Source organism: Pantherophis guttatus, chromosome 6 (assembly GCF_059756535.1).
Source record: "Pantherophis guttatus breed Tessera chromosome 6, ASM5975653v1, whole genome shotgun sequence".
NCBI classification, from domain to species: Eukaryota; Metazoa; Chordata; class Lepidosauria; order Squamata; family Colubridae; genus Pantherophis; species Pantherophis guttatus.
In genome coordinates this window covers 77,092,541-77,307,152 of record NC_142068.1, presented here as the reverse complement: position 1 = coordinate 77,307,152, position 214,612 = coordinate 77,092,541, and the positions used below count along the sequence as shown (strand labels likewise).

At 41.6% G+C, this 214,612-nt stretch overlaps 2 protein-coding genes and 1 long non-coding RNA gene across 15 annotated transcripts; 1 reads left to right on the top strand and 2 right to left on the bottom strand.

Moving 5' to 3' along the window:
• Nucleotides 1–19,436: 19,436 nt before the first annotated feature.
• On the bottom strand, nucleotides 19,437–170,075 carry PALD1 (phosphatase domain containing paladin 1). Of its 12 annotated transcripts, none has more exons than XM_087871785.1 (21): nucleotides 169,679–170,069; nucleotides 141,454–141,543; nucleotides 116,128–116,322; nucleotides 114,844–114,946; nucleotides 114,290–114,469; nucleotides 113,689–113,853; nucleotides 111,794–111,954; nucleotides 109,224–109,299; nucleotides 105,983–106,134; nucleotides 105,224–105,320; nucleotides 102,171–102,275; nucleotides 94,376–94,471; nucleotides 92,048–92,182; nucleotides 90,702–90,818; nucleotides 89,083–89,262; nucleotides 82,476–82,673; nucleotides 80,312–80,452; nucleotides 77,178–77,249; nucleotides 73,572–73,712; nucleotides 43,458–43,613; nucleotides 19,437–19,793 (listed from the first exon to the last, which is right to left on the bottom strand). In XM_087871785.1, the coding sequence occupies exons 3-21, from the start codon at nucleotides 116,307–116,309 to the stop codon at nucleotides 19,644–19,646; spliced, it is 2,607 nt and encodes an 868-aa protein (XP_087727911.1). In that variant the 5' UTR covers nucleotides 116,310–116,322; nucleotides 141,454–141,543; nucleotides 169,679–170,069; the 3' UTR covers nucleotides 19,437–19,643. The 12 variants fall into 12 exon arrangements, with proteins under 12 accessions (XP_087727911.1, XP_060538236.2, XP_060538237.2 ...); XM_060682253.2 differs by having other exon boundaries at nucleotides 113,689–113,856; nucleotides 169,679–169,911; XM_060682254.2 differs by lacking the exon at nucleotides 169,679–170,069 and adding an exon at nucleotides 152,812–153,196 and having other exon boundaries at nucleotides 113,689–113,856.
• LOC117670674 (uncharacterized) lies at nucleotides 110,623–117,270 on the top strand. Of its 2 annotated transcripts, XR_015728364.1 has the most exons (4): nucleotides 110,623–110,669; nucleotides 114,288–114,524; nucleotides 115,680–115,786; nucleotides 116,697–117,270. It is a non-coding gene; the product is annotated as an uncharacterized LOC117670674 (long non-coding RNA). The 2 variants fall into 2 exon arrangements; XR_015728363.1 differs by lacking the exon at nucleotides 116,697–117,270 and having other exon boundaries at nucleotides 115,680–115,992.
• A 19,828-nt stretch (nucleotides 170,076–189,903) lies between the features above and the next one.
• EIF4EBP2 (eukaryotic translation initiation factor 4E binding protein 2) lies at nucleotides 189,904–209,009 on the bottom strand. Its single transcript, XM_034426014.3, has 3 exons — nucleotides 208,445–209,009; nucleotides 198,271–198,447; nucleotides 189,904–195,355 (listed from the first exon to the last, which is right to left on the bottom strand). Exons 1-3 carry the CDS (start codon nucleotides 208,581–208,583, stop codon nucleotides 195,324–195,326), a joined length of 348 nt encoding a protein of 115 aa, XP_034281905.1. The 5' UTR covers nucleotides 208,584–209,009; the 3' UTR covers nucleotides 189,904–195,323.
• Between the last annotated feature and the right edge of the window lie 5,603 nt (nucleotides 209,010–214,612).

Sequence of the window (214,612 nt, the reverse complement as noted above, 5' to 3'; positions counted from 1 at the left end):
AGTTTCATGTGGCTGTGACTAGCTTGGCCAAAGCTACTTTCTATCCCCTTTAAATCAGGGTTGGGAATAACAATATAAGCACTCCAGCTTTCAGGAAGCTGTTTACAGTGGAGCAGAAACATGACTATCTAAAGTCATGTTTTCAGTAGAGAAAAATGTACATTTTAAACAAGCTGCTTATTAAACTGACATACAGAGTTACAATTCCACAGGAAATTCTCACAACGATGGCAAATCTTTGGGGGGCTTCTATCCTAGAGGTCAGGGGTGAAATGCTCCCAGTTCGGACCGGATCGCCCAATCCTGTAGCGATAACTACCGGATACAGAATAGTTACTGGATACAGAACAGTTACTGTATATTCAGCCAATGGATCACAGAGTTTGCATTTATGAAATATGGACATTTGCTAAACAGAATTTCTAATTTTTATTCTGGATTAAATGCACTGGTTGCATTCCACTGGCATTCTCATCGCCTAGAACTACAAAGCCCATAATCCCATTTTAGGTATTCTCACATTTTTATCTGTCTCTTATTCCACGGTAGATTCCTAATTTTGCTTCTCAATGCCATAGAATGAAAAGTAGCTGCATAGTTTGCTAGAAGTGGAATTATTGTGGGAAGAGCAGGGGTGAAATCCAGCAGGTTCTAACAGGTTCTAGAGAACCGGTAGTGAAAATTTTGAGTAGTTCAGAGAACCAGCAAATACCACCTCTGGCTAGTCCCAGAGTGAGGTGGGAATGGGGATTTTGCAATATCCTTCCCCCAGGAGTGGAGAGGAAATGGAGATTTTGCAATATCCTTTCCCCAGGAGTGGGGAGGGAATGGAGATTTTGCAGTATCCTTCCCCTGCCACACCCACTAAGCCATGCCCACCAAGACACAGCACGTCCACCAAGCCACACCCACAGAACTGGTAGTAAAAAAAAAATTGGATTTCACCACTGGGGAAGAGGTAAAGTCGGGTGTTAGATAGTGGGGGGAAATAATTGTGGAAGGATTAAAATGACAAAAAGGGACTGAGAGGGAAAAACAACTAATGCAATTCAGAGGGACAATAACATGCACCACTTGATATTATCTTTAAGTATTCCAAATCCTGGCTCCAAAGACATTTCTTAATTATCATATTCTTTTGCTCTTTCAATGCAACCCAGATGGCTTTCCTGCGGTTTTGGCCAACACTTGAATAGAGTTTCATGTACAGTGGAACATCACAGAAATAAAAAAAATATGGAAATTATTTTTGAAATTCGTTCTCCCTCCCCTTCCCACCATGTCCACAATATTTGAGTGGCTGTGGGCCAATCTTTGTATTCTGGGGGATGATTGAATGTTTCATTTTAGACTGCTTTTTAATGCCAAAGTTGGGTTTTAGATTGTAGGCTTAAGTCCCTTCTGATGTTTGACTACTTGGCAAAAGGATAACAAAGCATCCGTTCTACCTTAGCTGCCAAAAACAGAAGCAGGAATATGATCCAGTATGTCCTACTTCCAATGGAAAAGACCCTGATGTTAGGAAAGTTTGAAGGCAAAAGAAGAAGGGTATGGCAGAAGAAGATGAGATGGTTAGATAGGTTCACTGATGCAAAGAACATGAATTTGGGTGAACTCCAGAGACAGTGGAGACAGTGGGGGTGGAGGCTGGAGTGCTTTGTTCCATGGAGTCTCAAAGAATTGGACATGACTTAGCAACTGAACAACACAATGTCCTACTTCACTGTCATGATTTCCAAAGTGGAAAACTCCGGCACAAATGGAATTTTCTCCAATATCATGTAGGTGTCTTTGAATCTAGCCTTTCCTCCAATCTGATCTTCTCCAGAGAGGTTGAGTTTCCATGATGCCCCAAAAATTATATTAGCTAAGGACCATAGGAGGCAAAATTCAAACCTTTGGGGTGAGAATAAGGCACCAGGTTGGGAATGTTGGGTTGGTGTCAACTCGCAAAGCATCCCTGGCCTGCTCTCGAGTTGCCATAGGCAAGGGGGATGGGAAAATGGCGAAGCAGCATGGCAGCCAAAAACAAAAGCACATTCCAGACATATCAAGGCTGTCTCCCAGGGTTTCCCACAGCGGCCGGAGGGGAGTGATCTATAAAACCCGTGAAATTGCTACTTTGGCAAATGTGACTGATGACACATCCCGGGGGGAGGGGGAAACGGGGTCATGCCTGGGCCGTAAATTATATGGGGTCAGAGTTGGCTTCACTTGGAACATGCCGACATGAAGTTCCTAATAAATAACTTGATTTCTTTTGAAGCTTGGTTCGAGGCTCATGATTTAATTAGGGCATCCATCAGAACCCTGACAACTGGTGTAAGTAGCTCAGGTCAAGCAAAACCACTTCCAGTATCTATTCTGCGCAGTATGCGCTCCCGCTGCGAATGAGTAGTAAAGGTAAGTGGAACCCACCCCTGAGAGGGTTCCAGATCTTCCAATAAAATCTTGAAAAGGTCCCATCACAATTAAGGATAAAGGAATATTTCTGGAGGGAAAGAGAAATATCCCATCAATCTCTCCATATCTGAAGGAAAATTTTAAGGATGGGGCTAACTTTTCCATTAAGGGCTGATCACTTTCCTCAGGAGAATTCTTTTAAATGAATTCTGTGGTCGAGCAGTTATTTTTCTCTTGCTGTTTTTTGCCGGTGAAATCTAATGCTGCCAGAGCCCCAAATGGCGCTATGCAGTTCTGTTGACTTAACAAGCGTTCCTTCTGTCAGCAAAACAAACTTGGTTCATGTTTAATAATTGCCTGGGGAAAAAGATGGGTGACATTTGGAGCCAGACATCCATGAATTAATCATGGGCAGATTTTCTACGAACAAATGCTTGTGGTTCTCCATACAGTAGTGGCCAAAATTGTGGAAACCTTTTGGGAAAAAGTGTATTTTTGAGGTTTGATGGCTAATAACACCACTTTTTTTTTTTGGAGTAGTACCATAAAATTATATGTCAATGGAAAGATAATTTAATCAAGTATGTAACTCTTTTCAACCTTTGTTTGAGAGACAAAAGTGGCTTTTTTCGTGGAATTCTATATTTTAGGCCAAATTCCTGCAGTCTGCGCCGAACACTCCTTGCACTCAACTTCACATTGCATTGCGCCATTTCATTCACCCAGATGATTTTCTTCCGTCACGTAGGCACAGTCTCTTATTTCTTCTGTCATCACTTGCTGTTGTGCACCTTTTCCTGCCTTTACCAGTGTGGTTTTGTAGTGATTAAGTCTCCTTATACCTCTTCAAAAATTTAGAAGTGCCACCTTTGGTTAAGTTTCCACCAATTTTTCTTCTAATTTTTTTATAATTGTAGCCTTGTTTATGTAATAATATTATTTTACATCACTTTCTGACCAGTCAACTCTTTGTACCATTACTTTAATTTTATTACGCTTTACAAGCTCATTAAATAAAAGAACACAAAAAAACCCAACCAACTTGATAGCGATCACAGAACACACTGACAAATGTCCTCCTCTCAGCTTCAATGCATGACATCAATAACTGAATCCCATTGTGATCTGATTGGCTTATTGCCAAAACAAGCTGACACCTGATTGGCCCTCTAAACACTCATGCTCATTGGCTACAATCAGATGAAGGAAAGCTACCTGATATCAACTTAAGCGATTAAGTTGGTTATTTGGCTATAACTTTTCATAGAATACAGATAATTGAACAAACTTCGTTGCATTACATTCTTGATTAAATTATATTTCCATTGATATATAATTTTATGGTACTACTCCAAAAAAAGTGGTGTTATTAGCCATCAAATCTCAAAAATATACTTTTCCCAAAAGTTTTCCACAATTTTGGCCACTACTGTAGATACAGCATCCAGACCTTCCATAATACCAGACCCTCAAGTCAATATGACAAATGCGTTTTTTTGTGATCCTGGAAGCTGCTAACAACTGGCAGTTCACTTCTGAATCTTCTAATATGAACTAATCTAAACCTACACTGAGGTTTATTTGTCTTGCATGGATTCTAGAGTTGAAGCCAACACATACCTACCTCATGATGATAACTTTGAATGGTCACTAAATGAACTGTTGTAAGCCAAAGACTACCTGTAATGAGGTTTGAATGTACTTATTCAAAATTTTTGAAAATGTATTCAACATTTTAGAAATTGTACTTAATCTTTTTTTTTTTTTAAAGAGGTCAATATGAACACGGATTAATTTTAAAAGTTTTGATTTGGAACAACAAGAAAAATAATAATAATGCTGCCTCAGCAGAACATAGTTTAAAAATTGTTAAAGGGTGAGGAAAATAATAACTATTTTATCTCCTGACAAGTCATTTTTGTTAAGGAGGCCTTCCAGGCAGGGGTGAAATCCAGCAGGTTCTGACAGGTTCTGGAGAACCGGTAGCAGAAATTTTGAGCAGTTCAGAGAACCGGTAGCGGAAATTTTGAGTAGTTCGAAGAACTGGCAAATAGCACCTCTGGCTGGCCCCAGAGTGGGGTAGGAATGGAGATTTTGCAATATCCTTCCCTCAGGAGTGGGGAGGGAATGAGGATTTTGCAGTATCCTTCCCCTGCCATGCCCACCAAATCACACCACGCCCACCAAGCCATGCCCACAGAACCGGTAGTAAAAAAAATTGGATTTCACCACTGCTTCCAGGGTGGAGTGAGGTGGGGTGGGGTAAAGGACTATGAAAGGAGCCATCTCACTAACATTCGAAGGCCAGTTCTCATTCAAAGCAGAACTCCAGGTAACGATTTCAGGAAACGGCATGTGAAAAGGCTAGTAAGATCAAGGCCAACCCATGGTGATGTAAGACAGTTGTCATTATCATTATTTTCTTTTCCGACTTTTTAGAAACTGAACCCGAGGTTCCTGGTGTGTTTTGAAGTCTTGAAAGTCTTCCCTGTTAGCACTGCTACCGTATTAGACAGCAGAATGCAGAATTTATTTCACATCAGATTATTGGCATAAGCTATTTTTGATGGCTTAAGCATATTGTTAACATCTGGGAAAGCACATGATACATACGAAGCAAAGCTATTTGGGAAATCAGCCCTGTCCTGTTTTCATACTAGCAATACATTCTATATCGAAGAATTTCCATGTCACTAGTTTGGGGTCAAACTGGGCCACGCTGGCAAGATCATTTAATCAAGTTCAGTATGGGGAAATTAAATATGAAAGCCCATTTGAGCAAACAGCTGTTGGACTACAGCTCCCATCGTCTTTCATCATTTGCACAACTCATTAGGGCTGATGAGAGTTAGAATTCCGTAACATCTGGAGCATTTTAGACTTTGACATTCAGTGGATTTGGGGAGAACTGAAATCCTGAAACAACACTGCAAAGACCCAGCTTCTGAATAACATCAGATTGATTTATTTTCGTTCTCTTTTTCCTTGTTTACTTTATTGTTCTATTGTTTGACTTTCACTTTGTTTAAACTTCCTTTTAGTTTCTTTGGTTTTTATGTTTGTGAGCCACCTAGAGTAGCCCCATGGTGAAATAGGCGGCATATATATTTAATAATAATGATAATAATAATCAGGTTGATATGATAGAATAGAATAACAGAGTTGGAAGGGACCTTGGAGGTCTTCTAGTCCAACCTCCTGCTTAGGCAGGAAATCCTACATCACTTCAGACAAATGGATGTCCAACCTCTTCTTAAAAACTTCCAGTGTTGGAGCATTCACAACCTCTGGAGGCAAGTCCTTCCACTGATTAATTGTTCTAACTGTCAGGAAATTTCTCCTTAGTTCTAAGTTGCTTCTCCCCTTGATTAGTTTCCACCCATTGCTTCTTGTTCTACCCTCGGGTGCTTTGGAGCAGCAGTCACCAACTGATGGTCCATGGACCACTGGTGGTCCGTGAGAACATTTTGGTGGTCCGCAGAAAAATTATTTGCATTTTTTATATTGCACTAAATCAGGGGTCCTCAAACTACGGCCCCTGGGCTGTATATGTGCGATGAACATTTGTGTTGCTGCAGAGTCTCCCCCTTCGGGGTTTTTTTGTGTGGGTCAGAGGGGGACAGAAATTCTGACTTGGGGTCTGCTTCAGCCTCCTGGTGCGGGGCTTTGGGCGAAGGCTGGAGGGAAGCACCACTGGTTGCAAGGAGTCGGAGAGCCTTGTTCCAGTGGGACAGCCTCGTGACCTGGAACTGACTGACTATCTCAGCCCGCTGAGCCTCCAGGTGCTGGTATCTGGCCTTCACTCTCGCAGGTCTTCCCTCTGCTTGGAAAGCCTATGCTTGTAATCCTCAGTGAGGTGCTTCTGCTGAGCCTCCTTCTTGGTCAGATCCAATTTGAACTGAGCCAGCTGTTTTGCCAACCCTTTCTCGTTGTGGCTGCTTAGCTCAAACAATTGCTTCCTGTTGGGGCCCTAAGGAGCCTGGGCGGGCAGGCAAGGAGTGGCCGGGAGGAGCGGGGCGAGTAGAGGCCGGTGAGGTGCCCCTCGATGTGAGTGACATCAAGTTGGCCACGGCCACCCAGTCACATGACCACCTAGCCACGCCCACCCAGCCAATCATTAGGCAGATCATATTAGTGGTCTGCGGAATTTAAAATTATGAATTTAGTGGTCCCTGAGGTCAAAAAGGTTGGGGACCCCTGCTTTCGAGAATAGCTTGACTCCTTCTTTGTGGCAGCCTCTGAGATATTCGAACACTGCTATCATGTCACCCCTAGTCCTTCTTTTCATTAAACTAGACATTCCCAGGACCAGTCCCCTAATCATCTTTGTTGCTCTTCTCTGCGCTCTTTCTAGAGCCTTGATACAAGACTCCAAGTTGATGTTGAGCAAAGAGACTCACAGAATGCTTCTGGAGCCCTGGCAAAGTCTAAATATCCAGCTAGAATTAATTTTCTCATACTGCCACCTGAAGCAGGGACATCCACTAGACTGGAGTAAAAAAAAAAAAAAAGTTGAGTTAGTATCTTACAGCCAAAGAAAGTTCTGTACTTTTACACATCTCATATTTTTACCCCATTCTGTTTGAGCTGAAAGACGAAAGCAGATTGATTAGAGAACAATCCACTAATGGATTTTTCCTACTTGCTCAGATGGTCTCAAATTTAGTATGCAGATTATTCAACCAGATAGGCAATATTCAGATTTTTCAATTTTGGGGGCTTTTCCCATGAAAACACAGCCATTCTTGAACACAAATATCAGTGGATTTCAGCATCTAACCAGAAAAAAGCAGTTCATCCGTTCTTTTTTTTCCTGGGACCTGAATTTAGATCCTAGACTTTTATTCTATTACAAGCACATATTTCACATATTCTTACCACTGGTTCGCCCCACACGCCTTTCGCACCTGCACCCAGTCTTCCACGCATGTGCTTTGCTTGCATGTGCACTTTCCCTAGATGCACCCAGCCTCAAAAACATGGCTAAATAAGATGGCATTACATCTGGGTGGGCGGGCAGGCCACCCACAGTCGCCGCTACCGTTTCGCCCGAACCGGCCCAAACCGGCTGAATACCACCTCTGATTACAAGTGTCAATTAATTGATCCATTTCAGAATATTTTGGGTATCATCAATACCACTTTATAAGGTAGAGGTTTTACAGGCAGGTTTCTGCACAACTAACATAATCACCATTCATATTCTTCAGACCATATTTAATTTTTCCTGCTTTCCAGTGTCTTCAAACATGCTAAGACACCTAGGTTAGAATATGTTAATAGGCCTTTAAAGCAGTGGTGAAATGTAAAATTTGTTACTACCGGTTCTGTGGGCATGGCTTGGTGGGGGGGGGAGGTAATGTGACTGAGTGGGCATGGCCAACTTTTTTTTTTAAACCATTTTTTTTACAACCTCTTCAGCCTAAGAGGTTCTAAAAAATGCTTTTAAAAGCCTCTGACGATCCCAGCTGAGTTGCCTGATGTCAGAGGCTTTTTTTTCTTTTAAAAGCCTCTGACGATCCCAGCTGAGTTGCCTGATGGCTGAAGAGGTTGTAGAAAAATGCTTTTAAAAGCCTCTGACGATCCCAGCTGGGCCGCGTGATCTTGAGAGGCTTTTTTTTTACTTTTAAAAGCATTTTTTTCAGCCGAAGAGGTTGTAGAAAAAATGCTTTTAAAAATTAAAAAAAAGCCTCTGATGATTGCGCAGCTCAGCTAGGCATGTGGGGGGCAGGGATTTTTGCTACTGGTTCTCCGAACCACCCGCCGCCATCGCGAACCGGGAGCATTTCACCCCTGATTTAAAGTAACAGATATCAAATTCTCAAAATGTTTACAGCATAATAAACATTCACCTTAAGATTTGTTATTTTATTCCAGTACGCTAACAAGGTGAATGTTAAATTTCAGAATCGCTCTTCATGAGGTGATGGCAGTGGGAGTAAAGCATGGGAAAGATAGATGCTCATAATTAATCTTTCCAGCCAGAATTTTTGTATTTCTGAAAGTCTTTCCCACATATTATGTGGAACAGATCTCAGCTTGAAACCAAATGTGTGCGATGATACTTCTAAAAATCACATCGGCCCATGATGTAAAAAAATCTAGTACAGCAATTTGGTTGATATTTCCCTATTAGGGCTACTGAGTTTTTTTTTTTTTTAATGAACCTCTTTTCAGAGTATACTGATCTCATATTATAATTTTAGGTACACGCTTAAAAACAAAATCTTAGGAAGATACCTAAACAAATATACAAGCATATACTTAACCACGTGCTGTACCACGTGCTGTAAAAAAAAAAATCTTCCAGTCGCTTGGCAAACAAGCAATTTTTCCTGACCAAACAGGAGAAAAAAGTTAACAATAGTTAAAAACTGAAAGTTACTGCAAGTCTAGAAACAAAAGAGTTGTTTAGTAGAGCACCAAAGACATGAAATCAGCAAAACACACATTATCCTTATAGCCCCCTCCTTATATAATGGATTTAACCACTGTAATTCAAACAAGAGTTCAGCTATATAACCCATTTTCCTTGGAAGGGGAACCATCCAACCACTTTACAGATGAAAAATAAATGGATTCAGAGGTTTCAGTCTAGACAGACTCCAGACACTTTAAACAATGGAAGAACTTACAGCAAAACTCATAAAGCAGCTTGAGAGAAAGTGTTTTCCCCTCCTTCACCATGTTTTATTTAGGCCTTATCTCCCGCTGGGCAGACATATTAAAATAACCCTTAATTCTGGGAAAGGTCTCTCTGTCGTTCCTTCTAAACACAATGGATTAGGGTTGAGGTGGTCTTGCAACTTCTACCCTCAAAACGACACTATAGAGCACTGCACACCAAAACAACTAGACACAAGAACAGTTTTTTCCCGAATGCCATCACTCTGCTAAACAAATAATTTCCTCAACACTGTCAAACTAGTTACTATGTCTGCATTACTATTAATCTTCTCATCGTTCCTATCACCCATCTCCTCCCACTTATGAATGTATGACTGCAACCTTGTTGCTGGTATCCTTACAATTTATATTGACTGTATCCTAATATGATTTGATTGCTTATTTGTTCCCCATGACTATCATTAAGTGTTGTACCTGATGATTCTTGATGAATGTATCTTTTCTTTTATGTACACTGAGAACATATGCACCAAGACAAATTCCTTCTGTGTCCAATCACACTCGGCCAATAAAGAATTCTGTTCTATTCTATTCTATTCTATTCTATTCTATTCTATTCTATTCTATTCTATTCTATTCCTATTCCTATTCCTATTCCTATTCCTATTCCTATTCCTATTCCTATTCCTTTTTCTAATTCTAATTCTAATTCTAATTCTAATTCTATTATAATTCTATTTGGCAGCTTCCACAACAGACACTACACAGCAAACTCAATGACTTCAAGAGCTGTTTAGGCTCCTCTTGTACAGACCCTGCCTTAGTGGGAGCCACTTCACAAGCCTGAGGAAGCCAATTTAGAAATGGAGAGCTTTTGCAGGAAGAGCATTTTGATATATTCAGGGAAGGCAGAGCAAGTTTGGAGGTACTGTGCACCCAAAAAGAAGGAATTCCGTTGCACTTGCAAGAACTGTTTGAATAGCTGTTTGCACTTTGGGTAAAACGGTTAATTCTGACATGATCTATTAAACCATGTACAGTAGTGGCCAAAATTGTGGAAACCTTTTGGGAAAAGTGTATTTTTGAGGTTTGATGGCTAATAACACCACTTTTTTGGGGGGGGGGAGTTTCAAGATAATCATATTCCATTGCTGGAATGGCCTGGGAATAGCCCAGACCTTAACCCAATTGAAAATCTATGGAGCCGACTAAAGAAACTTGTTAGTCAGAAGCAACCCAGCAATAAAACCCAGTTAATAGAAGCAATCATTTCAACCCTGGTTTCACATTATAACAGCTGCAGAACTAAAAGACTTGGTTCACTCCATGGGAAGATGTTGTAAGGCCGTCATTCATGCTAAAGGTTAAGTATTAACTGATGTGATAATTTTTGTATATCTCATTTTTTCTATGGTGATAATTTTTGTATATCTCATTTTTTCTACATGTTTCACTTTTCTTCTTTATACTGTAACTGCTATTCTAATAGCAAATCCTTCATAAAAGTCATTGCATTACATTCTTGATTAAATTATCTTTCCATTGATATATAATTTTATGGTACTACTCCCCAAAAAAAGTAGTGTTATTAGCTAGTTTTAGAAAACACACTTTTCCCCAAAGGTTTCCACAATTTTGGCCACTATTGTATCAATCAATCAATCAACAGTCCAGGTGTATTTAACAGATGATCAATAAAGGCACAGATAAAGGAGTTTTTTTTTCCTTTTTAGTTTTGCATGTTTGGATGAATTTAATGCCCTGAAAGCAGATCACAATTTTCGGTGCAACCAACAAACCTGCAAATTTCTTTTTTATGGAACCCTGATTATTAGAGCAAGTGATCTGGTGAGGCTGTTCCAAATCTTTCAATCAAACATAATTTAATTAAATGGCCACCTGAAAAATAAAGTTAAATGACTTTGAAAGTAGCAATTGTATTATCCCATGGCTACAGTACATGCTCAGTTTATCTTGCCTGCATGAGCCTTTTGCTTTCAAGTAGGAACTAGAGATGGAAGATCAGAATCTTCTTAGCAGCAGGACAACCCCATGTCAAAATGAAATAATCAAATATTTGTTACAAGGTGACCTTCCAATGTCTATATACACGCACGCACCATATTAATCAACCTACTCCTATAGCTTAAAATAGAGTGGGAATGTTGGCATAATTGTAGAAGACCTCTGGCCACGTCATCAGATCTGATCTTCAACAAGGCTGATCTGTTTCTTCCTTGGCATGCCTTGGAACAGGTAGAAGGGCAGAGAAGAGACATTTCATGTCACCGGATCCTGTTAAACCAGGGGTCAGCAACCTGTGGCTCCGGAGCTGCATGCGGCTCTTTGGGCCCTCTGCTGTGGTTCCCTGTCAGGTGATCCCACCACTGGCTGGCCCCGCACCTCGCCCTCCCCTCCCAGACACTCTTTGCCTGGCCTGAGAAGGTAAGGGTGATGGCGGAGGTTGGAGAAGTGGCCACGGCAGAGACAGAGAGATACAGAGAGAGGGGGGGAGAGAGGGGGAGAAAGAAAGAGATGTCAAAAGGATTTTGTGGTTCCCGGTGTTTTTTAACAACTGGTTCTCTTCCCTAATGGAAGTTAATGAAAAATTAACTAACCTTAATTTTCTAGCATTTCAGCAAGGGGAGGTCAACATTATCCAACAGTCACAAATTCCTCTCCTGATTTGCCAGAAGGGATAAATGCTTTCCCCAAAATATTGAAATGCTGTGTCATAAGATTTCTTACCATGCCATGTTTTTACTGAAACATGCCGTACCAGGTATTTTTCAAACTGATTTCTATTTGCTTTTTTAAAAAAATATTCCTTGGCAAAGGTCCTAATGTCAAAGCACATATTAAGAGATTAAGACAGATGAGCAGTTATAACTCTGAAATGCCAGTTTGAAGTTGTACGGACAATGCAAACTATTTTATTCTTGCTAAGCTCTCCAAGGATATGCTTTGGACCAGTGGTGAAATGTAAAATTTGTTACTCCCGGTTCTGTGGGCGTGGCTTGGTGGGGGGTAATGTGACTGGGTGGGGGTGGCCAACTTTTTTTTTTTTTAACTTTTAAAAACATTTTTTCTACAACCTCTTCGGCCAAAGAGGTTTTAGAAAAAATGCTTTTAAAAGTAAAAAAAAAAAAAAAGGCCTCTGATGATTGCGCGGCTCAGCTGGGCATGGGGGGGCCCCAGGGATTTTTGCTACCGGTTCTCCGAACCACCTGCTGCCACCGCTACTGGATCGGGTGATCCGGTCTGAACCAGGAGCATTTCACCCCTGCTTTGGACACAGTAGTTAAAGCAAACCTGGAGAAAGCTAGTTAGGCTCTGAAATATGCGAAGTAAACATCAGGAATTGAGAGACACATATAAAGTCTTTACCACAATGTGAATCAAAGTATACTTGGTATTGAAAGAAAATGCTTTAGACCAGGGGTCTCCAACTTTGGCAACTTTAAGACTTGTGGACTTCCACAGTTGAAGTCCATAGGTCTTAAAGTTGCCAAGGTTGGAGACCCCTGGTTTAGACCATATAAAACAGTGATGATGAACCTTTTCGGCACCGGGTGCCAAAAAGGGAACACTTCACGTGCATGCATGCTTGTCTGGGTCAAGACCAGGAATAGGAGTTGCTCAGGGGTGTGCACACGCTGGAGAATATGCTTGCAGTTTCTTCAGGTTACTGCCGCCAAGTCTTCAGGTTACTGCCACACATGCGCACACGGCAATCAGCTGGCGAGCGCGCTCGGGAAAATGTACTTCCGGCTTCCAATGCGTGCATGCGTGCCAGCCAGCAAGTCTTCAGGCTACTGCCATGCATGCGCACGTGCTGATCAGCTGGCCAGCGCATATGCTCACGCTGGAAAATGGAAGACCAGCTCTTCAGGTTTCCGGCACTGACGCAAGCACAATGGCCAGCTAATAATCACGTGCGTATGCGTGACAGAAACCCAGAAGAGGAACAGGCGACACCTCACGTGCCATGCAACATGGCTCCATGTGCCACTTCGGGCATGTGTTCCATAGGTTTGCCATCACGGATATAGGACACGATGCCTGGCTAAGCCTAATCATCTCCAACTAATCATCTCCAAGAGCCGAGGTGGCGCAGTGCAGTACTGCAGCTACTTCAGCTGACTGCTAGTTCAGCAGATCAGCGGATCAAATCTCACCAGCTCAAGGTTGACTCAGCCTTCCATCCTTCCGAGGGTAAAATGAGGACCCAGATTGTTGGGGGCAATATGGTATTTAGTATACTGTCTTTGGTGTAAGCCGCCCAGAGTCCTCGGAGAGTGGACGGCATAGAAATATGAATAATAAAAAAATGATAATAATAAAAACCTACAATCATGTGGAAAATTAAACTGGCCTTTTCAGATTTTTATTTTCTTTTCATCTATTATGTTCCAGTACAGGTGAGACTTGCTGAATATTCAAGGAAAGTACTATAGGTTTGATCATTTCTAAGTAGTTGTACTTTAAAAAAAAACACATAAATCAAATAACAGAATAACAGAGTTGGAAGGAACTTTGGAGATTTTCTAATCCAACCCTCTGTTCAAGCAGGAGACCCCATAACATTTCAGTCCAGTCTCTTCTTGAAAGCCTCCAGTGATGGAGCACCCACAATTTCTGAAGGCAAGCTGATTAATTTTTCTGTTAGAAAATTTCTCCTTAGTTCCAAGTTGTTTCTCCTTGATTAGCTTCCATCCATTGTTTCTCTTTTTGCCTTCTCGTGCTTTGGAAAACAGGTTGACCCCTTTTCTTTATGGCATCCCCTCAAATATTGGAACACTGCTATTATGTCACCCCTACTCATTTTCACTAGACTAAAAGGTAAAGGTTCCCCCGCACATGCGTGCTAGGCCTTTCTGGCTCTAGGGGCGGTACTCATCTGTTTCTAAGCTGAAGAGCCAGCGCTGTCCGAAGATGTCGCCATGGTCATGTGGCCGGCATGACTAAACGCCAAAGGTGCACAGAACACTGTTACCTTCCCACCAAAGGTCGTCCCTATTTTCCTATTTGCATTTTTTAATGTGCTTTCGAACTGCTACGTTGGCAGAAGCTGGGACAAGTAACGGGAGCTCACCCCATTACACGGCACTAGGGATTTGAACCGCTGAACTGCCGACCTTCTGACCGACAAGCTCAGCATCTTAGCCACTGAGCCACCACGTCCCTTTTTCACTAGACTAGACATACCCAATTCCTGTAACATTCTTCATATGTTTTAGCCCAGCGGTCTTCACCCTTTTGGGCATCAGGGACTGGTTCTGTGGAGAGAAGATTTTCCGCGGACCGGAGTGGGCGTGGCTTCACATTCTGCCTATACTCTGCAAATGGGGCTTTGTTTGCTCCACCCAGTTTCTGGCATGACATGGTCTGGTGCCAATCCATGGACCGGGGGCTGGGGACCTGTTTTAGCCTACAGTTCTTAATCTTTGTTTACTCTGCACTCTTTCCAATCTCAACATCTTTTTTTTACAATGTGGTGAACAAAATCTGAATTTAGTTTTCAGTAGAACTACATTAATAGTTTGTTTCAATCTAAGATTGGATCAGGTGTTACATTGTAAGGCCAAATTACACTATAGGAGCATTTGAAAGTTTTGAGAAATGTTGGCTAAACTGTCTTTTGGTTCAGCAGTCTGCTGAATGAAAGACAAAAAAAAAAGAGGAGGGTGTGTGAGGGAAGGCAGGTAATGTCATTTGAACTTCTAGTTCTTGCACTGATGTGATCAAAGGAGCGGAATTTGATGCAATTAAAGTTGAATTAATTACCATACTGAGACATCCTTCAGATAGTAAATGAGATTTCTAAAGATCCCCGCTGACTGATGGGCGTATCCACTTACATTTCACAAAAGAACGATTGTTTGGCAAGTTTATAAATCGCTCTTTAGTCCTTGGGCTTACCCATACACCTCACCTCTTCCCCCCACAAAATAAAATGTTATAAGGAGATCGGAATGCTTGAATATTTTATTAATACTGTCCCCCTCCTGTCCCATTATACTTAAATGTACAGTATACGCGGCCTTGTTTGAATTCAAGCTAAATTATCTTCTTGCAGGTTTGTGGGTTGGTTTCACAGCCTCTTATTCAATTAAGCTCGTTTTCTTAAAACAACCTATTTCTGGCATGTTCGCACAGGATGACTGTGAAAGGCAAAATGGCACTCATAAGAGACGATTCAGTGATCATTTTGGTGCATGCCAAACACGCAAGTTTTTAAAGCACGGCATGTCTTCCAGTGGTGAAATCCATATTTTTTTACTACCGGTTCTGTGGGCGTGGCTTGGTGGGCATGGCAGGGGAAAGATACTGCAAAATCCCCATTCCCTCCCCACCCACTCCTGGGAGAAGGATATTGCAAAATCTCCATTCCCACCCCATTCTGGGGCCAGCCAGAGGTGGTATTTGCTGGTTCTCCGAACTACTCAAAATTTCCACTACTGGTTCTCCAGAACCTGCTGGATTTCACCCTTGGTGCCTTCCTTGCTTGTTTTGCTGAAAACGTAACTCTGGCAAAGCCTTGCAAAACCGTGTTGAGTCAAGGAGAGGAAACTGTACCCTTCCATATGTTGCTGAACGACAATTCCCTATCGTCACTAAGGGTAGGTTTGGGCTGGTACTTCAGCAATTTACAGAGGCTCAGAGGTTCCCCAACTCTGCATTAGAGAACAAGGAAGAAAGAAAACAAGTGGAAACCAAGCAATGAAAAAAAACCAGAACAGAAACAGGAGAGAAACAATGCAATATGATAGATGTGCAAAGGGCTTTAAATCCAAAATATCCTTTCTCAAGTGCAAAGTAGTCAGTTCTGGTTTAAGGGAAATGACTCTAGCCTGAAGCAGGATTCCGGGCAAGAGAATTGCCCTAAGGCCAAAATATTTCTAGCAGCCCTTCCCACTCTCAAATCAATTGGTTCATCTACAGAAGGGGAGGGGGTCAAACTCAAGGCCGATGGGCCACATCCAGCTTGCAAGGTGGTCAGATTCGGCCCAATTTATTTTATTTATTTATTTTATTTAAATTTGTATACCGCCCTTCTCCTGGTGGACTCAGGGCGGTGCACAGCCAAGTAAAAAACATCCAATACAAAATTTAAAAATTTAAAAGAATTATACCCTTTGGCCAAACATTAAGAACCTTATGACTAAAACCCATTAAACAATTAAAAAATCTAATATCTCAAAAACGGGGGGGTGGGGTGGGGGGGTTTCACGCCAGCCCTGCTTGATGGAAGAAAAAAGTTTTTAGGGCGCGGCGAAAAGCCCGGAGATCTGATATCCTCCGTATCTCCGGGGGCAAATCGTTCCAGAGGGCAAGTGCTGCCACAGAGAAGGCTCTCCCCATGGGGGTCGCCAGCTGACACTGCCTAGTTGACGGCACCCTGAGGAGTCCCTCTCTGTGGGAGCGTACTGGCCGGTGGGAGGCTATTGGCGGCAGAAGGTGGTCCCGCAAATACCCAATGTGGTCAGGTCCTGGTCTACCCAATGTTAAGAGGGAAGATCAGGCCAGTGTGGCATCAGCCCGGTTTACCCAATGCAAAGAGGGAACATGCCAGCAGTTTGGTGAGAGGTGTCAAGCTGGCCACGCCCATCCAGTTGGCCACGCCCACCCGGTCTCCTGAGATCAACCACAGCCCTGATGCGGCCCTCAATGAAAATGAATTTGACACCCCTGACTTACAGGATGGAGTACCTTGAATTCAAAATACTTTGCCTGAAAACATTTTTTTTTTCACACCACCATTTTCTACAGCCCATGTTACTAGCTTCATCGAGAACAGAAGAAATGCTGGGGTCATCAAACGTCTTGTGGCTGTGCCACTTAAAAGGAACCTTTTATTGCGGTATAATAGAAGATCTAAATTGAATTTCCACGTTAAAATATTTCTTCTGACAATTCGCGAGACGTTTTTGAGATGGCTCTTTTGGTTTTGATGGTGGCTCTTGATTTAGGATGTTTTTCCTAGAAACAGCAACTGAGGTTTCTTCATACTGCATGTGCCCTGCTGTTGAATACATTGGTTTTTAAAATGCTATCATAAATGGAGGGCTGTACAGGTAATCCTCAACCTACGACCACAATCGAGTCCAAAATTGCTAAGGAAGGCAGTTGTTAAGCGAATTTGCTCCATTGTACGACTTTTCCTGCCGCAGTGGTTAAGTGAGCCATGTTGTTGATAAGTGAATCTCCCCATTGACTTTGCTTATCAGATGGTCGTAAAAAGGGGACCTCATGACTCCAGGATACTGCAACCATCATAAATATAAGCCAGTTGCCAAGCAGTCGAATCATATGATCAATGGGATGCTGCAATGGTCATAAGCGTGAAAAATGGCCATAGGTCACTTTTTTCAGTCCCATTGTAACTTCCAAAGGCCACTAAATGAATAGATGTAAGTTGAGGATTGCCAGCATTGCTTTGCTCGAGGAAGGGAAAATAAATACTTCAACCTGGAATCAACATCATACAATAATTTCTGTGTTAATATTACTACCAATAAGATTTCCTACTGGCTTCTCTTATTGCTACTGCTATGGTTTAAATACTGGCTGCTACCAGGATTCCTTCAATCCTGGGAATATTTGCAGTTTCTCAGAGAAGACTGGTTGACTGTGAGATCTTAGAACACCTGATGGATCTCATAACGACAAAGGATGTCTGTGAATGATCACAGAGTCTTCTCACAAGAGTTGCCAGAACAACTGACTACTTTTTAGGGCTGAAATAGCTCATGTTTTGTTTTTTTTTAACAAAAGAACTTGTAGGAAGGAAAACAAGCCCTAAGTTCTTGAGACAGTCCATAAAATAAGATCTAGATCAGTATTTACTTACCTGGGCAACTTCTGCATGTTTGGATTTAAACTTCCAAAATGCAGTTGTCCAAGCTGGGCAACATTGTCTAGACCAGGGATTTCCAACCTTGGCAACTTTAAGACTTGTGGACTTCAACTCCCAGAGTTCATCAGCCAGCTTTGCTAGAGTTGAAGTCCACAAGTCTTAAAGTTGCCAAGGTTGGAGACCCCTGGTCTAGATCAGTGTTTTCCTTCAATTCTGCAACTTTAAAGATGTGTGGACTTCAACGCCCAGAATTCCCCAGCCAGACTTGCTGGCTGGGGAATTCTGGGCGTTGAAGTCCAACACATTTTCAAATTGCCAAGGTTGAAAATACACTGGTCTACTCTAAACAGCCTTACAGCCTTACTCTTCTCTTACTCTTAGGAATTGTTTGAACTATGCAAGACAACCTCTTAAGAGCCTGTGAGCAGAAAACATACACACATATAAGCATGTTCTGAATTCCTATTTCCATTCTAGGACTTCCATGGTTTTGTTTGAACACTCGTCGGTGCCCACGAGTAGAGTTACAAGTGACACTTCAGGGACATGCCTCTCAGTGGCAGATTGCATGACTTCAGATTCAATCCCTACAATTTCTGTTTGAAATCTCATGTACTATGTATCGGTCTTGGCAGAAGAAAAGGATTCCACATCTGAATCAAACTGAGTCAGACGCACTTAGTCTTTGGTACGTGCAGATTAGTCATGTGAACTAATGTGAAACTGGCTACGGGTGACTGAATACACAACATTCTTGACTGGAGAGACCTGGTTGCAGACGAAAAAGTACATTTCATTGTTGCTGGTAGGCTGCATTTGAAAAAAAGGATGAAAATTTGGAGCTGGGGACTCCAGAAATACAGGCGCTGGTACTATTCTGCAGCTGGCATAGTTCAAAATTGGTTCAACCTATACTTTTGTATATTAAACCAAGTGGTTTTAGTGAAAACAGGTGCATTTCTGGCAAAAATGGGCCGTGCGGAGCACTGCAGAATGCTTCTCGGGGCCTGGGAGGGCGAAAATCCGACATGCGAAGGCCAAAAACTATTTTTTTCTTCTTTTCCTCCTGTAAATTTAGGTGCGTCTTATAGTCCGGTGTGTCTTACAGTCCAAAAAATATGGTAACCATTTGCTGTGTTCAGATAAGCACCATGTTTGTGTGTATGTGTATATGTGTATGTGTATGTGTGTTTGTGTGTGTGTGTGTGTGTGTGTAATTCCAGACATCCTAGAAATTTCAGTATCCTCTTAGGCATGCAGTGAAAGGTCCACATTGGGCAGCGTAGGCAACCTTCTCCCATCCTTGGCCCAGTACAACTGTCCCAACAATGGTGATTACCAATTAAAGTATCATAAATGTCCATCGGCATCATCATAACAAAACAAGGCGAGTCAAACGCAAGAAATACTTAAGCCACACGGAAGTGCCCATTAAACGTTTCCTACTTCTGCATATACATAATATACAAGTTACCTTGGGCATCAAGTCCTCGGAAAAAGTCTTTTGTGGCACCCTGGGGACCAAGAGAAGGTATAGAGTATCTGCTTTATTTAAATTTATTTTATTCTACCTGGGGTGGAGGGGGAAACCCTAAAAATGTCTTCAAGGCCATTTAACTTCTTTTTCTTGGGCACACAATCCTTCTTAAAGGCAGGTATTTCATAAGCTTCAGAAAAAACAGAGAAAGGTGGTGATGTAGAAGAACATCTGGAGAAGTGCTGCAGTCCTCCAGGTCCTGAATAACGTTGGGTCCTAAATGAACTCTCCTCGGAAGGGCAGGATACTACGGCTTTGCTCCTGCCAGCGATAGCGAAGCTGGCAGAGCGGCTGGCTGTCCAGAGTTTCAAATTCAGAAAAGGCCAGCTGGTTCAGGATCTCATAGACGCCCGCCTTGGCCGCCACCTGGAAGGCAGAAAAACAAATCAGGGATTGGGAGCGAAGGGAACACACAGCGAGAACCATGATTTTAAGAGGATTTTTTTAAAAACTACAGATAGTCCTCGACTTACAACCTTTCATTTGGTGACCGTTCAAAATGACCGTTTTTCACACTTATGGCCATTGCAGCATCCCCAGAATCACGTGATCAAAATTCAGATGCTTTGGCAACTGGCAGATATTTATGACAGTTCCAGTGTCCCGGGGTCATTAGCGACCATCTGACTCTAACAACTGCAATGATTCACTGTGGCAAGAAAAGTCACAAAATGAGGGCTCAGCTCACTTAATAACTTTCTTGTTGCTTAGCTTAGCAACAGGAATGTTGGGTTCAATTGTGGTCGTAAGTGGAGGACTGCCTATATAACAGCATGCACAAAAGAGGAAACTCATTTTCTAAAGTACTTTAAGATATATTTGCAATAATCCAATCTATGCATTTTCCAGCCAGACATTCACACACTTTGATTCACAGGGACTGAGATCTCGGACAGCTTGAGCTAGTGCAGGGATCCCCAACCTTTTTGACCTCAGGGACCACTAAATTCATAATTTTAAATCCTGTGGACCTCTAATAGGATCTGTCTAATGACTGGCTGGGTTGGCGTAGCTAGGTGGTCATGTGACTGGGTAGGCGTGGCCAACTTGATGTCACTCACATTGAGGAGCGCCTCGCCAACCTCTACTCGCCTCTCCCCTCCCAGCCACTCCTCCCCTTCCCACCGGTTTCCTTAGGGCCCCAAAAGGAAGCAGTTTTTGGAACTAAGCAGCCACCATGAGAAAGAGTTGGCAAAACAGTTCAGTTCAAATTGGATCTGACTGAGAAGGAGGCTCAGTAGAAGCACCTCACTGAGGACTACGAGCAAAAGCTTTCCAAGCAGAGGGAAGACCTGCGGGAGTGCAAGGCCAGGTACCGGCGCCTGGAGGCTCAGCGGGCTGAGATTGTCAGCCAGTTCCAGGCCATGATACAGTCCCACTGGAACAAGGCTCTCCGGCTCTTTGCCACCAGCAGCACTTCCCTCCAGCCTTCGCCCAAAGCCCCGCACCAGAAGCCTGAAGCAGACCCCAAGTCGGGATTTCTGTCCCCCTCGACCCATACATGAAGATTCCGAAGGGGGAGACTCTCTGCAGAAACACAATTTTTATTGCACGTATCCAGCCCAGGGGTCCTAGTGTGAGGACCCCTGATTTAGTGCAATATAAAAAATGCAAATAATTTTTCTGCAGGCCACCAAAATTTTTTCATGGACCACCAGTTGGTGACCGCTGAGCTAGTGGGTGCAATTTGACAATGTTGCGTGTGTTGGGAGAGCAGGGACAGAAGCTTATCCCTGTAGTAACTCCCTGCCTGGCCCAAAGGACTATTTCCCCATCCAACAAATCAGTGAGACGAAAAGAGAAGGTCGCTTGTCCAGGCAGGGCTCCACACGCAATGCCCCTTTTTTGAACTCATAGAAGTCCTTCCTCAAGAAAAGCTCAACTGATGATGCTTACAGTGAAGGATCCAGGCCAAGGAAGCCTGTCATGAATGCCAAGTCACATATTTGCCTCCACAAAACAAACTGCAAAGGATCCCTTTGAGTGGAAGGCATAAGAGAAGATCTTCTCAACTAGCAAAATCAACGGGGAAGCCGTGGGCCTCTCTTTTCCTCCATAATCTCTGTAAACTGGGGGCTTGTATCAACCCAGTAGGATTAAAAGGCTTGCAAAAGGACCTAAAATTTAATTTAGTTCGATGTTTTAAAAGCAATTAATGAAATTAAATGTATATTTGCAGTTATCCAGTTATTTGTCTCTCTTTATAGGCATCCTTCAGTCCAGCTTTAAGAAGATAGATGGTGTGGCAAAACAAATGGAAAAAATGTAATAGCAATGGTTTATAAAAGTATATTTCCCGCCCAGCCCACATCAAGTAAGTACAAAAGTAATCCAAAAACAATTTGGGAGACTCTTTCATCTAAATATGCTGGAAGAAGACAAATAGGAATATGTTTACATTTTTCTCTTACCAAATAATTCAAAATACAGTCCTTATTATGTCCCCTGTAACTGTTATTGACAGGCCCCTCTCAACCAAATCTTTGAAGCTACTTTGCAAAGCATGTCTCTGACAAGACAGCATCCCCCCAAAAAATTTATGTCATTAAGGAAAAAAGATCTGCAGACTAAAAAAAAAAGTCTATTTAAACTACTTTAGTTGCCTAGATGTGTATATATCTATGCATCTTTGAGTGGATTCCAATCATGAATGCACAATTTGTTGATCAGAATTTGGCTTGGCATGGCTGACATCATGATTATTGAAAAGATGTCTATCACTGCTGCCACCTGACTCTCAGGAGCCTACAGGAGCCTAATGATATACAACAATGTCAAATGTTCAAATATCTATGGTAGACAGACATAATTTCTCTATATAAAAATGGCTGTGTGTGTGTATGTTCCAGCATAACTCTGGAACGCCTTGAGCAATTTCAACCAAACTTGGTACATAGATGACTTACTCTCTGGAAAGAAATACTGTGGGGGTAAGGCATCCCTAATACCCCTCAGGGTGTGTGTTCTGTTAAGATACAGCCTGTTGTGCCTTAAAATGTCTTCTACTGTACTGCCTTAAAATGACTTCTACTGTGCAGCACAGTAGAGTTGCCATGGTAATGGCTTCACAGTACTCCACAAGGGGGCTCCCTCTGGTAAGGGGGAAAATCCAATATTAGAAATTACGTTTGGTCCGGACATTTTCAACAAGACTTTGATTATTCTTGAGGACAAATATCAAACAGCTTAGTGCAAATATTGTGGGCAAGAAGCCACTTCTAAATCAAGATCAGAAAAAAGCAAATGATCATGGATCAGCTAGCAAAACAACAAGGTGGCATCATTTTACTTGACGCTTCTGGGGGCACAGGGAAAACATTTTTAACTAATTTAATTCTCGTCAAAATCAGGGCTCAGGTCTGAAGTAGCTCTTCCTGTCTAATACAGAATTGGGATAAATAAATACCCGGGCAATGCCGGGTTATCGGCTAGCAAATATAAAAATCCAAACTACCAACCCCATTGGAGCAATATAAACATTTTTATTGCATGTTCTCAACTAACTAAAAGTCCCTCAGAAGATCTCGCGTCTTAAACTTGTTTCCAGAAGACCAAGGAACATAGAATCTTCCTGTCTGAAACTGTAATACATGTATGTTCAAACCACACAGTATTACAATATGACAGGATGCTTTTAATCATCCCTCTATAGAAAGTGGTAAGGACATGGGAAGGAAGATATGTTCTTCTCATAGGACGCAGAAAATGCAGGCACTGTGGTGCCCACTTCACCAGTGTCTCACTGTTGAGCGATCAAGTAGTCTACTCAACAACTGCACGGAATCCAGAAATTGGATACCACTAACCGCCTCCACAGTTGAAATTTTTTTTTTAATTTGATTTATATGCCGCCCTTCTCCGGAGACTCAGGGCGGCTTACAATGCGCTAAGCAATAGCCTTCATTCTTTTGTATATTTATACAAAGTCAGCTTATTGCCCCCACAAACCGGGTCCTCATTTTACCTACCTTAGAAAGGAGGGAAGGCTGAGTCAACCTTGAGCCTTGGCGAGATTCGAACCCTGCAGTAATTGCAGGCAGCTGGTCTTAATAACCAGCTTAATAACAGGGTACCTTAGACCACTGTACTACCAAGGCTCTTTTATGATTATGATTATGATTATGATTATGATGTCTTTTGTTTTTCCTACATTTAAAACCAGGCTATTTTTATTACCCTCAGTTCATCAAACCCTCCTACCTTCTCTCAGTAATTGCCTTCATTATCATCCTGAATAAGGCCCACCACTGTTGTATCATCCGCATACTTCACAATATAGCTGGTAGCAAAACTTGCACTATAGTCGTGGATCAGCAGGGTGAACAATAGCAGAGTCAGGACACAGCCCTGATGACAACTTGCACTCAGAAACATGGTGCTAGAAATATTCGTCCTAACTCATACATACTGGGGCCTATCAGTGAGAAAATAAAGAACTCAACTGCACTCACTTTAAGTGCTCACTTTATCAATAAACTGTTACCCTGTTTTCCCCAAAATAAGACCTCCCCTGATAATAAACCCAATCGGGCTTTTGAGCGCATGTGCTAAAATAACCCCCCCCCCCTGAAAATAAGTCCTCCCTGAAAATATTTAAACACAGAGCTGGAAATCAGGTAAGACAGCAAGAGAAGCCCCATCTTGCTCCATGCGGCCCAAAATAATAATACTTCCCCTGAAATAAGGCCAAGCACTTATTTCAGGGTTCAAAAAAATATAAGACAGGGTCTTATTTTCGGGAAAACACAGTATGTCTAATAAGATGCTCATCACTGAATTTCTTGCAATTCCATTTCCCTATAACCTCATTGTTACAATTCCTAACCAGAGGCCTATATATGGATTATATTCCACGGAAACTTAGATCATCATAATTGGTTATTGTGAAGTGCCACAAGAGTCTTGTTGTTTTCCTTTTTATGGAATGAACCATTCTTTTTTCTTGTTAAACTGACTTAAATTTATTCTTCGTTTACGTAACAGTTCTCATAACTTGCCCTAATGCCAAGAGCCTCTCGGCTGCATAGATCAAACAAAAGGAAAACAACATCATCATCATAAATAGCTAAATGCAAATAACTATCAAGGACAAAATATAATCATTAAGGAATGCAGGGAACAAGGGGCCCACAGTAAAAAGTTGGGGGCCACTGATTGAGTAGAAAAGTGCATGATGCATTTCATGTTATATTCCCAGGACTCCAGAAATATATGGGGAGGTAAAATGGTACATTCCAGGTACTTTGCAGTACAATTCCCGATATTCTTGGGCCACTTACAATGCTGTCTTCAACTAACTGGAATTGATGTTTAAAATATCTGAAGAGCACCCTCTTACCTCTTCTTAGTTAGATAGACCACCAGATCTTTATTTCCATACCCTCAAATAGATGTATTCATAGTTCTTATGGATGGATCTTACCAGCAGTCCGTACCTATCTGTTAGATGTGGCAAATTAAACATTGGGCATTATCTAACAAAATGAAATTCAATGGTGAAAAAAGTAAGGTTCTACATTTAGGCAAGAAAAACAAAATGCACAGATACACTATATGTGGTACCTTGCTCAATAGTAGTAACTGTGAGAGGGATCTTCGAGTCCTAGTGGACAACCATTTAAATATGAGCCAACTGTGTGCAGCAGCTGCCAAAAAGGCCAACACAGTTCTAGGCTGCATAAACAGAGGGATAGAATCAAGATCACGTGAAGTGTTAATACCACTTTGTAATGCCTTGCTAAGGCCACACTTGGAATTCTGCATCCAGTTTTGGTCGCCATGACGTAAAAAATATGTGGAGATTCTAGAAAGAGTGCAGAGAAGAGCAACAAAGATGATTAGGGGGCTGGAGGCTAAATCATATAAAGAACGGTTGCAGGAACCGGGTATGTCTAGTCTGATGAAAAGAAGGACTAGGGGTGACATGATAGCAGTGTTCCAATATCTCAGGGGATGCCACAAAGAAGAGGGAGTCAAGCTATTCTCCAAAGCACCCGAGGGTAGGACAAGAAGCAACGGGTGGAAATTCTCACCCAAGGAGAGAAGCAACTTAAAACTAAGGACAAATTTCCTGACAGTTAGAACAATTAATCAGTGGAACAACTTGCCTCCAGAAGTTGTGAATGCTCCAACACTGGAAGTTTTTAAGAAGATATTGGATAACCATTTGTCTGAAGTGGTGTAGGGTTTCCTGCCTAAGCAGGGGGTTGGACTAGAAGACCTCCAAGGTCTCTTCCAACTGTTATTCTATTCTATTCTATTCTATTCTATTCTATTCTATTCTATTCTATCCTATCCTATCCTATCCTATCCTATCCTATCCTATCCTATCCTATCCTATCCTATCCTATCCTATCCTATCCTATCCTATCCTATCCTATATACTTAATGAATCAGGAGATTGGAGGCGTGACTCCCAATATGGATTACAACATGGCTTCCAGAAATTTTTCACAATAGGGGGGAAAAAAAGTTTCCATAGCAGTCGGCAAAACAGTTGTGCCCTTTACACAATCTGTTCTATGGCACAATACGCTCTTCCCCCTACCCCCCAAGAGCAGGATAAATGTGTGCAGAGAACCTTCTAACTCCCTGCTCAACCCCTTTCGTGCAGTACGTTTCTGACCTGAATGCATTTCAGTCCCATCTCTCTTCCACCCACTGGGTTAATGTCATTTTCCAGCAACTCTCTTTAATCAAGAATAGCCAGACTGTGATTGTAACCACAGCTGGCAGATTCCTCTTTCATCTCTCACCAAGGAGATCAGACATGCCAAGATGAATTTGCAAAGCTAACTGAGACCGAGAGGAGATGAAGCTTTCCCACCATGCATACCAGGAAGGGGCTCTTTACAGCTTACACAAGCAAGAAAAGTCGAGAGGCTAATCTCAAGGGAACAGATAAAATGCGTTTAAGCAACCCCTTTGCTGCCCGCTCACCTTCTCCCATTCCAAGTCATTATTTGCTTGGTACTTCTGCTGGGCGATTCCACTGTAAAGTTAATCACCAGAGCTACATTTTGAGGGCTGTTAAGCCTATTAAGAGTCATTTAAGCCACTGGAGCATCCAATGGATCTTATTAAAGGATGCAGGTGTTTCTGAGGGTGGGGACTCTTTGTGGACTCTTACTTGAATGCCTGAAATCCAACAGAAGTTGATAATGCTAATTTTTATTTTGCAAATTCCATTTTAAATCAAACCGATTCCACCCTTGGCTGGTCCTTTACCAATCCCCCTTTAGCTGTTGTTATGTTTTGACTGGAAAGGAATAAACAGAGAGCTTGGTGGAAGAACAGATGCTCTGCAGCTGGGATGACTGGACATCTTCAATGAAAATGATCTCAGATAGAGGGAGAGATACAACATAGAATAATGGGGTTGGAAGAGACCTTGGGAAGTCTTCTAGTCCAACTCCCTGCTCAAGCAGGAGATCCTATATCAGGGATGGCGAACCTTTTTGCCGTCACGTGCCAAAAGTGGGGGGAGCACAGTGGAGGGGGGTCGTGCGCGCATGCCCACACACATAATTCAATGCGCCCCCCCCGCATGCGTGCATGACCCCCCACACACTCCCACCCCTTTGGCACGTGATGGCCCGGTGGGCCCGGTAGGCCTGTTTTTTGCCCTCCCCAGGCTCCAGAGGCTTTCTTAGCCTGGGGTGGGTGAAGACGGCCTTCCCCATCTGCCCAGAGGCCCTCCGGAGGTCGGAAACGGCCCATTTGCTGACTTCCGGTGCGCCTGGAAGGCCCGAAAATCAGCTGGCACACGCTGGAGCTGAACTAGGGCAATGCTCATATGCCCACTGATATGGCTCCGCGTGCCACCTGTGGCACGCGTGCCATAGGTTCGCCATCACGGCCCTATATTGTTCCGGACAAATGGCTGTCCAGTCTCTTCCTAAAAACCTCCAGTGATGGAATGGCTTTGGTGAGCTACAGTCCATTAGAAAATACAGAGCTAGAAGGAGGAGATAAAACTCATATACTACCTAATATTCATTGAAACAAGTCTCACAGCTATAGCCTTTGTTAGTTTCTCCACATTGGCTCTTTATCCTTCTGAAGTAGGTAGGAATCCAAATGGTATCCCTTAAAATCTCCAAACTTGGCAACTTTAAGTCCTGTGGACTTCAACTCCCAGGATTTCTCAGCCAGCCATGGTTGCCAAGTGCCCAAATTTTGATCACATGACTATGGGGATGCTGCAACGGTCATAGGTATGAAAACCAGTCATACGTAATTTTTTTCAGTGCCATCGTAATTTCAAATAGTCACTTGTTAAGTCAAGGACTACCTTTATTTGAAATTGTGGGTGCATTTTAGTAGACACCGCCCTAAAATGACTGTAATGGGTGTATATTAAGAGCTGTGGTGGTGCAGGTTAGCTCTGCGCACAGTCAGGAGTTTGATCCTGACTGGCTCAAGGTTGACTCAGCCTTCCAGCCTTCCAAGGTTGGTAAAATAAGAAGTCAGATTTTTGAGGGCAAGAGGCTGACTCTGTAAACCGCTTAGAGAGGGCTGCGAAGCACTATGAAGCGGGATATAAGTCTAATTGCTATTGCTAAGTGCTATGTGGAGAGGTGCACAGGGTTCCTATGAAAGTGAAATAAGAGTGGATAAACCATAGATGTTGCTTTCAGTTCTTCAGTAATGTAAAACTATGACAATAGTTCTACATTACTGTTCTACAATGAAGACTCAACTATTTAACATGACCTCAATTCACAAACTATTTCATAAAAATATTTAACAAAGATCGTGTGTAACTTGTGAACAGAACTTCCAGTCCATGTACAAATGCAGCGATAATCTCCACATTATATGCATTTTCTTCATGAAATACTGGTGCATAGTTGTCCCACATAGAATAACTATGCTTGTAACAGAAAACATCATCCTGCCCTCTTACATCTCTGGTGGATTAAACTTTGTAAACACATGTTTCTCCCAACGTATCTCTCAAGACTTAAAATGGACACCTAACATCAAAAACATCATCAAAAAAGCACAACAAAGAATGTTCTTTCTGCGCCAATTCCGAAAGCTCAAACTGCCCAAGGAGTTGCTGATACAGTTCTACAGAGGAATTATTGAGTCTGTCAACTGCACCTCTATAACTGTCTGGTTTGGTTCTGCAACCCAACAAGACAGGCACAGACTTCAGAGGATAATTAGAACTGCAGAAAAAACAATTACTACCAACCTGCCTTCCATTGAGGACCTGTATACTGCACGAGTCAAAAAGAGGGCTGGGAAAATATTTACAGACCCCTCGCATCCTGGAGATAAACTGTTTCAACTCCTACCCTCAAAACGACGCTATAGAGCACTGCACACCAGAACAACTAGACACAAGGACAGCTTTTTCCCGAATGCCATCACATAAACAAATAATTCCGTCAACGCTGTCAAACTAGTTACTAAGTCTGCATTATTAATCTTCTCATCGTTCCTATCACCCATCTCCTCCCACTTATGACTGTAACCTTGTTGCTGGTATCCTTACGATTGATATTGATTGTTTCCTAGCACGATTTGATTGCTTATTTGTACCCTATGACTATCATTAAGTGTTGTACCTTATGATTGTTGACAAATGTATCTTTTCTTTTTGTGTACACTGTGAGCATATGTACCAAAGACAAATTCCTTGTGTGTCCAATCACACTTGGTCAATAAAGAATTCTATTCTATTCTATTCTATTCTATTCTATTCTATTCTATTCTATTCTATTCTATTCTATTCTATTCTATTCTATTCTATTCTATTCTATTCTAGTTGTCTCCGCAATTCCCTGCACATAAAAAAAACCTTTCAAATTAGGAGCAAAAAGAGAAAAAGCAGGAGACAAGGACCACCCCTGTTGCTTCCACACAAGTTTTCCAAGTTGAAGGATGGGGCTGACAACAGGGATCATGGATAAAAGAGAGAAGAAAGCCAAAGATGCAATGAAACAAAGACATCAAAAGATCTTTTGTGCAAAATAACGCAGCAAAGAAAGATACTTTCGATGCTTATTAAGGGCTTGTGGGGAGGAGGAGAGATTCTAAAACTCACTGTCAAAACCAGCAATGGTTTTCTTAATATGAGCTCATCTCAAGACAGCAGAGCGCAAAGCTTCCTTGGGGGCCACACAATGCTTTTCTTGTGTACCAAGGACTGTGTTCTAAAAATAGGACCAGTACTTATTCTGGGATGCGGATGAGTCCTCCCTCCCCCCTCTCCCTACATCTATAGGGATCTGGGAAAAAAGTGATGTTTTTATTTCCCAGAGAGTACACTTATTGCATGCCTGCTCTAGGGACTGTAATCTAATTTAGCTTTGAAGAGTTGAATCACTTCCCTTCCTATTTGTTCAAAAGCTACAGTATGACCAACTCATCTCAAGACTAGGAGGGTGTGCCTTCAGCAGAAGGATAACAACAGAGAGAGAAAAATTTAACTGTCTTAAATAGTCACATTTAGCGATGCGCCTCCTTCAAAATAGACAAATCTACCTGCAATAACAATGATCTAAATAGATAGGAAAAATAAAAGTTTCTAAAAATATCTTTTTTTTTTTAATTTTAAAAAGTTTTTTATTAATCATTCAAAATTAAAAACATCGGACATAGATGTGACATCACTGGTTCTAAATATCTTCCAACACTTTAAACTAATACAAATTATGTTAAAGTTATTATTAAAATATAATTCGTTTAACCTTATACGTTATTTATATATAACATCATACTAACAATCTATATCATATTTCTACACAATTATACATACTTGTCTATTAATCTATACCTGTACCTATTTATGCAATTTACATACATATTTATCCATCGTAATGTATATATTTCTCATCCAACACTACACCCTTGTCTCGGCTATCCTCCTTTTATCTAGCCATTCGTAAAAAATTTTCCAGATTATATACTACTGTGTTTCACATTTATCCTTGAGCTCCAAGGTAAGTCTGTCCATTTCTGTGCAGTTAAGAATTTTTAGTAATATTTCCTCTACAGTTGGGGTATCTTTCTTTTTCCACTTTTGAGCAAAGGCTATCCGTGCCGCTGCGAGTATATGCAATAATAATTTATATCTTTCTTATATTTACCCTCTGTCATTCCCAAAAGGAAAAATTCCGGCTTGGCTTCTATATTTATTAATAGAATTTCTTCAAGCCAACTCTTTATTAAATTCCAATATTTTTTTGCCTTTGGGCATTCCCACCACATATGGTAGAAATCCCCTGAAGGCGTCTTATACTTCCAACAAGCTGAAGAATTTCCCTTATTGATGCGTGCTAATCTTGTGGGGAGGAAGAATGGGAAGCTGGAATCGGAAATAAAGAGGAATGCAAATATCAGATAAGATACACCATGTATAGTGGTCAGTTGTAACTCCGGTAAAAACAGCCAGAGTCACACAGTCCTTCTGTGTGGAGGAATTTCAGGAGAAATCTCATGACCTATTATTTTCCTTCTCCCTCTCCCTCTAGTCCAAATTTCCTCAACATGATCTCTGGATTCTGTTGTTAGCTCAAGACTGTATAAAAATTGTACCTGGGCACAATAGCAGTAGTGGGATTCAACCGGTGTAACAACCAGTTCACTGAGTGTGCTGCGCAGTCCATTAGAAAAGACCATTACAAGCAGTGTTAAAAGCACTAAAAATAGCTGAGGCATGGCAATCCGCTCTGCCAATCAGCTGGGCTTCAAACGAACGAAATAAAGATAGGTATAGCGCAGGGGCGGGAGGGCGGGCCCAAGCTGACGGTCGGAGCGAACCGGTTCACTCTCAGCTGATCGTCGGAACAACTGGCTCACCCGAATCGGACCGAATAGGCTGAATCCCACCCCTGCACAATAGGAAGCATTCAGATTTGAAAAGGATGGCTCAAAGAATAACAAAGTTGGAAGGGACTTTGGAGGTCTTCTAGTCCAATCCCCTGCTCAAGCAGGAGACCCTATACTATTTCAGACAAATGTCTCTCCAACTTTTAAAAATCTCCAGTGATGGAACACCCAGAGCTACTGGAGGCAAGTCTGGTTAATTGTTCTCACTGTCAGGAAATTTCTCCTTAGTTCTAGGTTGCTTCTCTCCCTGATAAATTTCCATCTGTTGTTTCCTGTCCTGTCTTCAGGTACTTTGGAGAATGGATTGACACCCCTCTTCTTTGTGGCAGCCCCTCAAATATTGAAACTTTCTAAGATGTGGATTGTATTCTCTGCTTTAGGAGATATCCATATGAATCATTACCTTTCTTGCTGGAAAGGAGGAAAAACTGATCTCATGTAAGTTCTTTTCTTCCCACACTCTGATAGGACGATATTGACCACAATATAGGAAAAGTGACAAAGATAATTTGCCGCATGAAATGAAATGCAGAGGCCTCGGTTTGCAGTGATTCACCACAGAACTAAAGTTTTTAGCCCTGGATTAAATTATAGATGGGTCTAAAAAACTATCCAAAAAATCAATCTGGTAAATCACATATGGATTATATTATTATATATGAAGTGAATTTGAGGAGGTTTTGCTCCAGTTCTGATTTTTGAGCATGTACACCAATTCAGTGATTGAAAAAAATTCTTACAAATGGAATCTGTCAAGAATGTCCCTTATACTCTAGCTGCTTATTGTTTATTGGATGCTGAAGTCATTGCCTGCTTCATTGGATAAATAGAAAACATTGCAAGTATATAGTGGCTAAACATAAACTGCTATTACTTACAAATTAAATTGCTATATCTCATTGATAATTATGTGTTTTCTATACAAAAATATAGTGACATTAAAGGTGTTATTTTGATACTTTATCACGTTGTTCGCCTATCTGGAATAAGTCCCATATGTCTCCCATGCAATTCTACTGTTTCTGTGGAAATTAACTAGGGTTTTAAGTGTGGTTTGAATTCTTTAAAAGACAGAAAGAATTATTCCAAGAAAACATTCCTCATTTGTAGTTCTAAATATGTCAAAGTGTTTATCTCCAGTGAAAATCGATGGACGCAAATGGTTTAAAATTTCCAATGTGTTTGGGTAAATGCAGCAAAAAGGAATATTACTTCAAGATTTGCATATTTAATTATGGCATTTTATGTTAATATCTGTAGCTCATTTCAAGCAGATTAATAAAGATAGTAAGGATTTTTAAAATACAAACAACTATAGATTTTACTTATCTGAAGTTACAATGATCAATAATCATGAGATTTTCAATATTCCTGCTTTTTAGTGGAAATGTATTTTGATTTCCATTGTTTAAACAAAAACGTTCGAGTCTACTAGAGTTTTTAGTTTTAATATGCTATTTTAGTTTCATTTTAGTTTCAGTATCTTATTGGAATGAATTTGGGTGGTGATGGTGAACAAATTGCCATTATGGGCTAAAGTGGAATGTTATTGTATTTATCCATTTAAATCTTGGCAGTTGTAAAGCACACATTTTTTAGAACTAATTTAGCATTTTCAACTTTGTCAGGAGTAAGGTGTGTTTGAGTCCTGTTAGGTGATCGGTATTCAGTTTGATACAAAACATCCCGTATACGTAACTCTTTGGGATAACTTCAAACTAAAAATCAGTGCTAAAACTTTGTATTGTAAAGAATGTGCATAAAATGCCATTAATTAAACTAGACAGATCAGTTATTGTTGAATAATACTTTTAAGCCTTTTCAACAACTGCAAACAGAATTTTCTCGCCATCAAATCCAAAACTGGGATGTATCCACTTAAAACATTTTTTGAGAGCCCAATAACTGACCTTTAGCAGCTTCTAAAATACCTGATATGTTATTAATATTGAGGAATTCCATTTCAGAATCCAAAAATATTTTTTCTTCTGTCAAAAGCTAAAAGAACACCTATAACAAATATAAAGGAATCTTGGAATCAAGAATTGGAAACTCCAGTTACTTTTACCCAGTGGAATCACATTTTGAAGAATACTAAATTTATGTCTTATGATTTAAAGTTGAAATTAATCCATCAAAAGGTTGTTTTTTATATTTACTGAATACCATCTAGAATGTTTCATAAAGGATGGAGTAATGATTATTTATGTTAGTGTTGCAAGAAATCTGAGGATACTTAATCTCATGTTATTCCTTATAGCCCTTTGGAAGAAATATTACACAATAAATTGACAGGATTATTGAGAAATCTCTGGTTTTAAAATATATGCACATATTCAGAACAAAGATAGATTTTCTGTGCTCTAACAATACCAAATAGAATAATCCTTAGGAGATGAAAAAATAATATAATTCTTAATACAAAAGTATTTGTTTCTGTATGTGCAAATTAGCAATTTTTGAGAAAATTATATATACATACTTTGATACAGAGGATTTTAAAAATCAATATTCAGTTGAAGCCAGAAATTTTCCTTTGGCAAGATCTCTACGTGTACACAGATGGAAAGATTCAATACCAACTACTATGAAGGAATGGTTGGTGAAGTTAACAGATTCTGCTGAAATGGATAAATTTATCAATTTAATAAATTATGAAAAAGACCATGTCTACATTTATTAAGTAACTGGAAGTTTTTAATGGACTTTTTGCATGCAATTTTTAAAAATGATGTTTATGTTTTTGATAATTAGATTGCATAGGTTATTGAAAGAAGTATAATATGATATAACTTTAGAGAGAGGCTAAATACGTTTGTACTTACATTAGTGGCCAAAATTGTGGAAATCTTTGGGGAAAAGTGTATTTTCTAAAAATAGCTAATAACAGCACTTTTTTTGGAGTAGTACCATAAAATTATATATCAATGGAAAGATAATTTAATCAAGAATGTAATGCAATATCTTTTATGAAGGATTTGCTATTAGAATAGCAGTTACAGTGTAAAGAAGAAAAGTGAAATATGTAGAAAAAATGAGATATACAAAAATTATCACCATAGAAAAAACAAGATATGTAAAAATTATCACGTCAGTTAATACTTAGTTGGGTAACCTTTAGCATGAATTACGGCCTTACAACATCTTCCCATGGAGTGAACCAAGTCTTTTAGTTCTGCAGCTGTTATAATGTGAAACCAAGATTGAATGATGGCTTCTATTAACTGGGTTTTATTGCTTAGTTGCTTCTGACTAACAAGTTTCTTTAGTCGGTTCCATAGATTTTCAATTGCGTTAAGGAAGGTCTGGGCTATTCCCAGACCATTCCAGCAGTGGAAAATGATTATCTTGAAACTCCAAAAAAAAGTGGTGTTATTAGCCATTCAACCTCAAAAATATACTTTCCCCAAAAGGTTTCCACAGTTTTGGCCACTATTGTACACTGCTGTGAAGAATATCGGAAGCCACGTTATTATTTTTTTTCTTTCTTTTCTATTTTTCTTCAATTTTTTTTCTTTTCTGGCACTTTTGGCTTTCTCTTTGCTTTCTTTTTATTTTTCCTCTTTGCTATATAGTAGCTTCGGTTAGTTTTTATCTTCTTGTTTAAAAGTTTTAATAAAAATTCCACCCAAGAAAAAGAGAGAGAGAGAAAATAAAATATTCTGCCAATTAGAAAATGTCACATTTTTCTCTCTTTTTTGGGGAAAAAAAAACCTTGGAGAACAGACATGGAGGGTTATTTATCTACTCATTTGTAGAAAGTTCCCTTGTTTTTGTCTATACAAAATATTTTTATTTTATGCATGAATGTTGGAAAATAGATTAATAGAAACTATTTGGTGACCAAAAAAGGTTAAAAATCTATTCCATGCACAATTAGGAACTTATTATGTGATTTCTTTGAAATAATTCCAGAGACTGGTATAAAATGGCTCTATATTCAACTAAAACATTGTTTATTGTTTGGCATGACTGAATTACTATTTGTATGGGGATGTGCCTTAGATAAATCCTATAGCTATGCTCTTTTAAAATAAACAATTCAAGGCTATCACTAAGGTAGAGCTTTGAAATCGGAGATGAGCACCACACCCTAGAGTCAGGAACAACTAGCACATGTGTGCGAGAGGAATCTTTACCTTTTTTAAAAGGTAGATCTTAGCAACTTGTAATACATTTGTGATAACTAGTTAGCTTTTATTATAATAATGGGTAAAGGTTTCCCTCACACATATGTGATAGTCGTTCCCGACTCTAGGGGGTGGTGCTCATCTCCATTTCAAAAGTTGAGAGCCAGTGCTGTCCGAAGACGTCTCTGTGGTCATGTGGCCAGCATGACTAAACGCCAAAGGTGCAAAGGTGCATGCTGTTACCTTCCTACCAAAGGTGGTCCCTATTTTTCTACTTGCATTTTTTACGTGCTTTCGAACTGCTAGGTTGGCAGAAGCTGGGACAAATAATGGGAGCTCACTCCGTTACACACCACAAGGGATTCGAACCGCTGAACCTTTCGATCGACAAGCTCAGCGTCTTAGCCACTGAGCCAATGTGTCCCTTTAACTATAATAATAGAAGGATGAAAAAAGCATCTTAATATTACATGCCTTTCTTATATTCTTTAGAAGAAATTAATCCAAGAAAAGGATGTTTTCATGATTGAAGGAGTCTCCAGATGATTTTAAAGGGCTGGTCAAGTTTATTATGCAACAAATGCAAAATGGATGAGAAGATACTTCAATGTGGTATTGACTTATTTTACTAATACTGCTTTGGTTTGACATCTGATTGCTAAAGTAGTTTTACAAAGATCATTATGGTCTAAATTTACTAAAACGTTGGAATTTACTATTACACAGATTTATTAAGCAAACATTATTGTTCAACCTTGAAAAAACTACTTAGATTCAAGATACATATTTACCCTAGGAAGAGGCTCTTTCTGACTTAATAGAATGCATGTTACTTTGTCATCCAGGTTATTTTTAATTTGTCGTTTCTGTTTGTACTTTTTGTTGGACACAAAAGGAAAAGAATAGAATAGCAATACCAACGGAAATTAGCTTTGAAACAAAAGCTTAGCAAGTTTGGGTCAGGTATTTTGCATTTTCTAAGCCATACGGTGAAACAATAGGAAAGTAGACACTGAAACACCAACAAGTTCATTTGCGGACAAACCACAATTCTTTCTTTCCAGGACAAAATTAGATTTTAGATGTGACAGCCAGGGATGTCTTAAAAGGATTGACAGGAGGGAAAGCATATGAAAGCAATTTTGGGGGATTCTGGAGAAAACAGGGATGGGCCGTTGTGTGGGAGGCATAGACACCAGAGCATAGGACCAATGGAGGATAAATCGAGAACGTAATCAGAAGAAGCCCCAAATGGAAATGTCTGGTGGGAAGAACATGATAGAGGTATAAGGGACTAGAAATAAATGGCTTCCTTCCAGCACAAAGTGTTTCTATTTTAGCAAGTAAACAGTAGCTCTAAAACATAACTAAAGTAAATGTCATGAGGCCTCTCAGCTTTCTGTCTGAATGACTCATTCTGAGGCAACTATTCTCTGAACTATCACAATGTTGGTTAGAGCTTGGATGCTTCTGCTTATTTCACAGTATATAACTTTCAAGTTTCCTTTCTCTTAACCTTTACACTGCGCCATGTGCTGTTTCCTTGTGAGAAGACGGGCTTCTCTCGCTGGGCAGCTATCCTGATATTCTTGAATAAATATATTACCTTGATTAGGAAAAGTTAACTGCTTTCTATGGAATCTCACAATTAAGCCACCTAGCTCTGCACTGTCTACATTGATGGGAAATGGCTCTCTACAATTTCAGCTGTTTTCTGGAGAAGTACTGGTAAAAGGTAAGGTAAAGGTTCCCCTCGCACGACAAAGGCACATGGAATGCTATTACCTTCCCATCAAAGGTGGTCCCTATTTTTCTACTTGCATTTTTTACGTGCTTTCGAACTGCTAGGTTGGCAGGAGCTGGGACAAGTAACGGGAGCTCACCCCGTTACGCGGCACTAGGGATTCAAACCGCTGAACTGCCGACCTTTCGATCGACAAGCTCAGCACCTTAGCCACTGAGTCACCGCGTCCGAAGTACTGGATTAAACCTAAAAACTCTGGCATGCAAAGAATGTTCTCCATCACTAGAAAACATTAGCTCAAAATCAAGGCAGCCGAACCTGGGGTAGCTAAAAGTCTGAGGTTGAAACAACAGAGAAACAACCAGTTTCTTTGCCTTCCACACCTAAGACCAGGCAAAGAGAGTGGTGGCTAAGTCTAAAAATTAACACAACAGCCTACCTATAGAAGATCAAATGTGAGAAAGAATGAAAAGGAATAGAAATTCATGGTAATCCATAGGAATAAGGCATGACTTAAATGCACAGAAACCCACAGAAACCTATTTATTTATTTATTTATTTTATTTTATTGAATTTCTATACTGCTCTTCTCCCGAAGGACTCAGGACAATGTACAGCCAAAAATAAAACCATGACAATATACAAATTAAAAGCAATTTAAAACAATTAAATAAATTGGCCAAAACATTCTAATAAAACAACCCATTAAAATAGTAAAATGTTATTATTATTTAGGCCAGCCCTGCTTGTTGGAATAATAATGTTTTTAGGGCGCGACGAAAGGTACGAAGGTCGTGAATCCTATGAATCTCCGGGGGCAGCTCATTCCAGAGGGTAGGGCCCCCCACAAAGAATGCTCTCCCCCTGGTGGTCGTCAGCCGACATTGCCTAGCCAACGGCACCCGGAGGAGCCCCTCTCTGTGGGAGCGTACCGGTCGATGGGAGGCTATCGGTGGCAGAAGGCGGTCTTGTAAATAGCCAGGTCCCAAACCATGGAGCGCTTTAGAGGTGGCAACCAACCTTTATTTCTTATTAAAATAAGAAACACAGAAACATAGAGAGAGAAAATATATGCACACAAACAAGAAAACAGTAGATAGATAGATAAGAATCTATAGGAGTTATAGGAAAATCCTGGAAATAAGGGATAGCTTTAGTTTTCTTTCTTTCTAGAGGTTTTGGTACACTAAAGGGAGTCAAACATCACTTATCTGTGGTCTGTACTAATTCCCCCAAAGAACTGTTGTACACATGTTGTTTGTTGTCCTGTGATGGACACGATTGATCTCTGTCCCAAGAAACAACATTCTAAATGAAGGGATATATTTCATCATCATTTATCAAGTAACAACTTGGCATTCTTTAGTCCTAGGTGTGTCAGGAATACAACTCCCAAAATTTCCATGCTGGGATTTACATTACCTTAGCACACTTGTTAAATCATTTTTCTATGGAGTTTGGCCAAGTGGAACAGGGAACTGTTCAAAATGCTCCTTTCCAATTGGCAAGGTGATATGGAGAACGAAAAACTAATGGGCTAAAGCACACTATATAGTAAGATGGCTACATAATGATTTATAGTTATCACAAAGAAAAACAAAGCATATTCCTTAATTCCATTCTGGATCTGGTGAACATGAGACTGTCATGTTTAGATGGAGGTTTCCTAGATCCAAAAAATAAGATTTATGAGGAGATCTAAGAACAGATGTCCTCCTTACATGCTTTCTTAAGAATTAGGGGTTGCAGCTAAAACCTGGGACTGCATTATTGCAAGAAGTCAGCTGAATCCTTTCAGCTGGGTATATCGGTAAAGGAGTTTAGCCGTTTCCCCAAAGAGAACAAGGGCTGCAGGCATATCAAGTAGTCAGGAATAAGGAAACTGTAACCCACCAATTGTCCTCATCACTCTAATTAAAATGGCCGTGCTTCAAACATAGTGCCGTCTGCCAGACAGTGTCGGCTGGCGACCCCCAGGGGGAGAGCCTTCTCTGTGGCGGCGCCCGTCCTCTGGAAAAACCTCCCCCCAGAGATATGTACAATACCAGACCTCCGGACTTTTCGTCGGGCCCTGAAAACTTATTTATTTCACCTAGCCAGGCTGTCTTGATCCCACAGTTTTGGTTAAATTTAATTGATTTTAATTGGGTTTGTTTTAAATTGCGGCCAAAAATAATTATTTTTAAACGGTTTTTAAATTTTGTATGTTCTGTTTTATTCTGGCTGTTCACCGCCCTGAGTCCTGCTGGAGAAGGGCGGTATACAAATTAAAACAAATAAAATAAATAAATAAATAGTTCCCCCCTTGCCTGTCCACAGCTGCTAAAACTTCTGGCTTGTGGACAGTTCCTGGTCCTCTGAAGCCACTTAGTTTAGCCTTTGCTCTTTGCCACAGAGGCTTACTCAATAAAGATATTCTGAGAAATAATGAACATCATCGACAGTTTACAAGAACAGCTGTTGTTCATGGGAATGAATCTACAAGGAATGCAAGGATAATGCATTCTGCCATAACAATAATGACCGGGAATAGAAAACAGGGTCTTTCTTTAGGCCTGTGAAGGATCTCTTTGAAAGCTATAACCAGCTATGAGCAATGATTCGGATTAAGAGAGCAGTCATGTAAATTTAGAAACAAAAAAACCAAGACTATAAAATGCTGTTCCTATAAAGGTTTGTCACCCCACTGTTTCACACTGTACAGATATGTATATGTAAAGAAAGAAAGATTGGTCCTCCAAAAGTCTTTATACTTGCCCATTTTTAATATAATCCTCCAATGGTCAATAGTAATTATTCAGCAAAGCTATCTCACTAATGGAAAACTACATTGCTGCATGGCAGGATCATGGCGCATATATCCAACACTAGCTGATAACCCGGCGTTGCCCGGGTATTTATTTATCTCAATCCTGTATTAGACAGGAAGAGCAACTTCACCCTGAGCCCTGATTTTGGTGAGAATTAAATTAGTTAAAAATGTTTTCCCTGTGCCCCCAGAAGCGTCAAGTGAAATGGTACCACCTAGTTGTTTTGCTACCTGATCCATGATCATTTAGTATGCTTTTTTCTGATCTTGATTTAGAAGTGGCTTCTTGTCTGCGATATATGCACTAAGCTGTTCGACGTTGTAGTTCTTTTCTCATATGTAATCTGTGTGAAGTATGTCGTGTCGGTCTCGTAGTGGTGCAGGCAGGCCGAGATGCAGTAATGTTTCATTGATCATGGCCATACATTTGTCCTCAAGAATAATCAAAGCCTTGTTGAAAATGTCCGGACCAAACGTAATTTCTAATGTTGGATTTTCCCCCTTACCAGAGGGAGCCCCCTTGTGGAGTACTGTGAAGCCGTTACCATGGCAACTCCTCTGTGCTGCACAGTAGAAGCCATTTTAAAGCAGTACAGTAGAAGCCATTTTAAGGCACAACAGTCTGTATCTTAACAGAACACACACCCTGAGGGGTCTTAGGGGTGTCCCCCCCCCAAGTATTTGTTTTCAGAGAGTAAATCATCTGTGTACCAAGTTTGGTTGAAATTGCTTGAGGCATTCCCGAGTTATGCTGGAACATACACACACACACAACCATTTTTATATAGATAGATTATATTCGAGCACCAAGAGCCACATTTTAAATGTCAGTTAAAGCACAAGAAGAGCAAACCAAGAAACAACAACACCTGGCAAAGCAGGAAAGTTGAAGAAAAAGAAAGAGAGGCTCATTCTGGCGATGCAAGACCAAGCCTTAAAAACAAATGCATATAAAACCAGAATCGAGAAGACAACAAGTTCTGTCTCAGCAAAGAAACTGAAGAAACAGTAGACCATCTAACCAGCTCTTGCAAGAATATGGCATTACAAACAAAGGCATGGCAATAGCAAGAATAACAACAGCACATTGGAATATCTGCAAGAAAGACTACTTGTCTGCAAGCAAGAACTGATGGAACCACAACACAGATGATGTCATAAAAAATGAAGAAGCTAAAGTGTTCTGGGACTTTAGATTTCAAAAAAAGAAGTATCTGCTGCACAACACCCCAGACTTAACAAGTGCCAATAAGAAAGACAAAAAAAAGTTTGGATAGTGGACATCGCAATACCTGGAGACAGAGGGAAAGAGAAAGAAGTGGACAAAAATCACAAAGTAAAAAGGAACCGTAAATAGAAGTAGAATGGCAAAAGGAAACAAAGATAGTACCAATAGTATAATAGGCTCTTTGGGTGCAATCCAAAACCATATGGAGCATCCCTTGAGAAAAAAATTACCATTAATCAGTTGTAAAAGTCAGCTTTACTTGGAACAATTTACTGTACATCCTGCAAAAATACATTTAATTTATTAAACAACAAAATCTGCCTATCCCAGGTCCTTGGGAAGGACTTGATGAGTGGACTAAAATGCCAAATCCAGCAAGATATATTTATAAGCAGGGAAAGTCTACTATAACCCAGAAGCTGTTAAGTTCCTGCGAGATGTCCAAGACATGCTTGGACAGTCCCATTAAATCCTGCCAATCTAGAGGGACTGATCCACCTAATGCATGCGTTAACCACTCTCTCTCAACCTGCTTTCCTTCCCTCTCTATACTGTCTTCCCAGTCCCAACAATCATGGCATACCTATGACTTTCCTCTAACCAAGGAACAAACCCCAGGAGCTGATGGTTCTTTCTCCTTCCACTTGTTTATGGACACTCAACTGCCTTGAACATTATGAGACATGAGTACAAAGTAATAAACCAAAGAAACTAAAGAGAGGAGGAATTAGCTTACAGCAATGCACATCACACTGCTCTCCATGTCTTTCCGTCCTTGCAGATCTTCCTTACTTCTATCATATTGATACTTTGATTCATACGGTACTTGCCTTGTGGCTTTTAAACTTCTCAGCTCATCAATTCCATCCAATCAGTTTATTCATTTCATTCATTCATTTCATTTATTAGATTTGTATACCGCCCTACTCCCGAAGGACTCAGGGCGGTGAACAGGCACAGAATAAAACACATAAATACAAAAGTTAAAAAACATAATTAAAACCAAATTAAATAATTTCGCCCGAGACAATTAAAATTCCCAATAATTTAAAAACAAATTAAAATTTCAGTTTAAAAAATTTAAAAGAAGGGGAGAAAATTAGGCCAGGCCGGCCTGCTGGAATAGGAGGGTCTTAAGAGCACGGCGGAATGTGCGCAGATCCAGGATCCTCCGTATCTCCGGGGGCAGCTCGTTCCAGATAGTAGTATTCAGTCTTTCCTTTCCTCCTGAAACATTTATTCTTCATACCATAATTCCATCCTCATTCATACTCTGTATATCCATGATGGTGAACCTATGGTATGCATGCCAGAGGTGGCACGCAGAGCCTTCTCTGATGGCATGCGAGCCGTCGCCCCAGTTCAGGTCTATTGCGCATGTGCGCACCTCCCGTCCACCTGGTCTTTGGGTCTCTGCAGCGCATGCACAGGGGGTGGGGCACATGCACAGGGGCTGCATGCACATTGCATTTTGGGAGTTTGGGTGCGCGCATGTGCGCTTTGGGCACTTGGTCCGGAAAAGGTTAGCCATCACTGCTCTATATGATTAAACTATTTTAACACACTTCTTTGGTACCCGTTACCCACTTTTGTATTCCAGCCATATTAATTCATACCTCCCTTTGTTCTTGACCCAATCTCTTCCTATTTTACGACACACACTTCTTCCCAAAGCATACAACTTAACAAAAATATTAACGAAATATATTAATGGCATTTTTAAAAAATTCTCTTGACAAACATTCTTTCTCATAACAGACCACATGTCACCAACTATTCTATCAGCAGCTGGTGCTTCTTCCCAACTTTCCTATCTTTAATTAACATAATACCGAGGGATGAAAATTAATCCACTTGCTTTCATTTTTTTTTATATATTTATGCTTATGTTTCAAGTTCACACCACTTTCCCTATTAAACCTTGGTCTTTGATACATCGATTTTTTCAGATCCAGATTATCACTGCATCCTATTATTTATTTATCTAAGAATTCATGACGAATATTATTGTACTGCTTCAAAATATGTGCAAACAATGCATCTCAACAAGTTCTGAAAAATTGCATCCGGAAACTACAATAGGTGTTTGGACTACCTAAAGCTGTGAGAAGAGGAAATAGACCATGAATCCTGTTGAGAGCAAATTCATCTTCAGATATAGATATTTCCTGTCTGCCTTAACTCCCCCATTCACTAAGGTTAGCACTGCACATCAAAATCAAAAATCTACAAAATGTTATCCAACTGCTATCAGTTGGCATTGAAGACTACTGACCTCATGCATCCAGATACTGAAAGGTTTCTCCCAGGAGTCCTTTTTCACCAAGTGAAGATACGCGTTGAACAGAATGAGATAAATATAGCGTTCCAAGAATTGCAGGCTCCTTAGTTGTAAGGTCTGTATCTCTGCTTCCTCCTTTGCAGTTTTCCCCTGAAATCAGTAATTTTAAAAGGCTTTAATGGTGGGAATCAGATGCCCTTCAACTCTTAGATGGGCAGGTTGATTTGCATCTTAACAAAGAGTATGAAGAAAAAACATCAAAACACCACTATTACAGCTCAGACATAATTCTGGGGATTATTTCTTGATCAAAAGCTATAGAACAGTTGGGATGAGCTCTCAAAGTGGTTCCTTAGCCATCTACTCAACTATGGTTGATGTCAAAAGCAAAGTTTTGTTAGACCTGATTAGTGTATGGATGAGAGAGTACCAGGATGAATTAAAAAAAAAATTCCACCATCAGCAATGGCAGACCATGTCCACATTGTTGCCAAAAATGGATTAAGTTCAATTTGATGGAGATTTCATACATGGATGCATACATACTGTACATGCATATAGACACATACACGCACACACTACATATTTGTAATGTATCTGAAAGATCCAGAGTTCAGAAGTAACGCAACACACATTTTGCGTGAAATTTCAGACACAACCCTGACCTTTATCAGGAGCGTCAAGTCAAAAATGCAGTTGGAAGAACTGTTGCTAGATTCAACTCGGTGTGACATAAACTCTTACAGATTTTAACAATCTATAAAGCTAAAATGTGTGCCAAATGTTGAGTGAGATACAAGCATGGTAAGTGTGTCACATGATACAGAGGAATGGATTCGTAGAGTGATAGTCCAGAACCTATGTGAATAGGCAATTGAAAATATCTCTTGTATCAGTGAAAAAAAGATAATCTCCATTAGATCAAAGGAAGGCAGTTAGAAAGACAAAGAAAAGCCTTCCTACTGTATACAGGGATTTATGGGTTCCAGAAAGGAAATAGTTCAATTGTGGAACTGAATCTTCTCAATAAATCTTAGTGAAAAAGAGGCTGTGAGAATTGTGCATTTTCAGATATAGTTTACTGCCAAAAAGCTTGACACATTCCATAAAAGCTAAGAACACATCTGTCATGCAGAATGGCACAGGAGTACCCTTTAAATGTTTTGTATCTGAAATGCTAAATCAAAACTACACTCCACTGACAAGGGACTAAGCTGGGACTGGTGGCACCCCTTTGCTTTCAAATACCACCGCAGCTGCTCAAAAGTGCTAAGCAAGGACACACCTCTAGCCAGATGTTGATTTTGGTACTCTCACACGAATCAACTGAAAGGATCAAGGGAAGCACCGGCATTGGGGTGGAGTGGCACAAACAATTTGTTTTTGGGAGAGAGGGAGAAATGAACCAATAAATGGTTGAATGGATGAAAGTTCCCTAGATTAGGAATGTTTGTCCATTTCTTTTGAATCCTGCATCCTTCCATCCCAAGAAAACTGCATTCCTGCAAATCAAGGTGACAGTGACTCTTGAAAACAATTACTTTCAGACTTGGTTCAACCTTCCTATTTTAATACCTGTCCATGTTAAATGCCCAATTCTGGAAGCAGCTTGCAAGCTTCTCCATCAGCCTATCGCAGTCTCATGAATGAAAGCTACTATATGTGTCCCAGGATAATGTTGCAGGATCCAATCCTGGTCAGTCACCTACTCTTCCGAGCTTCTGGACCCGTGCTGGAATCCAGTCCCCTTGTCAATCAACAGGACTGCTGATTTATCACCAGCTTATCAGGTACTTAGGAGCCAAGGACTTGGCAGCACAAGGAAACAACAGCCAACAACTTAACAAGGTGAAGGTAAAGGTTCCCCTCGCACATATGTGCTAGTCGTTCCCAGCTCTAGGGGGCGGTGCTAATCTCCGTTTCAAAGCCGAAGAGCCAGCGCTGTCCGAAGACATCTCCGTGGTCATGTGGCCGGCATGACTAAATCCCAAAGGTGCACAGAACGCTGTTATCTTCCCATCAAAGGTGGTCCCTATTTTTTCTACTTGTATTTTTTACGTGCTTTTGAATTGCTAGGTTGGCAGAAGCTGGGACAAGTAACGGGAGCTCACCCCCATTACACGGCACTAGGGATTCAAACCGCTGAACTGCCGACCTTTTTGTTCGACAAGCTCAGCGTCTTTGCCACTGAGCGTCCCTACAACAACTTAATAGTCAGCCATAAATATTATTTATATAAATATTTATAAATATTTACATAAATAGTATTTATGGGGTGCCTGGTTGCATGTGGCTTTTTTTAGTTGTTGGCTGGGGTGTTAATGGCTGACAACTTAATAGTATTTATGGGGTGCAACCAGGCACCCCATAAATACTATGCATAGCCCAAAGCACACCTTCTGATTCAGAGAGAAGTTCCCTGAGGATGGGCTCCAGCCATGAGTCCCAAAGCTCAGAAGACTAAACCTCTGGTCCCCAGTGACCAACCCAGATAGGATCCTGCTACCCCAGTGTGGACACTCCTTCAAACCTGGAGGCCAACTCCCAAAGCCCACTGAGAGAATCGAATCCACCATTCTAAAGTGGAGAAAAATGGACATGATTTTCTGTGGGACAGCGTCAAGTGCCACATCCCTGAAACCTAAAAACCACATTGTATGCATGGTACGGGAAGACTCCCCTTCAGGCTGGGCTAATGTAGTAAGGAGAATTCTAAGCATTTACAGTCAGCTGTGAGAACGATCTGGCTGTGACATCTGTCACTCCATTGATCGCCAGGATTGACTCAGCTACACTGGCTACCTAGGGAGTGTCCCCTTCACTGAAAGAGGACAACCATCCCAGATAGGAGTGTAGTGATCTTCTGTGAAGGGTATGCAATAGCTGCACTCTCTTGTTAGTATAGGAAGTTAGCACCCATCCCTCTCATAGAAGAATGAAATGTTCTAGGAAATATTAAAAAGGCAGAATATTATATTTCCCTGGATGAGAAATGGAGAAACATGTTTTTTAGGCAGGAAGCAGACTCATTCTTAATAGCCCTCACCCTCCTCAATAGCCCACAGCAGGTGTCAGCAGATGTCAGCACTTAAGAGATAGCTAGGTCTATTCATAAGCAAATGCCCTTACCCAAGAGCCAACAAAGATAGGATTATCCCTCTACCCATCTAGCAACAGAACTCACCACATGGCACCTGGGGAGATTGCATCACCCAGCAAGATTCAACTAACCCTTGGGGACTCAAAAGACAACCTACAAAGTTACCCCTGCGTGGCCCCATGGGAGTCTGACAATCAATCAGAATACAAACTCAAATTCAAAAACCCCACAGAGGGTATAAATCTCTCTCTCTCTCTCTCTCTCTCTCTCTCTCTCTCTCTCTCTCTCTCTCTCTCTCTCTCTCTCTCTCTCTCTCTCTCTCCCATGTGCCTTTTTGCCCAGGACCTCAAAACCATGTGGTCCTGTCCACCATTAAACCATCTTTTCAAGCAGTCTCCATGTTTCCAATGTCTTTCTCCCCACTTGGAACTGAACCCAAATGGACACGGTGACTCAGTGGCTAAGATGCTGAGCTTGTCGATCGAAAAGGTCGGCAGTTGAGCGGTTCTTTCAACACTAGAACAGGGCTGTCAAACTCACGGCTCACGGGCCGGATGTGTCATGCGCTGGCCACGCCCACATCTAGTTTAGTGAAGGAGGAAAATGTCACAATACATCACGTGACGACGCCATGACGACACGACTTTGACACCCCTGTGCTAGAACCTCCAAAGAAGCATTATAGTCCCACAACCACACAGGGTTAGCATCAGTGGTGAAATCCAAATTTTTTTTACTACCGGTTCTGTGGGCGTGGCTTGGTGGGCATGGCAGGGGAAGGATACTGCAAAATCTCCATTCCCACCCCACTCCAGAGAAAGGATACTGCAAAATCTCCATTCCCACCCCGCTCTGGGGCCAGCCAGAGGTGGTATTTGCTGGTTCTCCGAACTACTCAAACTTTCCGCTACCGGTTCTCCAAACTGCTCAAAATTTCCACTATGGGTTCTCCAGAACCTGCTGGATTTCACCCTTGGTTAGCATCCTTTGAGTAACCTCCCCCTTTCCTCAGTAACTAATAATAAAGCAGCTCCTGTTGGCAAAACCAGCAACTTTAGGAAAGGATCTAACCCCGGGTCACATTTAAATTTGGTCATCCAAGCTCCCATTAAATTTAGCTCCACACTAAAACTTTCTTTCTTTAGACACCGAGACCCCTGAAATAGAAAAAAAAAAGTATGTTACAAACATCCTTTTTTTTTTATAAATGTGGAAGGGGGCAGGAAGGGGAGAACCAGGAATAGGCAGTTGAGATTTCGAGCTATAAATTGAACCCTAGTTTTATATAGTCCTGCTTTTCCTGAAAAACTCCAGCAACCAAGAATTAGCCTGATCCTCGCTTCTGTCCCTGCTTTGACCTCAGTTGAGTCATGACCACACAACAGCAATCACTGAGGTAGACATCAGCGGCGGTGTGTCCGTATTCATAGTTTCAGGCTGAATGTAAACACCACGCAGCCTCCAGCTCAAAGTAGCCACTTTGCTATAAGTAGAAATTAGCAATTAAAGCTTTATAGAATGGAACGAAAGCAAACGAGAAAGAGGCCGGAAGCTTGGGGGAAATAATGCAATTATCTGGGAAAGTAGGGCCTTCAAACAGATGGCATCAACACTGCCAGAAAAAAGGTATTCTATGGGGCCGCTCCACTTTTTCTCTCTTTCCTGGATGTTTCAAGTAGGAGAAAGGGTGGAAAAAACAAAGGGGATTCACAAATGGGGGAAAGGCCATCTGGAGTCCTTCGTAAAAATCAGTGAATAAGCCAAGCCATAGCACAATGAGTGCCTTGTCTAGAATGGGCCAGGCTAAGCCTACGAAGCTGTGCCCAGCTTACCTTGGAGTAAAACTCACTCAACTCAGTTGGGCTTACTCCCACTTGCAAGCCCACAAAAGCAGGCAGATTTTGAGAAACAAAAATAGTAAAAGACCGGTTATTCCTTTCCGAGAGACAGAGCGATGGTGGTCTATTAAGCGGTAACATGTGCAAAAAGTGGGAAGTTGCTTCTTGGGTTGCTTTCTACTAAAATCTGATGATGGAGGTGCACTTTTTTTTTTGTTTCTAAATTAAGTTTGCACTCGTTTAAAGCAGCATTGGTTTTCCCCCCCAAATTTGGAATTCACAGCACGTTATCCAAACAGGTTTGCTTAGAGTGCAGTGTACGTATGTGAGGATGAAAACTGTTCTGCTCCAACTCCGGATTCCCGAGGATATTGACACACACCAACGGTCCTTATCAAATTTATTAAGTAGCAAGAATAAATCAAAGTCCGGCAAAGGTTGGCAACCAGCCCAGAAAACAAGATATGATAAGACTTTTCCAAAAATGCTCTGATGATAATTACAAGTTGTTTCCAGCAAGAAACTTACTAACGGTGTGTGACTTAAATAGGCTAAGGGAGTGGCCAATTATCCTCAAGCCTTACTCTCGAGGAGACCTCCTCCTCCTGAGTAGCCACTCCTGCCTTTTGGCAGCCCTGCGTGCTTGAGCATTGAGGAGAGGTTCCTCCACTTCGCTTTCTTCACTTGAAGGAGCCTCTGGAGGTTCTGAAGGCCCTGGCTGAGTCTCTGCCTCTGGCACCACATCCTCTTCAGCCTCCTCGCTGTCCGATGCGAGCGCCGGCTGCTGGTGTGACACCACACCAGCCTCCTCATCGTCGGGATCAGCCACAATCCGTGCAGGCCGCTGGCGGGCCACAACAGAAAACTGACTGCATAGAGAGGAGTCCAAATCTTGGTGGAAAGCACCAATCCCCATTCTGTTGAATGTTGCTTCTGCTTCAGTGAAGTACAGGTAGTCCTTGACTTACAAACAGTTCATTTAGTGACCGTTCAAAGTTACAACGGCACTGAGAAAGTGACTTATGACTATAATTCACAGTTACGACCTTTGCAGCATCCCCATGGCCATGTGATCAAAATGCACATGCTTGGCAACTGGTTCATATTTATGACCGTTGCTGTGTCCCAAGGTCATATGATCCCCTTTTGCGACCTTCTGACAAGCAAAGTCAATGGGGAAGCCAGATTCACTTAACAACCGGGCTACTAACTTATCAATTGCAGGGATTCACTTAACAACTGAAAGGGGGTCCCAAACTCATTTAACAAATGTTTCAATTAACAACAGAAATGTTGGGCTCAATTCTGGCCGTAAGTCGAGGACTAGCTGTAATTCAATCATATCAATGGAGAGACACAGTACAGGTAATCCTCACTTAATGAGGGAAACTGGGACTGGAATTTCCATTGATAAGTGATGGTATTAAAGCACCACATCACGTGACCGGTGGCATCATGTGACCAAGGAAATGATGCAACCAAAGTAAATATGAGGTCTGGTTACAACTACCACTTGTTCAGCTCCGTTGTAAGTTGGAACGGTCACTGAACAAGCATTTAAGCAAGGATCACCTGTACAATTATACGGCTTCAATGAAAAACTAAGAGAGGGATCTTTCATTTGCTTCCTTCTTTAAGTCCAAAAGGAGTTCATGGTTGGGGAATAATTAAATCGATGTTTGAAAAGCCAACTTTAAAATCACCTTAAGGTCAGAATTTTTCAAAAAGCTACTTTCTTTGGATCATAGTAAACATTAAGTGTAAGAAGGAAATGGAGCCAAATATGATTCAAAAGCCTCAGAAGTCTTCAAATGGTAATGAAATCACTTATTCTAGAATCAGATTTCTCTGCTGGAATATGGGCCCAGCAGCAGCTACCCAACCAGTTAACAGCCCAGATAGAATAGAGATAGAACTTTTAATTCTATTTCAACACCCATGCAACATCTGTAGCATTCAGAAACATCTATGCCCAGCTGCAGCCTTGTAAGATAAGGCGGAAGTATTCTGTGATCTCTCTTGCTGAAAACTTAATGGACCTGTGGGGTAATTGCCAAAAGATCAGAAAGAATCAGAAGATACTGAATTCATTATTTTGTAGCAACCTGAACCTTACGATGCGGTTTCCTATTCAAAGCATCTGCCATCTCCTACCTCCACTGTCGTGTCCATTTGCCAGAATTCTGTCTGGGTTTTAAATCACACATTTCTGCAGGCTTGCAAGCAGACATCCACTTGTACTGCTTTCAGGCAGTAAACATAAACAGAGCAGCAACTTTCTCCCCGTGTCTCAATTTCGATACCCCGCTGAACAGTCAATGCTGTGACTGGATGCCCTGCTCCAATCTGACAGTCGCAGGATGAAAGCAGTGGTGGGATTCAAATAATTTAACAACCGGTTCTCTGCCCTAATGACCGGCTGGGTTGGCATGGCCATGGTGGGCGTGGTCAGGGGGTTTGACAGGCAGCACTCGGCCTCCTGCAACCCCCTGGGAGCAAAAACGGGCCATCCCCCAGCATCCCATTTTGGGCCTAGTAGGCCTCCCTGCAGCCTCCTGGGAGCAAAAACGGGCCGCAAGGGGACGTCACACACCCCTGCACCCCGTTTTGGGCCTAGTAGGCCTCCCTGCAGCCTCCTGGGAGCCAAAGTGGGGCACATAGGGACTCCTGGAAGTGGTGGGGAGGGGCGGGGCCAGCAGCAATTTAACAATCGGTTCATCCGAACCGGCCCAAACCGGCTGAATCCCACCATTGGATAAAAGGATCCTTGCGTACCTGTAAACAAGTCATATTTTTGCATGTGTGTGCTTAATCCAAATAAAATCCTATCTAGATGCTTCAACAGTTCCATTCTCTCTTTTGGCCCATTATCCAATTATGGTAAAGACTTCTGGAGTTATAATGTTTAATTACCTATGAAAATGTCTCAGTAGCCACGTATGGAAAAACTTACTAGATTCATTTCAAGACAAATATTAACAGACTGTTTGGAAGGCAGTTATTTTTAAACCACATTTATGTGATTTTTCCCCCCTAGTATTCAAGACTGCTCTAGTAGAATGTGATTAGATCTCAGAAACAACACTAGCAAAGTGCCTCTAAGAATCACAACATTCAAATTGACAGTCTGAAGTAGAGGATGAGTGCAGGTTGAACTTTAGAAGAAAAAACACTCTGCCACTTTCACCTTGTAAAGTAATTACAGTGCTTGTTGCTAAGAGAACCCTTGGACATTTTCTTTGAAATTTTACACTCTGTTTAATGCTAACAATTAATCAGTGGAATAGTTAGGAGACGATCATACTAGCTCAAGAGAGGGGGTCAAATGAGTCATAAGTCATGAGTCCCTAGTCCAGCCCTCCCTTATCTCCCGCTCATTTCCCTTGACCATTAGTTGGTCAGATTCTTGTAGCGAGCTTATTAAATTTGCAATGAATCTTTATACTCATTTGAACAGCCTGAATCTCCTGATTTCACCGGCGCTTGACAGATGGGTTGCCTTCAGAAGTTATGGATCCATCATAACTGGAGGTTTTTAGGAAGAGATTAGACAGTCATTTGTCAGGAATGGTATAGGGGTCTTCAGCTTGAAGGGGGGATGGACTACAAAACCTCCACGGTCCCTTTCAACTCCATTATTCTGATAAATGACTGATTAGCCCCATCCTGTTCTTTTCAGGCAGAACATCTGCAAGGTATTGATCACAGGAGCAAGTAGGGCACGTTTGGTCTATAATAAGAGAGTTCTCCTTTGACCATATCTATGCAGCAAGTTAAAAAGAGGTGTAGAATGACAATTTGAAGGTCCCTTAGTTTAATAATGATCACTGACATTTTTCACATTGAATTCTTCTAAGCATTTGAAACGGCAAGATGGTATGTTGTAAAAGAGAAGGCTTTCCTGTAGCCATGCATGTTTTCTTTTTAAGCTTAATATTGCTTGCATTTTACGCTTACATGCATTCATTTGCATTACCTAAGGAACCCATTAATTCATGTTTAAGGGATTAGCTTCGAGTACCACACAATGTCTGGGTACACAACTGCACTCACAAGAAAGCAAGGACTGACACACAGAAATAACGTTTAACTTGCGAATGCCAAGGGCGGTAGATTTAGACAACTAAACACAGACGTAACAAAATATTGACTTTAGTAGCATCTGTAGTAACCCAGTGATTACGCCACTTCAGTTTGATTTTGATTAAGTGAAATGCGTATACTCGGATTCCATATGTTATGAATCACACTTGTTGTATTATTTGCTCTCAAGTCATTTTTTTACTCTTGAATCTTACACATGAGAGAAATGGGATGGGGATTAATTACAAGTAATTAATAGTTAGTAGTAATTAAGAAGGCAATTTCCCATTATCAGTTGGAAAGCCATATGCAACTGAAGGTGTTGACACCTAAAAACTTCATTAGGGATAAGATTTTAAAGGACTATGTGGTACAGCAATTTTCTAAAGATGTCTTAACATGCGGGGAAAAAACTAATGACTTTGTCTGGCCTTGGAAGCTAAGCAAGGTTCACGCCTGGATGGGAAACTGCTAAGGAATTTGAAACTGAACCGGGTAGTAATTTTAAAAAAAAAAGCATCTCAGAAAAGAGGATAGCAAATCTGTCATATAATGTTGCCAAGAAAGCTATATAAATATGAAGTCACCAGAAGTCAAACTTGCTGCAAAAGTGACTTTTACAAAAGAATTTTATTCATGGCCATTGTATTACTTGACAAAGGGCCAAATTCATACTTGTTACTAAGTGGTTGCAAATCCTAAAACTTGATCATGAATACTTACGGTAGCATATGATATTCCCACAAATGAACTAACCCAATTTAACTTCAGACTTTTGGCTTTTCAGAAGAAAGTTGCAAGAATAGCTACTGAAAATGTTCCTGCTTCTCTTGCTCCTTTAGGGTACACTTGAATTAAGTTTCGTGTACTTGGTGATGGTGTTAGATGATGAGGGGTAGATGATGAGACAATGGCTATATATTTGGAACCGAATCTTAGAATGTTTGCCAGTCCCATTCTACAGTCAAATTCCTAATAGCAATAGCAATAGCACTTAGATTTATATACCGCTTTACAGCCCTCTCTAAGCGGTTACAGAGTCAGCCTATTGCCCCCAATAATCTGAGTCCTCATTTTACCCATCTCGGAAGGATGGAAGGCTGAATCAACCTTGAGCCTGGTGAGATTTGAACTGCCAAATTGCAGGCAGCCGACAGTCAGCAGAAGTAGCCTGCAGTACTGCACTCTAACCACTGCGCCATCATGGCTCATAGATGTATAGATGTGGCTCATAATAGTTCTCCAATGCAGCGTATAAAGCTACAGAGTATGTTCTCGCTCCATTTTTACTGTGGATTTACACATAAAAATCTTAAGGAAGAAACAGAGTGGGAAGATGTGAAGAGAGAAGTATGGGTACTATGTGACCGAAAACTGCTTTAGTTGATTCAAGAATTACAACTCTGCAAACTGGACCATCTGCATTCACTACCAAAATCATACGTTTCAATATAAAATTGACTTCAATGTCCATGAGTACAATGCACAGATTATATGTCTGTGTTCCAAAACCAGCAGTTAAATGAAGGAATTAAGTATATTCTCCATCTCATAATTGATCATAATGTGGTGGCTAGACCACAGGAGATGATTTCTGCTTTGTGGAGCTGGGTCAACTTAAACAATTATTCTATGCCAAGAAGTTGGTGTTGACTCTTAGCAACCACATAGGCAATATACTTCTCCAGGAGGATCTGGTCCCAAGATGATCTTTTAGGTGCACCCATCATAGCTGTGTCCCTCCATCTTGCTAATCATTTTGTCCCTCCCACTTTTCCCAACTATTACAGAGTTTCAAAAGACTTCTCAAACTTTGCAGAGTGTTGTCTGAAATGTGATTAATTTAAACCTGATCTTTTGTGCCTTGAGTGAAAACTCTGCATTGATTGGGCCTATAATTCATTTGTTTGTTTTCTTTATCATCCCTCGTATATCTTCTCCAAGAATCAATTAACTGCTAAAAATACAGTTCTTAACAATTTGTGTTAACTGACAGTGGCCAGGCTGATACCCTCGCTTTCTCATATTCAGCCCATATTCATCATTGCTGTGTGACCCAGTGCAACCCAACATTTTATTTCTGTGCTGCATTCACCACTTTGAGCTATCTGTAATCCTACAAAAGAGCCTTGGTAGTACAGTGGTCTAAGGCACCCTGTTATTAAGCTGGTTATTAAGACCAGCTGCCTGCAATTACTGCAGGTTCGAATCTCGCCAAGGCTCAAGGTTGACTCAGCCTTCCATCCTTTCTAAGGTAGGTAAATTGAGGACCCAGTTGTGGGGGCAATAAGCTGACTTTGTATAAATATACAAAAAAAGGATGAAGGCTATTGCTGAGCACATTGTAAGCTGCCCTGAGTCTCCGGAGAAGGGCGGAATATAAATCAAATTAAAAAAAAAAAATCCTAGGAAAGTGATTTTTCCCCCTGCACATTCTGTATTTTTGCCATCGGTTTCTATTTTGATGTTTCCTGTCCTTGCAGTGGTCATGAGCTTAGTCTTTTTCAGATTCAGAAAGAAACCAAATTTTCACTTTCTTCTTTGATTGTCTTGACCAAAACCAAACACCTTTTTACAATTGGTAAGGAAATGATTTAGCAGATTTCTGCTCTGGGGAGCCTGATCAATTAAAACTATGATTCTGTGCCAAGAGGTTGGCGTTGACTCTTAGCGATCGTTATTTATTTTGTTAGCAAGTTTATATGGCCGCCCATCTTATCCAAGTAATTCCGGGCTATCAATAAACAAACACAACATAAAATGCCATAAACCAGGGGTGTCAAACTCAAGGCGCGGGGGCTGGATCTGGCCTGCGGGGTGCTTAGAACTGGCCCGCGGGGCCACCCTGGAAACAGCAAAGGACCAGCCCGTGGTGCCTCTGTCAGCAAAAAGGGAGCTTGGGAGGACCGCAGATGGCCCTCCTGAGCTCTCTTTTTACTGGCAGAAGATTGCAGGAAGCCACCGCAGCCAAAAAAAGGAGTTCGGGAGCCCATTTCCGCTGGCAGAGTGCTGGGGCCACCAAAAGTGCCCCCGACATGAGTGATGTCAAGCTGGCTATGCCCACCCTGGCCTCCTGAAGTCCAACATAACCCTGATGCGGCCCTCAATGAAATTGAGTTTGATACCTCTGCCATAAACAATAAAGAATTAAAAAAGAATACAGGTAGTCCTCAACTTACGACCACAACGGAGTCCACCATTTCTGTTGCCAAGCGAGAAAGTTAAGTGAGTTTTGCCCCCGTTTTATGACCTTTCTTGCCACAGCTGTTCAATGAATCACAGCAGTTGTTAAGTTAGTAACGGTTGCTAGGGGAATCTGGCTTCCCCACCCCGACTTTGCTTATCAGAAGGCCACAAAAGGTGATCACAGGATGTTGGGACACTGCAACCCTCATATATATGAGCCAGTTGTCTGAATTTTGATCACGTGCACGGGGGACGCTGCAGTGGTTCTGTGAAAAATGGCCACTTTTTTTTCAGCACCATTGTTACTTCGAATGGTCACTAAACGAACTCTTGTAAGTCAAGGACTATGCAGAGTGGACACTCCTTACAAATTTGTCTAATGGCAATAAAAACGCAAAACCACACAAACGAGGGGTGAAATGCTCCCGGTTTGGACCGGATCACCCAATCCGGTGGCGATGGCGGTGGGTGGTTCGGAGATCCGGTAGCAAAAAAGCCTGCCCCCCCCCCATGCCCAGCTGAGCCGCACGATCATCAGAGGCTTTTTTTTTTTTTTTTTACTTTTAAAAGCATTTTTTCTACAACCTCTTCGGCTGAAAAAATGCTTTTAAAAGTAAAAAAAAAAGCCTCTGATGATCGTGTGGCTCAGCTGGGATCGTCAGAGTCTTTTAAAAGCATTTTTTCTACAACCTCTTCGGCCAAAGAGGTTGTAAAAAAATGCTTTTAAAAGGCTCTGACAATCCCAGCTGAGTTGCCTGATCGTCAGAGGCTTTTTTTTTCTTTTAAAAGCATTTTTTTTACAACCTCTTTGGCTGAAGAAATTGTAGAAAAAATGCTTTTAAAAGTATATATATATTAAAAAAAAGTTGGCCACACCCATCCAGTAACATTACCCCCCACCAAGCCACGCCCACAGAACCGGTAGTAACAAATTTTACATTTCACCACTGACACAAACCTTACTAACATCCTGGCCCCAGCGCCTGCAGGCAAATGCATCTCCATAAAATACGGGGCCCACTAAGTTGCAAGGGAACAGGAAAGTTGGTCATTATTCCAAGAGAAAGTGGACAAACAGTGAAGCTGCTGGAAGAATGGTCCACCGACTGTCCCATTTCAGTCAGTCTTCATTACCCAAATAATCACACACCCCTGGGTCAATATATGACACTTTCCATTAGGGTGAACTGAATGGCAATTCTATTTTGCATTGATTTGTAGCTCAGTAAAAACACAAAGAGATGGTGTTGTTTTTTGCTTTTTAAATGCTTAGTAGTTGTTAAAAAAAAAATAAAACTAGAGGATTTAATAGGGGATGATTAGATGATAACATCTGAAGCATGATTTCAGTCTGCTAAAGCTATTTCTTTTCCTTAGCAGAGAACTCGTCGGCTAGAAACAAAAGTTTTATATGTATGTATATCTTTCTACGAAAGGGCTGGAAGCTATCATGGTCTGAGTGAGGATCTCCCTTTTTCCCTGCTAATGGGGCCCCCTCCCATCTATCATTCTCAAAGTACTTTAGGGCAGGGGTCTCCAACCTTGGCAACCTTAAGACTTGTGGACTTCAACTCCCAGAATTCCTCAGCCAGCTTTGCTGACTGAGGAACTCTGGGAGTTGAAGTCCACAAGTCTTAAAGTTGCCAAGGTTGGAGACCCCTGCTTTAGGGAATGTGCCCTTTTGTAGTGCTTTACCCACTAGCTGGACAACGAATGCCAGCACAAAGCTCCCTAAAGGAAAGGTAAAGGTTCTCCTCGCACATACGTACCAGTCGTTCCCAACTCTAGGGGGCAGTGCTCATCTCCGTTTCTAAGCCGAAGAGCCAGCACTGTCCGATGACGATTCCGTGGTCATGTGGCCGGCATGACTAAATCCCAAAGGCGCACGGAACGCTGTTACTTTCCCACCAAAGGTGGTCCCTATTTTTCTACTTGCATTTTTTACGTGCTTTCGAACTGCTAGGTTGGCAGAAGCTGGGACAAGTAACGGGAGCTCACTCCATTATGCAGCGCTAGGGATTCGAACCGCCAAACTGCTGACCTTTCTGATCGACAAGCTCAGCTTGTCTTATCCTCTGAGTCTTATCCTCTGAGCCACCGCGTTCCCCAAAGCTCCCTACCGAAACATAAATCTTCTACCCTGAACTTCACTTTCCAAAACTGCTGAAAGTTTCAATCTGAGTTAAGAGCTTATTCTACCCTTAAAAGAAAGATTTACTGAGGCTCCATTCTCTCGCATTCAGGATATTAGGGAAAAGAGAAAGAACAAAGGAAGAGGAACATGTAGTGATCTCAGCAAAGATATGGTATGTGACAGTAATTCGGCTAAAACTAGACAAACTCCAGAGGTCCCAAAGGTGCTTTTTTCAAGAGGCAACTGGACTTTCTTTGTTTTTCCTTGAAGACGTTTCGCTTCTCATCCAAGAAGCTTCTTCAGTTCTCACTGAATGGTGGAGAATGGAAGGATTTATATTCCTTGCAGTCATCTGATCGTTAGCACTCTTTCTGAGAGTCGTTGAGGCCACTTGGAAGGTTATCTGTGCCCTCAGGGTCACCTGAATAGTGCAAATGGGTGTGGAATCTTCTTGGAACTGCTGAAAGGACTGTGTTGTAATTTTTAGCAGTTCCAAGAAGTTCCAAGAAGGTTCCATACCCATTTGCACTATTTAGGTGATCCCAATAAACCACCAAGTGGCCTCAACAACTCTCAGAAAGAGTGCAAACGACCAGATGACTTCAAGGAATATAAATCCTTTCATTTTCCACCATTCATTCAGAACTGAAGAAGCTTCTTGGATGAGAAGTGAAATGTCTTCAAGGAAAAACAAAGAAAGTCCAGTTGCCTTTTGAAAAAATGCCTTTGGGACAACCATGACCTGGATGACTGAAAATCTCCATAGACAAAGACTCCAGGTGCTGAATAAATACTAATGTCTATACTCACTGTGGGTTTCAGTGTGACCCAGCAACAACAAGGCATTCCAATATGATTTCGGAGGGTTGGATTACAGGTAGTCCTTGATTTACAGTGACTCGTTTAGTGACCGTTCCAAGTTATGACGGCATTGAAAAAACTGACCTATGACCATTTTTCACACTTATGACTGTTGCAGCATCCCCGTGGTCATATGATCAAAATTTGGATGCTTGACAACTGGTTCTTATTTATGACAGTTGCCATGTTCCGGGGTCAAGTGATTCCCTTTTGCCACCTTCAGACAAACAAAATCAACGGGGAAGCAAAATACATTTTATATCTGTGTTATTAGCATAGCAGCTGCAGTGATTCACTTAACAAGTTTATTTATTTATTTATTTATTGATTGATTGATTGGTTCGATTTATATGCCGTCCTTCTCCGGAGACTCAGGGCGGCTTAGCCTTCATACTTTTGTATATACCTGCTTAGTAGGGCTTTCGCCCCCCCCCCAAGCGGTGTTCTTTTTTATACAAAGTCAGCTTATTGCCCCCACAAACCGGGTCCTCATTTTACCTACCTCGGAAGGATGGAAGGCTGAATCAACCTTGAGCCTGGTGAGATTTGAACTTGCAGTAATTGCAAAATCTCCATTCCCACCCCACTCTGGGGCCAGCCAGAGGTGGTATTTACCGGTTCTCCAAACTAATCAAAATTTCCACTACCGGTTCTCCAGAACCTGTCAGAAGCTACTGAATTTCACTCCTGGAGATAATCCCTTATCACCAAATGCTTAACCCTTCATCTTGATGACAAGTTTCTACTTGGATGTGATAGGGGAAATAATTAAAAATGTCAAAATATACCAAATGTTTAAATATGCCAAGAATTGGGATTTAGCAGAAGCTCAGAATTGGTGGTTCTTTGATACCAACTTCATTCACAGGAATCTGATACAGAAGGGTTCGTTTTGAGAAGCCATACCATGCCACGCCATGTTCAATTTTGGTGTCACCCTGTGGCATCTAAATATCAGCATTTATACCTCCCATTTTCTGAAATTCAGGGAACGGGTGGCAGAAGAGGGAAGGACCAAAAAAAAAAAAAACCCACATTTTTTCCCAAACATCCTTAAACTAATTTACCTCAGAATCCAGACCAGAATGTTTAGTATGGTTGATCTTCAGAAATATAAATAACAGGCACAAAATGACATTTTCCACTACATTCTGGAATGTTATTGTTTGTCCTCACCAGGCATTAAAATTATGCATTTAAGAAAGTCCGTTTTTTTTCCCTCAGTCCCCATTTGCAAATGGCTTGTGCGTTTTGACAGGAAAGCCAGAATACAATTAATGCTGGAATTAAAATTATTAATGCATCCCAGTGGGAAACCTTTTACAAGGAAAATAACAGTAAAATAAATTAAGCATCTACAGCTGTAGAAAGAGCTGTGGGTTTTTTGCTTGGGATCTGTTTGGACACCCATCGTGCCTGGCTTTGTAAGGCACATGTTGATTTCCAATTGTGGATTTTGTTCCTTGACTTTCTATCCCACCTTGTCTTTGAACCACTGTACACCCAGAAGGATGTTACCTAATTTTACTTCCAGAGGTACAACCGCGTAAGATTAATTGGATGAAGAGAAAGTAATAGATCACATTCATTCAGCAAGCTCCCTCCTGAGTGGGATTTAAGCCTCAATTCCCTCGCCCAAATCAACCATCAGCCTTGCCTATGAAATGAGCACATGAATCTCCCGAAGACAATAACAATGCCGCCACTGTAGGTGACGCACTAGGAATGAGCACCGTGCATAAAGTCAAATGTCAATGATAAGACTTTAGATGAGTATTTCTCTCTTCAGGTACACTGATGAAGCCACCTATGTGTCACCTGTTGGGTGACAGAAGGGGAGCCCTAAGTGAAAAGAAAACCATGGCAAGATGAGAATCAGAAGCAGATGGCTTATTTGAGGAGGGGGGGGAGGAATCCATTGTAAGCTTTAATCTATATATGTAAAAATGGCTTTGTGTGTGTGTGTGTATGTTCCAGCATAACTCTGGAACGCCTCGAGCAATTTCAACCAAACTTGGTACACATTGTTGTGACCGAGGCCCAAGTAGGTATTATCAGATGCAATCCATTCAAAACAAACAGACTTTATTAGAAAGCTGAGAATTAACTCATTCTCAGCGTAGTCCAAACTAATTCAAAACAAATTCTTCATAACACAATTCTTCAGCCTTATCACCAACCTTGGTCTAATTAGGCAACCTGCCAAAGGCTTTTCTTGGCAAAAGTTCAGAAGCAGAAGACGCCGACAAGAAATAAATGCAGCAAGACAAGAAACAAATCTATCAACGTTGTTTTCCGACAAAGAGCCCAAGAGCCATTGCTGGTCTTTTAAGCCTTATGGGAGGAGCCAATAATCTCTTGGCCTTACTCCTGAGTTGTCCCTTTTGCTTCAGCTGCTCTTGCCTTCTGGCAGTTCTTCTCATGCGTGCACTAGGAACAGACTCCTCCTGTTCCTTTGCCTCTCTGCTGTCAGCCTCTGGAGGCTCCGGAGTCTGCACATCACTCCCAGATGGCCCTGGCCCCATCTCTGTCTCCGACACAGAGTCCTCATCCGGGCCTTTCCCAGCCTCCAAGATTGGCCCATATTCTTCCTCAGCCTCCTCACTGTCTGACTCCGCTGCCAGCTCTGCACACTGCTGGCAGACCACAACACACAGATGACTTACTCTCTGGAAAGTAATATTGTGGGGGTAAGATACCTCTAACACCCATCAGGGTGTGTGTTCTTTTAGCCTGTTGTGCCTTAAAATGGCTTCTACTGTACTGCCTTAAAATGGCTTCTACTGTACAGCACAGTGGAGTTGCCATGGGAACGTCTTCACAGTACTCCACAACGGGGCTCCCTCTGGTAAGGGGGAAAATCCAACATTAGAAATTACGTTTGGTTCAGACATTTTCAACAAGGCTTTGATTATTCTTGAGGACAAATGTATGGCCATGATCAATAAAATATTACTGCAACTCGGCCTGCCTGCACCACTACGAGACCGACATGACGTACTTCACGCAGATTACATACGAGAAAAGAACTACAATGTCAGACAGCTTAGTGCATATATTGCGGACAAGAAGCCACTTCTAAATCAAGATCAGAAAAAAGCATACCAAATGATCATGGATCAGCTAGCAAAACAACAAGGTGGTACCATTTTACTTGACGCTTCTGGGGGCACAGGGAAAACATTTTTAACTAATTTAATTCTCACCGAAATCAGGGCTCAGGGCTTCCTGTCTAATACAGGATTGGGATAAATAAATACCCGGGTAATGCTGGGTTATCAGCTAGTTTGGAAATAAAACCAACTGCAACTTGGAGTCGAACTATGAACAATCATGGAGGCAGCAGCAGAAGAAGTAAATGTGCTGAAAAGATTAGAAAGCAGCGGGCACTCCGAAGCGTGATTCAATCAAGGCCATGCCAGTAATTGTCCACTCAATGACACAGATCCAGAAGTATGTCTTAACTTTTTATTTATAGACCACGTGAAATCATAAAGGGCTGTCATGGATGATGAAGCAATGCTGGAAAGGAGACAAATAGCTGTTCTTTGTCTACAATGGTTTCCTACAGAGAGCAGGAGGCACTGGCCACAGACATATCTGTGGTGATCTAAGAATATACATTTGGACCACCAGGTTCAAAATAATTGAACATTTTTAAGAGAGATGTTTAGAAATACATTGTTTTCAGTGGAGATCCATGGATGTGGATGTGATGTGGCAGACTTCAAGCTTATTAGCCCTTATGTTTTTTGGTAATAATTGTTTTTTTATATAAGAACATCACAATCACCAGCAAGCGTACAAGATAAAGTCAAATCAACAGTGGAATCATTATCCATCACATTCCAGATGTGCATACATATGGCTAATACAGGTAGTTCTCAATTTACAATCACGTTGTTGTTGTTAGTTGCGAAGTCGTGTCCGACCTATCGCGACCCCATAAACAATATTCCTCCAGGCCTTCCTGTCCTTTACCATCTTCTGGAGTCCATTTAAGCTCATGCCAACTGCTTCAGTGACTCCATCCAGCCACTTCATTCAATGTGTTACAATCATAACAGAGCCCAAAATTTTTGTTGCTCAGTGAAACAGTTTTTAAGTAAATTTTGCTCCGTTTTATTACCTTTCTTGTCATGGTTGTTAAGTGAATCACTGCAGCTGTTAAGTTAGTAACAGATGTAAAATGAAACTAGCTTCCCCTCTGATTTTGCTTGCCAGAAGATTGCAAAAGATGATCACATGACTCAGGGACACTGCAACCGTCATAAACGAGAGTCAGGACTATCTGTACCAAACCTAGCACACCTTGCTTGCTGAATAGACTAAAATCTATTTGTTCAGAGAAGAAGATTTAAATGAATCTTCATTGATGCACATTTATTGCGATGCTGATCATTTGGGTTTTAGCATGTTGGGATTGAATGGTTTTAATTCTATTTTGTACCCCACACTGTGATTACTGCGGTTGTACTGAAAGAAGAAAGTGAACAAATATGAGCCACATGATGCAATTTAGCATCGACAGTAGAGCCCAGAGCTCTACAGGCAAAGAGATCAGCTTCTATTGCCATGAGTTTTTTTTTTAACAGATTAACAGAGTTAGAGGGGAAGGTCATCTAGTCCAACCCCCCACCCATGCAGGAGACCCTACACCATTTCTGACAGATGGCAGTCCAGTCTCTTCTTGAAAGCTTCCAGGGATGAAGCTCCCACAACTTCTGAAAGCAAGCTGTTCCATTGGTTGATTGCTCTCACTGTCAGAAAATTTCTCCTTATTTCCAGGTTGAATCTCTCCTTGTTTAGTTTCCATCCATTATTCCTTGTCTGCCTTCAGTTGCTTTGGAAAATAGCTTGACCCCCTCTTCTCTGTGGCAGCCCCTCAAATATTGTAACACTTCTATCATGTCTAAATGTTAAATGTCAGAAACTTTTTTTCAATAGTTCTCAACTCTTGTTGAGAATTCCAGAGCAAAGCACCTGATGAACTGCAAGATCCTTTTTCAGATGTATGATTGTGGATCAGAAATGATCAAAACCTCAGATGAGATCCTGCCTTGATGAGACGTCCCAACCTAATTATTGTCTGTGATTATGTATGATGATTTCATATTAATCCAGACTTGGTTCTATTAAATATAATGGACTTCTACAGAATACACACAGCACCATTGCTTACAAAAAGCGAGTGAATTATAAATAGCATAACAAAGACAACATATTACTCATTTTATTCAACTTGTTCTCTTTCGAATGGAAAGTTAAACAACGGCGTACACTCAGATCCAAGTTGACAAGAAGCAGATGACATTAGTTATGAATTATGTTTTAGGGTTTGCTCCCAATGAGCTGCTCACAGTTGGTAATGAGAAACTCTTGTACAATTAGGTCTACATTTGTGGGAAGCGAGCAAAAAAGGGGAGAGGAAGATCTCCCAAGTTACAGCCATAGAACTCTTCTAATCTAAAAGCTGAATTCAAAAAGGAGAGACTCAGTCTCAAGTATGTCTTTTCAAAAGCAGCATGCAGAGACCCTCTATTTTTCTTTTTTTTTTAACATCCTCAAAGAAACATTCTACAGTACCAGGGGTAAAATGCTACCGATTCAGGTGAACCGGTAGCGGCAGTGGCGTGTGGTTTGGAGAACCGGTAGCGGTGGCAGTGCGAGGCTCCGCCCACCCACCCGGACGTCATTAAAACCAGGAAGTAACCTGTTTTTGACCCTCTGCGCATGTGCAGAAGGCTTTGCACATGTGCAGAGGGTCCAAAATCATGCACGCAGAGTGCGCACTTCCGAACCGGTAGGGAAGGTAAGTAGATTTCACCCCTGCACAGTACCATAAGTTGAGCTTCCTCATTTAAACCTACCCCAAACGGTAAACATTTTCTAAGTTGTCTGGTTCTTTTGCTCGGTGGCAGACACAAATATAACTAAAATCATTTGCCCAGTCCAAATAAAAATCCTAGGTGTGTTGAAAAGCTCCAGGCAGCTGAAGCAACTATTAGTTAGAGCCACTGCTGGGAATCCAATAAAGTTCCTTCCAACTTCTGTTCAATGCTCCTGTGTTTGCTCAGCTTCTTTATAGCTTCTTGAACCTCAGCACTTCGAAAGAGACTCAACCAAAACTGGAAAGTCCTTGTTTCCTTCTGCTTCAAATATTGTTGGCATTTCACAACTTGATGCCCTCCAGATGTGTTGAGAATACAGCATTCGTAATTCATAGGCCTCACTGTCCAGCATTTGGTCACCACAAAGTTAAAAGGCACCAGTTTTGGAAAGCTTTATTAGCACTAACCCTGGGTAAATACCTGGATTATTAAAGACCTTACACCTACCTATAGATCCTAGTGGGTCCAGGAGCAAAAGTACAGTATTATAATCCATTCTTTGTCTAAAGAAATTCAAGGCCACTCTTTATGCCAAAACCCTTTTTCTAATGAATTAGAAAAGAATTAGAGCTTTGCTGGCTGAGGAATTCTGGGAGTTGAAGTCCACAAATCTTAAAGTTGCCAAGTTTGGAGACCCCTGTTCTAATGGATTAAATTAATGGCAGTAAGTGCACTGTTGGAACACTAGGTTAGGGAGAGATGGGGGGAAAATCTATTTATGTGGTTGCTGAAGAATCAACACTGCCTTAATGGTACAAAACAAATAATTAAATAAATGCAACTAAAACAAAACAGAAGAGAACATATAGAACATTTATGCACACAGAAAGACAACTCTGTATATAAATTTGATCAAAGTACTTCAATTAATGATAAGACTTCAATTAATGATAAGGCATACCATTGTAACTCAACTCTGATTTATATTAATAAGACCATTCAGCAGATGAAGCCAACTACTTATCTCTCCAATATTGAAGTCTTTTAACTATAAATAGAATACAGAGAATCAGGGGGTTTTTTGGTCCAGATATCAATTTCCATATGATACTGCAGAAAAAACAATTACTGCAGAAAAAACAATTGCTACCAACCTGCCTTCCTTTGAGGACCTGTATACTGCACAAGTCAAAAAGAGGGCTGGGAAAATATTTACAGACCCCTTGCATCCTGGACATAAACTGTTTCAACTCCTACCCTCAAAACGACGCTATAGAGCACTGCACACCAGAACAACTAGACACAAAAACAGTTTTTTCCTGAATGCCATCACTCTGCTAAACAAATAATTCCCTCAACACTGTCAAACTATTCAAGAAGTCTGCACTACTATTAATCTTCTCATCATTCCCACCACCCATCTCCTTCCACTTATGACTGTATGACTGTAACTCTGTTGCTGCTATCCTTACGATTTATACTGACTGTGTCCTAATATGATTTGATTGCTTATTTGTACCCTATGACTATCATTAAGTGTTGTACCTTATGATTCTTGATGAATGTATCTTTTATTTTATGTACACTGAGAGCATATGCATCAAGACAAATTCCTTGTGTATCCAATCACACTTGGCCAATAAAGAATTCTATTCTATTCTTCTATGACAGACATACAATTCAAGGAAGAATCGAAGAGTTTAAGTCTTGCCTCAAAAACTGAATTACTCGTAGTAATTTCCTCCCAAGAAAAACAATTCTAGGACAGCACATACAAGACATGTTTGAATTAAGCATAAATGCTTAACCTAATTCAAATTAAAATTTCTCAAAGGGGAAGTAGCATTTTTCAAAAACACTTTAACATAGGATGTAAAGAACAATGCTTTGGGAAGGGGTTTCCTTTATCCAGCTTTCAAGTCTTTCCTGGTTATTTATTTCATCTTTAGTATTACAAAATGTTCTGCAATCATCAGGCAAAAATGTAGTAATGAAGAGAATAGAATAGAATAGCAGAATTGGAAGGGACCTTGGAGCTCTTCTAGTCCAACCCCCTGCTTAGGAAGGAAACCCTACACCAATTCAGACAAATGGTTATCCAACATCTTCTTAAAAACTTCCAGTGTTGGAGCATTCACAACTTCTGGAGGCAAGTTGTTCCACTGATTAATTGTTCTAACTGTCAGGAAATTTCTCCTTAGTTCTAATTTGCTTCTCTCCTTGATTATTTTCCACCCATTGCTTCTTGTCCTGCCCTCAGGTGCTTTGGAGAATAGCTTGACTCCCTCTTCTTTGTGGCAGCCCCTGAGATATTGGAAGACTGCTATCATGTGTCCCCTAGTCCTTCTTTTCATTAAACTAGACATACCCAGTTCCTGCAGCCGTTTTTCATATGTTTTAGCTTCCAGTCCCCTAATCACCTTTGTTGCACTTCTCTGCCCTCTTTCTAGAGTCTCTTAATTCTAATTCTCTTTCTAGAGAATTAGCGAACAGAACTTGGAACAGACTATCGGTACCGCTACAAATACTTTTAAAGAAGGTATTTATTTATGTACCTTTAAAGAAAACAAAAAACTCTTAGACTTAAAAGAAAAAGAGAGGCGTTCTTTAAAAACATGGCTGAAAAGGAAATAGTTAAATTTTCCTTCACCTTCCAGCGTGGATCCTTTATGAAGCTGGAATCCCTGTGCTTACAATTACATTTTTAAGCTTTCATGTAATGACATGTTTAGCACTGGGCTAGCTTGGATGGCAGGGAAATTGTGTTCCTCCAGTGTGATGCTGAATTATTTTAGACCTTGCCCATATGTTTACATTGTCTGTCTGTTGCTATTGTGTACTCTAGGTCTGGTCTGGTTTTAACCCTCCATTCACTACTTAGAGTCACCAGTGTGGAATAGGCACCTATACAATTGGTAAAACAAATAAAATAAAATAAATGAATTTTCCTGCACTCCCTCATCATAGGCTTGTTATCTGCCTTGTCAGGATCTCACAGAGGCAGCATGAGATCCTGGTAATTCAAGGCCCCAAGATTAATATATCTAATTGATAAAGACATAGAGATGGGGAAAGAGAAGATAACTGGCAAGGTGTTGATTATTTGTTTACAGCAGTATTTTCTACCCCTCAATCATACCCTAACTCTAATTGTCCTTTCCCCCCCTCATGTCGGAATCCCAAAGCTTGTTTTCTAGGCAGGTAAAGGTAAAGGTTTCCCTCGCACATACATGCTAGTCATTCCCGACTCTAGGGGGTGGTGCTCATCTCTGTTTCAAAGCCAAAGAGCCAGCGCTGTCTGATGACAATTCCGTGGTCATGTGGCCGGCATAACTCAACGCCGAAGGCGCACAGAACGCTGTTACCTTCCCACCAAAGGTGGGTCCCTATTTTTCTACTTGCATTTTTTAATGTGCTTTCGAACTGCTATGTTGGCAGAAACTGGGACAAGTAACGGGAGCTCACTCCGTTATGCGGCGCTAGGGATTCAAACCGCCAAACTGATCGACAAGCTCAGCATCTTAGCCACTGAGCCACCGCATCCCTTCTAGGCAGGTAGCCTAGGCTAATGTTAAAAGTAACCACTAAAACTGGTTTACCATTTCCATTTTTTTCACACAGGGAAAGTCAAGTAACAGGACACAGCAAGAATATTCCACAAGACAGAAACAAATTAAAAAGCATGGAAACCTTGGCATAACTTATTTACTACGTGTTGGACTGAATTACACACCTGGTTCAAATCCCATTGTTGCCAAGAATTCCATAGTCTTCTACCTACTACATTTTGTGCTCCCCTACACCCTTCTAATGTTCCTAGCTCTTTTTAGATTTTTAGACTCATGTTTGTATGTATATGTGTCTCTCTGTGTGTGCATCTGTGTGAACATATATAGCTTGTTTCAATATGGTGCATATATTTTATACTAGAAGGTTTTTCATATTTCTCTAGACTCTGGTGTACTTTCTATGCTTTTTAACTGACTGTACCTTGCCCTCCTTATGCTGCTCTATGACTATCATAAAGATAAGATTTGATTGTTGCCATAAATTCAGTAGGAAGCTCTAGACCCGTGATGGCAAACCTATGGCACGCGTGCCACAGATGGCACACGGAGCCATATCAGTGGGCACGCGAGCTCAGCTCCAGCTGATTTTCGGGCCTTCTGGGCCCACCAGAAGTCGGGAAACAGGCTGTTTCCAGCCTCCGGGGGGGTCTGGAACGCCCGTTTTTGCCCTCCCCAGGCTCCTAGAAAGGCTCTGGAGGCTGGGGAGAGTGAAAAACGCGCCTTCTGGTCTCACTGGAAGTCAGCAAACAGGCTGTTTCTGGCCTCTGGAGGGGGGGCGGGTAGGGAAGGTCATTTTCGCCCTCCCCAAGCTCCTAGAGAGCCTCTGGAACCTGGGGAGGGTGAAAAATGGGCCTACTGGGCCCACCGTCCCATCACATGCCAAAAGTGGGGCGGGGGGGCATGCACGTATATGGGGGGGCAGTGCACATAGAATTATGGATGTGGGCACACACGGGTGTGATCCCTCAGACTCCCCCCGCTTTTGGCACACGATGGCAAAAAGGTTAGCCATCACCGCTCTAGACCAGTGATGGTGGAGCTTTTGGGCACCAAGTGCCCAAACTGGAAGGCGCACGCACTGGGGCTCTGGAAATTCGAAGACCAGCTGGTCTTCGTGCATGCCGGAACGCTGGAAATCCAAAAACCAAGTGTCTGGCGCGTGCATGCACACCAGCCAGCTAGTCTTTGAGTTTCCAGAGCTCCAGCGCGTGTGCGTTCCAGTTTGGGCACTTGGTGCCAAAAAGCTTCACCAACACTGGTCTAGAGCTTCCTACTGTGCACTGGCCACCTGGTCTTTGGGTTTCCAGCACTCTGGCACACATGAAGATCAAGTGGCTGAGAAGAGCAGCTGGCGACGGCACAGGTGCCCACAGAGAGGGCTCTGGGTGCCACCTCTGGCACCCGTACCATAGGTTTGCCATCACGGCAGTGGTGGGTTGCTCCTGGTTCTGTCTGGTTCTTTAGAATCGGTAGTAAAAGCGGCGGGAGGCTCCACCCAGATGTCATAATTGGCAATCTGCTCATGCGAAGCGTGCACGCTCCCACTGCAAACCAGTAGTAAAGTGGAACCCACCCCTGCATCATGGCTCTAGACCCGTGATGGCGAACGTATGGCACGGGTGCCACAGGTGGCACGCGGAGCCATATTGGTGGGCACTTGAGTGTTGCCCTAGCTCAGCTCCAGTGCACATGCGCGCACCAGCCAACTGATTTTCAGGCCTTCCGGTCCCACCAGAAGTCGGGAAACTGGCTGTTTCTGGCCTCCAGGAAGGCCTCTGGGGGGATGGGGAAGGCTGTTTTTGCCCTCCCCAGGCTCCTAGAAAGCCTCTGGAGCCTGGGGAGGGGGGAAAATGGGCCTACTGGGCCCACCGTGCCGTCGTGTGCCAAAAGCAGGGGGAAGTGTGGGGGTGTCACATGCGCATGTGCAGGAAGGCGGGACGCATTGAATTATGGATGTGGGCACCCGCACCCACGACCTCCCACGCTCCCCCCGCTTTTGGCACGCAACGGCAAAAAGGTTAGCCATCACTGCTCTAGACAATTGACCATTCTCTCAGAGTTAGCATCTCCACCTACACCTGGGGAAAGGGGGAAAATTTAGAATACAAAGAACTAAGAAATAGTTAAGATTTGAAAAAAGCATTCGATTATATACACGGGAATAAGAACATAGAAGTAGAATATAAGAATACTTTATAGATGAAAGAAGAATAGAAATAGAAAACGGAGAATATAATAATAGTATAATAAAATAAGTGTTATGAGAAAAAGTCTTGTCTGTGTGTCCATGTTGTATTCCCTATTAAGAAAAACCCTAAGACACACAACCAAATATACTGTCAAAGTCTTATATCAATCAACACCTGCTGTAACTATCAGCAACCACAAATTAGAGACAGACAATGTCGAAGTTAAAAGAGAATCCAGAACAGGTTCAGGCAACCTACCACTTCTCGGATGTCTGGATGCTAATTTGCTTGTGTTGATCACTTTTCAAAAAATGACAAAAGAACCGAACTATTTATAGAAGAGATACTCTTCTGATATTCCTGAAATGAAAAGGTGTTTGTTTTTCAGAGCAGAGGGTCAATAAGGAAAGCTGGTGATGAAAACAAAAAACACCAGGGTGACATAACACTTGTGGTGTCCTTGGTGCATTCTGACCTTGCTTGTTTTCTTGCAGATGGTTCATTAACCAAACTAGGTAACATCATCAGTGATAGTAATAAGTGCAGTTTGCTGTCAGTTTTGCTGCACTCCTTATTAGCACTGGTAATCGGTGGCGCCTTGGTGGCGCAGCAGATTAAAGTGCTGTTAAGTAACACCAGCTGCCTGCAATTACTGCAAGTTCGAATCTCACCAGGCTCAAGGTTGACTCAGCCTTCCATCCTTCCGAGGTAGGTAAAATGAGGACCCGGATTGTGGAGGTAATAAGCTGACTTTGTATAAAAAAGAACACCGCTTAGGAGGGGCCAAAAGCCCTACTAAGCAGGTATATACAAAAGTATGAAAGCTATTGCTTGACGCATTGTAAGCCGCCCTGAGTCTCCGGAGAAGGGCGGCATATAAATCGAACCAATAAATAAATAAATAAATGTTGTTACCTAGTTTGGATAATGAAAAATCTGCAAGAAAATAAGTAAGCTCAGAGAGCACCAAGGACCCCTCATGTCAACCCTGAGCTACAAATACTTGCAGTATTATTTTTGCTTTAATGACATAATTCCTAAATAACAAGCAGAGAATACTTGATAATTTATTACCATCAAGAAGGAGATATAGAAGTATAGCCAGCCGCACAAACAGGCTGAAGAATAGTTTTTATTCATGGGTTGTCAGACTCCTGAATGAGAAATAACATAATAACTATGTAGTATGATGGACTGCAGGGCCGGCACAATGTGTAACATGTTCACACTGATGCAATAGGACTGGGTGTTTTGTTAATATGATTTATTGGGTTAGGGATTTTCTGTCTTCACTGTGAGTTGTATTGTGTTGGGGGGGGCTGCACTGAAGGAGCTCAACCAATCTCATTGTACATCTGTTGTGCACTGACAATAAAGATTTGAATTTGAATTTGAATTTGAATTTGAATTTCCTATGACGGCTTGTGAAGAACATACTTGCTATTTTGGAAAATTTCAGCTTTCTTTTTTTTCCAAAGCCTCATATGGAAGAAGGTTCGTGCAAGGTCAGTGGAAAAAAGATCTATCTGTCCATCCATCCATCCATCCAATTTATCTGACAACTTGCAACCAACTGGTCTTATAGAATATATACAATAAAGTGGCTTACCATATTTACACAATAAAACAAGAATACAGAATCAAAATAAAATTAATTACAAACGGTAACCAGGGACAAATAATATTAGATGTGCATTCTTTGTGAAAGGGGATGCATTAAAATTACTTGCACCTTTCTGACGAAGATAGACAAGATTCAGACACAGTGACAACTGGATTTAAAATGATGTTTTCAATGTCCTGTCCTGACTTTGTAGCCACAAGGAAAATATTTGGCATTCCAACCTGACATCTAGTGGTATTTTCCACACATTACATACACTTTATACTGTACTACAGATGTAGACAAAGCCACAGAAATATGTAAATAGTTGTCCACCTTATACATTGAAATTACATTGAAGGAAAAGACAAGAGTGACAGCGGAAAATGTGTCCAACTGAACACTGATTTCCATTAAAAAAAAAATACAAGAAGAGTTAGATAACAGTCAAAAGGGGAGGAGAAATGATTTCTTGAATAAAATTAACGGAACAACAGGAAAAATGAGTATTACAGGTAGTCCTTGAGATGCAACCACAGTTGGGGCCAGAAGTTCTCTAAGCAAGGTGGATGTTAAGTAAACTGCACCCAATTTTATGATTTATTTTTTTTTGGCCATGGCTGCTTTTTTTCAGATCAACAGAGTGTTGATCCATTGGTTGCGACAGGAATTAACCAACCAGCTTGTCACCCAAACTTGATGTCATGGACCGAGAGTGAGTGATTGGCCCAAAGTCACCCAATCAGCTTTCATGCCAAAGGTGATACTAGAATTCAGTCTCCTAGTTTCTAGCCTGGCGCCTTAAGTACTAAATCAAACTGGCTCTTTATTTAGAACAGAATATGGAGAAATTAAATGAGTCAAAACTTGGAAAAGAGAACACAACAATTGTATATTACCATCATTTTCATTTAACATATGTAAAACAAATCAGCAGAAATAATTGAGGGAAATATTAACAACTTCAGTTATGGTTATGATAACAACGTCAAGGGCTGAATGCGATGAAGTCTTAAGGAATATCCTGTTGAGGGTGAAAATTCAAAAGCCACTCCACTGCTCAATATTTTAAAAACTAACATTATGTGAATAGGCACCACCCACCAATTGAAAAGAGAAAAACCTAAAAAGATGACCGATTTTCCCTTCTTAGACTCATAAACTAACAAGAATGGTAACAGTTGCCATGAAACTCCGACGGGCCACAACACTTCCTCTTATTTTTGATCCTTCTATGGCAGCACGCCAAGCAGGGGTGAAATCCAGCAGGTTCTGGAAAAACGGTAGCGGAAATTTTGAGTAGTTCAGAGAACTGGTAGCGGAAATTTTAAGTAGTTCAGAGAACTGGCAAATACCACTTCTGGCAGGCCCCAGAGTGGACTGGGAATCAAGATTTTGCAATATCCTTCCTGCAGGAGTGGACTGGGAATCGAGATTTTGCAATATCCTTCCTGCAGGAGTGGAGTGGGAATCGAGATTTTGCAGTATCCTTCCCCTGTCATGCCCAAGCCACGCCCACAGAACCAGTAGTAAAAAAAATTGGATTTCACCACTGACGTCAAGACATTCCAATTATGCATTATGGACTAAAGTCACATCATACCCACATCTACTTAGTGGTCTTAATATCCAATTGGACCAGAAGTGAGCAAAAATTCATAAAATGCACCCAGTAATTTCCCTCCCCTTCTCTTCTCTCCGGGGTCAACCTTACCTGTCTGTAAGTACTAATGATGATTTCTCTCAGGTGGTAGTGCATAGGCGTCATCGTTTCGCTCACTGTGTCCAATGCCATATCGACTTCCTTCTTCATCCGATGACCCTCCGGCAATATCTGAAGCATTTTCATCACCACCTGGCAGATAAGAGCAAACCCTATAGCTGATAATGAAGCTTTTCCCTTCTTCACTTACTTTTCTCATACAGGGACTAAACACTCAGCAAAGAAAACGTCTCCAGCAGATGTAAGAAACACAGTTTCTCTATAAAGGCAAAGTTTAGTACTTAGATACCCTTATATGGTAAAACAAAAAACAAAAGCCAACACAGAGAGACCCTGAGATGTATATCTCAGTGTTTCTTCAACTTTGGCTGCTTTAAGAGGCATGGACTTCAACTCCCAGAATTCCCCAGCCAGCTTTGCTGGCTGGGGAATTCTGGGAGTTGAAATCCATGCCTCTTAAAGCTGCCATGGTTGAGAAACACTGGCCTATCTGATTTTGCTGCCTGATACAAAACCTATCCCTAAAAAACTCCAGGTGCAGTGGTGGGATTTAGCCAGTTTGGGTTAACTGGTAGTTAAATTGCTGACTGGCCCCTCCCCTCCCCTCCCCAGAGTCCCCATGCACCCCCTTTGGGCTCCCAGGGAGCAGGGAGGCCTCCTAGGCCCAAAATGGGGCAGGGGGGGTAGGTACGCCCCCTCCCCCCGCGGCCCGTTTTCACTCCCATTAGGCTTCAGGGAGGCCTCCTAGGCCCAAAACAGGGTGCAGGGGAGCATGCGTCCCCCTGGCCCATTTTTGCTCCCAGGGGGGTGCAGGAGGCCGAGTGCTGCCTGTCACACCCCTAACCACGCCCACCCTGGCCATGCCCACCCAGCCGGTCATTAGGGCAGAGAACCGGTTGTTAAATTATTTGAATCCCACCACTGTCCAGGTGTTTATATTGGTTTTCATACGACACACACGTGGTCAATCTATAGGTAGGTCGTCCTCGACTTCCGACTACAATTGAGCCCAAAATGTCCACTGCTAAGCAAAACAGCTGTTAAGTGACCTTACTTCCACAGTTGTTAAAGTGAGTCATTGCAGTTATGTCAGTGAGGGTTGTTAAATGAATCTGGCTACCCTATTGATTTTGCTTGTGAGAAGTTCGCAAAAGGTGATTACATGACCCCGGGATATTGCAACTGTCCTAAATATGACTCAGTTAGCCAAGTTCCCAGATTTTGTTCATGTGACATGAACGGGGATGCTGCAATGGTCATATGTGTGAAAACAGGTCATTTTAGTGCCATTGTAATTTCGAACAGTCACTAAACAAATGGTTGTACGTTGAGGATTACCTGTATTATCCTTTTTATTTACTGAAGATGTTTAAAATAGGCAGATTCCACACTATTTTCACAATAATCTTAGCTTGTACAGCTAGTCCTCGATTTACAACAGTTCACTTAATGACCATTCAAAGTTCCAATGGCACTGAAAAGAGTGACTTATGACTGTTTTTCACACTTACGACCTTTGCAGCATCCCCCATGATCGTGTGATCACAATTCAGATGCTTGGCAACTTATGACCATTGCTGTGGTCCCCTTTTGCGACCATCTGACAAGCAAAGTCAATGGGGAAGCCAGACTCGCTTAACCATCGGGTTACTAACTCATCAACTACGGTTATTCACTTAGCAACTGTGGCAAGCAAGGTCGTAAAGTGGGGGCCATATTCATTTAACAAATGTTTCACTTAACAACAGAAATGTTGGGCTCAATTGTGGCCATAAATTGAGGACTACCTGTAGTTCAATCAGATCCATTTAGGGACCATGTTTCATGGTAACTGTGTGAAAAATCTGTGAGATGGCAGGTACCATCTCACGATCCTGGAACTTGTGTCTCCTCTGTGCACATCAGGGGTGGGTTCTAAATTTTTTTACTACCGGTTCTGTGGGCGTGGCTTATTTTGTGGTGGGCATGGCTTGATGGTCATGTGACAATTCTTTAGGATTTAACAGAGGTACTGGTCTACCAGGCTTTTAACTGCTTGCAGAGCTGTACCAGTCTACTCATGTATTTTTACAGGCACTGGTCTACTCATGTATTTTTGCAGGCACTAGTCTACCCATTTATTTTTGTAGGCACCGGTCTACTCATTTGGTTTTGGAGGCACCAGTCTACCACCAAACTGCCTTTTACCACTGATCAGCTGTAGGGTGGCCCTTTGAAGCACCACGGCAAGAGTTTAAACAGTTTTTTTCCTTATAGCCGATCAGCTGGAACTCAGGAGGCAGCAATAGATTGGGGGTGGGGCCAAATAAAAGGTAAGAAGAATGTGGGGGGGGGGCAGAACCGGTTCGGTGATGTCATATAGTCACCACTACCAGCTCGGCAGAACCGGACCGAACCGGGAGGAACCCACCACTGGTGCACATGTACATTTACATGCACAAAAGAGCCAGGTCTTGGGTTGCGCTGCCACACCTGCCATCTTGCAGACGCTGGACCTAACTGTGGACATCCATGCTTCGATGGGATCGACTGCATCCCTCCAACTATTCTATGACTGTAGAGATCGGGTGAATGCTAATTGTTCAATCACAACATGCTGCAGCCATTTTGAGAGGCAGGTTTTCAAGTGTCCTGTTCTGTGTGCGACCAGCGTCTTGTTATTATCTAGTTAGTAGCTGTGTTAGCTTCCTGTCAAAGTTTTTCCAAGCTGATTAGTAGAGTTGCTGGGATCAACTGTGTCCCTGCTGTTACAGATTTACCCTGGGCAGTTCAAATGCAAATGTGAATGTTAAGCACAAAAGGGCAATAGCTGGAAGCCACAATTTAGCTATTAGATATTAGGAGTCTTTTTGGGGTGGGTTGCCGTTAGAAGGCATGCGGATCTTCCTGCATCGTGCAAAGTTTTGCTTTGCAAACAAATAATTCAAAAGTGTTGCTCTTAATGTGTCAACACAAAGACTTTTAGTGTGCTATTAGTGTAATTCATCTACTTGGCTTTGACACCTGCGTGCACATTTTGTTCATTATCTCATTCTGAGCATTAGGGTGCATAAAAAATGCAAAGGATATATTAGTTTGGCTAACTTGCTAAGCTTTGCTTGCATACCCTCTCTAACTGCTCTTGTCTTTTGCTGTGATGTTAATGTTATTCATCATTTAAAAGCTCCTTCCTTCCTTCCTTTTTCTTGCAACTGGCCACTACTTTTATATGTGAGAAACCCACAATTGCCTAAAAAAGGAATTGTGCAAATCTATTTATAGGGTGCCACTATGAAAGTAGCATAGCAAAACCTATGTAAAAACTGGTCAGACTGCTTAAAATATTTTTAATTTTGGCCTAACAGAACACAGCCAGTTTACAACTCATGTCAATGTAACATTTCAGGTTGGGCTCTTTTGTTCAAAGCTGTTCAAGATGGCTTGTGTTTCATGCACACTCCCAATGCTAAATTAAAATATATGTTACTGAATAAATCACAAGAAGCAGGGTTGACATGAAACTCAAATCAATGCATTTATCTATTATGACTGTGAAGGTTCCCTGCTGTTAAAGCATTATATTAAGAAAATACAAAGCATGCATTAGAAGACACCAACCTCAAATTCTCCTTTTGTGTACTTGGCATCCGGCACACTCACAAACTCATCCTCCATGATCTCGGGGATTCCCTGCAGCAACAAGACAGGATTAGCCTCGATTTAAAGCTATGAAAAAGCTAAAACAGTGGTTTCTCCTTTAAAGAGTTGGCATATACCAGGGGTGTCTAACTCAAGGCCTGCAGGCTGGTTCCTAGAAATAGCAAAGGACCGGCCCGTGGTGCCGCACAGGTACCCCTCTCCCTGCTTCCTGTTTTCAGCCTGGATGGCCTCTTGCAGCACTCTGCTGGCCAAAACTCTGCCGTTTTTGGCCTGGACAGCCTCCTGCAGCACTCTCATTTGGCTGACAGAGTGCTGCAGGAGGCCGTCCAGGCTGAAAACAGGGCGCAGCGGGGCATGCATGGCCCCCAGTGCCCCATTTTGGCTGGCAGAGTGCTGCAGGACGCTGTCCAGGTTGAAAATGGGAGATGTGGGGGCACATGCAGCCCCCCTCCCATGCCCCATTTTGGCCGGCAGGGTGGTGCAGACTTCCATCCCATCTCCATCACCCCCGGCTGGTTCTTGGAGACCTACAATGCTGATCCGGCCTTGAAGAAATCCAATTTGACACCCCTGGCATATACAATGTAAGAAATACACTAAAACCAGGATTGCCAACAATTTTGGGTGCTTCTTTTCTTTCTGTGCTGATTTGTAACAAATGTATTATTTTGTAAACCACTACATCTTTCAGCTTTCAAAAAGCTTTTGATCATTGACAAATCATTTTACAGAAATCCTGTCCCAAAGTGTATTGGTTAAGGTACTGAATTAGAGACCAGGACATCCTAAGATCTAGTGCTACCTTAGACATGGAGACAAGTTGGGTGAACTTGGGCCAGTCATTTTCTCTCTGTCCTAGGAAACAGGCAATGGCAAACCACTTCCAAAAAGATTTCCAAGAAAACTATAGGGACATGTCTAAGCCATCATCAGGAGTCAAGACTGACTCAAGAACCAAGCACAAATATACATTTTACATCCCCCCCTCTCTCAAGGAACTCCACAGCACTACACAGGATTCTGGATTTTTTTCTTAAGTGCACATGGCAAAGTTTCTAGCAAAGTTTGAGTCTAACATGAGAAGAATATGCTCCTTCAAGTTGCAGCCAAGGGTGTCCTTTCTTCTCGCCCCTTTTTTTTGGTCTACTTCTAGGACGGATCCAAATTCTTTCTTTGCACCAACCTGATCATAACAGCTTTGGTGTATTAAGGTCATTGTAATTCAGGACACCTGTCATTCGGATATGATGTTGACAATAACATCTTTTAGAATAATGGCATGGCTGAAAGAATACCGTTATGGTGCACTGAAGGACTGGCGATGTTTTAGTTTCTAAATGGCAGAAAGAATGGGAATAATTTGGTATAGAAATATAGCCAACTTCCAAATAAACCAGGCTTATACCGTGTTTCCCCGAAAATAAGACAGGGTCCTATTTTCTTTTGATCCTCCCCCAAATGAGGGCTTAGCCTTATTATCGGGGGGTCTTATTATTTTGGGGGTGTAGGAAGCAGTGAGCGTGGGACTGGATGTCCTGTCACTGCCATCGCCTCCCCTCCCTGTTCTTTGCACCAGCCGAGCAGCCCAACACGGCCCACCCCACCCCAATGGGAACAGCTTCTTCCCTTCCCCACTGTCTCTTTATCCAGTGGGGTGGCAGGTGGGGCGGAGGAGAAGTGAGATGCGTGGAGTGAGATGTGGTTCCCCTTGCCGACCCTTCTCCCTCCCCTCACTGGGCATGACAGGACTCCTGCCCCTCGCTTAGCCACCCGCCCACTTTAGGGATGAAATTTGGGGGTGGCAGGTAGGGCGGGTGAGAAGCGGGATGAGCGTCTTACCTTTCCAGCCCGATTGGGCTTATTATCTGGACATGTCTTATTTTCGGGGAAACACGGTAATCTAAGGATCAAAATCGGCTTACTGCCAGACTGTTAACAAATTAGCCACAGTTTGCAAAGTTAGGATGAAGCAACAAGACAAGGTTGACCAAACTCCAACTCTTCCTCCTAGCTATGTCATAATAAAAAAAAATGGCCTTCAGCTTGACTCTGACATTTTTAAGGATAGAATTGACATGATAATAGAAAAAAATGCTTTTATCCTACAATAAGCAAGCATTTGTTCTGAAAATAAAACAGCTCAAGTTGTCTTCTGGCCAGAGCTGAGTGAGCTATTTTCTAGGGACCTCTGTTATTCTTTCATTTCTCACTGAAGACACCCTGGATGTTTTCACAGAGCTCAATTTCCTGGGAAATGTCTGGACAACCCTGTCTTGATTTAGCCCAGCTTGGAATATTTATATTAAAATCGTACTCCAAAACAACAATGAAACATGAGCACGCATATCCACATTGCTTTTTTAAAAAATAATTCTCCTGTTTTAAAAAAAAATAAAATTCAACCAGAAAAGGAAGTGATCATATTTCAACATGGAGCAATATAATCAGAACTAAGATAAGGTCTCTTTTGAAGATTTGTCTTGTGTTGCAAACATGAAAAGCTTTTTTAAATGGATGATGAAGAGACAAATACGAATTTGGAAAGATTAGGAAGCTCTTCCTACATAGCTCCTCAGAGGGGGATCACAAAGACTGCCAACATCTGGACAAATTAATGTCATACTACAAGTAGAGTGAAAGATTAAAACCCCTGACCCAGCTTTGAAATAATGTGGGATCTGATATCCTTTGCAGTAGGATTTCATTTCAGATTCGAGGTCCCACTTTCTACATAACTCTAGACCAGGGGTCTAGAGGCCCGTGGGCCGGATGCAGCCCGCGAAGTGCTTAGATCAGGCTCGCGGGGCCACCCTGGAAACAATGACAGTGCCTCCATGGTGCCTCTGCCAATGAAAATGGAGCTCAGGAGGGCCACACGCGGCCCTCCCGAGTTCAGTTTTTACTGGCAGAGTGCTCGGGCCACCACAGGCATCCCCAACACGAGTGACATTGAGCTGGCCACGCCCACCCTAGCCACGTCCACTCGGCCCCCTGAGGTCAAAAACAACCCTGATGCGGCCCTCAATGAAGTCCAATGAATGACACCCCTGCTCTAGACTGTTCAGCCCATGCCTCTCCAAAGCAGCACATACATTGAAATGCCAAAGGATGAGGACAGCAATAACCATGGCAGTTGTAGTTCGCCCTCTGCCACTGTGACAGTTGAACACAAAGGCTGTGTGGGAGTCTTCAGCCAGCGCGCCCTTCATGGCTTCCAGCATCTGATCAAAATCCTAAGGACACAAACCAAAGATGTCATGAGAAAATTTCTCTCTTTTTTTCAGATGACAAAAATAACAAATTTTAACTTCCAAACCACTTAAATGGATCCTCCAAAAGTTGAGAAGAGTTTGCTGTTTTTTGCCAGTTTCCCTACAAAAAAAGGTCCATTCAAATGAATAGTTTCACTTCATGACAGTGGGGGGAAAAAAGTTAGAAAATTACATCTGGTCATATGGATGCTTGAGTTGTGGCTATAATGACTTGTGACCAATTCTTTCTGGTCTTAGTAATGGTGATAAATTGAGGACTACCCGTAATTATTTATTGATTGTACATGTTCTTTAAAACTCGACCTGAGGTATAAATGATGTGCATAGTTCCCAATTACAAAGAAATATAATAATCTGTCCTTCTTCTTGGGTCTGTTTTTATTCTGAAATATCTCTGTTATTGGCTGCAAAGGCCTTTAGGAAAGCCTTGCTGGCTGCAGAAGAAATGGGCTGAGGTGTGTGAGGCCTAGCTGCAACTATCCAAAGGTAAATAGTAGGGGAGCTCCACCACGCCCAATCCCCACCCTAGCTTAAGTGTACCCTGGAATGGGCGGAGTCCAGTGGTGGGTTGCCCCCGGTTCGCACCGGTTCTACAGAACCAGTAGTAAAACCGGCGGGAGGCTCCGCCCACTGACCCCGATGTCATCAAAATGCTTCTGTGCTTGCGCAGAAGAGCGCGTGTGTGCGCGGCCCCACTGTGAACTGGTAGTAAAGGTAAGTAGAACCCACCCCTGGCGAAGTCATAATTAGGGCTTATATTGGGCTCACATGTAAAAAGCAAACTAGGACTTACTTTCTGAGTAGGTCGTATTATCGGGGAAACATGGTATATATGTATGTATGTATGTATATAATACTATATACTATAATATTTCATATTATATTTCAAATAATATTTCCTATTCTAAAATATTATCATTAGTATCTGTGTGTATAATAAGATCACACAGAAATTGGTGGATATATAATTTCAATTAACAATCATTTGTTAATCATGTCAAAGCAGCCCCTTCAATTTACTTTTATAGGACAAAAATTGGTGGATATATTATCTCAATTGTCAATGCCTATTATAACAAATGATAGATTGTACATATATTAAGCTTCTCTGACTATTGATTATTGAATTGCAGGGCATTCAATTTCCTTCAAATTAGGCCACTTCCTTAAAACTTCCTACCTATTTATGTTTATGAAGATGCATTACTTAAACATGAAACTGCACCAGCTGAAGTGTCAGAATCAAAATTTGGATCTGAAGTTGCTGAAGTGAGATAAATGTACCCAAGTGTTAAATAAAAATGGACATACTAGCAATATTCAGATAAAACACACAGGACCTATCTTTCTTCTGAGGCACTAAGTAACAACAGACTGCAACGTGCTTATACTACTAGCAGCATTAGTCATAATTGATTCTATTTATATAGTATTTATGCCTAGCCTTGTCTTTCATTTTTCACTCACGCACAGATACAGCCAAACAATGTCAAGAAAGGCTAAAATATAGAATGGGAAACTTGCCAAATGCAGCTTTTCACCTACCCCCAGCAGAAGAAGCAGTGGTGGTATTTAGCTGGTTCACACCGGTTTGGGCGAACCGATTGTTAAATTACCTCCCCCCTATCAAAGTGGAAAATGGGAAACGGAGCGGCCAGTGTAAGGAAGGCAGAAGGCCACTTTCCCTCTTTCTTCTCCCTGCTCCTCCTCCTCCTCTCGTGCCGGCTGTTCCATTTCCCATTTTTCCATTGCAGCGCAGCGCCCAGGATCCGCTTTGATAGCTGGGTGGGTGTAATTTAACAACTGGTTCATCGAGGATCAGGTTGGTCATCGTGGGAGGCTCATCTCACATGTGCAGCGGAGCTGGAGGACGGGGGTGGGCCACGCCTTCCATGACAGCCAACCTGACCCTGGGCGAACCGGTTGTTAAATTATTTGAATCCCACCACTGAGCAGAAGTGACACTTCTAAGGTGCTTGCTTACCTTCTCCTTCAGGCCACAGAAATCTGGAACTGGGATCCGTTTGTAGGCCAGTCCTTGGCAATTGCTTTTGTGCTGGTTAAATATCTCCTGCATGGTTAAGCATGATTTCAACACTTTCATCTGCTTCTCTTGTTCCAAATAAACCTCAATCCGTTTCTGGGATTTCAACAGATCGTTCTTCAAGACAGATTCCAGTTTCTGAAGCAGTGTCCAAGAAACAAGGGAGTCATTCACCTCTTTCAGTTCTATTTTCAAGAAGTTTAATCTTCATAAACTGTTTCAACTCATATCCTCAAAATGACGCTATAGAGCCCTGCACACCAGAACAACTAGATACAAGAACAGTTTTTCCCCGAGCGCCATCACTCTGCTAAACAAATAATTCCCTCAACACTGCCAAACTATTCACTAAGTATGCATTACTATTACTATTAATCTTCTCATCGTTCCTATCACCCATCTCCTCCCACTTATGACTGTATGACTGTAACCTTGTTGCTGGTATCCTTAAGATTTATATTGACTGTTTCCCTATGACTATCATTAAGTGTTGTACCTTATGATTCTTGATGAACTTATCTTTTCTTTTATGTACCCTGAAAGCATATGCACCAAGACAGGGATGAAATCTAATTTTTTTTTGCTACCGGTTCTGTGGGCGTGGCTTAATTAGTGGGCAGGGCTTGGTGGTAAAGTGACTGGGTGGGCGTGGCCAAGTCAATGTCACTTCTTTGCTCTTTTTTAACCTACAAAACACAACACAACACAACTGGCTCACCCACAATGTAAAAGCAGCTGTGCTAGACCCAAAATGGCCCCTGCAACAAGCAGGAACCTCACACAGCCACAAAAAGCCCAAAAAACAACTTTCAAACTTTACACACACAAAATTCCACATACAGCTTTGTGAGATTTTGTGTGTTTGTTAGTTAGAGTGAAACACTACAGAAACACACTAAATCTCAGAAAGCTGCACAAATATTATTTTAATTTATTTTTATTTTTATATAAAAGCAGCTAAATTTAAAACTTTCTAAACTTTAAATGGGTAGGTCTAAAAAAAGAACAACTAAAAAAAACCCAATTAACTTTTTTTTTAAAAGCTCCCAAAGGAGAAAAAAACTTACCCAATAGAACAGGGGTCTCCAACCTTGGCAACTTTAAGACTTGTGGACTTCAACTCCCAGAATTCCTCAGCCAGCTTTGCTGGGAGTTGAAGTCCACAAGTCTTAAAGTTGTAGATAGAGCTGCTCACTGATGAGCTTGATTGCAGGCAGGGAGATTCAGTTGCTTGCTGATGCAATGGATTGCAGGCGTTGCAACCAGCAGTTAAGGTAAGCAAGCTGGAGGCTGGGAGGGGGGGAGGAGGGGGGAGAAAAAAGAAACTTTTTTTCTTTTAAATGGGTCTGACAATCCAAGATGAGTTGCCTGATTAGCAGGCAACTTAGCTGGGATTGTCAGAGCCATTTAAAAGGAAAAAAAGGCTCTGATGATTGCGTGGCTCAGCTGGGCATGGGGGGCGGGGGCAGGGATTTTTGCTACCGGTTCTCTGAACTGCCCGCCGCCATCACTACCTACTTGCCCGAGCCGGAGCTCGGGGTGGAGCATTTCACCCCTGCACCAAGGCAAATTCCTTGGGTGTCCAATCACACTTGGCCAATAAAAAATTCAATTCAATTCAATTCTTCTATTCTATTCTATTCTATTCTATTCTATTCTATTCTATTCTATTCTATTCTATTCTATTCTATTCTCACCCGATGCCCCCCAGGTAGGTTACAATACAATGCCCATCTTTCCATCAAGAAAGGAATTATAGAAACACATCTGGAGGGAACCAAGTCGGAGAGTACCCTGATACACAGGAACAGAAAACCAACTATTCACACAAGCAACTAGCAGGTTGGGTATTTCTCTGTTATGCATACTAGACATTCTTACAATGCGTAAACTAAGGCAAAACAATTCATTGGAGAAAAAAATGCTGCATAATTTTACAAGGCAAAAAGCCTCATTCCTGTCCTATTTATTTATTTGTTTGTTTGTTTGAATTTGTCAAACAAAAATGAGAACAAGAATAAAAGAATAAAAATAAAATGACAGGGACGATCGGTACATTAGTGCACTTATGCACCGCCCCCTCTACTGATCACTTAAGTATGATGTAAGGTCCAAGGAAGTCAATTTGTGACTGAAACATATAGAATCTCTGTAAATCTACAAAATTAGTGTTTCTAACAAAAGCTCATATATACGGCTCCAAATATCCCATGGCTTAGGCCCGGGATATTTAGAGGACCATCTGCAGCCAGCAACAGCTTCCCATCGCCCTGTGCGTTCTCACAGGGAGGGCCTATTCAGGGTGCCGTCGGCCAGACAGTGTCGGCTGTCTACCCCCAGGGAGAGAGCTTTCTCTGTGGGCACACCCACCCTTTGGAATCAACTCCCTCTGGAGCTCCAGGTGGCCCCTGACCTTCGCTCTTTCCGCCGTGGCCTGAAAATGTGGCTATTTTACCTGGCCGCCCTGGACTGATGGGGGTTTTAATTGAATTTTAACTGGGTTTTTTTGAATTTTTGTTAATTTTAACCTGGATTTTTGTTTTAATGGTTTGTTTGATTTGTTTTAATTGTTGTGAGCCGCCCCGAGTCCATTGGCGATAGGGCGGCATACAAGTTCCATTAATAAATAAATAAATATACATCAGCTGTACATAAATCAAAATCTTTTTATTTTATTTTTATCACTCTCTGCTATGCTAGTGTGATGTAATGGTTAAGGTGCTGGACTAAGTCCTGCCAAAGGTTTACAAGCCAGCTAAGTGAGTGTTTTAGTCCAGTGGTTCTCAACCGGGGGGGGGGGGGGCGTAATGTCGTCACAAGGGGGTCCCATGAAGGTTTGAAGAAATGTTATGATTTAAATCTTGAATTAATTCTTGGGGGTTTGTGGCTATGATCTGTGAACACAAAAGGTATTTAAAGGGGAACAAAGGTTGAGAACCACTGATTTAGTCACTTCTTCTAAGCCTCAAACCAACATCTGACTCTACAGAAAAATATCTTGAAAACAAAAGCCCTCATCTCATAATGCATTGTTCATTTCAACATCCAAACTGCAATGAGCAATGAGTACAAAACAACTAGGCCTTGCAACTAAGCAGCACAAAGACTATGAACAAGGTCTGTTATGTAGCATCTTGAAGTTTCTTGTTGTGGCTCCGTTACCTGAGCCTGTGTCATTGGCAGGAGAGGACTCCGAGAGTGAAAGAGAGGAGTTGGCAAGGCCTCCCTCTCCAGGACCCTCCTCTTTGGCAATGCCTTCGGTGTCCGCCGAAGGGCACGAGATAGGGCTGGGGCCAAGCACGTCCACGCAGCCACAGATGGACAGTGATGAGAGTAATGAGTCTTGGCTGGATCCACGCCAGTGTCACAGAGATAAGCGCGCGCAACAGAAGAGGAGGCATGCCAGAGATTAGGCTGAATCACTGGACCACACCCCACAGGGTATAAAAGGGCGCGTGGTGGCCAGTCAAGCCTTGTGATGAACAAAGCTGAAAGCTTCCACGCCATTCTGCATTGCCGGACTTTTGCTATAGACTTTGCTGGATTATATTTGGACTTAAATTACTCTGTAATTATTGAACATTTTACTTTGATGTACCAGAAGCGGAGAGACGTTATCTCTTCGTGAGTAATAAACTCTTGGCAGGCAGCCACTAGGTTGCTGCCAAGTTCCGTTATCATAAGGAAAAGGATTTTGTCGGCTGGTTTGGTTTTTAACTCTTGGACATCTGTTGGTGTGTGCGCGTGTGGGATGGGGACAGAACATTTCTTTAGTAGAAAGAAGAAAAATATTAACAATACCTACCATATTTTTCGGCATATAAGGTGCTCCGGACTATAAGACGCACCTACCTTTTGAGGAAAACAAGAAAAAGAAATCTGCCTCTGCCTCCCAGCAATTTTGCCTTGTTGCAGCAAACAGCAAATAGCTTGCTTTACTTTCATTTTCGTTTTCAGCATAGCTTGATTAGCACAAGAAAAAAAAATCTGCTCCCAGCAATTTATCTCGTTGCAGCAAGCAGCAGAGGCCCACGCAGCCATAGGCAATGGCAATCCCTGCAGCCTGAAACAGCTGAGAGTCGGGAGACCGATCCAACCGTCAATCAACTTGTGCTAATTAGGCTGTGCTGAAGCTGAAATGGGCTGTTTCTTCTTGCTGCAAGGAGGTAAATTGCTGGGAGGCAGAGGCCATAGGGTGGGGGTCAGTGGGTGGACGGGACTACATTTGGTGTATAAGATGTACCCAAATTTTCACCCCCTTTTAGGGGGGAAAAAGGTGCGTCTTATACTCCAAAAAATACGGTATTTTTGTCTTTTCTTTCCCTGAACGTGTGATGCTACACACCTTGCACACTTTTACAAGCGTTTATAGAATTTGGAAAAATATTTTATGTCAAGGTCCTTGAGAATATAATTAAATTTGCTGTTGTCGTCATATATAAATGCACAAAAGGACATGCATCCAGCTATTTCCAAGAAGAACGACATGGCATGAGGAAATTACTTTGCCTATTATTTCTACAGTAATCAGTGCCTGTCTTTAATCACTTATTGCCAAAAACATTGTATTTCACAAGACTTTTTTTTCCCCCAGGATACACTTTGGAGAATAGAAAATTATCTTCTTTGGCTCCCATGTCAAGGAATGTTTGACTAACCCTGATTTTCCTGCATTATATAAAAGAGCACTCTGCCTTTAAGCATCCGTCCTATATGATTATGTTTGGTAAGTGAAAAGACAGTTTCTCTTTTCCAGAACTGTCCATACACAAAGTCAGAATGTTGCTTTGTTATTGATTAGCACTAACTGATCAATTAAGTTAAGGCCCTTTTATGATTTGTGGACTTCCATGCTGGAATTCTGGGAGTTGAAGTCCACAAATCATAAAGGGATCCCAGTTTCCCCACCTCTGGATTAGCATGATGTATCAACTCATTTTTTTAAAAAAAACATAATGTTATGTGCCAACTGGGCCACCAAAGTTTATTCAACAATTCGAGGTTACAAAATCCTGGCTTAACACTTCAACAATAATGTAGACATAACGTCATAATGTCAATAGTGAATTACTCTTGAATATCAAATGCAAGATGATTCTGTTAGGAATCTTTCATGATATGAAAGGAGCCTCATCTATGCCCGTGAGGGTGAACCTGTGGCACGCGAGCCCAAAGTGGCACGCGAAGCCATGTCGCCTGGCACGAGCGGCCTTGCCTGTTTGTCTTCTGGGTTTCTGGTGCGCATGTGCGCGAGACAATCAGCTGTCCTTCGTGCACGCAGCATGACCAAAACCAGTGTGTGCATGCGGGCCGGCCAGCTGATAGTTGGGCGTGCATGCGCACTAGAACTCAGAAATTCAGCTTTTCCGGAGCACGGTCCTGACAAGCACGTGCGCGATGTTTCCACGTGATGGTTCACCATCACTGATCTATGCTATAGAACAGACACACAATTCAGGATCAGATTGTCGAAGATCATATTGCTTCAGAGGCCACGCTGTGATCGAAATTATACCAATCATCTACTGAGTGATGTATTTAATTTCTTGTACTATGAACGTGTTATTATTACTTTATGCCGTGAATCGACAAGAGTCTAATGGACTGCAGCAGGTGCAAACTGAATACAGGTAATTCTCAACTTACATTTCATTCATTTAGCAACCATCTGAAATTAGAATGGACCGCAAAAGTGACTTACAACTGGTCCTCGCACTTACAGCCATTGCAGCATCCCCACAAGTGTGATCAAAATTGGTGCGCTTGACAACCGGCATGTATTGATATCAGCATGCCTGGGTCATGTGATCCCTATCTGTCACTTTCCCAGCTGGCTTCTGAGATGCAAAGTCAATGAGGAAAGCCAGATTTGACCAACAAACACCTGATTCATTTAATAATTGCAGTGATTCACTTAGCAACCATGGCATAAAGGTTGTAAAATCAGGCACAACTCACGTAACAGCAACCTTGCTCAGCAATGGAAGTTCTTTTCCCCATTGTGGTTGTAAGTTGAGAACTAGCCATAAATAAGTAAATTCTACAGGAAGAACGTATCCTGTACCCATTCTAAAAATAGAAAAACATCTTCCACTTCATTTTAGGTTTAAAACATTGTTGATGGTGACAGATACACCCGTGTGGACATGAGAAAAACAGTTACGTCAAGAAATAAATATCACAAGCTGCTTTATTTATCTTCTTTAAATATGGAACTCATCCAATTGATATATTAAGACTATACAATGTGGAAGAGAAAAAATCAGTAATTTTGGACTTTTCTCTTCCGCCTTTTACTTGCAGGAGAGTAAGTGCAAGGAAATGCTTTTTTTCAACTGGGAAATTACTCAGGAGAAGAACACAAACAAAGCACAACTAACTCCTATCTACTAAAGCTCATTCTCCATCACTACACCATCTCCATGGCACATCACTGAATTCATTCTTACTGGATATGCTATCAAGACCTCTGTGGATAGTAAGAAATTTGCTAGTAGCACAAGTAGGTGGAGGAATCAACAGAAAGTTCAAGTATCCAAGGTCTCACCTCTAGTTGTTCTGACGATGCTACAGGTACCGTTATCTGCTGTTCCAGATTGCCAGTTTCCCGTAGGGTATAGGTTTGTTCATTCTCTTCTAGAATTATGTCGTCACGGAGATTAATCCATAAGATGTGAGAATGCTTCCTCTTTGCATCCGTCAGGTAGTTCAAGACATTCCCAATTGCCTAAACAGAAGAACGTTCACAATGTCTTAAAAAAGGAAAACCAGAGAAATTATCTACCAAGATCTACAGCCTTGTGTTCCTATCCCTTAGGCTATTGCAAATAAATCAAATGAATAAATCAAAGAACTATAGAGATTCCCTTCAGCTGCGGTTGTTTCTTTCAGATCAACTTTGAAAAGAGGCCTTCTGAAGTGAACTTAGTGGAACAGGAATCTCTGAGAAGAAAAATGAGCAGGCAGGCGTTGAAAACTTATCTTTGACCTTGACATTATGAGGCAAAGCGGTGACAGGCAACGGGACTGAGAATTCTTTTTTTTAAGAGTTTATTTATATATTTTCAGGTTACATATATAAGTGCTTAGTGAACAGCATAATGTCTGGATCAATTTATTTTTGTACAACAATACTTTTCCCGCTCCTAATTTCTACCTCTGCTATCCAACCATTTATAAAACAAATTCCATGTTCAAAAGTATTCTGCATCTTCTTCTTTTATTTTTAGTGTCAGTCTATCAATTTCCATACAATCTAAAAAAAAATTAATTATATCATCCTCTGTAGATGTTTCCTCATTTTTCCAATACTGTGCAAATATAATTCTTGCTGCCCTCAAGACATGTAGTATTAAGGTTCTCTTTATCATACCTTTGGGACTAAGAATTCTGATAATGGCCAAGTCGGGGGGGGGGGGATTATGACTTTCAAAAAATTCCACAATTCTTTTCAAGGAGTATCACAGAGAAGTATTTTAATGAAAAAACTTCTATTTTACTGATTCTGCTAGATTCCATTAGGAGAGGAGAGGAGAGGAGGGGAGGGCAGGGGAGGAGAGGGCAGGGAAGGGGAGAGGAGAGAAGAGGAGAGGGGAGGGCAGAGGAGAGGAGAGGAGAGGAGAGGAGAGGAGAGGAGAGGAGAGGAGAGAAGAGAAGAGGAGAGGAGAGGAGAGGAGAGAAGAGAAGAGAAGAGAAGAGAAGAGAAGAGAAGAGAAGAGAAGAGAAGAGAAGAGAAGAGAAGAGAAGAGAAGAGAAGAGAAGAGAAGAGAATTCTTTATTGGCCAAGTGTGATTGAACACACAAGGAATTTGACTCTGGTGCATAAGCTTTCAGCGTTCATACATAAGTTCTCAGTGTAGGAATTAGGTGTTTAGAAGAATGATGGCATGGGTGAAAAACTTTGTGTCTCTTTGTGTCTGTTTTTTTGCTTTGCAATGTCCCACAGCAGTGTCCTGAGAGAAGGACTTAAAACCATATTTATCCAGGATGTACTTTCTCAGCCCACTTTCTGGCTCGTGCAGTATACAGGTCCTAAGTAGAAGGTAGGCTGGTTGCAATTAAGTACCAAATAGGAAAATCTAGAAGCATTAGTATAGCTTCCAGTTTGGGAATCAGGTTTGGATTGACCTGGTCCCAACAAAAGCTCTTTATGGAAACCACACTTACCTTGGAGTTGGGCTGAGCCATTCCATATACAGGCATTTTAGGAACCCTCCGGAAGTTGGCCACGTTCATGTCTTTGATGGTACTAAGAACATCTGGAGAAAACCGTTCATCCACAACCTACAGCAGTGACAAATTTATGAAGCCTTTGTTCATTTTACATATAAACTGAATATCTATTATTTCTATTATGGAAAAGTTTTCTTTCATCCAATGCAAATTCCAAAGGAAGGATAGTAATAGCTATGGTTACATGAAAGGAAAAAAAGAACCCTGTTGTTTTGAGATATACAAGATTATTGTGTTCTCCGCAAACAATCATGGAAGAGATAAGCTATGTATGCAAAGTTTGCTGAACACTTACTATTTTTTTTTTAAAAAAAACTGATTTCGTTATACCGTATTTTTTGGAGTAGAAGACACACTTTTTTCACCCTTAAAAGAGGGTGAAAATTTGGGTTGTTTTATACACCGAATGTAGCCCCACCCACCCCCACCCTTTGGCCTCTGCCTCTCAGTAATTTGCCTCTTTGCAGCAAACAGCCTGTTTCAGTTTCAGCACAGCCTGATTAGCACAAGCAGCTGATTGTGTGTTAGATTGGCCTCCCGAAGATCAGCTGTTTCAGGCTGCAGGGATTGCCATTGCCTATTGCCACCACCGCACACCCTGTTTTTGGTCTCTGCGCACCCCATTTTCTGCTCATTCCAATCCCTGCTGCCCAGAATGGGCGGAAAATGAGGCACACGGAGGCCAAAAATGGGGCGTGTGGAGGCAGCAATAAAGTATGGCAATCCCTGCAGCCTGAAACAGCTGATCTTCGGGAGGCTGATCCAAACGACAATCAGCTGCTTGTGCTAATCAGGTTGTGTTGAAGCTGAAACGGGCTGTATGCTGTTTGCTGCAAGGAGGCAAATTGCTGGGAGGCAGAGGCAGATTTTTTTTTTCTTTTGCTAATCAGGCTGTGCTGAAAATGAAAATGAAACGGGTGGTTTGCTGTTTGCTGCAAGGAGACAACTTGCTGGGAGGCAGAGGCAGATTTTTTTTTCTTGTTTTCCTCCGCAAAAAAGGTAGATGTGTTTTATAGTCCGGAGCATCTTATACTCCGAAAAATACAGTAAATGCAGGGGAGAATCTTAAGAACTTGACTTTAGAAAAGATTACAAATTAATTTCAAGGCAACTGAGACGAACACACAGTCCTAGTTCTGAACTAAGCTCAACCTCAGCAACAAGAATATTGCTATAATAGTCTATTAACTGAACTATTTAGCACAATGACTCTCACACTGTGAAAGGAACAATAAGAAAGAAATCCAAAAGATTAAGAAGATACAACACAGGGCACTCACCAGGACGCGTACTCCCTTAGTTATGTGTTCTGCTGTGATTGTAAGTTCTGACAGATTCATGTTGGCTTGAAGTCTATACAGCTCAGGGTGCCTGCAGATCCATCTACTGAAATTGAGAGCAAAAGCCAACGGATACTGCCAGTCCAGAAGAAAAAAGAAAAGGACAATTTCAGGAACAGGAAATTGGATTCCAGCAATTGTACTTGTCATCACTTCGACTCATCAAAAGATCTGGTTTTCAGGCCACTGAGGTTCATCTATTTATTTATTTATTCCTTCATTTGGTTTCTATAACTGCCCATTTCAGTCACTGACTCTGATTGCAATTCAAATAATATAGTTAAAACAACAGAAAACAATAAGGTAAAGGTTCCCCTCACACATATGTGCTAGTCGTTCCCAACTCTAGGGGGCGGTGCTCATCTCCGTTTCAAAGCCGAAAAGCTAGCACTGTCCGAAGATGTCTCCGTGGTCATGTGTCCGGCATGACTAAACACCAAATGCGCACAGAACGCTGTTACCTTCCCACCAAAGGTGGTCCCTATTTTTCTACTTGCATTTTTTACGTGCTTTCGAACTGCTAGGTTGGCAGAAACTGGGACAAGTAACAGGAGCTCACTCCATTACGTGGCACTAGGGATTCGAACCGCTGAACTGCCGACCTTTCGATCGACAAGCTCAACGTCTTAAGCCACTGAGCCACCATGTCCCTTCAAAACAATAAAGACATTTATTGTTTGTTTTGGCTGTCTTTATTAAAACAATAAAGACAGCCAAAACAAATATACCAAGCAACTGAGATACTTGGCCAGTTAACAGTACAGCCAGGAAACAAGACCCTAGCAGAGACGAAAATCAAGTCCAGAGTGTGGAAAAAGCCCATACTCTATCCCTGCCACCTGATACTCTATGGTTGACAAATCTGTAGCAGTCCATTCTGTTAGATCTAATTGGATGGGTTAGAGACTCTTGGAAAAAGGTGATCTCTCAGGTAATCCGGTCCCAAGCCCTGTAGGGCTTTAAAGGTGAAAACCAGCATCTTGAATGGCACCTGGAAACATACCAGTAGCATATTGCTTTCCATGTCCATTCATAGATAAATAGATAGAATTCTTTGTGTGTGATTGGACACACAAGGAATTTGTCTTTGGTTCATATGCTCTCAGTGTACATAAAAAGACAAGACACACTTGTCAAGAATCATAAGGTACAACACTTAATGATAGTCATGGGGTACAAATAAGCAATCAAATCATACTAGGAAGCAATCAATATCAATATAAATCGTAAGGATACAAGCAACAAAGTTACAGTCATGCAGTCATAAGTGGGAGGAGATGGGTGATAGGAACGATGAGAAGACTAATAGTAACAGTAATGCAGCCTTAGCGAATAGTTTGACAGTGTTGAGGGAATTATTTGTTTAGCAGGGTGATGGCGTTCGGGGAAAAACTGTTCTTGTTTCTAGTTGTCTTGGTGTGCAGTGCTCTATAGCGTCGTTTGGAGGGTAGGAGTTGAAACAGTTTATGTCCAGGATGCGAGGGGTCTGTAAATATTTTCACAGCCTTCTTTTTGACTCGTGCAGTATAGAGGTCCTCAATGGAATTCATCTAACTTCTATATCAGGAAACCCTGGCTGAAGAGAAATATTTAATGGACATCTAGAAGATGTGACAGAAGCTGCCTGACCAATTTCAGGAGAGAGGATATTCCATGGTGCAAGCACCAGTGCAAAAAACAGCAAAACAAAACAAAAAAGGCAACATGTCAGAGGCCACAAGATGGCACTCTGAAGTTTTCAACACACCCAGCAGGGAACCACTCAACTATTCAGAAGTTGATCCAGGTCTTAGAGATGATCGACAAGCTCAGCGCCTTAGCCACTGAGCCACAGCGTCTTTGTGTAAAATACTTTAGGAAAGAGCTCAGATATCTGATATCAAACTTCTAAAGGTCCTCCTCACATATTTACAGTAACTGGTTGATGGACCTGAAGCTTGATAAGTAAGATACATGGATTTTTCAGTTGTACTGCCTAGTCTATGGAATAATGAACTGTAACATGGGTAGGCGTGATGTGATTCTCTACTGTTGTCAGAACAAAATGGCATTTCCCTCACTATTAGCTTTACTGGGTATTGAGTTAATGGGAGATAGAATTGAGTTACGGTATATCTGAATATATGAACAATACCCTGATAAACCATGAAGGAACAGATGGATCTTTGAGACAATACGTGGCCAAACATGATTGTTATGAGTCACATGTCTGTAGCAGGGATTGGAAAGTGCACACTGCAAGATAATGATTCATAGAAGTACACTCACCTGTTCATGAAGGTAATAATTGAAAGCGATCAAGAAGAAATAGCGTTCAAGTCTCTGTAATGTCTTCTGAAGGAAACACTCTTTGGTGCTGTTCTTCTACAACACAAACAGATATAACAATCCAGGTAATTGTATATGATTTATGGAACACTAAACTGAAAATATACACTATACACAGCACCTAACGTATTCCAATGAACCAACTATATTTATGCATATATTGAGAGAGAGCAAGAGATGCAAACTAATTTGTAAATTTGCCTCTCAATGCAAATTATTATTTAACAGTATGCTACAACTAGGACACCATCGATGTCTTTGAAGAAAATAATTTAGCAGTATATCAATCAAGCAGTTCTCAAATCATGACATTACAAATATATATCTATGATTTAAAAATTTAAAAATAATGATAAGCAAGCAAAAAAAAAAACAGCTTAAGTTTTATTTCTAGAAATCTAACTGAGCCTCAAAAATCTTAGAAAATAAAAAAGACCAAGAGGAGTACAAAATATTCTGGTCTAAGGAGTTGCCAGCAAATTGGTATATGGTTATGTCACTGCGACGGGCATCTTGTGAATAAGTGAATCTCTCAGCGGCCATTTTGTGAAGATTCCAATCAAGATTCGGGATTCATGTTTAAGACCATGATTTTCTAATAAAGATATCTGCTAATGACCTCTATTCTTTGGGTAACTCAACTTTGGAAAGCGCCATTTTTCCTCCAAGAAACATAAGAGAACAATCATGGTCTCCATTATCTACTATAAACTGTATCCTCCTGTCATTCCATGACAAAGGCTAAGCTCAGCAATAATGTTCTATTAATACCATACCATGAATTTCAAAACTGTGTGGCAATTTAGATAAAATATTCCTGATCTACCACTGTTTTGTTTTGTTTTTTTAAAATTACATTGGCTCTGTATGGCTCTGTATGGCCAAAACAGACCTTGAACAAACTCAGAAAGGCTTCATTTGGTTTTGAAAGAGAGAGAATTTGGCAAGGATCCATTGGAATCTTAGGTTATATAATTGCCTTTAATTAATATTTACTTCTTAACCTCCAAGAAAAATCTGCCCTGAAGTTATTTATTAAAAAGATTTAATAAATGCACTTAGAAATATTTTCCTGCACAGGCTATTTCCATCCACATGTTAAAATAAATGATAGTGATGGCACAAATCCAACTATTCAAATCTCATTGCTCTCAAATGCAGAGATCTCCAATAGAGTTTTAAAAATAGTATTTGTAGCATGGTTTATGGTTTCTCTTGAAAGGATATTTACTGAAATCTTATTGTACATCTAGATATGCATAAATTATGTATTTTATAAAGCCTGCTTTTATTTATTAAAGAAAGACTGCATTGGGCATACATCAAATCTCTATAATCTGTGTAGAAGCTGCCACATAAAGATAGCATAACAATAAATTGTGGGGATATTTTGCTCCAATTTTTGCAGCCCCAGAAAGGAACAAGAACAAGAATTCTGTCAGCCCTCATTTGGCTTAGAGACCTGCCATTCTCACAGATATATATGTTCTGCTGCTTTTCACAAGGATGACAAAAGGATATTTTTCAAGGTAAAAATTTCCATTGTTTAAGAAGAGCTGTTGCTCCGCTTGAGTTTCCTATAAACATTAACTGTGTTTATAAGTAAAGTGACTTCCAAAAGCTGATCTTTTAGAGCCGGTGAAGACATACACTACATGCTGTGAGGGCAACCTGAAAATCACTTCAAAAGAAAAGCTAAATTATTCTCACAAAGCTACTTGTCAGAACAACAAAACAAGAAGAGGACTCCAGCAGGTGAATTTCAACTTGAAGAAAGAATCTCACGTCAGTAGAGATAGTAGCTTTAGGCCAGGGGTCGGCAACCTTAAACACTCAAAGAGCCACAAAAACCCCTGTTCAGTTCTGGAGCCGACCGGAAGTCCGGTTCCCCCATCATAGTCTCCTCCTGGTGCGGCGTCCTTTTTCCTCCACTGACCAGAAGTCCAGTTCCCCATCATAGTCTCCCCCTAGCGCAGCATCCTTTTTCCTCTACCTGTCGAAACCAAAAGTCCTATCAATTGTGGAGCCAACTAGCAGCAGGGAGCCACAGCAAAGGGATGTAAGAGCCACATGTGGCTCCAGAGCTGCGGGTTGCTGACCCCTGCTTTAGACCTACTCTCCAAAGAGATGGCTAAATCCAGAATAATTCACAGATCTAGGGAAAATATTATTTAGCACGTTTCTACACTACTTTCTATCAGGAGTTTGGTGTAATATGCAGTACAGGTAGTCCCCAACTTACAACAATTCAGTCCAACATTTCCTTTTTAGGTGAGTTTTTTTTCCCATTTTACAACCTTTCTTGCCACAGTTGTTAAGTGAATCACTGCAGGTGTTAAGCTAGCAATGCGGTTGTTAAGTGAGTCTGGCTTCCCTCTTGACTTTACTTGTCAGCAGGTCACAAAAGGGGATTACATACCCCGGGACACAGCAATCCTCATAAATATGAATCAGTTGCCAAGAGCCGAGGTGGCGCAGTGGTTAGAGTGCAGTACTGCAGCTACTTCAGCTGACTGCTAGTTCAGCAGATCAGCGGATCAAATCTCACCGGCTCAAGGTTGACTCAGCCTTCCATCCTTCCGAGATGGGTAAAATGAGGACCCAGATTGTTAGGGGGCAATATGCTATTTAGTATACTGTCTTTGGTGTAAGCCGCCCAGAGTCCTCGGAGAGTGGGCGGCACAGAAATATGAATAATAAAATAAATAATAAATAAAAGTGTCTGAATTTTGATCATGTGATCGTGGACAGGCTGCAACCGTTGTAATTGTGAGAAATGGTGATAAATCGCTTTTTTCAGTGTTATTGTAGCAATAGCACTTAGACTTACATTCCGCTTTACAGCCATTCCGTTTTACAGTGCTTTACAGCCCTCTCTAAGCGGTTTACAGAGTCAGCCTATTGCCTCCAACAATTTGAGTCCCCATTTTACCCACCTCGGAAGGTTGGAAGGCTGAGTCAACCTTGAGCCTGGTGAGATTTGAACTGCCAAGTTGCAGGTAGCCGGCAGTCAGCAGAAGTACCCTGCAGTACTGCATGCTAACCACTGCACCACCGCGGCTCCTAACTTCGAACTGTCACTCAGCGAATGGTTGTAAGCTGAGGCCTACCTGTAGATACTATTTTTCCCCCATCATTAAAACCAGGTGAGTTTGTAAAGGAGTTTATTCAAAAAATGAGTGACTGCCCTAAACTTCATCTATGGCTAAATAAAAATTAGAATCCCCTAGGCTGATTGTATCACTAGGCAAAATAGAGCAAGAACTACTGGCCGGCCAATTATGGTCGGCCAATTTTGGCCAGCCAACTATGAGGTTGGCCATTCTCTTGCTGACCATTTTTTTCTGCTGACCTCCATGATTGTTTTCTTCTGCTAGTGGAGAGAATGGAGTACGCGGTGCAGCTGAACCTTTGATTCATGAGCTTATTCTTAAGCCCTAGAAGAATGCCATCTGATCATAGGTATAAGTGGCTACTGGTCGAGCTTCTGTATGTGAAATGGGGTGGTGCTATTTGGTCTTCCATTGTGCAATACAGTAGGCCCTGAGTCAACCCTGACATGCAATCACTTTATCAAATGCGGCCGCGCGGGTGATTATGGGAGCGGCGGGGCGCTCCCATGTAACACCTCTCCTGCGCGAGCTGCATTGGCTCCCAGTGGTCTTCCAGGTGCAATTCAAGGTGTTGATTAACATCTTTAAAGCGCTCCATGGCTTAGGCCTGGGTACTTACGGGACCGTCTTCTGCTACTGACAGCCTCCCACCGGCCAGCACACTCCCACAGGGAGGGGCTCCTCAGGGTGCCGTAGGTCAGACAATGTCAACTGGCGACCCCCCGGGGGAGAGCCTTCTCAGCGGAGGCTCCTGCCCTCTGGAACGAGCTGCCCCTGGAGGTATGGAGGATCCCGGACTTGCGCACCTTCCACCGTGCCCTGAAGACTTTGTTATTCCAGCAAGCCGGGCTAGCCTAATTTTAATGGTTTTAAATTTTAAATTGGATTTTAATGGGATGTTTTTAATTGTGGGCCAAAGTATTTAATCTGGTTTTAAATTGTGTTTAACTTTTATATTTATGTATTTGATCTTGGCTGTTCTCCGCCCTGAGTCCTTCGGGAGAAGGGCGGTATATAAATATAATAAATAAATAAATAAACAAACAAACAAACAAACTGTTGGCAAAAGACGAATAGTTTTGTGCCTCCTCTGTTTACCTTAAGCAGAAGCAAAACTAAGAATGTAAAAAAAGAGGACTCTTTGCTGATTAAAATAAAGCTCTCACCTATCACCTAGCAAGGTCAGCAAACTGAGCATAGCATACTTCCATCTCTCAATCCAAGTTACTACACAGGTTAGTTGGGAACATAACACTAAATATCCTGTACTGAAGGAGTATAGTGGATTGTTAATCCATTATGATAATATTTTTTTTTAAATGGATGAACTATTTCAAGATTAGAGATCCCACATATGAGGTATCAGACTTCTTATAAAAGAATGATGAAATCTTCAAAAGAATTTCGTCCCAAACAACCCTGTGCAATAACAAAGTCTTGAAGAACTTGGCAATCTCATGATATTTCAGCCATTTTTAAGTATTAAATGGGGAGGGGGGGGTTCTATGCATGTCATAAAGGGATGTCACAGGAAATTGGGAGCTTTGAGGAACTGAGTTACTGACTCCTGCAATACAATGAAATTAGGCTGAAACAGTCAGAGTGTCAACTCCCAAAGCATCCCTGTCCTGTCCTCGAGTTGCCATAAGCAAGGGGGGATGGGAAACCAACTAAACGGCATGGCAGCCAAAGACACATGCACATTCCAGATTTATCTCTCTCAAGGCTGTATCCCAGGGTTACCCACAGCAGCCGGAAGGGTCTCTACAACCCCCAAAATTGCTCCATTGGAGAATGTGATTGATGACACACCCTGGGGGGAGGGGGGAAACAGGGTCATGATTGGGGCATAAATTATGTAGGGTCAGAGCTGGCTCCACTTGGACCTAATAAGTAACTGGATTTCTTTTGAAGCTTGGCTCGAGGTTTATGATTTAATTAGGGCATCCTTCGGAACCCTGACAGCAAGCCAGCTCTGACCCTGACACAGGCAGGAAAAACAAGACAAAGACCTAACTAAGGCATATGGGCTATCTGATACAGAAAGTTCTCCTGATGGGCTTAAGAGTCACTCTACAACTTCCCTCTCATGCCCAGAACTAGGTGGTGCACAAAGGCTGAGTCCCAATTCCATTTTAAGCATGAAACCTTGGAAGAAGAATAAATCACAACAGTGATAAAACAATTAAGAGCAAGGATTTTGGATCTTCAACTCTCAAGAGTTCACTTGGAAATTCAAAATAGTTTTGTGATATTCTGGATAAACATTTATCCAGTGGAAAACTTTCTGGCTTTCAGGACAAACAGTTCTTTGTTTATAGTCATCTTTTACACCTCAAGAATTTTATAGTCTATCCTGTTTATATGTCTTTAGGCACGGTGGGAGGAAGGCGCTTTTAAAAGAAGAATTAAAGCCACATGTCTCTCTTTTAGCCTCCTTTTTTCAATTTTACAAAGTCTCTTGTCACCGTTTGATGATGCTACATGTTGTAACAGAAAACCACTTCTCTCACTCCCAACAAAAATAAAAAAAAATAAACCAATTGGCAGACTGAAATATTCATGATATACAGTAAAAGTAACAACTTATTTGGGGTAAGCAAATTCAAGTCACTAAATCACAAAGCAACAGGTTGGCTAAGAAAAGTAAAGTGCATGAAAGGCTTCACAGAATATAGCATGCCAATAAATAAAATGGCAAGCTGAAATAATTAGCAAATTTATCATTTTTCTCAAGAGAATCTCTGAACTTGAGGATTACATAAACAAGCAGCACACATACTCTGTGACACAATTATAAGTCTCCGGTTTCAGATACAGGTAGGCCTCAATTTACAACAGTTCATTTAGTGCCCGTTCAAAGTTATAATGGCATGGAAAAAAGTGATCTATGACTGTTTTTCACATTTACAACCTGTGGTGGGATTCAGCCAGTTCAGGCGAACTGGTAGTTAAATTGTAGGCTAACCCCGCCTCTCCCCACCCTGTCCCTTCCAGGAGTCCCCACGTGCCCCATTTTGGCTCCCAGGTAAGTGCAGGGCGGCCTACTAGGCCCAAAATGGGTTGCCGGGGGTGTGTGCGGTGCACCCACCCCGTGGCCCATTTTCGCTCCCAGGACGCTGCAAGGAGGCCTCCTAGGCCCTCCCATCGTCTATTACATGAGACTGTTAGCTGGAAATGCCGGAGATTAAATCATCAGAAGATTTGCAGCTATGATCCTTCTGAATGTACCTATCTGGTTCAAACCAGTAAGGAACTCATTACAAGATATAATTTCTCAACTTCAACCTCCACTTTGCCTGTACCAGAGGTGTATTTCAGCAGGTTCTGACCAGTTCTGGAGAACCAGTAGCGGAAATTTTGAGTAGTTTGGAGAACCGGTAGTAAAAATTCTGACTGGCCTCGCCCCCATCTATTCTCCGCCTCCCGAGTCCCAACTGATCGGGAGGAAATGGGGATTTTGCAGTAACCTTCCCCTGGAGTTGGAGGGAATGGAGATTTTACAGTATCCTTCCCCTGCCATGCCCACCAAGCCACGCCCACCAAGCCATGCCATGCCCACCAAGCCACACCCACAGAACCGGTAGTAAAAAATTTTGAAACCCACCACTGGCCTGTACGATTGTAGCCCTATTGACTTTAATTATGAGACAGATGGATTTGAAATGTGCATGGAGGCCAAGAATTATATCTAAATGTTTATCGGATTATTAGGAATCCAAATGATAGTAGCTTTTGGGAGATCTAGAAAATAAGTGTATATAGCCCAGATGGGCTACCAATTCCTTTTCCTGTAGAGGCCCCTGCCATAACCACAACTGCTAGAAACTGGGGTCATACCCTTTTGAGGTGGGAAGTGTATGCATACATGAATATACTCAGAGAGAAAGGCATGAAATCCTAAAACAGATTCAGTGTAATGTATAAATCAGAAACAAAATTCCAAAATCTTCAAACAGATGTTTAAAATTTGGACCCACCATTCTGCATTATGATCGCACTGTTGCCTTGGGCATCCACAAATGCTTAGTCCAACCCTAGACATCAATGATTGCCAGCCCCAACATATATGAAGAAGGGCTCCTGTTGCAAGATCTGTAATTTAAGTCTCCATCTACCATTCGTGACATTTTTCCAATAAAACCTAAGAATTCTAATTGCTTTGTACTTAGATATCCCCATTTTCTGAAGAAGACAAATCGCAATCACAACAGTCCTCCAAAGTATGAATACTTAGAGCACTGAGGAGAGAACTTCCTACAGGAAGATCTCAGGTAACAACTGTAATTTGAGCCCTGCAATTATGGTCATAATTGTGTTGGTCATATCATGAGACCGGACCTCATTACGACCTTTTTTGTGCTGGTCAACACAATGCTTGTTAAGTGAATACCATGGTCATTAAATGAACCTATTGTTCGCTATGGGGAAGTTTTTGCCTGAGGTAAACACCCATTTCTGGCAAAAAATATCATAAATCGTGTTTGTGTGACTGTGGGGAGACAGAGATCAGAACTTTGAAACCAGAGTGTAAGTCCCTTTTTCAAGGTGCTAAGCAAGTAGTCCTAAACTGAGGACTAGTGCCATGGATCTTGTCACCATTTAAAAAGAACTACTAATACCTGGTTTTGATAATCTTCTCCAATCGCTTCCAATTTCCTCTTGTATTCATAGATGGCTTCCTTCACATCATGCATTTCTGAACACAAGGCAATGGCAGCATCCACCTTTGAAGGCCAAAGAGAGAACGTCAAAATCTATTGAGGGAGAGGATTTCATTCTCTTCAATTGTATTTCTATTTTATCAGTGTCCTCTCTTAATGATCACCTTGAATCTATTTTTTTTAAAAACTGAAATGAGACACGGGCAACCACAGGCACCATGTGGTCCTTCAATCTCTGTACATCTTCAGAATTTTGTACCAGTGAAGTAGGATGGGAAAACCTCAAGAAATGGAGGACACTTTCTAATCATTTCTGAGAGAGATAGGTAGGTTAAGAAATATGAAATACAAATAAATTAAATAGTTTTGGAGAAGAAAAACTGCCAATTTCTTCCCCCTCTCAAAAACGCACCCTTCCTTTTACTCAAAATGCTGATATAAAGGCACAGCTAAGATGAAAAATGTGTGTTTGAAAAAAACCTCAGCATAAAAAACTTTGACTTACTGAAAAATGGACAAAAGGCTAGGAGAAAACCACCAGAAGGAGTGAAGTTTTAGGATTTTAATCCCTTACAGGGCCAAATTAACTATTATGCTATACATGCTAAAGGGACACTGTGGCTCAGTGGCTAAGATGCTGAGCTTGTCGATCAAAAGGTCAGCAGTTCAGCGGTTCGAATCCCTAGTGCTGCATATTGGAGTGAGCTCCCGTTACTTGTCCCAGCTTCTGCCAACCTAGCAGTTTGAAAGCATGTAAAAAATGCAAGTAAAAAAATAGGGACCATCTTTGGTGGGAAGGTAACAGTGCTCCGTGCGCCTTTGGCGTTTAGTCACGCTGGCCACATGACCACGGAGACGTCTTCGGACAGCGCTGGCTCTTTGGCTTTGAAATGGAGATGAGTACCGCCTCCTAAAGTCGGGAACGACTAGCACATATGTGCGAGGGGAACCTTTACCTTTATACATGCTAAAGAACTCTTCCACGCAAAAAAAACTATCCTAGTTTACATTTTACATATAATAACCACCTATTCCCATATCTTCAGACAGCTTCTTCAATAAAACATATCACTATTTTGGACGAGTTTCCCCAATCTCATGGCCTTTTTCAACTCTGAATACTGGGAATTCTGAGAGCTGCAGTCTGAAAACCTCTGGGTGAGCATCCAAATTGAGGCAGGTCTTTCTAGTCATAATGGAGAAAACTCAATATTTCTTTTTGTACAATCAGGCTGTTTTCATCATTAATTTCATCATTAGAGCCTTGGTAGTACAGTGGTCTAAAGCACCCTGTTATTAAGACCAGCTGCCTGCAATTACTGCAGGTTCGAATCTCGCCAGGCTCAAGGTTGACTCAGCCTTCCATCCTTTCTAAGGTAGGTAAATTGAGGACCCAGTTGTGGGGGCAATAAGCTGACTTTGTATAAATATACAAAAGTATGAAGGCTATTGCTTAACACATTGTAAGCCACCCTAAGTCTCCAGAGAAGGGCGGCATATAAATAAAAAAATAAAAAAATAAATGGCTACATTAACGTCAAGCACTAGAGAAATTAGGAGATAAGCTCTCTACAAGAATCTGACTAACTAATGATCAAGGGAAATGAGCAGGAATTAAGGAGGCATCCAAGATGGACTGGACTTAGATCTCTTGTGGGCGCGAAGGAACTCATGACTGATGATGCATTTGACCCCTCCCTCGGGCTCTGTCTGGTCATCTCCTACAATTAATATAATCAAACACAGAGAATTGTAATCTCTCTCACACACACACATGCACAAACTACCGTATTTTTCGGACTATAAGACACACCTAAATTAGAAGAGGAAAACAACAACAAAAAGTTTCTGGCCTCCCTTTTTTCAGGCCTTTTTGGGGCCCGTTTCCAAAGATTTTTTTGGCCCGTTTTGGGGGCTTTTTTCGGCTCATTTTTGAGGCTTTTTTCAGCCTGTTTTTGAGGCTTTTTTGGCCCATTTTTTAGGCTTATTTGGCCCGTTTTGGGGCTTTTTTCAGAAAAACAGGCCGAAAAAAGCCTTGAAAATGGGCCGAAAAAAGCCTTGAAAAAGGTCTGAAAAAAGGCCCTAAAACTGTTGTGGCCCCGCCCTCTGAGCCTGTCCCATCGGAGGAAAAAAGCTCTGAGCATGAGGAAGAGGAGTCAGCCAGGCCTCCCTCTCCAGGCCCCTCCCCTCTGGCACTGTCTCAGGTGCCGGCCGAGGGAGAGGAGATTAGCAGGGAGACAGGTGGCTCGGATGAGAGTGACGGAGAAACATCATTCCTGGACGCACGCCTCCGAAGGCGTCATAAACGATTGCAGCAGCTCAGGAGGCGTGCTAGGGATTAGAACTGAGTCACTGGACCACACCCCAGAGACTATATAATAGAGGGTGGTGGCCAGTGATCCTTGTGACGAACAAAACTAACCTTGGATAGTCACTAAAGCCTCGTTCGGAACTGCTGGAAGGAATATTTATTGTTGTTGGACGTTTGGAAGCTGAGTATATTATCTTTCTGTTTTCTGTGGAAATAAAAGCACTTGGCAGACGGCGTGTATATCGCTGCCAAGTTGGAGAAAAAGAGCTGGGTGTGTTCCAAGTGCTTCCTTAACCCTCGCCTGGCTGTGTTTGTGTGTGTGTGTGGACGGGGACAGATCAAAAACAGGGCATGCAGAGGCCAAAAAACAGCCGGCGGATGGGCGAGGCTTTGGCAATATTTGGTCTATAAAACGCATAGACATTTTCACCCCCTTTTGGGAGACAAAAAAGTGCATCTTATACTCCGAAAAATACGATATATGATACTTCATTTAAAGAAAACACCACGAATTTGTCGTTGTAACTTCTGTGTTCTTCTGCTCAATTTGTAGAGTGGTCTGATCTTTATCAGAGGCTGTCACAGATTGAGACAAGTAACTCTATCAGCGTTATTAATTAGCCTCAATGAGAATAAGGGGCAATGAAGCACAAGAAGATCACTGAGGCCAAAGGAACAATATACAATTAATTTCACTCACCTCGTCCACTATCTGTTGCCCATTGGGTACCATGCCAATGAAGTTCTGAATAATCCGAAACTGTTCCCTGGGTGAATATTTGGAAGACTGTGGAAGGCTGTGATTGGATAATATTAAAGATATGCCTAAATGCATGGAATCGCACAAAAGTTTAATAAACTTTCTAATTTTGCTTTTATTAAAATTATGTGATGCACTTCATGCTGCTCTCACCAACACCACTTAGTTAAAGAAAAAAAATACAAGTTCCTACCTGAAGCAAAAATTAGTTTATATACAATCTATTACATTTGGTGTACTCTTGATATATTGTTTGGTACTACTACACTTAAATAAAATAAAATTTAAAAAAAGCTGTAGCATTCAGCTTGATCAAACATGAAATCTTGATGCCCATACTGAAAATACGTTGTTTTATATTTTGTTCTCTTAATGTTGCATATAGAATACTGCTCAATAAAGTTTCCCAAGCCATGTATTTAACACCCTACAGATATTCAGAAATCTTGCATTTTGGATGATACCTAAAATAGTAAATTGACAATCATTATGTAAATGATGCGGTTCAATCAACACTTCACTGAGATAATATCCTAATCATATATAAGGGGAACGAGTTTCTAATTCCTTCCAGTTTGTGATAAAACAAGTCCGTGAGATAGGAATGGAACATGTAAGCAGATTTTCAGTGCCTCTAAATAATCATGACTTCCTGCCCATTTCATTTCATCTCAGTAGGAGATGCCATACAGTTCTTACTCTTGTTTTTGTAGGCCACCTTTACGGTGATACAGGACCAGAGTTCCTAAGACCATGGCAAAATTGGTCGCCCCGACACCAGTTTGGCAACTAAACACCAGAGCAGGAGGTGGCTTGCTGGGATCTTGGAGAAGGAGCAGATTTGGACTTTCCTGTAAGACAGAATTGTACACATTCGTTGGGCTGCCATTCGGTCAAAAGACTGGCTATCAAACAGCCATGTGAGAGGAAAAATAACTTTCAGCTTCCTAAAGTGTCTTTATTTATTTAGAAAATTTATACAAGCGCCTACTCACTCATAGCAAGTCCAGGTGGCCTACAAGCAATAAAAACACAGTATCGAAAATTAAAAATTTTTTTAAAAAGCAATTAACACCCCCCCATCCACCTTCCAGCGACAACACACAGTCAAATGAGTCATTTGATGGGCTCCACATCTCACATCTCATTCCCCTGTCCCACTGGCAAAACCATGTCTTCTAAAGTTCACACACTTTGTGCGTTGTTGCTCTAGACCACGGGTGTCAAACTCAAGGCCCAAGTGCCGGATCCGGCCCATGGGGTGCTTAGATCTGGCCCATGGGGCTGCCCTGGAAACAGCAAAGAACCGGACCACAGTGCCTCTGCCAGCAAAAATGGAGCTTGGGAGGGCCATGTTCGGCCTACCCGGGCTCCATTTTCAGCCGTGATGGCCTCCTGCAGCCCTCTGCCAACGAAAAGCTCCATTTTTGTTGGCAGAGGGTTGCAGAAGGCCATCATGGCCAAAAATGGAGCCTCAATGTGTGATGTCGAGCTGGCCACCCTCCCCCTGGGCATGCCATCCCGGCTCCCCAGGTCAAACACAACCCTAATGTGGCCCTCAATGAAATAGAGTTTGACATAGGGGTGAAATGCAAACTTTTTCCCTACCAGTTCTGTGGGCGTGGCTTGGTGGGCATGGCAGGGGAAGGATATTGCAAAATCTCCATTCCTGCCCCACTCCAGAGGAAGGATACTGCAAAATCTCCATTCCCTCCTCTCCTGGGGGAAGGATATTGCAAAATTTCCATTCCCACCCCACTCTGGGGCCAGCCAGAAGTAGTATTTGCCGGTTCTCTGAACTACTCAAAATTTCAGCTATCAGTTCTCCAGAACCTGTTAGAACCTGCTGGATTTCACCCCTTGTTTGACACCCCTGCTCTATACCAAGAGAAAGAAACACTCTTGAGTGACCAAAAAGAGGGCAATGACTTTTCTGGTCAACCTCTCTTCCTTCTGAACAAGCAGGAGATGGGATCTGATGGCCTGTCAGCCTTCTCAGCTTGGTTAGTACTGATGTTACCTAGTTGGGTGTTGAAATATTTGCAAGAAAATAACCAAACTCAGAGAGCAAAAAGGACCCCACAGGTCAACCCTGAGTTACATATATTCTCTTTTACTGGAGCCTCTTCTAGTTCAGTTCCTACCTATTCACTCTCAAAAGGTGAATTAAGATTAGCCTCAATCCTATTGGCCATTCAGAGACAGCTCTCAAGACATGATCTTTCTAGCAGGTCTTGGGATCCCTTGGTAACAGAGCCCCTGCAAAATAGCTTTAGTGTATATAAGTTTTTAAAGTCTTCCTTAGTTTTGTTATATACATGTTTCTTGCTTTCTACGTATATTTTAAGATGTGTCTTTATTGTTTTGTTTTTATTGTTCCCTGACCAAAATCACATGTGTGATGGGTGGCTATATAATACAGATCAGGGGTGTCATTGAGGGCTGCATCAGGGTTGTGTTTGACCTTGGGGGGGGGTTGGAGGCAGTGTGGTCAGAGTGGGCGTGGCCAGCTCTACATCACTCATGTCGGGGGCACCTGTGGTGGCCCAGGTGAGGCTGTGGGGAATCCTCCTGCAGCCCTCTGCCAGCGAAAATGACGCTCAGGAGGGCTGTCCGCAGCCCTCCCAAGCTCTGTTTTCGCTGGCAGAGGCACCGTGGGCCGGTCCTTCGCTGTTTCCAGGGTGCCCCACGGGCCAGATCTAAGCACCCCGTGGGCCAAATCCGGCCCATGGGCCTTGAGTTTGATATCCGACATAGATACTGTAGATAGACAGACAGACATAGATTAGACAAATGTAGCAACTGTAAATATAACCTTAACTCTTAATATCCTATTTATGTAGCTGAATACACAGAATAGCAGCTACTAGCAAACAAACAAAAATCTTGTTCAGTGTGTGTGGGGGGGGGGGTTAGTCTTTGAGTTAGTCTTGACGCCTAGAAATTGCTTAGATAAGGCCCTGTAGCTTTCTTGCCAAGCTTTTGGAAGTGAATTGCCATTGTCTTCTTCTTAGAGCTAAATGTGTGTGACTGGCCCCAGGTCACTTAGCTGGCTTAGTGCGTAAGGTAGGATTAGAATTCCCTATTTCTAGCCTGATACCTCAACCATTACACCAAGATGACTTACCTTTTAATCTTACATAATTTTTTTTTAAAAAAAATCTTATATGAAGTCTCATATTATTTTAAATGTCAATCTTTTTTTTTTAGAAAAAGAAAACATTCTCCCAGGAAAATATGCATAAAATTGCAACTGAATGGCGTATTACTTCCCAAAACGAAGAAAGCCTCTCTTCCTTCTCTTAATCAAATTAACTTAACATATTAAACACGGCTTAGAACCTATCCTGTAATTACTTTAACCCTGAATTGTTCCCATAACACTTTACGTATTTTTAGTATCTCCCAAAACTATCTCCAGCCTTAGCAAAACAATGAAACGTCCAAAGTAAACACTGGCACTGCAACTAGCAACTGGATGCCCATTAATTAAATTCAGTATTGTAGATTTGATCCAACCCCAAAAAGCTAAGCATTTATTTGAATGGTTTTCTAATAAACGGGCCTTTCAGAGCTTAATTTCTGGCTGGTTTGTGCAGTGATTCTTTTTACAGTGTGTGTGTGTGTGTGTGAAGGGGATATTATGCCTTTTATGTTTGGCACAACAAAACCGTACAGTTAAGTCATGAGCCTAAAGCAAATACAGGCATTTAGCAAATGTGTGTATTCAAATACCAGCTAGAGGGATCCAGAAATAGACACATGAATCTACACTTGGCAGATGTAAATACAGAGGGGGGGGGCAATGTTTGTAGTATATCCACCCAACAGGAAGAATTTCCAGCTTCTTCTAACAAGCATCTCGCATGTGCTTCCTTTTCCAAGTCAGCTTATTAAATAAAAGACAGCTTGTAGATTAACATCTGGCATCAGGTCTTACCCGGAGGAAACTGATGAAAGCATCAAACTGTGTTTCTAAAGGCGCTCTGTCTACAGGCAAAGGCAGCCGATGGTACCTGCCGAGAAAAATGAATTATTTCCAGTTTGGGGGGAAAAAAACCACCCTCGGTCAACACTGCAGGCAAGCTTTTGAAAGTGTTCTCGGATAGAGACATTTAATTCAGCCCATTGGCATGATGAAAAGAAGAAATTTAGGCGTAATATTGCTTTCTTGTGTGAATATTTCAATTATACATTTCTGAATAAAAGCCAGGGCTTTATTTTAAACCATAGAAAATTTTAACCCTGAGAAAAAGCCATGCTTTATTCAATCATGTCAGTTGAAAAAGAGTTGCTGTTGTTAGTTGCGAAGTCGTGTCCGACCCATCACGACCCAATGGACAACGTTCCTCCAGGCCTTCCTGTCCTCTATCATCCTCTGGAGTCCATTTAAGCTCACGCCAACAGCTTCAGTGACTCCATCCAGCCACCTCATTCCCTGTCGTCCCATTCTTTTTTTGCCCTCAATCGTTCCCAGCATTAGGCTCTTCTCCAGTGAGACCTTCTTTCTCATTAGGTGGCCAAAGTATTTGAGTTTCCTCTTCAGGATCTGGCCTTCTAAAGAGCAGTCAGGGTTGATCTCCTCTAGGACTGACCGGTTTGATCGCCTTGCAGTCCAAGGGAAAAAGGGTACAGTTTGGCTAAATTTACAGAATACATTAAGTCAAAACTGAACAAACAAAAGGTAGTCCTCAAATCACAACCGTAATGGAGTTCCTATTAAACAGTGTTTCTCAACCTTGGAAGCTTGAAGATGGGTGGACTTCAACTCCCAGATTCTGGGAGTTGAAGTCCATTCATCTTCAAGCTACCAAGGTTGAGAAACACTGTATTATAGTCATAATTTGTAACAATTATAAAGTGGGTCATCATGTAAGCGGATCTGCTTTTTACAACCTTTTTTGGAGCCATCACTAGAATAACGGAATAAGAGTTGGAAGGGACCTTGGAGGTCTTCTAGTCCAACCCCCTGTTCAAGCAGGAGACTCTCTTGTCACCAATGGACACAAACAGATTGATCCGCCTAGGATAGGTTGGCATGCAGTGTAATTTGCCCTCCGTGTTCTATTTCGACTTGTCATTTCTCAAATGTTTATAGTGCCCTGCCTCTTTTGATGGGGAAACAGAAGGGGGCTTCACTGACTAAATAAGGCAAGGTGGCAGAGACATATGGCAAGCAGGCAGCTTCACTGATTGGTTTGGTAGCTTCCTGGAGACCTTTGTGTGTAGGTCACAAAGGTGGAGGAGCAGGTGAACTCTGATAGGTGGATAAGGGAGGAGGGTCCTCTGCTTGGGAATTCTCATGGCTTTATGACATCATCCCTGGCGGCTAAAGTGACAGTTACTGTCAGTTATCAGTTATCAGAGGGAAGATGCCTTTCTAGAGGCAAGTTGCTCTTCAGTGGGGCTCCTGGACTCTGGGGAAGCTTCCTTCTTTTGAGAGAAAAGGCTGAGAAGGTGCCTGAAGTTGAGAGTCAGGGTCAGGATCAGGGGGAGGAGGAAAGGAAAGGGAGAGTGGTGGGATTCAAAATGTTTTACTACCGGTTCTGTGGGTGTGGCTTGGTGGGCATGGCTTGGTGGGCATGGCAGGGGAAGGATACTGTAAAATCTCCATTCCCACCTCACTCCAGGGGAAGGATACTGTAAAATCTTCATTCCCACCTCACTCCAGTGGAAGGATACTGTAAAATCTCCATTCCCTCCCCACCCCTGCTTTCCAACTCCGTTCTCCTAGGCAGGGCAATAAAAGAAGACCCAGCCGATCAGCTGGGACTCGATCAGCTGAGACTCGGGAGGCAGCAAATAGATCAGGGGCGGCGCCAGCCAGAGGTGGTATTTGCCGGTTCTCCGAACTACTCAAAAGTTCCGCTACCGGTTTGCCAGAACCAGTCAGAACCGGCTAAATAACACCTCTGGAAAGGGAGAGCCCTAATTAGTCTTTTGGAGCAAAAATTAATATAAGATCCAGTCTTATTTTTCAGGGAAACACGGTAGAATCAGAATTTTATTAGAAAAATATTAGAATTGGAACTATAGAATGAGATATAGAATAAATTAGAATAAAATTACAATTAAAATTTCAATTCTATACAATCAGTACAGAAGAAAATTAGAATGGAATAGAATTAGAACAGAATTACATAGAAATGAATTAGATTTAGAGCAGAATTAATATTAGAATTAGAAGATAAGGTATAGAGCTACAGCACAATTAGAATAAAATAAAATAGAATTAGAAAGAGTACAATAGAATTAAAATTAGAATAGAATTGGAATTAGAATAAATTCTGATCATGTGACCATGGTGATGCTGCAATACTCATAAGTATGAAAAACAGTAATAAGGTCACTTTTTTCAGTGCTGTGGTAACTTCGGTCATTAAATGAATAGTTGTAACTTGAGGACTACCTGTGATGTTTTGTAATCCTACCACTTAGGTAAAACAGAGAATGGTGGGTGGGAAAATAAGATCCAAGTTAGTACAATTATTCTCTTCCACTGAAATTTACCTGTAAGATGGCAGCAGGAAGACAGGCCTCTTGTACACTTCCTCTGTCACTTGGATGTCTTCTTCACAGAAGATTTTGACTGAATGTGGCTCATCTTTGAAGTGTTCAATGTCGTTGTAGACATAATATATATTCTCACTCAGCTGGGCAAAGTCATGTATCTTCAACAGATAAATCCAAGAAACCAACCTGAGAAGAAGCTTGCTTTATAAAACATTATCTACAACCTGCCGACATGCAGTTTTCTTCCTTAAGACCTACTTGCTGACTTTGCTAAATGGTTTCCTTTGTAGAGATACAAAGGAAAAGGCTCTGGTCCTACTCATCTCAAGTTGCCCATGCAGACATTATAGGAGCAATATTAAGATTGCGTCGTAAGACTACTAAAATACCAAAATAATGCCAGATAGGCTTCTATTGTGCTGTGCAGGTATCTAAGATGGAATCTCAGTTCAATGGCACAGAAATGTTAAACTTGCAACCATGCAAGTTGATAGCCATTCTCATTCCCAAATTTAAACCCCTGAGAAATATTTTGTACGATTGTGATGACTCCCCCAGATGCTTCCCCAGATACCTCTCCAGATATCAGGTGGGAGGAGGGTGAACCAGTTCCGAGCATGTCTAGAGGGGAATTGGTCAATGGCTCTGAGCAGCCATCTGAGAGGGATTTGGCTGAAGCGCAGCTGCAGCAGGACAGCCCTGAGGCTTCAGGTGGGGAAAGCATGGGATGAGGAAGAGGAACTGCCTTCTGCACTTGATCCAAGAACACGTAGGGCAGAGAAAAGGCAAGAGCAGCAAAGGTCAACCAGATTACTCGTGAGGAGGCAGCCTTGCCCTTCTTAGTGGGTTGCATCAGAATCTGGCTATTTAGCACAGCAGACAGATGGAGGCAATGCTGGGAACGATGTGTTCATTTCTTAGCTGTGTGTTTCCCGTCTTGCTTTAGATTGACACAGTGCCTGGATTGTGCCTTGTGAACTCTGGACTTTTCTTGCCTCATGAACCCTCTTGTATTGGGGATTTAACTTTGTCTGCTGGGTTTATCTTGTTTGGGAAACTTTCAAGTGCCTTGTGGACTCATTGGCCATTGCTTTGTGGACTAGCATTGGTCTGGGTTTGGCTTGACTTAATTGGGACAGTTCTGGGCTTCGGATGAAGGGAATTGCTGGGGACTATTAATAAACCCACTAAATCACCGTTACATGTTAATGAGTGGGACAGCAGAACTATATAGTAATGTAACTAAAGCTGTATTACTTTTTTTAAAAAACAATGGTGTCTGGAAAAAAATAAGTTAGCATACTCAAAATAAAAGACACATTATGAAGAAAGTGGAAGTTATAGAATAAATGATATTACAGGTAGTTCTTGATTTACGACCACAATAGAGCCCAAAATTTCAGTCATAAGTCATTGTGGTTGTTAAGTCAAGACATCACACAACCAGATTTGCTTTTACAACCATATTTACGATGGTTGTAAGTCTCCAAAGTTGTTAAATAAATCATGTGGTCATTAGACAAGCCAATACAGTTGTTAAGTGAATTCCAGCATATCCAAAGGTTGGAGTTTTTTGCCATTGTTTGCCAGAAAATGACAAAAAAATAAACAAATATCACAAATCGTGAGCATGTGACTGCAGAATGCTGCAATTAATTGTAAATGTGAGCCGACTGCAAAGAACTTGAAATGCAATCACATGATTACAAGGAGGAGTGGGCAATCATAATTCTGATGATGGGTCATCAATAGTTTTTTTAAAGTCCATTGTGACTTCGAATGGTCATTAAATGACAATTCGTAAATCGAGGATTACCCATAACAAAAGTGGGGAAATATATCTCAAGCAAATCTCAAATGCAGTGCGCCTTCTGGTAGCCCTCAAAAATCACCTCTTTTCGAATAGAGACTTCCAGGTCTTCTACTCTGACTCTTCTATGCAGATCGTGTAGGTTCTCCTTCAAGTTCTCCTTTGCTCTTGGAGTGTAGGGGATGAAATCACTGTCCATACGCAGAAAAAGTACAGGTTCTTCACGAACGCAAAACACAATATATTCCTGCTATGACAAACAGAAGAACTGTGTTGGCTAAATTCTCAAGAAAGAGTGGAGAAATGCTGATTTACGTACAAAGCTTTTCTTGTCTGCTGGGGTGGCGCAGTGGTTAGAGTGCAGTACTACAGGCTACTTCTGCTGACTACTGGCTGCCTGCAATTTGGCAGTTCAAATCTCACAAGGCTCAAGGTTGACTCAGCCTTCCATCCTTCCCAGGTGGGTAAAATGAGGAACCAGATTGGTTGGGGGCAATAGGCTGACTCTGTAAACCGCTTAGAGAAGGCTCTAAAGCACTGTAAAGTGGTATATAAGTCTAAGTGCTATTGCTATTGCTAAGCAGAGGTGTCCAACCTTGGCAACTTCCAGATTTGAGGACTTCAACTCCCACCATTCCCCAGCCAGCCACGTATCTCAGTTTGGATTTCTTTTATACACAGACCTTATGACCATCATTCTGAAGTTTCTGCAGGACTTGCTTGAATCCACCAAAGCTGGGCTGCCCCATCCCGAACACGGCATATCCTCCTTTGGCCTGCCGAAAGTTGGGAGCCCCACAAGTGCTGGAAGTATTCAGGACATCTACTTTGCCACATACATCACGGACCATAAAATATTTCCCCTACATGGAACAATAAAAAAAAATGGAGAGATGTCAATGTGCAGAAGAAGGCAGTGTAAGTAAATGGTCAATTAACATCTTCACAAAAATAACAAGATGGAGAATCTGCAGAGGACCAGGCAAATTCATGGAAGACAGTCCTATTATGGTCATTGTCTATTAATGCTCAATAATAAACATTCAGCAATATTATGGTGCAATGCACCACTCGTTAAGACAGGGAACCAGAATAGGAAGGCTACATCATGTTTCTTGGCCTCTGTTGGCCATTATGAGAAATGAGATGCTGATCCTTTGGCCCAGAAAAGCTCTTTTTAAAATGTTTTTAATCACCACATCCTTCTGAATATCCATGCATAATCCGCAACATTCACCTGGACAAGATAGTGTTCTGGAGTAGCTTCTGTAATCCGCCCCACAGTATAGCTAGCTTTCAATAAGTCGTCATGTATTTGAAATTCTTCTTTGCAATTGTAGCTGTAAGAAACACAAGACAGAAATTGAGTGGCTGGTTTTTCTGCAACTAAAATGTTTTCTGTGATTAAACAAGCATCGTAAGATTCCATTGCTTAATTTCCTATTCGCAGAAAGTTGATGCATCTTACCCAGATGCCACAAAATAAACGAACAAGCTCACAGCCATAAGTCAAATTAGTTGTTATAACTGTACTATTTTACACTGAACATATACTGTACATACTGTTATGTAGTCTATACAAAATTACAATCCAATTAATAACATTAATTGCAACTCCAAGTTGTTATCTTGCAAAACTAAGATCTAGATTCTTACAGTATATCATCCTATACTTTTTAAAACAATTAACAATACAGTGACATACATACACAAAAACTACACACACAGTCTTATTTGATTTGATTATCTATGAACTTGGAACTGGATAACAGACAATTGTTATGTTGTGCTTCACATGGTCAACCATTTTTCCAACGTATTTGCCACCATGTGAAAATTCTCAAATCCCATTTCTGCTTTCCAGGATCCTGCTACTAACTGCCTGGCTGTAACCAATAACAAAACTATAAATTCTTTGTTTCAAAGTGTGTCAACTTAGTAAGGTTTGATTTTTAACTTGCAAGTTTTATATGCCAACAAAAACTTGTTAATTATATTTTATGCTGTGGCTAATTTTTTTTTTATTGGGGAATAAGAATAAGCAAGAGACTGCATTCAAACTGTCATACATAGGGCAGACTTCTGTGTCTGTGTTACACCAACGAAGACCACTAACTACTGACATCCTGGAGCTACAAGATTTTTCTCCAGTCCATTCCCATCTGAGATAACAAAACCAGGTGAGGGAACAGAATTCCTAACCATAATCCATGGCAAATGGGCTATAATCAATTTAGTAGGCGACAAGAAGAAATGGCTCGTTTTAGAGAAGCCTTTCTTAATTCATGTTCCCCAGATGTTTTCCAGATGTGCTATGCAGCCGTTGTCATCCCCAGGTATGAGAACCAAGTTCACACACTCAATACAAAATATGAGAGGACAAAAATGCTGGGCATCTTTTCTTAGCCTAACTCTTTATATAGACAACATCACAGCCCTTAGAAGACCACGAAGCTGCAGAAGGTTGAAAAGCAAAAGATTAAAGGATCTGCAGAGAATATAACAGGTGGTTGCAACTCACGTAATGACAACAGGAGCCACCTTATTAGTAATGATAGACTTGGCTTTGTTATTGTGGAGGCCAATGGTCTGGAAGGAGTGGATGCTGAGGGAATGGTGATCCTCCATGGTTCCGCTGCCGTGGATATTCTCAAATGTTGCTGTTGCTACTGTCTGCTGAGCTGTGCTGGCAGTTGTACCCATAATCCACAGGCAACTGTACCAATAAAAATAATCAGAAGATGAATAAGCAGAAGGGGAAGGTTAAGACTTCAATAATCTGCAAAGAGGAAGAGAGGAAAGGAAGGAAGGAAGGAAGGAAGGAAGGAAGGAAGGAAGGAAGGAAGGAAGGGAGAGAAAGAGAGAAAGAAAGAGAAAGAGAAAGAAAAAGAAAGAAAGAAGGAAGGAAGGAAGGAAGGAAGGAAGGAAGGAAGGAAGGAAGGAAGGAAGGAAGGAAAGAAAGAAAGAAAGAAAGAAAGAAAGAAAGAAAGAAAGAAAGAAAGAAAGAAAGAAAGAAAGAAAGAAAACAAAACAAAACAAATATATTTAGGAAAAGGCAATCAAGATTTGTTTCCATGTATTTATTTACAGGATTTATATGGCTGAAGAGCCAGCTGATGGCAACATCTAAGGGATGAGAGCATGCTCACCCTATCTAACCTAGTAGGACAGGCAGATACCTTCAACGAGAGGTGCTCCCACAAGTAACCTGCTCCTCTGCCACGTAAGGCTTTAAAGGAGATAACCAGCACCTTGAATTGGACCCAGAAAGCAACGGGAAGCCAGTATAGTTCAAGTAGCAGCGATGTTACTATTTGACATCGTTATCTTCCTCGTTTCAGAACTGGAGCTTTCAGACTCCGTTCAAGAAAAAAACTGGGGACTCCTCAAGCATTCTTCACAAAACTGTGGCTGAAAGGCATAGCTGATGTTGCATAGGAACGAGGAGCCCGCAAGAACGTTTCAGGCATCATTCTAGGGATTAAAATCCTGGCATTCTGTGGCAGATCATGAAGAAGTTCTTGGCAAATGGCAAACCAGTGCTGAAAACATTGCCCAAAACTGGGGGGGGGGGGAACATCACAAGCCAGTGATCTATTGCTATACCCAGAGTCCATTCTGGCAACTCTGATGACTTAATAAAACAAGGTAAACACTGTGTAAATAGTCTGGAAAGAAAGTATTTAGAGCCAACCATAATCCTACAGTGTTGTGACTTGCAATGTGATCAGAGCTTCAACAAAGTCCTATTAAAGAGGTACTAGTTAAACCGGTAGCACACCAAACAGTGGTTTGGGCCATAACTTTATTTGTAGAAGTTGAGTCAGCGTGTTTTTAATAGGTAGCAACTTGCTAGTTGAAATCTTGCAAGCTGGCCAAGTATTCTAAGATATTAACCATAAGCTTATTTTGGTATAAACATCTGCAAGTATCCACATGAACTGTCAGAAGTCTCCAGATCCTATCAACCATCTAAAGAACCAAACTTCCTAGTATAGTAAGTGTGTGTTTTTCATCCGGCTCCATGAAGTTTTTTCTCAGATAGAGAGAATTACTGCTTCCGTGTCTTATAATATGCATGCAACTTTGACCAAAAAGTTCTGCAGAAGGCTAAAGACGTTTCAACCAAATAGGCCCTCTTCTACTATTGTTTCTGCAACTCGGCAGAATGCCGTCACCTATAAATCCAAGTAGTATATATCAATGGTGAAATGTAAAATTTGTTACTACCAGTTCTGTGGGCGTGGCTTGGTGGGAGGTTATGTGACTGGGTGGGCGTGGTCAACTTTTTTTTTTCTTTTAAAAGCATTTTAAAATGCTTTTAAAAGGCTCTGAAGGTCCCAGCTGAGTTGCCTGATCGTCAGAGGCTTTTTTTTCTTTTAAAAGCATTTGTAGAAAAATTGCTTTTAAAAGTAAAAAAAAAAGCCTCTGATGATTGTGCAGGTCAGCTGGGTATGTGGGGGGGAGGCAGGGATTTCTGCTACTGGTTCTCCGAACCACCCACCACCATCGAGCAATCCGGTCCAAACCAGGAACATTTTACCCCTGGTATATATCTTCAGTGCATCATAACTGCCGAGGTGACGCAGTGGTTAGAGTGCAGTACTGCAGCTACTTCAGCTGACTGCTAGTTCAGCAGATCAGCGGATCAAATCTCACCGGCTCAAGGTTGACTCAGCCTTTCATCCTTCCGAGGTGGGTAAAATGAGGACCCAGATTGTTGGAGGCAATATGCTATTTAGTATACTGTCTTTGGTGTAAGCCACCCAGAGTCCTTGGAGAGTGGGCGGCATAGAAATATGACATAATAATAATAATAATAATAATAATAATAATAATAATAATAATAATAATTACAGCAGTGTAAGCCATCAGTAACTGTGATAAGTAGCATGAAAAAAAATTGAACCAAAGTACTCAAAAATGACTTGCTATATTGTTACAGAAGCAACAAATTGGAATTCTCTACATGGGGCTCCCCTTGAGGAGCATCCGGAGGCTCCAACTGGTCCAGAATGCGGCCGCGCGGGTAATTATGGGAGCTGCATGGCGCTCCCGCATAACACCGCTCCTGCGCAAGCTGCACTGGCTCCCAGTGGTCTTCCGGGTGCGCTTCAAGGTGTTGGTTACCACCTTTAAAGCGCTCCATGGCATAGGACCTAGTTATCTTCGAGACCGCCTTCTGCCACCGACGACCTCCCATCGACCCGTGTGCTCCCACAGAGGGCCTCCTCGGGGTGCCATCAGCCAAGCAATGCAGGCTGGTGACCCCCAGGGGGAGGGCCTTCTCTGTGGGGGCACCCACCCTCTGGAATCAGCTGCCCCCAGAGATAAGGAGAATCCAAGACCTCCATGCCTTCCGCCGTGCCCTTAAAACTTACCTTTTCCAATAGGCTGGGCTGGCCTAACAAATCTTTTAAATGATTTTAAATTTGTTTGTCTTTTTAAATTTTGGGCCAAATTGAGATATTTCTTTTTAATCTGTTCTTAATGTATTTATTATGTGTTTTTATTTGGCTGTACTCCGCCCTGAGTCCCTAGGGAGAAGGACGGTATATAAATTTGAAGTAAAATAAATAAAATAAATAAAATAAACAAAACTTAATAGTGCTTTTTAGAAAGACCTGAGTTCAAAGGATCTTATGAAGTAGACCATTGTCTGTAAAATACAATCAATGGTTATGAATTTTTAAAATACCATAACCATGTGATTATAAATATCCTGTTTCCCTGAGAATAAGACCTCCCTGGATAATAAGCCCAATCGGGCTTTTGAGCGCTAAAATAAGCCCCCCCTGAAAATAAACCCTCCCCGAAAATATTAAAACACACAGCCAGTACCCGCCATTTCCTCTGGTTAGGGTTAGGGAGACGGAGATGGAAATCAGGTAAGACAGCAAGAGGAGCCCCGTCTTGCACCACGTGCCCCAAAATAATAAGACCTCCCCGAAAATAAGGCCCAGCACTTATTTTGGGGTTCAAAAAAATATAAGACAGGGTCTTATTTTCGGGGAAACACCGTATTCATTTAATAAGGAAGCCTGTGTGTATGTGAAACAAATTAAAATAGTTCTTTTTAAAGTTTATCATCATGAAAATTCTGCCCATCCATAGAGTAAGAAAGACCACTACTAAAATTAGAGTAGCAACCAGAATTCCAGGAACAATTTCATGAAAAGATATAAACAGCCAATCAAAACATCTTGTCTCATGTTAAGACAGATGTGATATACCATGAAAGATTCTTTCATAGAAGATTGGGCAACCAATCAGTTTTCAGTTGTTTATTTTTAAATTTAGTCGTTTATTACAAGGGTCCCCAACCTCCATTCCATGGACTGGCACTAGGCCACGGCGTGCCAAAAACTAGGCCCTGCAAACAAGCTAAGCCCCATCCATGGGATACAGGCAGCACACAAACCACATCCCTTCTGGTCCACGGAAAACCTCTCTCCATCGAACCGGTCCCTGGTGCCCAAAAGGTTTGGGGGCCACTGATATATTTGATCAATTATGTCTTCGCTTTAAAAAAAATGAGTGGCTATCTGTAGATGCAATAAGGGCAGAAACAGTAATGTTTTGCTATCCATATCATGATGAGGTAGGCCTCATTGCGATAAGGACATGTTCAATCAGGTTTGCTCCTTGTTCTCCACCAATGCTGTTCTAGGTATCTCTTTTTATCTCCTTTAGATCCTCAGAGAGAGTTCTCCTAAACAAGAAAGGTTGCTCAGATGCAATCTAGACACCCTCTTATTCCAGATGGCCTTGAGGACTTTGATTAGCAGACCCCCCCATCCCCACCCCCATAAAAATCCCAATTGGCCAATTAGTTTCCTGGGTTGTAGACCAGAGGTATTCAGCCGGTTCGTACGGGTTCGGGCAAACCGGTAGCGGCGACTGTGGGTCCCCGCCCCGGCGTAATGCCATCCTATTTAGTCATATTTTCGAGGCTGGGCGCATGCACGGAAGTTGCATTTGCGAGCAAAGTGCATGCATGGAAAGCCAGGTGCATGCGCGAGCAAAGCACATGAGCGGAAGGCTGGGTGCATGTATGGAAGGCGCGTGCACAACAAACCGGTGATAAGAATTTGTGAAAGCCACTGCTGCTGTAGATCCTCCAGAACAATCCCAATTGGTCCATTAGTTTCCCGGGCTGTACTATAAGGAGAGGTTTTTCTCCGGAGATCAGGCTGACTCCAACCCTGCTAGCTTTTCATAAGGTCTTAAAGTCATTAAAGACCAAATTTTATACTAGAGCCTAGGGCACCAGATGTGCAAAGGTACATCTGTTATGTTTAGTTATGGTAATATATGTTTGTGATTTTTCTCAGTTGTTGTCTTCTCATTTTTGTACATGTATTTGCTCCTTGTATATGTGTTTGGTTTTATTCACTTTTAATATTGTTAGCTGCCCAAGAACATTTGTTTGAGATTGGCAGCCAAATAAATTGATTAAATAAATATTTTTTTCCTTTCTAGTTCACTTTCAGTTCCCCAGAACAAGAAGTTTACAAGATAAGTTCAAGCTGTTCAGAACAGCTGGCTCCTTTCTAAGGAAGGGAGAGAGAGCTGCTGTTGCAAATCTTGAAACTTGAAACATAGAACTGCTGAGCGCAGGATATCTTCCTTTCCTTGTAGTCGCTGTTCTCACCTTTGTGATTCATCCAATTACCTGGAAAAAATCCATTAAACCCCCTAATCTAAATGCAAATTACTTTTGAGTTTAAGGGAATGGTACATAGATTTTATACAAAATACGGGTTGCATCTCTATTTCCCACGCTAGAAAATAGACCCCCAAGTGAAACCTGCCATTATATTATGATTTCCCTGTACCTCAACCTACTTAAAACACAGAACATAGAATGCTAAGGATGGAAGGGTCCTTGTAATATAGGTAGTCCTCTACTTACAACAGTTCGTTTAGTGAACGCTCAAAGTTACAAAGGCACTGAAAAAAAATGACTTATGACCATTTCTGTGACATTTTGACAAGTGAAGTCAATGAGGAAGCTTGATTCCCTTAACAACCTTGTTAGGAACTCAACAACTTCAGTGATTCACTTAACAACTGTAGCAAAAAAGGTTGTAAAATGGGACAAAATTAACTTAATAAATGTTTCACTTAGTGACATAAATTTTGGGCTCAATTATGGTCGTAAATTGAGATCTACCTGTATTATATATTACTAGCAGCTTGGGATTGTTTTGTTTTTTCCTTTTGGGGAGGCAATTTCAGAATGAAAATTTGAAATACAATATTTAGACAGCCAAAATAGGACAACAACTTCCTAGAGAGAATTGAACTAATTTTACATTTTCTTAAAATGCTGCCATTTCTGCTCAATGTTTATTTCATGTACTTTGCCATCATAAATAACAGCAAATATTATATCACTTTTCTGAATAATTTAGAAAAAATAGCTTTTGAAAGTCAAGGCACATTATCTTCTAGCAGTTTAGTAAGTTTTTATTTCTTGAATTGTACTCTATCTTTGTGAAGGACAAAGTCCTTTAAGTTTCATCTTAACCAGGCAAAACGGATTGCTACTTATTCCCAAAACAGGAATAACATTGTTGCCTTAAAAATCAAAGAGAATGTTCTGACCCTAGCTTTCTTAGAAAGTATACAGCACAATCTTAGTCCCGGCAAACCTCTTTTATGCATACAGTCCGAAAGGCCTCTCAAAAAAGTCTTTCAGGGGAATGTTTATAAACACCCACCTTATCTCCTTTGGAATGCTGCCAGAGAACTAATTTGCACACGCAGGGCAAGGCCAAACTTAGCACAGAGTCAAACAGAACTTTCCAAAACTTTAACCGACCAGATAACTAATTGCTTCCTGCAGAAGCTCATGTCCTGTTCGCTCCTCTTTTATGTCTTATGGGAGTGGCCAATCATCTCCAAGCCTTACTCCCAAGTCGACCTTGGTTTCTTAATTATTCTTGGATTTTTGCAGCTCTGCACATGCGCACACTGGGAACAGGCTTTTGCTGTTCTTCTGCCTCACTGATGTCAGACTCCAGAGGCAGCAAAGAACTACCAGATGGCCTTGGCCCCCTCTCTGCCTCCTCGTCCGAGCCTTCCCCAGACTCCAGGACTGGCCCATGTTCCTCTCCAACCTCTTCACTGTCCAAATCTGCTGCCAGCTCTGCTGGCCGCTGGCGGGCCACAACAGAGAATAAACCAAGAAGCGTTCTAACTTCTTTGGAAGAAGTTCCACATTCTACAAAATCGTGCTTGATCCTTTCCTACATTTTTTCCTCATTAAAACGGAACACCCTTGCTGCATCTCCATTCCCCTTAAATGTAATAAATCATCGTCTTCATTCTAAAATCATAATGTCTGTGCTCTCCTGTTCCTGTACTTCATGCTACACTTATAAGCATACTGATAGCTGAAGAATCTACAGTACTCAGGTATTCTGGTTGGGAATTTATAAGAAACCAGCTTAAGGGAAGCTGAGTTAAGACAATTGTTTGATTTCATCCATCCCAGGAGATGTGTTCAGAGAAGCAGTTGGGATTGAACATGCAGCTCGAGGAGGAATGTTGTGGAGCACCTTCCCCAACCTGAGCAACCCCTCTTGTGGAGAAGAGTACCACGTTGGGAATATGTGCAGTAGAAATTAGGATTGGATTTGTGCTGGCTAACCTGGGCAACGGCACCATCAGAAATATAATTACTGATAGTATCAGCTGGTCTTGTTTTTTTGTCCCTGCCATGGTTCCTATTCAGCAGGCTGAGCCATTCATTCTACCCACACATCATCACAAGATTCTTATTGTCAAAAGCGATGGCTGACCTTCCAGGCATGTTCAAAAGCACTTTTGTGAATGTTCCGCTCGCTTAAAATAGAATGTAAACTTTTTAAGGGAAATTTAAAGGAAAAAAAAACAATAACCAATAAAACTGCCCACCTTTTTTGAAGGGAATGAATAGAGGCCAAAATGAATGACAAATCAGCAAGCACTCTTCTATTGTCCGATGAAAGTTTTATCAAAGAGATCTTCTGTTCTATACACAGTCTCTACTCCTATTAACGGAGATAAATTTTGTGAGTGCTGCTGCAAGTCCATTCATGGAAGACATTATGCTCCCAATGATTCATGGTGTTCCTCCTTTTTGCACATTCCCAAGCCAACTCTCCTAACCACCCAAGCAGTGGTGGGATTCAAATTTTTTTACTACCGATTCTCTGGGCGTGGCTTGGTGGGCGTGGCATGGCATGGCTTGGCTTGGCGGGCATGGCAGGGGAAGGATACTGTAAAATCTCCATTCCCTCCCCACTCCAGGGAAAGGTTACTGCAAAATCCCCATTTCCTCCTGATCATCTGGGACTCGGGAGGCAGAGAATAGATGGGGGCGGGGCCAGTCAGAGGTGGTATTTACTGGTTCTCCAGAACTGGTCAGAACCTGCTGAAACCCACCTCTGCACCCAACCCACAAGATTTCGGACTAAAGGCCAAATAAATACATTCGCTTTCCCATCCCACAGGCCCTAAACCAAACCTAAAGAACTCACATGTCAAAAACAACTCCAGTGTTGGGGAAGTCTGTGTGAAGGGTGCAGGCAGGAACTTGTGCTGGCATTGTGTGAAAGAAGACTTCAAAGAGAACACAAAGTTTTCATTTATTCCATTAATATCCGTATTTCCTTTGAAGAGAACGGAGTGCTGAATCTTTAGCCCAATTAAGGAGACAGAAAGTTGGCTCAGACCATTCTAGTTCTATATGGGTTATTGCAAGAAAAGTATTTTTTTATTATTCTTTTTTATTGGTTAAAAATTACAAACATAAATACGACAATACAACATACAAAACAAATAAACCTGAATCAAGTCTTACGACTTCTTTTTCAAAACTGTCACATCGGTAGACTGTATTTATATTTCTTATCTATATATTTACATATAATGCAATATGATAAACTCCATATTTAATTAATTATGTTCCTTAATTGATACCCAATTTTTGTCTATAAATTACGACCTCTCTTTTGTGTCCCTATTTTTATATTCCTTTCTTTTTCTCCAACCAGTTATACCATTGCAAGAAAATTATTTAGATGTTAATGAAAAACTCACACTGATTGGCGGATAATGCTGTTAATATGGCACTGCAATATATATCTTATAACACCTTGAATCCCCAAGGACTTATGTAAAGGTCTAGAGCTCGGCATTTAATACCATCATTCCAGAAATTCTTTTCTCTAAACTGACTCAGCTAGCTGTACCTGATCATACTTGTAGGTGGATTATAAACTTTCTAACAGATAGGAAGCAGCAGGTGAAGCTAGGCAAAATCACATCAAATACCTGTACAAATAGCACAGGTGTCCCCCAGGGCTGTGTGCTCTCTCCATTACTCTTTTCTCTCTCAAAGGATCCCTCTGTTAAAAGTACTGAAGATTGCAGATGATTAAATAGTCATTGGTCTCATTTCAGACTATGATGAGTCTGCATATAGACAAGAGGTAGATCAACTGGCCCTGTGGTGCAGCCAGAACAATATGGAGCTCAACACTCTTAAAATTGTAGAGATGATAGTAGATTTTTAGGAGGGGGCCTCCTACCACCTTGTACAATATTACGTAACACAGTACCAATAGTAGAGAGCTTCATGTTTCTGGGATCTATAATCTCCCAGAACTTGAAATGGAAACCTAACATTAGAACTGTCATTAAAAAGGCACAACAAAAAATATTCTTCCTGCATCAACCCAGAAAGCTCAGACTGCCCAAGGAGCTGCTAATACAATTCTACAGAGCAATTATTGAGTCTGTCATTTGTACTTCTATAACTGTCTAATCTGGTACAGCAACTGAACAGGACAGGCATAAACTTCGATGGATAGTTAGGATTGCAGAAAAAAACAATTGCAATCAGCCTGCCTTCCATTGAGGACCTGTATATTGCACAGGTAGGAAGAAGGGCTGAGATAATATCTACAGACCCCAAACATAAACTGTTTCAACTTCTCCCATCAAGATGCCACTATAGGGCACTGCATGCCAAAACAACTAGATACAAAGACAGTTTTCCCCCATGCCATCATTCTGCTAAACACATAATTCCTACAGCACTATTTTATGCCTAAGTACCATATATATAACCATATAGTAGGACTGTATTACTATTATCCTTCTCATCTTTCTTACTACTTATTCCTATTGGTATCTTATGACTATCACTTTTCTTGGTTGTATATTATGATTTATCATTGTAACTTAAGATTTATCACTTTGTTGCTTGTATGTACACTGAGAGCTTATGCACCAGAGACAAATTCCTGTATTTCATTTCATTTCATTTCATTTCATTTCATTTCATTTCATTTCATTTCATTTCATTTCATTTCGGTTCGGTTCGGTTCGGTTCGGTTCGGTTCGGTTCAGTTCAGTTCCTACTCTACTCTACTCTACTCTACTCTACTCCACCACTCCACTCCACTCCACTCCACTCCACTCCACATTCCACTCCACTCCACTCCACTCCACAGATATCTAAAATGTAATCTCAGTTTAGATACAGAAAGCATACTGTGAATGTGAAGGGAAGTATCTGCAAGCTAAGAGCACAAGTGACCCAAAATTACTACACATCCCAAAGTTAGTTTGAAGCTGATAAATTGTTAGCTTATTTTTTCTTCATTCATCTTATCTTCAGACAGTAGGGACATTTAAGGATAAGTTAGGTAAGTTCGGAATTAATGGTACTGAAAAATGGTAACTGGCAAAAGAGCAACCAAAAAATGTTTATAATTATGGTAAGTGGAAAATTGAATTGGGGCTTCCTAGTCCAATGTTGATTGGGTTCACATTTCATGCTAAGCCATGTTTGCTTAATCACAGCTCGTAAAAGCACATGGATTCGCATACTATGCTAAACCAAAACAAACTCTTATTACTATATAGCTAAGCCAAAACAATTGGAGAGGATGAATTAGTCAATACAACCTATTGATATTAAGAAATTAATTTAGTCACCTCAGCTGAAAGATGAATAAATCACATTTCTTTCAATTTATACGAGTGAGAGCCCAAACAGCTAATCTTTATGCTAGCTGTCAATGCATATTAACATTCAGATGTCACTGAATCTGACCATGAACAAATACACATTTTACAGATCCCAGGATATGGGTGGGAGAGAACACAGCTCACTCCCATTTCTTGCTTCGGCATTTTCACGCTGTCTATCAGAAGGTGGCTTTGTACGCAAAGACTGGGATCCCAAAAAGACTATAGCAAAACGCAATAACTCTGCTTCCAAAGACACAATAGCAGTGTTGTTTCCCTGCCAGTCCCTCGTTGGGGGTGGGGGTGGGGGAAGCTTCATCCCTCCTCCTGAATTGTCCTGTGCCACAGTTATTCACACTTCTTGAATTTACATTCCACCAAAGAAGAGAGACTTGGCAGGAATCAGAGACAAGCCTAACAATGGGCTAAATTTAGAGTGTGTCGCTAACAGGGAAGATAATAGAGGCCCACAGTTGCAGGATGCATCTGTCTAGGTCTCCGCTTCTTCTTAGCGGGAGGGATTCCTTTTGCTCTGTTTTTTTTTTTTAAGCTAAGAGAATCAGTGCAAAGAAGAAAAAGCACTTACGGTATACACAAACACAAGCACACACACACCTTTAGCTTCCCCCCCTTCCAACCCCCCCCTCTTTCATCTGAGCCAGAATCATGCATGACTTAGTAATTAAGTAGGATATCTTGAAAATTGTTTCTGGCTTTCAAGTCATCTCAACACCTATTACCATATTTTGAAGTCAGATTAGGGTGAATTCTGCTTCCTTTCTATCTGCTCCTAAGGAAAAGGCTATAGCAATAGCACTTAGACTTATATACCACTTTACAGTGCTTTTACAGCCCTCTCTAAGCGGTTTACAGAGTCAGCCTATTGCCCTCAACAATCTGGCTCCTCATTTTACCCACCTCGGAAGGATGGAAGGCTGAGTCAACCTTGAGCCTGGTGAGATTTGAACTGCCAAATTGCAGGCAGCCGGCAGTCAGCAGAAGTAGCCTGCAGTACTGCACTCTAACCACTGCGCCACCGTGGCTATACATGACAGCCAAGCAGAGAGACTTTGCCATTTGCAAATATTGGCAAGGCAAAGTCATTTTCTGAAAAATCATAAACTGCTGTTTTGGAACCCCAGACCGGCGTTCCGTTTCATCAATGTTTTTGGCAAGCCGAGACATCCTTTAGTAGCTTGGCAAGCTAAACATCTTTTGACCTCCCATTGCTTTGGTTGAGTTCATTTCTATTCAGGACTACTCTTCTTTTCAACAATGAGAAGGGAAAAGGGCAGTAAAAACTCACAAAAGGGAGCTAGCTGGTTTACACAATCAGCATAAGACACAGTCCACGCGAGGTCTTCAGGCTTTTTGGAAAAACAACCCCATTTTTATGTCACATCTGGCACAGGGGATTTTACTGAAGGGCTGGGGTGTAAATTCTCTCCAGGAGCATGGAAGAACATATTTAACAAAACTAATCCTCCAACTTCACCTCCTAGGATTCAATTCTTGATTTAAACAAAAGAAAAAGATCCGTAAAGTTCAACAATACTCAGAGGGACTAGCTCAACAGGAAAGAGGAAAGTCACGCAAGAGAGACAAAAGCATTTCCATCCTCGAGCAATGTGTGTAAAACCAGGGCACATCTGTGTATGACCTGAATCTCCGGAACAAAATGGAATTACAGCAAAGGGCAGCGAACAAGGGGAAATGTTATTGTAGCAGTCAGCAGCAGCTCGTAGTTGAACGTATCAAGACGGAAATGATTTCACCAAACAGGTTGTCTTTTGGCATTTCCCAGGGAACATCCGGAATATGCATTTGTTCCTTTTCCAGCCCTGGGTCAAAAGACAACTATTTAAAAAAAAAATCTCCTTTTTACAACTTTCTGCTGTAAAATTGTAAAAATTGTAAAATTGTATTTATCTGTTGTTAGTATTGTATTTTAACAATAGTTTAATAACTAGGACCTAGTTATCTTCGAGACCGCCTTCTGCCACCGACGACCTCCCATCAGCCTGTGCGCTCCCACAGAAAGGGCCTCCTCGGGGTGCCATCAGCCAAGCAATGCAGGCTGGTGACCCCCAGGGGGAGGGCCTTCTCTGTGGGGGCTCCCACCCTCTGGAATCAACTGCCCCCAGAGATAAGGAGAATCCAATACCTTCGGGCCTTCCGCCGTTCCCTTAAAACTTTCCTTTTTCAACAAGCCGGGCTGGCCTAACAAATCCTTTTAAATGATTTTAAATGATTTTAAATTCGTTTGTCTTTTTAAATTTTGGGCCAAATTGAGATATTTCCTTTTAATCTGTTCTTAATCTATGTATTATGTATTATGTATTTATGTGTTTTTACTTGGCTGTACACCGCCCTGAGTCCCTAGGGAGAAGGGCGGTATATAAATCTAAAGTAAAATAAAAATAAAATAAACGTCTGGTATACATGTGTTTTTGTTTTTTGTTTTTGTCTCTTGATTTCTTTTGCTATTGTGTGTTTGGTTTTAAAATGTAAAATACTCAATAAAAATTATTTTATATTTTAAAAAAAACTCCTTTTCAACAGAGAAGGCCTTGGTGGAACCATAAGTGTCCTTATAGATCAGGGGTGTCAAACTCAAGGCCTGGGGGCTGGATCCCGCCCTCAGGGTACTTAGATCTGGCCCGCGGGGCCTCCCTGGAAGCAGCGAAGGACCGTCCAGCGGTGCTTCTGCCAGCGAAAACAGGCTCCCGAGCTGTTTTTGACGGCCACGGCCTCCTGCAACCCTCTGCTAGTGAAAACGGAGCTCGGGAGAGTGCCCCCGACACAAGTGATGTCGAGCTGGCCATGTCCACCCTGGCCACACCCACTTTGACACCCCGAGGTCAAACAAAATCGTGATGCGCCCCTCAATGAAACTGAGTTTGACGCCCCTGTTATAGATCCTAGTTTGAGCTCTTTGTTTTGAACAATTTTAATTTATTAGGGTGAGATAAGACAGTGGGACAGTCCTGGGTAGAGACAAAATAGAAGCCATCATTCTTTCAGCCTATCAAATGGCAGATATTAGGATCAAATTTTGTCAGCTGAAACCAAAAAACCTGCACTGGAATGAACTGCAGTTAAAAAGACAAAAACGGGAAGCTATAATTAAAGTTTTGGATGATGGAGTCTTTAAAAACGTATTTATCTGCATATCCAGTACAACATCAATTCTACTCGTACTTCTCCAGAGATAAATTTATTTATTCAAGAGGTGCATTTTAATATGACAAGGGGACAATTTGTGCATTTTGCTCTTCTCTCAAAGTTTCCAAGTCTCTAGTTTTGCTAAATCATTTTCTCAGCGTTTGCAGTATTTTTAAACAGTCAAATGCTTGTTTTATTAATTATAGGAAGTATCAAGAAATAAAGCTGGATGTTAGAATTCTATTTATCCTATAAACTGCCGAGACTCACTTACATGAGATGGACCGTTTATAAATTTGATAAATACATGAAGACAGTACTCTACATGATTCAAATGTCTATATATTACCTTTCAACAGATTTATGCTCTTTGAAGAAAAGAGATTTATAGTGAATTCATTTAAATTCTGCTTCTGTTGTTCAGCAGTAATGCCTTCAAACGTCTAAACATATCTTGACAGAGCAGGAGAGCAGGAAGGGGTATGTTTTGTGAGAACTTTGATATTAACAAAAGAAAATTTTTGTATCTGTTACTAGTTTATGTACTTATATTTCTGGCTGTTGAATATATACAGTGCATACAATATGTATAGCTGGATTGTCTGTAGCAACTCAAGGCTGCAGTCCATGTTGTGTATATGAAAGCAGTGGACATGGTAAGAATATTTTTACACACACCTACTGATTTTGTGAAATGCCTATATGATCCCTTGTTGATGCTAGAACAGTGTCATATCAAAATCCTAGCCCGGAAGCCTGGAGAACAGTTAAGGTTTAGAGAAAAGATAATACTTAACTCAGCAAAAATGCAATAGATGAGACTCAATATATCATGCAGACATCCCAATAATTTGTCTAGAAACATGAAATCAATAAATAATTTGCCATGATTTACAGGCATCTGTCTCCTTTACACTTAATAATTGGGCTAATCAACACCAGGCTCAGCATAATAGCAGAAAAGTTTATAAATAATGACTGGTCTTCCCCTTAAAAGGTAAAGGTAAATGTTCCCCTCGCAAATACGTGCTAGATGAGCACCGTCTAGGGGGCGGTGCTCATCTCCGTTTCTAAGCCGAGAAGCCAGCGCTGTCCGAAGACGTCTCCATGGTCATATGGCCGGCATGACTAAATGCCAAAGGTGCACAGAACGCTGTTGCCTTCCCACCAAAGATGGTCCCTATTTTTTTACTTGCATTTTTACGTGCTTTCAAACTGCTAGGTTGGCAGAAGCTGGGGAAAGTAACGGGAGCTCACTCCATTATGCGGTGCTAGGGATTCGAACTGCCGACCTTTCTGATCGACAAGCTCAGCGTCTTAGCTGCTGAGCCACCGCATCCCCTACTGTCATCCCCTTACAAAGTGGCAAAGATCACCAAGGTCCTTTCATGTAAGCATGCAAAATTCATTGGCGAGTCAGCTGCAACTCTGAGAAACGCTTTTAAGGAAGAGAAGAAAGTGGCTTCCAATCTCCCCCTTATATAGGCAGGAAAGAACATCAGGCATGTTCTTTCTTGGGGAAGGGGAAGAAAGGTTCCTGTTTTTCCTCCTCAAGCTGTAGCAACAACTTGTGCTGGCTGTTCCGTTAAATGAGAGCCGTGCCAAGAAACACATCCTGTGCGGTAGGAGAAGCATTTGTAATCTGTAACACCTCTTCCTTGGTTTTCACTGCACTCTCTAAATATATAGCAACATGATGCTTCATACCGAATTAATTATATCCTGGGATGGGGAATGTCCAACACAGATGATACTTTAACTCACGTGTCAAGGTTGAAGGCTTACAAAGTCTTCCTGGCATTTATTTTCAGCCCCGCATTAATAATTTCAGGAGGGTTAGCTTTAATTATGATTATATATTCAATCCAGACAGGTATATTATCCAGTGGCTAGCTGTTGAATGCATGAACCAGAGGAGATTATCCTATAGAATAATCTTTAACTCACAATTTATTTATTTATTTTTAAATTTGATTTATACGCCACCCTTCTTCGGAGACTCGGGGAGGCTTACAATGCGTTAAGCAACAGCCTTCATACTTTTTGTACATTTTTATACAAAGTCAGCTGATTGCCCCCACAATCTGGGTCCTCATTTTACCTACCTTAGAAAGGATGGAAGGCTGAGTCAACCTTGAGCCTGGTGAGATTTGAACTTGCAGTAATTGCAGGCAGCTGATGTTAATAACTGTTAATAACAGTGCTTTAGTCTGCCATGCCACCAGGCTCGCCGTGTAAATAAACAATGGTTTATTTACATGGGCAAGAAGTACAGACTTCAGTAAGGTGTTTTTAATGTTAGCCTTGAGTAAATACAGAGTCTAGGACAGGGGTGTGAAACACAAGGCCCGCGGGCCGGATTTAGTCTGTGATGTGGTTGGATCCGGCCCGTGGGGCCATCCAGGAAAATGTAATGGGCTGGCCTGCATTGCTTTGGCCCGGTCTACCCAGTGCAAAGAGGAAACATTGGGACAGCGTGGCTTCGGCCCAGTCTACCCACTGTGTAGACGAAACATGCCAGCAGTTTGGGGAGTGGCGTCAAGCTGGCCACGCCCACCCAGTCGGCCACGCCTACCCAGTCAGCCACGCCCAGTGAGTGGCGTCAAGATGCCCACCCAGTCGGCCATACCCAGTCGGCCACGCAGGCATGCCCTCTCCAGAGGTCACCCACAGCCCTGATGCAGCCCTCAATGAAATTGTGTTTGACACCCCTGGTGTAGGACATTACAAGAGAAATTTCAAAGCCTTCTTTCTAGTGAATTCATTCAGGCACAGATTCTTTGAACGATATGAAATGGTTCTTCCTAGGTTTCTTGCCACCTGGGCTCAGCTTCCATTTCCAAAATAAGTTGCCAATGGACCCTTTTGTATCTCTTGACTCATTATGCCTAACCTCCCTTCCCTTACTTTCCCAGCTTCTGCACAATCTCTCACATAAGGTCAGCATTGGTTTTCCATCTTTTCTGCAGAACACTAAGCATGCTGCAAGAAACATCTCACCCCTCGGCAACCATGCAGTTCTTACATAGCAGAATTGTAAGCCCATCCAGCACGGAGTCTTGTAGTACCAATTTCTCCGGTTTCTTCATCTCTTCTCTCCCTGCACCCAAAATGTCCAGGTACCAAATAAGTGACATTTTGCTCAAAGACAAATAAACCACAATTCTGCAACATGGCATAATTGAATAGCAAAACTCTTCCCAGATCATGTTTACTTCGAATTGTAAATTTTTGCAGAGGTTTTTTTTTTAAAAAAAAGAGTGAATGAATACTTCTTCCACTGCAAAGAACAGAACTGTTATTATAAAGGCGTATACCAAAAAGTTATAAGCCGTCTTCCTGATACATGATATGCCGTATGTCAGAAGTTACAAACCTCTTACTTGGTAGTGGCTTTCAAAGGCTGCTCCCTGCATCTCATAGTATTTATATAATTCAGAAGAAGGAAGAGTGTCTTGTTTCCAGTTAGCGTCATCTTTCCCATCTTGCAAGCTACTATTCTGTTCCTTTCTATTTCTACATTAAACCAGTGGTGGGTTCCTCCCGGTTCAGCCGAGCTGGTAGCGGTGATGATATGACATCACCGAACTGGTTCTGCCCCCCCTGCCCCCCCACCCACCTACACCCCCGCGTTATTCTTACCTGTTATTTGGCCCCACCCCCAATCTATTGCTGCCTCTTGAGTCCCAGCTGATGGGCTATAAGGAAAAACTGTTTAAACTCTTGCCGCGGGGCTTCAAAGGGCCGCCCTACAGCTGATCAGTGGTAAAAGGCAGTTTGGTGGTAGACCAGTGCCTCCAAAAACAAATGAGTAGACCAGTGCCTGCAAAAATACATGGGTAGACCAGTGCCTGCAAAAATACATGAGTAGACCGATGCCTGCAAAAATAAATGGGTAGACCAGTGCCTGCAAAAATACATGAGTAGATCAGTGCCTGCAAAAATAAATGGGTAGACCAGTACAGCTCTGCAAGCAGTTAAAAGCCTGGTAGACCAGTACCTCTGCTAAATCCTAAAAAACTGTCACATGACCATCAAGCCACACCCACAAAATAAGCCACACCCACAGAACTGGTAGTAAAAAAATTCAGAACCCACCCCTGCATTAAACTGCCCATTTTTTTTAAAAAAAAAAAAATCATCTGCAAATATTATTTAAACCCGCACCAACGTGCATTTGGATAATCAAAATCACAGGGTTGCAGCACCTGGAGAAATATAAAATCCAGCAGCCAGCTAGGTTCCAGAACTACATCATTAGAGAGTAACTACATTCAGACTAGTGAATTAAGTCTGAATGTTTAAGCTGAGTCAAGAAACTCTACTTAACGCTGTAGCATTAGAGGCCATTCTTACAATTGAAGAAGAGGAAAGCAGACCTTGTGATGAAGAAAGAGACTATTAATCTCTAGATTAAGCACAAAGGCCAGAATGTAACAGAAAGAAAGGACTGTTGGAAAAAAGATGTTCAACTAACAACAAAACAGAGCTTTGGAGTATGTATGTGTGTATATGTGTGTGTGTGTGTGTGTGTGTGTGTGTGTGTGTATATATATATATATATATATATATATATATATATATATATATATTTATTTATTTAATTTATATACCGCCCTATTCCTAAGGGACTCAGGGCGGTGAACAGCGAACGATAAAAATACATGTAATACAAACGTTAATAATAAAAAACCAATTAAAATATACTAAACATTCTGGTCCTAGATAATTCAAGACATCCCAGTTTAAAATAAAATCAAAAAGCAATATAAAGGGAAAGTTAGGCCAGGCCGGCCTGCTGAAACAGGAATGTTTTGAGGGCACGGCGGAAAGTGCGCATTTTTGACCACACCGTATCAATAAATTGAACTCTTTGTTAATAACACAAAGGCCCATGGCACAACTTTCTCGTATGTGGAAAGGAGGGTCATTTGACTTCGCCACAAACTGGCCAAGGTTCACCTTTTTTTTTTTAATTTGATTTATATGCCGCCCTTCTCCGGAGACTCAGGGCGGCTTACAATGCGTTAAGCAATAGCCTTCATACTTTTGTATATTTATACAAAGTCAGCTTATTGCCCCCACAAACTGGGTCCTCATTTCACCTACCTTAGAAAGGATGGAAGGCTGAGTCAACCTTGAGCCTTGGAGAGATTCGAACCAGCAGTAAATTGCAGGCAGCTGTGTTAATAACAGGGTGCTTAGACCACTGTACTATCAAGGCTCTTTGATCTACTCACCTTGTTCTACTCACACAAGCAACCTACACACAGGCACGGAGGAAACGGGGTACAGCTGCCTTCCTAGCAAGTGCCAATTCTGGTGTTCCATTATCAAGCCATAATGTTATAACTGCAACTTAAAAGCCTACATAACGATTCTAAATTGGATCATCTCTCCCGTAAACAGGATTAGGTACTAAGCTGAAACAGTTGCTGAGGGGGTGGAGGATTCTTTGTTTTATAACTTTAGAACAATAAAATTGGGCAAGTGTAGATGTCACATCTGTTCTCAATATAAAGACAAAATTACATAAAGTTTGTGTGTGTGTGTATGTGTGTGCCTTTGAGTCAATGTTGACTCCTGGTGACCGACTGGACAAACCCAGCGGTGAAATCTTCGGTACCGGTTCGGGAATGGGAACATGCACACCTCTTCTGCACATGCAGAGAGCCTTCTGTGCATGTGCAGAGTGTAAAAAATGGGACGTAATGACGTCCGGGTGGGTAGGCGGAGCCTCCCGTTGCCGGCGCTACCAGTTCGCGCGAGCCAGATAGCTCCGCCTGGATTTCACCGCTGGACAAGCCCCTACAGTTTTCTTGACAAGATTTCTTTGGAAGTATCTCGCCATTGCTACTTTCCTAGGGTTGAGAGAGAATGACTGGCCCAAGGTCACCCAGGTGGCTTTGTGCTTTTAGATAGGAGTACAGCTCACAAACTCTCAGTTTCTAAACTGGTGCCTTACCTGCATCAAAGCGGCTCTCAAGAAATTTAGGAGATAATTGTACCCCGAGGAAGAGATAGGTGCCAAAAGGAAAGGGGAAACATACTTTACTAGAATCCTCAACACGTAACTATTTGTTTAACAGTGAAATTCATGACAGTTTTGAAAAACTTATACTGCCACACTACTTCTTGCAGTCGTGTGTGGTTGCAGTTCAGATGCTTGGAAATTTAGGTATCCTCTCATCGCTTTCCCCTTGTTTTTAAAATGAATTACAGCTGCTTAGAGGAGTTTATGGCCTCTACAAACACACGCAAACAATAATCAAGTAGTACATTAAGTGGAAACATATTCAAAAGTCTGCCTCCGCCACACTCATTTTCTACATTTTGGATTTGTGAATAACTGCAAGTATGGAGTCAGGTTCACAGAAAGATGTGCCTAACTGGTAGCTAGTAGACACTGCATCAATTTCTATTAATTTATGACTTCAGTGAAAGAAGCAACAGAGTCTGGGTGCCTACATTTTCCTATGCCCCTGTAAAGCTGACAATAACACTATACAAAGAAAGATGGTTATTTATCGTCACTCTGTTCTTCGTGCCATACAGAGTTGCTAAAAAATAGAAGTACACATTGAAATAAGAATAACCACCATCATCCCAAGCCCACAGAGGCAATGTTATCATTTAGCTAACTAAGAGTTTCCCATATGAGGTTTTAGAGCAGGGGTCCTCAAACTTTTTAAACAGGGGGCCAATTCACGGTCCCTCAGACTGTTCAGGGGAGGCGGACCCGGGGTGAAATGCTCCTGGTTCAGACCAGATCGCCCGATCCGGTAGCGATGGCGGCGGGTGGTTCAGAGAACTGGTAGCAAAAATCCCTGCACCCCCGCCCCCCCATGCTTAGCTGAGCCACGCGATCATCAGAGGCTTTTTTTTTTTTTTTTACTTTTAAAAGCATTTTTTCTACAACCTCTTCGGCTGAAAAAATGCTTTTAAAAGTAAAAAAAAGCCTCTGATGATCGTGTGGCTCAGCTGGGATCATCAGAGGCTTTTAAAAGCATTTTTTCTACAACCTCTTCAGCCAAAGAGGCTGTAGGAAAAAAAATGCCTTTAAAAGCCTCTGATGATCCCAGCTGAGTTGCCTGATCATCAGAGGCTTTTAAAAGCATTTTTTTCCTGCAACCTCTTAAGGTTGTAGAAAAAATGCTTTTGAAAGTTAAAAAAAAAAAGTTGGCCACGCCCACCGTCACATTACACACACACCCCACCAAGCCACGCCTACAGAGCCGATTGTAACAAATTTTACATTTCACCACTGGCTGGACCAGCTGGGTGGGCGTGGCTAGGTGGTCATGTGACTGGGTGGGCATTGCCAATTTAACAGTCCAAACAATACACACAAACTTTAATTTGTTAAGTTCCTGATGGGGGAAAGCAGGTTAGTGAAGGGATGTGGCTACCTTGGGATGTGTATGAGGGACTTCTGTGTGTGTGTGTGTGTGTGTGTGTGTGTCTTTTTCTTTCTCCCTCTCTCTCTCTGGAGCCCGGGGAGGTTAAAAACTGGCCTATTTTTGACCACCAGAGACCTCCACATGTCCCATTTTTGGCCTCCCCATCCTTCAAAAGGCAGGTGGGGGCTGACGGGTGGGGGGGGTGATATGGGCGGGGCAGCCTCGTGGTCCTGTGCGGGCCAGAATAATGGCTTCGGCGGGCCGTATCCGGCCCATGGGCTGTAATTTGAGGACCCCTGTTTTAGAGTTTCAAGAATTCTAAACCTTGACATCTAAAAGTCTGCTGTTATTTTGCAAAATTTCATTTTGCTTAGTGAAGGTATTGTTATCTATGGTTTTCATTTTCTTCCCTTCTTGTGCCAGCATTAGTACTTTTGCTCTGTAAAAGAAATGAGTTTTCTTGACCCAGAATAAGAGGAAACACATGTCAAAAGTGGGGGGGGGGAACTCCCCCCTCTATAGCACTTCAGATAATATGAAACTATTCATATATGTAAGCTTTGGCTTAGGGACAACACGCTGCATATAAAAGGATTATATTTGGAAGCTCAACATTATGATTTTTGTTCTATTCATAGCAAAACCGCGTCTTCTCCTGCCAATTAAGAGATCCCGAAAGCAACAAGGATCGTGTTTACAGAGCTCATCATCTTTTCGCATTGCTCCAATTAAGGGGCCTTCAGAATTCTGCAAATCGTTTTCCCGAAAGCAAAAAAAACAAACAAACAAAAAAACAAACTTGGGGCTATTTAAATGCGCAAAGAACAGTTTTAATCCAAACCCGTTTCTTCTTCCACTTTAGGAAAATTATTCAGAGTGCAACACAACCTGGTGAAAAGCACAAGGCAATTCAACACTCCTTGGCTGAGAAGAAGAGGGAGGGATGAATAGACTTGTTTTCCATCACAAGGGGAAAAAAATGTGATCCATTGAATGACTGGGGAAAACTTTTGTTATACACTTTTAAATTTATGCCTTTGTTTATTCTTATCTTTACTTTCTTTCCAGGAGCTCAGACAGAAATGAGTTGTGTCCTACCTCAATTTTATACCCTTAATAGGCTCGGCTGAAAAATAATGAGTGGCCTCAATTCACCCATTGAGCTTCTATGTCCGAGTGGGATCAACTGATCACCAATCACCAAACAGATCTGAATTACAACACAAGTATCGGAGAAAAGACAGGGCTCCTCAACATTGAGGAGCTAAGCTTGCCTACTGTATTTTTCAGAGTATAAGATGCATCTTTTTCTCCCCTAAAAGGGGGAGAAAATTTAGGTGCAGCTTATACACCGAATGTAACCCCACCCACCCATTGGCCCCCACCCTTTGGCCTCTGCCTCCCAGCAGTTACTTCCTTGCAGCAAACAGCAAGAAGAAACAGCTCCTTTCAGCTTCAGCACAGGCTAATTAGCACAAGTTGATTGGATCAGCCTCCTGACTCTCAGCTGTTTTGCTCTCAGCTGTTTTGTGCTAGCCTCTGCTGTTTGCTGCAAGGAGGCAAAATTGCTGGGAGGCAGAGGCAGATTTCTTTTTCTTGTTTTCCTCACCAAAAAAGATAGGTGCGTCTTATTGTCCAGTGCGTCTTATACTCCGAAAAATATGGTAATTCAGCATTGTCTCCCTCTTCCAAAAACCAATGGGGGAAAACAGATTCATTTAACAACTAGGTGATTCACTTAACAACCATGGCAAAAAAAGGATCGTAAAATCAGCACAACTCACTTAACAAATGTCTTGCTTAGCAAAATAAATTCTGGTCCAAATTATGGGCATAAGTCAAGGTCTACCTGTATCTGCATTGCCAAAATATAGATTGCTAGAAAACTTGCAATAACTAAAAGTAGAGATAATAATCTATAGTTTCTTCAGGAATACTACATATTTTAAAGTAGATGTATCATTCAATGCTGAATTATTCAGAGAATCTCCAGTTCAGGAAAACATTATCTGACTGTCTACACTGAGGAGGACATAAATTCAATTTATCCTGCCAAATTTATCTACAGTAGTTATGTTCCTTATAACTATTAGCAGGTCTACAAGGCTGATTTAATTAGTGCAGGGGAAAAACAAAACAAAAGAGATACAATAACTCACAATAATCCAGATGGTTTTTAACTCTTGTAATATTCCTGTGTCTGCGGAATCCAAGCAATGATTTAGAACTGATGGAATGCTGGCTGAACAAAAGGAGTAAATTATTTTATTTCCTTACATGACTGCTAAGGGAAAAAAAAAGATTCCAAAAATTAGCATCTGCTGATACTAGTGTTAGAAAACATTTCCAAGAACCATTCTTTACAAAAGTTATCAAAGATTTAAACAGCCAGTAGGCCTCATTTATGAGTAGTTGTTTCTAAGAAAAATGAGAATTATGAAAGTTTGAATAGCAAATACAGACAGTCCTCAATTTACGACAACTGAGCCCAAAATTTCTGTTGCTAAGTGAAACATTTGTGAAGTGAGTTTTGCCTTGTTTTATGACCTTTCTTGAATAGTTTAAGTCAGAGGTCTTCAAACTTGGCAGCTTTAAGACTTGTGGACTTCAACTCCCAGAATTCTCCAGCCAGCATAGCTTGTGGACTTCAACTCCCAGAATTCTCCAGCCAGCAGAGCTTGTGGACTTCAACTCCCAGAATTCTCCAGCCAGCTATGCTGGCTGGAGAATTCTGGGAGTTGAAGTCCACAAGTCTTAAAGCTGCCAAGTTTGAAGACCTCTGGTTTAAATGAACCAGTGCCATTAAGTTAGTAACACACTTAAATGAAATTGACTTTCCCCATTAACTTTACTTGTCAGAAGTTCGCAACAGGTGATTACATGAGCCCAGGTCACCGCAACCGTCATAAATAGGAGTCAGTTGCCAAACATCTAAATTTTGATATGTCCATGGGGACGTGCAACAGTTAGAAGCTGAAAAATGGGCGTAAGTCACTTTTTTCAGTGCTGTTGTAACGGTCACTATATGAACTGCCGTAAGTCAAGGACTACCTCTACATGACCAATACCTTCAGCCTGGAATAGGTAAAACGCTGGATGACTTGATTTAAAGCAAATGGTACACAGTTATTGGCAGATACACACAAAAACAAGATTTGTTCTAAAGAAAACTATTCTTATCTAAAGGCTACATTATTCATGTAGAGATGAAGTAAATTATAGACATTTTTAATCTATGGGGTTTTGATTTACGTGGGACAAAGCCAATGTTTCATGCTCCTCAAACTTTTGCCCAGTTGAAAATATAGCTTCCGCTAAAACAAAATAGATGGGGAAGAAATGGAGGTAGTGACCGATTTTATTTTCCTGGGCTCCAAGATCACCGCAGATGGGGACTACAGCCAAGAAATTAAAAGACGCTTGCTCCTGGGGAGGAAAGCCATGGCAAATCTAGACAGCATACTAAAAAGCAGAGACATCACCCTGCCAACAAAAGTGTGTATAGCCAAGGCTATGGTTTTCCCAGTTGCAATGTATGGCTGTGAAAGTTGGACCATAAGGAAGGCTGAGCGCCAAAGAATTGAGGCCTTTGAACTATGGTGCTGGAGAAGACTCCTGCAAGTCCCTTGGACTGCAAGGGGATCAAACTGGTCAGTCCTAGAAGAGATCAACCCTGACTGCTCTTTAGAAGGCCAGATCCTGAAGATGGAACTCAAATACTTTGGCCACCTAATGAGAAGGAAGAACTCACTGGAGAAGAGCCTAATGCTGGGAACAATTGAGGGCAAAAGAAGAATGGGACGACAGAGAATGAGGTGGCTGGATGGAGTCACTGAAGCAGTAGGCGTGAACTTAAATGGACTACAGAGGATGGTACAGGACAGGAAGGCCTGGAGGAACGTTGTCCATGGGGTCACCAGGGGTCAGACTTCGCAACTAACAACAACAACCGTAGATCAGGCAAAGAACCACTGGTAGATTTCAGGTTGTATCCTACTTGCCCATGGGCTAGATCAACTCAACTGGTTTATATTGTCTAAGATTTTTATCACAATTCTCTTCCCAAACAATGTTTTCCATTCATGATGATATCTTCTATTTTGGTTCCTGAACATAAGATTAAGCCGTTCTAGCACTAAAGGATCTGAGTTCATTCAAATTATTGATCTCTCATAGAAGTCTTGGGTTAGTCACTGCCTCTCACGATAACATCTTACTGTATTGACACAAGGATAAAATAAATTAGGCATGACCTTAAAGGGACTCCGGGAGATAGTAGAGGACAGGAAGGCCTGGAGGAACATTGTCCATGCAGTTGCAATGGGTCGGACACGACTTCACAACTAATAACAACAACAACAAAAGAAAATTACAATCAGCAAAATATGATATACAATTCTGAAGAACAGCATGGTATATTTTTATCAGGTTTATTTTTCCAAACTTCCTCTGTTCTTTCTGTTTCTGCAGTTGACGGCTTAAAATCAGTAAAATGCATATTATTTTCCAGATTAAACAATGCAGTAGCTTTTAACAGCACTCAAGGCTAAAGCAAGGAGACAGCAGAACTGACACCATATACAGAGACACAGATAAGTTGGAAGCATAACAGTTTGTGTGAGACTTCTTACATTCCTGCCAAGATTTTGGAGAAATGGGCAGATAGTCCAAAACCAGATTTTACTGCTATCTGTACTTTTGCTTACTACTGCTATCTCTTTTTGCTTATTTCAATATTTTATTGTTATTCACCCATTTGGCCATCTCATCACAAGAGATTTAATCTTTCTTAAAATGTACACAGTACAACAGCTTCTTATGGCACTTGCACCAAAGTTTTCATTCCAAGCCTAGAATGTAATAATTTCTGCCAAGTTGGTCCATTTCCTTCCTAACAATGGCCAGCCAGGTGTTCCTGGAAAGGAAATACAGGAATTCTTTTGTTTGGTGAATAGAATAACTCTGCTGGATCAGATCAAGGGCTAAGGATGATACTAAAGAACCTACAGAGAGAGAGGCTTACATGAAACAGAAGAAACACAAAGAAAAGAACAAAAAGCAGAGTCAACTTTTAAAAATAGTAATTCACTAAGGCAGGGGTGTCAAACTCGATTTCATTGAGGGTTGCATCAGGGTTGTGACTGACCTTGGGGGGGCAGGGGGCGTGGCCAGCTCGATGTCACTCATGTCAAGGGCATCTGTGGTGGCCCGAGCACTCTACCAGCAAAAATGGGCTCCCGAGCTCCGTTTTCGGTTAGGATGGCCTTCTGCAACCCCCTGCCAGTGAAAACGGAGCTTGGGAGGGTCACAGGAGGCCTCCTGAGTTCTGTTTTCACTGGCAGAGGCACCGCGGGCCGGTCCTTCGCTGTTTCGAGGGTGGCCCCATAGGCCAGATCTAATTATCCCACGGGCCACGTCTGGCCCCCGGCCTTGAGTTTGACACCCCTGCACTAAAATATGAAAAGAAAAAGAAGGGATTGGAACATCAGATACCAACAGCAGATCAAAGGCCTGCCTATTCTGGGATCGATCGAGATGTCTGTAATCCTACAAGAGGGATACAAATCCAATAGCAACTTTTCACCTATGCTTCTGAATACAGAGCAATAGTAAATGATAACTTCATTCTCTGTAATCTGCCTCAATCCTTTTCTGAAGCAGGACTGGACCAATCTAAATTCAAGTTTGTTCACTGTCAGTATGAATCCTACCAGATTACTTCAGATTTTTCAACACAGGATGCCCTGAAACATAACAAAAAAGTTACGTATGATGGTCAAAGTTTTTTTTCTGTCGTGATCTGATTCCATGGTACGTAGCTTCAACACGTAGGCAGTTGCAGAGAAAAGAAATTGAAATTTATATAATGTAGTTAATTTTTATTAAAAGATTGCCTAGTTCCGTGATGGCGAACCTATGGCACACATGCCAGCCATATCTGTGGGCACGCGAGCATTGCCCTAGCTCAGCTGCAGCATGCATGTGCTTGCTAGCCAGCTGATTTTTGCGCCTTCTGGGCCCACTGGAGGGGCCTCCGGAGGGCCTCACGGGGGTGGGGAAGGCCGTTTTCACCCTCCCCAGGCTCCAAAAAGGTCTCTGGAGCCTGGGGAGGGTGAAAAACCAGCCTACCAGGCCCACCGGTAACTTTTTTGCCATTACGTGCCAAAAGCAGGGGGAGTGTGGGGGGGTCGCGCTCGCATGCGTGGTGGGGCAGGGCACGGGGGCATTGAATCTTGTGCTTCAATCCTCTACCTGATGAGAAATACAAAGGGAAACAAAAGAGATTTGATAGTCAATGCTGTTGTGCCACATTTTGCAAGGCCTTAAGTTGTGATGAATGTTTTCAAGGCACATGTAAAGTTTTGAAAAGGACAACGCAGAAGTTCCTGGCAACTTGGTCTAATGGTTAGACCTCTTCTGATGGATGATGTGCCTCCAGCCCGTTTTCAACTCCTTGCATCTCCTACACAAGATTTTCTTTAAGGACAATCTGTCTCCAATCTGTTCTTTCAGATCTCCCAATGGTGCACTCCTTGCCATCGTAACTGAGTCCGTCCACTTCACTACTGGTTGTCCTCTTTCCTTCCACCTTTCCCAGCATTAGAGACTTCTTAAGAGAGCTGGGTCATCATGTGTTTCTGAAGTAGGTCATTTGAGCCTTGAGCAAGAACACTGGGTTGATTTGTCTGATGATCGTTGGGGGTTTTTTGTTGTTGTTTGTCTATGGCAGAGCTCTTCAAACTTGGCAGCTTTAAGACTTGTGGACTTCAACTTCCAGAATTCTCCAGCCAGCTATGCTATGCTGGCTGGAGAATTCTGGGAGTTGAAGTCCACAAGTCTTTTTTTTTTTATTGAAAAGGTTTTCAAATACAAATTTTTCCCCCTTTTTCCCCCCCCTCCCCCCCTCCCTAACCCCCCCGAAGTCCACAAGTCTTAAAGCTGCCAAGTTTGAAGAGCTCTGGTCTATGGTATCCTCAGGAGTCTTGTCCAACACCAAAGTTCAGAGGCATCAATACTCTTCCTATCCTGCTCCTTCAAAGCCCCAACTTTTGCTTCCATAGAGTGTCACAGGGAATACCATGGCTTGCTTGATTCTGATCTTTATAAGTATGGACACATCACAGTAGTTTAGTATCTTTTCAAGGCCTTCATAGCTGCTCCAACGTGCTACTCTGAGACATATTCCTTAGCTGCTTGTTCCTTTACGCTTGTTTATCTTAAAAGGAAAAAGCTATCTACTACCTGGATATCTTCATTGAAAGATAAAACTCTCCCATTGTTTCTTAAATGATCCCCAACAATCTGGAATCTATAAAGCAGGGGTATCAAACTCAAGGCCCGTGGGTCAGATCCAGCCCACGGGGTACTTAGATCTGGCCTGCGCGGCCACCCTGGAAACACTGAAAGACTGGCCTGCGATGTCTCTGCCAGCAAAAACAGAGCTTGGGGAGGCCGTGCGCGGCCTGCTCGGGCTCCATTTTTGGCCACGATGGCCTCCTACAGCTCTCTGTCAGCAAAAATGGAGCTTGGGGAGGCTGTGCGCGTGTCAGGTTCGCATGGCTACTCCTCCAGATAAGCCATCATTACAGCCGTTTCCAAACCTCTCAGTGACCCTCGGTCTCTCAGCCTCCCCCAACAGCTGCTCAGTCAGCAGCACCCAGCTGTACGTGCTGTCCAGTCCATTCAGAAAGCTTGCTGCCAGGCCGGGAGACGACAAAAAGGCAGGCAGGGAGGGATCTTCACGTTGCTTGCTGGCCAGGACGTAAACTGAGGAGCCAGAGTGCCATGGGAGCCGCCGCTTTGCCAGAACCTCTGCACCCACCGGAATGGCAGCCCTGACATGCGGTCGCGCATTGGGGCTGACACACAGCCTGCCTGGGCTCCATTTTTGGCTGTGATGACCTCCCCGAGCTCCATTTTCACTGGCAGAGGGCTGCAGGAGGCCGTCGTGGCCGAAAATAGAGCCTCAATGAGTGACAATGAGCTGGCCACGCCTAACTCAGTCATGCCCACACACCCCCAGCCAGACACACACACACCCCCAAGGTCAAACAACAAACCTGATGCAGCTTTCAATGAAATAGAGTTTGATACTCCTGCTATAAAGGAACAATTGGCAACAGCTTTGAGGTTAAAACAGAACTCCGCTCCTCTCACTGTGTTTGGGGTTGCACATTACATTAATAGCAATAGCAACAGCACTTAGACTTATATGCAACTTCACAGTGCTTTCCAGCCCTCTCTAAACAGTTTACAGAGTCAGCATATTTGCCCCCAACAATCTAGGTCCTTATTTTACCCATCTTGGAAGGACGGAAGGCTGAGTCAACCTTGCCACACAGTTTGTTTAATTACGACCCAGTGAATTCACCCCACCTTCCTGGATTCATCACACAACAAGCTAAGCCAAAATCAAACAAACTACACACAACTCAGGGTGTGAATGCAGTGAATGCAGCTTGTAAACATGCTAAGGAAGAAAATACACCCCTGAACTGCCCATTCTCACCACAGCAGGAAAAGGAGGATCAGTCAATTTCTCCCCCTTAAAACCAGCCCCAGGAATGCACTTAGATCCTTTTCAAAGGCCTTTTGAAAACACATCAAGTCTTGTGGCTCAATACCAGCACGATCAATTACAGAAGCTTCAGGATACAGGGTGGACTTTGATGTATTCTTAATATTTTAAAATGGTTGCTCTTCTGGTATACACCAATTACTGTATGTATATACTAAACCCCTGAGGTTTGCATTCAGTGTAGAAAACACAGCAGAACTAGGGAAGGTCTCAAGGCCACCGCACCGCCTTCTGTTATTGAGGACATCCTCACAATCATTTTCTAAAAAGTATAATTTGCTATAATAGGGAATATAATATAAATGAAGCTCAGGGATTGAATTGCTGGGTTTTGGGTGTTCTTTGTACAATTTGTGGAGGGGAGAGTAGAGCAAGAAAATTATATATATATAAAATTATCTGGATAGTCAACAATAGTGTCTACAATAGGTATTTGTATTAACCTCGATCCAGAAATATAATGATACTGTAGATGATTGATGATGATAGGGTGGATTTGATTTAAATCGAGTTGATGTAAATCACAATTTAAATCATGATTTAAATCACTAGTAAAAAGGCTTGATTTAAATCAACTCAATTTAAATCATAATTTTTAAAGAACAACTGTCATCTCTGCTACTCCTTTGACCCACTGTTGACTCACCGATAGTCCCAGTGTTGCAGAATATACAGCCTCATGCTACATAACTAAGCTCCATTTCATGCTGAATAAACTAAATTATTTATGTATCTTAAATAGAAAAACGATAGATTTTTACCCCAAAAGTTTTTTATTAAAATAAATTCGATAAAAATCAAAAAAAAATCCGATTTAAATAAAAAAATCTGATTCAAATTAAAAAAAATCCGATTTTTTTGATTTTTTTTAAAAAATCATTGATTTTTATCCACCCTGGTATATACTAAACCCCTGAGGTTTGCATTCAGTGTAGAAAACACAGCAGAACTATGGGAGGTCTCAAGGCCACCGCACCTCCTTCTGTTATTGAGGACATCCTCACAATCATTTTCTAAAAAGTACAATTTGCTATAATAGGGAATATAATATAAATGAAGCTCAGGGATTGAATTGCTGGGTTTTGGGTGTTCTTTGTACAATTTGTGGAGGGGAGAATAGAACAAGAAAATATATATATATTATCTGGATAGTCAACAATAGTGTCTACAATAGGTATTTGCATTAACCTCGATCCAGAAATATAATGATACTGTAGATGATTGATGATGATAGAAGATAGATAGAAGACAGAAGGCGGATGACGGGTAGAAAGGTAGGTAGGTACCCTGTTTTCCCCAAAATAAGACATCCCCTGATAATAAACCCAATCGGGCTTTTGAGCGCATGGCAATAAGGCCAAGCGCTTATTTCAGAGTTCAAAAAAATATAAGGCAGGGTCTTATTTTCGGAAAAACACGGTAGGTAGGTAGGTGAGTAGGTAGGTAGGTAGATAGATAGATAGATAGATGGATAGATAGATAGATAGATAGATAGATAGATAGATAGATAGATAGATAGATACAGAGATAGATACAGAGACAGAGACATAGAGATAAACAGACAGATGTTTTAATAGATCGATCGACCATATCAAATCTATTTATTTTATTTTATTTTTATTTTTTATTATTCATTTTTCTATGCTGCCCACTCTCCAAGGACTCTGGGCGGCTTACACCAAAGACAGTATACTAAATAGCATATTGCCCCCAACAATCTGGGTCCTCATTTTACCCACCTCGGAAGGATGGAAGGCTGAGTCAACCTTGAGCCGGTGAGATTTGATCCACTGATCTGCTAAACTAGCAGTCAGCTGAAGTAGCTGCAGTACTGCACCCTAACCACTGCGCCACCTCGGCTCCTATCTATAAAACTGATATAAAAATACAAAGAAATATATATAAAATATATATAATATATATAGTATAAAATATATAAAAAATAGGACATGCTTATAATAAATAGTCTTCGTGACTTCTTAGCTAAGATCAAGTGTCCGAAAAACACTCAATGAATAACATAAGCCAAGTCTCAACCTCACCATCTCAAGGCAATGTGTAAATCAACCCTCTCTGCAGTGGGCGACTCCAGTTGGGCTAGACTTGAATTCTCACAATCCCCAAACACAACGAGAGACCTGAAATTCCCACCACCAAGTCTGCCAAGTTTGTCTTCCCCAGATGTATCTGTGAGCTGAGAAAGCCCTGAGCCTGATTACAAATGTGCAGTTGTTACCCATTTGTTCAAGGCTTTCCAGATGTCAAACCAGCCCCCGATGATAAAGCCAGATTTAGTCAATGACACGAGGATTGGATAACACACCAAGGCTGCTGCATTGCTGCTACAGTCAAGAAGAATCCAATGCCCTTTCACATATTTTTCACATTTGAACCGGTGCACGCAAATCAATCTCAGCATTTCACCAATGTACCTTCCCCCAACTTCCCCATGGTTTACCCACACTGGCTGCTTAAACAAGAGCTTCTATTGTAATAAAACTTGAGCATCCCTGGCCTAATGCCAACTTCATTACGCCCATGAAGCAGACATTATCGTTCACTGGGAAGACACATTTTTAGCTCTTGGATAGAGATAGCTGGAGATGATCCTTACACAAGTCCCCGCCCATCATTTTGTCATCTTCTTCTTCACCAAGCCTTTTATCCCTTATTACTCAAATATTATATACAGTACATCATAGTCAGAAATGGAGAGGTTTGAGAGTTGGGGTGGTAATTTATATTTTAGAGACAACAGTGCAGTTTCCAGAAGATCTAAGGATGATCGTAGGGCGAAAGGAACAGGATGTGATTAAATCAGTGGTGAAATCCAAATTTTTTTACTGCCAGTTCTGTGGGCGTGGCTTGGTGGGTGTGGTGTGGCTTGGTAGGCATGGCAGGGGAAGGATACTGCAAAATCTCCATTCCCTCCCCACTCTGGGGCCAGGCAGAGGTGGTATTTGACGGTTCTCCGAACTGCTCAAAATTCCCGCTACCGGTTCTCCAGAACCTGTCAGAACCTGCTGGATTTCACCCCTGGATTAAATGGAATGAAATGTAACATTTTATATCTGGGAAGGATATAAAGAATGAAGATTCAAGCATAGGGAGACTTGGCTTAGCAGTAATACTTGTGGGTAGAATCAGGATGTCCTTGTCAAACACATAAGCCATCAGTATGATGCAGGTGTGTTAACAGAAATACAGAGGCCGTGGCAGCCGAAAACTGAGCTCGGGAGCCTGTTTTTACTGGCAGAGCGTTTGGGTCACCATAGGCGCCCCCAACAGAAGTGACGTTGAGCTGGCCATGCCCATCCTGGCCCCTCCACCCTGCCCCCTCCCCGAGGTCAAACACAACCCTGATGCGGCCCTCAATGAAATCAAATTTGACACCCCTGGTCTAGATCAATGTTTCTCACCTTTGCCCATGTTAAGATGGTGGATGTCAAATCCCTGAATTCCCCAGCTATCATACTAGCTGGTGAATTCTGTGAGTTGAAGTCCATTCACCTTAACATTGCTAAGGTTGAGAAACACTGATCTAGATGATGAAGAAGTCCACTCTACTCTGTCCTAGTAGGCCCCGTTTGGAATACAGTATGTCCAGTTCTGGGCATCACCATTCCAAAAGGATAGCGTCAGGCCTAAGCCCAGAGGCAAGAGAGCAAGATCCAATTGAGTTCAATCTTTCATTTGCTTAGATCCAATGGGCAGAATCTTGCCAAACTAAAGCTATAACATTCTAACTCTCTAGATATATCCTGAGATGTTCTAAGTTGTGGTTGCCCTGAACCTCTTTCCCCCGTCTTGCCCACAGCTTGGAACTGAGCAGTTAGAATAATAGAACAGAATTCGGAGGGACCTTGCAGGTCCTCCAGTCCAACCCCCTGCTCATGCGGGAGACCCTAATTTGCATAATCTGGGCCTCTCTCTGAGAAACTGTGTTGCCAAAAGATTCCCTCCCTGCTCCTGCAGGTGCACAATCCATCACAGACCATGATATTTGGAGTGATGCAGGTGAGGATTATCAAGATGGTGAGGGGTCTGGAAGTGAAGCCCTAGGAAACAGTTGAAGGAACTGAGTAAGTTTATCTTTCTGAAACGATAACTGAAGGAAGACGTGATGGCAGTCTTTAGATATATGAAAGCCTGCCAAGTAGAAGAGTAGGTGGACATATTCTCTATTGTCCTAGAAAACCAGGACCAGAATAACACCTTAAAACTCATAATAAGTAGATTCATGCTAGATGTCAGAAAGAATTTCCTAATTATATAAGCTTGCAGGAGCAGCCTTCCCCGGGGAACCAGACAGGAAACCCAACTAGATGAGCTAATTCTACTTTATCGTATGGTTACTTTAACAGAAATTTGAAGTCTGATAGGACAAATCTTTGCATCCTGTCTCTTCTACATCCTGACAAATTAAGTAGGTTTCTTTTCTGAATCTCTTCCCATTACACGGTTGCAGGCTATGCCTTATCTTATCTGATCATTCTCCAAGTACCATCTCTTCCTCCCTCCAGGTGTCCCAAGATCATTAGCGCATACCATTATAGGCAGACATGCAGTACAGAGTGGCAAACGCTTTACATTCAGAGATTGAATGGTTACCTGTCAGAAATGCTCTAGCAAAGGGATGTCAAACTCAAGGCCCATGGGGTGGGCCCATAGGGTGCTGGATCTGGCCCGTGGGGTGCTTAGATCTGGCCGGTGGGGCCACCCTGGAAACAACGAAGGACCGGCCCATGGTGCCTCTGCCAGTGAAAAGGGAGTGCAGGAGGGCCACAGGCAGCCCTCCCCAGCTCAGTTTTATCTGGCAGAGGGTTGCAGGAGGCCATCACAGCTGAAATGGAGCTCACAAGGGCCACGGGCGCCCTCCCAAGCTCCGTTTTCACTGGCAGAGGGATGCAGGAAGCCGTCAGTCGAAAACGGAGCTCGGGAGCCTGTTTTCGCTGGCAGAGCCCTTGGGCCACCACAGGAGCCCCCCGACACAAGTGACGTCGAGCTGGCCATGGCCACCCTAGCTCCCCGAAGTCAAACACAATCCTGATGCGGCCGTCAATGAAATTGAGTTTGACACCCCTGCTCTAGCAGAACCTGTGCTGAGTAGGGAGTTGGACTAGATCAGGGGTCCCCAAACCCTGGGCCGTAGCCCACTACCGGCCTGACCACAGAAGCGATGGGCCAGCAAGCGCGCACAGTTCCACTTGTGCGAGCAGCAGGCACTCGCACCTGCCACTCAAACAAATCCATCCCCTCTCCTTTCCCCCCCCTCAAGTTGCCAAACCAGAAAGGTTGTGGACCGCTGGGCTAGATGACTTCTAATGTCATTTCTAATTCCATTATTCTGTGTTCTCCGTTCTCAGCATCATGAAATCCAATGGTACGTTAGTTGGGCTTGCCCCATCTTGCCTATCAGGGAAATGAAACTGAATGCTGGGTGAGGGTGAGGAGATCAAAGCTACCCATGGCAGGTTGTAGTCAGGTCATTCAACACCCCTCCCTCTCCCCCTCCGCCAAATATTCCTTTTATCTCCCAAAGAAAGGAGGTAACCCACTTTAAACAATGCAGGCATTTGTAGAAATATGACCATTTTGTTCCATTCACAAAGTAGGCTCCAGCCTACAAAAAGTGATGGCTTTGCTATAACAGAGGAACCCACCATTCTTCTTTGCTAAATGCAGGTCAATATAAAACCCTGTGGCGTACTCCTTGTGGTGTCTTCTAGTGGTGAAATCCAATTTTTTTTTACTACCGGTTCTGTGGGCGTGGCATGGTGGGCGTGGCTTGGTGGCTGTGGCAGGGGAAGGATACTGCAAAATCCCCATTCCCTCCCCACTTCTGGAGGAAGGATACTGCAAAATCTCCATTCCCACTCCACTCTGGGGCCAGCAGGAGGTGGTATTTGCTGGTTCTCCGAACTGCTCAAAATTTCCACTACCCGGTTCTCCAGAACCTGTCAGATTTCACCCCTGGAGTCTTCCCAAGCCACGCAGAACAGGCTCCTTATTTCATCCACTGGGAAGCACTCCCAGGGAAGTAAAAAAAAATTCTCTGGGGATTCCAGCCAAAGCAGCATTTCTTAAAATATTTCTCAAAATGTCACAGAAGGCATTTTTCTCTCCACCCTTATCACCACAAAGGGAACCCATTTTTTTCTTTTGTGTTTTTTTTTACTTTTCTTTTTTCTTTTCTTTTTTTTGCTACAAAAGGCACAAAATGCTTGCCAGAGGAAGCTGGGAATTTTCCTAATCTGGCAAGAGAAGATTTTTTAAAAAAAAAAAGAACGCACAAATCAAATCCATTTGGAAATGCGTGGGATCAGGATTCATTTCCAAATCAACATAATTAAATTCCGGGTGCAAATCTACTGTATCCAGTCAGCGTGGATAACATCAATAGTTTCTTCGGCAGTTTTTTCTACTACCCTAAATTCTAAACTGCAATAATCAGAATAAACTACATTCTGACTGAGAAACTCTGTTCTATGCAAAAATACATCATGACCCATCAGCCACAATTGATACGATCTCTTTAAGAACTGGAGCAAATTCTGTATGTAAACATGCTTTCTTTAACTTTTCAAACAATACCAATGTTTCAGTGACATCTCGTGATCTGCCAGAATGTGAAGAATCGTGGCAATTATTCCATGCTCCTGCAGCATATACATGAAAATGCAACTTTCTTGCACCCAGTTTTACTATGGCCATAAAATGCAGGAGAGATTAGATTCTCAGCATTAAGAGAACAAGCAACCACTGAGACCGTCGAAGAAATTTTTCAAAATTCTAACCAGGGGAAACAAGATTTTATAGTGCTGGACGTCTTGATGTTTATAACCTGCTAAAAACATCCCCCAGCCCCAAAACAACTTTTGAAGCCAGCCAGAGAAACTTGCATCAAGAAACATCTATTTTCCAATCGCACCAGAGTCATCGTGTCTTTTTTAAGATTCCAGAATTAAGGAAGTTTTATAACTGAAGACAACAGCAGAAAAGAAAAGAAGAAAAAAAAGTCCACATAATGTACCTGATTTTTAGCTGCCAGGGAAATCATCCAATTTCCTCTCTTTGGAATGAGGAATTTTGAAAAAAAGGAAAACAAGCCAGCTGACTCAAAAGTAAAGCCACCCAATCTTTTCAGAAGGGCTTTCAAGAGATTTCTTTCTATTCTTTCTCCAGATTCTCAAGAGATTCTTTCAAAGTTGGCCATGGCTGATCTTCTCTGGTCGTGAAGCAGTTAAGCCCATCCTCGGGGACTGGGGGAGGAATGCCAGCCACCGATGAAGCAGAGACTGTGTAGCACTTTGTTTTCAAGAGATCAAAATCCTAGCCAATGCCAATTAAAACAGGACTAGCGGATCCTCTCCCGGGGCAGAACAGCCTCCTCTCGACCGTCTGTGGGCTAGAGCGTGTGAGAGACAGCTCAGCTCCGGGACTTTTCTGCCAATGAAAAGCCGGGAGATTCCTGGCAATAGAAGCCACAGGCACTCAGCCGCCAAGTGAGGGGGACTTCGAAGGCAGGAATCTCAGTCTTCATATGTCAGGAAGGAGCTTTAAGAAAGCCTACCAGTGCAACATCTCTCAAGCTTGGCAAGTTGAAAGACGGGAGGACTTCAACGCCCAGAATTCCCCAGCCAGCCTGGGATTTGAAGTCCATCTGTCAACCTGCCAGGGTCGAGGAAAATACGACTGTAGAGCAGCAAGAATACTCTACACCAGGGGTCTCCAACCTTGGCAACTTTAAGACTTGTGGACTTCAGCTCCCAGAATTCTAGGAGCTGAAGTCCACAAGTCTTAAAGTTGCCAAGGTTGGAGACTCTTGCTCTAAAATGGAACAAAAGGAGGATGGCTGTAAAAAATGGATGGGAGTTAGCAGAGATGGCTTAAATTGACAAGCTTTGATTAAAGGAAAGAACACCATTTATGTTTGTTTCTGTTTGGAAACCGCTTTTGGACTTTGTGCTTGAGGTGGGTGGGAAAAAAATGAAACTTTCATTTTGGGGGTTGCTGGTTATATAGGTTTGCTGTAATAGAAATGGCAAGTGTATATTATTATATAAAAGTAAAAAGTCAGGGTTTTGTGTTATTCCCTTATTCTATTGCTCCAAAAGGAATCAGAAGGTCAATGCTTTTTTTTTCCTTTTTCCCCTTTACTCTACACTTTTTTTCTTTCCTCTTTTCCTCCCCTATTTTCCCATTATCTTTATTTTCCTTTTCTGTATTTCTGTATTTTATATTTTGATAAACAAATAAGAATATTTAATTTAAAAAGAGAAACACGGCTCTCTCTAAGGGTCTAGCTGCCAGTAAGTATCTCAAAGAACTTTCAAGACACCAGGTTACTGCAGCAAAAGCAGATAATTCCTAAATAGTTCCTTTGAACCATCATCCACTTCTTACCTTTAACGTTAATTTATTTCAAAAGAGACGGAGGGGTATCAGCATTTCCCAACGTTGGACGAAAGGAGAGAGAAGCCATTGGAAATGAATCCCCTTGGGACTTCTCAAATAAAATCCTAAAACCCCTCCTCCAAGCAAATGTATTCATAAGCAATATTTAATGGAATAGTTAATAATTACTGCAGATAGCCTTCAATTTGTAAGAGTTCGTTTAATGACTGCTCAAACTTAAAAGAGCACTGAAAAAACTGACTTGACCATTTTCAACTTATGACCATCACATGATCAAAATTCAGACGCTTGGCAACTGACTCACATTTATGACGATTGCAATGTCCCAGGGCCACGTAATCCCCTCTTGAGAACTTCTGATGAACAAAGTCAATGGTGAAGCCAGATTCACTTAACAACCGTGTTACTAAGCAGCTGCAATGGTTCACTTATCAACTGGGGCAAGAAAGGTCGTAAAATGTGACAAAACTCACTTAACAACTGTCTCGCTTAGCAGCAGAAATTTTGGGGCTCAATTCTGGTCGTAAGTCAAGGACTACCTGTATTAACAATATTAATAATACTTAATTCAAATGCAGCACTGCATGTTGCTTGTCTGGGTTTTACGTGAATTGCTTTGTGTTTAATTCACACAAACGCACGTCAGAAAAGCAGCCATTCTTTAAGACAAAAGAAGCAAAGTCTATCCAACTCCATTTGCTTGCACTCTTTGGGGAACATCCTTGCCAGCATCTTCCCAAATCTTCTTTTGATATTTCCCCACCGCTGAAATTATACTGTTGACTCATAGGGGGTGCTTCCCACCCCCTCCAGACATAATTGTACAGCAGCACAAACCACTTTGCTTCTTTTAAAATAGGACCCACTCCTCTCCTAGATAATGGCAACTTGTAAACCAACTCCAGACAAAAGAAAGAAAGAAAGAAAGAAAGAAAGAAAGAAAGAAAGAAAGAAAGAAAGAAAGAAAGAAAGAAAGGAAGGAAGGAAGGAAGGAAGGAAGGAAGGAAGGAAGGAAGGAAGGAAGGAAGGAAGGAAGGAAGGAAGGAAGGAAGGAAGGAAGGAAGGAAAGAGACAGAGAGAGAGAGAGAGAGAGAGAGAGAGAGAAAGAAAGAAAGACACTTGGAATCGTCATGACTGAAGGGGCACAGAAACATAAATAAATCAAAGGCCACACAAAAGAATCAGATTTACTGCGGATGATTCATTTAAGGCGATTCCCACCGTAAAACTTTCCTAACCCTGCTGGGATCACTATCGGAATGTTGACTTAGCTACTTCCCAAAAAACAAAGACAAAAGATCGGTGGATGAGTAATTTCCTTCATTTCCTCCTTCCAAGGTAACTGTAACACACACTGCAAAATGTATCTCTCCACATGTCTGACACCTGCATTGGCACCCCGAGATAAACCCCCCAAGTGGCTTCAAAAGCTCTCAGGGAGAGTGCTAACAGCCAGATGACTGCAAAGTACTGTGATCCTTCTAACCCCCCTCTCCATCCTGTCAGAACTAATCCTTCCATCATCATCATCCGCACCATCCCCCACCCCCCTAGAACTGATGAAGCTTCCTGGATGAGAAGTGAAACATCTTCTTCCTCAAGGAAAAAAAAACAGCCCAGTTGCCTTTCGATAAAACACCTTTGAGGCATCTCTCCAGATTACTGTACTGTACTTTTCTTACCACATTCCTGGAACCTGCCATCCAGAGGTGGGATTCAATTACCTTTCCTACCAGTTCGAACCATCCACGCATGCTCGGCAGTGGTGAATTGCCCCCGGTTCGGACCGGTTCACAAGAACCGGTAGTAAAACCGGCGGGAGCCCACCATCCCGGATGTTGTCATCAGTGATCTGAGCATGCGCAGAAGGCGCGCACATGAGCGAAGCAACTGCGCGTGCACAATCCCGTTGCGAACCGGTAGTAAAGGTAAGTAGAACCTACCCTTGATGCTCGGCCTTCCGTGCATGGTCTTTGCTCACGTTGTGTGCCTTCTGCACATGCGCACGGCCTCGAAAACATGGCTAAATAGGATGGCATTACTTCCGGGCAGGTGGGTGGGGCCTACCAGTCGGTACTACCAATTTGCCCGAACCGGACAGAACCAGCTGAATACCACCACTGCTGCCATCCATTTTCTCACTCTTCATCCATCAAATGCCTTTTCATGAAATTTTGGGCTGCCTCCAAGGACTGGAATGACATATTGAAAGAAGAAAAGCAAATGATGACACTCTCGCTAAAAGCATAATGGCAGATGACTCGTGATCCTTCATAGATTTCAGGCAGAGTTTCTTCTACTATATACCATGCTTAGGAGGGGCTAAGCTTAAGGCTAGGTTTTACACACACACACACACCAGGGAGCCCGATTACCCTGCATTAAAAAGAAATAAAAATGCTGAGTTTTTATCCAGAAAAATAGCAGGAACACCCACATTTTAACCAGATTTCTCCTTCCTCTTTGGAAGTTTTCTTGATGGTCAGTAACATTCAAGCTGAGGAACCCTCTGGGTAAATGCTAACCACAGAGACTGAAACACGCTCTTTAAATACGATATTTCTTCCGCAAACACCACTGACTTGTGCTGCAGCCACCAAGCAGAAGCCAAATATTTACAAGATATCATCAGGCTGAAGGAAAACAGTAGGGAAAGGATCCAAGGCAATAAATATCGGGAGGAATGTAAATGGAACCCAGGCAGTGCCCGAAAATGGTAAGGAGTGAAAGGCTTAAAAGTCGGCTTTATTCTGGATTAATGCTGTGCACCTTTCAAAGATTATTCGAAGTCATGCTTTGGACGTTGCATAAATATATCACTCTCCTCTTTATTAAAGCAGCCAAGTCACTTTTAAAGCTAAAAAATATTGGACGAAAACACATACTAGGCTGGGAAAAATTAGCAACATATAGACCTGAAACCAGAGATATTTTTGTTGGGCATTCTACCAGAAAAATATGATTAAAAGACTACATATCTGGTCTTGCATATATTAACTGCAACTAAAATAATATTTGTGCAACAATGGAAAAATGAGAAGATTCCGTCTGAGGGGAATGTAATTAAGAAAATATTAGAATGCGCAGAAATTGATAGACTAACACTTACTATTAAAGATAAAGAAACTGAATATTTTTTGATATGGGATATATTTTATCAATGGCTAGACAACAGAAACAGAAGTTAGAAAGGAGGAGATACAAAAAGAGGAAATGCTAAAGTGGAGAGTTGTTAAAGATGATGATGTTAAGTATTATTGTTACTATATTATCATATTATGATATTATCAATATTATGGTGATGAATACCACAACAAATATGTGTATTATGATTGTTTAAAAATAACTGTACCCAGACCACATACAGTTTGATGAAAATTGAATGTTATTGTCGAGTGTCAGCCATTCCCTCGACACATGATCCCGGGGACTGTGACAAGCCAGAAATAAATAAATAAATTAAATAAAATAAAATAAATAATAAAACAAATAAAACATTTTTTTAAAAAATCACTTTCAAGACTTCACACCATAAAGCAATGAATGCCAGAACAAAAAAGACACTGCTGCTTTAATTAACAGCATAACGGATGCAGTATTTTCAATGGCTGGAAGCATCTCTTGAAAACCATTTTCAAAGCACAGCCAACCCTATTATAGAGGCTGGGTTTTCTTGTAGCCCTTCAAGCTGGCGCAAGTAAGTAAATTTTATTTTTGTAAAATCAACAAAGGACATCGGAAATGGCCTTGAGGACAGGAGGAAGAGCAAGTCAATGGTCAGATAAGGAAGGATTGAACCCGGCTGAAGAAAATAACAGAAAAGTGTCAGGCAAACTCCTCTCCAGTTCCTACGGAGATAAAGGGATGGAGGTGAGGGTGGGAATAGGGGGAAGCACATTCAGACATGGAAGATTCTGTTATTATAGAATGATAGTTTAATCTATATGATGTCAGTTTCTTAGTTTTGTCTACCACATGGGTATCCAAACTTGGCATCCCCTCAGTCATAGAACACAAAGCCATTACTTTACTGCATGTGCCTATGGCATGATTTGGATGTTAATATTCATAGTTACAGTTATGAGCTGCGGTGGCGCAGTGTTTAGAGTGCAGTACTGCAGGCTACTTCTGCTGATCACCGGCTGCCAGCAGTTTGGCAGATCAAATCTCACCAGGTTCAAGGTTGATTCAGCCTTCCATCCTTCCGAGGTGGATAAAATGAGGACCCAGATTGTTGGGGGCAATAGGCTGACTCTGTAAACCGCTTAGAGAGGGCTGTAAAAGCATTATGAAGCGGTATATAAGTCTAAGTGCTACTGCTATAGCTGCATTCACATCTCATGCTAACCCATGTTTACTTTTGAGAAATTTCTCAAACCACTTTGAGAAATTTTTAATTAAGGAGTGATATATAAATATCATTAACCCTTGTGGACTTCAACTTTCCCCAGCCATCCATGCTAGACACACGATATAAGGTCGACACATTTCTTATTATTCAACTCTGTAATTCAAGTTACCACCACAAATGTCGAAGTGATCATTCCAATATTTCCTTTCAAGGCAAGATTTCTATCTTTGGAATATGAAATGTAACCCACTAATTACTGAAGGTCAGGCATGAAGAGAATAAATAGGGTTTGTAAAATGTTACTTCACCATAGACAACCATTTTAGTAGCAATAAAACATTTCTAAAAACAGTGCCTAAGTTATCTTCATTTCTTTTTTTCTTCCCTTCTCCTTTTCCTTCTGTATTAGGCAGGGAATCCATGGGGCAAAAAAGTCAAGATGTCACTCACAACACTGCAAGCCAAATCATGGCCACATCTTGCAACCAAGAACCCTGGCTCTTTTTAATTTTAGTTTTTAAAACTGAAGTGGAAAGTGGAAGCTGTTTGATTTTTATTGTTCTGTTCAGAGAGCTTTTTAAACAAAAAATGTTTAATTAACGAAATATACCACAGCAGGGTTTTCACTAATATCTCGGTAAGTGAGGGAAGGATGTGGCCTTAAGGCTCATCAAAAATATTACTGACAAGATTTTTTTACCAAATGTTTTAAGGCACAAACTTAAGCAAAGGCACCATGCTTTGAAAAATACAGAAGTTTGAACAGTGACTGCTGGTTAAAAAAAGGGGGGGGGATTTGTTTTACTTCCTCTGTCCTCCTGACTTTTGAACACAGGTTGGTTGCCAGGCAGTTTCCAAGCAACCATGATTTCCTCTCACAGATTTTTGCTATTATACCACAAACGCTGTTTGTAAAGCTACAGGGTTAAAGCTGGGAACTAGGAAACAGCTCAGCATTATTTTTGTAATGCAAGGAAGCCTGCTGACCTAAGGAGATTGGGGGGGGGGGGGGAACGGGACTAAAGAAATTATGCAGACGTAGATTCTGCAAAACTATTTTTCTAATGCAGTGTTTCCCCAACTTTAGCAACTTTAAGATTATGTGGACTTCAATTCCCATGTTGGCTGGGGAATTCTGGGAGTTGAAGTCCACAAGTCTTAAAAGATGCCAAGGTTGGCCACTCCTTGTCTAGAGGGAAGCCTAAAAGGAAGAGGGAATTACACGATTAGCATTGAGAGCAAAAAGTTTGTTATCTCACAACTTCTAAGAGTAAATAGGCAGAGCTACCCTGTCTAAGCAGCATCTCTCTCTCCCAGGCGTTAATTTAAAAATACAGGGCATTTTTGCTCTTTCAACATGATCACAGAATGATTCACTTCATTTAATGCTTGTTCAGGCACGTGGTGTTGTTTTTTTTCTTCTTTTAATACTGACATCCTTTTATTCATTGGTGTATTCAGTTAAGAGTTTTTACTTTCATTTCTACGGAGTACTAAAAACCCATTTTTAAAACTTGTGTAATGCTGACCCCTCCAGGCAAAACAAGGCATACCTCTGCAAACATTCAATACATCTACAAAAATGTTACTAAGAAGTGATTAATTCGAGTGCAAAAGTTGGCTTGAAACTCAATATTAAGAAAACTAAGATCATGGCATCCGGTCCTCTCAATTCCTGGCAAATAGATGGGGAAGAAGTGGAGGTAGTGACAGATTTTATTTTCCTGGGCTCCAAGATCGCTGAGGACTACCTGCATAAAGTCTGACAGCAGATTATTCAAAAACGTAACTTTAGTCACACACTGGAACAAAAGACGACTAGCTTTTAGTGACATACCATATCTCAGGGATGTCAAACTCGATTTCATTGAGGGCCGTATCAGAGTTTTGTTTGACCTTGGGGGGCCAGGGTGGGCGTGGCTAACTCAACGTCATTCATGTCGGGGGCGCCTGTGGAGGTCCCAGTGCTCTGCCAGCAAAAACAGGCTGCCGAGCTCTGTTTTCAGCTGCAACAGCCTCCTGCAACCTTTTGTCAGCAAAAACGGAGCTCGGGAGGGCTGCCTACGGCCCTCCCGAGCTCCATTTTCTCTGGCAGAGGCACCGCGGTTCGTTGTTGTTTCCAGGGCAGCCCCGCAGGTCCGGATCTGGCCCCCTGGCCTTGAGTTTGACAGCCCTGCCATAGCTGAATATAGGATTAGTTTAATTTCCTATTCTGGAGAATACAACATATTCCAAGCATCTATCATCATATCTGAATACAACTTGATTAATACATAAGAAAATCCCAAGACTGCAAAAAGTTGAAAGAAATATTAAGCAAAAAACATCAAGATGGCAATGGCAGATGAAGGAGATACGCTAGAAGTTATTTGGCAGAAGGTCAAATACCATATTTTTCAGAGTATAAGACGCACTTCCCCCCCCCAAAAAAAAGAGAGTGAAAATTTAGGTGTGTCTTATACACAAAATGTAGCCCCGCCCACCTACCGGCCACCCGGAAAATGGGGCACGCGGAGGCAGCAATAGGCTATGGCAATCCCTGCAGCCTGAAACAGCTGATCTTCGGGAGGCCAATCCAACCGACAATCAGCTTCTTGTGCTAATCAGGCTGTGCTGAAGCTAAAGCGGGCTGTTTGCTGCTAGGAGACAAATTGCTGGGAGGCAAGGCAGATTTTTTTTTTTTTTGTGCTAATCAGGCTGTGCTGAAAATTAAAATGAAACTGAAACAGGCTGTTTGCTGCAAGGAGGCAAATTGCTGGGAGGCAAAAGCAGATTTTTTTTTCTTGTTTCCTCCCCCAAAAAAGGTAGATGTATTTTATAGTCGGGAGCGTCTTATACTCCAAAAAATACAGTATGTCAGTCATCAATTGCTACTTCTTACTAATAGCAATTAGCACTTAACACTTATAAACTGCTTCACAGTGCTTTACAACCCTCTCTAAGCAGTTTACAGCATATTGCATATTGCCCCCAACAATCTGGGTCCTCACTTTACCAATTTCTCTAAGCAGGAGAAATACAAAACAAGGCATCCATGAAGCTGTGGAAGGATGAAGTGCCAGGTTTAAACGACAGAGGATATTTGGAATACGACACCCTCATTCTGGCAACTCATCAAATGGAGTACTGTAGTTTCAGTGTACTATGCAACGCAATTCTTATTCAAGCGATGTGTAGCATCTGGATAGCTTCTACTGAGTTCGGGTCAGCTAAATTAAGAGAGACGTTGATAACTGATCGCTTTTATAGTGGTGCCAAGAAAATCTTATGACTCCGTAGAAGCCATAAAGTCATGAGAAGTCCAACTTAATTATACCAAACAAAATTCAAAGCTTTTATATAAACCTACAGCCACCTTAGGAGGGATGATGGAAGTAATCATTTCCCAAAGCTAGATTCTTGTCCTAGATTCTTATCTATTTAAAAACAAAAATTGTAACACTGTAACACAGGGGTGTCAAACTTGATTTAATTGAGGGCCGCATCAGGATGTGTTTTACCTCGGAGGGCCAGGGTGGGCGTGGCCAGGGTGGGCGTGGCCAGCATGACATCACTCGTGTTGGGGGGCGCCTGTGGTGGCCCGAGTACTCTGCCAGCGAAAACAGGCTCCTGAGCTCTGTTTTCAGCTGCAATGGCCTCCTGCAACCCTCTGCCAACAAAAATAGAACTCGGGGGGGGGGGCACGCACAGCCCTCGCGAGCTCAGTTTTCGGCTGGGATGGGGCCCTGCAACCCTCTGCCCCCCCCCCCTCGGGCGGGCCACGCATGGCCCTCTGAGCTCCGTTTTTGCTGGCAGAGGCACCGCGGCCCAGTTATTAACTGTTTCCAGGGTGGCCCTGCAGGCCAGATCTAAGCATCCTGTGGGCCGGATCTGGCCCCCGGGGCTTTAGTTCGATACCCCTGCTGTAACAGATTAGCCCTTAAAAGTGATCCGTACAATCAATCAAAGTTAAGTCTCAATCATGAAAAAGCCTATGCAGTGATACAAAAAGTAGGCAGCGGTTATGAAGGCCTTTTTACGTTTTTTCAAAATTCTTTAAAACTTACACCTTTACAGCTAGCCCTTGACTTACGACCCCAACTGAGACCAAAATTTCTGTTGCTAAGCAAGGCAGTTGTTAAGTGAGTTTTGCCCCATTTTACGACCTGTCTTGCCACAGTTGTTAAATGAACCCCTGCAGTTGTTAAGTTGTTTTGAAATAAAATTAACCTTGTACATAATTTGCAGGATGTGAAAGTACCATTGCACGTGGCACTAACCGCCAAAGTTTCTTTTTTTAAAAGATATTTGAAAACGAGACAAAAAATGAGACAGGCCGTGCCGGAACTCAGACAAAGCTCTTTAAGTGGGGAAATGGCCGAGAGCCCACAGCGTGACCGTGGTGCTCCAGAACAAACGATAACACATGTGGTTCAAGAATGTCTCCTCAGAAAATTTCAAGGCACCTAGGATGATCTCATGGCAGCCACACCTGAAGCAGTGACATGATTAGCTTCCTCGAATCATAACATCTATCCCATTGCAATTATATGGCTCCATACTACGATCTCCTATATTTTATTGCGCACATCACTCTCTCACCGCCTCTCCCTTGTCTTCTTATTTATATATACCGTATTTTCCGGCGTATAAGACGACTGGGCGTATAAGACGACCCCCGACTTTTCCTGTTAAATATAGGGTTTGGGCTATACTCGCCGTATAAGACTACCCCTCTTCCAACGCACACCAAATAAAAATTAAAAAACATCAACTGGCTCACCCACAATGTAAAAGCAGCTGTGCTAGACCCAAAATGGTCCCTGCAACAAGCAGGAACCTCACACAGCCACAAAAAGCCCAAAAAACAACTTTCACACTTTACACACACAAAATTCCACATACAGCTTTGTGAGATTTTGTATGTTTGTGTAGTTAGAGTGAAACACTACAGAAACACACCAAATCTCAGAAAGCTGCACAAATATTATTTTATTTTAATTTATTTTTACTTTTATATGAAAACTAAATTTAAAACTTCCTAAACTTTAAATGGCTAGGTCTAAAAAAGAACAACTAAAAAAAAACCCAATTAACTATTTTTTTTAAAGCTCCCAAAGGGGAAAAAATTTACCCAATAGAACAGGGGTCTCCAACCTTGGCAACTTTAAGACTTGTACACTTCAATTCCCAGAATTCCTCAGCCAGCTTTGTTTTGCTGGCTGAGGAATTCTGGGAGTTGAAGTCCACAACTCCCTGCCTGCTTGATTGCAGGCAGGGAGTGGCTTGCTGATGGAATGGATTCAGGCAAGCGAAGCAAGGCAAGCGTTGCGACTAGCAGCTAAGGTAAGCAAGCTGGAGGGGAAAAACTTTTTTCCTTTTACATGACTCTGGCGATCCCAGCTGAGTTGCCTGATTAGCAGGCAAAGCTGGGATCGTCAGAGCTTGGATCGCCAGAGCCATTTAAGGCTCGTCAGAGCCTTTCGGGCTGGTCTGCCTGGTTACAGGAGAACGACACCCGGTGTATAAGACGACCCCCGACTTTTGAGAAGATTTTCATGTGTTAAAAAGTTGTCTTATATGCCGGAAAATACGGTAGTTATTCCAAATGGTTCATCTTGAAAAACTAATTCTTGGTGAAAAAAATGATGTATGTAAACAAATCAGAGATCTTTATCTCCAATTTTATTTATTTATTTAGTGTATGGCCTCTGCAGAGGTCATGCAATTACTGACATACAAATTTAGTTTAAATAAAGCATCAGCAAATATACTGTATATATATGCTGATACTTTAAGCTAAATTTGTGTATGTATATAAGGTAAAGGTTCCCCTCACACATGTATGCTAGTCATTCCTGACTCTAGGGGGCGGTGCTCATCTCCATTTCAAAACCAAAGAGCCAGCACTGTCCAAAGACGTCTCCGTGGTCATGTGGCCGGCATGACTAAACGCCAAAGGCGCACAGAACGCTGGTACCTTCCCACCAAAGATGGTTCCTATTTTTCTACTTGCATTTTTTACATGCTTCCGAATTGCTAGGTTGGCAGAAGCTGGGACAAGTAACAGGAATTCACCCCATTACGTGGCACTAAGGATTTGAACCGCTAACTGCCGACCTTTCGATCGACAAGCTCAGCGTCTTAGCCAGGGGTGAAATGTAAAATTTGTTACTACCGGTTCTGTGGGCGTGGGTTGGTGGTGGTGGGGTAATGTGACTGGGTGGGCGTGGCCAACTTTTTTTTTTATAACTTTTCAAAGCATTTTTTCTAATGCTTTGAAAAGTCTCTGCCGATCAGGCAACTCAGCTGGGATCGTCAGAGAGGCTTTTTAAAAAATGCTTTGAAAAGCCTCTCTGCCGATTAGGCAACTCAGCTGGGATCATCAAAGAGGCTTTTTAAAAAATGCCTCTCTGCCAATCAGGCAACTCAACTGGAATCATCAGAGAGGCTTTTTAAAAAATGCTTTGAAAAGCCTCTGACGATCCCAGCTGAGCTGCACCATGATCAGAGGCTTTTTTTTTTACTTTTAAAAGCATTTTTTCGTTGGAAGAGGTTGTAGAAAAAATGCTTTTAAAAGTAAAAAAAAAAAAAAAAGCCTCTGATGATCGTGTGGCTCAGCTGGGCAGGGGGGGGGATTTTTGCTACCGGTTCTCCAAACCACCCGCCATCGCTACCGGATCAGGTGATCCGGTCCGAACAGGGAGCATTTCACCCCTGGTCTTAGCCACTAAGCCACCGCGTCCTCTTTACATATATACATATGTATATATGTATATGTATATGTGTGTGTGTGTTTGTGTGTGTATGCTTTATTTTAAATTTGTGTATCAGTGATTACATGGCCTCTGCAGAGGCCATACGCTAAATAAATACAATGAGACAGAACATGATTGGAGATAAAGAAGATCTCTGATTTGTTTACATACAGAATTTTTTTTTCATCAAGAATTAGTTTTCCAAGATGAACCATTTGGAATAACTGCATATAAATAAGAAGATCTCTCTTGATTTTATGATTTTATGGTTGGTTTTAAAATTTGATATGGATTTTAAATTGATAAATTTTAAACTATGGGCCAAATTTAATTATTTTAAATCTATTTTTAATCGTACTTTATGTATAAATGTTTTTATTTAGGCTGTTCACCGCCCTGAGTCCGAAAGGAGAAGGGCGGTATAGAAATTCGAATAATAAATAAATAAATAAAGACAAATGAGAGATGGTGGGCTACCCTGGAAGCAGTGGTGAAATCCTAATTTTTTTTACTACCGGTTCTGTGGGCGTGGCTTGGTGGGCATGGCAGGGGAAGGATACTGCAAAATCCCCATTCCCTCCCCACTCCTGGGGCAAGGATATTGCAAAATCTCCATTCCCACCCCACTCTGGGGTCAGCCAGAGGTGGTATTTGCCAGTTCACTACTAAAAATTTCTGCTACCAGTTCTCCAAACTACTCAAAATTTCTGCTACCGGTTCTCCAGAACCTATCAGAACCTGCTGGATTTTAGTCCTGCCTGGAAGGTCACGTCCAGGAAACCAACCAACCAACCAACCCATTGATTCCATAAGATTTTGCATCGCTCAGTGCAGCCACCGAAATGAAGGAAAAACATGTCAATAGTGGTTGGGCAGGACTCATACAGCAAACACACTCTGCGGTTTGATATGTAGCCAAATCCGTCAAGGGAACCCTTTAAAATGTTAAATATTGCTCCCAGACTGGACACTGCTTGTAGCTCCCAACGCAGAGCAAACAGAATTCCTTCCTAGTAGAAACTTTAAAAATAATAATAATGCACTTTGCCTTCTCTGGTTGAAGTCCTTGAAACTGGGGAAAAACTGATTTTATCAAGTGTCCCAAGGGAAAATGGGGAATGTGCATTCTGCCAGTATTTTTAGAAATACATACATACACACACACGCAGAGAGAGAGAGAGAGAGAGAGAGAGAGAGAGAGAGAGGGAGAGAGAGATGGAGAGTGAGTGAGTGAGTTTAGGAAAGAGTCAATGGAACAGAAATGAGAAAACGCTACGCAAAGTATGGATAAGTGATACTACTTTTAACCAGCAATACAGATTATAGTATCCTCACTCCAACCTGCTACACTTGTGTTGCATGCAATTCACATCATCTCCAGGTACTACAGGTAGATCTCGACATAAAGCTTTTGTTTATTGACTGTTCAAAGTTACAACAACACTAGAAAATGTGACTTCTGACCAGTTTTCACATGTATGCCCATTGTAGCATCCCCATGGTCACATGATCAAAATTTGGGCACTTGGCACCTGACATGTACGTATGACATTTGCAGTGACCCAGAATCGTGTGATAACCGTTTATAAAATATAGAACACTTATACACTTATACACACTAGCTGTGTCATGTGATTTGGCCATTTCTGAATTCACAACAGCTGTATGTATACGGCAAACCCCAGAAAATAAATTTCACCAAAACACTAATATTCCTAGATAATGGCTATACTTCCAAATAATAGTAGGCAGGTGTTATTTCATGAATGTGAAACACAAGCCTAAATAACGTCCGGTATTTTAGATTACATCCCTTATCAAATCCTGAACATTGTTTACAATAGTGTTTCTCAACTTCAGCCACTTTAAGATGTGTGGACTTCAACTCCCAGAATTCCCCAGCCAGCATGCATCTTAAACTGACTTGTAGAAAACACTGGTTTAGAAGATGAAGAATCCAGTTGTCGGCAAGACACACAACAGACTATACTTCCACTAAACCCATTGAGATTAGGAACTAATGTTCCAGGTCACCAATTCAAACTGAGAGAGGAAAGTTCCATCCATCCGTATCAGCTCATATTTAACTACTAAAATAGTTATAGGAGCCTGAGTGGCAATGCAGACTAATGCTACTATTAAAGGTACTATTTAGCTTCCAGCTGCCTGCAATTACTGCGAGTTCAATTCTCACCAGGCTCAAGGTTGACTCAGCCTTCCATCCTTTCTAAGGTAGGTAAAATGAGGACCCGATTTGTGGGGGCAATAAGCTGACTTTGTATAAAATATACAAAAGTATGAAGGCTATTGCTTAACGCATTGTAAGCCGCCCTGAGTCTCCGGAGAAGGGCGGCATATAAATCAAAATTAAAAATATAAAAAAATGACAGACAACTTATTTGGAATTAATATTTCCCATCTTACGTCCAGTAACTTTAATTTGGGCTGCTAGAAATTAGTAACCCGAATAAGAGGTTTGTTTATTTATTTAAATTTGATATACTCGCCCATCTCACTTATTAGATTCTGGGTGACTCACCGATTTCCCGCGTCTCCGAAGAAGGCTCCTTTCATTTCGTGTCCCAAAGCAAAGCTCGACAGGCAATAAATCAAATTAAACTCCATAGTTTACGGCTTCGAGTCCCTGAATTTCTGCAGTCTCCATTATTTCCACTTTCGGTCCACCCACGTTTTTTTTTTATTATTATTATTCCAATGCTTTGTTTACCCTCTTCATCTGCCTACCCAAAACTACCCACTCAGGCCTGCATTTTCAAAGCCATTAAAAACTATGACCTCCTCCCTCCTTCCTTCCTCACCTCCCATTTCAAAGAATACACAAAAGAGGCAGACAAATCTTTTAAAGCCCTTGGTTGCACCTACGCTTAGAAGAGGCTGTGTAGTCTGGAACCAGGGGTCTCCAACCTTGGCTACTTTAAGCCTGGCAGACTTCAACTCCCAGAATTCCCCAGCCAGCAAAGCTAGCGGACTTCAACTCCCAGAATTCTCCAGCCAGCAAAGCTAGTGGACTTCAACTCCCAGAATTCTCCAGCCAGCAAAGCTAGCGGACTTCAACTCCCAGAATTCTCCAGCCAGCAAAGCTAGCGGACTTCAACTCCCAGAATTCTCCAGCCAGCAGCTAGCGGACTTCAACTCCCAGAATTCCCCAGCCAGCAAAGCTAGCGGACTTCAACTCCCAGAATTCCCCAGCCAGCAAAGCTAGCGGACTTCAACTCCCAGAATTCCCCAGCCAGCAAAGCTAGCGGACTTCAACTCCCAGAATTCCCCAGCCAGCAAAGCTAGCGGACTTCAACTCCCAGAATTCCCCAGCCAGCAAAGCTAGCGGACTTCAACTCCCAGAATTCTCCAGCCAGCAAAGCTAGCGGACTTTCAACTCCCAGAATTCCCCAGCCAGCAAAGCTAGCGGACTTCAACTCCCAGAATTCCCCAGCCAGCAAAGCTAGCGGACTTCAACTCCCAGAATTCCCCAGCCAGCAAAGCTAGCGGACTTCAACTCCCAGAATTCCCCAGCCAGCAAAGCTAGCGGACTTCAACTCCCAGAATCCCCCAGCCAGCAAAGCTAGCGGACTTCAACTCCCAGAATTCTGAGAGTTGAAGTCCGCCAGGCTTAAAGTTGCCAAGGTTAGAGACCTCTGGACTACATGCAAAAACTAATATATCTGCAATTTATCCAAACTCATTCAGACACGCTGGGTTGTAAAGCAACTGCCCAACCGGGTTTTGCACTGCCAGTCTGGGGAAAAAACAAACCGTGACTGAAATGTAAATCTAGGCAGTTGTCTCCGTCGCCACATGTTTTAAACCACGATTAAGGTGTCCCCCCACCCACCCACTCATCCACCCCGTTTATATCATCCAGTAACCTTGGTTTGCACCAACCGCTGGGATCATAAACACGAACCCCCGATCAACGGCTGGACTCGCATTATAAATTAAGCCACAGATTTAATTCATCGGATTTTTTTTTCTCTTGTGTTCTCATCGCTCGCGGCTCCGGTCTACCCGCAAGGTTCAATCCTTTTTTTTTTTCTTTCCCCCTGCGAAAAGTGCCAACCACAAACAAACCCGTCGGGACTTACTTAAGGGAGTAATTTACACCGGGGTGTAAACCTCAACCCACCCGGGGGTCCTCGCTTCGTCTGAGGAACTGAGCCCGGCATCCAGGTCGGACGGACGGACGGACAGCGGGGGACTCCGGAGGCTGAGCGAAAACTTGCCTTTCCTCCCCCCAGTTGAGCTTCGAGGCAAAGCGGCGCAGAGATCGACCCGCCCGGGAAGAAGCACCAGCAGCACCAGCGCTTCTTACCGGGGGAGGAGGAGGAAAAAAAAGACGCGAGAGGTTCCCGAGGCGCGAAACTCGAGCCCCGGCTCACCGGAAAGGCTGCAATGCATCCCTCGCCGGCCCGGAGGAGCCGAGCGAAGAGAAACGAAGCGGCGGGGCGCAGAGCCAGCCCTTTGTTCCCTTTTGCGCATCCACGCGCGCCCGCTGGGGCTTCTGGAAGAGAGGGCGCAGCTCTCCGACTAGGGGAGGCCGGAGGAACTTCGGCCGCTCCCTCGGCACCGCCTTGGCGGCTCGGACGAAAGAGCGGCCGGTGGGGACGGGAGGCACATGCGCAGGGAGGAGTGTGTGTATGTGTGTAATGTGTGTGTGTGTGTGTGTGAGGGAGAGATGGTTTCAGCCCTCCCCCTCTCCCCACCTCAGCGAGGCCCACCCTCGCTGCCCTCCTCCGCCACATCCTAGTAGTTGTGGTCTCGTGGGCCGAAACATCCAGACCCGCTTGTCCTCGATGTGCGACCTCAGTTGAGCCCAACATTTCTGTTGCTTCCCTCCCCACACACACACACACACCCTCCAAGCAGGGGTGAAATCCAGCAGGTTCTGGAGAACCGGTAGCGGAAATTTTGAGCAGTTCGGAGAACCGGCAAATACCACCTCTGGCTGGCCCCAGAGTAGGGGTGGGAATGGAGATGTTGCAATATCCTTCCCCCAGGAGTGGGGAGGGAATGGGGATTTTGCAGTATCCTTCCCCCAGGAGTGGGGAGGGAATGGGGATTTTGCAGTATCCTTTCCCTGGAATGGGGTTGGAATGGAGATTTTGCAATATCCTTCTCCCAGGAGTGGGGAGGGAATGGGGATTTTGCAGTATCCTTCCCCCAGGAGTGGGGAGGGAATGGGGATTTTGCAGTATCTTTTTCCTGGCGTGGGATGGGAATAGAGATTTTGCAGTATCTTTCCCCTGTCACGCCCACCAAGCTACACCACACCCACCAAGCCACGGCCACAGAACCGGTAGTAAAAAAAATTGAATTTCACCACTGGTGGGGAGGGAATGGGGATTTTGCAGTATCCTTCCCCTGGAGTTGGATGGGAATGGGGATTTTGCAGTATCCTTCCCCTGGAGTTGGGTGGGAATGGAGATTTTGCAGCATCGTTCCCCTGCCACGCCCACCAAGCCACACCATGCCCACAGAACTGGTAGTAAAAAAAGTTGGATTTCACCACTGTCTCCAAGGTTTTTTATTTTATATTACTTATAACATAGCAACAAAGAGATGTGGTGGCTCAATGGCTAAGACGCTGAGCTTGTTGATTGAAAGGTCGGCAGTTCAACGGTTCGAATCCCTAGTGCCGCGTATCGGGGTGAGCTCCTGTGACTTGTCCCAGCTTCTGCCAACCTAGCAGTTCGAAAGCACAAAAAAAGGCAAGTAAAATAATAGGGACCACCTTTGGTGGGAAGGTAACAGCATTCCATGCACCTTTGGTGTTTAGTCATGCCAGCCACATGACCATGGAGACATCTTCGGACAGCGCTGGCTCTTCAGCTTTGAAACGGAGATGAGCACCGCCCCCTAGAGTCGGGAACGACTAGCACATATGTGCAAGGGGAACCTTTATACATATCAATGTGTGAATAGTGTGATACCTGGGTATCATACATTTTGATACAAATAGACATAATATGATTCTTGGTGTTACATTTCATTTTCATTGTTTCATATTGTTTAAACGTACCTAATACTACCGCCCTTCAATTTCTAAACCTCTCTCTTATTATTACATATATCTTGTTATATTAATATATATGTCTATTATTCCCCTCTTATTTCTATCTCTAACTTTTTTTTATGTCACCGTAGCATTCAAAGATGTTTCTTTTCTATCTTCCATCTGCTTTATTATTCATATTTCCCTTATTTAGCTCTTCACATCTATTTATATTAAGCTTTCATCCTTCATTCTTTCATTGTTCAGTGTTTCAATGTACAATTCTAATACCAATCACAATATCATTTAAACATATAGGGTAGATCCATTCATGTTCTTTCCAGCCATCCAATCCCTGTAACTCTCCTATTAATACACATGCTTCCATTAAAATATATTCTTTCATTATCTAATCACTTATTGTTTTGATTGTATCATTTCTGTTGCTAAGCGAGACAGTTCTTAAGTGAATTTTCCCCCATTTCACAACTTTTCTTGCCACAGTCGTTAAGTGAATCACTGCAGCTGTTGATTTAGTGATGCGGGTTTTTTTAAGTGAATCTGGCTCCTCCCCACTGACTTTGCGGGTCAAAAAGTCACATGATCCCGGGACATTGACTGCCACCGTCATAAATAGGAGTCAGTTGCCAAGCGTTTTAATTTTTGATCACATGACCATGGGGAGGTTGCAAAGGTGGTGTGAAAAAAGGTCATAACTCACTAAATGAATTATTGTAAGTCAAGGACTACCTGTACCCTCAAACTCTTGAGTTTGCACAATTTAGAGATTTACTAAGTGTCACAACTGGCTAGGTTGGTGCAAGGACCTATGATGGGTGAGTTTATGGTTCAGCAGCTGTATTTACCTTAATACGTAGAATTCAGTCTTAAAACTTTCAAGATTTTTAACAATGCAGGAAGCCTTTTGCTTGGATTCTTGGATTTATATCTTCCATCTCTCTTGAATTTACTAGTTATCTTACGTGGGAAGATAAATATTAAGTTTCTTCTGGACCTTAATGGCTTGCTTTGATAACAGCTACAACCTGCGTTTCTTTCCAGGTTAAATATTGATGGGGCCATGCTGAGGAAATAAGAGACCTAAATAAGCAAAACTTTCCAGTGAGCCAAATTAAGGTAACAAACACAAGCATAAATAGAACAACTGCAGTTTTATGCTTCGTTATCCTCACATGTGTGACTGTCACAATGTCCCTGAGGTCATGTGATCACAATGTGCACGTTTCCCACTTGGCTTCCGTCAACCAGCTATCGATAAAATTGCAATAAAATTGAAAGCAAACCATGATGTCTTACTTAATGACTGTGTCCCTTAGAGATGTGTGGTGCTTCTAGTTCCAGTTGTGGTTTAGTGAGGACTACCTATATAACTATCAAGAGATGAGGTTTTATTGGGTTTTGTATTTGGGGTTTTACTTCTGTAAGCCTCCCAGAGACCAGTGGTGGGATTCAAATAATTTAACAACCGGTTCTCTGCCCTAATGACCAGCCGGGTAGGTGTGGCTCGGTGGTCATGTGACCGTGTGGGTGTGGCCAACTCAATGTCACTCACGTCGATGGGCACTTTGCCTTAGGTATTACAATGTAATAAGGGTTAACCAGAGAAGCAGTTTCTGTTGGCAGGGCAATAAAGATTAGGCTAGAAACAACACCAGAATGTTTCCTTCCTGTCTTCCTTACAGGATTAGCCCTGTAAAGTGGAAAAAAACAAAATAAGATTTCTTCCGAACTGCTTAGAAAGTTAACAACCAGTTCTCCCGAATAGGTGCAAACTGGCTGAATCCCACGACAGCCAGTCAGTGGTGGGATTCAGCCAGTTCGCACCACTTCAGGAGAACCGGTTGTTAACTTTCTGAGCAGTTTGGTGAACTGGTTGTTGGAAGAAATCATTAGGGCAGAGAACCGGTTGTTAAATTACTTGAATCCCATCACTGGCCAGAGTCACTGTAAGTTGGGCAGCCATATAAATGCTCTTAATAAATAAAGATCAGGAGAAGAGAAGGCATTAAGCTTTGACAGTGTTAGCACCTGGCCAATATGCTTAGATTCAGAAGCCAAGCAAGATTTGGGCAATCATGGTTAGAATTCGGATGGAAATCCACTAAGCAGTGTAAAGATTATTAAGCAAGATTGGGAAGTTCGGAAAAGAATCTCAGACAAAGGCAGTAGAAAGCCACTTCCATCCTGTTCTGCAATATTTTTTATCCCACCTTTCAAAACTGAATCGTAAAACGAAAAGTCCTTAGCATTTCGTGTTTAAAGGTCAGCATTTTGTTTCCCGTCCCACCTCATTTCTTTCAAAGCGGGGAGTTCCTGTTGTTTAGAAGTAGCCAAGAACAAAGCGAGTTCCTTTATGCCTGACCCCCTTCTCATCACATTGAGTCAATTGTTGAAATGCATCTGTTGTGCCTTTGATTAACGGTATTTGTTTGTGTTCTTTGTATGAGTATCCCGTCCTTGCGCTGCCACATGCATCGCACATGGACAGGATATTGCACAATTGTGGCGTGGGTCTCGTTGCCAGGAATTTCATAAAATAGTTAAGTTGAAATTTGGACATAGTCTGATGAAAGTTGGAAAAGAGCCATAAACCTTTAGTAAGTTACAGAAAATGCCCCAAGGCAAACACTGCAATGACAACCTAGAGAAAAGACAATACGGCACATCCAGTAATGAACTGCAGTCAAACTGAGGTAGTTGAAGGAAGTTTGTCCAAGTAAAAAAACTAAGGGAAATTTGCTGCTCAAGATAATCATAACTTAGAATGTGGTGGACTGATAGAAGATCTGAATCTTCTAGTTGATTTCGGCATCATTTACAAAAAAAGTCACCAAGGATTTCGGGTTTATAACTGCAGACGATCAGCAACAATTTTCCCTAAACTTTCTTGTTTTTTCTTTTGAAGACGTTTCACTTCTCATCCAAGAAGCTTCTTCAGCTCCTTCCATTCCCCACTATCCTATCAGAGCTGAAGAAGCTTCTTGGGTGAGAAGCGAAACATCTTCAAAAGAAAAAACAAGAAAGTCCAGTTGCCTCCTGAAAAAAGCAGCTTTGGGACAGCACAATTTATACTCTATTGTGTGGATCCTGATGTTCCTGAGCAGGCCTGGATGGGGCTGAACAGGGTTAGACTTAATCCTAGCAAGACTTGAGTGGTTGTGGATTGGAGGGCTGCACTTCTCCAATAATCATCCATTGTTACTTCTGAATGGGGTTGCCCTTCTCCATATTGAACTGGTCCACAATTTGGGGAACTTCCTAGATTACTGAAAGAGTCGGCAGTGTTGTGGTTAGGAAGCTCTTTTGTACAAATTCATCCTGTGCACCAATTGCATCTGTTTCTGGATCAAATGGCCCTAGTCACAATTAGCCATGCCTTATTTACCTCTTATTGGGCCTTGTAAGGGGATTTAGAGCTGACCTTGGGGAAGGTATGAAAAAACTGGTTAGGGGAGAATTTACATGGGATGAGATAGAAGGAGACATGAGAAAGAAACTCAAAATAATCCCACCTTGATTTTGTTTAGTAGACAGAAAGAAACTTGGCTAGGCTTTCAAGATTGTTATTCTATTTTATTATAATGTAAAGCAATCCTAGAATCCTTGCTATCCAATTTCTTGCTGGCCTATCTTGAAAGATTGATAGTACTGCAATTATTTTAGATGGGCTGTCCCAGTGGTGGAATTCAAATTATTTTACTACCGGTTCTGTGGGCATGACTTGGTGGGTGTGGTGTGGTTTGGTGGGTGTGCCTTAGTGGGCGTGGCAAGGGAAGGATATTGCAAAATCTCCAGTCCCACCCTACTCCAGGGGAAGGATACTGCAAAATCTCCATTCCCACCCCACTCTGGGGCCAGCCAGAGGTGGTATTTGCCGGTTCTCCAAACTATTCAAAATTTCCACTACCAGTTCTCCAGAACCTGTCAGAACCTGCTGAATTTCACCCCTGGGCTGTCCTTGAAGGCCACTCAGAATCTATAAGTGTTATCCAGAAATGGCAGGACAAGTAATTACGGTTGATATACTTGTTAACATCACTACTGTGTGAATTGCACTTGCCAGTGGACTTCCAGGTACCATTCAAGGTAGTGACAGTAATCTAAAAAGGCATACTTTTTAGTAAAGGCATTTTTGTGGTCATCTGTCCTTGGTTACTTCTGCCAATCCTGATAGGTTGGCATCTTCTGGTACCCATCAACTAAGCAATGTTATATAATGAGACCTGGGAGAAGTGCCTTCTCTGTAGTAGTACCTTCCTTCCCATGGAACAACATCCTTCCAGAGATCCAGATGACCAGCCTTTAAGAAGGCCCCAAAGACTTTGAGGTCATTGGGCCAGCAAGGCATATGAGTTTGTTGTATTATGGTTCGTCGCACAGTCAGCCAGATGTTCAGACTGGATTTGACATTTTTGTCTGCCTAGTGAATCCTTCCTAAAGACCTAGGATCGGCAGATGTGATTGTTTGATAGTGTTTCAGATATTGTTGCAGGATGTAAACCAGTGGTGAAATCCACATTTTTTTACTACCGGTTCTGTGGGCATGGCTTGGTGGGCGTGGTGTGGTTTGGTGGGTGTGGCTTGGTGGGCATGGCAGGGGAAGGATACTGCAAAATCTCCATTCCCACCCCACTCCAGGGGAAGGATACTGCAAAATCTCCATTCCCACCCTACTCCAGGGGAAGGATACTGTAAAATCTCCATTCCCACTCCACTCTGGGGCCAGCCAGAGGTGGTATTTGCCGGTTCTGTGAACTACTCAAAATTTCTGCTACCAGTTCTCCAAACTGCTCAAAATTTCCGCTACCGGTTCTCCAGAACCTGTCAGAACGTGCTGGATTTCACCCTTGATGTAAACTGTTCCAGGTAAAGCTGCATTTTGCAATTGACTGATAATTTGATGGTGTTCAGGTGGTGCTTAAGTTGCTTTTAGTACTATTAGTACTGTCTTTACTTTCTTTTGCCACAGTCATTCTACTTCTTTTTGCAAGTCTTTGTATTTTGTTATCTTCTCCAGTTTCTTCCTTTCTCTTCTCTTCTCTTCTCTTCTCCTCTTCTCTTCTCTTCTCTTCTCTTCTCTTCTCTTCTCTTCTCTTCTCTTCTCTTCTCTTCCCTTCCCTTCCCTTCCCTTCCCTTCCCTTCCCTTCCCTTCCCTTCCCTTCTCCCCTCCTCTCCTCTCCCCTTTCCTCTCCTCTCCTCTCCTGTCTCCAGGTTCTGCCGTGTCCACTATCGAGACTTTTTTGTCTTTCTTACTGACAATTGCAAGGATATCTGAAGTACAGGAGGCATGGGAAAATGAAGCATTACATGGCCAGTATATTTAAAAAAAAATAAAATGGAAAACACATAATAGGAAGACCTGGCAATGGCCGAGAGTAAGAAATTTGAAGAAAGACACAGAGGGGCTAATTCTGTCTGCACAAGACTAATCCTTAAGAGTTTGTTGTAAATATATACACATACACACACGTATATATATTGTCATCTTTTCATATTGTGATGCTTTTAATTCTCTGTTAGCCACACAGAATCATCTGGCAAATAGACAGCCACGCACATTGAATAAATAAATGTTACTGAAATTAAACAGGAGAGGAAGTTTGGGTTTTGAGTCCTTTGTTCTTATCTTTTTAACCATGCTCCATTTGATGGATCTTAGGATTCCAGTAAAGGAAAAAAATGAAATTAATTTCATAAATGTGAAGTTCGCCCACTCCTAAATTAGGTAAAAGCAATGGTGGGATTCAGCCAGTTTGCACCACTTCAGGAGAACCGGTTGTTAACTTTCTGAGCAGTTTGGCAAACTGGTTTTTGGAAGAAATCATTAGGGCAGAGAACCGGTTGTTAAATTACTTGAATCCCACCACTGGGTAAAAGTATTACATACAAGACCCGCTTGAAACTTAGGAAAGAAAACAATTATCTGATCAATATGACAGAGAAAACTGCGTACAGTTTATGTTTTTTCCATTACAAGGGGAAAAAAGCAAAGTAACGTATAAAATGCTAGCAGGCTCAAAAGGAACAAAAACAATATTAGATTGCACCAGTGTCTCACTTTAATTTTACTTGTAACTTGTAACAGCAGACTTATGTGTTGTAGTATAGATCTAACTGGGCTATGTATTTTACAAAGGGTGCATGTCTAACATGGAAATTATCAATGAGCTGTTGCAAAGTTAGTGGGCTCTAGCAACGGGAAATGTGAAAAGCTTGCACCATGTTGTAATGAGAGCCCACATTAGGAAAGAGTTGTAAAATGGAAATCATGTGAGGGGACCGCTGGGGAGAGAAGAGAAATTGTGACACTGATGTTTCCCTTTTGGACTAGGAAGTAAGCAGGAAGGGAAGCTAGCTGTTAGAAGAGGTTATTTTTCCAAAATGACCAACAATTGTGGCTACTGAAAAAGGTAGCCACCATCAGGTTGCTATCTGTGCCACCCTAGAAATGCGTATGAAACTGTATGACTAGTGAATTAAACTATATGATTAGTTTAGAATGGAGGACCAAATAAACTGGGAAGGTAGTAAGATGGAGAGAAATAAATATTAAGATAGGAACCTTCAAAGGCAGCAGAATAGAACCCATGGCCTTCAAATGGCACAACGAATTCGACCCGAGTTAAGGAAAACTCTGGAATTCCTAAAAGCAATTCAGAAAAACAAAGCCAATTCATGGAGGCAACTTTATTCTTTCTGCTATCCAACATACACATATAGTGAAGGACTCACATTGATGGTTGCAAAGAAAATCAACCTTCCATGGGGCCAGCAAATGTCTACCCTTGCTTAAAAGATTGTCTTCCAAAATCTCAGAGCCAAGGCAATCCACGCAGCAGCTGCTGAAATGAAAGTTTTCTCTAAAGTTAAAGAACCTGAGAAGAAGGAGATCCTAGCAAAACACTAATAACTACTATGGAAATAATTGCTCTGCATATTTTAAAATATACAGGTAGCCTTGGTGGCGCAGCAGACTAAAGTGCTGTTAAGTAGTGCCAGCTGCCTGCAATTACTGCAAGTTCAAATCTCACCAGGCTCAAGGTTGACTCAGCCTTCCATCCTTTCGAGGTAGGTAAAATGAGGACCCGGATTGTGGAGGCAATAAGCTGACTTTGTATAAAAAAGAACACCGCTTAGTGGGGCCCGAAAGCCCTACTAAACAGATATATACAAAAGTATGAAGGCTATTGCTTAACGCATTGTAAGCCGCCCTGAGTCTCCAGAGAAGGGCGGCATATAAATCGAACCAATAAATAAATAAATAAACTTACAACAGTTCATTTAGTCACGACCAGAAGTTACAATGGCATTGAAAAAAAGTGACTTATGACAATTTTCCCCATGTCACGTGATCAAAATTCAGACACTTGGCAACTGGCTCATATTTATGACAGTTGCAGTGTCCCGGGTCATGTGATCACCTTTTGCGACCTTCTGACAAGCCAACGCAATGGGAAAACCACATTTACTGAATAGTGGTGTTACTAACAACTGTGGTGTTTCACATAACAACTGTGGCAAGAAGGGGGGTAAATTGGAGCAAAACTGTTCAACTGTAACAACTGTTCTCGCTTAGCAACAATCATTTTGGGGTCTATGGTAAGTTGAGGACTACCTATATTGGTGATCTTGAGGGTGTCAATGGAAAGACAGATAATCTATCATGCAAAAGGGAATTTAGAGCAGGGCTCTCCAACCTTGGCAATTTTAAGCCTGGCGGACTTCAACTCCCAGAATTCCCAGCAAAGCTGGCTGAGGAATTCTGGGAGTTGAAGTCCGCCAGGCTTAAAATTGCCAGGGTTGGAGAGCCCTGCTTTAGAGCATGTGGCTCTAAAATCCATGAAATCTTAGAAAAATATGAATATGTGAACACAATGGAATTTATAACTGGTGCCCTAATGCTAAATACATTTAAATGTGCCTTTCAAAAAACGATAGCCTATTTTTAAAGCAAAAATAACACGAGCATCTGCAATAATAAACATGCCTGGCCTTCCACTTCAGCCTATATTGAAAAAATAGGAAACGGGAAGAAAGAAAAGGTGCTAAAAATACGCCTTTGTCCAAATGGCATCTGACCTTCCCAGGTGCAATGAATCCACAGCAATTTTACAAGGTCTGTCTGGACGTCTTGTTTTCTCTTTCCAGAAGAGCAGTGAAGATGTCAACATTCTCACTCTCAGACAACAACCCCATAACTGGCTCCAAGAAAAACTAATTAATTAAGGGCTGGGTGGCATTATATACTGACTCATTCATTCATTCAATTTCTACATCTGCTCATTTCAATAAAAAGACTTCGGGCAGCTTACAATTCAAAAAATAATATAGTATAGTGTATAGTAAATCTACAACAGGGGTGTCAAACTCGATTTCATTGAGGGCTGCATCAGGGTTGTGTTTGACCTCGGGAGGCCAGGGTGGGCGTGGCCAGGGTGGGCCTGGCCAACTTGACGTCACTCGTGTCGGGGGCGCCTGTGGTGGCCCAAGCACTTTGCCAGAGAAAACAGGCTCCCGAGCTCTGTTTTTGGCTCTAACAGCCTCCTGCAACCCTCTGCCAGTGAAAACGGAGTTTGGAGGGGCCATTACAGCCGAAAATGAAGCCCAGGAAAGGCCGCGGACAGCCTGATTTCACTGGCAGAGGCACCACGGGCCGGTCCTTCACTGTTTTCAGGGTGATCTCAAGGGCCAGATCTAAATACCCTGCAGGCCAGATCTGGGCCCCGGGCCTCGAGTTTGACACCCCTGATTTACAATAAATGATCTCAGAAAGCTTGAAAATATTATCAAATAGAAAAAGCTTCCACCTTCCCCACCACATCATTGGGATCTATGCCCCTGTTTTGAGCTTGCCTCTGAGTGACTCCATAGAGGCAAATATATTGTTTTCTTCAGCACTACAGGTATTCTTCCACTTAGAATTGTTTGTTTAACAACCATCCAAAGTGATGACGGCCTTGGAAAAAGTGACTTATGACTTGTAGTCACACACCTGTCGCACCACTCCCACAGTTATGTGATCGCAATTTGGAAGTTTGGCAACCGGGGTGCCTTTAGGACTGGTTGCGGCATCCTATAGTCACGTCACCAGTTATGCCAATTTCCTGGTTCGAATAGCTGGTTGCAATATCCACCAAAAAGCAACTGGGGGGTAGGGGGAGCCAGATTTGCTTAATGATCACTTGATTCATTTGACAACCACCATAAAAATTATTCAGTGATGTGGTGGGCTAGAGGTGGAGCTCTTGCCTCACAATCAGAAGGCTATGAGTTCGATCCTAGGTAGAGGCAGATATTTCTCTCTCTGGGCACACTGAGAATTTATCTGCTGAACAAAACTCCGCATTGGTGATGGGAAGGGCATCTGTCCATTAAAACACTCTACGATCCCGTTGCAAACCGGTAGTAAAGGTAAGTAGAACCCACCCCTGTCCCACACATATACAAAAGGATAGGATTTAAATTGTGTGGTTGAATGGACATTTCTTTTTTGACCCCTCCCCTCCAGAGAAGTTATGAAGGCATGGTATATTTTTTTTAAAAAGTTGAAAATATGTACTGTATTTTTTAGAGTATAAGACGCACCTTTTTCCCCCCTAAAAGGGGGAGAAAATTTAGGTGCGTCTTATACACCAAATGTAGCCCCGCCCACCTACTGGCCCCCACCCTTTGGCCTCTGCCTCCCAGCAGTTACCTCCTTGCAGCAAGCAGCAAGAAGAAACAGCTTGTTTCAGCTTCAGCACAGCCTAATTAGCACAAGTTGATTGGATCGGCCTCCCGACTCTCAGCTGTTTTGCTCTCAGCTGTTTTGCTGGGGCCTCTGCTGCTTGCTGCAAGGAGGTAAATTGCTGGAGCAGATTTTTTTTTCTCCTTATGCTAGTCAAGTTATGCTGAAAATGAAAATGAAAGTAAAGCAGGCTGTTTGCTGTTTGCTGTAACGAGGCAAAATTACTGGGAGGCAGAGACAGAGGCAGAGGCAGATTTCTTTTTCTTGTTTTCCTCACCAAAAAAGGTAGTCTTATAGTCCAGTGCATCTTATACTCCGAAAAATACGGTATTTGCTTATTTTGTTACAAAATGATACGGATTTGGTTTGCGCCCACAGCTTGTACAAATGGAGGTTTGAGTTCTCACCTGCCGCTTGTGCAACCTGGTTCCCAACAGGCCACAGCCTTGTACAAGTCTGTCGACTGGGGGTTGGACACCCATGGATTAGAGTACCAGGAGATTAAGGTAAACTACCAAACTCTCAGCATTTTTAAGGGTGCTGGGTCAACCTCACTTTCTAAACACTTTTGGAAATTGCACATTTAACTACATTTAACTACAGTATCTTAAAGCTAATAAGGATTTTCAAAATGAAAAGTTTGCAGAGCCACCTGGTGAGTTTACTTTCATTCGGGAATAAAAGACAAAAATATAAACTTAAGAATTTAAAGAAATGGAAAGAAACGGAAAAAAAGGTAAATACAACTTTAAGAACATTGTAAAAGAATTAGGGGTCTAGATGAATTTGAAATATTAGGACTTTTACTATAACATTTGGGGAAATAATGTGAAAAATATCACATTTGTGGATACTAAAATATTTAGTCTTATTTTAAGTCATAGCAGAAATTAGAGACTTTGTTATTTCAGAAATTGGACACTAGAGGGAACTAAAGATTCTAGGCTTAAAAGGAAAAAGAAAAAGACAGGATTACCTTTTGTCTTTAGTTACATTGGAATAAAATAAGTGGTGGGTTTCCAATATTCTTACCACCGGTTCACCGTCCACGCGCATGCTCACTTCACACACACGCCTTCCATGCATGCGCCCGGCCTTCCGCACATGCACTTTGCTAGCTCACGTACCTTCCGCACATGCTCCTGGCCTCACAAACGTGCCTAAATAGGATATCAAAGAGCCGAGGAAGGTCCGCTACCAGTTCGTACGAACCTGTATAAACCGGCTGAATACCACCTCTGAATAAAATGACAGAAAATGGTATAACATTTGAAATATTCCAGCAGATCTTTGAAAAATGGGAACAGAAACTAACAGCTACAATGTCAGCAATGATGTCTGCTACTATGGCTAGATTATTTCCTAAAGATGTTAAGATGCTCAGTGGAACAACTTGCCCTCAGAAGTTGTAGATGCTCCAACACTGGAATGGCACCCGGCAGTGGTGGGTTTCAAAATTTTTTAATACCGTTTCTGTGGGTGTGGCTTGCTAGGCATGGCTTGGTAGGTGTGGCAGGAGAAGGTTACTGTAAAATCTCCATTCCCTCCCCAATCTAGGGGAAGGTTATTACAAAATCCCCATTCCCTCCCGATCAGCTGGAACTCGGGAGGCAGAGAATAGATGGGAGCGGGGCCAGTCAGAATTTTTACTACCGGTTCTCCGAACTACTCAAAATTTCCGCTACTGGTTCTCCAAAACTGGTCAGAACCTGGTGAAACCCACCTCTGGGACCCGGCCATTAAAACACTCAGCTAGCTCCATTCAGTTGCCCAGATCCCACCCCACCACAAGGGATTATGGAGTCATTAAAAGAAGATGATGATATAGTTGCACGTGGTCAGCTTTGAGAGGTTTAAAAAAATGCTGTGATGGAAAACCACTGGAAATCATCTAGGGTTGAACCTAGACTAAGGAGTTAAAAAAGAAAACTTGACTTGAAAGAAACTTTACCCATATTTTCAGTAAAATCTTTTAGAAGAAGAGTAGGGAGTGGTGAGGAAATAGAATATTCCTGTGTTTTGACATCACCGAATCTGTTAATTTACGATTTAACACATATTACATGCGCTACCAGTAATAGTTACTACGGCCAAAAAACACAGCTGAACGCTCTGTAAAAGCCTAACTGAATCCAGCGGAATAACACAAAACACAACACAATCATGGAAAGTTTCTCACTTTTTTGTGGTAAAACAGTTATAAACAAAGTTATACAAGTAGAAAATAGCACTCTTCCTTTACTCCTCATTCTTGCGACTCTTCGTACTTCTGGTGTCTAGTCAGTGAGAAACAAAAGGAATAGAATAGAATAGAATAGAATAGAATAGAATAGAATAGAATAGAATAGAATAGAATAGAATAGAATAGAATAGAATAACAGAGTTGGAAGGGACCTTGGAGGTCTTCTAGTCCAACCCCCTGCCCAGGCAGGAAACCCTACACCACTTCAGACAAATGGTTATCCAACATCTTCTTAAAAATTTCCAGTGTAGGAGCATTTACAACTTCTGGAGGCAACTTGATCCACTGATTAATTGTTCTAATTGTCAGGAAATTTCTCCTTAGTTCTAGTTGCTTCTCTCCTTGATTAGTTTCCACCCATTGCTTCTTGTCCTGCCCTTAAGTGCTTTGGAGAATAGCTTGACTCCCTCTTCTTTGTGGCAGCCCCTGAGATATCAAAACACTGCTATTATATCACCCCTAGTCCTTCTTTTCATTAAACTAGACATACCCAGTTCCTGCAACCGTTCTTCATATGTTTTAGCCTCCAGTCACCTAATCCTCTTTGCAGCACCTAATTGCTCTTCTCTGCACTTTTTCTAGAGTCTCCACATCTTTTTTACATCGTGGCAACCAAAACTGAATGCAGTATTCCAAGTGTGGCCTTACCAAGGCCTTATAAAGTGGTATTAACACATCATGTGATCTTGATTCTATCCCTCTGTTTATGCGGCTAATTTTATAATTTTCAGTTTTTCTCTTTGCCAACAAGAAAAGGTGTATTTTTTGAAATTAAGCCTTTTTGTCTGTTCAGCTTTGGAAGGAAATCTCCCTCCATCTAGTGGCAACATATGGATGGACTTCTATCAGCAAGAAATGACATAGTTCTCAGTTGCCAATATATTGCCCACTTAGTAACTCCAACATTTACTTCGAAGTAGGTAGTCTTAGAAATTATCAGGCAAACAAAACAAAACAAAACCACCCTTCAGATTGAAAGTAACCTTTCCAGGACTTCCCATCAGCCACCTGGGAGCAAAAATGGGCTGCGGGGCACCCCCCCCTTGCCCCACTCCATTGTGGGCCTAGTAGGCCTCCCTGCACTTACCTGGGAGCCAAAACGGGCCGTGTGGGGACTCCTGGGAGGGGAGGGGCAGGGCGGGGGGGGACAGCCAGCAATTTAACAACCAGTTCGCCTGAAGTGGCCCACATCAATTTTTACATTTTGAGTTCCTGAATTAGCTTAGGGGCCATACCACAGCAAGCAGGTGAAATAAGGCTACCCTAGAATGTTTTACATCAGGGTCAGGCATCAAAACAAGGATACCATTCACCCAGTGGTGATATCTAAAATTTGTTACTACCGGTTCTGTGGGCTTGGGGGGTGGGTAATGTGACTGGGTGGACATGGCCAATTTTTTTTTTTTTAAACTTTTAAAACCATTTTTTCTACAACCTCTTCGGCAAAGAGGTTGTAAAAAAATGCTTTTAAATGCCTCTGACGATCCAAGCTGAGTTGCCTGATCAGCAGAGGCTTTTTTTCTTTTAAAAGCCTTTGACGATCCCAGCTGAGCCGCACGATCATCAGAAGCTTTTTTTTTTTTACTTTTAAAAGCATTTTTTCGGCTGAAGAGATTGTAGAAAAAATGCTTTTAAAAGTAAAAAAAAAAAAAGCCTCTGATGATTGTGTAGCTCAGCTGGGCATGGGAGGGGGGCAGGGATTTTTGCTATCGGTTCTCCGAACCACCCGCCTCCATCACTACCGGATTGGGCGATCTGGTCCGAACCGGGAGCATTTCACCCCTGCATTCACCCCACCCCTATAAATAAAGTTTAAAGTGTTGCTTTCCAAAAAGGAAATAGTGCTAGCATCCAAGGGACTCTCGTGCTAAGACCACAGTAGACTTCAAAGATCAGGAAGAACTACACATCCATTGCTGAACTGCATTTGCCAATAGGGCATTAAAACGTGTGAGAAGAAAGCAGAAGGAATAATTTACTTGGAATAAATAACATTCAGATCATTTGCTTTGGCATGATCCCTTAACAGGCAGCAAACAAAACTAGAGTGTTGATTTTTACCTTGAAACGTCAAAGGGTCAAGCAAGTTTTTTTCATCCTACAATAAATTGTCGCTATCTAAAGATTTTTTTAAAAAAAACAGATTTATGGAATAGTGTATGTACTCATCCCTTTTAATGATCATTCAGAGCCAATTTCTGGTGACTTGTGCGCTCTACCTGCATTCCTAAAACTACAATTCAATATGGCAAAAACAAAACAACTCTGAAATTAAACATGCAACGTTTTAATTTAACTGTTACAGAAACATTCCATTTACTCCTTTACAGATTAACACCTGGCCTGACCACATACAGACCGTAGATAAGAAGTTCTTTAGAGCGAGATCCTGAGATATCATTCCTGGAGGTAACTTTCAAGGAGCCCAAACTTCAAAGAACGAGATTACCATTGCTATCCTTGAAACGTGGGCCTCAAACCTGAAATTGGCAAGGATCTGTTTACATTAGAAATCCCAACCTGTTTTTTTTTTTTTTTTTTGCAGGTCTAATTCAGAGTTAAAGCTGCCTTATTTTATGACAGCAAAACAATATTTAGATATGCATTCCAGAATTCTTGAACATATAAAAAGGAAGATCAAGAAAGATCAAGCTGGAATTAAGGAGAAACTTCCTAACAGTGAGGACAATTAACCAGTGGAACAGCTTGCCTTCAGAAGTTATGGATGCTTCATCACTGGAGGTTTTTAAAAAAAGACTGGACAGTCGCTTATCTGAAATAGTACAGGTCCTCCTGCTTGAGCAGGGGGTTGGATTACATGACCTCTGAGATCCCTTCCAGCTCTATTCTGATTGATTGAAGACAAGCTGCAGCTATGTAGAACAACTAAACTTTTAAGGTTCCAGAAGATTCTTGTTCTCTTAGTAATACATTAATACTAGCTATCTCTTTGAATATTGTTTTTTTGAGTCTTTTTTCCTCCTGTGTTTTTTGTCTTGGTACCGCTTCACTTTCTTTCCCATCCGTTAAAGGAGCATATTTACTTTAAATAATGTGGGAATCAAATCTTTGCTTATGAAAACATCAGCATAAACTATATACAGATTTGTTCAATTAATAGCACAAAAAATATCACGAGGACCACGGCAGATTTGCAAAGACTGTTCAACCAAATTCCTTGACGTTTCCCCCCTAAAAGTACATTCTAAAAGATGGCTTTACTTTGTCAGAGAACAAGATTTATATGTGGACCGACCATATTATTTTTATTTTTATTTTATTTTTATTTATATGCCACCCTTCTCCGGAGACTCAGGGCGGCTTACAATGCGTTAAGCAATAGCCTTCATACTTTTGTATATTTATACAAAGTCAGCTTATTGCCCCCACAACCGGGTCCTCATTTTACCTACCTTTGAAAGGATGGAAGGCTGAGTCAATCTTGAGCCTGGTGAGAATTGAACTCACAGTAATTGCAGGCAGCTGGAAGCTAAATACTACCTTTTAACAATAGCATTAGTCTGCTGCGCCACTCAGCCTCCGAATATTAAACAATTTTTGGGCTGGACTTTATTTTGATCTGTGCAGTCATGAACTGGGACGATTACGAACCTGCTCCAAGTTAATTCTGTTATTGGACAAATGTAGATATATTTTTAAGGTTCTGTGTCTAGGAATAGGAGCGCTGTTTTTCTTTCTTGTTTTAGTGCACAAAGGATGGACAATCTCCATACTAAGCATGGCGAGGGAATGAAACAAAATCTTGGCCCTAAATTTAGCCATTCCTTATATGCCAAGACAGTAGCACAGTCACTTTAAGTTATTGAAAGCAACCAGCTTAACCCCATGGTCTCAACTTGGTATCAACCAATAAATCTTTTATGGCTGTGCCTAAAATTTTATAGGACAGTGTAAAGTTATCTCAGCTTCCAAACTACTTCTACATTTCCAGTAAAAAGCAACTATGCAGCTTATGCGTTCTTTCCTTAATGAATTTTACCATAGGAAAGTAGTTAGAAATTGAACGTGTCCAATTCAATTGGGTCCGATTATCTTGTGAATGTCTCACTTCAGCAACAGAATTTTTGGATTCGATTGCGATTGTTAAGTCGAGGACTACCTGCATTGCATGAAAGGAAAGGCCATCATGTGATCTCAAGAAGAAGAAAAAATTCCCTCAGGTCCCACATTTCCATATTGCCACGATAATGGAAAAAGCACACACACACACAGGCATTTTGGTTTGATATAATCAAGGTCTTTATTGATCTCACTGTAACAGCAACCATTGGCGAGAGTGTTTTCCCAAACACCTGTTTCGGTAAAAATCGGATACGTTACAGAAGTACCCAAGGATTTTTCAGACAACCTTTGATGGTTAAAAACAAGAATCCTGGGGTTTAGTTAAACATGGATGATGCGCCAAAAAAAAAGGGGGGGGAGGGAATGGGGAAGATACAACTAGTTTTTAAATGTATTTAAGCACATTCAGTAATCTTTTTTTGGCAGCGGCTTACTCTTACTTCAACGCCAACAAATAAGATAGAAAACAAGCTGCCACACATAATGTCTGAAGGAGAGATCTGCCCACTTAAGGCAAAGAAAGGCACACCGGTTTGCCATCTTCATGCAATGAAATAGGCCAAGGGTCTCCAACCTTGGCAACATTAAGAGTTGTGGAATTCAACTCCCAGAATTCCTCAGCCAGCAAAGCAAAACTGGCTGAGGAATTCTGGGAGTTGAAGTCCACAACTCTTAAAGTTGCCGAAGTTGGAGACCCCTGAAATAGGCAATAGAGGGAAGACGGGAGGAAGAGGAGGAGCAAGGTAGTTTTGCGTTCCTCAGATAAACGGGGACGAAGGTGCTGATTGATTTTCTCTTGTTTGATTTACAACCATTTTATAAACAACTGGTCCTTCTAACATGGATTTCCACGTCAGATGAATTATTGTCGATGCTCGGAAAGCCGGGTGTATGAAACATCATCAGCTAAACCAGACACATCTCATAATCAATCCAAAGCATTTTCCCTGATAGGGATGTATATATTCACCCATACACATATATTATTTTTGCATTCACCCTCTCTCCACAGTAGAATTCTCTTTTAATGTTCAAGAGTTACCCAGTTTTGCAGATGATCGGCAATCGCAAATCTCTTCCAACCTCCAATCTTAGTGAAATTGCGGGGTGCAAGAGTCAAAACGTTCAAGCAATCTATCGCCATGCAACATCTGCGCTAGAGTTTATTCTTTTACCTGTTCTTTGAACTCCCAATTCCTTAGCCACAAGTGGAAACAATAGCCTTCAGAGAGATATGCCTATCAAAATGTCCTTCATGGACTCACCACCACCGTGAAAATTAACACTGAAAGATCATACAGACAAATCTCACTTTTACATCCATCAGCAAAATCTATTCAGCAAGATAAGATGAATAGAAAAATGGGATGAGGGAGGGGACTGAAATTGTGTTTGGTACCAAGTTCCCAACTGCAGAACTAATCCAGAAAGTTTTAACACAGTCCTGAGGTTTATTGAGAACTCAATGCAACGAATGTCCAACTATTGAAATATCAAAGAGCGATCCATGAATGATGGTGAAAAGCAGAAACCTGACGGGGACATAGTATTAGATACTAGAGGTCTAGGACAAAACAAGTTTGATATGGAAATCAGGATTCTGGATGCTTCTTCCTAGATGAAGATAGTTGCAAGCAGGCCAAACTTGCAGAATATCTATCTATCCAGCCTCTCAGCCACAAGTATCAAGGTCCACCCAGAGCCAGGCCAAAACCAATCACTCAGGCAGACAAGCAGAGAGAATTAAGGAATGTATATACAGTATTTTTTTCCCCCAAATATCTACTCAGGGCATGCTTTTTCTTAGAGCTAAAAGGTTTCATTGTTATCGTTCTGGTCAAAACACCTGGTCAAAAATCCTTGCCCATCTAACTAGTAGATCCAGATTCAAATGTAGCCTCCTGGCCAAGACTGGAACACTAGCCAATTTACAATGGAAAGCTCATTGTTAATCTAATCCTATCTATGTAGACAAATGCCAGAAACAGTGGCAGAATTGAGCTCTTAAATTAGGCCCTAGAAATCCTCATTGATGCATTGAGCAGTCTTTGGTGAGAGCAAAGGGCAACTTACCATGGATCTGTTCAAGTGCTCCAAGTGGCATCTCAGAGTTAAAAACAGATTTTAGCCATAACACTGGAGTTTTTCCAAGGCCAGTATAGACATCCTTTATTAGTTCTCTGTACAAAAGGTCTTATAACAGAAATCCTTCACAGTGATGATGAGCCATAGCAAGTATTTAAAATATTTTAATTCTACTATACCTACTATACCTAAAATATTTCAGTCCTTCCCATTATAGAAACCAGTGGCTTGCTTTCCAGAGTTGATGCAAATAATTACAATTGTCTATCCTATCCTCCATTCTCTTTTTGCGAAAATCAACAAATAATCCAGTTATCAAAAGCAGTCTAGAACCAGCATTTGACAACCTCAGCAGGTGGATCGCAACTCCCTGAATTTCCCTGCCAGCATCAAACACCTAGACAATTAAACTGGAAGAGGGTTTTTAAAAAATCAACATACCAAGTCGGAATGCTATAGCTAACAGGATGGAAGACCAGAATTTTTATTTTTATTTTTTTGCCACAAAGTACACAGTGGGTGGTAATTGCATTGTTCAGCACAACAGTAAAGAAATAAACACCAATCAAATATTCCATGGTCTCATATAATCTGAGGGGATGGAAAGTAATAAAGACTCAACCCCTTGCTTGGTTTTCTTGCCAAACAAGCCTAAACTGAATTGGCAAAGAACTGCAAACAACCTATGACAGTTAAGACTTGTGTTAATTTTCTACCAGAGGCATTTTCGGCATTTACTCATTCTTCAGCACATGTGAATTACTACATTTTTGCACAAGTGTTCAACCCAATGCAGGAAATCCAGGTACTTCCAGTGAAATGTTTTCAAATATGTACTCTTGGTGTGAGGGCGACTTCTGGTTCAGCGTGTCTTTCACCATTACTACACTTTATCTAGATGGAGTCTGTATTTTTTTTTTTAAAAAATAATGATGTAAATAGCTTCTGGTCATTCAGGCTCAGATTGCTATCTGGAAAGTTGAGAGGTTCCAGAATAGCCAAGCTGGTCCAATTTATCATTATTAGTTTTTCGTAAAGAAAATATGGCATCTCCTACACAAAACGTCTGCCATTGATTGCTGACATCTTTTTGTGCAAATGTCACATAAAATTCTTCCACCTGCAAAAGCTACTTGCAAAGAACAGCTTCCTTAAGACTAGGCATCCTTCTTTGATCTTTCTACTAGCATTTGCACAATTACTGGTAGAATATGGCCAGTCACTCCAAAGGTCAAGATCAATGTCTCAACCTTGGCAATTTGAAGATGTGTGGACTTCAAGTCCCAACACTGGTCAAGAGAGTAACTATGACTGAAGTCTCATCTCTTTTTTCAATGTGCTGCATGCACAAGACCTTAAAAAGGAGCTTCAATCACAATCACCTTCACTTTTTCTACTCCCCCATAGATATCCCTCAATGTGTTTGTCTGCTGGCCTAATCCTCGATAAATCCAGACAGATTCGATAAATGAATTTTAATTAATAATTTTCAGTCAGTTGATTACATCTATACAGTATTTCAACATGAAGTTTTTTAAAAAAGGGCAGAAAATAAAGGAAAGCGTGTTCTACATCAGAAATAAATCTGTTCCTTTTTCGTTAGCAAAAAAAGGAATTGACTAAAGCCTGCAGCCTTACTTACCTCAAATGTTTGGCATGGATTCACTTAGCTCACAATAGAGCTTAAAATTTATCAGCTATTCTAAAGTTTCTTTACAAAAAAAAAAAAAAGCAGGGGAACTGATCATATATAGCTCTGGAGGCCTCTATTTAGAAGAGAGATACAACAACACTAATTTACTGATAAAGAGAGATTGTGGTTCTGAATTTGAAGGACTGCAAAACAGGTTAGCAATTATTTCTATTCTTTCAGCTACCGGATGGAAATGTTTCAAGTAATAAAGATCAGCTGCAGACATTTTTAGTGCCTAGCATTGTTATGTCTTAAGTCTTCTCTGCAGGTTCTCAGAGACTGAGAACTATAATGTGCTAGGGGGATAAATTCTGCAGAAGAAAGCAATAAAGGAATCTCTTTTTTTCTCTATAGCTTTTTCTCTTCTTCTATGATAAAATGCAGCTTTATTCGTAGACAAGGCTGGGAGGTACAATCCAGAAGGCATGGGAAAGAAAATGGCCACAACTGAACCAAGTTTTAGGGAAATAGAACATTATTTGTTTCTTAATGACACTCATTATTTTCTCAGAACCATCGGTAAGATCCGAGTTTACTGACTCAATTTCATAAATTGGGGAAAACTGCAGCAGAGACAGACCAGGAGAGTTTTATCCAAATACACAAAGAATCCTGCAGTATCAATCCTTCCCTCTGGAACACTCCTTCCTTCAGGTAAGTTTATATGGAACAGACTTCAGAGGAATCAGTTTTTTTGCAAGCAGCAACCGATTTGTGAAATCTCGTGGAATTCTCTGATATTATGAAAAAAAAAAAGTGTCCCATTAACGGTATTTTACTAGTTAAATCATTTCAAGGGGAAAAAATTAGCATAGAATTAGTTAATTCCCAAGTTCCAAATATCTTTTAAAAAAAATACTACAATGAGAACAAGGTCTGTTAGCAGCCCCTCAAACTCTATTCTTACCCTCTTCCTTCCCTCGCTGGACTTAGCTGAACTGGGATTTGTGATTAAAACTTCAGTTTTGCCCAAATCTGCCAAGCAAAGCTGTATGCTCTCCTCTCCCCACCAACTGTACAGCCAATGAAGGGAGGTTCCAGACAGAAACACTGAAACCGTCTGCCTGTGTTCTGATTTATGACTGAACATGCAGTGCGTTTTTAGAAGTCTCCTGGCCCAAATCCAGACGCTTACGCTGCACTTCCAAGGGATTCTTCCCTTGATCAGCTGCAGCTTAGTCACAGCATTGTCGCCCACATTAGAAAGCAGCAGTCCTTCCCCAGAGACATTGCAAATAGGAGGTTATTCCTGAGACATTGACAGTTACAAAGCAATTTTGCTTCTGTATTATTCACATTTTACAGTAGGCGAAACAAAATAAAAATCCTGTCTTTCTTACATGCCTCCAAAGCTACCACAAAGGCAGAGGGGAAGCAAAAACCCCCCATACTCTACATTTTAGATCACGACCCTCCCCCCCTTTCTAAATCTAGTCAATTATGATAAGTTGCCAATTTATAAAGAGAATTAAGAGTCAGAGTTGCTTCCCAGATTTGAAAATACAGGTGAGTCCAAGAACTGAACCGAATTCTATTAAAGTCATTTTATAGGCCAAAATCCAATAGGACGAACATATTCTCAGATATTCTTCTAGAAGTGAAGCCTACATTAAAAACAAGTATAGTTGCCACATTCCCTGAGGCTCTATCACTTCCCACTCCCAATTACGCCTGAACAATAAAATCCATGTGCAAAATTGCCACATCGGTGTGACCTCCCCACGAGGGAAGCGAGCACAATTCAGTCATTCTGTTTTTGAGGTAGCACATGAATCACTCTTGGAAGACTTCCTAAAGGAATCAGAGGCAAATATTTTAGAGAAGCAAGAATCTTAGAACAGCAGGATCTCCAACCCCCATCAGCGTCAGATAGGAAGACCAATAACCAGAGATAGTGGGAGTTGCAGTCTAATAACATCTGGGTGGGTCATGGTAGCTTAGACTCGCCTTAAGAGGCTTTGTTTTCAAAATAAAGTTACAAAGGAAAACATCACTGAAGACAGGGAGCAAACATCCAGAAACTTCAGTGTGGATTTGTTATCTTTAAAATATAATCCTAGCTCATGTATACGAGGTCACAGCAAGCATTGTCTTAAGACAGAGTTCTTCAAACTTGGCAGCTTTAAGACTTGTGTTCAACTCCCAGAATTCTCCAGACTGCCAAGTTTGAAGACCTCTGGCTTAAGCAGCAATCCCTCTCCTGAGAGAAGGAAATACATCTCCTGTTATCATCACTGTAGTTTTTGTTACATGTGGATCCTAAAATAATTAACTTTTGAAAAAAAAATGCTTTCCATTTTGGTGACATACTTTTAGAGGAAGCAAAGATGTTGTCAGGCATCATCAGAATGCTGACAGATGTTTTATTATTCCATTAGCCTAGGTCAGAGGTCTCCAAACTTGGCAACTTTGAAGATTTGTGGACTTCTAACTCTTTAGAATTCCATTTTGGCTGAGGCATCCTGGGAGATGAAGTCTTAAAGTTACCAAGTTTGGCCTAGACAATAAAACAATCTAATATTGCAGCTTTCTCACGGTGCAAAGTATCAAGGGGCCATGCAGACATTGGCTGTATTAAACTGATCCACCAATTTTCTCTCTCATGGTAAGTGTTTTTTTTCACAAGGAGACCTCAATTGCCTATGAATTCCTACAGAGAGAGATCATACTTGCTCTCTGCAACAATTCCAGGCAAGCGGCACAAGCTCACTCATGCCAGAACTAATCAACTTGGGAGTTGGGTCACCAGTAGGTGGGAAATGACCAATATATCCAAATAAGCAGAATAAAGTGACATCATCAGCAACTCTTCCTCTGTAGTGACCCTGGATCTACAATAGGCTCCAATGTGACTGATTTAATAATGTATGAATTTGAGAAATAGAAGATAGTAACCAAGAAACGAATAGGTCTTGTTCGAAAAATGCAGTGAAATCTTTCTGATTAGTCACCCTTTCAAATTCATTTGAAGTCACACATCATGAAATCAGCACTTAACATCTTAATAATTAATTTATTCTTAAGGTTTCCTGGTCCACCAAGATTTTTTTCACAAATTTCATTTTTGGGGGGGGGGGGGGGGTTCTCCTAGTTAAGCATAACTAAGTTGCTTTAATTCTTTTGGCACAAAGATACGCTTGCCAAGAACCCACCAGATGTTATTGAGCAGCAAAAAATTAAAGACTGAAGACGAATAGTAGAGAAGAGTGTCTCTCAACCTTTGCAACTTTAAGCTGTGTTGACTAAGTCCCAGAATTCTGGAAGCTGAAGTCCACACAGCTTAAAATAGCTGAGTTTAAGAAACACTGGTATAGAAGTCCATCAAGCGTGATATTCCCCAATTATATTAGGAAAAGATATGGTGTCACTTTTAACGGGGGGGGGGGGGTGTTAAATGAGGAAATTGGAGAGAAACTTTTTTGGGGGGGGAATGATATTGGGACGAAATGCGAAGTGAAATGAATGCATGATGAAGTGATGATTCTAAATTATTTATCTGTTTTTTTTAAAAAAGAAATTTTCAGGGGAAGCAGAAAAGAACTCCAATAATACTCTTTTAGGAAAATCTCACAGCAGCGCCCACATGAAACGGTATATTTAACTAAAAAAGACAAGTTGAGCAACAGGATTTAGAAATATCAAAGAGAGTGCATTCTGCACGTCAAAGGAGATATAACATAGGAACCAGTTAATAAATTGACATCAATTTAACAGCAGTTAAGGGAAAGGAGAACAATGGCAGTGTCATGTCACTTCAAACATATATCCACCCTTTCCATGCCCCTTATGTGTTTTGCAATAAATATCCAATTGTTGATAGAAGTTAAATTCTCGCATGTGCATGTTTTGAACAGTTGTCTCTAAAGTGCGAGAAGCCAAGGGACACTCCTTAGCTGAATAAATTTATCATGGGCTCCAAGTCAGTCATAGGGAGTGAGTAAGGCAAGCAGAGGAGCGGGGGATGGGTAGGAAGCATGGTATGGTTAATGGAAATCAAGGAGAGTCCTCTTATCCTTTGGCACTTCAAAAGCTGAAGTGAAAATTCTGTGAAAACAGCAGCTTCTTCTTTTTCTTCTTCTTCTTCTTCTTTCATCCTTCGAGTTATTGAACCTGATGGTCAAAATCAGATGTACACAGGTGATCAGGAATTGCTGTCTCTCCATGGTTACCCTCAGGGAAAATCAGATGTCCATCTCAAATTGAGCATCATCACCTGATTGAAAGACAAGAACACATGCAAATCAACAGAAAAATTTTAAGGGGAGAAACTTTATGTTATTTTTAAGTCTCCTAAGAGTACAGTGAATTCTTGCTTTCAATGACATTTGAGCCAGACCTCACTGACACATGTAGGTGGCCAACGTAACAGAATAGGCAAAACCACTAGAAAATGCAGATGGAATATGCCATTTTAACCTAGCTAGAAGGTGATCACAATCATTGGCTTAAAAATAGTACCCTACAAAGAATCTGCCTGGCATGTTTGGCGAGATATACGTATGCTTAAATACTCGAGTATGTAGTTTGCTTATTCTTGATCTGTTTAATTTAAATGCTTCTTTGTAAGAGGAGAGTCGACTCTTGCAACCAGTATCTTTGCTTCCTTCTGCCGCATGAGGATGTAACCAAAATAGAAAATGTTTTTTGATCTAAAGCAAAACAAAAGAAAAAGAAAAAAAAAAACACCACCCAGCATATTTTAGAAGTTCTGCTGAAATGCTTTCAATCCACCATGGTTAAGGAGAAACAAAACTCAGAACTTTTTGGATGTTCCAGGTTGTGGTCGGAAAAAAAAAAAAAGGCATTGGTGAGTGATTTAATGAGAATTATGCATCCTGGTACATAACTTTCCCTCTCTCCATTCCTTCTCCATGTGATCTGCATGCCTGTTTTTTGCTGCAATGGTTTCATGCTCCACTAGCTCTCCTATCCACTGATCTTTCTAATCCCTTCGTTTCAGCTGATGATGCTGAAGTGGGGTCTCTTCATAGCACACATTTACCAGGTGGTAAGATAGGCGGCCAATAAATTTAATTGATAAAAAAAAAAACACAACAAAAGAATGGTTCCTGACATGACAACTGTGCAAAGAGCTAACGTCCCTTTCCTAGCTTTCCTCACTCAGTTTGCTTCATAGACACACTATATGCCAAGAAAACCTACTAGCTTGATTTTTTTCTGCTGCATTATGGAATCACTATGTTGGGTGCATATCCAAAATAAAACTGCCCCGTTTCATTCTGTATATGGGCCAATATATCCACAGGACATTCTACTTTGGGCATGGAGCACCCAATGCTATATGACCTGAGCATGGTAAAATTCATGCACGGAATGTTTGGGACATTTCTCACCTCCAACGTTTTTTAGTGTAAATTCAAATTTTAGCTTGTGTTTTACACTTAAATTCAAGTTTTAGCTTGTGTTTTACATCTGGCCTTCCTCCTTTATTTCTAAACAGTTTGTTACTGCTTAGCGATACGCTAGTCTTTGACCGAAATAAACGTTGAACTTGAAATACAACAAGATAGTTCTGTTTGAGACCGGCTACATAAAAGAAAAAAATATATATGTATAGATTGTTATTAGCCTCACTTACCTAATTTTTTTGTCCAATTCCTATTTACTAATAAAGAATATTTGTAGCTCAAGGTTGAAAAAAGTGGTCTTTGGTGCTCTCTGAGCTTGCTTGTTTTTCTTGCAAACGTTTCATTACCCAAATTGGTAACACCATCAGTGGTAGCTGATGTTACCTAGTTTGGGTAATGAAACTGAATGGGTCTGCAAGAATACAAGCAAGCTCAGAGAGCACCAAGGACCCCTCAATTCCTATAGTCTATAGTGGGTTTCAGCTAGTTCCTCTAATGCAGGGATGTCAAACACAAGGCCCGTGGGCCAGATCTGGCCCACAGGGCCAGCCTGAAAAATGTAAGGGGCCGGCCCACATCACTTTGGCCCAGTCTACCAAATGTGATGAGGCAACATCGGGCCAGCGTAGCTTCGGCCCAGTCTACCCAGTGCCAAGAGGAAACATGCCAGCAGTTTGGGGAGTGGCATCAAGCTGGCCATGCCCACCCAGTCAGCCATGCCCAGTGAGTGGTGTCAAGCTGGCCACACCCACAGAGTCGGCTACGCCCACCTGGCCTCCCGAGGTCAACCACAGCCCTGATGCGGCCCTCAATGAAATTGAGCCATGGTCTAATGGATCAAATCCATCTCATAAATGATACAACCAAACTTGTATGGCAAAAAATGTGTGCACTTTATCTCCACTTGAGCTACTTTATACCATTTTGAAAAGGTAAACATCTTTCAATAATTCATAGCTACTGAATTGCTATGACACAGAAGGCAAAAGGGCAATAATTCACCATTTAGTTCCTACCACATACAATTGTTGCAACAGTTCACTGTTCTCTACAAGCAGAAGCTCTCTAAACGCATTAGAGAGAGAGAGAAAAAAAAACATCTGCAGACAGGAAATAAATTACTTGATCCCAAGGTAAAACTCATATTTGAACAATATCACAATGCAGGAAATAGAATAGCTCTGTATCACTTCCCATTCTGGCTATAAAGAACTAGGAGATCAGTAATACTACATGGTTTTTCCCCCCACAGAAAAATCTCTTTGTTCTTCAGAATAACAGATAGTTGTCAATTTACATTACAGTCACAATTGCGACCAGAATTTCCATTCCAAGGTGGTGAAGTGAGTTGCGCCCTATTTCACAACCTTTTTTTGCCACAATTGTTAAGAGAATAACTGCAACTGTTAAGTGACTCACATGGTCACTAAGCGAATCCAATTATCCCCACTGATTCTGCTTGTTGAAAATCAGCTAGGAAAGGAACAAATGATGATCACATAACCCTGAGATGTTACAACCATTGTAAACCCATGCTGGTAGCCAAGCACTTGATCATGTGACTATAGAGATGCTACGATGATTGTAAGTGCGAGGATCAGTAATAAGTCACTTTTTCACAGTGCTGTTGTAAACAAATGGTTGTGAGTCAAGGACTACTTGTGGCAGAGAGATGGATCGATACTGTCAACTGCAAGTAAGTATTTGGCATTGATGCCGGCACTGCACTTTGGTTCTGCTGTAATGCAAATGTTCTTACCAATTATAGGCTTCCCATCATGATTGTTCAGATTGTTTACTTCCACTTTGGAATCTTCTGTCACAGAACCAGGACTGGTAACTCCTGGGATATTGGGAAGGTGGCAAGGAGGGGTTTGAGCCATGGGAGAATTGCGCCGATCTAACAGAAACTTGCGGTCGTAGATGATTCTGGTACCTAGAGAGGTGGAAAAGGAACAAAAGTAACTGGCATATCAGATCCACTATGCTGAGATGGACATTATAGGAGGAGAGCCATGTTAGTCTATGGCAGAATAATAATAATAATAATAATAATAATAATAATAATAATAATAATACCAAAACGTACAATTTATTGATATCGCGGTACCAGGAGACACCACAGTCGAAGAAAAACAACTGGAAAAAATCATGAAATATTGCGACCTGGCCATCGAAACTATGCAATTATGGATGAAACATGTAACAGTGATCTCCATTGTCACTGGGCACTTGGTACCATGTCCAAGAATTTTATAAAATACGTCAAGAAATTGCAGCTTCCTGAAATAACATCAGCGGAACTGCAAAAAAATGTGCTACTCAGAACATCGTACATCTTAAGAAGGTACTTGGTTGATACCTAGGACGCTGGCAGCAACTCGTATCAACCATTAGCACCAGTCAATAGTATTTGTGATGCATTTTTGAATGTTCAGTTGACTGAGTTTCATGTTTAATGAATAAAGTATATAATAATAATAATCAGGAGTTTATGGAGACCTTGGGCTCTCTGTGTTTGTTTGCTTGCAGATATTACATTATCCAACTAGATAACATCATAATCAGTGCCCAGAGCACCAAGGATTCCTTAGTTCAACCCTGAGCTACATAAATTGTCTTCTATTAAAATCAGAAGTTTGGCAGCACTGTTGCTGATTAACTTTTAAACTTTTAATTAAAAATATAAACTAAAAATTATATAAATCTTATATATAAGAAAGCAAAAGAGCCAGTTTTGGTCTAGTAATTAAAGTGCTAGACTAGTAGAATGCAATTCAAGATTTAGTGGCCCAAAGCCAGCTGGATGATTTTGGGGCACTCATACTCTTTCAACCCTAGGAAGAAGGCAATGACAAACCATTTTAGTTGTCTAGAAGTTGGATTCAAAGGCAATTTATGTTTAGTATAAAACCTAAAACTTAGGTGAAATTTAGAAACTTCCCCCTTTTGCAACAAGTTTGGCTCTTGACTTCTCAACCCCACTCCCTATATCCTAATCTTCTTAAAGCAGTTGTCTAACGGGTTTGGTCGCACTCACCAGGTTAGGGAAGGCTACATTACCCTGAAAACAAAATAAAGTATCTTCAAGAAAATGAAATCTATCTTTTCTGTAGCTGTTAAGTTAGTAACATGGTTGTTAAGTGAATGTGGCTTCTCCATTGACTTTGCCTGCGAAAGGTGATCACATGACTCCTACACAGCAACGTCATAAATGAATCGGTTACCAAGCATATGAATTTTGATCACATGACCATGGGTCTGCTATAATGCTCGTAAGTGTGAAAAATGGTCATCATAAACCACTTTTTTCAATGCTGCTGTAACTTTGAACAGTTACTAAATGAACTGTTGTAAGTAGAGGATTATCTGTACTTAACTGAGAGTGTCACATGGTTTTACAGCAAGGAATGGTTTTCTTTTACAGATAGAAATATGTTTCTGGGAAAGCTAAGCTTCCAGATGGCATCTAACATACACCTGTGGCAAACTGGATGCAGGTTTAGTCAAACCTTTGCTCTCATCCAGTAGGGCACGTTTTCCTCCAGTGTCAACACACTGGTGCCCACCAGACAGTGGTGGAATTCAATTTTTTTTTACTACCGGTTCTGTGGGGATGGCTTGGTGGTCGGGGTGTGGCTTGGTGGTCGTGGCAGGGGAAGGATATTGCAAAATCTCCATTCCCTCCCCATTCTGGGGCCAGCCAGAGGTGGTATTTGCCAGTTCTCCGAACTACTCAAAATTTCCGCTACCACTTCTCTAGAACCTGTCAGAACCTGCTGAATAGCACCCATGCCACCAGATGTTTTAGACTCACACTATGGCAGAATGGTAAGCAATTATAGGAACTGTAGTTGAAAATAACTAGATGTTAGCAAAGTGTGTACCTCTTTTCTAAGCTGAGGCTTGGAGTACAAGCAGAAAATAAGCCTCCTGCTGCATCTTTACCTATGTGGAATCGATTTCTCAAAAATGATTGGCACTAATTGGTCTACACCATTATCTATTATCAAAGGGCTTAAATGCACTATTCTTTCTGGTTCATATTGAAAATAAATCACAAATCTCATTTTCTTCCACACTAGAAGCTCATCTGAACAGCATCACCAAAGTTTTAGTATTAAGACAATAGCAACACTGCATGGCATTAATCAAATGTAAGTTAAACTTAATTTAATCAATCTAATTGACGAAGGGAAAGTGTGTGAACGGGGGGAAAAAGGAGAGATGGCAAAATATTAACTCTAAGAAAAGGAACCTTTAAAAATCTTTACAATACAAATAAAACAAGTGGACATGGAATAGGCTGATCCTTAACTGATCCTACTTCATATCTGAGAGCTTCCACTTCCCGTTTTCATCACATTGCTCAATTCTGTTTGCCAATTTTTTGCAACTGCACATTTCGGCTTCCATTTTCTTTACATAGGCTTAGTTAAGTCAAAAGAATTATGTAACATCAGTGCTACAAGCAACCAAATGTAGTGGATTTTACTGTAACCTAAATGTCCTTTGTGGCTTGGGCCAAGGATAGCTATGAAAGAGATTTCTCCGTTGTGTTCCATCATACCCGTGTCAACTAAGTGTGACATCTATTCAGCACCATCTGTGCATTCCTAGGACACATAAATAACACAGGAATCAAACCTCCCAAGCTTGTAAACAGCCTGTCACCCAATCAACTCCCCAGTAAGAATCACTGCAGAAAGAAGGAAGGTCCGTTTGTGTTTGTTCCCCTTTTTTTCAAGGAACAAAAAATGTGGAATGGTCAGTGTGAAATAAAGCAAAGGTAAGAAAGGTAAGTCCCGTTTGCAAGAATAAACCTCATATCAAACTCTAAAATGGAGAAAACATTTGATGTTTCAGCTTAAAACTGGAGCCACAGAGGTCTCCCAGAAGCCATCACCTGAGCCCCTATAGTTGTTATTTTAAAGAAAAAAACAGGAGGCAGAAGAATTATGTATATCTCCTTCAGCTGCAGAAATTAAAGGATATAAATTCATAACTCTATGCTTATAACATACCTAGCCTTTTTCATTTACATTCCAATTCTACCCTAAAGCTCTGCTGTAAGAGAAAAAAACCCCCACAATTCTATAAATCTGAGCCCACTGTGATATAGTGATTAAGGTACTGGGCTGGCACCAAGAACATGTGAGTTCTAGTTCATCCTCATCTCGGATCTTTCTGGATGGTTATGGAACACCAAGTTAAGTTCAATTCCTGTTAACCTCAGTGATATATTTGATGTATGTACGGCTTTTTTGGCAAGTATTGTATTTTGCCACTGTCTCTAAATTTCCCAGTTTTGTCTATAGCTCTGGTATTTCCTTGAGGTCTTTCACCCAAGCACAATTCCACTTAGCTTTCTAGGCCCAGACATAATCAGCCAGATTTTTTTTTTGTACATATTAGTAAACATGCTTGAATAACGTTCCACTTTGCAGTGCTTCGTTGCAGGATCTTGCAACTATTAATCTACTGATACAAAACATTTGATAAGACCACTCCTCTGGATTAAAATTGTAGAGATAGCAGTAGGCTTTAAGTGAGTTTGAGGTACTGGTAGAATTTAATAGCCTGACACTTTTTAACAGCACATCGAATACGATGAGACTTTTTGAGTCAAGACCAGCTATAGAACATATGTGCTTTTGTTCAAAGGCACAATCCCTAGGTTTGAATCTCTCATCTGTAGCCTTCAGTTTCACATTTGTTCACTTAGTTTCTCTTTACATCTGTATCTTTATGTGGCTAGTTACTAGGAAAATTATTAGGAAACTGACTTGAGGGAGTTCTGAAAGTCCCGTGTTCCCCAAAGCAAAATGGTAGATTTGTTCCATCTACCTTCACCTTGGTTTTCTTATCCCTTCAGCAAAGCTTTTGTTCTTTGTGTGTGTGTGTGTCTGTATGGACAACTAAATAAATATCCCAAGGAAATAGTGGGCTGCTGTCACTCGCCCTTTTTTACTTAATAGGTGAGCATATAGTTATTTAGTTATATTAGATTTATATTCTATTGCTTCAGTTTTGATTACTCAGTTTTGGGGTGTTATTTTTGGAAATCACTCAAAGCAACCCTTCTCTCTCTCTCTTTTTTGTGCATGAAGTGCCCTTTTGTTCATAAGCATAGTGGTATCTGCAGCTATCAATGGTGATCTCAGAACCACAGTACGAGCCGCTCCTCACGTAAACTCCACCCTTGCATACTTGCACCGTGACATCTGAGGCAAGGAAGCAAAATGCATTTGCCTGATGGCATCTTCACACGCATGCCACTGTTTCCCCCTTGGGCTGTCTCTCTGTGGATGCCTATGCAACATAAATTGCACTCACAACCTGAATATCAGAAATCGGGGTATTACAGTTCAAGTAGAACAGTCCAATTCCACCAATGTAATTCCTTAGCATTAGTGGCTCAGGGTAAGTAGCAATTCTGGAAGAAATTTGAACAAATGGCTGGTGAAAAGCAGCATAATCTGTAGTTTGTAAAGCAGCATAGCCCCTTTCTCTGATCAAATATATCAGTTTACTAATTCCAGCATTCCAAATAAACGCTGCATAGGGGTCACTATAATAGAGTTCTGTCCAATTTAGGTCACTTGCCACGAAAATCCTTGCTGAATCCTTGCTGTATTAAAAAAAAATGACCAAAAGACCAAGTATCAGATTTTGAATTTGGACAACCGAGGCCCACAATAAAGGAAAAATCATGATACTTTAATCTACCTCTCACCATTACCTCTCTTTAATTTGCATATGCCTACTTACATCTGAGCCCTAGTACCAAATTATGACCCTTGATTTTCACATGTATTTTCAGCCAAAACAACAGCCTCTACTAAGAAATCTCTGAATGCTGACTTCTCTTTTCCAGTCTTATTATGAAGACACAATGAAATAACAAAAAAAGTGAGCAATAAATATTTCCACTCATCGCATGAATTGAAGACCAAGAGTCAGCAGTGTCTGCATTTATTTAAAACAATCCATTAATTCACACAGTTGCCTTAATGCAGAATCCAAAAAGTCCATGGAAAAATTATTTATGTCATTGGGTTTTTTGTTTTTTTTACATATCTTAAGTCAGCAGGGATATCTCTCAAGGAGAAAGTTTTAACTTTTGGCCATTAAAACATATTCAGCCAATGGAGCTCATCAAAGCCTGTTGAAATATTGCTTTGCAGAGCAAAAGTGATGGTGCTCAGATGTTCATTACTTTTTCTCCAGCCACTGGTGTAATTTTTGTTTTGCTGACCTGGGCTGGGTTCCAGCATCCATGGCAAGTAGCAAGGCACACTCAGTGCTTTCAAACGAAACATCACAAAATTAGAGCGAGAAAGGAATGTGTCTAACAAAAGCACTTTTGTAAAAGTGAGGAAGAAATCCAAACATTGCCAAACATCTGTATTTTGCCTTCTGAAGTTTCTTCTGGCTGTTAGTTCTCCTCAACCAACAAGTTGGTGTTCTTCCAAAATCCTTCTTTACACAGATATAGCCACCTTCAGTACTCTTCCTTACTATTTTGATCTAGAATCTGAAACAGGCTGTTAAATGTTTCTTTGGTTACAACACAGTTCTTCTCTGTTGCACATGTACCCTTCCATGTTTTCAAAATTATTTTTTTTCTTATTTAACTTATACCCCATCTTTCATAGAGGAGCTTATAGTGGCAATCATAGTATTTCCTCATACTTTCCCTACAAATCTATGACATAGGTTGGACTGAGAACTAATGAGTGGTCCAGAATCATGCAGGGAGCTTCCTGAGGCAAAGGTGGACTAGAATTTGATGCTTTTTCATTACAGGAAATACTTAAGATTCTGTAAAGGTGGGGTAATCCAGAATTAGATACTTTGCCTTGAAAAACCAACCAACCAACCAACCTTTTACACTGGTAGCTTTAAAAATTATAAATTTTTGGAAATTTAGAATCATTAAATGCACAGAATCATAAAATAAGGAAATGTATATTTATAAAGTACAGCTTGATTATTTTCTTTGCAATTACTTCTTTAAATATCTGCATTTCTTCTTTTGCCATATTTATGTTTAATGTTGCAATGTTAGGGTGTTGTCCCCACAAAATATATCCTAATTTAGCTAAACAAGGCAGTTTTCACACGTTTGGATAACCAAAAGATTTCAATGCATTCAAGCTTACACTGAATCACTGTATTTATTTATATAGCGAAATATCAGATTCAGATGCCTGGAAAAAAATGCAATAACTAAAACTAAAGTAATGGAATTTCAGCTATGCAATTTCTAATGACCTTTAACAACCTTTCACTTAAGAACAAGGACATCCTGCTCCCACTCTAAGCAAAAGTTTGAAATTAGTATATAGCCTGTCAGTTGCTTCATAAAGAAAATGGGATTAATGTCAAGATCATGAAGATAATATCAATTTGACTGTATCAGTCCTGCATTCAAATTATACCTGAACTGCATAATGGGATATAGTAAAACTAATCTAATTCAAGCATTAGGATTCTTTAAGCCTTGCAGATTCCAGCAGAGCATACTTGGTGAGCTCTTTCACTGTAATCAATGGGAATCTGAATTTTTAAATTATGGACATGCTTCCACTCTTCTGCACCCCAGGAGCAGCAGAAGCATGGGGAGGGGGGAGCTAATGTTTTTCAACTTTGTATATTGCACTCTACAAGTAGCCCTCAATTTAAAACTGTAATTGAGCCTTGCAAGTACAGTTTTAAGTCATGACAATCATAAGGAAGGTCATTGTATGATCAACCCAATTTTATGACCTTCTGGTAGTGGCCATTAAGTGAATCCATTGTTTGTTATGGGAAATAAATACTGGTTTTCAGCAAAAGCATTGTAAATTGCAGTCTCACATGAGATTGCTGGAAGGTGCAAATGGCTATAAATTCAGCCTGGTTGCCAACCACCCAAATATGAGAGAGGTGGCTATTGGAACTTCAGAACTGTGTCATAAATATGTTTGGGTGTGTGTGTCAATTGTAACTTCAAACTTTATTAATTGACCAGTTGTAAGTCGAGGACTATATGTGGAAGATAGAATGCAACAGTGTTGACTGGGTTTGCAGAACATTTATATTTGACTTGGACGCCACCATATGTTCCCAGATTCTCAGCTGTTCACAACAAAAAACATATAATGAGGGGGGGAACTTTGTTGTATCATGTGGCAATGATTCCACAACAGGGAAAACAGAGAAGAGAGAATTTAAATACCAATACATCAATTTCAAAATGCCTTCTGGATGTTAAACCATGATGTAATTTGCTTGTTTTTGGGTTACCAAGTTACAGGAATTTAAAGATTGTTTTTTCTAAATCGTGGTATGTTTACCACCTAATGTGAATCTCATAATGTATTTAATAAACCACAGTTAATGAATAAATACAAACATAATAGTTAAAATATAATATTCTGGCAGAAACTGTCAAGTTTCACACTCCTTACCAATTGTTAATATTTATGCTAGCCAGTTATTTTAAACAAGTCTGCTATGTCTAATTTTCCCAACCTGAGTTCCTTCTACGTGTGTGGATTTCAGCCCTGAATTCTTCAAGCAGAAATCTAACTTTAATTCACATATCTGGAGAGCTATTTTGTACCAAATCTTGACTAACTTTGTACCTTTTAATAAAAAGCACCTTGTTATCATATCATCACAATTCATGGTGCTGTGCCCTTTCCTATTCAAAGCAAGTTCTGGGCAAAGAAATGACATTCTAGAAATTACATAAACTTCCAAATTTATACTGCTATCTGGCATGACAGCTGTTAACTTGAAATGTAACCTTAATAGTTTTGGGCATGCAGAAGAAACCGTGTCAATGACAAATCAGCAAGGCAGCATATCTTACTTTCTCCCCCCATTACCAGTAATTCTGAATAATGTGAAATATGAAAGTATAATTCAAAACTGTAAACAAAATGCCCAAGAAGGAACTTGGTGCTCAACTTTAAAAAAAAGTTTGCAAAGACCAAATCAGTTTGTTGCTATCTAAAATCTAAATCTTGGCCACAAAAATAAAGCTGTTAACTTTGAAGTTTACTAGAACTCATTAGGCTAAAAAGAATACAGTGTTGCACATATGAATATCAAGGCAACATGCAAACAAGTAGCACAGAGCGGGGGAAAAAGAGACTTGTGACATCTTGAGAACCAAATATGAGGACAAATCTAATCACAACACAACCCTTAAGTGGTCTAGACAATGAAAGCTGGATGTCATAATAATTTTAGCTTTTCAAGTGTCATAAGAATGTTTCTTACAACATATTACTGTCATATATTTTCCTCTGGAATTAATCTCTATTAGTTAATCCAGCATTTTCAGTAGTGGGGTGGGGGGCAAAGTTGGACAAAGCTGTTAAAGCTTCTGAGCAAGTTAATGTGTGTAGAGCTAAGGAAAAAAATCGTCAGACATAAAGCAGCAAAGTTTCAAAGCCAGGGTGGCCTTATGTAACAGCAATAAACAGCTGAAAACAGGGAGCCTACAGCATTACCGTTTTGAAAGAAAAATTTACTATTTAGCTGCACACCTGCACGCATCACCTCCCTTCAACCTTTACCATCTCCAAACCAGCTCGCTCCACGTCTAGGGAACAGAGGCTAATCATTAGCTGAGGGATCCTGCTTGCTCTCTTTATTTCCTGCTTCGGTTCAATGCACGTCCAAGTCATTTAAAAAAAAAATAATAAGACCACAAATAACTGAATTCATCCAATTTGGGCGATTCCACCCAAGTTCGAGCCTCCCCGCGAGGTGCGTTTACCACCCCCGCTTCGAGTATCCCCAAATAACTCAACCGGGGCCCCGCTTTTTTGGGGAGCCACCGAACCGCGAAAGGCTTATTATATTACACAGAAAAAGCGATTTTTGCCTAAGGTGGCTCAGTGGCTAAGATACTGAGCGACCAAGAAAGGTCGGCGGTTCTGAATTCCCTAGCACAGGTCTCTCTACGTGAGCAGGGGGCTGGACTGGATGACCTCCAAAGTCCCTTCCAACTCTACTATTTGGAGAAAAGCCCAAAAAGCGTTTCCGCAAAGGGTGTGTGTGTGTGTGAGGGGGGAAGTAGAAGCAGCACGTGGTGACTCTCTCGGCCTAGCTTGTTTATTTCGTTATTTCGTTTTATATTAATATAAACCTAGACAGCCGACTGACGTCCCTCAAGGGCGGCTGGTAAACAACACAGGCACGCCAGCCATATTTCCACGCGGGTGCTTTGGAGGGGGGGGTGCGGTCTCTTCCCCTCCCTTCCCCGAAGGGAAAGCGGCCTTCTTCTATACACGAGGCAGCCCGCCGCCCGTCGCCTTCCTTCGCCCGCGGCCACGGTCCCTCCCTCCTCCCCGCTCCTCCCTTCCCTATTGTGCAAGAGCCGCGCGGCGTCTTGAGGCTCTCCGGGGCCTTGTTTACAAATACCTCGCCGCCAGCCCCAACACCAGAGGCGAGGCGAGGCCTAGGCGGCGAGAAAGCGTATTCCAGCCCGCTCTCTCTCCCTGTGCAAAGACCCGGGGAAGCTTTGCCTCAGCCCCGCCTGCAGAACAAGCGGGTCCCCATTCCCAACGCCGCAAGGAGAGGCGTCTCTTTCCCTCTCCCGGCTCGGAAGGCAATGCGCTCTGGAGGGCGCGTCATGTTTCCAGAGGGCAACCTCGGACTCATTTTATTTTCTTCCCCCCCTCCGCCCAAGGAGGCTTCTGACAGGGGGTCCCCCTTTTCCACCGCCAAGGCCTCTCAGGGGTTCCACACACACCCCTTTTTAAGGCGCCTGGAGACGAAGCGCTTCCAAAGCCAGGCCGGGCGCACGCCCCCTTCCCACCCACCCCCCTCACCGCTCCGGTGGGCCTGCTCGAGCGCGGGTCTCTCTATTTTCACCTCATGAGGCGCGCGCGAGGCCCTGAGTCGCCTCGCCTTTTCCTTGGCTGCCTTACCTCCGGGCGTGGTGGAGAAGAGGGTCCCCCCGGGCGTGGTGCAATAGTCATGAGGTAGCTGCGAGGAGTCGCTGATGGGCACCGTCCTGGTGGGGATGGCGCGGCTCTGGCTTTGCTGGTGGCCACCGGAGGAGGACATCTCCCGCTCTTTATTGTCCTGGGTGGGAGGCAGGGAAGTCCTGCGGAGGGGAAACTTGGGTGGGTAGGTAGGTGGGGAGGCGGAGAGGGAGAAAAAAAATGGGGGCCCGGAGAGCGGGGAGGCAGCGGGGCGCAAGGAAGAAGAAGGGGTGGCGGCGGCGGCGGCTTCCTTCAGGGACGAGCCGGGGGTGGGTGGAGGCAGGCGACCGCTTCTCCGGCTCCGGGGCACTTTTCTTTCCCTCACCGCCTCCACCGCCACCTTCTCCCTCGGCCTCCGCCAGCAGCAGGAAACGAGGGGGCTCGGAAGGCGGAGGAAGGCGGGCAAGGCCGAGCCAGGAGGCGGGGACGCGGCGGAGACACCCACCCGCTTGCCTGCCCGCCCGCAGACGGGGCACGTGGCCGCTTCTCTGCTGGGCCAAAAGCGGAAAGTCTTCGGGTCTGAATAAGCATTTAGCCCCAGAGGCCTTGTTCGGCTCCGTCCGGGCTAGTGGTGGCGTTACGCCCGAATTGGGGGAGGCGGGATTGCTTATAAACCAGAAAGGGGCCTCTTGGATAAACCCCCTTGAGGTGTTTCTTTCCCCCCCCCAAATTTCCTCAGCCTTAAAATAATTGGGAATAATACAGGTAGTACTCAACGACCACAATTTTGAGCCCCCAATTTATGTTGCTAAGTGAGAAACTAGTGAAGTGATTTCCCCCCCCCCATTTTACGACTTTTCTGGTCGCATTTGTTAAGTGAATCACTGCAGTTCTTAAAAATTAGAAAAACCGTTGTTAAGTGAGTCTAGTTTCCTCTTGACTGCTTGTCGGAAGGTCGCAAAAGGGGGATCCCATGACTCCAGAACACTGCAACCGTCGTAAATGCGAGTTACGAATGTAAATCACAAGGACTACAGGGATGCTGCAATGGTCATAAGTGTGAAAAATGGTCATAAGTCTTTTTTTCAGTGCCAAATGGTCACTAAATGAACTGTTGTGAGTTGAGGACTACCCTGTAATATTGGAATCTCCAACTTGCTCTTGAGATTCACCCAGAGCAATTTTTAATAGATAAGGCAGCGCGAGCACAGAATATGGGACATTGTGGAATAATTGTAGATAAGATAAAGTTGCAATCCAACTGTTCCTCCTTGTCTCTTGCCAGGACAAGGAGGAACAGAACAAAGCTGTTTCTTTGTGAACTTTTGTACGAACAGGATATTATGTGCTGACTTTGATGCAAATTATTTTCAAGTAGTATAATCATTGAACCAGCCATAATAAAATAGATTTTTCATACTGGAGCAATATCTATTCCACCTTAAAGATCTTGAAATAGTATGCAAAAGTTTAGAGAGGTTTAGTTTTGAGACTTACACAGTATTTGCAAATGGGCACCATTTTGTTGTAAAATATATCACATGTACATTTCATATATACATATGCTTGTATGGAAAATAATAAAATGAACACTCAAATCAATGCATATGACCTGTCATTACTGCATAATCAATTGGCCTATCTGTCACTGTGCTTATCTACCATTTAGCATACAATATTCATTTAGGCTGTTAGACCTGAAATCAATCTATAGCTAATGCCATACTTTTCATTAGGTAAGACAGAGCAAAAGACAGGAAAGCAGTTGATGTTGGAGGCCCAGAGTCTATATTTAAACAATAGTTCATATAAGCTAAAACTTACGAATTTTTACATTATGTTAAATTGGGACAATTGTGGTATTCTGTAAAATCTAGAATTGTTATTTTTGTCTGTTATTTATGTCTTCCTTGGTTGCAACATTCTGATTCAAAACATGAACCAGTTCTTTATTTCCTTGTATTAATCAGTCTATGGCAAAATTATTGTTAAGAACTTGCTAGTGACCAAAACAAATGCCAGAAAAGGAAAAACTAAATGCACCTAATCATATATAGGAAATTTTTAACCGATTATGAAGCTTACCTATGAATTCAATTATAGGTAGTTGCCTCTAAGTCAGTGGGTCTCAACCTTCCTAATGCCGCGACCCTTTAATACAGTTCCTCATGTGGTGGTGACCCCCAACCATAAAATTCTTCCTAAAACCATTGAAAATATGTCTTTTTGGATGGTCTTAGGCGACCCCTGTGAAAGGGTCGTTCAACCCCCAAAGCCTGCTCTACCTAGAACCACTGCTCTAAGTCTTATTCGCTGTTTGTGACTCCACAAATGCTCACCATTTGAACTATCTTTAAAAATTGCTCATACTGTGTAGGTCTTGTAAAGATATTTTCGCAATATTTATATTTCAGTTATCTACTGCTTCCTACTTTGGTCAAACTTGCCAAACATAATTTTTTTCTCGTCAATCATGCATGTGCCTCACCTATCCCAAGTTTCTGCTTGCTAATGCATTGTCTCAAGGCAACATCAATCCCCACTTGGTTTAGTACTGATTGATTCATGCAGTTCATGATACTGTACTCTGAAGAATCATCCCCATACCTATACATTGAAAGTTATATACTTTCTCTTATTATTTTTCAATGTTGTACTAAAGGCATGATCCTTCGCAATCTTTTTTTTTATTGAAAAAGTTTTTCAAATACAGATTTTTCCCCCTTTCCCCCCCCTCCCTAACCCCACTTCACCCTCCCCTCCCCCCATGGCTTTTCCAAGATAAAATCCAAATTGATATCACATTATATAATACTTTACCACCCTTTTACACCACCCCCTATCCTTCGCAATCTTATCTTTGTCATTAACATCCCTCCCTAGAATTAATTTTATCTGTATTCATCTTCAACATATTGTGGTCAACTGTAGGAATTTAGCTTCATATTCCTGTTGGCTTTTTAATGTTTAATAAAGGTTCCTTTCATTCCCCATTTTTAACTTTCATAATATGTTCGTACCTATACTTGTTTTCAGCTGAGAAAATCATCATAAACAGGTAAAGACCTGCACTATATCAGCACAATTTTCTGTGCTCAGGAGTAGAAAGTGTCCTTGATTCAGTGTGATTCACTTTCAAATAACTATGACTATAAAATCCTCATTTTTTCTTTTTTTTACTTTAAAGTTAGGATGATCATTAGGCTTTTTAGCCTTTTACAAATGTTTTCTTGCAAAATTCTTACCCATCAGAAAAATGTATCTGCTGGATTGCAACTGTGCAACAAGAATCATGCTTCACTATCTCTTATCCCAAACAGCTTTGCTTTCTCTTGAATATCATAGTGCCATGAGGAGCAGTGGCCAGGATGTAATTTCCTACTCCAGATACAATTAATTCAGACTGCCCTTCAGTCTTCCCATCAAGGTTTTCAGTCTTGTAACTCTAACTTCTTGTAGTTGTCTCTTGTAAGTGATTCCTTGTCACTTACTTGTAAGTGACTCCTATCTTGAACATAATCCTATCAAGGGGAGTCATAGCTATCTCTTACTCTTGCATACCTAGAACCACTTCTGCTAAACTCAGGGCTTTGTCTTCCAAATAAGCACACAGCTTTTCAGTACAAGTATGACAAAACTGGCACAGATAGAGGCCCTTAGACACCTTGTTCCAATGCTGCACATCTCAAAGAACTGCATTTCTAACATCCTTCTTACAGCAAGGGTTACGTTGATAGATAAAAAGAAGACTAGATTGTGTTCTTAAGTCAGTGTAAGCATATCCAAAAACAATTCTGTTTCAGTAAAATATTATACAGATTTAACTGAGGTGGGCATCTGTATTTGGTGACCATATTCTTTTCCTCTGTTGTCCTTTTCCACAAGGCCAAAGGTAACTCTTTTTTTATTGCTTTCTTAGAGCCCCAGTTCACTGATTCTTAACAATTTCTAACTTCAGTTTGAGCCATTTGCTCCAGCCTTCATTTTCTTGTGACCAGAATATAGGAGGAAAGAGATCCTTGGCACAATTCACCCGTGTCATGCCCTACTTAGAAACAAACATATTACCGGTATTATGGAGTAATTAGTATATTTTTTATTCCATTAAAAATACAGAATATATACTGTATTATTTTTAGGCATGAGCATCTAGTTAGATATGAATGTTTCTAGTGTTTTTCTCCAAGGAAGAAAAAATCATTTTTCAGGTCAGTGAAATGTCAGTAACTTGATGTGGTGTGTGCGTCATGATGAAAATGAATACAAAACTGATGATGAGGAGTATTAAGAAATCTTGAGTCAGCAATCAAGCATAACTGAGGATTGCATGATTAATTCTCTGGGCAGAGGGTGTGTGGAGAAAATATTTTGCATTGGTAAGGTCCATCAAGAATCAAAAAAGATCCCTCAGTTCAGTGCAGGAGAACTCTTTCTGAGAACTATATTTACTAACTTCACTTTGCTCATCAAGGCTTTAAATTCACAGTCTTCCTTAAAACAACAGCTTTAGGCATGGCTACAGATAGATGAAAGAAGGAAGTATAAAATGCTAAATCTATTTGTGGGTTTTATGCTTTTCTTAACTCATTGCTCTTAAACAGAACACCCACCAAATCTATTATGTAGAAGTGAGGAACACACAGAATAGAAGATTAACAATAGAATCTTTAGTTGTTTGCAGTTATGCATGAATATAAGCACCAGCCTCTCTCATCATGGCCAAACATACGAATGATGTTATACAAATATTTCTGCTGTGAGGCTTTCATAACACGTTCTTTCAATACATGGGAGAAGGGCTGTGTGAATCTGGCTAGGAACACGTTAGTGAGACCTTTTGGACCAAGAACAGGAAACTTTTGCTGCATTAGCAAAAACTAATGGAGACTTGAACAGAAGGATAATCAAGTTCACTTACATACTATCTACCACACAGCAAGGCAGATATAGATATTTGCACTATTTTTTTTTTAGGATTCAAATAGAAACCAACACTTACTAATGTTTGGTATGAAGTTTGAACAGCTAAACTGTGGCTAGTGGTTGGAGATACAGAAATGGAGGGGAGGATTTATCACTAAAAAGTAATTTATCCTTTTTACTGTAGCTTTTTAATAATGCAAATGAAGCAGTCCTTGTTGATTTTTAAAACTTTATTTCAATATTTGCTTTTTTCTTCATATTTCAATATCTTAAACAAGGGGAAGAGGGAAGAAATATAATATAGTATCTGATAGCTATATCAAAGTATCAAGAAAATGGACATGATCATCCCGTAGAATATGATTATTCTTGCCCTTCTAATGCAGTTGTTGACAGTTGTTCCAGCTTGTTCAATATTGTCTTATTACAGCAGCTCAAATTAAAGGCTACGTATGCAGCATCTGGTTGGCTTGTCTGGGCTCAGAAATCAAGCACGACTGGATTACTTAAGTGTAACACTTGTTAAGAAATCACAGGGCTGTTGTAGGGTGAAAGTCAAAACAGCTTCCTGGGAGGAGCAAGTAGCAAATCACTTATATGTTCTTGCCTAGAAAACTACACGCATGAATCCATGAAATTTGAGCCCCGAGGAGACTTTATCTTTTATGCAAATATTTGGTGCCACAAAATTGCTTACAGATAATCTTCAATGTATGACCACAATTGGGAGAATTTCTGTTGCTAAGCAAGACAGTAAAAAAGCTGTGCCCCATTTTATGACCTATTTTGCTCTAGTTAAGCAAATCATTGCAGTTAAGTTAATCATGCAGTCCTTAAATGAATCCCCCAATTACTTCGTCAGAAAGCTGCAAGTCCTGTAAATACATGCCGATTGCAAAAAGCCCAAATTTTGATCATGTGATTGTGGGGATACTGCAACAGTCTTAAATGTGAGGACTACCATAGTTGCATGCCACTGTAACACCGGTCAATAAACAAATGGTTGTAAATCGAGGACTACCTATAGTTCTTACTTTCTCTTTCAACTGCAACTGCTTCCAAAGTCACTCCTGTACTACATGAAAAAAGATACTTTGCTTATTCTATGGGCCAGGTCTCCACATTTTCCAATCTTGCACGGTTTCTTTGAATTTCTCTATGCTCTGGCTGGTGTTAGTATTGATGGTGTCCAGCCATCGTGTTCTTTGACAGCCTGGTTTCCTTTTACCACTAACTCTTCCAAACATA

What these genes read in the sequence shown, in the direction of transcription:
- PALD1 (XM_034426015.3), bottom strand. Translation starts at nt 116,309, where the DNA reads ATGGGTACAACTGCCAGCACAGCTCAGCAGACAGTAGCAACAGCAACA. An exon ending in CTTTCATCAGTTTCCTCCGG is followed by an intron (nt 106,135 to 109,223) that starts GTAAGACCTGAT and finishes TCTGTCTTACAG; the next exon opens with GAAAGTCCAAATCTGCTCCT. An exon ending in TCATTAGTACTTACAGACAG is followed by an intron (nt 43,614 to 73,571) that starts GTAAGGTTGACC and finishes TACTGATTTCAG; the next exon opens with GGGAAAACTGCAAAGGAGGA.
- EIF4EBP2 (XM_034426014.3), bottom strand. Translation starts at nt 208,583, where the DNA reads ATGTCCTCCTCCGGTGGCCACCAGCAAAGCCAGAGCCGCGCCATCCCC. An exon ending in CTTCTCCACCACGCCCGGAG is followed by an intron (nt 198,448 to 208,444) that starts GTAAGGCAGCCA and finishes CCACCTCTCTAG; the next exon opens with GTACCAGAATCATCTACGAC. An exon ending in TGATGGGAAGCCTATAATTG is followed by an intron (nt 195,356 to 198,270) that starts GTAAGAACATTT and finishes TCTTTCAATCAG; the next exon opens with GTGATGATGCTCAATTTGAG.